Source organism: Macaca nemestrina, chromosome 5 (assembly GCF_043159975.1).
Source record: "Macaca nemestrina isolate mMacNem1 chromosome 5, mMacNem.hap1, whole genome shotgun sequence".
In the NCBI taxonomy this organism is placed as follows: domain Eukaryota; kingdom Metazoa; phylum Chordata; class Mammalia; order Primates; family Cercopithecidae; genus Macaca; species Macaca nemestrina.
Window position 1 is genome coordinate 108,316,488 of NC_092129.1, and position 288,358 is coordinate 108,604,845.

At 36.6% G+C, this 288,358-nt stretch overlaps 1 protein-coding gene across 1 annotated transcript; it reads right to left on the minus strand.

The window, feature by feature from the left end:
- Positions 1-4,634: 4,634 nt before the first annotated feature.
- On the minus strand, positions 4,635-240,542 carry LOC105496823 (meiotic double-stranded break formation protein 4). Its single transcript, XM_011767428.3, has 5 exons — positions 240,076-240,542; positions 205,513-205,758; positions 161,274-161,809; positions 90,437-90,568; positions 4,635-5,000 (listed from the first exon to the last, which is right to left on the minus strand). The coding sequence occupies exons 2-5, from the start codon at positions 205,742-205,744 to the stop codon at positions 4,731-4,733; spliced, it is 1,170 nt and encodes a 389-aa protein (XP_011765730.2). The 5' UTR covers positions 205,745-205,758; positions 240,076-240,542; the 3' UTR covers positions 4,635-4,730.
- Between the last annotated feature and the right edge of the window lie 47,816 nt (positions 240,543-288,358).

Below are 288,358 nucleotides of genomic sequence, written 5' to 3' on the forward strand. Positions count from 1 at the left end.
ATTTTTAAGTGCTATTAAGGTTGATCTGTTTATAAATATGCTACTTCAGTGAACTTGGAATCATTTGGTTTCCAAAAAATCCTCCTTTGGAATTTTAAGGCACATATAAGGAAACTTAAAAAAAATCAATACTATGGGATGACTAAATTTCTACTTTCTGAATGATTTTATAAGTATAAAACCTTCCTGATCAGTAAAAACAATATCAGTGGTTCTCAAACATTGGTGGACATCAGACTCACCTGGAAGACTTGATAAAACACAGATTACTGAACCACAACCCCAGTGTTTCTGATCCTGTAGTAGGTCTGGGGTGAAGGCTTAGAATTTTTATTTCTTACAAGTTTCCAAGTGATGCTAATATGGCTGGGTTGGGGACCACATTTGAGGACCACTGCTTTGTATATGGTCAGAGACAACTAAGGTTAATTAACGTTATCACCTGGAAATCTTGCTGCTCTAGTGGACTGACTAAACATTTACTTACATAAACACAACTACTGACAGAAATACAACAAAAGTTCACCAACCATTTAAGCAGCTAGAACAAAATTTAGATTAAAATGTCAGAAGAAAATACTACAAATACAGGGTATATGCCTATGAAATATATAACTGAATTATTTAAATGTCTTAAATGTTAGAACATTATTTTCAGAAGTTTTGCTTCCTATTAGGAATAGATCCTTAAAATTCCTTTCATATTAAATAAAAAAGTAATTTCATATTAAGGACTTTCATATTAAGTAAAAAACAAAAAAAGAGGCTGTTTATTTCTTATGTGTTTCTAATACTCTGTAATATTTAGAAAGTTCTTACGAGACCAGTATATTTATTAACCAGATAACTTTTGTATTGTGCAATTCTAGAAATAATTTGGGAAGAATAAATTAACTTTTAACAATAATAAAATCCTATCTTTTTTTCAATAATAGATAAACATTAATAAGTTAATTATCTCCTTCAGCAAACATTGATGTAGTTGGGTCGTTATGTTGACTACTAAGAGAAATCTTGGTTTTATAAATCTGACAAAAGTTAAAGTTTAGTATGCTTTATTTTTTCAAATAATTGGTTTGTAGACAATTGGTGCTTCATATTTGATGAATAAAGGAAATTAGGTTATAATAAAGCAGAGCTGTCAATATTTTCCCCACAATATGGCCTTCAGAAAATCTGTAAATGTATATACAAATTTGGAAATGCAAATGACTTGTTTCCCTGCCTCTCTTGAAATATGCTGACCTTGGCTAAAAGATAACAAATATTATTAAAAAGTACAAAGCCTGTGAGATAATTGTATATATTTTTCCAAGAACAAACCAATCAGATTTGTTTTCTCTCCCCATTTTGCTATACTACAGCCTCACAGTCTACCTAAACACCTCTGGAGGGAGCTTTGTACCTTTCAGGACATTATTGTTTGAAGACAATCTGTAACTTGGCTACAGTCTTGAATAGCAAAATGCTACAACCCTGAAGAGGTCAAAGATGCTGTTCCTCTGGTTTGCTTGTAGATAGGACAACTTGTTTACAGCAGTTACAAAATCCAAAATAAGCTAATCATAAGCTAGTAATGTCCACTAACTATGAACTATACATTCATAGTTAAGCATGTATAAAGCTTTGATGACAATTGCAAAGAAGTTGTGTTTGTGAAAGTTTCCTGAAGTGCCAGGAAAGCTGCATATAACAGGCAGTGCAGTAAAGTAGGAGTGTGGAATTGGAAGATGGACTTCCTCAGGATGAAACCTAACTGCCACTTCCTGGTGTTGTGAACTTGCGCAAGCTGTTTAATATTCCTTTGCCTGAGTTCTTCATCTCTAAAACACAGATTCAGGAAATAATCGTACCTTTCTCATATAGTTGCTGGGAGAATCAAAAAGGTTAATATATGTAAAATGCTTATGTAAGTCCCTGACTATTTGGTATTATGCATATCGTACATATATATGTATAATATTACTTATTTATATATTTTATTATATAAACATAAAATATTTTATATTTACTCATAAAATTTATAATGAATAGTATATGAGTTTCAGCAAGTATCATCACTTTTTATTTCCTTCATTTTTTTTTTTTTTTTGAGACGGAGTCTCGCTCTGTCGCCCCGGCTGGAGTGCAGTGGCCGGATCTCAGCTCACTGCAAGCTCCGCCTCCCGGGTTCACACCATTCTCCTGCCTCAGCCTCCCGAGTAGCTGGGACTACAGGCGCCCGCCACCGCGCCCGGCTAGTTTTTTGTATTTTTTAGTAGAGACGGGGTTTCACCGTGTTAGCCAGGCTGGTCTCAAACTCCTGACCTGGTGATCCGCCCATCTCGGCCTCCCAAAGTGCTGGGATTACAGGCTTGAGCCACCGCGCCCGGCAATTTCCTTCATTTTTATGATCATTCTATGGTTCTCTTTATTTCCTATCCTATCTTATATCCAGTTTCAGTGCTGTCCAATTTCTACTAACTCCATTACTCTTATCCCTAAAACCTTAATTCTAAAGTTAGACATTACCTAAATATAAACTGTTATAATATTCTTAAACATTGTAATACTAGTTAAAATCATTCATTAATTCACTGCTTTACTGAAACACAGATACAAATGTCTCATTTTTATCATTTTATTTTCTTTTTGATGAGTAGATTTGGACCTTAATACTAATTTACTAATACTTACTTAATACTAATTCACTCTGATATAGACTGAAACACAGGATAATGAAAGTTTAAGTATCATATACTTGGTGGAAGTTAAATGTTTATATAAAATGGATACCAAATGGAAATAAAATGTTTCTCCATTTTGTGCATTTACAATGATCCCAATATCTTGCATCTTCTTTTATAATAAATATATTTCCTAGGCTAATTTTCAGACCTTGAAGCCTTGGAGACCACTGAAATTAATAAATTCGTTGTAGCTCCAAAAGTTTCTTGGCTGATCATTACATTGCCTGGCTGCAATGGGGAAAGGGCCATTGCTGATACTTGTGTATTTACCAATCTTCTTTAATCATAATGAAAGAAGATGAAGGTGTCATGGAAAGTGGCTTTTGTGTAATGCCATCAATTGAAATGATTTCCATTAGCCTTCACAAGCGTTCACAGGAATCAGACATTAGAAAAATCCCTCCTAATTCAAGATTTGGACTATCCTTCTTGTATTCAACTGGTACTTGTGGTGAAGTAAATTATTGGCCCTAATTACCTACCTACATCGATGATCATTGCCATGTAACTGCAAGTTCTCCCACTCAAGGTGAAGTCTGCTCCCATCACTTTTCTTTGGGCTTGACCATTTGGTGTACTTTGACCAACAAATGTGGATGAAAGTGCTAATGTGACATTTCTCAGCCTAGCCTTTTGTCTTGCTCAACTGCCACTGCCATGAGAGGAGCTTCCACTGAGAAGCTATTTCCCTCTCAGTCTGGTTCTCAGAATATGCACATGTGGAAGAGAAGAAAGCCTGACTTTTAGCAAGAAGCCAATTCCTGTGGTATGTGCAACCTGAGCAGGGTTTTTCATTAAAGTCCAGTCCAAATCAGCTGATCCTTGAGTGACCTGCATATATCTGAGAAACATTATTGTTGTATGCCACTGATATTTTATGATCATCTGTTACATAACAAAAGCTGACTGACATACATTTAGTTTCAGGATTATCAAAAAGGCATTATCTTTTCAAAAATGCTAGAAATAATTCCAAAGATAATTGTGCCAGATGACATACTTGTATATACATTATGGAATTAGCAAGATTATTTTTAATGCCAATGACATTTATGAATGCTAATTATGAAACACTATCACATATAATTAATAAAGGAAATTTATATTTTGTGTTCCCTAAGTGGCACTATAGGAAAATACGTAACATGTGCTCATTAAGTTTGTGGTTATGATTTTAATCACTGAAATGATGTCAATGAAATTGTATAACTGAAAAATTCAACCAACCAAATAACTATAAATTGCATTTTTTGATTGATGGGTATTAGAATTTATAAGGTATCTCTAGTGACTTAATTGTATACTATTTGACAATAGTATAACTATTACATATTATATATTATATATTATATATATATTAAATATTATAAATATTTAATCAACAGAATTGAAACAAGTATTTGTTGAAAAACGAAGATTTTAAACAACTAATAGTATTTTCAAAAGAGCTCGACAAATGTATTGGCCATATGAAATTGAAATAAAAAACAATTAAGTTTCCAAATGTTAAAAAAATTCTACTTCTATATGATTCTCATCTAAGATGAAAGCAATGATGTAAGTTCAACTATGTAAGAAAAAGTTTTTAAAATTGCATTTATGACCACTTATATTCCAACACTTTGTGTTGATAATGCAACTAAACTTTAAAAATCTCTTTGATTACCATTTAGCATCAATTGCATGGAAATCTTTCACAACTTCAGTATCTTTTAAGAGACAGACAATTAATGGTCCATTTTACAGAATAATAGAGCTAAACTATATTGAGTGAAATAAGATATAGTTACATGGGAATAACGATGGCATTACCAACTGAAACTGACTGATTTTAGTATAGAAATATGATTCATAAAATTTCATACAATTTAACCATTAAGTTGAATTGATAATTATATTTAGAGATCAATTCTAAAATGCTAATTAAAATACTATTGAAAATCTTTTCAGTATGAGATTTTCATATATTCCACTTTATTATGCTTCAAATGTGGTAAACTGCTAAGGAATGGAGTTATTTTTAAGAGATTCTATCTGTGCTGAGTTCAAAAGAATGCCCACTCTCCATAAATAAATAGTAAACAAAGGAAATGCATCAGAAAGTTGGAAAATAGTTTCATCATGCTTCTGAAGAAATTTCTTGATTTCTTGGTCATCATGACCTATACTTGAAGTGTTGCCTTCTTTGGTTTCCTTTTGAAGAAGCTGCTCCAGAACCCAGAACAGGTAGAAAATGTTTTCATAGCGTGACACATCATAACTCGCTTGCTCCTACAAATAAACAACAAACTCCTTTAAAAAATTGGCTATAAATTACCTAAGAAAAATGTCATATGAAGATACCAGATTTTCAGGCAAAATAAAAATATTTGATATATTTAAAACCTTCTGTCATCCTGTCACTGGTGAACAATGGGGAAATTTAAAACATTTCCTTTTTTCAAAGACTTTACAATCATGGTGAATGACTTCTCTTTCTTGCTAGTTCATGAAGCTCCAAATCCCTTCCCTGCATTCTTGCAGAGAATACTCAAATGAATCTGAGAATACCTGGCAAGGAGTCTTACCAATGACTTGGCAAGGAGTCATACCAGTGCTAAATTCAGTCTTTTGCCAAAACTTTTTAATTCATGGGACTTATTTTGATTGATATAAAACAATCCTAGAGTAGGTAGAGTCATAGTCTGTAGGTGACAAGATGTGATATCATATTGAATCTTCCTGATACAACTCAGGGAGGAGTAGCATTGAATCATATACACAGTCATGAGAAGAATGTAGATGCATCTTGTAGAACTTTTAATTTGGCCTAGATGCTTGAATGTGAGATAGATAAGTCACAGAAAGGCCTAAAAACTAGATAATAGCAAGCATAAGATGAAAGAATGGCAGAATCAGTATAAAAATGAAAACTGGCTTTATCATTAGCTAATTATGAAATGTGTCAGAAGCCCGATGAAGTGAGCAGATTGCTTATCACTCTTCTACAGTCAAGGAAATGGATCCTCTGAAAAGTAGACTAATTAGAACTCAAATCTGCAGATGCTAACCAGGGACTTTTTTTTTTTTTTATTTTCCTGATACATTTCGTTCAAGTTCATTAAGAAAGTATTAACATTGGGAAAAAAAGAAAACTCTTTTAGAACCATTTACGAAATATATTCACTGTATTAATACAAAAATGAAAGAACATTGTTTCAGAGTTGAGACAAATATATTCTTCAACAAGGTGACCCAATAAGCAGAGTAAGATATATACAGGCATACCTCATTTTAGTGTACTTTACATTATTGCACCTCCCGGATACTGCGATTTTTTCAAATTGAAGATTTGAGGCAACCCTGCATCAAACTAGTTTATCAGAGTCATTTTTCCAACATGTGCTCACTTTGTGCCACATATTGGTAATTATCACAATATTTCAAATTTTTCATTGTTACTTTATCTGTTACAGTGATCTGTGATCAGTCATCTTTGATGTTACCACTTTACTTGTTTTGAGATACCACAAACCATGCCCACATCAGATGGCGAACTTGACTGATAAGTGTGTGTGTTCTGACTGCTTCACCAATTGGCCATTATCCATTTCCCTTACTCTCCTTAGGCCTCCTTATTCTCTGAGACAAAACAATATTGAAATCAGGCCAATTAATAACCCTACAAATGGTCTCAGAGTGTTCAAGTGAAAGCTTGCCTATGTTTCATTTTAAATCAAAAACTAGAAATCATTAAGCTTAGTGAAGAAGGCATGTCAAAAGCTGAAACAGGCCAAAAGCTAGGACTCGTGCCAAAGTTAACCAGGTTGTAAATTCAAAGAAAGAGTTCTTGAAGGAAATTAAAAGTAAAGTGCTATTTCACTGAACACACAAATAATAAGAAGGGGAAACAGCCCGATTGGTAACACGGAAAAAAATGTAGTGGTCTGAATGCAATATCAAACCAATCACAACATTCACTTAAGCCAACACCTGAACCAGAGAAAAGGTCTAACTCTTCAATTTTATGAAGGCTGAGTAAGGTGAAGCTACAGAAGAAAACTCTGAAGATAGCAAAGGCTGATTCATGAGGCTTAGGGAAGAAGCCACCTTCATAACATAAAATTACAAGGTGAAGCAACAAATGCTGATACAGAAGCTGCAGAAAGTTATCAAGAAGTTACAGATAAGATAATAAAAGAAGGTGGCTACAGTTGTTCAGTGTAGATGAAACAGCCTTCTGTTAAAAGAAGATGACATCTAGGAATTTTGTAGCTACAGGGGATAAATAAATGTGTGTCTCTGCATGCGAGATGGGTCTCCTGAATACAACAAACTGATGGGTCTTGACTCTTTATCCAATTTGCCAGTCTGTGTCTTTTAATTGGACCATTTAGTCCATTTACATTTAAGGTTAATATTGTTATGTGTGAACTTGATCCTGTCATTTTGATATTAGCTGGTTATTTTGCTTGTTAATTGATGCAGTTTCTTCCTAGCATTGATCGTCTTTACATTTTGGCATGTTTTTGCAATGGCTGGTACCGGTTGTTCCTTTCCATGTTTAGTGCCTCCTTCAGGGTCTCTTGTAAGGCAGGCCTGGTGGTCACAAAATCTCTAAGCATTTGCTTGTTGTAAAGGATTTCATTTCTCCTTCACTTATGTAACTTAGTGTGGCTGCATATGAAATTCTGGGTTGAAAATTCTTTTCTTTAAGAATGTTGAATATTGGCCCCTATTCTCTTCTGGCTTGGAGAGTTTCTGCCGAGAGATCTGCTGTTAGTCTGATGGGCTTCCCTTTGTGTGTAAGCTGACCTTTCTCTCTGGCTGCCCTTAACATTTTTTCCTTCATTTCAACTTTGGTGAATCTGACAATTATGTGTCTTGGAGTTGCTCTTCTCGAGGAGTATCTTTGTGGTGTTCTCTGTATTTCCTGAATTTGAATGTTGGCCTGCCTTACTAGATTGGGGAAGTTCTCCTGGATGATATCCTGAAGAGTGTTTTCCAGCTTGGTTCCATTTTCCCCCTCACTTTCAGGCACACCAATCAGACGTAGATTTGGTCTTTTCACACAATCCCATATTTCTTGCAGGCTTTGTTCATTTCTTTTAAGTCTTTTTTCTCTAGACTTCTCTTCTCACTTCATTTCATTCATTTGATCTTCAATCATTGATACTCTTTCTTCTAGTTGATTAAGTCGGTTACTGAAGCTTGTGCATTTGTCATGTAGTTCTCGTGTTATGGTTTTCATCTCTATCAGTTCTTTTAAGGTCTTCTCTGCATTGATTATTCTAGTTATCCATTCATCCATTCTTTTTTCAAAGTTTTTAGTTTCTTTACACTGGTTGTGTAGATTCTCTTTTAGCTCTGAGAAGTTTGATTGACGGAAGCTTTCTTCTCTCAACTCATCAAAGTCATTCTCCGTCCAGCTTTGTTCCGTTGCTGGTGATGAGCTGCGTTCCTTTGGAGGGGGAGATGAGCTCTGATTTTTTGAATTTCCAGCTTTTCTGCCCTGCTTTTTCCCCATCTTTGTGGTTTTATCTGCCTTTGGTCTTTGATGCTGGTGATGTACTGATGGGGTTTTTGTGTGGGGGTCCTTTCTGTTTGTTAGTTTTCCTTCTAACAGTCAGGACCCTCAGCTGTATGTCTGTTGGAGTTTGCTTGAGGTCCACTGCAGACCCTCTTTGCCTGGGTATCAGCAGCAGAGGCTGCAGACATAGAATACTGCTGAACAGCGAGTATTGCTGTCTGATTCTTACCCTGGAAGTTTTGTCTCAGGGGTGTATCCCGCCGTGGGAGGTGTAAGGTGTTGGTCTGCACCTAGTGGGGGATGTCTCCCAGGGGTCAGGGACCCACTTGAGCTGGCAGTCTGTCCATTCTCAGATCTCAACTTCTGTGCCGGGAGATCCACGGCTCTCTTCAAAGCTGTCAGACAGGGGCATTTACCTCTGCAGAGGTTTCTGCTGCTTTTTGTTTAGCTATGCCCTGTCCCCAGAGGAGGAGTCTACAGAGGCAGGCTGGCCTCCTTGAGCTGTGGTGGGCTCCACTCAATTCAAGCTTCCTGGCAGCTTTGTTTACCTACTTAAGCCTCAGCAATGGCGGGCGCCCCTCCCCCAGCCTCACTGCCATCTTGCAGTTAGATCTCAGACTGCTGTGCTAGCATTGAGGGAGGCTCCATGGGCATGGGACCCTCCCGGCCAGGTGTGGGATATAATCTCCTGGTATGCCCTTTGCTAAGACCCTTGGTAAAGTGCAGTATTAGGGTGGGAGTTACCCGATTTTCCAGGTGTTGTGTGTCTCAATTTCCTTTGGCTAGGAAAAGGAATTCCCTTCCTTCTTGCGCTTCCCAGGTGAGGCGATGCCTTGCCCTGCTTCAGCTCTTGCTGGTCAGGCTGCACCCGCAGACCAGCGCCAACTGTCCGACATGCCCCAGTGAGATGAACCCAGTACCTCAGTTGAAAATGCAGAAATCACCCATCTTCTGTGTCACTCATGCTGGGAGCTGGAGGCTGGAGCTGTTCCTATTCGGTCATCTTGGGCATGCCCCTGTGCCACAATTTCTTAATCCAGTCTGTCAATGATGGACATTTGTTTTGGTTCCAAGTCTTTGCTATTGTGAATAGTACTGCAATAAACATACGTGTGCATGTATCTTCATAGGAGCATGATTTATAATCCTTTAGGTATATACCCAGTAATGGGATAGCTGGGTCAAGTGGTACTTCTAGTTCTAGATCCTTGAGGAATCACCACACTGTCTTCCACAATGGTTGAACTAGTTTACAGTCCCACCAACAAAAAAAGTGTTCCTATTTCTCCACATCCTCTCCAGCACCTGTTGTTTCCTGACTTTTTAATGATTGCCATTCTAACTGGTGTCAGATGGTATCTCATTTCAGTTTTGATTTGCATTTCCCTGATGGCTAGTAATGATAAGCATTTTTTCATGTGTCTGTTGACTGCATAAATGTCTTCTTTTGAGAAGCGTCTGTTCAAATCCTTTGCCCACTTTTTGATGGGATTTTTTTTTTCTTGTAAATTTGAGTTCTTTGTAGGTTCTGGATATTAGACTTTTGTCAGATGAGTAGATTGCAAAAATTTTCTCCCATTCTGTAGGTTGCCTGTGCACTCTCATGGTAGTTTCTTTTGCTGTGCAGAAGCTCTTCAGTTTAATTAGATCCCATTTGTCAATTTTGGCTTTTGTTGCCATTGCTTTTGGTGTTTTAAACATGAAGTCCTTGCCCATACCTATGTCCTGAATGGTATTACCTAGCCTTTCTTCGAGGGTTTTTATGGTTTTAGGTCTAACTTTAAGTCTCTAATCCATCTTGAATTAATTTTTGTATAAGGTGTAAGGAAGGGATCCAGTTTCAGCTTTCTACTTATGGCTAGCCAATTTTCCCAGCACCTTTTATTGAATAGGGAATCCTTTCCCCATTTCTTGTTTTTGTCAGGTTTGTCAAAGATTAGATGGTTGCAGATGTATGGTATTATTTCTGAGGGCTCTGTTCTGTTCCATTGGTCTATACTTCTGTTTCAGTACCAGTACCATGCTGTTTTGGTTACTGTAGCCTTGTAGTATAGTTTGAAGTCAGGTAGTGTGATGCCTCCAGCTTTGTTCTTTTGGCTTAGGATTGTCTTGGCAATGTGGGGTCTTTTTGGTTCCATATGAACTTTAAAGTAGTTTTTTCCAATTATGTGAAGAAAGTTATTAGTAGCTTGATGGGGATGGCATTGGATCTATAAATTACTTTGGGCACTATGGCCATTTTCACGATATTGATTCCTCCTATCCATGAGCATGGAATGTTCTTCCATTTGTTTGTGTCCTCTTTTATTTCACTGAGCAGTGCTTTGTAGTTCTCCTTGAAGAGTCCTTCACATCCCTTGTAAGTTGGATTCCTAGGTATTTTATTCTCTTTGAGGCAATTGTGAATGGGAGTTCACTCATGATTTGGCTCTCTGTTTGTCTGTTATTGGTGTATAAGAATGCTAATGACTTTTGTACATTGATTTTGTATCGTGAGACTTTGCTGAAGTTGCTCATCAGCTTAAGGAGATTTTGGGCTGAGACGATGGGGTTTTCTAAATATACAATCATGTCATCTGCAAACATGAACTCTCATTGTAAAGAGATCAAGAATTTATATCAATGTGGCATCTATTTTATCACCATATCCACCAGTCTGCTCAATCCAGTGACCAAGAAAGTGATAAATGTGAGCGAAATCACAGGATGTTTCACCAAAGAAATGTGTGAAGATAAATTTTTAAGGCACTTGGGATTTAATCTATGATGATATTGTGCTATACAGTAAAAGAGCACATTACTTAGGGATCAGAAAATCACATCAACTTTCCTCTAGAATAGACTTGAACAAGTTTATCCATCTGACATTATTCAGATAAGCAGAGAATATGTTTAAATAATGAAATCAAGATAGTTTTGTAAATATTGTGTTACATTAGGGTGTTGGAGATAGGGAATTGGTTGATTGGACCTTTTTTCAGTTGTTCATATCTCATAAGACTCTTTTTAACACACACACCCTGAAGAAGGCCTTTCAGGGCCTTATGATATTAGAAAAGCTTTAAAATAATCAATTCATATTTAGATTCCTTAGTACCATCCTTCTATGTGAAAAGGAATTATCTTCTAGATTACTACTGTCTATGAAGGACTTTCTTGATGGGGAAATATAGATAATGATGCATTCTCAGGTTCTTTACATATCTCTAGATGTGCAATTCATAATGAGCTTGAAATGGCTTCAATAATTCACCACAGTGTAGTACTTCAATAATACTAATAAATAATATTAGTAATTTTTCTCTAGATACAAAGTAGTTTAAGAGTTGAGACTGTATTTTTTCACTTTGGGTAAAAATATGACAGTAATGATAATGATAACAGATAGTAGATAACACTTATTTGAAAATGTATACTCCTATGCTCTGGTTAAATATATAATCTTATTCTCCCAGCAACCCAATAGAGGAGTTATTGTTACTATTTCCAAGTTTTAGATGAGGAAAAGGAAGTTTACAAAGGTTAAATAACTTTCCCAGATCATATAGCTAGTAAATGACTGAACTGGGATTTAATAAAGATATTAATATATGTTAATTTGATATTATTCCTTTACAAAGAAGGAATTCCCCACAAAGAATGTTACTTACAAAGTAATATTCTAGTTTCTCAAAGATCTCAACCAACAAGGGCCTCTGCCACATATGTCCTTATTGGGAGTCTCAGTAGATGTTTGTGTCAGACAAATACAAATCATCATTTTCTTTTTGTGATTCCTGTACAAACTCCTCTTCGCAGACCATTTTTTCAGTTTACTCATTTTGCTATTACCTTGTTATATAAATTCAGCTTCAAGAAACAGATTTGTGAAAAATAAAATAATGAGAAAATCATTATTTTTAAATAAGTCATACAATGACAAATAGATTTTTTTTTAATTTTATGTTTTACATATATATATATATATTTCTTTCACGTATACTTATGTACACAACTTGCATACTTGTTGAACTGTTTCCGATAGGAAAAAACGGTAAAATGTCAAGATCTAAAGTACTAACAGTTTCAGAACTTTTCATCAAAGTTACCACACATATTAAACATAAATCCTTTAGAACTAGTCTCCTGGATTCAACATTTTAGGCAGATAATACTATTATCTGTATAAAGCAAAATGGATTAATACTTATTGAGTCTTTTCCATCCTTCTTTTATGGGCACTTGTATCAAAAGATGATTCACCAATCTATACCCCTCACTCCCTTTGTGCCCTGCCTCACAATTCTGCTCTAGGAAATTTCTCCTAATTAACCATACTCTGCTCTAACCAGAGCTTTACACTCCCTCAATATAGGCCCAACACCTAGGTTATGGGGAGAGAGAAAGAATATAACACAACCTTTGGAAGAAACATACTTTTAAACCATATGTGCTTCTGTTGTAATCATGATTTTATATATGTAAGTATGTATATAACCTGCATGTGATTTTTTGACTCTGTTCTTGAGCATTTGAGCATTGTTGCAAGCATGGTCAATGCTCTACTGCACTGGGCCCCTAGCCTAGCCCCTGCTTATTTGTTAGCTGCTTTGTTGCTTTCTCCTATGCTTCAGAAGTTTCAAGCTAGTTAGTAAATGACTTATAGAGAGTTAACTTCATCCCCCTAGAATTCAGGACTAAAATTGACTGCCTTCTTTACTTTCTACTAAATAACAAAGGGTAATTTATTAAAAGTCAGGGTAAGTTTCCTACTGAATTATCATGGTGACAACTGACCTTTTCCTTTAAAGTACCATGTTGAATGTAATCTTTTAGAGACAACTCATTTTAGTTGTTATTACTTCTGTCCTATAAAATCTGGAACAAAGGATACCGACCCAGTGGTATATTATATTCAGTGAACGTTTAGTTTAACATTTATATTATGTGGCTATACTCCTTGACTTAATTTTCTGCTCTGTCATATTCTAAATATTCAAATATATCTGTAATATTCTAAATACTCAAATATTTGTTTCCCTTATCATGTGCCATATGTTGCACATTCTTTATTCATTCTTTTTCCCTCTGTCATCATTATTTTTATCTGACTGGGTTGTTTCAAACAACCTGTTTTCAAGGTCTGGATTTTGAAATTCTGCTTGATCTAATTGATTGAAGCTTTCAAATATATTTTGTATTTTATTCAATGAATTATTCAGTTCTAAAAATTCTCTTAAGTTCTTTTTAATGATACCTATTTCAGTGATATATTTCTCATTCATATCATGAATTACTTTTTCTGATTTCTTTGTATTATTTGTGTTCTATCTCACTGAGCTTTTTTTAAATTGATATTTTGAATTCTTGTTCCAGGATTTCATAAATTTATTTTCCATAATAATTTGATGCTGGAGGATTACTGTGTTTATTTGGAGGCACAATCTTTCCTTTTATCATGTTTCTTGTGTCCTTACTTTGATATATGAACATCTGGTATATGAGTGGCTTTTCCCATTTTTGAAATTTGTTTTTTAGATGACTTTTTCCTAAAGATAAATCCATTATTTTGGTTGTATTAGGCACATAGTGTTGCTTAGTTTGGGTGATGTTGATCAGATTCTGGGTGCATCCATTGTGTGGTCTTCATATGATTTTTTCAGCTCTAAACAGTATTAGTATTTTTTCTTATTTTTCAATGGCTTTACCTACTAATTTTACATAGTATTCTAAATCTTTGTTGTCAACAATGTTTATAGCATCTTAACCAAAAGAAGATTCCATATCAAGAACCCACTTTCTTTGCTTATCCATTAGAAACCAGTATGTATCCATTCAAGTTTTATTATGAGATTGCAGCAATTCAATCACATTTTCAGGCTCCATGTCTAATTCTATTACACTTGCTATTTTCACCACATCTGCAGTGACCTCCTCCACTGAAGTCCTGAAGCCATCAAAGTCATTCAATAAGGGTTAGGGTCGAATTCTTCCAAACTCCTGTTAATATTGATATTTTGTATTTCTTTCATGAATTACACATTTTCTTAATGACATCTAGAATGGTGAATCCCTTTCAGAAGGTTTCCAATTTACTTTGCTCATATTCATCACAGGAATCAATATCCAAGTTAGCTATGGCCTTATAAAATAAGTTTCTTTAAAAAGACTTATAAATACAAATTACTTCTTGATCCATGGGCTGCAAAATAGATGTTTGTAGACATTAAAACATTAATATCTTTATGCATCCATCAGAATTCTTGGATGATCAGGTGCATTGCCAATGAGCAGTAATCTTTTGAAAGGAATATTTTTTTCTGAGCAGTAAGTCTCAACAGTAGGCTTAAAATATTCAATAAACAATGCTTTCATCCAGGCTTATTGTTTTATTGATAGATTTCAGCCAGAGTAGATTTAGCATAATACTTAAGGGTTCTAGAATTGTTGGAATGATATATGTGCACTGACTTCAAATTCAAGCCACCAACTGCATTAATCTTTAACAGTAAAGTCAGCCAATCCTTTGAAACTAAGCGTCATAGGCTCAAAATAAAGGAATGGAGGAAGATCTACCAAACAAATGGAAAACAAAAACAGATCAAGGGTTGCAATCCTAGTTTTTGATAAAACAGACTTGAAACCATCAAAGATCAAAAGAGACAAAGAAGGCCATTACATAGTGGCAAAGGGATCAATTCATCAGGAAGAGCTAACTATCCTAAATATATATGCACCCAATACAGGAGCACCCAGATTCATAAAGCAAGTCCTTAGAGACTTACAAAGAGACTTAGACTTCCATAAAATAATAATGGGAGAATTTAACACCCCACTGTCAACATTAGACAGATCAAAGAGACAGAAAGTTAACAAGGATATCCAGGAATTGAATTCAACTCTGCACCAAGCGGACCTAATAGACATCTACAGAACTCTTCACCCCAAATCAACAGAATATAAATTCTTCTCAGCACCACATGACACTTATTTCAAAATTGACCACATAGTTGGAAGTAAAGTACTCCTCAGCAAATGTAAAACAACAGAAATTATAACAAATTGTCTCTCAGACCACAGTGCAATCAAACTAGAACTCAGAACTAAGAAACTCAATCAAAACCGCTCAACTACATGGAAACTGAACAACCAGCTCCTGAATGACTACTGCGTACAAAACAAAATGAAGGCAGAAATAAACATGTTCTTTGAAACCAATGAGAACAAAGATACAACATATCAGAATCTCTGGGACACATTTAAAGCAGTGTGTAGAGGGAAATTTATAGCACTAAATGCCCACAGGAGAAAGCAGAAAAGATCTAAAATTGACACTCTAATATCACAATTAAAAGAACTAAAGAAGCAAGAGCAAACACATTCAAAAGCTAGCAGAAGGCAAGAAATAACTAAGATCAGAGCAGAACTGAAGGAGATAGAGACACAAAACACCCTCCAAAAAGTCAATGAATCCAGGAGCTGATTTTTTGAAAAGATCAACAAAATTTGAACATATGCAAATAAATAAATGTAATCCAGCATATAAACAGAACCAAAGACAAAAACCACATGATTATCTCAATAGATGCAGAAAAGGCCTTTGACAAAATTCAACAGCCCTTCATACGAAAAACTCTCAATAAATTCGGTATTGATGGAACGTATCTCAAAATAATAAGAGCAATTTATGACAAACCCACAACCAATATCATATTGAATGGGCAAAAACTGGAAGCATTCCCTTTGAAAACTGGCACAAGACAGGGATGCCCTCTCTCACCATTCCTATTCAACACAATGTTGGAAGTTCTGGCTAGGGCAATCAGGTAAGAGAAAGAAAGAAAGGGTATTCAGTTAGGAAAACAAGAAGTCAAATTGTCCCTGTTTGCAGATGACATGATTGTATATTTAAAAAACCCCATGTCTCAGCCCAGAATCTCCTTAAGCTGATAAGCAACTTCAGCAAAGTCTCTGGATACAGAATCAATCTGCAAAAATCACAGGCATTCTTATACACCAGTAACACAGAAACAGAGAGTCAAATCATGAGTGAACTCCCATTCACAATTGCTTCAAAGAGAATAAAATACCTAGGAATCCAACTTACAAGGGATGTAAAGGACCTCTTCAAGGAGAACTACAAACCACTGCTCAGTGAAATAAAAGAGGACACAAACAAATGGAAGAACATACCATGCTCATGGATAGGAAGAATCAATATTGTGAAAATGGCCATACTGCCCATGGTAATTTGTAGATTCAATGCCATCCCCATCAAGCTACCCATGACTTTCTTCACATAATAGGAAAAAAATACTTTAAAGTTCATATGGAACCAAAAAAGACCCCACATTGCCAAGACAATCCTAAGCCAAAAGAACAAAGCTGGAGGCATCATGCTACCTGACTTCAAACTATACTATAAGGCTACAGTAACCAAAACAGCATGGTACTGGTACCAAAACAGAGATATAGACCAATGGAACAGAACAGAGCCCTCAGAAATAAAACCACACATCGACGACCATCTGATCTTTGACAAACCTGACAAAAACAAGAAATGGGGAAAGGATTCCCTATTTAATAAATGGCACTGGGAAAACTGGCTAGCCTTAAGTAGAAAGCTGAAACTGGATCCTTTCCTTACTCCTTTTACGAAAATTAATTCAAGAAGGATTAGAGACTTAAATGTTAGACCTAAAATCATAAAAACCCTAGAAGAAAGCCTAGGTAATACCATTCAGGACATAGGCATGGGCAAGGACTTCATATCTAAAACACCAGAAGCAACAGCAACAAAAGCCCAAATTGACAAATAGGATCTAATTAAAGAGCTTCTGCACAGCAAAAGTAACTACCATCAGAGTGAACAGGCAACCTACAGAATGGGAGGAAATTTTTGCAATCTACTCATCTGACAAAGGGCTAATATCCAGAACCTACAAAGAATGCAATCAAATTTACAGAATAAAACAAACAACCCCATCAAAAAGTGGGCAAAGGATATGAACAGACACTTCTCAAAAGAAGAAATTCATACAGCCAACAGACACATGAAAAAATGCTCATCATCACTGGCCACCAGAGAAATGCAAATCAAAACCACAATGAGATACCATCTGACACCAGTTAGAATGGCAATCATTTAAAAAGTCAGGAAACAACAGGTGCTGGAGAGGATGTGGAGAAATAGGAACACTTTTACACTGCTGGTGGGACTGTAAACTAATTCAACCATTGTGGAAAACAGTGTGTCGATTCCTCAAAGATCTAGAACTAGAAATATCATATGACCCCATTACTGGGGATATACCCAAAGGATTATAAGTCATGCTGCTATAAAGACACATGCACACGTATGTTTATTGAGGCACTATTCACAATAGCAAAGACTTGGAATCGACCCAAATGTCCATCAGTGACAGACTGGATTAAGAAAATGTGGCACACATACACCATGGAATACTATGCAGCCATAAAAAAGGACGAGTTCATGTCCTTTGTAGGGACATGGATGCAGCTGGAAACCATCATTCTTAGCAAACTATCGCAAGAACAGAAAACAAAACACCGCATGTTCTCACTCATAGGTGGGAACTGAACAATGAGATCACTTGGACTCGGGAAGGGGATCATCACATACTGGGTCCTATTGTGGGTAGGGGGTAGGGGGAGGGATAGCATTAGGAGATATACCTAATGTAAATGATGAGTTAATGGGTGCAGCACACCAACATGGCTCATGTATACATATGTAACAAACCTGCACTTTGTGTACATATACCCTAGAACTTAAAGTATAATAAAAAAGAAAAAAAAAAATAGGGTTTGCATTCCTCTGTTCTCACAGATCTCTTGAGTCAACGTTCAAAAACTGTACCTTGCAGCTACACTACTTTCTCAGCATCACTGTCTTAATTATGGGGCTGTCAACCCCACTTATAAGAAACTTTCCCTGTTTTATACTATGATATTACAATCTAAAGCTGGAAATCTTTTTCAAGTACATATGAAAAGTAAATAGATCATTTGTTAGTCTGGACTTCCATCATCACAGTAGTTCTTAACAAAACAATACTGATCAATCTGTTTATTAATACAGGGTTTATTATGTGAAAGAACAGGGCTCAGAAACTGGAATAAAAGCAGCTAAATTCTCTAAGGACTGACTCAGCTGGTGGTACTTCGGAATTTAAAACTTTACATATCCGTCTGCGTTTCTCTACTCCCTCCCTTCTGTCCTATCACAAATATTTATTGGGTACTCTCATGTATCTAACTCAAGGGTAGGTGCTGGGGATACAGGGATGAATAGTACATGATCTCCACCTTTAAGAGTCCCTAGTATATATCTAGGGAGATAAAGAAGTAAATAAATAATGGCAATGCAGAGTGCATGCTGTAAATTATAAAAGAACTCTAAAGGGAATAGTCATAGGGTGGCAGAAGACGCTGAAGGGCAGGAAATGAGCTGAACTATGAGTGATGATCCAGCAGACTCAATTCCTTCTAGAGTATGGCAGCATTCTTCAGGAGAGGTGACTTGAAAATTGCTGTTGGTATAGGAAAAACGTCTGTTTGGCTGCTACCAAGGAGTATCTGCTCTGCTTAGTGATGATGCATTGGGGCAAGGAGGAGGCAGAGAACTTAAAGGAAGAGTAGGGAGAGGTGTTGTTAATCTCTGAAACAACTCAGAATAATCCTTACAATTTAGCCTTTTATAGGACAATGGAATCAGATGTCCCTGATGTGGGCAGTCAAGGGCCAAATCAGTTTTATGTGTTAACAAAATCTCAAAGAGTGTGTTGGCGTCCATGAGGTCTATAATTACTTTAATTTATACTTATCTCTCTGAAGGAAGATATGTATAGACAAGAGGAAGCATAAAAGCAGTATTCTTGGGAAAGAATGCAATATTTCACTGTGTTAGGCTACTAATCAAGACAGAGCTAGAGAAAAGAAATCAAAGCTGGTGAAATATATGGTATATATTGAAAAGTAGAGATCTGTATGTCCATTATTGATAGAAAACAAATGTTTAAATATCCAGTGAAGGTAAAATCAACAGGAAATATTCTGCCTAGGACTCTATGTATTTTCTATAACAGCATCAAACTCTGCCCAACCAGGCAAAATACAGGAGCCAGATTTGTTGGAGAAGCATCAGTGACTGCCCAGCCAGGCAAAAGCTACAGGCTAAAATCATTTCCTAGGTAGTGCTTAAACTTTGAAAAGTTTACCAAAGTGAGCAGGTATAATTTTTAGGAGCAGTGGATACAAAACCCATGATTAGTGACAACAAGATTGGCTCACAAGAGAGCAGAACCTTTCCAATAACTTTGTTTAGAAATTGAAAGCAAATTTTATTGACCTCAGACTATTACATTACAAAAGACAACTGAATAGAGCTGACTCAAAGAAATTAAAAGGCATCATATTTGTCCCATTTTATTCCTATTTTTACTATGTATCATCACTAATTCGATACAATCAGTTTATCAGAACATGACATGAAAGACTTAGTGAACTGCACAACAAAAGAAAAGAAGAAAAAAGCTGTATGTATTCTGTATTCTTACAGACACTTGTATTGTTTTTTTTTTTAATTCAATCAATCACCATTCACCACACCTGCCTTTCTTAATCAAGTTTTTTGAGGTATAATTTAGGTACAGTGTAATTCACCTTGTCAGGTCTTTATGTACTAATTTTGATAAATTACTTTTTAGAACAAAGAAATATCACAATATTAAAAATTTCTGCATAAAGAAAAAGTAATCATACTTCAAGTATATATTATTCAATATTTCAAACACTTTGCCACATTCTACATAATTTTTATTAAGAAATATATACACCATTCAGTAAGTCTGCTTCTAACTACAATTCATAAAATACTTCACATTTAACTATAATTTTGTTGCCTGAAGATAATCTAGAGAATTTTTTCCACTTAATAAACAGTAAACATATTTTCTCTTAGTTATGATTTTCCTTTCTTAAAATAATTTAAACTTTTGTTTTAGATTCAGGGGTTACATGAGCAGGTTTGTTATATGGGAGAAAATTTTTTAAAAAGTTTCATATGTAATACAAAAAGCTCTGGAGAAGGAACTAGACTTCAAACTATGAGATAGTTTCTCTAATTTAACTATTTTCATAATCTTCATGTTAAGAAACAGCTGGGGCAATTTATCTGTCACAGAAAAAGCCAAATGGTCCCAGAAAAAGCTTTCTTGTGTTAGTGGCTGGCAAGAGTTATTATCTGATTATAAATGTCTTTAAAAAAGGAGTATATAAAAAGAAAGGAACTTTGCCTCATTGATGTTTTTATAGATTCTCTTCAAATAACACTTCCTTAGTGGCTAAGTCAAGCACAGTGCTAAGACAGAAATTACACAACAATCAATAAAGAGTACAGTTTTGTATCCTTTAGACCTTACCATTCATGGTGGCGTTACATATGTAAATAATTATAGAACAATATGATATGTCTGTAAGATGGTTATGTCCAGAGTGTTACTGTAATAGTGTTATGAGGTATAGTCTAAAGGAAGTCAACACTCAGCAAATCTCTGTTTAGAAAATCAAACTAGCAAAATCTTCAAAGTACAACTAAATACATTCTGGGAAATTCACATTAACTTAATTGCTCGGAAAATAATGAAAATAGGAGAACAACTACTTAGGATGCCTATGTTAACACACACTTTTTAAAAAGTGGTTCTTGTAGCCTTTTAAGATAGCTGTCGAGCGGCACCCGGCACTCACCTTCTCTACAAAGCAGGAGCAAAAACAGTCATCAAATAGAGTGTCTAACAGAGAACATTGGGATGCAGCAGGGCAATGACAGAGAACCTCTAAAGCATGGAAAGATAAAGAAGCAAAGAAGCAAAGAAGACAGCCTGGCCAGGATTGGCGTGGAGCCAGAAGGCACTCTCCATTGTGGGAAAAATATCTTTTTCCACGGACATCCCCATTGCAGGCTCCTGCAATCCCAGCCATGGAAGAGTTCTTAAGCCTTTGTGGGTCCTGAGAGTAACAGGTAAAGTTTCCTGGGATCCACGCAATTCCATTGTTACAGGGAGGGAGTTTGTACTGGGTCCCACACCCTCTCCAAGATCCAAGCAGATGCAGCCTGGAGCCATTTGGAGAGTCCAGCTCCCACCAAACTAGATACTTTTTGGGGCCCAACAGCCCCTCTATCTCCACATCACTGAAGTCCTAATGACATCATCCTACATTTATCCAGAGAGCTTCAGTGACATAAGGCCAGCTGGACTGAGTGGAGGGGCTAGTTCTCAAGCATTCTCACCCATGCAGTATCCTATAGCCCAGGAAATGGGCTGCCTCCAGGACAGAGAGAGTAATAGAATGCACTCACTACAGCCTGAGAGCCACCTGCTTGAGACTGATGCCAATGACAGTAACCCTGCCCCCTCCAGCAGTAGGGCCAGAGAACACCTGCATGCACCCTAAGGGGGTTCTGGGACAAGCCTATACCACCAACTGTCACCACTTCCAAGGTCTGAACATGCCATCTGGAGATCCAGGGATAAACGTACCCAAGTCAGCCCAATCCCTTGTGCACAACTTGGGGATAGGATTACCCTGCCAACAGCCTCTTGCAGTAGCACCTATGCATAATGTCTAGAAGCCTGGAGATCAACCTGACCTTACCACTACTGGCAGCACTCAACAGGGAAGCCTGAGGAAAGGTTGCCTTTACCACCACTGCTGCTGGCAATGACATGCAAACACCAACATGGGGAGGAGGGGGTGGCTTGCACAGACTACCACTATCACCACACCCACTATGTACGCCACTCAAAGGCCTGAGGACATGCCTGTCCACCCAGTCCACCACTGCTACTGACAACACACAAGCAGTATGCCTGGAAGTCCAAGGACTGGCTCACCCAGACGTATTACCACTGGTGTCAGTGGACATTGCCTGGGGGCCTGAGAACTGGCAAACCTGTGCCCAAGGACTTGCCTTGTTGATGCTCCTGACCCCAGCAAAGTCTCACCACACTATCCACTAACAATTGCAGCCCAAGCAAATGAGGAAGACACAGACAAATTTGACATTGATTACAGCCGCCTCAAATCATACAAAATCTAACCTACTGTGCATACCCACATTCAAAGCAAAATAATCTTATTGAATCAACATTATAGATACATCAATAAAAAATTCTCCCTACGAAAATCAATCCATAAAACTTGAAAAAGCAACTGTTGTACATATGCACAAATTTCAATGTAAGGACATGAAAATATGAAAAAGCAAGGAAACATGACAATTTCAAAGGAACATAATAATTCTTCATTAAAAGATCCCAACAAAAAGGAAATCCATGAAATGACTGAAAAAAAATTCAAAATAATAATATTGAAGAAAGAGTGAGATACAAGAGAGCAAAGATTAAACTACACAAAAAAAGTCAGGAAAACAACACATGATCTAAAAGAGAAATTCAGAAGAGATAGATATCATCAGAACAGAAATCAAACCGAAATACTTGAACTAGAGATTTCAATAAATAAAACTAAATCACAAAAGACATCTTCAACAATAGACTTCATAAGCAAAATAATCGTTGAACTTGAAGATAACGTGTCTGACAAAAAAAGAGAAAGAAAAAGAGAAAAAGAAAAAGAATGAAGAAAGCATATATGATATATGAGACACCAGAAAGTGAAGAAATATATGAATTTTCAGTGCTGTAGAAGGTGAAAAGGGCAAAATAATAGAAAACATATTTAACAAATTAATAGCAGAAAACTTCCCAAGTCTTGAAAGAGACACAGACATCCAAATACAAGGAGCTCAAAGAATCCCAAAAAGATTCAACTCAGAAAATTCATTTCCAGTGCATGTTACAGTAAAACTGTCAAAAGTAAAAGACAAAGAGAGAATTCTAAAAACAGCAAGAAAGAAGTATCTGTATTAGTTCATTTTCGTGCTGCTATAAAGAAAGGCTTGAGCTTGGATAATTTTTAAAGGAAAGAGGTTTAATTGACTCACAGTTCTGCAGGGCTGAGGAGGCCTCAGAAAACTTACAATCATGGTGGAAGGGGAAGTGAACATGTCTTTCTTCACATGGCAGCAGGAAGAAGTGCCAAGCAAAGGAGGAAAAGCCCCTTATAAAGCCATCAGATCTTGTGAGAACTCATTCACTATCACGAGAACAACATGAGGGTAACCACCATCATCATCCAATTGCCTTTCACTGGGTCCCTCCCACAACACGTGGGAAATGTGGGAACTATAATTCAAGATTAGATTTGGGTGAGAACACAGCCAAACAATATCATTCCACCCCGGCCCCTCATAATCTCATGTCCTCACATTTCAAAACAAAATCATGCCCTTCCAATAGTCCCCCAAAGTCTTAACTCATTCTAGCATTAACCCTAAAGTCCAAGTTCAAAGTCTCATCTGAAACAAGGCAAGTCACTTCTCTCTATGAGCCTGTAAAATCAAAAGTTAGTTAGTAACTTCCTGCAAGCAATGGGGGTACAAGCGTTGGGTAAATACTCCTGTTCCAAATGGAAGAAACTGGCCAAAACAAAGGCGCTACAGGCCCCATGCAAATCTGAAATCCAATACATCAGCCATTAAAGTTCCAAAATGATCTCTTTTGACTCCATGTCTCATATCCAAGTCACACTGATGCTAGAGGTGGGCTCCCACGGTCTTGGGCAGCTCTGCCCCTGTGGCTTTCAGGGTATAGCCCCCCTCCCAGCTGCTTTCATGGGCTGGTGTTCAGTGTCTGCAGCTTTTCCAGGCACACAGTACAAGCTGTCAGTGGATCTATTATTCTGAGGTCTGGAGGATGTTGGCCCACTTCTGACAGTTCCCCTAGGTAGTGCCCCAGTGGAGACTCTATATGGGGACTGCAACCCCATATTTCCCTTCCACACTGTGCTAGCATAGGTTCTCAATGAGGGCTCTGCCCCTGCAGCTAACTTCTTCTTGGACATCCAAGCATTTCCATACATGCTCTGAAATATAGGCAGAGGTTCCCAAACTTCAATTCTTGACTTCTGTGTACCCATAGGCTCAACCCCAAGTGTAACCCTCCAAGTCTTGGGGCTTACACCCTCTGAAGCAATGGCCTGAGTTGTACCTTGGCCCCTTTTAGTCACAGCTAGAGCTAAAGCAGCAGGGACACAGAGCACTATGTTCCGAGGCTACATAAAGCAGGGTTGGGCGGGGCGGGGTGGGGGGGGCGGCCCTGGGCCTGGCCCACAAAACCATTTTTCTCTTCTAGGACTCCAGGCTTGTGATGGGAGTGGCTGCCATGATGGGTCTCAACATGCTCTGGAGACATTTTCCCCATTGTCTTGGCAATTAGCATCTGGCTCCTTGCTATTTATGCAAATTTCTGTAGCCAGCTTGAATTTCTCCCCAGAAAATGTTTTTAACTTTTTCCACTGCATTGTCAGGCTGCAAATTTTCTAAACTTTACGCTCTGTCGCCTCTTGAATGCTTTGCTACTGAGAAATATCTTTCACCAGATGCCCTAAATTATCTCTCTCAAATTCAAAGTTCCACAGATCTCTAGGACTGGGGCAAAATGCTGCCCGTCTCTTTGCTAAAGAATAGCAAGAGTCACCTTTGCTCCAGCTCCCAAGAAGTTCCTCATTTCCATATGAGACCACTTTAGCCTGAACTTCATGTCCATATCATTATCAGCATTTTGGTCAAAGCCATTCAACAAATCTCTAGGAAATTCCAAACTTTCCCACATCTTCCTGTCTTCTCAGCCCTCCCAACTGTTCCAACATCTGCTGTTACCCAGTTCCAAAGTTGCTGCCACATTTTCAGGTGGGGACAACAGCAGATACCACAGAGACTGAGGGGATTTACAACAGCATCCCACTCTCTGTGGTATCAATTTATGTTTGAGTGCTGCTATGAAGAAATACCCGAGACTGAATAATTTATAAAGGAAAGAGGTTTAATTGACTCACAGTTCTACAGGGCTGAGGAGGCCTCAGGAAACTTATAATCATGGACGAAGGGGAAGCACACATGTACTTTACATGACAGTTGGAAGTAGAAGTGGTGAGCAAAGGGCAAAAAGCCCCTTATAATGCCATCAGATCTCATGAGAATTCACTCACTATCACGAGAACAATATATGGGTAACTACCCCCATGATTCAATTATTTCCCACTGGGTCCCTTCCACAACACACTGGGATTGTGGGAACTACAAATCAAGATGAGATTCGGGTGAGAATACAGCCAAGTCATATTAGTATAAAATCTCATATAAAGATATTCCCAATAGACTAAGAATGGATTTATCAGCAGAAACCTTAAAGGTCAGAAGAGAATGGGATAATATATTCAAAGCATTGAAAACAAAAAAATCTGTCAGCCAAGAATATTATGTCCATTAGTTATCCTTCCAAAGTGAAGGAGAAACAGTCTTTCCCAGATAAATACTGAGGGAATTCATCACCAGTAGACTAGCTCTGCAAGAAACACTTAAGGCAGTCCTTCATCTGGAAGGAAAAGGACAATATACATCACCATGGAAACAGAAGGTATTAAACTCAGGGTATAGCAAATGCAAAAATAAGAAAAACAAAGGAGTCAAATATTGCTATTACAGAAAGTCAGGAAACCATAATGACAAACAGTAAGAGAAAAAAAAAAGAAAAAGGATATACAAAAAAATTAGAAAACAATTAACAAAGTGACAGGAGTAAGTCCTCATCTACCAATAATATTCTGAAATGTCAACAGAATAAATTCTCCGCTTAGGAGATATAGCCTGGTTGAATTGATTTTAAAATATTACCAAACTATAGGCTGCATACAAAAAGTTCACTTCACTTTCAAAGATGCATACAAAGTGAAGGAATGAAAAAGGTATTTCATATAAATGGAAACCAAAGCAAATAGAAGTACTTATACCTGTATCAGACAAAATAAACTTTAAATCAAAAAGTATAAAAGGAGATGAAGACAGTAATTATATAATGATAAAGGAATGAATTCAGGAAGATAATATAATAATTCTAAATACACATGCACCCAACACTGAAGCATCCAGATATATAAAGCAATACCAGTATATCTAAAGAGACAGACAGTCCAATACAATAACAGTTGGCGATTCCAACATCCCCTTCCTAGCATTAGACAGATAATTTAGAGAGAAAATCAACTAAGAAAAACAATCTGAGCAATAGACCAAATGAACCTAACAGATATTTGCAGAATATTTTATCCAACAGCTGCAGATACACATGATACTTACCAGCACATAGAACATTCTCTAGGATGCATACACATTAGGTCACAAAACAAGGCTTAACAAAATTTTAAACATCAATATTATATTTAATACTTTCTCAGACCACAGTGTAATAAAACTAGAAATAAATAATAAGAGGCCAGGCACGGTGGCTGTTGCTTGTAATCCCATCAATTTGGGAGGCCGAGGGGGGGTGGATCATCTGAGGTCAGGAGTTCGAGACCAGCCTGGTCAACATAGTGAAAACCTGTCCCTACTAAAAGTACTAAAATTAGCTGGACGTGGTGGCAGGTGCCTGTAATCCCAACTACTCAGGAGGCTAAGGCAGGAGAATTGCTTGATCCCAGGAGGTGGAGGTTGCAGTGAGCTAAGATCGGGCCACTGAACTCCACTCCAGCCAGGGTGACAAAAGTGAGACTCCATCTCAAAAAAGAAAAATAAAATGAAAAGAAAAGAAAGAAATAGAAAAAGCCCAGAGCAAGATGGCCGAATAGGAACAGCTCCAGCCTCCAGCTCCCAGCGTGAGCGACATAGAAGACAGGTGATTTCTGCATTTTCAACTAAGGTACCGGGTTCACCTCACTGGGCAGTGCCGAAAAATCAGTGCTGGTCAGCTGCTGCAGCCCGAGAGCTGAAGCAGGGCGAGGCATAGCCTCACCTGGGAAGCACAAGGGGGAAGGGGATCCCTTTTCCTAGCCAAGGGAAACTGAGACACACAACACCTGGAAAATTGGGTAACTCCCACCCTAATACTTCACTTTACCAAGGGTCTTAGCAAACGGCACACCAGGAGATTATATCCCACACCTGGCCAGGAGGGTCCCACGCCCAAGGAGCCTCACTCATTGCTAGCACAGCAGTCTGAGATCTAAATGTAAGACAGCAGCAAGGCTGGGGAGGGGTACCCGCCATTGCTGAGGCTTAAGTAGGTAAACAAAGTCTCCTGGAAGCTCGAACTGGGTGGAGCCCACCATACCTCAAGAAGGCCTGCCTGTCTCTGTAGACTCCACCTCTGGGTACAGGGCATAGATAAACAAAAAGCAGCAGAAACTTCTACAGATGTAAATGACCCTGTCTGACAGCTTTGAAGAGAGCAGTGGATCTTCCAGCATGGAGGTTGAGATCTGAGAATGGACAGACTGCATGCTCAAGTGGGTCCCTGACCCCTGAGAAGCCTAACTGGGAAACATCCCCCACTAGGTGCAGACCGACACCTTACACCTCACACGGCAGGGTATACCCCTGAGATGAAGCTTCCAGAGCAAGAATCAGACAGCAACACTCACTGTTCAGCAATATTCTATCTTCAGCAGCCTCTGCTGCTGATACCCAGGCAAACAGGGTCTGGAGTGGACCTCAAGCAATCTCCAACAGACCTGCAGCTGAGGGTCCTGACTGTTAGAAGGAAAACTAACAAACAGAAAGGACACCCACACCAAAACCCCATCAGTATGTCACCATCATCAAAGACCAAAGGCAGATAAAACCACAAAGATGGGGGAAAACCAGGGCAGAAAACCTGGAAATTCAAAAAATCAGAGTGCATCTCCCCCTGCAAAGGAACGCAGCTCACGCCAGCAACAGATCAAAGCTGGACGGAGAATGACTTTGACGAGTTGAGAGAAGACGTCTTCAGTTGATCAAATTTCTCAGAGCTAAAGGAGGAACCACGTACCCAATGAAAAGAAACTAAAAATCTTGAAAAAAGAATGGATGAATGGATAACTAGAATAATCAATGCAGAGAAGGCCATAAACGAACTGATAGAGATAAAAACCATGACACAAGAAATGCGTGACAAATGCACAAGCTTCAGTAACCAACTCGATCAACTAGAAGAAAGAGTATCAATGATTGAAGATCAAATGAATGAAATGAAGTGAGAAGAGAAGTCTAGAGAAAAAAAGGAAGAAGAAATGAACAAAGCTTCCAAGAAATATGGGATTATGTGAAAAGACCAAATCTACTTTGGTTGGTGTACCTGAAAGTGAGGGGGAAAATGGAACCAAGCTGGAAAACACTCTTCAGGATATCATCCAGGAGAACTTCCCCAATCTAGAAAGGCAGGCCAACATTCAAATTCAGGAAATACAGAGAACACCACAAAGATACTCCTCGAGAAGAGCAACTCCAAGACACATAATTGTCAGATTCACCAAAGTTGAAATGAAGGAAAAAATGTTAAGGGCAGCCAGAGAGAAAGGTCAGCTTACACACAAAGGGAAGCCCATCAGACTAACAGCAGATCTCTCGGCAGAAACTCTCCAAGCCAGAAGAGAATAGGGGCCAATATTCAACATTCTTAAAGAAAAGAATTTTCAACCCAGAATTTCATATGCAGCCAAACTAAGTTTCATAAGTGAAGGAGAAATAAAATCCTTTACAACAAGCAAATGCCTAGAGATTTTGTGACGACCAGGCCTGCCTTACAAGAGACCCTGAAGGAAGCACTAAACATGGAAAGGAACAACCGGTACCAGCCATTGCAAAAACATGCCAAAATGTAAAGACGATCAATGCTAGGAAGAAACTGCATCAACTCACGAGCAAGATAACCAGCTAATATCAAAATGACAGGATCAAGTTCACACATAACAATATTAACCTTAAATGTAAATGGACTAAATGCTCTAATTAAAAGACACAGACTGGCAAATTGGATAAAGAGTCAAGACCCATCAGTTTGCTTTATTCAGGAGACCCATCTCACATGCAGAGACACACATAGGCTCAAAATAAAGGGAAGGAGGAAAATCTACCAAGCAAATGGAAAACAAAAAAAGGCAGGGGTTGCAATCCCAGTCTCTGATAAAACAGACTTGAAACCATCAAAGATCAAAAGAGACAAAGAAAGTCATTACATAATGGCAAAGGGATCAATTCAACAGGAAGAGTTAACTATCCTAAATATATATGCACCCAATACAGGAGAACCCAGATTCATAAAGCAAGTCCTTAGAGACTTACAAAGAGACTAAGATTCCCATAGAATAATAATGGGAGACTTCAACACCCCACTGTAAACATTGGACAGATCAACGAGACAGAAAGTTAACAAGGATATCCAGGAATTGAATTCAACTCTGCACCAAGCAGACCTAATAGACATCTATAGAACTCTCCACCCCAAATCGAGAGAATATACATTCTTCTCAGCACCACATCACACTTATTCCAAAATTGACCACATAGTTGGAAGTAAAGCACTCCTCAGCAAACGTAAAACAACAGAAATTATAACAAACTGTCTATCAGACCACAGTGCAATGAAACTAGAACTCAGGACTAAGAAACTCAATCAAAACCGCTCAACTACATGGAAACTGAACAACCTGCTCCTGAATGACTACTGGGTACATAACAAAATGAAGGCAGAAATAAAGATGTTCTTTGAAACCAATGAGAACAAAGATACAACATACCAGAATCTCTGGGACACATTTAAAGCAATGTGTAGAGGGAAATTTATAGCACTAAATGCCCACAAGAGAAAGCAGGAAAGATCTAAAATTGACACCCTAACATCACAGTTAAAAGAACTAGAGAAGCAAGAGCAAACACATTCGAAAGCTAGCAGAAGGCAAGAAATAACTACGATCAGAGCAGAACTCAAGGAGATAGAGACACAAAAAACCCTCCACAAAAATCAATGAATCCAGGAGCTGATTTTTTGAAAAGATCAACAAAATTGATAGACTACTAGCAAGACTAATAGAGAACAAAAGAGAGAAGAATCAAATAGGCACAATAAAAAATGATAATGGGGATATCACCACCGACCCCACAGAAATACAAACTACCATTAGAGAATACTATAAACATCTCTACGCAAATATACTAGAAAACCTAGAAGAAATGGATAATTTCCTGGACACTTACACTCTCCGAAGACTAAACCAGGAAGAAATTGAATCTCTGAATAGACCAATAGCAGGTTCTGAAATTGAGGCAACAATTAATAGCCTACTAACCAGAAAAAGTCCAGGACCAGACGGATTCACACCCAAATTCTACCGGAGGTACAGGGAGGAGCTGGTACCATTCCTTCTGAAACTATTCCAATCAATAGAAAAAGAGGGAATCCTCCCTAACTCATTTTATGAGGCCAACATCATCTTGATACCAAAGCCTGGCAGAGACACAACAAAAAAATAGAATTTTAGACCAATATCCCTGATGAACATCGATGCAAAAATCCTCAATAAAATACTGGCGAACCAAATCCGGCAGCACATCAAAAAGCTTATACACCCTGATCAAGTGGGCTTCAGCCCTGGGATGCAAGACTGGTTCAACATATGCAAATCAATAAACGTAATCCAGCATATAAACAGAACCAAACACAAAAACCACATGATTGTCTCAATAGATGCAGAAAAGGCCTTTGACAAAATACAACAGCCCTTCATGCTAAAAACTCTCAATAAATTTGGTATTGATGGAACATATCTCAAAACAATAAGAGCTATTTATGACAAACCCACAACCAATATTATACTGAATGGGGAAAAACTGGAAGCATTCCCTTTGAAAACTGGCACAAGACAGGGATGCCCTCTCTCACCACTCCTATTCAACACAATGTTGGAAGTTCTGGCTAGGGCAATCAGGTAAGAGAAAGAAAGAAAGGGTATTCAGTTAGGAAAACAAGAAGTCAAATTGTCCCTGTTTGCAGATGACATGATTGTATATTTAGAAAACCCCATAATCTCAGCCCAAAATCTCCTTATGCTGATAAGCAACTTCAGCAACGTCTCAGGATACAAACTTAATGTGCAAAAATCACAAGCATTCTTATACACCAGTAACAGACAAACAGAGAGTCAAATCATGAATGAACTTCCATTCACAATTGCTTCAAAGAGAATAAAATACTTAGGAATCCAACTTACAAGGGATGTAAATGACCTCTTTAAGGAGAACTACAAACCACAGCTCAGTGAAATAAAGGAGGACACAAACAAATGTAAGAACATTCCATGCTCATGGATAGGAAGAATCAATATCGTGAAAATGGCCATACTGCCCAAGGTAATTTATAGATTCAATGCCATCCCCATCAAGCTACCAGTGAATTTCTTCACAGAATTGGAAAAAAAAACTGCTGTAAAGTTCATGTGGAACCAAAAAAGAGCCCACATCGCCAAAACAATCCTAAGTCAAAAGAACAAAGTTAGAGGCATCACGCTACCTGACTTCAAACTCTACTACAAGGCTACAGTAACCAAAACAGCATGGTACTGGTACCAAAACAGAGATATAGACCAATGGAACAGAACAGAGCCCTCAGAAATAAAACCACACATCGACGACCATCTGATCTTTGACAAACCTGACAAAACAAGAAATGGGGAAAGGATTCCCTATTTAATAAATCGTGCTGGGAAAATTCCCTGCTGTAAGTAGAAAGCTGAAACTGGATCCTTTCCTTACTCCTTTTACGAAAATTAATTCAAGATGGATTAGAGACTTACATGTTAGACCTAATACCATGAAAACCCTAGAAGAAAACCTAGGTAATACCATTCAGGACACAGGCATGGGCAAGGACTTCATGTTTAAAACACCAAAAGCAATTGCAACAAAAGCCAAAATTGACAAATGGGATCTAATTAAACTAAAGAGCTTCTGCACAGCAAAAGAAACTACCATCAAAGTGAACAGGCAACCTACAGAATGGGAAAAAATTTTTGCAATCTACTCATCTGACAAAGGGCTAATATCCAGAACCTACAAAGAACTCAAACAAATTTACAAAAAAAAACCCAAGCAACCCCATCAAAAAGTGGGCAAAGATATGAACAGACATTTCTCAAAAGAAGACACTGATACAGCCAACAGACACACGAAAAAATGCTCGTCATCACTGGCCATCAGAGAAATGCAAATGAAAATCATAATGAGATACCATGTCACACCAATTAGAATGGCAATCATTAAAAAGTCAGGAAACAACAGGTGCTGGAGAGGATGTGGAGAAATAGGAACACTTTTACACTGTTGATGGGATTGTAAACTAGTTCAACCATTGTGGAAAACAGTATGGCAATTCCTCAAGGATCTAGAACTAGAAATACCATATGACTCAGCCATCCCATTACTGGGTATATACCCAAAGAATTATAAATCATGCTGCTATAAAGACACATGCACACGTATGTTTATTGCGGTACTATTCACAATAGCAAAGACTTGAATCGACCCAAATGTCCATCAGTGACAGACTGGATTAAGAAAATGTGGCACATATACACCATGGAATACTACGCAGCCATAAAAAAGGATGAGTTTGTGTCCTTTGTAGGGACATGGATGCAGCTGGAAACCATCATTCTCAGCAAACTATTGCAAAAACAGAAAACCAAACACTGCATGTTCTCACTCTTAGGTGGGAATTGAACAATGAGATCACTTGGACACCGGAAGGGGAATATCACACACCATGGCCTATTATGAGGAGGAGGGAGGGATGGAATTGGGAGTTATCCCTGATGTAAATGTCGAGTTGATGGGTGCAGCACACCAACGTGGCACATGTATACATATGTAATAAACCTGCACGTTGTGCACATGTACCCTAGAACTTAAAGTATAAAAAAAAAAAAGAAATAAATAAAAAGTGGATATTTGGAAATTGTACAAATAAATATGAATTAAACAAAATGACCATGAATGACCATTGGGTCAATGAAACAAGAAGGAAAAATAAAAAGACCTCTTGATACAAAATAAAATGGAAACATAACATACTATGAGATACCAATAAGATTCTGCAAAGGCAGTGCTCAGAGAGAAGCTTGCAGCAATAAATATTTACCTCAAAAAGTAGAAAAATTTCAAATAAACAACATAACAATAAACACCAAGGAACTAAAAAAGAAAGAACAAACTAAATCCAAAATTAGTTGACAAAAAGAAGTAATAAGAAATAGAGCAGAACTAAATGAAATGGAGACTAAATAAATACAAAGGATAAATTAATCCAAAACTTAGATTTGTGAGAAGATAAACAAAATAGATAAACCATTAGCTGGGCAACCAAAAAAGGAAAAAAGAGAGAAGACCCAAATAAAATCAATATGAATACAGAGACATTAAAACCAATACCACAGAAATACAAAACCCCATTAAATATTAATATAAACAATTATACACTAACAGGGCTGGGTGCAGTGGCTCATGTCTGTAATCCCAGCACTTTGGGAGGCCGAGGTGGGCAGATCACTTGAGGTTGGGAGTTCAAGACCAACCTGGCCAACATAGTGAAACCCCATCTCTACTAAAAATACAAAACAATTAGCCAACCATCATGGTGGGTGCCTGTAATTCCAGCTATTGGGAGGCTGAGGCAGGAGAATCGCTTGAACCTGAAAGGCAGAGGTTGCAGTAAGCCAAGCTTACACCACTGCACTCCAGCCTGGGCAACAGAGTGAGACTCCATCTCACAAAAACAAAACAAAACAAAACAAAAACCTGAAAAATTTAAAAGAAATGTGTCAATTCTTGGACACATACAACCTACCAAGATTGACTTGGGAAGACACGGAAAACATGAGCAAAGCAATGAGTAACAAGATTGAATCAGTAAAGCCTCTCAACAAAGAAAAATGCAGGACTGATGGCACTACTGATGAGTTCTGTCAAACTTATTAAGAAGAACTAACATGAATTCTTCTCAAATATTCCAAAAAAGTTGAGGAGGAGGGATTCTTCCTAATTCATTATATTACTCCAGTATTACTCTCACAGAACATAACAGATAAGAAAACAATTATAAAAAGAAAACTACAGGCCAATATCCCTGATGAACATAAATGCAAAATTTTTCAACAAAAAACTAGCAAACCAAATCTAACAGCACATCAAAGTGGTAATACATCATAATCAGATCCTAGAGATGTAAAAATAGTGCAACATACACAAATCAATAAACAAGATACATTATATCAACAGAATGAGGGAAAAAGTTATAATCTTAGATTCAGAGAAAGCATTTGGTAAAATTTAACATCCTCTCCTGATAAAAATTCTCAAGAAAGTAGGCACAGAAGGAACATACCTCAATATAATAAAGGCCATATACAAAAACTCACAGCTAACATCATACTGGACTGGGAGAAGCCGAAAACCTTTCCTTTAATAACTGGAACAAGACAAAGATGCCCACTTTATACCTATTCAACATAGTACTGGAAGTCCTAGGCAGAGCAATCAGACAAGGAAGAAATAAAATGCATCCAAATTGGAAGAGAGAAAGTTAAATTATCCCTCTTTGCAGATGATGTGATGTTACATTTTAAAAACCTAACAACTCCACCAAGAAACTCTTAGACATGATAAACAAATTCAGTATAGTTGAAGGATACAAATCAATATACAAAAGTCACTATCTTGGCCAGATGCTATAATCTCAGCACTTTGGGAGGCTGACGCAAGTGGATTGCTTGAGCCGAGCACTTTTGAGACCAGCCTGGGCAACATGGCAAAACCTCATCTCTACAAAAAACACAAAAATAAAAATTAGCTGGGTATAGTGGTGCATGCCTGTAGTCCCAGCTACCTCGGAGGCCGAAGTGAGAGAACTGCTTGAGCCTGGAAGGTTGAGGCTGCAGTGAGCTATGACTGCACCACTGCGCTCTAGCCTGGGTGACAGAGTTAGCCCCTATCTCAAAATTTAAAACAAAAAGTCACTAGTATTTCTATACAGTAAAAACAAACTATTTGAAAAAGAAATCAAGAAAGCAGTCCCATTTAAATAGCCACACAAAAAACACCTGGGAATAAATCTAACCATAGAGGTGAAAAAACTCTACAAGGAAAATTACAAACTTCTGATGAAAGCAACTGAAGAGGATACAAACATATGGAAAAACATCCCATGCTCAGGGATTGGAAGAGTCAATCTTGTTAAGATGACCATGCTACTCAAAGTAATATAAAGATACGATGCAATGCCTATAAAAATACCAAAGACACTCTCCAAAGAAATAGAAAAAACAATCCTAATATTTGTATACAACCACAAATGAACCCAAATAACCAATTCAATCCTTAGCAAAAAGTACAAAGCTGGAAGCATCACACTACCTGGCTTCAAAATATACTACATGACTATAGTAACCAAACCAGCATGGTATTGGTATAAAAATAGGCACATCCACCAAAGTAACAGAATAGAGAACCTAGAAACAAATACATGTATTTACAGCCAACTGATTTTCAACAAAGGTATCAGAAACACACATTAGGAAAAAGACACTCACTTCAATAAATGGTGCTGAGACAACTGGATATCCAAAGGAAAAAATAATGAAACCAAACCCCTATGTCTCATGATATATAAAAATCAACTCAAAACAGATTGAAGATTTACATGTAAGAGCCCAAATTATAGAACTACTAGAAGAAAACAGGGGAACTGCTTCAGGATATTGGTGTAGACAATGATTTTACTGCTATAAATTCAAAATGACAAGCAACAAAAACAGAAATAGACACATATTACTATTAAACTAAAAGGCTTCTGCACAACAAAGGAAAAATCAACAGAGCGAAGGAACAACCTGTTAAATGTGGGAAAATATTTGCAAACTGTTCATCTGACAAGGAACAAATATCCAGAATCTACAAAGAATTTCAAGAAGTCAACACCAAAAATAAAAAAATATATATATATAATTATATATATAATATATATATAATAATATATATATTATATATATATAATTAAAAAGTGAGAAGGGAATCTGAATAATTGCTCTAGAGAAGATGTACAAGTGGGCAATAGGTATAAGGAAAAATATTCAACATCATTAGTCATAAGGGAAGTGAATACAAAAACAAAATGAGATATCATCTCACTTAGTATTACAATGGCTATTATCCAAAAGACAAAAAATAACAACTGTTGGTGAGGATGCAGAGGAAAATAACTGTTGGGGAGGGAATGTAAATCTGGATAGTCATTGTGGAAAACAGTATGGAAGTTTCTAACAAAACCTTAAAGTACAACTACCAGGCAATCCTGCAATACCATTACCAAGTATTTATCCAAAGAAAGGAAATCAGTATATCAAATATACACATGCACCCCCGCTGTTCATTGTAGCACTATTCACCTTAGCCAACATACGGAAAAAAACAAACTGTCCATCAATAAATGAATAAACAAAGACAATGTGATATATATATGTATATCTCACACAAAAGCATTTCATTGTGAATATATGTATATAAATGTGCACACACACACAATAGTATTGTTCCATTAAAAAAAAAATCCTGTCATTTGCAGCAAAGTGTCATTTGCAGATGGAATTGAAGGTCATTATGTCATGTGAAGTAAGCCTGGCAGAGAAGACAAACATTGCAGATTGTCACTCATATGTGTGAGCTAAAAAAGTTGCTCTCATGAAGGTAGAGATTAGAATATTTACTAGAGGCTCACGGCAGGGGTGGGGGAGTTGGAGATGAAGACAAGTTCCTTAATGTTTACATGCAGTTAGAAAATGCAAGTTCTTGTGTTCCATAGCACTGTAGGGTGACTATAATTAACAATAATTTATTATATATTTCAAAATGGCTAGAAGATGAGAAATGTTCCCTACACAAAGAAATGATAAATGTTTGAGATGAGGCATATCCTAAATACCTTGATTTGATCATTACATATCATATGCAAAATATCACACATACTCCATATATATGTGCAATTATGCATACATTAAAAAAGACACTACTAAAAAAGCTCATCTTTTTTCAGATACATATGGTAAAACTAATACCATGTATTCTGAGAAACTACTTACATTTGTGAGATGGATCAATTAATTTACTCAACCAATGCATGTATGAACCTGGACATATGCTTTATAAGCAATTATTTTCTGGAAAAAAATGTCCATAGTAAGTTCACTATCATTAGTTAATATCAAAGATATATCTCAAATAAAAATTGAGCACATTTTAAAAGTACTTGTATTTTTTCTTAGTCTGAAATTTTAGTAAATTTTACATTTTGGGGGAACTAAATTAGAAGAGTGTTACATTCTTTCTTCAAATTAATATCCCAATATATTGTCTGGATCTGATATAAAAATGACATTAAGAACTTTACATAAGATAATATATTTAATACTACAACGAAAATCCTCTAAATACTCCAAGAAAGTGGCTTCAGCAGAATAAAAATATTTTATATAAAAGCTTTTTCATACTGTAATTCATTGTTTCATATGTAAAGAAATGCAATTCCTTGTAAAATGTTCCACTTATTGGGAACAAAGCCCACTTATCTAGATGTCTAGTTTCTAAATGTCAAGCATCTGGTAATTTGCAGGCCTTGAGACAGTGAAAAGGCTACCACTAAACCCTTCCTGGTAGACTACAGGAAGTAGTCTATGCAGGGAAGTCACTGATACCTCTCAACTCACATCAGAGCTAATTCATATCCTCTCAACCCCCATCAGAGCTAATTCTAATGGTAAGAAGGTCAGAGGACAAAATGCTACCAAAGGAGATTCCTAAAGGTGAAAATTGAGAGCAAAGGGTAACATACAACTCCAACATTAAACTTTCTGGGTCTTTTAGAGTGGGAAAGAAACTCAATATACTTGCATTGCCTCCAAGAATATAACTATGACACAATTCAAAAACAGATGATTATTCTGAAAAATGTGGAAATGATGAAGATTGAGTATAATCATGTGCTTGATGATCCACTCAATCATGGCTATTTAAAACACTAATAATTCTGTGAACCACCAGGTTTGGTGTAGTTATCTGTTTAGTGAACACACTGATATACCAGGGTGATGCACTCTGATTCCACCGAAAGATGGCACATAAGAATTGGGTTCAGGACTCTTCCAGACCTCACTTTATGTGTTTCTTATTTGGTAGATCTTGATTTATGTACATGCTTTCCTGAGTTCTGTAGGTCACTCTAGCAAATTATTGACTTAAAAGGAAATCGCAGGAACTCTCCCATATTTGAATCTATTTGCTCAGAAATGTAGGTGGCTTGGAAACTTCTGAACTTGCAGTTGGCACCTGAAGTGAGAGTAATCTTACCGGTAACTGCACCTGTAACCTGTAGTGCCTGCACTAATTCCAGGTGGTTACCATCATAACTGAACTGAATTGGAATACACTAATGTGTCTGGAAATTGAGTTAAATTATGGGAATGTATGCAAATGACCTAAGGAAGTCACAAAAATATAAAATAAATTTCACAAGAATTTCCCCTTAAATTTCACACTTTCATGACCTCATATAATACTGTTCAATTAGCTACCCCTTGATGTTTAAGACACTCACTTTTTCCAGCTCATAATCATTCAATTAATACAGAAGATGGCACAGGCTGTCCAAAAAATAGATGCTCATAAGCACCAAAGGTGTGAAGAAGGGAGAGACATAACCAACAGATAAGGAGCACATTTAAATAGATCTACCCCTGTGTTTTCCATTTAAACCCAGATGCAAGAGCAGCAGCATATAGCTAACCATGTGGAAAATGCAACTAGCTATGTGTTTGTATGTATGGTTTCCACAAATTTGACCTAGGCAGTTATTCAGAATATAGAATGAGTCAGAAGTCATTAGAAACACTTACATGTTGTTTTGCAATACTTCTATATAATAAAAAGAAATTTTGAAAAAGGTATACTTTTCCTGAATTTTTTGTTTTGTTTTTTGTTTTTTGGTGGTTTTTTTTGCTAAACATTAGACCCAGGAGGCTCTTCCTGAAAAAAGGGTTCTGTTGTTGAAAAAGATTAAAATGATTGAATAGTATAATTATCTTCTTGGAGACCCATAATTTAAATAGGAACTTTCAGATGCTTTCAGCAAACTAGTCTGTTTACCACAATGTTTTGAACATAGAAGGCTTTTTTGTTTATTCACAGAGAATCAGTGTCCTGCAGAATACAATGTTGAGACTAAGAAGTAATTTTAAAAAGGCTAACATAAGCTTTAAAAGACAGTAAGTAGTTACAAAAAAAAAAAAAAATCTAGACACTTTCAGGTGTCAAAAAAAAAAAAAAAAGATGAGGTCATGTTTACTGACATCAATAAACATATGTACTCCAAAAAAAATACACTAATCATTACTGAAGGCTGATTTTTAATTTCAATTAAAAACCATATAAAATGTATCTGACTTTCTATATGTAGAACCTAATGTTTTTTTAGATCCAGAGCTAAAAGACTACTTCACTAAGGTGAACTCAGAAAAGAAAATTTCTATACATTTTCCTGAAATTGTTTTGTTGAAGAGAAATCCATTAGTAAGCTTTCAAGAATTTTTCTGTTTCAAAGAGTCGTTTACATTCCTCTACAGGCAGTCTGTTTTTGAAGTGTGCAGCAGGAGGATAGGTGGTGTCTTCTTTCATAACTAGCGTCACTTAAGAGGTCAAGAACGCTTGGGTGAGTTCTTTGCAGATTCTTTCAGAGTAAGCAAAAAAGTGACTTTCTGTTCTTTCTGTTCATACTTTTATGTTTCACTTAAGACTCTGGGAAAGACAAAATGTTTTCCTTATTAATTTTCTCCCGAATTTTATCATTGAAAATAACATACTTTTTTTTTTTATTATTATTATACTTTAAGCTCTAGGGTACATGTGCACAATGTGTAGGTTTGTTACATATTGTTACCCATTAACTCGTCATTTACATTAGGTATATCTCCTAACACTATCCCACCCCAAAACCCCCACCCCATGACAGGCCCCGGTGTGTGATGTTCCCCTTCCTGTGTCCAAGTGTTCTCATTGTTCAGTTCCCACCTATGAGTGAGAACATGCGGTGTTTGGTTTTTTTGTCCTTGCGATAGATTGTTGAGAATGATGGTTTCCAGCTTCGTCCATGTCCCTGCAAAGGACATGAACTCATCCTTTTTTATGGCTGCATAGTATTCCATGGTGTATATGTGTCACATTTTCTTAGTCTATCATTGATGGACATTTGGGTTGTTTCCAAGTCTTTGCTATTGTGAATAGTGCCACAGTAAACATACGTGTGCATGTGTCTTCATAGCAGCATGATTTATAATCCTTTGGGTATATATCCAGTAATGGGATGGATGGGTCAAATGGTATTTCTAGTTCTAGATCCTTGAGGAATTGCCACACTGTCTTGTACAATGGTTGAATGAGTTTACAGTCCCACCAACAGTGTAAAAATGTTCCTGTTTCTCCACATGCTCTCCAGAACCTGGTGTTTCCTGTCTTTTTAATGATTGCCATTCTAACTGGTGTGAGATGGTATCTCACTGTGGTTTTGATTTGCATTTCTCTGATGGCGAGTGATAACAAGCATTTTTTCGTGTGTCTGTTGGCTGCATAAATGTCTTCTTTTGAGAAGTGACTGTTCATATCCTTTGCCCCCTTTTTGATGGGGTGGTTTTTTTCTTGTACATTTCTTTGAGTTCTTTGTAGGTTCCGGATATTAGCCTTTTGTCAGGTGAGTAGATTGCAAAATTTTTCTCCCATTCTGTAAGTTGCCTGTTCACTCTGATGGTAGTTTCTTTTGCTGTGCAGAAGCTCTTCAGTTTGATTAGATCCCATTTGTCAATTTTGGCTTTTGTTGCCATTGCTTTTGGTGTTTTAGACATGAAGTCCTTGCCCATGCCTATGTCCTGAATGGTATTGCCTAGGTTTTCTTCTAGGGTTTGTATGGTTTTAGGTCTAACATTTAAGTTTTTAATCCATCGTGAATTAATTGTTGTATAAAGTGTAAGGAAGGGATCTAGTTTCAGCTTTCTACATATGGCTAGCCAGTTTTCCCAACACCATTTATTAAATAGGGAATCCTTTCCCCATTTCTTGTTTTTGTCAGGTTTGTCAAAGATCAGATGGTTGTAGATGTGTGGTGTTATTTCTGGGGGCTTTGTTCTGTTCCACTGGTCTATATCTCTGTTTTGGTATCAGTACCATGCTGTTTTGGTTACTGTAGCCTTGTAGTATAGTTTGAAGTCAGGTAGTGTGATTCCTCCAGCTTTGTTCTTTTGGCTTAGGGCTGTCTTGGCAATGCGGCCTCTTTTTTGGTTCCATATGAACTTTAAAGTAGTTTTTTCCAATTATGTGAAGAAAGTCATTGGTAGCTTTAATGTGATGGTATTAAATCTATAAATTACCTTGGGCAGTATGGCCATTTTCATGATATTGATTCTTCCTATCCATGAGCATGGAATGTTCTTCCATTTGTTTGTGTCCTCTTTTATTTCATTGAGCAGTGGTTTGTAGTTCTCCTTGAAGAGGTTTATACAAAATGGCATAAATACAAAGTCATATCAGTGATTTAAAAAATACCCACAATACACGGTGAAACCCCATCTCTACTAAAAAATACAAAAAAAATTAGCCGGCCATGGTGGCAGGCACCTGTTGTCCAAGCTACTCCAGAGGCCGAGGCAGGAGAATGGCATGAGCCCGGGAGGCAGAGCTTGCAGTGAGCCAAGATCATGCCACTGCACTCCAGCTTGGGCAACAGAGTGAGACTCCATCTCAAAAAAAAAAAAAAAAAAAAAAAAAAAATCCCCACAATAATACATTCAAGAGAGACAAATACAGTTCTTGCCATCATACGGCTTATACTCTGGCAATGCAGATAGACACTAAATGAGTAATTGTGTAAATAATTAAGTTCTACGATGGAGAAATACAGAATTCTCTGATAGAACTCCACTTATCACAGTTATTTCTGTCTGCATATACTACTACTTCTCAGTTACTTTTCAGTTTTTCATCAATAATAAAAGTCACCACATTCTAAAGCACAGGTGCCCAAATAGAATAGGTTTTTTTGAGATAGTTTATTTAAGTATATGTAACAGTCTCTCTATTCTCCCTTGTTTTGGGTTTGCTTCATACATGTGGGGGATCAGATATGGATTCTGAGGATGGAATGTGAAGCCCCAAATAATCTGGGATGTGTATTTTTGAAAGCAGATCCTGTAAGGCCCCTGGTCTTGTGTACATTGACAGGTTATTCCTTGCATGGCATGTTCTCCTTGTATAGATCCCATCTCAGACAACTTCTAAAGCTGCAGAAATATATACCGCAGATCTCTGGGGCACTTTTATCTCTTCAACTAGTAATAGGCTTGGAGTAGCATGGAGAAAGGGATTTTTCAACCCTTAATATTGAGACAAGTATGCTGTCTGCCATACCATAGTTATGAAATCAAAATGTAAGTATGTGTGACCTAAGAGTTCTAAATTCAGTATTCTGCATAGTCTCACAGAACATTTAAAAACTAGATTTGAAGGGCAGAATAAGCCACTTATAATTAATTTCTAATTTGGTTTAACTCCATCCATGTGGTTTATCATTTTAAATGTGGTTGATATGCATGGTGTTTATTCTATATATAACACAAGAGAATTCCAAAACATACTTTTCATGTCATCATTTTATAATTCTCGATGCTTGACTCAGTTTTAGAAATGAAGAAACAGGCAGTGAATACTTTCACAATGTTCATAGTATATAAACAGAAAACACTGTCATGTTTTATTTAATATATTTAATTGCTTAATATGAGAAAATAATATTTACATGCTTTTTATTTTAAATTCAAAGGAAAACAAGTATACACATATATGTTAATTTGTTTTCTCAGGTTACTTATGTTTAGACAGATATAATAATACTCTTTTCATGCTGAAGGAATAAATATATGGTCTCCTTAATGATTCTATTTCTCAGCAACATTGAAAAAAATTGGATTCTGATTGCTTTTAAAAGGTAAGTAGTTTAGGTCACTGAGTATGCAAACCTCATGAGATTTCAAATGCTTTCCGCCTTCAGTAAGTGTCTATATGTTGCCATACTATACGCATTTTCATGTAGAAGCCTGGATTACAGATTAAACTTTAAAATGCTCAGTCCTAGACCCAGAACTCTGTTATTTTAAGTTAAACCATGAGATTTTTTGACTTGACAGTTTTGATCCACAAAAATATCAACTTCACATGATTTAATGTAATAAAAATATATTTAGCCGGGCGCGGTGGCTCACGCCTGTAATCCCAGCACTTTGGGAGGCCGAGGCGGGCGGATCACAAGGTCAGGAGATCGAGACCACGGTGAGACCACGTCTCTACTAAAAATACAAAAAAAATTAGCCGGGCGCGGTGGCGGGCGCCTGTAGTCCCAGCTACTCAGGAGGCTGAGGCCGGAGAATGGCGTAAACCCAGGAGGCGGAGCTTGCAGTGAGCCGAGATCGCGCCACTGCACTCCAGCCTGGGCGACAGAGCGAGACTCCGTCTCAAAAAACAAAACAAAACAAAACAAAAAATATATATATATTTATATAGCAATAAATAAAATTCACTTGAGTGGTTTGTGTTATCTGTTAATTAAAAAAATAAACAAAACAAAAGGAAACAGAATACAACAGCAAACCTGTGAACAAATATCTACAGGTCATTTGAAATTAAAACATCCATTATAAAATAAAGTGGTTATTTATGATTTAGGATGTTAACATTCTTTAGGCCCAGATTGTTAATGGCCAACTATTCATTTCATGAAATTAACTATTATTTTATTTTATTTTTATTTATTTATTTAGTTTTTTGAGACAGAGTCTCGCTCTGTCACCCAGGCTGGAGTGCAGTGGCCTGATCTCAGCTCACTGCAAGCTCCACCTCCAGGGTTCACGCCATTCTCCTGCCTCAGCCTCCCGAGTAGCTGGGACTACAGGCGCCCGCCACCTCGTCCGGCTAGTTTTTTGTATTTTTTTTTTTAGTAGAGACGGGGTTTCACCGTGTTAGCCAGGATGGTCTTGATCTCCTGACCTCGTGATCCACCCGTCTCGGCCTCCCAAAGTGCTGGGATTACAGGCTTGAGCCACCGCGCCTGGCCGAAATTAACTTTTAAATGATCACTATCTAAAGTTTGCACAATGTCTCCATAATTTCTCTATTATTATGTTCATGTTTTCTGAAGACTTAAAAGCTCATTTGTTATTAATTGTGAATTTGACCTAAAAAACTATTTAAAATCATTTATAGTAGGCATCAGGAAAAGTCCTATGATTTATTTAACACTTCATGTTTGTAATATCAATAATCAGTGGTATTTAATTTACTAATTGATTTGCATTTGCCATCTAAAATAGGCCTTAATATAAAGAGATTTTCTTATATATTTACTTATTACTTATTTTATCTGATTCAAATAGAAAAATGTATGTAGAAACCCAAGGAAACCAGCTTTTCCCTGGTGGCACAATGTCACCTCTGATGACTACTTAGTACCTGAATCAAACCAATCTTTCAAAACTGGTACTGCAAATGAATTGTTTGGTGCATTATATTACTAATTGGCTGAATTATATTTTAATTATTAAAGACTAAGCATCATTAAATACTCCCTGCCCATCTATTTTCATCAAGTTCAACTCATTATGACTTGGTCATCTGTATTTCCTTGTGAAAAGTACCAGTGCAGTTGTCAGAATAGTCATACCATGGATTATCTTTTACAAGCAATCTTTTTTTTGTTCTCACTTAAACTGTTTTTTATTTTCTTACTGTGCCTCAATAAGAATAAAACTTTTTGAAGGGAAAGAGAATAATTCTCACATCTTCCAGTGCCTTTTTTTGGGCTCCTTATCCAATAAGTTTTCCAAATAAAATAAATAAATAAAGGCTGACTGCTTGGTTCCTGGAGCACAGCATTTTCCCCCCTCCAAAACAAAACTATTAGGGAGACAGACACAACAATTTCAAAGTATTCATTTTGTAAAGGGCCAGAGCTGATATTTCTGAATATCACAATTTAAGATGGTTATTCAAGTTTGAACCATAAGCCATCTACATAGATATGTATGTGAGTCAGAAAGGTTGGAAAATCTAAGTGTAAGAAAATCTTCTGTTGTCAGCAACCATCAGCTAGATGATGCTTGAGGGAAATGGCTTAATTTTCCTTCTTTCTGAAAACTGGCATTTCAACTGTCAAAAGATTGTTTTCTGAATACTTGGCCATAAAAATCTGAGCAATGACATATGTTTCAACACAACTTTGAAGGGTTATAAGAGATTTAGAAAAATTATAAACAATTCATATGTAAACACACATACGTTATATATATATATATATATATATATATTTTTTTTTTTTTTTTTCACACACACACCCTGTTGGTAGCTAGTGACACTTTTACTAGTAAGAGTGAATTGTGATTACATTCATTCGTTTCAGCTAAAAATTAGGTTTTTATATCTTTGTGAAATAAATTAAAAGTAGGTATTGCTAGGATTTCTATCAGTATGAATTTTAAAGTCCATTTTTTTCTTAAATGTTGCACATTATACTTTTAGCCTTAAATTGGTAGCTGCCTCACAAGAGGCAAGTATCTATTCTGCAAGAGATTAATAGAAGACTTGTATTAATGGGCATGACCCTAACATTTAAAATTTCACTCTGCATTTTTCTTTCTCTTCCTTTTTCCGCTCCTCTTCCTTCATATCTTCCACATCTTTTCTATTTGTCTTTCTAATTTGAGAGGTACTGCCTGAGACATTTTGTCATCGGACTTACTATAGTACTTTGCCTCATATTTTTGTAAGTCATTATGATTAGTATTTTTAATGGGTTTAATTAATAAACAGATTGATTTGGCAGAAACACGGTGGGGTTCCTGTTATTAGACATTATATAAAGAGAGGTGACATTTAAGAGAAGGCAGAGGAAACTAATATTTACAGAATACCAAGTGTGGACAGGCATTGTGCTAGATACTTGATATATAAATTCTTATTTAAACCACAATGGGTTAGGTAGTTGCCTTAGTCCATTTCCTGCTACTATAATAGAAAACCACAGACTGAGTAATTTATAAAGAACAGAAGTTTTTTTTGACTCATGATTCTGGAGGCTGAGAAGTCCAGGAGCATGGTGCCAGCATCTGGTGAGGGCCGTCCCATGGCTGAGGGTATCAGATGGTAAATGAACATAGGACACAGGGAGAAAATGGACCTGAACTTGTCCTTTAAACAAGAACTCACTCCCATGATAATTAACCTACTCCTGCGATAATAGCATGAATCCATTCATTAGGGCAGAGCCCTCAGGCCTAATCACCTCTTAAAGGCCCCGCCTCTTAAAACTGTTACAAAGCCAATTAAGTTTTTAACGCACGAACATTTGGGGGATATATTCCAACCATAGCATTAGTTAATTATCATTGTCATATAGATAAAGAAATAGTGAAGCTGAGCTGGGTCATGATAGAGCTGAGGTTCTCACAAAGTCTCTATGGCTCTGAAGCATGTCCTCTTTCTTATTTTAAATTCCACTATCTGCTGGTGTAACCTTGGAGAAGTCAGTTATGTATTGATTTATATCATCACATTCCAGAAAAAGGACTTGAAATAGTTGAATCATGTAATCTCTCTGGATTACAATTTCTTTGTCAAAAAAAAATAAAGACTTCAACTCACTAATCCCTTCAAGAGTATCATTTGATAAATTCCTTGTGTCCTAGAGTTCCCCCAAAGTGTCAAGATTAAGGGGTATATGCATCTCTCATGCTACATGATATGCATCTTACCATGTAATATGCATTTCATTGAAACTCTTAACAATTTTCACATTTTCAAAATCTGTTAAATTATGTTGTCATAAAACTTTGACATTTATTTAGTATAAAACAATATGTAACAGTATTCAGTGTTTGTTGTTAACGATAAAAATCTCTTTCCAAGATCTTGAATTTCTGATTTTTTGAAGGCTGGCAAATCGCCAACAATAGCTGAAACTACTTTCTGTCTAGTTTACATACCCATTTCAAGGTTTCAGAGATTTAAAACGTGCTTTGAAGGGTCCTATATCTTTTACAATCATGTTAAATATAGCAAAAAGCTAAAACCATTGTTAAACAACACTCTGATCACACGTATCACATAGTGACTTATTCATGCAGTCATTCATTCACCTAGCATTACCTAATGGGCTACTATATGCTACAAAAAATACAGGGGTTCTATGGACACGAAACCAGAAGATGTAGTATGTGCTTTGTAGGAGCTTACACTCTAGAAGAGGAGATAGGAAACAAATGGCTAAACATACATATGCATGCATATACACACAGAATTATGAGTAAAATGAAGAAAACAAATAGAATACTGAGACAGACCAAAACAGGAAATGGGGACATATCCGTGATGGGACCCTCAAGGAAGCTGAAGGCCTAGAGAATAACCACCTTTTCATGTAGGGAGGCAGGAAGAGCACTCCAGGTAGATAAATTAGCATGAGGTGGGTTAGATGATCAGGTCCGTGTACACATACAAAAAAGCTAAGGGTTCCTTCAGCTATGACCCCTTAGTTTTAAAAGTAAGCAAACTAAAAGCAGGTGAAGCTTTTAAACTGCCTGCCTTTCTCAGGGGTCACAAAAAACAACTCTGCCACCTTACATAAACATGTCTCCAGAAAACAACGTTTTTATTCATTTATTTATTTATTTTTAGAGGCTGGGTTTTGGTATGTTGCTCAGGTTGGATTAAAGTGGCTATACACAGGCACGACCGTGGCACCCTACACCTCGGAACTCCTAGGCTCAAGCAATCCTCCTGCCCTGGACTCCTGAGCAGCTAGGACTGCAGGTGCATGTCACTGTGCCTGGCCACAGAAGGCAAGGCCAAGATTCAGGAGTGAATGTGAGAAAAGACCAGCAGCAACATGCATGGCATCAACAGAGTTACGTTTCTTTGAAAAAATTCCCCCAAAAACAAAAAACCCTATTCTGGTAAAAATGCAAAGCTATTAAAAGGCTCTAAATGTTGGCATGGGAACACTGCACACCATTTAAGGGAGCCAAAGAAATATTGGTACCATATTCTTCCCATTTCCTTATATTACTGTAATTTAATGTTAAGATCAAAATGATCCAAGCAAACTTGGGACTCTTGGGGAAATCTAGATAAAATCAATTTGAAAACAAAAAGTTATCTTAGAGGGAAACTTTCCCATGACAATTTTAATTAAGCCAATAAGATTCTAGAAATGTAGATATCCTAATGGTATCCAGGTCTATCATTCAATTATGTTCACTAGTGTTTTGTGTCCTCGTACATCTATGTCCTACACTTTAAAATCCTGAGGAAGAAATGTGACTCCCCGTTTCTGTGTAGTTCCAACTTGAATAAAGTTGACATGTCACCTTTACCAGAATAATAAAAATAAAAGTTTAAAAATACATATTTTTTACTTTTTTAAATAATCTCAACTTTTATTTTGGATTCAGTGGTACACGTGTAGGTTTGTTACACGTGTATATTGCCTGGTGCTGAGGTTTGGAGTACAAATGATCCTGTCACCCATGTACTGAGCATAGTACCCAATAGATAGTTTTTCAGCCCTTGCCCTCCTCCCTCTCTCTCCGCTAGTAGTCTCCAGTGTCTGTTATTCCCATCTGTATGTCCAGGCATATCCAATGTTTAGCTCCCACTTGTAAGTGAGAACATGTGGTATTTGGTTTTCTGTTCCTGTGTTTATTCAAAGAAAGCAACTTTTTATGATATGTTATAACATCTGTATTTAGAGCTACAAAAACTCAATTTAAAATAAATTTACAGCATGATTATACTTTCTCAAATATCTTTTTTAGGTAGGCTTTTGTTTTTGTTTGCTTTTAAATAGGAAGAAAGAATATGAGGGGGTCAAGATTCCAGGCCTACCCTGATTTTGCCACTTGCTCTGTGGTCCTGAAAGAGTCCTGGTTTCTCTTTATTTGACTTGAGGTCTCTTCATTTATAAAAAAGATGGAATGCCTGTGAGGAACTTATATGGTCTAAGCCACCTCCAACTGTAGAATTCTATGATTATCAAAAACAAAGTGAGATTTCATCTGAATGTTAAGGAATCCAACTCATGGTGCTAAGCATGCAAATATGAAAAATCAGATGTATCATCATTACTATAAAAGTCTTCTTTACATATAATTCACAAGCACTTGTAAAAAATGCAAAATTAGCAGAAAATCTCCCTCAAACCAAACCTACACTGGCATATTTAATCTAAAACAACTGTACTTCAGTAGTCATTTTTAAAGGGAGAAGTAGTTTCAGTAATTTATTATCAGAAAACAACATGATGAGCAGTTAGTCATTACAGATTCAAAACACAAGCTTCTTTTGGAAACTTCACTTCTTTGCTGTAAAAATTAACTTTTAATAATGCAACTACCTGATGAAAACCAGCATATCACAGCTTCACTCAGAATGTAATTACAGTTTTGCTAGCTCTGTAACATTCATGTTTGTAAACAGTTCGAATGGCATGTAATTATATGCTCTCTCCTAAAACTGTCCCTGATCCTCTCTGTTAAATGCTTCTAAAAAGTCGTTCCAGAATTAAATGAAGCCAAATAAAAGGTATATCCATTTAACTTTAGAGTTTGGACATACTACTTTACAAAGTAAAGTGACATTCAGCAATATTACATCACTTAATCTAAACTTAAGAGATGATTCTTTTGTTCATTTCCTTGGCATTCTAAATGTGGAAACGCATTTAGTCCACCTAACCTGCAAAATGCCACAGCTTAACCTACCTTAAATGTGCTCAGATCACTTACATTAGCCTACAGTTTAGTAAAATATCTGGCAACAGAGGACACTTGGGCACATCTGTTGTTTACCCTGGTGACTGTGTGATTGGGAGCTGTGGTTCACTGTCTCTACCCAGCATCGTGGTGAGAGAGTACTCTGTATCAGGAATAGCCTGGGAAAACATCAAAATTCAAAGTATACTTTCTATTGCATGTGTATCACTTTCATACTATCTTAAATTTGAAAAATCATAAGCTGAATTGTTGCAAGTTGGGGACCACCTGTATTGTAGTACTTGCCCTCTTTCCTCTCTTTATTGGGTGATGGGATAGCCCTGAGAAGCCTCCCTATAAGACAGTGACATGTCTGTGTCCAGCCAGATCTCCGACAAGAGGGAATGTCCAGGAGTTGTGGGGAGCTGATAGGCACTCACTACATCTCTATACTTCCCAATTCAACAGGTATGCATTGAGTACCCACTTTTACCCATCCAATCAGCCACTCTCATATTCACCAAATATTTATCCCAAGCATGCAACATTTTAAAGACTTCTGTACTTGTTTCCCCTTCTTCCTGATATTCTCTTCATCAAATATTCACAACTCACTCCTTTACTTCATCCTGGCAAGTTCAAATGTCAACTCTGCTATCCCGACAGAGAGGTTCATCCTAACTGTATTCGTTTGCTAGGACCACTGTAACAAAACACCACAAACTGGGTAGCTTAAAAAACAGATACTTATTTTCTCACAGTTCTAGAGACTGGAAGTCCAAGACCAAGATGCTGGCAGGGTTTATTTCCGCTGAGCCCTCTCTCCTTGGCTTGCAGATGACTGCCCTTCTGTTGCCCCTTCACATGGCTATCCCTCTCTGTACATGCACCCTTAGTGTTTCTTCCTATGTCCAAATTTCCCCATCTAATAAGGACATCAGTCAGATTGGATTAGGGCACATCCTAAAGAATCCATTTTAACTTAATGTCTTCTTCAAAAGGTTTGTTTCTAAATATGATCACATTCTATAATATTGGGGATTAGGGCTTCAACACATGAATATGTGAGAACACAGGTTAATCCAAATGTCATAACTGATTATTCTATCTAATAACACAGCTTCATAATGTTCCCAGTTTCCTTTGTAGCACTTATTATTTGACATAATTTATATGTATTTGCTTTTTCTCTGGCTCCCTCCCCTGGAATGTAAGGTCCAGGAAGCACTTTGTTTTGCTCACTGCAATATTCCCATCACCTAAATCAGTCTCTGGCACAGAGTTGATATTCAGTATATAAATACTGAATGAGTAACTTTTCTGAGGACTCCTTCTGCATTAGGCATCCAGCTGAGCTGAGTACGAGATGGATCCAGATGAAAGGCAAGGGAGCAGATCTCAAACAAGCAGTGCCGTATGAACCATGGGTGATGTTCTTCTAGTTGCCAATCTCTTCTTTTCCACCTCAGTGACCAGATTGTGCTGCATATGGGCACTGCTGGTTGGGACCTCAGGGATGATCACAGGATCAGGAGTAAAGGTGAATTAACGCCTACTCTATAGGTAGATTAGATTGTCTATCATAGATTCATTCTTGGGAGAGTTCTGCTTAATAGCTTTGTCTTTCTTTTGACTTAAAGACTGAGGACAATAACTTTAGATATGGCTTCTTATCTTCTTTTATTTTTGATCACTTTCAACATCTAGACTTCTTCTACTCTAAAAACACAGATTTATACAACAGTTATTTGAAAAAAGAAGGGAGAATCAAGAGGGCAGTTTATTGCAGAGTGCTCTAGACTCTTCTCTCTTTAAGAGTTTTTACTTTAAATCTGCATATTAGTTATATATATATAAACTATATTTATATTTTTGTTACATGGAAGATTTTTCCTTTCATTAAGTATTGATATTGTTGATCTGTTCACAGAAGTCCTGCAGTCAAACTAACAAATATTCTGTATCTTAGATTTCCTTAAATAATTTGAGACATTAAAACTACCATATTTACTTGTATAATTTTTCCTGGAGTGAAACTGATAAAAATCAGTATAAGATTTGCAACCAGAATAATGCTACCTCTCCTCATCAACTGCTTATATTTCTTGCTGTTGACATTTTGTTCTTTGCTTTTAACGTTTTTTTAATTCTTTATTGTGGATCTACCAAAGCTTTTGATACTCACTGGCTACAAAACATGTCCTAGAATGATGTTTCCCAAAATGTGTTTGGTTAAAAGATGTTTCATCTAGACATGTTTGAAGTATGCATGATAATAATGACAACCATATGGTCTAATTATTTAAAAAATCAGAAATATTATGTCTACCAGTAAGAATAGTAACAATATAAGAACTATCATTAAGTATTTACTATGTGTCAGATACTGGACTAAGCACTTCATATCTACATCATTAATCTTCACAATATCTTCACAATTTTATCACAAATGATAAAACTGAGTCTTAGAGAAGTTATCTAACTTGCTTAAGTTCATCCAAGTACTGCATGCCTGGAGCAGATTTTGAACTCATATTTGCTTGACTCCAGAACTCAAACTTGTATGAATATACATGTAGCCTTTCAGAGAAAACAGTTGCAAAATTTAGGATGAGAAAGCACATTTGAAACAAGACATGAAAACTTAAAATTTATGAGAATAAAAATTTTTGTGGCATGGAAGTTTAAATCTTACTAATGCCTGATTTTTCCAGGCATTTAATCTATGTTGACATAAATAGTTGATCTATGTTGATATAAATAGTTTATAAATGGTTTAAGAATCCAAAAACCAAAATTTAAAAAGTGGAAGCTGTTGTCTAAAAACAAAACAAAAACAAAGGCTTTCGATGAAAGAACCAGGCCTACAAAATTTTATAGACAAACTTTATCAAGCTTTAAGAGGTCGATATAGGTTGGTGCAAAAGTAATTGTGGTTTTGCAATTAAAGCAATGGCAAAAACCACAAGTACTTTTGTACCAACCTATAATTCCTTCAAATCTAAGCCTCTGCAACCAATCAAAAGGGCACTGTGGAACAAGACATACAAATGGAGATTGTGCTACAGAGAAGAGAGGCAGACAATGAAGAGACCATTATTGGATGGGAAGGATCAATTCAGATAACTTCCATGAGGGTGATGGGGTTGGGAGAAATTCAGCATCAGACATTGCCAAGATAATCCTCTCTGAGAAGGTGATATTATTATTAGATTAATGTTGCTCTGACAGAAAAGAGTGGCTGAACATGATATGAGAAAGCTGCATTTCAAGGACAAAGAACAAGTGAAATACTCTGAGCCAGAAATGTGAGGAACGTGTTCAAGAAATAGAAGAACAGAAAAAAATGTTCAAATGAAGAGGGAAAGAGATATGAGATCATTTTGGAGAGGCAATTTCAGTGATTCAAGTGGTAGTTGGTGGCATTAATTATGGTGGTTACAGAGGAGACAGTGAAAAGTGGAGAGCTTTGAGTTATATTTTGGAGACACTGATATTCAATATACATATACTATATATATAATATATGTCTATATATCCATTTTGCTCTTAATATAGCCAGGGAGACATAAATATAAAGTAAAAACTCTCATTTTATAAGTGGTTTGATATAAAATACTTTGAAATGTCATAAAGGCACTATTAGGAAGTGTGAGCTTAGAATAAGAAATGTAGTTTATTAATAATAAAAGGATGTTTCTTAATGAAATAAAATCATTTTATAGCATTTCAATCCATCTTTCTTATCCCTGTTAACACTTATCTGAGTGTGAACAGGTTTTCTATTAAAGTACACTGACCAGAATGCTTAATAAATCTTTCTAGACTACATTATGGCTCCACTTTCCACTGGAATCATAAAGAAGTTAAGTAACAGATTTAGGTGCACATAGCAGCTGCTATCAACTCCCCCCTTCTGACATCGTTCAAATTTTATTTCATAGATTTTCCACAATCACTTTTAGAACATCATATATTACAGTAGAGAGAGAAGTGGAACAAGGCCAGAAAATTCACATCCTGCTGCTAATTAATAAGGGATACTGAGTCTCAGTTTATTCATCTGCAAAATGAGAATGCTCAGTGTCCATCATGCTGCTTGTAGCATTATTTTAAGATGCAAATAAGTGATGTGAAACGAATTTTGGAAATCATAAGCTGTAAGATTTGGTTATCCTGTAATAATTTATAATTCCTGGAAATACATGAATTTAATAATATCCTGAGATCAAATGGAATAAAAGCTAATAAAATCAGTTCAGAATATTTATAAGATTTGCATCTGGCTTTTGATCAATAGCAATTTATGATGATAATGATCACTGTGGATCAGAAGCACTCTGCTACTGGTACCCAGCTGGGCAGAGCTTCATCTCTAAAATGAAAGTGTGGGAATCACCAAATATTGCATTTCAAATGCATCTGTGAGTACATGAGATCAGTAAGCAAAAATCAAGAGACCCTTTTTCCATGGTTTAATATGCATGATTAGCGCCAATAAGAATCCCTTCTGATATGAACAGACACTTCTCAAAAGGAGACATTTATGCAGCCAAAAAACATATGAAAAAAAGTTCAACATCACTGCTCATCAGAGAAATGCAAATGAAAACCACAATAAGATACCATCTCATGACATTCAGAGTGGCGATTATTAAAAAGTCAGGAAACAACAGATATTGGCAAGGCTGTGGAGAAATAGGAATGCTTTTACACTGTTGGTGGGAATGTAAATTAGTTCAACCATCATGGTAGATAGTATGGTGATTCCTTGAGGATCTAGAACCAGAAATACCATTTGACTCAGCAATCTGTTACTGGGTATTTACTCAAAGGGATATAAATCATTCTACTCTAAAGACACATGCACATGTATGTTTACTGCAGCACTATTTACAAGAGCAAAGACATGGAACCAACCCAAATGCTCATCAATGATAGACTGGATAAAGAAAATGTGGTACATATACACTGTGGAATACTATGCAGCCACAAAAAGGGATGAGATCATGTCCTTTGCAGGAACATGGATGAAGCTGGAAGCCATCATCCTCAGCAAACAAACGCAGAAACAGAAAACCAAATACCACATGTTCTCACTCATAAGTGGGAGTTGACAATAAGAACACATGGTCACAGACAGGGGAACAACACACATCAGGGCCTGTTGCGGGGGTGATGGGAAGGAACTTACAGGAGAGGTCACTAAGTGCAGCAAACCACCATGGCACACGTATACCTGTGTAACAAACCTGCATGTTTTACACATGTATCCTGTTTTTTGTTTTTTGTTTTTTTTCTTTAGAAGAAATAAAAGAATCCTTTCCTTACAAAAAAATTTTTTTTTCCATTAAAGGTGCCTAAAATTCAGAATGCCAGATTAAAGGGAATTACAAAACAAACAAACAAAAACACTTATAGTATATCCTGCTTAAACTGTATAGAAACTCAATAAAAATAATTTGTGATGGAAATATATAGAAGAGAATTTAAAGGAAATAACTATTCCGACAAATCCTACTAACTGGCCAAAGGTCTAAATCAGGCTTTTAAAAATATTCTAATATTCAGTAAACAGGTCTTCCTAACTGCAGTCCTTGAAAAGCCACCTTAACTTTTATTAAAAGGCACATGATGTTTTTTGGACACCATTATTAGCCAACAAATATTTATGGAAATCTGGTATAGCAGGATCATGAATTATAATTAAATGAAAAAGAAAAAAATAACTCCAATTGCTATATGCATAGATAATGTATTGTACCATGTAAGTTAAATCTTGTTTAACAAAATAACTCAAATAATTTAATGTATAATCCTTTTTGGCATTGCAATTATTTTTTGAATAATATTATTATTTATTTAAAATGTTCTGATCAGTTGTATATGCCTTTGAGCATTAATGCATTAACTAGACTAGGTACATCTATCAGGTGACACACTTAATATGCCATGATGGTAAAATAAAAATAAAAGTCCAACTCTTTTGTTCACAAACAACATAGCAATGGAAAACAAAGTCATATTATTTCTTTATTCAAGGGCACTTCTTTACAGCCAATATAATAAAGATTCCTAAACAAATTACTATCTGTTAGATAACTGAAACTATTGTATAATTTTAGATGAAAGACTTCATTCATTGCAGATATAACAGATAAAACTTATACCTGAATATGATTCCTTTTATAGTTTTAGGTGTTATAAAATATGGCATCATATTTTATAAGTGATATAAAGAAAATATGTCATCACTTTAGCACACAAATTACTAAAAAGTACACACCCATACAAAAGCTGATGTTTCTTATGTACTTAGAATGAACAGTGATGCAGATTACATCCGATCAGCAGTGACTTGAACATCACTATGCACAGTATTCCCTGAGTACATATGGTTAAAAACATGGCTTCATTAGAAGAAATTCTGCATGTCAAAAAGAAACAAATGTATTCACCAACCGTTGGATTTCAAAGTTACTGTGGGAGGTAACTTCATTTAGCAACATTGTTTTATGGAGAGAAAAATTGTGATTCTACACTCTGTTAAAGGAATTCATGCAACTCAGCCTAACAAAATTTGCAGCCGTCATGGATAATGTGGTCAAAGTGGCCCCAGTGATTTAAAGTGACAAGGTCAGAGGGGCTAGATGGACGGATACAATTAGGTAACTCATGAGTAGGAGAGTATTCCAACACAACTCATATACTTGTAGCTTTGCTTTAATGGGGTAGGGGACAACAGGTGACAAATAGTGGCACTGGAGCTTTGTACTCATCACTTACATGGGATAATCAGAAATACCTTTAAATTATTGCCTGTGTGAATGGTAAATTTTTATCAAAGCAACAGAAATCATTCTTTGTGATGAAGCCAATGTCCCACTCCTTTGAACAATGCTCTTTCTCCAATGAATTCATCAGTAAAAACTTCCCACTGCTTCAACTATTTGCTTAATAGCAAACAAAATTAAATTAGATCCATATTTTTAAAATATTCTCCTCTGTAGGTCTTTTAAGTAATCAGTAATTACCAAAATGAGAAATTTTGTCCTGGATATGACTCTGAAATACAACTATCCAGGCTGTGTGAAATATACAGAAGTTCAAAGTTGCCAACACAATGTAAAACTTCACTCTAAACCCTCTCTAAAAAAACTGCTGGTAGATGTACTCCAGTAAATAGAAAACAAAAAAATAGATTCTAGAAAAAAAATTTGTGGCTATAAAAATGGAATACACACAGACATATGAACTGATATTAATGTATAACACCAACCAATAAAATCAAAATTGTAGTAAGGAGATTAGCATAATGCAGAGTGTAGGCCAAATAATTATTAATACATAATAAATATATAATACAAAAAGTACTCGAAATATGGAACTGAAATCTCAAGTGGGCACAAAATGTAGAGAGGTGTGCCTTGTTCAATGTATAGGTAGGTGGATAAGATGAGAGTTTTTTCAATTTCAATTTCAATAGGTCTTCATTTTTTTGGTCTAGGAAAAATACTGATTATCTCTAGGCAGTGACTCAAAAAATATACATTTCAGTATATGTATAACTAGAATACATTACTTCAAACCAATAGAAGGGAAAGCACCATAAAAAAAGACAGGAAAGGGAAAACAAAAACAAATAAATTATCATAGTAAACAAACAAAAAAGTGGTAAGAATAAGTATTAAATGTAAGGTAGAAGAAAACAACACATCACTAATTACCGTATTTAACTTCATCTCAACATAGGGACTCAATTTCTTCTTTCATAAAAATTATCAAAATTTGCAATTACTTTATTCTTCTTGTTCAGGGTCTCCCCCTCCAGCTCTACCCTAGTAAAAAGTATGTGCAACAAGGGAAGAGGTTATCACCTTGTTATTAACTAATACGTTCTTAGTAACTTGCATAGTGCCATATGATGTTTACCTTAGACACATATAAAATAAATTAATAAAGCACTAAATAAATGAATAGATCAGATACAATAGAGAAATGCTAAAAAACCCAAGTAAGTGTGGATGTATAATAGATAGAACTCAAGGTGAAACCACTGAGTAAGATAAAGTTATTTCATATTGAGAAAAGTTATGATCCCCCACAAAGCTATACCAGTCAACTTACAACTGAGATGCAAAAAGTGAATAAACAAACAAACAAAAAAACTGTCAAAAACGGAGGCAGCAAATATATCTACAATATTAGAAAAAAATTAACATTTCTAAGATAACAAGATGAAGAAGACAAAAATATAACTAGGTAATGAACATACACAGAAATTGTTATGCAAGAAACAGAATATTTTCTTTTGAAATAATCATGGAATATTAAGAAAAATAACAATAGCCATGTATTAGGTCACAAAGAAAATTTCAAAACACAACAAAAAGTATAAGTCAAAGGTCATTTTTTAACCATAATGCAATTAAATTTGAATGAAAAAAATAGAAGAGAAAGAGTGCCTACAATAAATTCAAACCACCTGGAAATAAAGAGACAAGACTCAATATTGTAAAAGTGTGAAATTTTCTGATACTAAAAAAAAAAATCGCAATCTCAGTGAAAATTCTTAAAAAATACTTTAATATCATTATCATTAATGATATGTAAAAGCATATCATAACTGTAAAGTTAACTAGGAAAATATCAAAATTATCAAAATTTAATAAATATATTTTTAAAACCCCAGGATCTGACTCATATAATTGAAAAGTACGACAAAGCCTCACGCTGCCTATCAGATACATGGCAAATCAGCTGTACTCAGAGGCTGCATTCTACTTGGCATTCAGCTTGAGAAATCTGTTATCACCTCTATAAAAGCAGTAATAGTGATCAGGCAATAGGTTGTTCAGATTTAAACTTTTCAAAATTTCAAAACATTAAAATTAGTGGATTTTGTTCAAAGTCTGCATATCCCAACTGTTAAGTAATGCATTCATTCACATGCTGGACTTTATTTGCCAGATATTTTCTGTCTTATACCTAATGACACTTGAATTGCACTGTAGGGTTTCCAATGTTCTTTCACACACTTGATTGTAGCATCCGTGAGACAGGTGCATGGATATTCTTCTAATATACATAGAGATATCTAACATATATATTAGACATATATCTATATTTATATACATCTTACATATTTCATATATATCTGCATTTTATCTATAATTTATATCTACGTATTTAGATATATGTATATATCTAATATATCTAATATATATATAAATAACAGCCTCAAAGCTGTTTGCCACAATCTGTGTAGCTGTGAGTGGGTCTGGATGCCAGGCTTTAGCCACGCTCTTGCAATTTACCCTCTGTAGCCCTGAGAGGACCAACATTGGGAACCTAGACTCACAGCTGGAGATGACAGGGCATTTCCAAAATCATGCAACATGCTCATGACCCATGTCACTACATAGGTTTTCATTACTCTATTTTCCTTCCTCATTTCTCAATTCATCAAACTGTTAGCAATACTAATTTAATGAAGTCTGTTCTTCCTGATAAACTGAGGCAAACTTTTATGAATACAATGGCATAGATAGGGCTTTATTTCTCATAAAGAAATCTGGGATACCAGACTCTGAGATTAGGTAGGCACCTGAGTTGAGTCTGAAGGAAGGGAAGGAGTCAGAAAAGAGAAGGAAGGGTAGGCTCGGGAATGGCATTCCATGTAGAGGAGCAGTGTCAACTACAGCAAAGATGTAAAGAAAGACAATAATGTACTTAAGTGTACACTGTGGGAGATGAGGCTGAAAAGGCAGACAGGGCCGGTTCATAGAGCTTGTTCCCTGTGCAGAGGAACTTGAATTTTACCCTGTCACTAAAGAGACAGGATAAAATTCTTGCCAGAGAAAGGATGTAAGTAAGAAATAGTTTTTGATAGAGCATTCTGGAAATCGTCTGAAGAACTCATTTCCAGGGCAAGATACCAGAAGAAGAAAATTTTATTAGAAGAAAACCAGCAATTTTTTTACTGTATAGACAGATTACTGTTGTATATATTTATGAAGTATAAAGTGATGTTATGATTTTTAAATTCAATGTGGTGTGATTAAACTAGCATATCATGACCTCAAATACTTAACATTTTTGTGATAAGATTAGAATATGCCAATAGAGTACTATTCTCTTAGCAATATTAAAATGGATAGTTCATAAGAATGCACAGTGCATATTTTAAATTCTCCTTGTAAAGAACTTTGTTAAAGTTCTATTTAATCCACTGTTTCAATGATCATTTCCTGATTCTACTCATTCCACATGGCATTAAACACAGATGTATTTCCTTAATAATGTGACAGTTGTGTTTCAAATAGAGAAGGGGTGAGACACCACCTTTTCAACAGTAATACAGTTATTCCCATTTAATCTTTACTTTCTAAAATCAATCCCATTAGTAAAGCATGGAAATCTTTTGTCTATTTTAATAATCTTCCAAGCATACTCATTAAGGAACTAGAGTTTAGAGAAAGATAGACGTCAGCCTTACTAACCATAAGCAGTTTTTCCATCTTCTTTGAACCTCAGTTCCTGAAGTATAATAGATCTTCCATAGGGAGGTTTGTAACGTTTAAATGCAGTAATTTTCCTTTTTTTTTTTTTTTTCTTAAGATGGAGTCTTGCTCTGTTGCCCAGGCTGGAGTGCCATGGCACAATCTCGGCTCACTGCAACCTCCGCCTCCCAGGTTGAAGCGATTCTCCTGCTTCAGCTTCCCGAATATCTGGGATTACAGGCACCCACCACCACGCCTGGCTAATTTTTGTTATTTTTTTAGTAGAGACAGGGTTTCACCATGTTGGTCAGGCTGGTCTCAAACTCCTGACCTCAGGTGATCTGCCTACCTTGGCCTCCCAAAGTGCTGGCTGGGATTACAGGTATGAGCCACCACACCCGGACTGAAATGCAGTAATTTTCTTAAGTATCTAGCACAGTTTCTACATAAGGAAGGGATAACCGCCCCGCCCACCCCCCCCCCCACACAATATCTATTATTATTATTTTGGGAATAGCATAAGTTGATCCTTAAAGTAGTGGCTTTGAAACTAGTGAGGTTTTCATTTTAGCTCAGGCACCAGTTTCTGATCTTAGAAAAGTTATCACCTCATCTATTAAACAGAGGAAATGATACCTATATGAGAGGGGTGCTTTGAGGATTAAATGCGATAATGTAAGTCAAGTGTGTAACTTGCTGCCTAGCACACAGAAAGCACTCAGGACATGTTTATCACTACTATGACCACCCCACCATCACAACCACCTATTATTATTACTACCTTTTCTGTGCTTGTGATAAGTGTCACAAGCCAGACACAAATGGTGTCTACATAAAGCTCTGTAGATAAGCTACGGTTATGTGGCTATTATTACTAGGGTAAGTTACACACTGGCCACGTTTTTTTCCTCCTTCTTATCTTTATCTCCAATCATATGTTTTAATTTTTAAATAAAAATAATATATTTTTATCTTATTAAAAAAGCATACATAGTACTATGGAAATTTAGACAATTTGGATTAGCAATAAAACAAAGTAAGTAATCTATAATCCACCACTCTATAATTACTGTTGACATTAACACTGCATTGTACATTATTCATTTTTCTATTCATTTCTGGTTTTTGTTTTGATGTTTTTTAAGAAAAACATTTTAAAAGAAAAGTATATAAGACATTGAGCATATTGGTCAACTATTAAATTTCAAATATTGAGGGGAAAAATTGTTGGGGTAAATAATACTATCTCTTATTTAGATATAAGGGGTAAAATTAATAGTGAGTCATGAATAGAATAAATTTCTCAACTAACCAGAATCCAAATGACTTAGAACTCTCAATATCGTACTTTTGGAGAAACGTAAAATAATTCAGAAACCATAGGGCTTATTTTTTAAAAAGAAGCTCATGGTCATATAGAATTAACACAATCTCTTTAGTTCAGCTAATCTCCAACAAGAACTGACATTTACAAGTATCATACTCTCAAAGATTCATAACTGTCAAGAAAATGTTGAATTATGTTGAACTAACTCTTTGTTAAACAAAATACAATTAACTAGAGTAGCCCATTAGTTGGCTATTCTAGTAGAATATTATAGTGTTTGAAGAATGAATAATCAAAAACAGATCTCCAATGTTGTTATTTTTTAGACTGTACTTTCTAAACCTCTCATTATCTCATTCCCTATTCTTCTAACAGAACTTAATTTATGTCCTGATGTAGAACTATTCATGAAACATACATGTGAGGGGTACAGGCCATATTTTAGATGTGATTCTTCTGAAAGACTAAACCTCAGCAATTTCACAGAGAGCAATACTTCTCCAGACCTTGGTCTACCACAAGATTTCACTGTAGTTTTCAAAGCACCCTGATGCACGTTGCCTCATGCTTTTCATAGGCCTTTAGTGTAGACATTGTGATCTTTGACTTATAATAAAGGATCTGAGAGTTAAAGATATTAAATGCCATTTTTTCCTAAGGCCACAAATCCCTGAAATTGCAGAGATAGCATAGCACTTTTGTTTTTGCTATATTAAAATGAACAACCTTGGACAAGTCACTGAAACTCCTAAAAGGTCTTTTATCTTACATTAGTAAAATGCAAGGATTGGTCTGGATTATCTTTTATTTTCTCTTGATGTTCTATAAATCTATGAGCTATAATGCACCAGGGCACAATGCTCTAGGTCCTATAACTGATGTATTAGAAAACCATATTTTGCTGGCATTAACCTGTCCTTGTTTTGTTTTGTTTTGTTTTGTTTTGTTTCAAGAAGTGGAGTTTCACTCTTGTTGCCCAGGCTGGAGTGCAATGGTGCAATCTCAGCTCACTGCAACCTCCACCTCCCGGGTTGAAGTGATTCTCCTGCCTCAGCCTCCCAAGTAGGTGGGATTACAGGCATGCACCACCACGCCTGGCTGATTTTGTATTTTTAGTAGGGATGGTGTTTCTCCATGTTGGTCAGCCTGGTCTCAAACTCCTGACCTCAGGTAATCCACCTTCCTTGGCCTCCCAAAGTACTGGGATTACAAGCGTGAGCCACTGCATCCGGCCTAACCTGTCTTATTGACTTTATTGATTTCTTTTCCTATACATAGTTTTATGGTCTGAATGTTTGGGACCCCCTAAAATTCATATGTTGAAACTAAATAATGTGATGGAACTAGGACATGGGACCTTTTGGAAGATGATTAGAGTCATGAGGGGAGAGTCCTCAAGAATGGGATTAGTGCCATTATAAAACAGTCCCAAAGGAACTCATTCTCCCTTCCACCATGTGAGGATGCAGCTAGGAGGCACCATTTATGAATCAGGAAACAGCTGCCAATGCCTTAATTGCGGATTTTCCTGTCTCCAAAACCGTGAGACACAAAAACAAACAACAACAACAACAAAAAACAAAAACAAAAAATTAAAAAAGCAAAAAAAAAAAAAGTTGGTTATTTATAAGCAACCCAGTTTATGGTATTTTGTTATAGTAGCATGAACAGAATAAGACACATGGGAAATTCCCAAAGTATGGTTCACAATCTAATGTGAGGTAAAAACTATCAGAACAAAACTAATATTAATACATTATTTGTCTCTTTCACTGTGTCAACATTTGCACTGATTATGTATAAGCCATGGTGAATAAAACTGTGGGCATCTTAGCCCTTCTGATGACTGAAGCATCACTTGAAGAAATTTACTTTACTCATGTATTTTTATTTTCAAAGTTTTTTATTGCTGTTGTTTCTTTTGTTCATTTTTAACCATGTGCCACGTCCCATGACCCGCTAAGATTTTCTGATACAGGGAGACTGAGGCTCAGCTAAGAGAGGGACACTTAAATTCTTAGAGCAAAGCTACCAGGCTTAGCTGTTATTTTTATTTCTACAGAAAGGAAACAAAATAGTTTAATTATGTTTAAGTTAAATAAGAGAATTTGATTAAAATTCCAAGAATAAAACTTTATTACAAATTTGAATCCCTAATTTGGTTCACTTATGTCTAGAACTTAGATGTTCAATTCATTTTTAAATGATTTCCCAGACCCATTCACAAATAAGCAAGTTAAGTTATATTCCAATAGGAATGTACGTCTAGGTCATTAAAGACTAACCAGATATCATGTAGTAAAAGTTCACTCTTTTAAAAGCTATCACTATTTCCCCTTTCAAATCCCTACTTTCAACTCTGTAGGTGCTTTTCAAAAAACTAAAGGACAAATGAAATAGAATATACAATATAGTTATCCTCTCACATGCCTAACTAATTTGAACATGTTTAACATAAAAACAGACATAAAATTGCTATTAATTTATACCGGGTTCTGCCACTGCTTTTATACTTTAATATTAGATTTGCTCTTCAGTATGGGTTTAAAACCAATATGCCACGTGGGATAAATATTTATGGAAATGCTGCCTCAAATGTTAACATAATATTGTATAAAGTAGCAATTCCAACAAAAAGTGACATATTGTCAGGGATAAACATCAACTAACTGAATCAAAGAGGTTTTCCCATACCATTACAGAGAATCACACTAAGTTGCTACTTTGACATTCCAGGTACCACTAAATATCTATTCCACTTTACAGTATGCACTACAGCTCTATAATCACCCAGACTGGAAAGAAGAGGTCTTTCTTCAAAAAATTATTTGGAATTCTCATTTTCCCTTATTTGCATTCTTTGAGTATCTAAGCATCATCAAGAAAATATACCAAAAAGAAACTAACGCTTATATAAAATGCCATGAACCATAAGTTATAGTTAAAATTGTTATCTCCAAGGAAACTGTTAGCAAAAAAAACGAAATGCACTTCGGCTCATAGTGAACAGAAATGCAGTTATGCTCCTGTCAGTTCACCCCTTTCACACACACAGGCACCTTATTGCACCATCGCTACCTTCAGCTGACCTGAAATGCTTTCTTTCAGTCCTACTCTCATTCCCATGAGGCTTAAATCCTTTATTTTCTGTGAGGTTGTCAGGGAATGCCAATCCAGCACACAAACTTCTTTTATCTTAAATGTTTTTGACTTGTTCTCTACATTAAAATATTAACATTTTCTCTATTTATAAATCTGAATATATTAAATAATATACATAGCTGTTTCTTCAACAATTATTTTTAGGTTAATGTATAAATTGTTTATTATTGTTATTTTTCACAGAAATAGCTTTTTATTTTTGTTTCTTTCATTTGTGTTTCCCTAATACTAATGATGCCATTTAAAAAAAAACTCAGCAATTATATTATATGTGTGTTCATTCAAAATAATTATTGATGACCTACTCTGGTTTGGACACTGCAGCTGCATTTCTCTTCCCAATTAAACTCTAAGTATCCCTATGGCTTACCCCAGGACATTCAGCATCACACTTCCCCCATATTAAGAACTCAATAAATATCACAATATTAATAATAATATACAACAATAGAGTTTTGAAAGAAGCTACAGTTCATATTCAAAATAAATTGGTTAATAAACGAGAACAAAGTATGAGATCATTCTAGTTAGTACTGTAATCATAATTAGAGTTGAGACTACCTTTTGTCTCCTTGACCTGGCTCTGTATTTAGTGTGACAACTTCAGAGTTTCCTTAAGAGAGGAGTTTAGAGGTTGGCAATCTAGTTGGGAAGGGAGTGGGACTACACAGCAGAAGACCTAGATGTGCTGCATTACAACCACCGAGTGTACTTTCCCCGAGGCCCCGGCAGAGTCCAGCCCATGGCCCTCAACAGGGACCCTAATGATGCATCCTCATACTGCTCTTTTTTGTCTAGTTCTCAACCAAATAACTTTTATTCTTTAGTTTTTATTTACTTATTAAGATATAATGTGCCTATCACTCTTATGGGCACTGATCAAAATGTCAGGGAACTGTCTCCCAGGCCCTCTTCTGCTTCCCATGCTGCCATCATCAGAAATGATTCCCTTGCCCTGTGGAAGAACTTTCTAAGGCTTTCCAGTGAACAAATGGTTGGCCTGGTCAATTGCAATGAACTTCATACCTACTCTACACTAACAACTAGAAGTGTTCCAGTTCTAAAACCTGAAACTCCCAACTTTCACACTCAAATGCAGCTTTAATTTTCCTGTTTCTTTCTTTTAATCCCTGGACTTGCCACTGGACACAATTAGGCCATCCAGAACCCTCTCTTTATCATTGCACTTTATATTTGCTTTCTATCCTTCCATAAGTACTTTTAAAGTACCAAATATGTGCCATGCATATCTCATATACTCTCAGAAAAACAGAGAGAACCTTAAATTAGTTTGTACCTGAAATCATTCTTTTTAAGAACTCAAAGGATTCCTGCATAAAGATACATAAAGTGAAGAGGAGATACATATTCCAACATTCTTTCCTTCCTTTTTTTCCTTTCTAATTCTGAGTGAATTACAGCTTGGAAAACAAGTGAGTTTCAGGGTCAGTGAGAGTTACTGATTACAGATTACTACATTTTATTTAAAGTGAAAATCCTTATTCAGTCAACACATTCTTTCATAGGTGAGTAATATAAATAGAAAATAAATAAGACATTTTCACTAACCTCAGTACATACAAAAAACAGGCATATAAATAACACTGGATTACAATTGGTTCCATTAAAAAGTGTTAATGTCTGTAATACAAAGATAGGAGTAGGAAAGAAATGGCTGCTCCTTTCCATGCTGATTAGAGAAGTCTTCATAGAAATCATTGGGTTTTGATTGCATCAGAAACTTATTCTGAACAAATATATTTTACTTGCCACAGGAAACAAGAGAAAAACAATCAGTAAAGGTATGCTATTGAAATGCATTTGATATTTTCTCATGACACTGAAATGACTCTGCTGATTTCTTTTCAGTGACTGATAGACCTCATCATGGCAGCCATTAAAACTGCAGCAATACATTCTCATACTTATGGAAAAAAGAAAGAATTAATCATATTTAATTGACATTTTATTGCTAGCGCAGACAAATACAGAGGAAATAATTGGCTGTATTTCTTGTATTTACTCAACATTTCTCTTTAATTAATTATAATCTAAGGCACAGAATTATTTTGACAGTGACCATACACCTGGATCTTCCACAACCATTTGTTCTGTATATACTGGCTCCATGCATACCATTTCATAACGTTGAGAGAAAGCACCACTGAATCTTTTATTTAAACTCATTTTCATTTTCCATTAACTCACCAAAAAAATAATATTCCCTCATTCCTTTCAACTCCTAGTAAAAGTACAGAACATTTTAAGATGACAGTCACTGGCCGGGCGCGGTGGCTCAAGCCGGTAATCCCAGCACTTTGGGAGGCCGAGACAGGCGGATCACGAGGTCATGAGATCGAGACCATCCTGGCTAACATGGTGAAACCCCGTCTCTACTAAAAATACAAAAAAAAAAACTAGCCGGGCGAGGTGGCGGGCGCCTGTAGTCCCAGCTACTCGGGAGGCTGAGGCAGGAGAATGGCGTAAACCTGGGAGGCGGAGCTTGCAGTGAGCTGAGATCCGGCCACTGCACTCCAGCCTGGGCGACAGAGCTAGACTCCATCTCAAAAAAAAAAAAAAAAAAAAAAAAAAGATGACAGTCATTATTGTTAACCATTATTTCCCCAACACAAAATCCTTCAGTTTCTCAATGAAAGAATCTATGAGGGAAAAATAAACTCTAAGTGAGAGGTTGATTGAGTTGCGTAGAAAAATGTAATAGATGGCCTAAAAAAATTCTCCTAGACTTGCTAAACAACAGGGTGGGGGATTGAGGGGCACTAATGCTATGTATACTGCAAGATATAACAAAGGCCCTTGAACTGTCAATGCTTAGTACTCCAGTTTCTCTGTATCCCATAAATTAATCAAAAAGTACTATAGCTAACGGTGCAGAATTCCATGTTAAGGTCAAGTAAAAAGCACTGAACACAAGTGCCACAACCTGCTCTCCAGCAGAGGAGTGAAGATGGGTTTTTTACTGGTGCCTAAGTACACAATGACCAGGGACAGGGAAAATCCACATGGACTTCTTTAGAGAAATTATATTCAGTTCCAGTGATGATTTTCTCATTAGATATAAGTAAAAGGAAAAAAGCCAATTAAACAAACAACAATACAGATCCTATGAGAAACAGTAAATGATACAAGGAATAGTGCCCTAAATTCAATAAAGCAGAGCAAAACTCTGAAAATAACTTACTAAAGAAATGAAAATAACCAGAGAAGATAATTTGACATGTTCAGTGGCATGAAGTGATACATGTCCATTATAAAAAGCTGAAATGCAATAAAAGATAAAAAGATAAACACACTGAATGACAAAAAAGCATATATAAGGAGTGAAATCAAAATGGATTGTGATGAACTAATGAGCTAATTAAAAAAGAATTAAAATTCCAACAAGAAAATTGAAATTCAGGCAGGAGAATGGCATGAACCTGGGAGGCAGAGTTTGCAGTGAGCTAAGACTGCGCCACTGCACTCCAGCCTGGGTGACATAGTGAGACTCCATCTCCAAAAAAAAAAATAATAAAAATAAATAAAAAGAAAAAAAAGAAAATTGAAATTCATATTGAAGATAAACTCAAGAATTATTACAGAAAATTGAGTAAATGATAAAAAATTTTGAGAAATTCACTTGATATGTAATAGAAAAGAAGAAATGAAAATAATGAGAAAAGACAGTACTTATAAATAATTGGAGCTCCATAAACCCCACAATGACTGATCTTTTCAAAGACCTAATTTTTAAAATGTTTCCTCAGCTTAGAAGAAAAAAAACAAGAATGCTGTTTTAAGAATTCAGTGCACTCAACAAATATCTCAATGAAAATCTACAGTTTTACTTTTGAACTTGAAAAGATTATTCTCAAGGACACTTAGATATATAAACAGGAAGAACATCTAATAAAAAAGTTAAAATAATTAGGTATTAAAATACATAATAAAAATAACTAAATTAGTGCCATAGCAGTGTACAAACTAACAGGCAGATCAATAAACAAACACTATATATGTGAAAACAAAGTACATAATAAAAGAAATATCCCAAACAAAAAGGTTAGTATTACTAAACAAATAACTGAGAAACTGAATGTTTTCCCACTTAGTGTCCCACCTCACTCCATGCATTAATATACTTTCCAAATATATTAAATAACTGAATGTAGAAAATTAAGATATAAAATTGCATAGAGATCCAGTCATACAGTGAATAAGGTGACCAAATTAACCCTCTTGCTAGAGAGTATTTGAAAGTAATAAACACATTCCCCCTCACAGACGCATGTAGACACATAGATATAAAACTACTGGAGGAGAATTCTCTGAAAAAGGATTATCTTCGTAAGTTGGAAACAATAAGAAAGACTAAATACAAAAAGATGATCTGTCAGACAGTACTGAAGGTAACCCATTAGGAGAATTTGCCAGTTCCTCCTGCCCAGCATCTTGGATTTTACCTGACCACCTCAACACAAGGTAGAAGACAAAAGCTGCTAGCTGTACAATATGAAATTTTAAAGCTGAGGCACCCACATAAAGCTGAAGTCTTCAAAAGGCAGCACCAGTAGGCAAGCTAGGGGGGAAAAAGACTCACAGGGCAAGGTAGTGTGAATTCCTGCTAGGTTTAATTGGTTCCCAGGGAATGGCAGAAAGTGAAAAAAGGTCTCTGAAAATTCGAAGTCATTAACCTACCCCCCTCACACAAGCTGGGAATGTGGTTCACATTTAGTTTAAAATTTATAGAGATTGTCTTATTCCTTACAGGTTAATGAGTCCTAGTTCCTATAGCCATCTCTACTTCATCATTTTTCTGGGAGGAAAGGGATGTGAAGATATTGGACACTTTTCCTTTTCTAATATTATTAATATAATCATGGCCTTTAACTGCTTTCCTCAACATGTGACAAGGATTAGAGGACGGATTCAGGTATGGCCAGTCACTGTTATAAATACAACATTAAATATACTCTGATATATTCCCTGCATAATTTAAATTTTAGAATAAAAAACACTTACAAAATTGCCAATTTCTGAATATTCATTTAATGTTTTGTATTACCTTCACTCTTTAACAAAAAAGATTTCAATTTGCAATAAAAACTTTTGAATTGATATGCAGAAATTTCAAGAGCTGAGAGGGATATTTGCAGTTCACTGAGAGATTGCTCTAGATCTTCAGAAGATTGTTGAAATTAACCATGATGTATTCATATATTGATGGAAAGTTTCTGTTATGTTCTTAAGGCTCGGAAAGATGTTTTACTATGACCCTCCAATGTAGATGGAGAGATTTTGTTTACAGGAATAAAAGTAATCAGAAATTCCAAATCTACATTTTAAGACCAGCTTTGTGACCAGGAACTCTATTCTTAAAGAATTCTTAAAGAATTATTAATACCATGAGGCGTAAAACTGTGTATGGTGATTGTGACAAGAGAAAGACAAATGCAAACAGATTCATGAGTCATTCTTATTAGCATCAGTAGGGACATTAGGCCTATGTCAGCAACTGCTGTATATGACCCTTGAGACACTCTCCAGAAAAGTGATTACGATGTAATCTGTTTGAAGACTACTCATAAACTTCACATTGGATTGACTGCCCTGTAAAGTCTTTAACTCCCTAGAGATAAAAATACCTATACTTAACCACCATGCTTGATTATAGAATTAGGCTCAGAGGAGTGGATTTTTCAAACCCATTAAACTCATTAGCAACAGAGCTAGAATTAGAACTCAGGGCTTCCAACTAGCACTCTGTTCTCTGTCCTCACATTTTACACATTCTATTACATGTCTGTCTTAATGTCTATGATAATGTCATGATCAAATCATGAGTAAATTAATGATTATTTGTAAATGTCAGTCTATCCTTTTTAAATGGGGACATATAGCTTATTTTCATATTTTGAGTTTCATTGTCACAGCATCTTCAGAAATGTCTTCTGAAATTAGAAACTATAGGCCATTACAACACAAGTATATAACGATCTATGGCTTTTAGTGATAATCATCCTGGTCATTATCTGTGATACACTGATTATACTCTTTAGCATGAACTAGCCAGAGGTTCAGATGGTTGTTTTGAACAACTTGTTCTGTAATAGTTTTTTTTTTTTTTTTTTAATATGTCTGCCTACATTTTGACATCTTTCCCCTTGGTCGGTTTTTCTCAAATGGCCTATGGCTTTGAATTAAAACAGTGAAAGAGTAATTTAAATTACTAAATATTTAATATTTTAATAGAGAATATTTTTCCAAAATCACTATGGGATTTTCTGCCAAACTGGTCCTTTAGTTTAGGATTGTTTGAGTCTTAGATTGATTCAACATCCTTTCCAGCTTTTCTGATGAAGTGTCAAAGATATTCAATAATAAATGCAATTAAAATTATATGAAAAATGTGTGACTCAGGATTTGCCTGGCTCTAAAGTACTCCATGAGCTGCCTCTCTAAACTAAGTCTTTCCCAGGGTTTCCCAGGGAACTAAGGCATAGCTTAATTTAGAGAATGCTTCTTTATTAAAACCAACATTTCACTGTCCTCTATATTTTGAGGCATCATTGTAATGTCTTTACCTGTTTTTTTTTTTTAAATAATAGTAATCCTGGCTTCATAAAATGAGTTGTCAAGTGTTCTCTCTTCTAATATTTAGAATAGATTATATATAAATGGTAATATTTATTTCTTAAACTTTGGTAGAGTATGCGAGTGAAACCCTCAAGGTCTAGAATTTTCTTTGTTGGGATATTTTAAACGTTGAAATCAATTTCTTTAACTGGGTAAGGCTATCAAGGTTACCTATTTCTTCCTGAAGGAGTTTTGGTAGTTTGTATCTTCCAAATAATTGGTCCTTTTCATCTAATTTGTTGTACAGACTAGAGATGTTTATAGTAGTCCCTTATTATCCTCTTAACACCTGTAATGATGTCCACTTCCATTACAGTCATTGGCAAGTTGTACCTTTTCTTTCTTCCCCCAAATGCTTGTAATTTGGGGAAAGAATGCTTATAATTTGGAGGAAGAAAGAAAATATACAAGTTACCAATGACTGTAATGGAAGTTGATATCATTACAGGTGTTAAAAGGATAACACCTGTAGTTTCTACTGTTTTCATCTTTTCAACATCATTCATTTATGCTCTTATATGTATTATTTTCTTCCTTTTGTGTGGTATGGGCTCGATTTTTCCTTGCTATTCTAGTTTCTTATATTATTGATTTAAAACTTTCCTTCAATGACTAGCATAAATCCATATATTTCTCAAATTTTTACTGCTTTAGAAAGTGCATCTCATGAATTATCATGTCATACTTTCACTTACTTCAATTTTTTTCCAGTTTCTCTTTATGTTTCATCCATAGGTTATTTAGAAATGTACTGTTTATTTCCAAATTGTTGAAGGGTTTTCTAGATGTCCTCCTGTTATTTACTACTAGCAAAATTATGTTATGGTTGGAGAACATCCCAGGTATGATTCTTTAAATCTTGTTAAGGTTTGTTTCATGGTCTAGAATGGTATCTCAATCCCTACTCCACACCCCTTGAAAAGATTATGAATTCTTCTGTTATTGGGTGAAGTGTTCTAGAAATGACACAAGTCAAACTAGGATGGCTTTGTTATGGTTTTCTATAATACTGCCGATTTTATGCCTAACTTTATTATTACTGAGAAAGGAGTAATGAAACCTTCAAGTATAACATATTTATCCAGTCTTCCCTACAGTGTTATCAATTTTTGCTTCACATGTTTTGGAAGTTTCAAGCATTTGGTAGGCTCACACACATTTATCATTATATTTTCTTGGTGAATGGACACTTTTATCATTATGTAATATCTGTCTTTACCCTGTTTTTTTTTTTTTTTTTTTTGAGGCGGAGTCTCGTTCTGTCGCCCCGGCTGGAGTGCAGTGGCCTGATCTCAGCTCACTGCAAGCCCCACCTCCCGGATTTACGCCATTCTCCTGCCTCAGCCTCCTGAGTAGCTGGGACTACAGGCGCCCGCCACCTCGCCCGGCTAGTTTTTTGTATTTTTTAGTAGAGAAGGGGTTTCACTGTGTTAGCCAGGATGGTCTCGATCTCCTGACCTCGTGATCCGCCCGTCTCGGCCTCCCAAAGTGCTGGGATTACAGGCTTGAGCCACCGCGCCTGGCCGTTTACCCTGTTGATGTTCTTTGTTTATAAATATATTTTTGTTAATATTAACACAGTCGATCTAACTTTCTTTGGATTAGTGTTTGCAAAGTATAGAACTACATTATTTTACATTATTTAAATACTTATTAGCTTCCACTTTAATTATTTTTTGTTAAAGGTCTTTATATTTATTATTTTGTTCTAGAAGGTAAAATATACATTTATTGGATTGGGTGTGGTGCCTTAGGCCTGTAATCCCTACACTTTGGGAGGCCCAGGTGGGTTGATCACCCAAGGTCAGGAGTTTGAGACCAGCCTGGCCAACATGGTGAAACTCTGTCTCTACTAAAAATAAGAAAAATTAGCCAGGAGAAGTGGCACACTCCTGTGTTCCCAGCTACTCTGGAGGCTGAGTCAGGAGAATCACATGAACCCTGGAGGCAGAGGCTGCCATGAGCTGAGATCACGCCATTGCACTTCAGCCTGGGCGACGAGCGCAAAATTCCATCCCCCCAAAAAAAAAAAAAAATATATATATATATATATATACACACACACACACACATTTGTAACCTTTCTCAGTGTATTTACAGTTAACATTTTCCATTTCAATTAGAAGCCATACAATAGAAAATTCCTGATATCTTAATAACTTTATATTTTAGTTATCATATACATTGCATCCATATACACCAAGTAATGTTTAAGCTTTATTTCATCAGCATATACGTTTTTAAAGAATGTAATAAAAGCAACATGGTCTATTATATTTAATCCCCTTAAGCGTTACTTTTGCTCTGCCTTTATTCCTGAAATTACAAGTTTCTCTGTTATATCACAACTCCCTGTAGTCTAAAGCACTGCTTTTAGCATTTATTTCACAGGTCTACTGACAATGAATTATGTTAACTTTCCTACACGTGAAGCACAGTTTATTATTCTGAAGGATTATTTTTACTAGATGTAGAATTCTAGGTTGACAGTTTATAGCTTTTAGCAACTTGATGTTGTTCCACAATCTTGGAGCCACCAGGGTTTCTGATGTGAAAAGTGCAGTCATTTGAAATGTTGTTCCCCTAAATGTAATGTGCCATTTTCCTCTGGCATCTATAAAAAGAAATAGACGGGTAATTACAATGTTCATTTTTTTGGTAATGGGTAGGCTAGAAGCCCGATCACCATCAACATGCAATACACCCATGTGACAAACATGCACATGTACCCTGTGAATCTAAAATAAAATATAATTTAAAAGATCATTACAAGTTTTAAAAATTAAACATAAAAGGAGAAAGAATTATCTTTAGTTTTCAAGAAGTTTATTATGATGTGTTTGGGTGAGGTTTCCTTTGAGTTTATTAGGTTTATGGCTCACAGAAAATTAATACATTTACGGTTTTCTCCAAATTTGTAAGGCCTTTGACTGTTACATTCAAATATACTTTTGTCACAAATTTCTTTCCCTTTTCCTTTAGGGACCACAATAGTATATATGCTGTAGTTTTTGGTATTATTTCACAGATTCCTGAGACTTTGTTCAATTTTCTGCAGTATAACTTTTTTCTTAAGATTAGAACATTTCAACTGACCTGTCTTCACATACACTGACTTCTTTGTTATCTCTATTCTGCTCTTCGGCCCATCCAGGGAATACTTTATTTCAGATGGTATATTTTTCAGTTCTAAAGTTTACTTTTTAAAACATGGATATGTTAAAATTATGCACACATGTATGCAGGTATATATGTATACATATATAAACGCACAAAATACACACACACAACACATATATATTTCCTAATTCTATGGTTAGAATTTCTACCATTTCATTCTTTTCAGGATTACTGATGTTCACCTCAAGGAGCATGGTTATAATATTTGCATTAAAGTCCTTGGTTATTTTAATATCTGGGTTACCTCAGGGATTACCTCTGATGATTGTCATTTACCTTGAGAACTGGTCAACATTTTTCTGATTCTTTGTAATTGTGCGTATTGAGTAGTTTTAGATTGTATCCCAGAAATACTAAACATTATATTGGGAGACGCTGACTACTAAGTTGTTTTGTTTTTATAGAATATTGATCTTTTTTGTAGTATAAAAGCAGCTACAGAAAAGCTGTATTCCAATGAAACTTTATTTACAGAAGCAGGTGGCACACCAACAACCAAAATAATTAGGTTCAGAGTACAAATTCTGCCCTACCTTCTGTTAGTGGTAGTTTCACTGTCAGTTTTCAATGTCTTTACTCTGAAGTTTGGGTTTATCCCATTATTTTGGGGAGTTTACCTGGGTTATATACAGTGGTTTACATCATAATTCTGTTATCAAAGCCTCTTCTATGTTGTTTGGAGTCTGTCTCACACAGGTCAGGGGTGAGTCTGGAAATTATATCCTTCCTACAGAGAATTAAGGATGCCCTTTTCCAACTCTCCCTAGTCCAAAGAGTTGTCCAGAGATAGCAAAGGGCTGGAGAAGGATATCCTTAATTCTCTGTAGGAAGATTCACCTTAATTCACCACCACCTTCTTCTGTTCCCAGAAGTCTTTTTACCTACTTTTTCCTGTCAGAGAGACTGAGTTTTTCTCAGAGTTTTCACCGTTCATGCTACTTGTACATAGTTACAAAACCCATTGTAGGGACTCGATAAAAAAACAAATACAAAAAGAAAAACAAAAGTCCCAAGGATTCCTTCCATACTCTCCAGTTCATATAGTCCCCATTACCAGTCCTCTTGCCCAAAAGTTGTTTCTGTCAAAGATTTTGCTGCTCTGAAGTACAACAGAGTTCCTTGACTGGGGCTGCTGTTAAATCAAAACTTGGATATTGAAAAAAAAGGAAAACATAAGAAACATATTCTGTAGGTTTTTGTCCTTCATTTTGACTTCTTTAACAATTCACATGCTACTTTTTAACATTTCAGGGTTCTCAGGTAGTTGACTTTTTTTTTTTTTTTTGGAGATGGAGTTTTGCTCTTGTTGCCCAAGCTGGAGTGCAATGGCACGATCTTGGCTCACTGCAACCTCTGCCTCCTGGGTTCAAGTGATTCTCCTGTCTCAGCCTCCTGAGTAGCTGGTATTAAGGCATCACCACAACACCCAGCTACTTTTTTTGTATTTTTAGTAGAGACGGGATTTCACTATGTTGGCCAGGCTGGTCTCGAACTCCTGACCTCAGGTGATCCATTCGCCTCGCCCTCCCAAAGTGCTGGGATTACAGGCATGAGCCACTGTGCCCGGCTAGGTAGTTGACTTTTATATTTATTTTCAAATTATGTTAGCTTTAATTAGTGAGAATGATAGATTGTAGTGGTTTTATTATATCTCATCTGGTACCCTAAGTCACATTTTAGATTCAAGTTTAAAGAGTTTAAAGCTTTATTCACTTTGCAAAGGCAAAATTATAAATCAAGCAACCTTTATATTCTGGCCTCCCATAAAAAATCTTTCAGTCCCCTTCAGATGCTCAGTGCCATGGTCACACAACGAAACTCAGAAATCACAACAAGACTAATTTGGTACCTCTCCAAAATATTTCTTAACTATTTGTCCAATATTTATGTTGAAAGGATGATGAACATCATAAGTTTACATACCTGCAGTAAAAAAAAAAAAAAAAAAATCTTTCTGGTTACCTAGAACTGTCTTCCACAGAAAAAGTTTAAAAAACACTGTCAAACATAATACCTGAAAACTTGCTCCTGAAGATGGTTGTAATAACGTTTGTTTTTATAAATGTGTATTAATGTCAGTGGTGTTTTATATTTTAAGTTTTATATGTTGTTGAATAGTAATAATAATATCAGCTAACAGCAATGGTGCAATTATGACAAGTTTGCTAAATGCAAATATGAATTACCTCATGAGACCCCCAAAAACTGTATGAGATAGGTGGCACTGTTGTCAATATCTTAAGAAAAGATAAACTGAGGCTTAAAACGATTAAGTATTATTTTAATTTTCATTTAATCATTTAAATATGTAGCTATAAAAGATAATAAGCACCTTTTTAAAAATCAATAAAATATCAAATTTTTAAAAATTAATTATTCCTTAAAATCATAATATACACTTGTGCAGATTTTCCCCAATTATCTAATTATGTATTCTATTTTTTGGTTTGTTTAAATCAGGAAACAAATAAGATTTATGTATACCAGGAATTGACAAACATTTTATGTAAAGATCAAGACAGTAAATATTGAATGCTTTGAAGATTGTTGTATGTCTAACCATTTCAAGTATTTGTGTTCCAATAAAAGTTTATTTACAAAAGCAGGTGGAAAGCCAGATTTGGCTCATGGACCATAGTTCATCCACTCCTGATACATGGCTATAAGTTAATAAAGTCTCTTTGGTCTCTTTTAAAATACAGGCACATTCTTCGCCTGGGTCTCTTTCTTCTCACTATAATGTAATCTATTTGTTGAGGAAAAGGAGTTGTTTTTCCTGCACAAACTAGGTTTTACTGACTGCATCCACTTGGTTAACTTAACGTGTTCTTCTATTTGTTTTACCTGCAAGTTAGCAATTCATTCTAGAACCCTTAGGTTTGATTTGTTGACAAGACTACTTCAAAGGTCACACTACAATTTAACTAGACATCTGATTCTAAAGTTCATGCACTTTACCATTTGATTTAGTTTATCCTTGGAGAGTCTCTCAAAATGTTCTAGCCTATAAGTGGCAAATGCCCTAGCTAACTTTTATTTTTGTTGCCAGCTGAGCTCAGGAACGGAAGTTTTTCTTAATAAGTAGCAGTTTCAAAAAGGTATTCAGTGATGTGGAAATTTTTAGGCCAATAGGGTATTTTGGGGGAATGTTCAGCCTTGTTTCATTTATACCTAATAGTTATTTGAATTACAAACACCAGTAATGAAGAAAACTGCACAAATCTGATAAAACAGGGCTCATTATCCAGAATTTCTCTTAAGTTCTTGTTAAACAAAACAAAGTTAAATGAAAAAAGTTCATGCCCAGGGCCCTAATCTCTATTTTGTCTACTTGAGCACAGTTTGATGCAAATTCTAATTCTATTCTCTCTGATGGATTGATTGCTGACTGAGCCAAGCTTCATAGATCTTAGATATGATCAAGACATGCATAATTTCAGAAAAGAATATGGGTCCTCTCTCAACTGAAATAGGTCAAGTGTTTCATGCTCAGAGCTATGATTACTTTTCTTTATCTTATTAAAAATGCTTATTTTGTTGCTATATTTTGCCTTGATATAGAAAATTAGTTTGTTTTAGAGAAGTAAATGTATAAACTCATTGCAGATTCAGAATATTTCATTTGCATGTTGTATTTTTATTAATGAATTGCTTAGCTTTTATTTTACTTTACAAGGAAAAAGAAAAGTAAAAATGCTTCCTGGTGTAGGCTGCAGAACTTTTGAGATTTCTCCTGCTAATATGCTTTTCTTCCAAATTTTAAAATCTATTTTAATGTAGAAATTTAATCTACTTTGTAAACATTAGGTCTCTGAAGTATTTAATATAAGTATGCATGTAATACTCTAAATTCAGATTTCACCCGTGCTTATCAATATTCCAGAAGCATTATTCATTTTTAATAGCTTGGCTACTGTACCCAGAAACATGCTGATTAGACAGAGGTATGAACTGCATCTCGGAGAAGAATATTTCTGTGAAAAATCACTTAAAAACTGAGGACTCATTTTAAATCAATATATGTCTGACACCTAAAGAGCTGTTTTTCTTTCCTATATAAAAATATTTACAATGCAAAAACATGCATCTTGAGGACAAGCAATATATAAATTAAAAACATTACAGATTTTGTATTTTTAAAATAAATTTTTAAAAGTATACATGCAGTGAAAGTGTCATGTGTTTTGTACTTATAATTTGTATTGTATTTATAATTTGTAAAATTTATTTTTCATTTACAATTTGTAAAAAATGGTATATTTGGGTATCTCTCCTTCTCAAATACTTCATCCTTCCTTTTAGATCAACATTATTTGTTTCAAAATCTATGAATGTTAATACAGAAATAATTTATTCATTTTAACTATTATCAAATACTCATTTTATATATACCATATCAAGCCATATTTTAAAATAGAAATTTGTTATATCCAAATTTAAGCTATTATAAACATGCTAAAATGAACATCCTTGTACAGATCTCCTCAGTACAGCGAATTTGCTATATTTTACAGGATATGCATCTTTAATTTTCCCAGGTGATAAATTATATTTCCCCACATAATCATAGTATCTGACAGTATTGTATCCTCCCTTTTCACACAAGTAAGGACAAAAGGTGTCACTCTTCCGACCCTGGAAATCCCTTCCCTCCCACAGGGTATGGCCCTCTACTTCACTTTTGGGCCATAACATCTTTATAGGACAAGGGTAAAGTCCCAATACTAACAGGAGAATGCTTAGGACTCTAACAGGTTTTCGAGAATGCGTCAGTAAGGACTACTAAATTCGATTTTTCTCAGTCCGGTCCTCCATGTGGTCTTAGTGGACAGGCAAGGGTGCAGGTTTTTGAGAATGCGTCAGTAAGAGCCACTAAATCCAACCTTCCTCGGTCCTCCATGTGGTCTGGGGGAAAAGCTAGTATTTCTGCTGCTGCGTTGGTGAGCGCAACTATTCTGATCAGCAGGGTCCAAGGACCATTGCGGGTTCCTGGACAGGGGTTGTTTCTGCTGCTGCGTTGGTGAGCGCAACTATTCCAATCAGCAGATTCCAGGGACCATTGTGGGTTCTTGGGCAGGGGGAGACACAAAACAAACCAAAACTAAGGGCAGTTTTGTTTTTCAGATGGGAAACACTCAGGCATCAACAGGCTCACCCTTGAAATGCATCCTAAACCATTAGGACCAATTTGACCCACAAACTCTGAAAAAGAGGTGACTCATTTTTCTCTGCACTATGGCTTGGCTGCAATAGTCTCTCTCTGACAGGGAAAAATGGTCACCTACGGGAAGTATAAATTACAATACTATCCTGCAGCTTGATCTTTTTTGTAAGAGGGAAGGCAAATGGAGTGAAATACCTTATGTCCAAGCTTTCTTTTCACTGAAGGAGAATCCACAACTATGCAAAGTTTATAATTTACATCCCACAGGAGGACCTCTCAGCTTACCGCCATATCCTAGCCTCCCTATAGCTCCCCTTCCTATTAATGATAAGCCTCCTCTAATCTCCCCTGCCCAGAAATAAGCAAAGAAATCTTCAAAGGACCACAAAAACCCCCAGGCTATCGGTTATGTCCCCTTTAAACTGTTGGGGGAGGGGAATTTGGTCCAACCAGGGTACATGTCCCCTTCTCCCTCTCTGATTTAAAGCAGATCACGGCAGACCTGGGGAAGTTTTCAGATGATCCTGATAGGTACACAGATGTCCTACAGGGTCTAGGGCAAACCGTTGACCTCACTTGGAGAGATGTCATGCTATTGTGAGACCAAACCCTGGCCTTTAATGAAAAGAATGTGACTTTGGCTGCAGCCCGAGAGTTTGAAGATACCTGGTATCTTAGTCAAGTAAACGATAGAATGACAGCCAAAGAAAGGGACAAATTCCCTACTGATCAGCGAGCCATCCCCCATATGGATACCTACTGGGACCTTGACTCAGATCATGGGGACTGGAGTCGTAAACATCTGTTGACCTGTATTCTAGAAGGACTAAGGAGAATTAGGAAAAAGCCAATGAATTACTCGATGTCCACCATAACTCAGGGAAAGGAAGAAAATCCTTCTGTCTTCCTAGAGCAGCTACAGGAGGCCTAAAGAAAATATGGTCCCTGTCACCCAAATCACCAACTGATCCTAAAAGATAAGTTTATCACCCAATCAGCCGCAGATATCAGGAGAAAGCTCCAAAAGCAAGCCCTGCATCCTGAACAAAACTTGGAGGCATTATTATACCTGGCAACCTCGGTGTTCTATGATAGGGACAGAGAGGGGCAGGCCCAAAAGGAAAAGCGAGATCAGAGAAAGGCTGCAGCCTTAGTCATGGCCCTCAGACAAACAAAACTTGGTGGTTCAGACAGGATGGAAAATGGAGCAGGCCAATCATCCAGTAAGCTTTGTGTGGTTTACCAGGACACTTTAAAAAAGACTGTCCAATGAGAAATAAGCTGTCCCCTCATCCATGTCCACTATGCCGAGGCAATCACTGGAAGGTGCACTGCCCCAGAAGATGAAGGTTTTCTGGGTCAGAAGCCCCCTCAACCAGATGATCCAACAACAGGACTCTGGGTGACCGGGGCAAGCGCCAGCTCATGTCATCACCCTCACTGAGCCCCGGGTATGCTTAACCATTGAGGGCCGGGAAATTGACTTCCTCCTGGACAGTGGTGCAGCCTTCTCAGTGTTAATCTCCTGTCCCAGATGACTGTCCTCAATATATGTTACCATCCAAGGAATTCCTGGACAGCCTGTAACCAGGTATTTCTCCCACCTCCTCAGTTGTAACTGGGAGACTTTGCTCTTTTCACATGCTTTTCTTATGCCTGAAAGTCCCAGACTCTTATCAGGGAAGGATACATTAGCCAAGGCTGGAGCTATTATCTACATGAATATGGGAAACAAGTTATCCATTTGTTGTCCCCTACTTGAGGAGGGAATCAACCCTGAAGTCTGGGCATTCAAAGGACAGTTTGGAAGGGCAAAAAATGCCCACCCAGTCCAAATCAGGTTAAAAGATGCCAACATTTTTCCTTACCAAAGGCAATATCCCTTAAGGCCTGAAACTCATAAAGGATTACAGGATATTGTTAAACATTTAAAAGCTCAAGGTTTAGTAAGGAAATGCAGCAGTCCCTGCAACATCCCAATTCTAGGAGCACAAAAACCAAATGGTCAGTGAAGACTAGTGCAAGATCTTAGGCTCATCAATGAGGCGGTAATTTCTCTATATCCAGTTGTACCCAACCCCTATACCTTGCTCTCTCAAATAGCAGAGGAAGCAGAATGGTTCACTGTTCTGGACCTCAAGGATGCCTTTTTCTATCCCCTGCACTCTGACTCCCAGTTTCTCTTTGCCTTTGAGGATCCCACAGACACATCCCAACTTACGTGGACGGTCTTGCCCCAAGGGTTAGGGATAGCCCTCGTCTGTTTGGTCAGGCAGTGGCCCAAGATCTAGGCCACTTCTCAAGTCCAGGCACTCTGGTCCTTCAGTATGTGAATGATTTACTTTTGGCTACCAGTTCAGAAGCCTCATGCCAGCAGGCTACTCTAGATCTCTTGAACTTTCTAGCTAATCAAGGGTGCAAGGTGCCTAGGTCAAAAGCCCAGCTATGCCTACAGCAGGTCAAATATTTAGGCCTAATCTTAGCCAGAGGGACCAGAGCCCTCAGCAAGGAATGAATACAGCCTATACTGGCTTATCCTCACCTTAACACATTAAAACAGTTATGGCGGTTCCTTGGAATCACTGGCCTTTGCCAACTATGGATCCCCAGATACAGCGAGATAGCCAGGCCCCTCTATACTTTAACCAAGGAAACAGAGAGGGCAAATACTCATCTAGTAGAATGGGAGCCAGAGGCAGAAACAGCCTTCAAAACTTTAAAGCAGGCCCTAGTACAAGCTCCAGCTTTAAGCCTTCCTACAGGACAAAACTTCCCTCTATATGTCACAGAGAGAGCAGGTATAGCTCTTGGAGTCCTTATTCAGACTCGTGGGAGAACCCCACAACCAGTGGCATACCTAAGTAAGGAAATTGATGTAGTAGCAAAAGGCTAGCCTCACTGTTTACAGGTAGTTGTGGCAGTGGCTGTCTTAGTGTCAGAGGCTATCAAGATAATACAAGGAAAGGATCTCACTGTCTGGACTACTCACGATGTAAATGGCATACTAGGTGCCAAAGGAAGTTTATGGCTATCAGACAACCGCCTGCTTAGATACCAGGCGCTACTCCTTGAGGGACCAGTGCTTCAAATGCGTACATACGTGGCCCTCAACCCTGCCACTTTTCTCCCAGAGGATGGGGAACCAATCAAGCATGACTGCCACCAAATTATAGTCCAGACTTATGCTGCCCAAGATGATCTCTTACAAGTCCCCTTAGCTAATCCTGACCTTAACCTATATACTGATGGAAGTTCATTTGTGGAGAATGGGATACAAAGGGCAGGTTATGCCATAGTTAGTGATGTAACTGTGTTTGAAAGTAAGCCTCTTCCCCCCAGGGACCAGTGCCCAGTTAGCAGAACTAGAGACACTTACCCATGCCTTAGAACTGGGAAAGGGAAAAAGAATAAATGTGTATACAGATAGCAAGTATGCTTATCTAATCCTATGTGTCCATGCTACAATATGGAAAGAAAGGGAGTTCCTAACCTCTGGGGGATCCCCCGTTAAATGCCACAAGGAAATTATGGAGTTATTGCACACAGTGCAAAAAGCCAAGGAAGTGGCAGTCTTACACTGCCAAAGCCATCAGAAAGGGGAAGGAGAGGGGAGAACAGCAGCATAAGTGGCTGGTAGCAGGGAAAGACCAGCAGAAAGGAAAGAAAGAAAGATACAGAAAGTCAAAGAAAGAAAGAGAGATGGAAGTAGTAAAGAGAAAACAGAGTACCCTATTCCTTTAAAAGCTCCCAGGGTAAATTTCTGTCTAGCCAGTCAAGGTATATTCTTCTTACGTGGAATGTCAACCTATATCTGCCTCCCCACTACCTGGACAGGCACCTGCACCTTAGTATTTCTAAGTCCCAACATTAATATTGCCCCAAGAAATCAGACCTTATCAGTACCCCTCAAAGCTCAAGTCCATCAGTGCAGAGCCATACAACTAATACCCCTACTTATAGGGTTAGGAATGGCTACTGCTACAGGAAATGGAATAGCTGATTTATCCACTTCATTATCCTACTACCACACACTCAAAGGATTTCTCAGACAGTTTGCAAGAAATAATGAAACCTATCCTTACTTTACAATCCCAAATAGACTCTTTAGCAGCAGTGACTCTCCAAAACCGCCGAGGCCTAGACCTCCTCACTGCTGAGAAAGGAGGACTCTGCACCTTCTTACGGGAAGTGTGTTGTTTTTACACTAAACAGTCAGGGATAGTATGAGATGCCACCTGGCATTTACAGGAAAAGGCTTCTGAAATCAGACAACACCTTTCAAATTCTTATACTAACCTCTGGAGTTGGGCAACATGGCTTCTCCCCTTTCTAGGTCCCATGGCAGCCATCTTGCTGTTACTCACCTTTGGGTCCTGTATCATTAACCTTCTTGTCAAATTTGTTTCCTCTAGAATTGAGGCCATCAAGCCATAGATGGTCTTACAAATCCCAAATGAGCTCAACTAACAACTTCTACCAAGGATCCCTGGACTGACTCACTGACACTTTCACTGGCCTAGAGAGCTCCCCTCTGGAGGACACTACAACTGCAGGGCCCCTTCATTGCCCCTATCCAGCAGGAATTAGCTAGAGTGGTCATCACCCAAATTCCCAACAGCAGTTGGGGTGTCCTGTTTAGAGTGGGGATTGAGAGGTGACAATGTACTAGCAGCCCTCGCTTTCAGTGCCTCCTTGGCCTCAGTGTCCACTCTGGTGGTGCTTGAGGAGCCCTTCAGCTTGCTAGGGCACTGTGGGAGCCCCTCTCTGGGCTGGTCGAGGCAGGAACCGCCTCCCTCTGCTTGCAGGGAGGTGTGGAGGGAGAGGCACAGGTGGGAACCAGGGCTGTGTGTGGCGCTCCCAGGCCAGCACAGGTTCCAGTGGGCGTGGGTGCGGGCTGGGGGGGTCCCACACTCAGAGCAGCCAGCCGGCACCGCAGGCTCAGGGCAGTGAGGTGCTTAGCACCCAGGCCAGCAGCTGCAGAGGGTACACTGGATCCCCCAGCAGTGCCACCCGCCAGCGCTGTGGTCAAGTTCTCAGCGGGCCTCAGCCACCTCTCCATGGGGCAGGGCTCGGGACCTGCAGCCCACCATGTCCGAGCCCCCCTCCACGGTGGACTCCCGTGCAACCGGAGCCTCCTCCATGGGCGCCGCCCCCTGCTCCGTGGTGCTGGGTCCCATCAACCGCCTAAGGGCTGAGGTGTGCAGGCACTCAAGACTAGCAGGCAGCTCGGCCTGCAGCCCCTGTGCAGGATCCACTAGGTGAAGCCAATTGGGCTCCTGAGTCTAGTGGGGACTTGGAGAACTTTTATGTCTAGCTAAGGGATTGTAAATACACCAATCAGCACTCTTTGTCTAGCTCAGGATTTGTAAATACACCAATCAGCACTCTGTGTCTACCTCAAGGTTTGTAAATACACCAATTGGTACTCTGTATCTAGCTAACCTAGTGGGGACTTGGAGAACTTTTCTGTCTAGCACTCTGTGTCTAGCTCAAGGACTGTAAACGCATTAATCAGCACTCTGTCAAAACAGAACAATCAGCTCTCTGTAAAATGGACCAATCAGCAGTATGTGGGAGGGGCCATATAAGGGAATAAAAGCAGGCTGCCTGAGCCAACCAGCGGCAACCCGCTTAGGTCCCCTTCCACACTGTGGAAGCTTTGTTCTTTCACTCTTTGCAATAAATCTTGCTGCTGCTCACTCGTTGGGTCCACACTGCCTTTATGAGTTGTAACACTCACCACGGAAGTCTGCAGCTTCAGTCCTGAAGCCAATGAGACCAAGAACCTACCAGGAAGAACAAACAACTCCAGATGCGCCGCCTTTAAGAGCTGTGACACTCACCGCAAAGGTCTGCAGCTTCACTCCTGTCTGCAAAACCATGAACCCACCAGAAGGAAGAAGCTCTAGACACATCTGAACGTCTGAAGGAACAAACTCTGGACACACCATCTTTAAGAACTGTAACACTCACCGTGAGGGTCCACGACTTCATTCTTGAAGTCAGTGAGACCAAGAACCCACCAATTCTGGACACATATTGATAAAGAAAAGGCAATGAAGGGGGAAATCCAAAATACACTTTTGAGAAGGTATTAGGAAACTTTTATCCTCAGCATTGCGTAAATAATTTCAACAAGACCCAAGAAAATGACATTCAAAGGAACACAGCTAGAGAAAGGATACTAGGATAAGAGGCAACAAAACCACCTTTCAAAAATCTGATTCAATGGTCACAGAATATACATAAAAAACGTGTTAAACTTAACACAAATATCTACTTTACTTACCCTGCTAAAAAGTAGGTGAGACAACACACATACCAGTTGCATGAGACAAATTAAATAAAATGGTGTTAGTGAAATACAAATAATTGACATGGTTAGTCAGTAACAGAAATTAGTCCATATTTTATCTTCTAGATTCTGGAGTCAGACTTTGTGGGTTCGACAAATTGGTGCTGTACTTCCTATGACAGTGGGCCAGCTACTTAAACTCCCTAATCCTAATTGCCCTCTTTCGTAAAATGGGAATAATACAAATTACTAGTGTAGTTAGGAGAATTAAATGACATAAAATTAAAATTAATCGCTATGTATTTCAAACAAAAATATGTACAAAATATTTGGAGGACTATGAAATGTTTGGAATAGTGTTTGACACATAAGGCTTCTCAGTAAATGTTTATGATAATAATTATTATTGAACCATCCATTAATCTTTATTAAACAGATCTATCTTCTGCCATCAAATACCTTAGAAATTCAATCAGACTTACATAGAGTACAATATGATTTACATATATATACATACACATTTTTTGAATTAGTGACTACTTAGAAAAGTTTATATCATTAAAAACTAAAACTATTCTTCAGAAAGTTCTTAGTAAGATCTTAGCATTCATTATATTGACAGAGAAATAAAGTCTTTAAAGTGAGCTAAAACACTGAGTATAAAAGCAATGAGAAAAATTATATTTACTTTTGGTTCAAAAATTTGTTAAGGTTTCAAAAACTATATTTTAGTTGAGGTACAGTTTACACATAGTAGAATGCACAGAATTTAAATGAATATTTTTATGCATTTTTACTTGACATGTCAGAGTTGTACATATACTGGGGGTAAATGAGATATTTTCATACATATATACAATGCATAATTATCAAATCAGGGTTATTGGGATATCTATCACCACAAACATTTATCTTTTCTTTATGTTGGAAACATTACAATTCTTCACTTCTAGTTATTTTGAAATATAAAACAAGTTATAATTTCTACAATTATATTTAGTTATAATTAACGATATCTAAAATTCACTAACTGTACTATTGAATACTAGAACTTACTGCTTCTATCTAACCATATTTCCATACTCATTAACCAACTTCTCTTCCCTTCCATGCCTTGGTAACCATCATTCTACTCTCTGCCTCTATATGATCCATGTCTTTAGCTCCCATTACATATGAGTGAGAACATACAATATTTGTTTTTCTATGCCTGGCCTATTTCACTTAATATAATCACCTACAGTTCCATCCATGCTCTGCAAATGATGAGATTTCATTCTTTTTATGGTTTAATAATATTCATATATATATATATATATACACATACACACACACACACACACACACCAAATTCTCTTCATTCATTTAGTGATGGACACTTAGGTTGATTTCGTATCTTGGCTACTGTGAGCATGTGAGTCTGATACCTCTTTCCTTTCTTTTGGACATATAGCCAGCAGTGGGATTCTTGGATCATATGGTAGTTCTATTTTTAGATTTTTCAAGGAATGTCCACAGTTTTCCATAATGGTTATGCTACTTTACACTCCTATCAACAGTCTATGAGCATTTCCCTTTCTCCAAATCCTCACTAACATTTGTTACTTTTTGTTTTTTTAATTCTAGTTGGAGTGAGATGATATCTCATTGTGGTTTGATTTGCATTTCCCTGATGATTAGTACTGTTGAGCCTCTTTTTTTTTTTTTTTTTCTTTTTTTCATATGCCTGCTAGCCATTTGTATGTCTTTTTTTGAGAAATATCTATCAGGTATTTTGCCCCTTTTTAATTCAGATTGTTTGTTTTCTTGGTATTGAGTTGTTTGAGTTCTTTATATATTCTGGTAATTATATAATCCTTTGTCAGATAGCTAGTTTGCAAATATTTTCTTCCATTTTGTGGGTTTTCTCTTCACTTCGCTAATTGTTTCCTTTGCTATGCAGAAGGGTTTTGCCTTGATATATTCTCATTTGTCTATTTTTGCTTTCATTCCTTGTGTTTTTAAGGTCTTACCCAAAGGAATCTTTGTCCAGGCCAATGTCTTACAGCACTTCCCCAGTTTTCTTCTAGTAGTTGCAAAGCTTGAGATCTTACATTTAAGATTTTAATCCATTTTAATTTGATTTTTGTATATGATAAAAAAAATGAAATATAGTTTTGTTCTTTTGCATATGGATATCCAGTTTTCCTGGCATCAGTTATTAAATATACTGTCCTTTGGCCAACGCAAAACTCCTTAGCAAAATACAAGCAAACAGAATTCAACAACATAAACCTGCCAAACACTAGTTATTGTTGTTGTATTATTGCTATTTTTCTTATTATTATTTTAAAGTATCTTGACTGTCAGAACATCTGGGTTTGAATTATGGCTTTAGCATATGCTCTTTCTTCAGTCTTGGTCAAGCTACTTCACCACTCTAATGTTTTGTATTCTTATCTATAAAGTATGTGAAAATTGTAACTGCTTCATGGAGCTATTGTGAAAATTAAATGAGAATATATACATCATTTTTTCTGCACTTACTGATATCCTCCGAACAACTGAATTCAATTAAACTCACTTTCCACATTGCTTCCTATTGTTAAACGCTAAGACGTCACCTTGTTTCCCCAGAATCTTTGGCATCTCTTGTTAAATAACATCCTAATGCCTCTACATTCAGTTATCCTCTGCTTATTCAATTCAAATGCATTTTTCAAGTACTTCCTTTTCTGTAAATTATTTTCAGGGACCTGCAACCTACCATGGTCAATTCCTTGATCCTGGAACGCCTACAAAAAGCATCATACATTTTAACACTTTGCTCTTTTTCAATTAATCAATATAGCTTACTTTTTTCTCCTCGACAACAGTGAAAATGAGTTTTTTGTTTTTTGAGATGGAGTCTCGCTCTGTCACCCAGGCTGGAGTGCAGTGGCACGATCTTATCTCACTGCAACCTCCGCCTCCCAGGTTCACACCATTGTCCTGCCTCAGCCTCCCGAGTAGCTGGGACTACAGGCACCCACCAACACGCCCGGCTAATTTTTTATTTTTATATTTTTAGTAGAGATGGAGTTTCACCATGTTAGCCAGGATGGTCTCGATCTCCTGACCTTGTGATCCACCGCCCCCTTGGCCTCCCAGAATGCTGGGATTACAGGTGTGAGCCACTGCACCCGGCCGAAAACGACTTTTTAAAAAAATCCAACAGAGCTCTTAAGAGAGTTTACATTTGGTAGTCAACTGAAAATTTGCTTACTAGATACACCATGTCAAACATCAAATTCAATTAGATTGTATAATATTTTTAGACTATGTCATTAGATGTCAGTACTTTGTTAAAAATTGTTTAAATTATATGTATATACAATATTTTATTAAAGTTATTTCTCTTTACCAAGACGTTTCTACCTATCTCTAATTTCCTTTGTGACTTTGACTACAGAAATGATAAAAATATTAAATGAGCTATCAAATGGAATACATGTAATAAACCAGTGTGAACATTAAAATATGGGAATGATTTATGTTCCTTCTACACATTTGTCACCAGTGATATAGAAGACTTTCCACAGATAGAAGGGCTTAGAGCAGTGTTCCTCGAGCTTGGTTGCATATTGAAATCACCTGAACTGCTCTAACAATACCAATACCAGAATTCCAAATTCAGAGACCCCTATGTAATAGGATTGGCATACGACTTGACAATAGGATATTTAAAAGTTAGCCAGATGATTTTCATAAGCAATGAGGAATGAAAAATACTGGTTAAGGACTACTCTCCATTTAGAATCCTCCCCAGTTCACTTTTCTTTCACTTTGCTTTAGAAACTTGCTGCCTGCCTGGACAAATTTAAAGCCATTCATCTAAGCACTCTTTTGCTGTCACCAACGGCATCTTTGGCACATATATGCAAGTAAGGATTATAAAGTGGTTTTATTTTCAAAACTGTTTTCTGAAAGTATCTTTCTGTAATTTTGGTAGGCAGTAATATTACTCACATATATTAGACATAAGGTAATAACTAAAATATTAGCCTGGCAAGAGAGGAAAGAAGGGAAAAGAAAAGAAAAACAGATAGGTACATTAACTATAAATGAGAGTTACAGTTTCAAGTTATATGTACCTGATTGATGGCTCCCAGATCATCGGCAAAGCCATTTACTTCTGATAGAAGCAGAGATATAATCGATTTTCTCAACAAGCGGCAGCTTCCCAGGGTTACCAGACTCTGAGAGACATAACGCTGCACCTGAAACTAAAGATAAAAATGAGTAAGTTTCTGTATTCCATCAAGTCAAATCAAAATGTATTTTCTAAGACCTTACTACTGAGCTAAATGCTGTAAGGAGTATAAAAAGTATCAACGTAATTCTGGGTCAGTCTCAAGCACAATCATAAAGTACACAAATTATAATATTATAGGCTCTAAGATTTTCTATAGCAGTTAATATTTTGAAACATGAAACAGGGTGCTAAAATGGAAGCTTTAGTTGAAGTAGCAAAAGATAATAGTTTAGATAATAGGCTATATACAAAATGAATAAAGGAGATGATAAATCAAGATTATTTAAGCTCTTACCTTTTAGATAGATTAGATAGATAAATGATAGATAGGTCATCTATCATCCTTTTTGGGTACCAGGGACCAGTTTTGTGGAAGACAATTTTTCCATGGAAGGGGGGCAGGGTGGATCGTTTTGAGATGAAACTGTTCCACGTCAGATTATCACTCACAAGATTCTCATAAGGAGTGTGCAACCTAGATCCCTCACATGCACAGTTCACAATAGGGTTTGCACTCCTATGAGAATCTAATGCCACATCTGATCTGACAGGAGGGGAAGCTCAGGAGGTAATGCTAGCTCCCCTGCTGCTCACTTCCTGCTATGTGGCCTGGTTTCTAACAGGCCATGGACCAGTACTGGTCCGCGGCCTGGTGGCTGGGGATCCCTGGATTATAGAGTTGAAGAGAAACGTCTATTAAGTTAGATAGTGAAAATGCTTACCATAGTGACAGGCACCTAGTAAGTGCTCAATAAGTGAAATGTTATAATTTAGGATGACAATACAAGAGCATTCACGGCTATATAACATGAATTTAGTTCACTGAACCTTGAAAAGTTAAATACTATAAATAAAATATATTTTTCCAGAGTTAATATAATCCTATTGGAGAAGATTGCTGAGAAGAGAATTTCATCATAAAGAGCTATTCCATAGTATATCTATGAACTGTTTCTCCCCGACATGACTGAAGTTCATACAAAGACTATATAACCATTAATGTGGTTCAAAATTACATGAATATTATTAAAACAATCTCTATTCTTCCTTATATTTTAATTGACACTTACCCTTTTGTAAATACAGTGGAATTTTTTCGAAAGGCTGACATGGAAACCAAGACTGACAACAATATTATACGTGAGGCTACTGTGGACCAAATCATGGGAGGACACACTCAACGCACATGATAATCTTTTTCTTTCACATCTTTCTGTATTTCAGAAGCTGGGGAACTAGAAGTAATTCTTCCCAGATTACTCTGCAGTTAGGATTTCGGATGTGAGTTCTGCCAATTAAAAGTACTCATTTGAGCCCTTGATTTAGAAATGCACTACCAAGGAAAAGAAGTAGGTACAGTACAGGGCACATATTTTGTTGCTACAGATAGCAGCTGAGGTGTCAGAGTTCTGGCTCATCCCACAGCTGTTTCAGAGTTACCTAATTATATAGGTTATTATTATTATTATTCTGAGACAGAGTCTTGCTCTGTCGCCCAGGCTGGAGTGCAGTGGCGCGATCACCGCTCACTGCAAGCTCCGCCTCCCGGGTTCACGCCATTCTCCTGCCTCAGCCTCCCAATGTAGCTGAGACTATAAGCGCCGGCAACCACACCCGGCTAATTTTTTGTATTTTTAGTAGAGACGGGGTTTCACCATGTTAGCCAGGATGGCCTCAATCTCCTAACCTCGTGATCCGCCCGCCTCGGCCTCCCAAAGTGCTGGGATTACAGGCGTGAGCCACCGCACAGGGCCTATGCAGGTTCTTTTAATCACAATAGAAGTAGCAACTACCTTGGTTGCCCAGTGGTTTAGGGAATTATTCCTGTAAATGTAGCATTCCCAAAGGTATTTTGACCTATATGTTTACCTAGAGGATTCACAAACCTTAGTGCCACATTAGTCTTGAAATATGAATGAAATGGGTAGAAATTCTTATCATTTTCCTAATTAATTTCCCTACATTAACTGTGCAGAAGATAGGAGAAACTTGGAGAAGAGCCGTGAATTATTATGAAGTTAATTAGGTATGTTTCCAATTACACAGTTCTGTTGTTCTAGAAGTAGTTATTTTCTGGAAGGATCAACACTGCCCCTGACACTCGTTAGGTAGAGCCCTGGATTCTTCAGAAGTTTGTGGGTCTAATGCATGTAGAAATACTCCCTCTAAAGTGAAAAAACAAGTTGCTTTAGTATGTATTCACTATCACTAAGAAAAAGATACAATGCTTGATAGGCCTTTGTGAATTCTGGAGACAACATATTACCATTTGGTTTATCACTTGGAAGCATATTTCAAGTAAATCATAAGGCTGTACACTTTGAGAAGGGGCCGGAGTAGTATATAAAGATCTCCAGCTGGTCTAAGTTGGGAAATAAGAAGCTCTCTCCTTTGGATATCATTATCAGGAAGATCCAATGTGCTTGGAGTTGATCAGAATATTATATGGAGTCTGTAGCCTACTCTAATTAGAAAATCAAAAAGGAGGGACCCTGGGTATAGAACAAAGTCATATTTTTCTTGTCAAGTAAACATTATTCTCTATAGAAAATAAAAATTTACATATGTTATTTAACCCTGCCATAAACTGTGTCTGCCTGATTGTAGGACACTAAGTAAGTGCATATCCAGAACTACTCATTTGAATGAGGTGCTATATAAATTTAAATATGCACAACAATACTCCATCAAGTAGCCATAGTATAAATAAAACTAGGATCAAATGAAAACTAAAAGCAGAAGTGGGTGTTGTTTGATCACTCAGTACTTATAGTTCTAACTGGTAGACCTCCTCTTATAAGGCTGAGGTACTGTTCAATAGTAGGGAATTTATATTCCCAGCTAGTGGCCAATATATGATGCTCCTTCTCCCACATGAGTTTCAGGGTGGATGAATAAACTGCATGCACAGAGAATAGATTATAACTGAAGACACTCCTCTAACAGCATACCACAGCACTTAACCCTACTATAATGTTTTTTAAACAATTAATTTGAACCAAAGCTTAAAAATCAAATTTTAGATTATGCAAGAGCTGGAGAGACATATACTGTGAGTAGCAGATCAAGATGATTCAAATAAACTCTCTAAACTAAAACAATGAGTCCTAAATAAGTAAAATGCAATAGAGACATATATGTCTATTTAAATTCCTATAACCTGTTGAAAACAAGAATCAAAATTATAGATATTTAAAACATCTCCTACCTACTAAGCACTTATCCAGATTTAAGCTAAAGATAATTAATATCCAAAAGCCACAAGAAGGGATGGTGGGCACCTTCACAAAGGTCCTTGTATTTCCTATGAAAATGTCTCCTGTGGGCTTGGAGATGGGGCAGGCAGTGATTTCTGTTAGACTGTAATGTGGGAAATGACTTGTTCACACCAATGTGATTCTTTTGAGAATCTGGAAAGCTGTGGGGCCCTCCCTAACAACCTTTATTAACAGCCATCTGTCAGTATGTAGAGCGAATTGTGCCTATTTATGACCAACTTCTCAAAGGCACCTGCTTAATAAACAGAATTTCATGTCCTTATCATTGGGGAGTGGATGATATTTGAATAGATGTAAAAAAATAATAAGAAGAACATAATATTTTGTGAGTTCAAAAGAATGTGGGGGGCTGTAGAAACCATATCTCTTCTGATTTTATAAAAATCATTTTTATTATTGAGTCACTGACATTTGTTTAAAGATGTATACACATTGCTAATATCAGATACATCAAATTATAAGAGAATAACGAAAAAAGATGAGTGCCACAAGCTCACAACTGAATTCTGTAAAATAAAATTTAACAAAAAAAGTTGAGATCAAAGGTACATAATTATCACTGAAAAAGTGAACAAGTGATAGAGATTGATTATATGGAAGGACTGTCTATGGATGCATGTTAGAATGAGGAACGATTCTTTTTCTATGATATCTATTTGTACAGCCCTACTAATGAAAGAAATAAAATTAAACCAACTAATTATGTCTATTGGAACAATGTGAACTAAGAATTTAGGCGAAAGACTTGGTATACTACATCAAGTATCCCAATAACAATGATAATAACATTCCCTTTCTTTTCTTAATGTGAAGAAACTGAGAATCAGGAACATTAAAGTCACTTGTAAGGGGTAGAGTCCAAAGTTAGACCTAGATCTTTTTTTTTCACTTGAATTTCTAATATATTTGATGCTTATAAAGTAAAACATAAAGAACTTACAGGATAAAACAGCAATAAATGAGAATATAATAATATCAATATTTATATAAGACAATTTATTAAGCATCTACTTTGCATTATATACAGTACTTACTGCTTACATATACTGTATCATTTAATCCTAACCATGAGACTATGAGAAAGTTTAATCTCAAACTAAATACTAAGGAGCCATACTTTAAAGAGAGTAAGTTAACTTGTTCAAAGTTAGATTAAAAATATACATAAGAATACATGTAGTGACTTTGGGAGGCCAGGCAGGTGGATCACCTGAGGTCAGGAGTTCCAGACCAGCCTGGCCAACATGGTGAAACCCCATCTCTACTAAAAAGACAAAAATTAGTTGGGCATGGTGGTGCATACCTGTAATCCCAGCTACTCGGGAGGCTGAGGCAGGAGAATCGCTTTAACCCAGGAGGTGGAGGTTGCAGTGTGCCGAGCTCATGCCACTTCACTCCAGCCTGGGCAACAGTGCAAAACTCCATCAAAAAAAAAAAAAAAAAATTTGTAGTGACTTGTGCTGTTTATCAACCCATTGCATACCTAAATGTATCATATCTCAAATTCTCTTAAGGGATAAAAACTTTGAGAGTCCATAGGGGATCCATAAAAAGTGTTGAACCACTTGCCAGATTTAAAAAATTACTAATTACTACTCTGAATTAAGAAAACACAACTATTACACTGCACCATCAACCTCTGTAACAGGCCAGCACTGTAAGCAAGCTGGACAGTAAGACCAAGAGACACAGAGACCCAGGGACAGATAGTATCATGCATAAATGTTGGTGGCTGATACAGTAATGCCACTAACGTGTTTCCTACTTTCTGAAGCATCCAGAATTATGTGTCAACCTCTTTATTTTCCTATTATTCTATAATGAATATGTATTGCCTAAACCAAGAAATAACTCTCTGCTCAAAGCAAGAATAAAACAAACCAACCAACCCTAGATGTCATTTGTGGGAAGTTTGGAAAATAAGAAAGTACAAAAACCCTCTTTGCAGAAATGCTACAAGTGTGCCTATAAAACTTTAGAAATAACCAAAACGTCTAGCAACCATAGCTATTAATATATATCCAGCTTCTCACAGTAGAAATGACACAACAGGCAAGCAATTAGTGGCTAAAATGTCCAGAGAAATGACCACTGGAATTAACCTACATGTTAACTAAAGAAGAAAGAGAGAGCCTGTTATCCCACTGTCCCTCTAAGAACAGAGCAGCTCCAATGTGTGATGTAGAACAAAAGCTGTTTTACAAAATTCTTAAAATTTCAGTGCACTTAGAGTGAAGGTAAATGCTTCAATCTCAATTGAAAGTCAAAAGAAACAACGTTCAAAGGCTCTCGCTCACATAGAAAATATATATACTATAAAAACACATAGTTTAGAGTAAAAATTTCTGCTGTAATTAATTACATAAAATGTTGTTTTAAAAATAATTAGATGTGTTAAGATTCCATACAAGGGAGGAGATTATTCCTGAAAATGGCATAATTCTAAAGAATAGGACAAAACAAAATTAAAGCTATAAGTTGAAATTAGTTATGTATTCATTTATTCTTTATAGCAAATATTGAATATTGAATGTAACTATGTGCCAGTGACTCAGCTAGTCCCTATTATCACTTAGAATTAAAAAAATAAAATAAAACAAAATAAAATAAAATAACATTACTTTTGCTTCAGTAGTTACTTCTGCTTATTCTGGGGCTCAGGCCTGTAATCCCAGCACTTTGGGAGGCTGAGGCGGGCAGATCATGAAGTCAGGAGATCAAGACCATCCTGGCTAACACAGTGAAACCCTGTCTCTACTGAAAATAAAAAGAAATTAGCCAGGAGTGGTGGCGGGCCCCTGTATTCCCAGCTACTCAGGAGGCAGATATTGCAGTGAGCCAAGATCCTGCTACTGGACTCCAGCCTGGGCGACATAGTGAGACTGTCTCAAAAAAAAAAAAAAAAAAAGGTATCAAAATGCAATCCAACTTACCATGATCTGAAAGGATACTTTTCAAAAAGTTAAAAACATTTACTCTCATACAAATTTAGAATTAACAAACGTCAATGATGTATTTATAGCATCAATGAGGGTAAAAAACATTTGAGGAACTGAATTTTGGATTTTTTTTAAAAAGTTGAATTAGACCATTACGTTAGACACAAAACTGGTTAATATCTTACATGATAAATCCTTACCATAACCTCAGGACTTATTTTCTACTGTACAAGCATCATTTACATCTATATTATCGAGGGATCTACAGGTTAATATGAAACTTCACAGGGTCAGGGCCCTGCCAAATTACATTCCCCTAGAAATTTAAGTAATAATTAGGTTGTCCTGTTAGATGAAGCCCCAGTAATGTCACTGACCGGACAATCAGTCAACCTTTGCCTTATTTCCAGAATTTGATAATATATCTTAACATTAAATAAATCAGTAAATTTTAATGTATTGCAGAATTCGTAAGAAAGAAAGAGAGGTCCTCAATGGTCAAAAGAAAAGCAAAAATATAAACAGATATAACATTAAATCAGACGACAAACTTTCAGAAAAAGAGTAAGTTGGGGTTGCTCTGCTGGCAAAAAGCACCATCAGCACAAAATTTTCAAATAAGACTTTGGCCTTTATTAAGTAGGAGAGAGACTAACATTTCTAAGATGAAGCCTAAAGGACTACAGTATTAATGAAATGTAAACTGGTAAAGATCTAATGTGCCAGCACAAATAACCCCCAATGGTGTTTCATTCTTACTGCCCAGGCTGGAATGCAATGGCGCAATCTCAGCTCACCACAACCTCTGCCTCCTGGGTTCAAGTGATTCTCCTGCCTCGGCCTCCTGAGTAGCTGGGATTACAGGCATGTGCCACCATACCCAGCTAATTTTGAATTTTTAGTAGACGGGGTTTCTCCATGTTGGTCAGGCAGGTCTCGAACTCCCGACCTCAGGTGATCCGCCTGCCTTGGCCTCCCAAAGTGCTGGGATTACAGACGTGAGCCACCGTGCCCAGCCAGTAGCACTATTAATAGTCACCTTTAAGAATCTGCAAATCCAGCCATATCTACATCGGGTCTGCAACAAGGAAACTGCATGCTGAGAGATGAAGCTAATTTTTTTTTTCTGGCAACTGCAAGATGCAAATACAAAACCACTCTTGAGGAAAACACTCTCAGTTCAGGTTTTCAGAATTCTTATAGACTAAGTTCAGACAAATATGGGTTAATAATAAAAGTTGACCAATTAAACTTGAAATCTGTTAAATAATAATTTTTTTTTTAAATTGGACCCTCAAAGACTTCAGACCTTAATTACACTTATCTGATACAGAATACCGAATAACTATAAATGGAATGACAGGAAGTCTGAGAAAAATAAAAATATCAAAAAAGAAATAAAAACATCAAAATTTAAAACTCAGTGAATGAAATAATATACAAATTAGTTACAACTAAAGAGAAAGGGCAATAAACTGGAAAATGTACATAGAGAAATCATCCATAATATTGGAAAGAGAAATGATGTGCATGCAATATGTGAGTAGAGGTTAAGAGACATAGAGAATAGAAAAAGAAGATATAGTATCTTTAAATATAGTTCAAAAAAAGAAACAGAAAAAACTAAGAGAGACTACTGAAGAATAAATAATATGGGAAAAAATAAAGGAAGAAAGTTTTTTAGGCCTAAGAAACAAGAATTCATAGAGGAAAGAAGTATAATGTATACTAACAGAAAAGACCAATTAGACTGACAACATAATAGCAACAATAAAAGCCATATATCTTTGATCTAGTATTTTCAAACTACTGTGACAAAATATGTATTAACTTATAATTGTGTGACCACGAGAACTATCCTTCAAGAACAAAGAGAAAATAAGACATCTTCAATGTATAAATATGAGTTTATTTTAACACTGATAGAAACATACTAAAGGGATTTAAAAAAGAAAACAGGCCAGGCACGGTGGCTCACGCCTGTAATCCCAGCACTTTGGGAGGCCGAGGCAGGCGGATTGTCTGAGGTCAAGGGTTCAAGACCAGCCTGGGCAACATGGTGAAACCCTTTCTCTACTAAAATACAAAAAATTAGCCAGGCAGGCGTGGTGGCGGGCGCCTGTAGTCACAGCTACTCAGGAGGCTGAGGCAGGAGAACTGCTTGAACCTGGGAGGTAGAGGTTGCAGTGAGCCAAGATCGCACCACTGCCCTCCAGCCTGGGTGACAGAGCAAGACTCCATCTCAAAAAAAAAAAAAAAAAAAAAAAAGGAAAGAAAAAGAAAACTAGTCCCAGGAGTCTCTTTGTGTTTGATATTCTGAAGAGGTCTGCTTCACTTTTCTTATGTCTATTTATTTTAAAGTTTTAAAATACCTACATTTGTATTTTATTTTAGTTTCTATCAAAACAACCCATATCCTGATACTGACACTGCCAAGTATACAGTGATAAAAGGAAAACCATTCAGAAAAAAATAAGATTTAGGCCTTCGGAAAGCTTACAATAAAAACCAAACTCATAGTTAATCAGCACATGAAAAAAATAAATGAAGAAAAGAAAGAAAAGCAGGTGCACGTAAAAGTAAGATACTGTAAAAGCTAAAAGTTCTTGAAGAAGAAAATAGAAATAGATCAGAACCAATCCTCAAAGCTGTTCTAAGTAAAGGACTCTCCCTTGGAACCAACAAAAGATCAGACAGAGGACACAGAAGGAATTCTTTAGGTTCCAAATAAAACTGACATACTAAATCCAACATCAAGATATACATCTAGGCGATATTAAATCACAAATAAAAAGAAAGGCCTTTATTACTTCCTAAGAAATTAGCTGTTGGGCCTCTTTAATAAAGGAAAGGTATCTGCCAAATTCCAGTCCTAAAGTATTTTCTACATCATAGATTAATGTTTTCACTGGGTGAAGGAAAGGACAGAGTGAAGAAAACTCTGGGTGAAAAGAAAGAGCTTAGGGTATCACTTAGGGATGTTAGTTATAAAACCCTAATCAGATTAAAGTAAATCAGGGGTAGTTTTTAAATTCTAGGAATATTCCCTAAAATAATACCAATTATCATTAGGTTTCTGGTCCAATAATGATTTCTCTCAGTTTTGAGCAGTAAAATGAATGAAACAAAACATTACCTCTATAAAAATGTTAAACTAGTAGCACAAATAATAACTAAAGTGAAAAAAAAAGATCATTCAGAAAAAAATCCATTAAGTATGACAAAAAAGAGTTAATGGTGCTAGTCAAAAAATATTTAAATCAGTTAAAACAATAATGAGTTCAAAATAGATTAATAGCAAAACATATGAATAGCTAATTGACATAGAAATGGTAAATACATATATAAAATTCTCTACCGCAAAATAACCAAATTAAAATTAACATATCACTTTATACTTATTAAATTAGAACAGAATATTGAAATAATGTAAAAGAAAAAAGTACGGTATATCTACATTTAAATTTTATTTTCTTAAAAAAGCTAAATATCAGGCTGGGTGTGGTGGCTTACACCTATAATCCCAGAACTTTGGGAAACCAAGAGGATTACTTGAAGCTAGGGTCAAGACCAGCCAGAGCAACATAGTGAGACCCTATCTCTACAAAACACACAAATAAAAATAAAACAGCTGGGTGTGATGGTGCACACCTATGTGCACTGAGGCTTGAAGATTGTTTGACCCCAGGAGCTCAAAGCTGCAGTAAGTACGCTATGACTGTGCCACTGTACACCAGCCTAGGTGACAGAGCAAGACCCTGTCACTATTAAAAACAAAATACCTAAATATCCAACAATGTAACAATGTACGAATAGGTAAAATTAGGTTAAATCTACTAAATAAATACCACAAATCACAACATTAAAATTATGTAATAACACAGAATACTTACAGTATAATATAGTTAAAAAAATGTGAAATATAATGTTGTAAGAAAAGCAAGTGGTGGTTTTAAAACAGGTTTAAAAATTTGTGTAAAAAAGACCAGGAAAAGAAACTTTTAAAGTTTCCAAAGCAGCAAGATTGTGAAAATCAATTCAATTTAATTTTCGACTTCTACTGGTGTTGATGTTTCTGTTTAAAAAACTAGAAAAGGTAAATTTCAGAAATCAATTAGACTGATATAAATATAGATCATACACCATTATACTTCTAATGGGACACACTTTTTTTACCTTATAAAAAGATATGCAAAATAAGGCTTCTATTTTGAAAGATTCTCTACTACTTTTCAGATATAATCTAAAAGAAAATTAGATATAAAATAATTTCCAAAGATGTTCATTTTAAACACTGATTGTCAATTAAAAACTTATAGTAATCACCAAAACAGGCTATGCAGCAATGTAAATTTTTCAGACTAATAGTGTAGATGATAACAACAACAACAAAAAGAAACAAAATAAAAAAATGCAGAAAACACAAAACTAGTTCTAATTTAATGCCACACTGAAAAACTGTTCAATGGTTTGTTTTATAGATTCTAACTGGTAGGTTTGCACACACTGGCTAAAATCTCTGCAGTACATGAGCAATGCAGCTCAAGTTGCTGCCAAAAAAAAACAATGGACAGTGAGCAGAAAGAAGACATTGCCTAAGTGAGTGACACAAGGATTGAGAGATGTCGGATGTAAAACATGGGAGGCCACAGGAAATACAAAATTTCCCACCTCATGTTACCTAACACCTGGGCCCTAAAAGCCACTTTTCTTTCATTGCTCAGTCCTATTTAGGGAAGAAAAGAAAGAGGATAGAAAAGTAAAACACTAGAACAAGATTTTTTTTAATGACATTGTATTAAAAATTATAACATCACATTGTACCCCATAAATATATGCAATTATAATTTTTAGTATATAGTAAAAATAAAAAATAAAAATTGAGAGTAGGATTAGAGAAATAACAATAGATGTTAAAGTCTATAAAAGCTAAATTAATTATCACTTTGTGGCACATGGCAAACTTCATTTGAGATGACACAGATATGGGGAATGAAAAGGGCATGAAGTTCAGAGACGACCCAACTAATCATCAATGATAATCAGAACTCAGGTCAGCAGAAGTTTACACATAAAGATCTCCCTACAACTCACTATCAGGCAACAAAGGTCACCCTGGATATTACAGATGAAATCCAGATGATCCTGAACTCAAGGATGCTCCTCGCAACTCAGGAAACTTCACCATCTCTATCCTCACAGTACCATGCATGCTTGTGAAACAGCAAGTATGCATGGTACTGTGAAGAACAAGTTCTACCAAGTTTCTGCTTTCCAGGGCCTTATTTGAACCTAACCCATAAAGTAGAAAAAAATTCTGCCCTTAATACCTATTATATATTCTCTTTTTGCAGTACCTCGGAGATACCAAGAATAATGTGTGTATAATAAGAATAGAATTTAGCTACAGGTAAAATGCTGGCAAGCGTGAATATTTAGGAAACTAAAAACAAAAACAACAAACACACACACACACACAAAATAGTGTCATCCAACAATGAATGCAGGATGAATTACAGCTTCATTCAATGACTGGATCTTAACAGATATATGTCTTAACAGACACGACATTGAGCAAAGCCCTGCAAGTTACTAAAGAATATTTATGTTGTAATTCAATTTACAAAAAGTTCAAAAAAAAAAGACAAAGCTGAATTATGTTCTTGAAAAACACATATATAGGTAATATTACTACTTTTAAAAAGGAAAGTGCTAACATACAAGTCAGGCATTCAGTATGTTCAACAATGGGTTTTCCAATAAGAAGAAATTGCTTTAATTAGCTAAATAAACATAGAAATTCTTTTTAGTAGTAAAATCAAGTAGGAAATAATATGGGAAAGACATGTATAGGAACACATTTAAAGTTTAGGGGCACATTCTTTTGGATGTTTCTAACAAATTTTGTCCTTGGTCTGAATCTAGAATTTTAATAGGCATAGTATAGTTTCACTTAGACATTCCATTGCTCCTACCCCACCCCAAGGAGAAAGGTAGCAATTAGGAATTTGTTTAGAGCTAACTGAAGGTCTATTTCTGAGCATCCACCTATCTTTTAATCAGCACTGCCTGTTTATGCTTCCTTGTCCTTCTACAAATGAAGAAAAGGAAAAGAAAAAGTAATAGTGATTACAGGAAGAGACAGTTTGCTTGTCTGAAGTGTCAATATACTTATGTATCTAGCATGCAGCAAAGTCAGTTGAGTTTAGCATCAGGGGCTTCCACAACACGCAAAGATAACCAGCAGAAGAAAGGACTGGGAAGGCTGTGTCAAGAGGATGGTATGGAAATGCCTAGGGATGAGTTCCTCTGATTCCTAGGTCTTTACTGCATTTTGTTTTACCTCATCTGGGTTTCACTTTCCATTGTCTATGGGTTGAATACTATTGAGCTGAGGCAGATTTATTGTCCACTAGAGGCCAAAACTAATTTCTGAACATGCCCTCACTATACAGAGCACTGGTACAGAGTCCTTTAGTACATCTCCATAATACCTTTGATGTCACTTTGTTGAGCACTAGAAGTATGGAGCTAATATTTTAGAACCATGATAATTTTATTAACAAAAATGGTTACTGCTTATTTTCTTACTGACATCAGAAACTAAGCAGTTCTCTTTTTTGATCACCATAAAAGGTTTATTTTCCCTTAGATTTCTACATATTCTAGAGTAACAACTGATCACTTATGCCTTCTCATTCTTAACATTTCCGTAAGCAATCTTGTTGTCTTTATCTCAGTTGCTTCAGTTTGACTTTTTCCTCTTTAACCATGAATAAATATCAATGTGATATTATTCCCCCTTCTAGAGTCACATAACTATAAAAACAATATGACTTCATCACAACATAAGCAGGTGAATTAAGCTAAAACACTATCTTGCTTTTATTCATCCTCGTTTGAAAGCATATTTTAAATTATTATCAGTAGTATACATTTAAAGTATTGTTAGCAACTTTTGAGCTTAAAATGTACTTTTTCAGTATTATTTGACTCATAAAAACTCCAATACAATCCAATTTGATTCTGTCTTGTAAAACATTAAGTCAAAGCTTCAGAACAAACAAGTGTCAAAGATGGATTGTCAATGTAAATAGTAATAACCTGACTACAAGTAAATCTTTTAAAAAATACTCTCTAAATGATGCTTGAAGCTGTAAACTTACTGTAATTGTGAATACCACTATTTGGAATAACCCACTGTTTAATATCCAATTCTACCTTGTCCTGATGAAATTCTTGCTATTATCTGAATGTTTTTTTGTCTCAAGGATTACATTTTATATTTGCTTAGCCCTTCAGGCTATATCTGATGCCATATCCCTTTTTCACATAAACTCAAAGACTCTACTTGTTACTTGGCTAGAGACTACAGAAGAGAAAAAATACATATTAATTCTGTTATTCAATGTAAACTCCTAGGCACCATTAAAATTCTGTGCATTATTATATGAATACAAAAGAATGTAACAGTAATTATGTTTAGAGGAATATTTTAGTTCATTAGGACATAAGCCTCTTTGAAAAAGACAGTTGAAAATTTTGTGGCAGAGACTGCCTACCTGCTCACCAGCAGATTCCTTTCCTTTCCCTCCAAGCACATTTGCCAGCTTCCCTTGCACTTGGAGAAGGCATGTGACTGGGTCTGGGCCAATGGACAATGGCCAGGACTGAAAGCACACCACTTCCAGTCCTGGTCCATTAAACACTCCCACATGATTCTTCAGATCTTATCTCCACCTGTCTGGATGCAGAAAATCCAGCAGAGAATTCCAGTGCCTTCGGGAGTTGTGAAGCCACAGCAAGAAAAAAGCCAGGATTCCTGAAGAAACACTTGTAAAGTTTCTCAAAAACACTTGCTTAGAATGTATATAGAAGGAATAACCTTGCACTGCACTAAACCACTGAGATTTGGGGATTGATTATTACAGCAGTCAGCCTACCCTAACATGAATCAGATGTATATCTTTTCCTATCTGTTGTGAAAAACTATCATCAGATTTCCATTCCTATTTTTATTGTTTTAAGTTACTAAGGATTGCATTCTAATTTTTCCCAGCTTTATTAAGGTATAATTGACAAAAATGATATATTTAAGGTGTACAATATGATGTTTTGATATACAACAACATTGTGATGACAACATTTAATACATCCTTCACCTCATATAGTTACAATGTGTGTGTATGTGTGTGTATATGTGTCCAGTACCCAGCTGCTCCAGCTCCTGCCCTTTCAGATCCATATCATTCTCTGGCTGAAACTTCACAGAAAACCTCAAGCCACAACAACCCAGCAGAGCCCTTCCCAAATGTTTTACCCACAGAACCTGTAAGACATCATAAAATGATGATTCTTGTTTCAAGCCAGAAAGTTTTGGAGTGATTTGTTAAGCAGCAATAGTAACAGGAATAAGAATGTCTAATCATTGAGTAAAATAACCATGTATGTCTACTGAATGTCATATATCATTCTGTTGAGAATCTCTTTAGTTTTGATACTATCTTTTTGACACAGGTTAGTTTTAGGCACCTCAATCTAATATTTTATAAGGAACTAGCTAGTTTAAAACAACTGCTATACCAATGATCACTAAACATGGTTTAATCTCACCGGAAAACAGCTAAAAACAGAAAAAAAGATTATCTTCTAAATGCTCAAGGATTTATCATCTCTCTTGACTTCATACGCAGAGATTATATAAAAATCAAGGCCGGGCGCGGTGGCTCAAGCCTGTAATCCCAGCACTTTGGGAGGCCGAGACGGGCGGATCACGAGGTCGGGAGATCGAGACCATCCTGGCTAACACGGTGAAACCCCGTCTCTACTAAAAAAATACAAAAAACTAGCCGGGCGAGGTGGCGGGCGCCTGTAGTCCCAGCTACTCGGGAGGCTGAGGCAGGAGAATGGCGGGAACCCGGGAGGCGGAGCTTGCAGTGAGCTGAGATCCGGCCACTGCACTCCAGCCTGGGAGACAGAGCGAGACTCCGTCTCAAAAAAAAAAAAAAAAAAAAAATCAAAATGATGATGTTGTAATGTATAAGAATCAAGCCAGGAAACTACTGGCATAGTAAAATAAATAAATTTTTGAAATGCATTTTAAAAATAAAACTAAAATTTCAACAGGACTAAATCCCAGTCCTCCTCCTAATTTATATTGATTAACTAGATCAACTTTTTAAAAAGAACTATGCCTGTGTACTACAGATTAAGTTGAGAACCTCCTTCTTACTGATGACACACTTTGACAAATAAGTAGTTTTAAAAAACAATGAAATCTACTAGTTAATGATGTTTTAAAGAGCAAATTAGAATTAACTACGCTAAAATTAAAATTATAATTTGAGTAGACACTATCTAAAATACAAATATATCATAGGCAATTCCCTCACAAAAAGACAGCTGATTCACTAACCCAGAGGTACATTTTATAGTGCTTTCCTTTTGGAGAGCTCATAAGGATAGAGATTTTCTGAATATTAAATGTTAAATAGGGACTATGTAATACCTTTTCAAGGATGCATGACTGTTTGTTCTGAAATTTTTCTCAGAAAGAATTTTACATTCCTTTTTTGAGAAAAAAAATTGGCTCTGCCTATAAGCACTCATATAAACCTCATGTACCCTGCAAAGAAGTTGTTGTTGTTGTTGTTGTTTTGGCTTTTTTGTTTTGTTTTGGTCTAAAGATTCAAGTCATGTTCTTAATTTTCACACTTGTCAGTTTTTCTGCTTAGTTATCAGATGGCCAAAATGTGTGATCCTCAGCTATTACTACATAATATAAACACTTCAGATATTTGCCAGAGAGTTCCATATTCTCTAAAGTTCTAACCCAGCAGTACCAGTTACTAGTGATCCTAACATTCCTGCACATGCCTTCATTACTGCAGTTCTCAGACTTTACTTAGTATCTAAGTTCTCATACTTAGCAAGGTCAGATATTGTCTGTGACAAATGAACAAGTGAATGATATCATCCAACACCTTATCAAAAACAAGGCAGAGACAACCAATATTTAACAAAAAAGAAAAAGTCAACTCATCATTCTTCTGACATCTCTAATTTCAGCCAAATATCACCTTAGATCACTACTAAACAGTGTATCTGACCTCTGTTGGCTAGTTTGCCTTCAGAAATGCCTCTATTAAGTTATGATTTAATGTTATGGCCTTGACTGATGAGGAAACAACAGAACAGATAAAGAGCTGAAGAGTATTATTATTGCTCACATGCCATGGCTACAGATATTATCCTTTAATAATATGGATCTAGAATATTAGTTATAATTTGCCTAAGTTTGTTAACTTCTGGCTCCTCATAGTGATAAGCAATATAACCCTCAGAAGAAAGAAAGCCTGTCTATGTGACTGATTGCCTTGGCTGCTGGAGGAGAGGGAAACTTTGGAGATCGTGCACTCTACTTAGCACCCCTTCTTGTGGGGGTTAGAGGATATGGTGGAAGTTTGTCAAACAGCTTAAAAAGTAGCACCGAGGGGCCATTCAGTCCTACACAGTAGTCATAGTAATCCTTTTAAGGAGGCTTAAAAGGAAGAAATGAGCTCCCACTATTTGGTACAGTGGGCACAGAACACACTCCATATGATATATGTATGTAAACCAAAAAGTATCTGAGACAAGTAATCAACTTAGAAGTTTATTTTGCCAAAGTTAAGGACAATGGCCAGGAGAAAAGAAACACGGAATCACAGAAAGTCTGTGGTCTGTGCCTGTCTCCAAAGAGGACTTTGAGAGTTTGAATATTTAAAGGGGAAAAGTGGGATGGAGGAGGGAAAGGGAAGGTATGGTAATCCACATGTTGCAAGAGAAAAGGACCAGGTAGGGGAACAGTCAATTATGTATTATTCTTGTTCTCAGTAAGTTAGCACTTTACATAAGATAAGGGGAACATAGAGTAGCTACCTGTGGAGATATTTAACGTTTTAGGAACAAAAGGAAAAGGCAGTTGTTTGCATGACTCAGTTTTCAGTTTAATGTTTTCCTTTTGGCTTAGTGAATTGGGGTCCTGAGTTTTTATTCCTTCCAAGGGTTTACATAGACAGGATTATACTTTGAGAAAGTGAAAATAAACCCAGCTACCACTTGGCCCATGGTGTTCCCAAATAATTTTCTAACAGGATTTAGCCGAGTCATAGCATAGCTGCAAACAATGGTTAACGAGTCTTCCTTTTGCATGACTGCTGCTTTCTTATCAATGAACCTTGAGGCCTGTTTTATTTCTCTGGACTCCTGAAGAAAGATTACTAAGATATTCATTTGCTAAACTGTCACCTGCTTTGTAACAGTAACCAAATCTAGAGCCAGTTCACACTTCCTAAAGGATGCTTAGACTCAGGCAGCATAAGCCAAACCCTATATCAAAATCTCCTAACCCTCCCTTACTGAGATGCTCCTATGTTAGATGTACTTGGCTTGTTGAAGATCACCCCACAGGGGTGATCGTCTGGGGCTCGACAAACTAACTACATCTAACATTGATTGGAGGTGTACACTGATGGTTTTTGGATAATAGGTTTCAACAAATTAAACTGAAGGTCTTGTGAAAAATCTTCCCATATTTAAAAATCCCAAGGGAAAGAGATTCTCTTGTCCTACTTATGATGAATTTTAAAATGTTATTATTGAAAATCATCATGGATATACATTAAAAATGAAATATACAGTTAGATCCAATGACATTTTAAAATAATCAGACATAAGTAAATGCCAACAGCCCTCTTCCAGAACCACAAGTGGTCAAGTTTAATACCAGCTATGGTTAAAAAATAAATGGCAGAAATAATATTTTAAATGTAGTTTTGATCAGAGAAAAATGATCAAATGACTTGCAATACTCAAAATCAACCACCATTAGGTCTAGTCCAAAGGAAATAATGCTCAGGAAACAAAGGTTACTTTGATCACCAAAGCTTCTGCATATTAGGATGACGTGATGGTGGAAAGAATCAGGATCAAGTGCCCAATATAGTTTCAGAGTAGTGTTCTCATAAGAATGTCCTGAAGAAGAGATTGGCCCACAATCTGGGGAGAGTCACAAGAGACAGGAGAAAGGAAGACGGGAAAAAAAATATCGTTGGTTTTTTGTTTGTTTGCTTTTCTTGGGAGTAGGTTTGTATATATGTGTTAAACTATGCTTGCATATTGGAAAACTTCTGAGGTACTCTAGAGCTGTTGCCTCTCTCACTGATACTGTTCAGGCAAATGAAAGGAAACTCATTTATAGCTGCAGTCACTAAGAACTGAAACAAACTATTAAGCAATAAAGCAAAAATGGGCCTGTGCATAATTTACTGACCTTATGTTAAGCAATAATGACACAAAGGTATCTTTTCCAGCTCTGTGTTAAAAAATACTGGGATCAGGCACCAAAAACTTAGCTGTTGCTCTAGGATATATTTACTCATGGAAGATAAGATTTTTATCCAGTGAAAATAACCTACTCATCCAGACTTGCTTCAGGATACTCACCTATGTCCATCAATCAAAAAATGTAAGTCACAAATTCATCCCAATCCCAACCGTGTTCCTGCTTGGCAAGACTCACCTGAAAACTACTCATTTCAGGCCCTAAAATTCTTTAAATAACCTTTCCCTAATTTTCCCATTTGGAGATTCTCCTACATCTCTGTCAAAGGGGTGCTCTATAAACTTAGGTTTGCTTGATCAACACGTTTAATTTTCCAGTGGTCTTCTGGGGTGCTTAGAATCAATAGCCCACATAGTTTCACCTGCTCACATAATGAATAGGCATTACTGCATAGAAATATCCATAGACTATGAAACACAAAGGCTCACTTTTGTGGTATCCTGGGGAAACTACCAGAGACCTGATCAATCTAAGCATCCTGATATTTACCTAGCTTTCCAGCCCTCCAACAACAAGGAGTCAAACTTTGTATCACCCATGATCACTTACTTCATATAGGGTAATTTCCTCTTCTAACTACAGGTGACATCAAGGAAAGAGAGTTAGAAACAATCCCTACAGAATACTCTATGCATATAGTTTAGTCTAACTTTCTGTTTTCTCTTTCAAAACTTTCTACCCTCTTAACCTATTCCTCAAACCAATAATAACAACAATAATAATAATAATAATAATAATCTCTAAGCAATATGAGTTATATACATAACTAAATATTTAGAATTTTGCATATTCAACTTTTTTTTCCTTCTTACTTTTCTTTATTTGTATTTTTTATCTTTGTGGGTATTCAAATTTTTGACAATTAACAATTATAGGAAATTTTTTGTGTGGACTGTCCAATGAATAATTATTCATATGAGTTTACAACAACTGCTTGTATATGTTCCAGTGTTAACTTTTCAAGAATCATTACAAATATTAATCCCAAACATAAAAGCAACTGTTTAGGAAAAAATAAAATAAAACAAAGAAAAGTTACAAGCCACACATTTTAGCTATAACTTCACAGAATATAGTTGTTCACTGTTATTATCTAAATAACCTCCTTTTAAACAGAAATAAGGTTTATTTCCACATACATCTTTCAGGATCCTAAAATACACCATTTTATGTACTATAAGTTTATTGATTGCCTAAAAAGAATTTTAGAAATCATGTACACATATCAAATATAGTTATTGTGGGGGCGGTTCTAAGATGGCTGAATAGGAACAGCTCCAGTCTACATCTCCCAGCGTGAGCAATGCAAAAGATGGTGATTTCTGCATCTCCAACTGAGGTACCATGTTCATCTCACTAGGGCGTGTCAGACAGTGGGTGCAGGACAATGGGTGCAGCCCACTGAAAGCCAAAGCAGGGCGAGGCATCACATCACCCGGAAAGCGCAAGGGTTCAGGGAATTCCCTTTCCTAACACAGGGAAGTTGTTACAGACAGCACTTGGAAAATCGGGTCACTCCTACCCTAATACTGCGCTCTTCCAAGGGTCTTAGCAAATGGCACACCAGGAGATTAAATCCAGTGCCTGGCTTGGAGGGTCCCATGCCCACGGAGCCTCCCTCATTGCTAGCACAGCAGTCTGAGATCTAAATGCAAGACAGCAGCGAGGCTGGGGGAGGGGCGCCCGCCATTGCTGAGGCTTGAGTACATAAACAAAGCTGCCTGGAAGTTCCAACTAAGTGCAGCCCACCCCAGCTCAAGGAGGCCTGCCTGCCTCTATAGACTCCACCTCTGGGGGCAGGGCATAGCCAAATAAAAAGCAGCAGAAACCTCTGCAGATTTAAATGTCCCTGTCTGACAGCTTTGAAAAGAGTAGTGGTTCCCCCAGCACCAAGTGTGAGATCTGAGAACGGACAGACTGCCTCCCCAAGTGGGTCCCTGACCCCCGAGTAGCCTAACTGGAAGGCTTCCCCAGTAGGAACAGACGGACACCTCACATGGACAAGTACTCCTCTGAGACAAAGCTTGCAGAAGAACAATCAGGCAGCAATATTTGCTGTTCAGCAATACTCGCTGTTCTGCAGCCTCCGCTGTTGATACCCAGACAAATAGGGTCTGGAGTGGGACCTCCAGCAAACTCCAACAGACCTGCAGCTGAGGGTCCTGATTGTTAGAAGGAAAACTAACAAACAGAAAGGACATCCACACCAAAACCCTATATATATGTCATCATCATCAAAGACCAAAGGTAGATTAAACCACAAAGATAGGGAAAAAACAGAGCAGAAAAGCTGAAAATTCTAAAAATCAGAGTGCCTCTCCCCATCCAAAGGAACACAGATCCTCGCCAGCAACGGAAAAAAGCTGGGCAAAGAATGACTTTGACAAGTTGAGAGAAGAAGGCTTCAGACGATCAAACTTCTCCCAGCTACAGGAGAAAGTTCGAACCCATCACAAAGAAGCTAAAAACCTTGAAAAAAGATTAGACAAATAGCTAACTTGAATAACCAGTGTAGACAAGTCCTTAAATGACCTGATGGAGCTCAAAACCATGGCACGAGAACTATGTGACAAATGCACAAGCTTCAGTAACTGATTTGATCACCTGCAAGAATGGGTATCAGTGATTGAAGATCAAATGAATAAAATGAAGCCAGAAGTTGAGACAAAAAAGAGTGAAAGGAGTCTTTGCCCATGCCTATGTCCTGAATGGTACTACCTAGGTTTTCCTCTAGGGTTTTTATGGTATTAGGTCTAACATTTAAGTCTCTAATCCAACTTGAATTAATTTTCGTATAAGGAGTAAGGAAAGGATCCAGTTTCAGCTTTCTACTTATGGCTAGCCAATTTTCCCAGCACCATTTATTAAATAGGGAATCCTTTCCCCATTTCTTGTTTCTCTCAGGTTTGTCAAAGATCAGATGGCTGTAGATGTGTGGTATTATTTCTGAGGACTCTGTTCTGTTCCATTGGTCTATATCTCTGTTTTGGTACCAGTACCATGCTGTTTTGGTTACTGTAGCCTTGTAGTATAGTTTGAAGTCAGGTAGCGTGATGCCTCCAGCTTTGTTCTTTTGACTTAGGATTGTCTTGGAGATGCGGGCTCTTTTTTGGTTCCATATGAACTTTAAAGCAGTTCTTTCCAAGTCTGTGAAGAAACTCATTGGTACCATTCAGGACATAGGCATGGGCAAAGACTTCATGTCTAAAACACCAAAAGCAACGGCAGCAAAAGCCAAAATTGACAAATGGGATCTCATTAAACTAAAGAGCTTCTGCACAGCAAAAGAAACTACCATCAGAGTGAACAGGCAACCTACAGAATGGGAGAAAATTTTTGCAATCTACTCATCTGACAAAGGGCTAATATCCAGAACCTACAAAGAACTCAAACAAATTTACAAGAAAAAAACAAACAACCCCATCAAAAAGTGGGCAAAGGATATGAACAGACATTTCTCAAAAGAAGACATTCATACAGCCAACAGACACAGGAAAAAATGTTCATCATCACTGGCCATCAGAAAAATGCAAATCAAAACCACAATGAGATACCATCTCACACCAGTTAGAATGGCAATCATTAAAAAGTCAGGAAACAACAGGTGCTGGAGAGGATGTGGAGAAATAGGAACACTTTTACACTGTTGGTGGGACTGTAAACTAGTTCGACCATTATGGAAGACAGTGTGGTGATTCCTCAAGGATCTCAGACTAGAAATACCATTTGACCAAGCCATCCCATTACTGAGTATATACCCTAAGGATTATAAATCATGCCGCTATAAAGACACATGCACACGTATGTTTATTGTGGCTCTATTCACAGTAGCAAAGACTTGAAACCAACCCAAATGCCCATCAATGATAGACTGGATTAAGAAAATGTGGCACATATACGCCATGGAATACTATGCAGCCATAAAAAAGGATGAGTTCGTGTCCTTTGTAGGGACATGGATGAAGCTGGAAGCCATCATTCTCAGCAAACTTCGCAAGGACAAAAAACCAAACACTGCATGTCCTCACTCATAGGTGGGAATTGAACAGTGAGAACACTGGGACACACAAAGGGGAACATCACACACCAGAGCCTATTTTGGGGTGGAGAGAGGAGGGGAGGGATAGCATTAGGAGATATACCTAATGTAAATGACGAGTTAATGGGTGCAGCACACCAACATGGCACACATATACATATGTAATAAACTTGCATGTTGTGCACATGTACCCTAGAACTTAAAGTATAATAATAAAAAATATATATAGTTATTGTGAATGTCCAAAATTAGAAAATAAAACAGTTAATGAGAGCATCTTTATCTAAATGTAACCACTATTTTAAAAACACTACATAGTAAGTCCTGCCAAATATAACTTCTTAATATGTATCAAAAGTATCAAAAAAAAATTTTTTTTTGAGACAGAGTTTCACCCTCTCGCCAGTCTGGAGTGCAGTGGCATGATTTCGGCTCACTGCAACCTCCACCTCCCAGGTTCAAGGGATTCTCCTGCCTCAGCCTCCTCAGTAGTTGGGATTACAGGTGCCCACCACCACACCCAGCTAATTTCTGTATTTTTAGTAGAGATGGGGTTTCACCATGTTGGCCAGGATGGTCTTGATCTCTTGACCTCATGATCCGCCCTCCTCAGCCTCCCAAAGTGCTGGGATCAAAATGTTAAAATACATTAAGATTTACTCCTAACACGGCTTATTTCAGGTGCTCTTCTATGGAATATTTTGAAATTATCTTATCCTCTATGTGTAAACTCTCATAAAATTTGTTCTATGAACACATATCAAAACATACTTTACATAGTTCATTATGCTAGATAGTATTTTAAGCATTCTCTCTAGATTGGACTTTCTATCCTCAGAATCACCTTATGATTATTCACCTTTTACAAAATTATTGGAGTTCAGAGAGGTGAACTACTTTCCTGAGGTCACACAGCAAATAAATGATGAAGTCAGTACTCAAATCAAGACCTTTGACAATCTGATACTAGTCTATGCTTGTTAACTACACGCCAAACTAGTAAATACATGTGTGGCCTTAAATATATTTGTTTTCTAATACTAGAGATCATCTATAAACAATGGAATGAGGTCTCTGATATCTATTTATACAGCTTTAATCAACTGTTAAAAGAAAATTAGACTGCAACTGAGTTTTAATTAAATACTCTTGAATATCCAATCATGCAATCACATTCAATATAAGCAGTTCTGATTTAAGGTAAACAGTTTTTTTTTTTTTCTTTTTCTCCTGCTCACAGCAAAAGATCTAATCAAGAAGATGTATTGAAACACATTAATTTGGAGACAGACCATGGATTCTCACAATACAAAAAGGAATCATTTATAACATCCAAAATACACACAAGAATAAATACTGCTGTTTTATGCCTGAAAAATGCATGTTATTTGTGAATACCTCCTTGTATATTTTGTGACTATTTATGTATTAACCTTTGATTATTATAAATTCAAGGAGTCTAAAACATGTATTTTTCCTTTAATAGCATGATTCTAGCCAAATGCTAAAAAGCCTCATGAAGTCTTAGTTTTAATTACTTTTCATGTTATAAAAATGAAAGCCTAGGAATTTTCTCTAAGTTTAACAGCAATGTGCAAACAAGTGCATGTGAAATTTATTGACTAAATTGCCTTTAGATGATCACCAGTATTAGAAAACAAATATATTTAAGGACACACATGTGTTTAATAGTTTGGCATGTAGTTGCCAAACTATTGCCTTTACTTTCTGTTTTCTGGCACCTGGCAGATGCCTTATTCACCCCTTATCAGGCTCATAAACAGTTTTACTCGTATGATCATACTCTTAAATGTGCTTTTTCCAGACAGCAGCTGGCCTAGAGATCAGTATCTAATCATGAGAGACTGGGACAAACTGCTCCTGTTCCTTTTTTTGCACAACATTTACTATCCCAAGGCCAGAGCTAAGCTTACAGAATCCCCAACAGGTGGCCTGGAGGAAGATTTGGAGATCCATTCAAGTGTTAACTACAGAGTTTTCCTATTTGGCACCAGAAAATGCTGAACCATCTGCTAGGTATACCTCAACACTCATTAAAACTATCTTGTCATGTCTCTTCTCACCTGGGAAGACTGGGTGGACATTAATGAGATTCCACATCTGATGGTGGGCAACACATAGTGGCCAGACTTGCTCAGCATGCATTGATTTCGCTTACTTCAACTTACATTCATTTAGGTATGCCCAACAACATAGGTCTCATACTTGGCAAGTCTTACGTTTCTAGTGTTGCCAACTGCATATGATATCAGAAAATTCTTTTTTTTTTCACAGCATAGACTGTAAAGAAATGTGAAAATCTCATTGAGCCATACAACTAGAGCTGCCAGACTTAGCAAACTAAAATATAGGAAACACAACTAATTTAAATTTTAAATAAACAATGCATTTTTTTCAGTATAAGCATGTCTCAGATATTGTATTTCATCTGTAATAATATAATTTTACATGCAATATTATGATTATTTAAATTTGGTAAAAGATATTTAAACCCTCCCTAATATTAACCAGTTAGTAGGTTAGTTTGACTTGGTAGAAAGAGTACTGGAGGATACGTCAAAAGACAGAATTCTCAGCCTCATTCTATTTTCCACCAGACTCTGTAACTCTGGGTATACTCCCTGGCCTCTATGAGCTCCATTATCATTACTTACAAAACGGATAATATGCCTTTCCTATAAACCATACAAGATTGAGAATCAACTAAGTGAAGAGAAGTGAAATAATTCTAAAAACTAAATATAAGAGACCTACATATGAGTCATCAATAATTAGTAAGCGTTTAATATAGGAAGCTCACATTATCTTTTCACATATAAATAAATTACAACCCATCTGTTTGAAAATAAAACCACTGCATTCATTTCTCCTACTACTCCAATCTGTTTCTACCCAAACCACTCCACTAAACCGTTTTTGTAAAGGTCACAATGACTTCCTTACATAAACTAAGTAAATCCTCACCCTGAATTCTCTATTACCTAACCGTGTTCATTTATTTCACTACATTTACTACAATATGCAATAGTTGTTTTACATATTTTACAAATATGTTTTACATATTTACATATTTTAAGCACAATGTAGATGTTCCATAAATATGTTGAGTAAGTAAATAAACAAATGTCACTTAAATATACTCCTCTAACTTGTCCTCCGGTAGACACTGGGATGTGCCACCCAGATCACATTTCAATGAAGCGCTTGTTGCCTCAACTGTACAGAGTGCTGTCAATAGACAGCCTTCAGCTGCCAGCTCCTTCAGACATTGCCTCATCTGCAGACAGCCACGTCACCCAAAGTCATGTCCCTTCATAGAATGGCCCACATTCCAGAATTGATCAATGCAGGAGTATAATGACCTGGTGTCCCGGCCCAACTTAAGACAGCCTTGAAAAATCATTCTAGCTCCAGGAATCCCCAGGGTATCAGTGAGCCTACTGAGGCTCCACTTCTCCTTCTTATCCTGTTTCTGTTCTTTCTCTTCCAAAAGGGTTCATCCCAAAGGCCTTCTAAAGAAATATCCTTCACATTACACATCTTCTCAGAATCTGCTTCCCAGGGAATTCAACCTGTGACACCCTCAAAACAGCTTTTAATAGTGATGAAACTCTCTCTGAAACAACCTCCTCTCAAGGCTTTCATCTTTTCATCCATTGCCTGACCTCCTTTTTCCTTTTGCAAACATTAAAATACCAGACTAACCCAGGACCAATCCTGGTCCTCTCCTGTTTTTATTTTTTTACACTGTCTCTTAAGTGATCTCAGCCATTTCTATCTTGACATTGAGCATCTCCACACTGATCTCTAGTCTATACCTCTGTTCTGAGTTTCACACTTCTAGAGCCAAAAGTTGATTTGAATAGCATCTCCTTTTAGTGCCATCATCTGGAATTAGGGATACCCTTGCTGCCCTTAATCAATTTGCCAATACTGACCACTGACCTTTTCAAACAAAAATGGAATCACGTTATTCTTTTGTTCAGTGGGTTTCCATTTTATTTCAGACATAAATTCAAATCATCTTCTCTGATCTAAAAGGAGGCTGAATAGTTTTTATATTAGGGAATATTGACATTTCATATTCCACCATATTTGTAACTGGGATCCTTTTCAGAATGAAATGGAGTGCTATTAACAATTACTCTAGGACAACAGGGAAGAACAGAACTTGCCCAGGCAATCATAGCAACAGGTTCACTCTATGTATAAGGTGTTCTCTGCACTGTTTTCAAACTTTCTGAAGTTTAAAAATGCTTAGACGTAGTATTACTGTTATAGTATTCACAGCCTTGGTATTGATTTAGGCTTCAAAAAGATGCAATGGTCGCAAATTTCGCATGTGTCTTTTGTGTGTAAAACCCATAAAGATATCTCATGCAGCCAAGGTGTTTAACTAATCCAGTGCTCTGCAGCCTTTGGTGTTCATTGGAATAACTTCTGAGATATTTTCAAGACGCATGACCATAACACTTCTCAAGAACCATAAAATCCGAATGTCTGTGGATAGTCCCAGGCATGTGCATTTTGGAAAACCTTCCTAGGTAAGAGCCATTACACTATTCTATGACAAGCTCTGTTCAAGCTACCTTTTAAATTAAACTAGGAAATATACTAACATTGATTGTGTACCCATATCTGCAGTGAGATTATTAGCAGGCTTCGCAGTATCGATCACCCTTAGATTAGTTCTTGGTTTTACTTGAAATACTCCAGCAATAGTGTCATGTTTTTAAGGAGCAAGGGTAGATAAAAACATGATTGGCAAATGTCTGTTGTTGAGACTGGGGGTGTATTACATACTTGTTCTTCCCTTCTTTTGTAAATGTTTCACAATTCCCATAACAAAGAACTTTAAAATAAGGGCCACTGGTAAAACAAACAAACATAGGATTTTAACTAAAATGACATGAAGTCCAGCTAATTCTATTTCTCAAATAACTTTTAAATTACATTCTTTCTGCTCTTTTCCTGCCACCACCCTATTTCCGGCCTTTATTAGATTTTAACTGAAATCTAAAATTACTTCTTAACTCACACAAGTACTTCCTAATAAATTTATAATTCATTGATTCACACATCCATTCTTAAGAAAAAAAATATGAAGCACATCTATTTCCAAAGAACTGGCATATGGCAAGAAGCTGATATCCTCTCAGGGCTGCCAAAGCTAGTTTTCTAAGTCATAAATCTGATCAGACCATTTTCCAGGGAAAACAAACAAAATAAAGCAAAATTATCATCTATGATGGTGGTTATCTTTAAAGGTCAGCAACTAAATATATTAGGCTTTGCACACCTTAGATTTCTGTTGGAACTACACTACTCTGCCACTGTGGTACAAAAGCAGCCATAGACAACACATAAACACGTGGGTGTAGATATGTTCCAGTAAAACCTAATTTACAAAAACAAGTGGTAGGCTGGATTTGACCCAATAGCATAGTTTGCCAATCCCTGATCTGTTAATAAACAAATTCCATAAAACAGTAATTGAAACTCTGTAACAACCAAATTCCTTTAAAATAATGATCTAAGACATTCAGTAAATATGACCTCAAACCACCCATATACCTGTATTTCCTGCACAACTCCATGCTCTAGAAGTTCTTCCATTTTTATTTTTTACATCACCGTGGCCTTGATAAATCTTTGGTTCGATACTTATTAATACTCCAATAACCAGAACAAGTATCCCTTTATATATAAAGCTTTCCCTATATTCTATACATACCTGGAATATTGGCAGAGTGAGAATCACCCCATAGAAATACCTGTTATATAAACTTCTATGAAGGCAATTATATATTATAGATTCCTTAAATTCTCCGTTTACCATTACTGCATCTGCTAACCTTTAACCAAAGGGTTTATCAAGGGCATTTCTAGGTGCTCCAAAACACCAATAAGTATACTATCATGGACACTGAGAGGCACTTCAGTCTCTCAGAATAGATATTATATTGTTTCTAAGAAAAGACAACTGAACAACACTGATTAAATTGAACCTTATTTCTTTTTCTTAAAGCCTAAAGCAATAAATATGCAGAAGTACGACTTCATGGAAAATTAACAGCATGTTTTCTATGCACTTCATGTACATGCTCTGTTCTAAAGTTATGCTTTTGGCCAAGACCATAATGAGATTTTGGCCATATATTTTCCTCAACCAAAGCAATATGAAACAGGCCAGATGAAAGGGATTGTGAGAGGTCAGGTTATTTTCATCCCTCTTCTCTTAGGAAGAAACATTCTTTACATCCTAAGAAAAGGAGCTATGATTCTATTTTTAGAGATATCAAGAGAAAGAGATTTTATAACTTTCTCTAATAATCTGTTCTAATGCTTAACAAATTTTGTCATTAGAAAACAAATCCTCATGTAAGTCCTTGTGCTACAGAATGAAACGTTTAGTTTTCTGTTCTTGGGGAAAGAGAAAACAGCAAAAATTATCTACGTAAGAGACTTGTATATATTTTTAAACAATAAATTATCCTTAATCTATTTGCCATTATCCTTGTTGAATTTTCATTCCTTGAAGCAATAATCCTGATTTTTAAACTATAAGGTGTTTGAAGTTTATTTACAAATATTTTCCTGGTCTAAGACACTAAAACTGAGTAACTGCTTAGACTGTCATTATTTCCCTACAACTTGTAGAAATGTAAAGCTCGAATTACTATTTAAATTGAATAAAAAACAGAATTTAAAATTCAACTCCTATTCTTTTCAGACCTTGAGCAATAATGTTCCCCCAACACAGTTTTCTTAAGTTGATCTTACATAAAAGGTTTATCAAATATACATTTTATGTAGCACAATATCTAACTGAAAATAAAACGAACACAGTGTCATCAAACGTGGGAGGCTGGAAAGTTCGTGAAATTTTAACGAGTCACCTTGAATAAGAAAAACATAGCAGGGAATGGTGATAGTTCACAGAATATTATTCATTCATATTCAAAGTGCTACTGTACAGAAGTACGGTATCTAATCAGAAGGCTGAAGGGGTGACATGGTGGGAAGGAATTCTTACTTGTATCTATGTTTCATCATATTTTTACATATTATTTACCTTTCCAACCCAAAGGTATTTTTCTATTCAATAAAATAATCTTTATCATCCAATATAAAAATATCTTCTATTAATTGATTGTATTGTATAATAATAAAAGTTCCAAACAACACACTTCTCAATATACTTTCAAAATGTTTTATAGTTAAAATGGCACATGCCAAATAGTGATGCCAAAAGTACAGATAAAACCTGCTGACCAAAATCCAATACCCACAAAATATATTTGTCATATTATACCAAAATCACAACATTTATAAGGATACATGTGACTAAAACTCTATTAAATAAGATTGACAGACAATGCTTTTCTTAGAAGACTAGATAATGATCATGTATAGATGAGTGCCTCTCAAACCTGGATATACTTCAGAACCACCTGGAAAGCTTTTAAAATGGTAATGATATCTGAACTCCATTACGTAGATATTTTAATTTTTCTGGGATAGGTCCTGGACATCAGTATATTCAGATGCTGGTCAAATGATTCTAGCCCAGAGAAAGTGATGTGAACTACTGATAAAATAAAAAGAAATGATTTTTATACTCAGCATACACTAGAACTCGCAAGTCCTTCCCATCTAAGGGCAAGTTGAGGTTGAAGAAAGAGAAACCCACTTAGCCAGCTGAAGTAAAACTGTAATTTTATTGGCAGGAAAGGGGCAAATGTGTAGAAAGAGACCAAATGCGTAGAAAGAGCAGACAGACTCATGAGAAATGAGAAGTTGTCAATTTGCTAGTTTTACTGTCTCATCAGTGAGTTTCTCTGTGTCTCTTGGAAACCACATGACTTATTGTTTCCACTCTTCTGTTCACTCCACTCTCTCTAAAAGCTGGATTCTACTATTTTCCCACAACCAAACATTTTGTTCAACCCTTGTAACAACCCAAAAGCTCTAGAGTTCACCAGCAGCTGTCTCAGACTCTAGTTCCCATTCTAAATTCTGAGGAAAGTAAATTCTTGCTTGCATTAAGCATCCTCCTCTAGAAAATAAGTTATAACCGGCCGGGCGCGGTGGCTCAAGCCTGCAATCCCAGCACTTTGGGAGGCCGAGACGGGCGGATCACGAGGTCAGGAGATCGAGACCATCCTGGCTAACACGGTGAAACCCTGTCTCTACTAAAAAATACAAAAAAGTAGCCGGGTGAGGTGGCGGGCGCCTGTAGTCCCAGCTACTCGGGAGGCTGAGGCAGGAGAATGGCGTAAACCTGGGAGGCGGAGCTTGCAGTGAGCTGAGATCCGGCCACTGCACCCCAGCCTGGGCGGCAGAGCAAGACTACGTCTCAAAAAAAAAAAAAAAAAAAAAAAAAAAAAAGAAAATAAGTTATAACCAAAGAAGAAACAAGTGTACAAGGGAGGAATATGTGATCATAACAACTGAACTCATGTTCAATGAGTTTGTTTCTAAGATCTCTATTTTGTTCCACTGGTCTGTGTTTCTGTTTTTATTCCAGTACTGCTGCTGCACAACAGGGGACTTGTATGATCCCAACAACTGAACTCATTTTTGAAGAGTTTGTTTCTCGGTTCCCTATTCTGTTCCATTGGTCTATGTGTTTTTATGCCAGTACCATGCTGTTGTAGTTACTATAGCTCTGTAGTATAATTTGAAGTAAGGTAATGGGATGCCTTCAAATTTGTTCTTTTTCATTAGGATAACACTGTTTTTTTCTTTTTTGTGGTTGCATATAAGTTATTCTATGTTCACGGATTAGAAAAATCAATATTGTTAAAATGTCCATACTACCCAAAGCAATCTACAGATTCAATGCAATCCCTATCAAAATACCAATGACATTCTTCACAGAAATAGAAAAAAAAAAAAAAACTATGCCAACTAATGTTATTCTAAAAGATGAAGAAAATCTTTCCTTGCAAGTACCCACTAAGTTGTTTTATTTTATTTTTTTTTCCCTTTTGGTCTTAGTTGCTATCTTCTGTCACTACTCTCACCAGCTGTTGCCCATGAATGAAGCCTACAATGGGCCCGAAACTATGATGATGGCTTACAGAAAAACACCTTTTGGGTATGCAGTCTCATACCACTCTGATGATTCTGGCCTGCCATGGTGGGTATCTTCCTTCCAAGAGCAGGACTGGATAGAATATGAGGAATATATCATCATTCCCAAAATTACATAATGGTATTAAGCTCACGTATGACTAGAGATAAAAATCACTGAATGGCCCATTAATATTAATACCACCCTTTCTGAAAATGGACATGGGGAGAGTTTTTCTGACATTGAAACTAACTCACTCACTCTCCACTGGTAATACCCCAATTAAAGAACAAAATGACCAGATACCACAATAGTATAACCCAAATATGGAATGAGTTTCTTTGGTTAACTCCATCTTTTGGTCAGCTTAGTCACTTGCCCTGCACTATACTGTAAACCAAAGAAACATTTTAAAGATAATTGGCCAAATTAAACAAGGATAGGAGATGGGTACCAAGATACAGATGTTTACATAATATTACAAAGTACTGATTAGTATGTACAGAATGGGCACTATATCCAGGAATCTATTGGTTGGTCCCAAATGAAACGCTTTGGATATGTGGCACCAACTTATGGCCTTGATTACCCTCTTTACCACGCCCTCCCCCGCCACCAATTGTTAGGAAGATGTTCTTTGGGTTATACATGGGCACAAGGCCAGATAGTTCATAGCCTTACAAAGCCTGTGTATCTCCCTCATATGAAATCCTGCTGAGTTCTATCTGTTTTCCATTGGTATAGTCATGTTTTTCTTCCTTAACCAGGCACTGAAGATGTTATTTGGCATGTGGAAACTCTAACAAATTATACAAAGAAAAATTTGAACGACTGCTTCATGAAAATCTCTCTTTTAAATACACAAGTTACTCTCATGAGAAACGCTGTCCTCCAAAATTGCATGGTTTTGACATATTCACTGTTGCACAAGGGGGGACTTGTGTGATCCTAACAAATGAATGAATGCTATGTTAATATCCTTGATACAAAAGAAAGTATCACTAAATTAATGACTGATATGAAAACCCAAATAACCAATCTCTCAGACCAAACTCCCACTGTGAATGATCAGCTTCACGGATTTTTTGGGTCCTGGGCTATCTAGGGGCAGAAGCTGCTTCTTGGTTTAGGTGTTACATGTTGTTTACTATCCTGTTTTTGCCTTTTCTATTGCTGCAACATTTGCCTTCAGTGGAGCCAATGCACTGCTGCTAAAGTTATAAAATATCAAGCACCCTCCCTCTAAGCCCAGGGACTATCATGAAAAAGGTAGGCATGTGAGATTGTAAGTGCAGTGTATATATATACATATACACTTTGTAAGTTCTGGGGTACATGTGCAGAACGTGCAGGTTTGTTACACAGGTATTCACGTACCATGGTGGTTTGCTGCACCCATCAAACCGTCACCTACATTAGGTATTTCTCCTAATGCTCGCCCTCCCCTAGCCCCCCACCTGCTGACAGGCACTGGTGTATGATGTTCCCCTTCCTGTGTCCATGTGTTCTCATTGTTCAACTGCCACTTATAAGCGAGAAGATGTGGTATTCGGTTTTCTGTTCTTGTGTTAGTTTGCTGAGAAAAATGGTTTCCAGCATCATCCATGTCCCTGCAAAGGACATGAACTCATCTTTTAATGCTTGCACAGTGTTCCATGGTGTATAAAGAAAATGTAAGTGCTGGTTTTAAACTGTGGAGTATAGGAAAACAGCCTGCTGCATTGCAAGAATGATGCCATATGGAAGCAAAATTGATGACTGATATTTGATTCCGCATACCAAGCTGTTCTGCAGCAAGGTCTTGAGACAATGCCTCATAAAGATGCTTATCCAACCTCCCCAGTGGTCACAAATGTTGGCAAGAAAGTCTGAAGTGTGACCGTCTGTACCTGTTTTACACTAAAAGCTTGATACATGAGGGATGTTTTTTGGAGAGTGGGTGCAAGGATCCACCATCTCACAGCCTCTCCAAGCATTGCTTCTGTTCATAAGTCCCTACTAACTGTTTTCTGAGAAATTTATTTATTTATTTATTTATTTATTTATTTATTTATTTATTTATTTATTTTGCCTCTCAGCTCCCTTAGCCCTTGAGGGTAGGCTTACATACACCTGCTCACCAGAGAACAAGCAAGTACTTTCATGTTCTAGCATATGGACTATTTTCATGTATATTTTAAAAGAATGTGCATACTGCTATTGTTGGCTAGGATTTTCCATATAAGTTAAGTCGATTTTGTCAGTAGTGTTTAATATCCTTGCAGATTTTTCCACCTACTTTTTTCTATCATTTATTGCAGAATGAGTATGAAGTTATCTATCAGGCCTTTCAATTTTGTCACTTCTGTGGCTCTGCTGTTAGGTAAAAATACATTATGCTATTTCTTCCCGATGTATTGACACTTTTATCCTTATGACTCTTCTTTCTTTGCATTATTCCTTTCTTAGTCTATTTTGCCTGATGTTGATGTACTTATTCCAGCTCTCTTATGCTTACTGTTTGTATGTTGTAACTTTTCCCAACTTTTCACTTTAAACTTATTTTACTCTTTGAATTTAAAGTGCCTCATCTATAAATAGCACAGAGTTGGAACCTATTTTTTTTTACCAATTTGACAATCTTTATCTTTTAATTAGAATGTCTACTCCTTCATGTTTTTTTAATTATTAATATTACATCATATTTATTAAACAAATATTTGATAAGTATTTAATTATTTGAATAGTAATCAATACGTTAGGATTTAGACCTGCCATTTTGCTTTTTAATTTTTTCTCATTTTTTATTCCACTCTTCCTTCTTTACTACCTTCTTTGCATCAAATGTATACATTTTATATTTACCTGTTGATTTTTTGGTTTTATTTATAAGTTTGATTTTAATGGTTGCATTATTACAATATGAATCTTAAACTAAAAAATAATACCCTTCAAGTAAGTACTGACTTACTGTCAGTAAAACAAAGCAAACTTATTCTAGTTTAGTATCTCCTATCTTTTGCTATTATTATTTCTATTATAAACCCAACAGTGTAGTCATTCAGACATACATATGCTTGTGTGTGAGACTCTTACTTTAATAAGTGTGATAGTTAATACTAGGTGTCACCTTGATTGGATTGAAGGATGCCTAGATAGCTGGTAAAGTATTGTTTCTGGGTGTGTCTGTGAGGGTGTTGCCAGAGGAGATGAACATTTGAGTTTGTGGATTGGGAGATGAAGACCCACCCTTAATATGGGTGGGCACCATCTAATCAGCTACCAGTGTGGCTAGAACAAAGCAGGTGTAAGAAGATGGGATAAGCTGGCTTGATGAATCTTCCGGCTTTCAACTTTCTCCTGTACTGGATGCTTCCATCCATTGTTCTTCCTGCCCTTGGACATCAGACTCCAATTTCTTCCACCTTTGGACTCCTGGATTTATATCAGTGGTTTGCCAGGGGCTCTCGGGCCTTTGACTACAGACTGAAGGCTGTTGGCTTCCTTAATTTTGAGGCTTTTAGACTTATACTGAGCCACTACTGGCTTCTTTCTTCCTCAGCTTGCAGATGGCCCATCATAGGACTTTGCCTTGTGATCTTGTGAGCTAATTCTCCTTAATAAACTCGCAAATTTTTTCCCATTTCATAAGGTGGTTTTTCACTCTATTGATTGTTTCCCTGGCTGTGCAAAACATTTTAGGTTAATGCAGACGCACTTGTTTCTGTTTTTACTTTCTGTGCTTTGGTGTCATATCCAAAAAATCACTGCCAAGACCAATGTCAAAGAACTTTTTTCCTATGCTTTCTTATAAGAATTTTATAGTTTCAGGTCTTAATTTAAGTCTTTAAAACATCCAGACTTAATTTATAAGTATGGTGTGAGATAAGAATGGACTTTCATTATTTTACATATGGATATCCAATTTTCCCAACACCATTTACTAAAAAGACTATCCTTTAACCCTTTTGTATTCTTGGCACCCTTGTCAAAAATAGTTAATCATACACATGTGGGTTTCTTTTTTAGGTATCTATTCTGTTCCCTTGGTCTACGTGTCTGCTTTTATGCCAGTATCACCCTGTTTATATTACTATAGCTTTTTATGATATAGTTTCAAAACAGGGAGTGTAAATGCATAAGCTTTGATCTTCATTCTCAAGATTGCTTCTGCTACTTGGGGTCTTTTGAGGTTCCATAGGAATTTTAGCATTTTATATTTCAGTGAAAAGAGCCTTTGGAATTTTAATGAGGATGGCACTGAATCTGTAGCTCACTTTGGGTGGTATGGACAATATAAATTATTACAATTCATAAACGAGGGATATGTTTAAATACTTGTCTTTCGGTTTCTTTCACAAACATCTTAAGTATTCATTGTACAGATTTTACACCTCCTTGGTTAAACTTATTCTTATTTTTGATGCTATTATAAATGGGATTGCTTCTTTATTTTTCAGATAGTCTGTTGTTAGTAATATAGAAGCACATCTGATTTTTTAAAATATTTTGCAGTCTTCAACTTTACTGAATTCATTTCCTAGTTTTAACAGTTTTTCGATGGCATTTTTAGGGTGTTCTGTATACAATTATGCCATCTGTGAACAGAAATAAAGTAACTTCTTCCTTTCAAATTTGAATCTTTTCTTTCTTTCTCTTGCCTAATTGCTCTGGCTAGGACCTCCACTGATACGCTGAATAGAAGTGTTCTGAGTGGGCACCCTTGTTCTGTTCCTGAGGTAGAGGGAAACTTTCCAACTTTTCACCACTGAGTATGATGTTAGCTGTGGAGTTATCATACATGGTCTTTATAATGTTGAAGTGCACTCCTTCTATACATAAATTGTTGAGAGTTCGTATCATAACAGGATATTGAATTTTCTCCAGTGGTTTTCTGTATGTGATCAATCATGATTTATAATCTTTCATTCTTAATGTGGTTATGAAGAAATCATACTTTGACCCCTGTGATAAATCGTACCCTATCACAGCATAGGATCTTTTTAATGTGCTGCTGAAATTAGTTTGCTACTATTTGGTTGTGCATTTTGCATATATGTATCAAGGATATTCACCAGTACTTCCTTTTCTTGTACTGTCCTTGTCTAGCTTTGGTATCAGGGTAATGCTGTCCTCATAAAATGAGTTTGGAAGTGTTCACTTCTCTTCACATTTTGGAAAAATGACTGGCATTAATTGCACTTTAAATGTTTGGTAGAATTCACCTATAAAGTCTTCTGGTCCTGAGTTTTTATTTGTTGGGAGTTTTTTTTGTTTTTTGTTTGTTTGTTTTTTTCCTGATGCAATCTCTTTATTCATTATTGCTATGTTAAGATAATCTATTTCTTCAGGATTCAGTCTTGGTTTGTGTATTTCTAAGAATTTATCAATTTCTTCTAGATTATCCAATATGTTGGCATATAATGTTCACCGTAGTCTCCTATGTTTCTTTGCATTTTTGTGGTATCACTGGTAATATCTCCTCATTCATTTATAATACTATTTGAATCTTCTCTCTTTTTTCACTTATTCTAGCTGAAGATTTGTCAATTTTGTTTATCTTTTCAAAAACACGACTCTTAGTTTTGTTTACCATTTCTATTGTCGTGTGTGTGTGTGTATGTGTGATTTAAGCTAGGTCAAGGGTAGGTAGGACAAAAGGCTTGTATTTTGGTGTGAGTGCATGCATGACTGTAGGCAGGCTGCCTCTAACAGAGGGAAAAGCATGTCTTTTTTAATCAGTTTGGATCTTTAAACTCCACAAAGCATGAGCAAGGAGTAAAATTATTGGTGACAGTTAAGTCAGAGATTTGTTGTTTTTAAGTCTATCATCTTTCTAATTTCATTTATTTCTGTGCTAATAATCATTTTTATTTCCTTTATTATGCTGCCTTTGGGCTTAGTTTATTCTTCTTTGTCTAGTTATTTTAGGTGTAAAGTTAGGTTGTTTGAGATTTTTCATTTTTAAGGTAATCATTTACTGCTATGAACTTCACCCTTAGAACTGTTTTTACTACAACTCATAAGACATGCTATGTTGTGTTTCTATTTTTCTTCATCTTAATACATTTTTGCTTTCCATTTTTATTTCTTGTTTTATCCACTGGTTGTTCAAAATGCACGTCTTTGTGAATTTTACAAGATTCTTCCAGGAATTGATTTCTAACTTCATACTATTGTGGTCAAAGTATGTATATATGAGATGATATCAATGTTCTTAAAGTTGTTAAGACTTCTTTTGTTGACCAACATATAACCTATCCTGAAGAAAGTTCTTTATAGACTTCAAAAAATGTGTATTCTGCTGCTGTAAGATGAAATATGTCTGTTTGGGCCATTTTAACTACAATGTTATTCAAGTCCAATTTTTTTTTTTTTCTGTCTGGATGGTCTATTATAAAGTGTGGTTCTGATGCCCCTTACTATTATTGAATGGCCCTATCTTTCTCTTCAGTTTTGTTAATATTTGTATCTAAAATATATTTAGGCGCTTTGATGTTAGGTTCTTAGATGTTAACAACTGTCATATCCTCTTGGAGGAACTGACCACTTTAACACTATACAGTGACATTTTTGTGTCTATGACAGTTTTGGAATAAAAGATTCTTCTGTCTGATATAAGTATAGCCACTCCTGCATTCCTTTATTTACTATCTGAATGGAATCTCTTTTTTATCCCTTTACTTTCATCCCAGCTGTGTTGTTAAAACTGAAGTGAGTTCCTTGTAGGCAGCCCTGTGGTTGAATCTTTTTTTTTTTTAATCTATTCATCCACTTTGTGTCTTTTGATTGAAGAATTTAATCCAGTTACTTTTAAAGTAATTATTGACAGGTAAGGGCTTACTACTTCCATTTTCTTAATTATTTTCTGACTGTTTTGTAATTCCTTTGTACATTTCTTCTTCTCTTGCTGTGTTCCTCTTTGATTTATTAATCTCTTCCTGTGGTATGCTTTCATTTTTTATCTTAATCTTTTCTGTATCAATTAGAGGTTTTTCTTTGTGGATATCACAAGCTCGCATAAAGCATCTTATTTATAACATTCTAGTTGAAGCTGATAATAACTTTAATCACATACAAAAATTACACGTTGACCTCTCCTCTAACCTCTTCTTTCCTCTCTTCCATCAATAACATGCTATTTATATCACACTTTACATTATTTCATACTGTGTATCCATTAACAAATTATTATAGCTATAAATATATTTGACAATTTTGTCTAATTTTTATACTAGAGTTAAAATGACTTATACACACCATTACAATATTAGACTTTTCCGCTTTTCACTACATATTTACCTTTTCCAGTGAGTTTTATCATTTCATGTATTTTCATGTTGTTATTTAGTGTCCTTTCATTTCAACCCAAAGAACTCCCCATAGCATTTCTTGTAAGACAGGTCTTGTTATGAACTACCTCAGCTTTTCTTTGAGACTCTCTTTATCTCTCATTCATGAAGGACAGCTTTGCTGGATAGAGTATTCTTGGTTGTCTTTTTTCTTTCAGCACTTAGAATATATAATCCTACTCCTTTGTGGCTTGTAAAATTTCTATTGAGAAATCTACTGATAATGTTATGGAGGTTTACTTGTATGTGATCAGTCTCCCTTACCACTTTTAAGAGTCTCTCTTTAATAGTAAGCTCAGAAAAAAAAAAAAATCCATACACTATGGTCAAATGATTTTCAATAAAGTTGCTATTAACACACACTGGGAAAAAAAAACATTCTCTTCAATAAATAGTGTTGGGAAAGCCGGGCGCAGTGGCTCATGCCTGTAATCCCAGCACTTTGGGAGGCCAAGGTGGGCAGATCACGAGGTCAGGAGATCAAGACCATCCTGGTTAACACAGTGAAACCTCATCGCTACTAAAAACACAAAAAATTAGCCAGGTGTGATGGCGTGTGCCTGTAGTCCCAGCTACAGGAGAATAGGAGGCAGGAGAATAGTGTGAACCTGGGAGGTGGAGCTTGCAGTCAGCCAAGATCGCACCACTGTACTCCAGCCTGGATGACAGAGTGAGACTCCATATCAAAAAATAAATAAAACGGTGTTGGGAAAACTGGATATCCACATGCAAAACAATAAAATTAGATCCTTATCTCACACCATATATAAAAATCAACTCAAAATTGTTTTTTTTTTTTTTTTTTTGAGACGGAGTCTCGCTCTGTCGCCCAGGCTGGAGTGCAGTGGCCGGGTCTCAGCTCACTGCAAGCTCCGCCTCCCGGGTTCACGCCATTCTCCTGCCTCAGCCTCCGGAGTAGCTGGGACTACAGGCGCCCGCCACCTCGCCCGGCTAGTTTTTTGTATTTTTAGTAGAGACGGGGTTTCACCATGTTAGCCAGGATGGTCTCGATCTCCTGACCTCGTGATCCGCCCGTCTCGGCCTCCCAAAGTGCTGGGATTACAGGCTTGAGCCACCGCGCCCGGCCTCAAAATTGTTTAAAGACTAAACATAAGATAAAAAATGTAAAATTACTAGAAGAAAACATAGGAGAAATGTTTCATAGCATTAGTCTGAGCAATAGTTTTTTGTATATGATTCAAGAGGACAGGCAATAAAAGCAAAAATAAACAAGTAGAATTACATTCTGCTGAAAAGGTTATGTATAGCCAAGGAAATTATGAAAAGAGTTAAAAGACAACCTATGGAGTGGGAAAAAAATATTTGCAAACCCTGTATAAGGTAAGGGGTTAATATCCAAAATATCTAAATACTTAGAAAGAAAACAAATAATATGATTTACAAATGAGCAAAGAACCTGAATAGACATTTCTCAAAAGATGACATACAAATGGCCATCAGGCATATAAAAAAATCTGCTCAATATCACTAATCATCAGAGAAATGCAAATCAAAACCACAATGAGATGTCACCTCACACCTTTTAGAATGGTTACTATCAAAAAAGCAAAAGATAACAAGTACTGGCAAGAATTTGCAGAAAAGGAAACCCTTGTACACTGTTGGTGTGAGTGTAAATCAGTACTGTCATTATGGAAAACATTATAAAGGTTCCCCAAAAAAGTAAAAATACAACTATCATATGATCCAGACATCCTACACCTGGGAATATATCCAAAATAAGTAAATGAGTGTTTTGAAAAAACATATATTCTCCCATATTCATTGCAGCCTTACTCACAAGAGCTGGAATCAACTTAATTGTCCATCAATACTTTATCTGAATAAAGAAAATGTGGTATATATACACAATGGAATATCCTTAAAAAAAAAACAAAATCCTGTCACCGGCAATAAAATGGATGAACCTGGAGGACATTATATTAAGCGAAATAAGCGAGGCACAAAAAAGACAAATACTCTATAATCTCTCTAACATCAGAAACCTAAAAAGGTTGAACTCATAGCAGTAAAGAGTGCTATGGTGGTTATCAGTGCAGGGTTGAGGTAGTGAGGAGGTGTGGGGGGTGTTGGTCAAAGGATGATCAGAGATGTTGGTCCAAATTTCAGTTAGATAGGAGAAATAAGTTCAATTGATCTATTGTAAAAATGGTTATACCACATAAATACAGTTAATAATAATGTATTCTTGAAAATTACTAGAGATTAGATTTTAAGTTCTCTCAACACAAAAGGTATGGTACGTATGTGATGTAATACTTATGTCAGTTAGCTTGATTTAGCCACTCCACAATGTACAGATATTTCAAAACATCATGTTGTATAAGATAGATACAATTTTTTTGTTAATTTGAAAAAAGATACTCTATTTATCCTTCACTTTTCACAGTATGATCATAATGAGTCTCAAAACAATTTTCTTTGGTTTGATCTTGCTTTCAGTTCTCTAAACTTAAAGAATCTGGATGCCCATATCTCTCCCAAGATTTGGGAAGTTTTCAATAAATATTTTGCTAATTTTTAGTTTTTCTATTTTTATAAATTAAGGAAGTGCCTGTGCAGGTTTGCCACATAAATATATTGCATAGTGGTGGAGTTTGGACATCTAGTGTGGTCATTGCCCAAATAGTAAACATTGTACCCAATAGGTAATTTTTTAACATTCACTCTCTCCCTCCCTTCCCCCTTTTGTAATCATCAATGTCCACTATTTCCTCCATATGTCTAAGTGTGCCTGTTGTTTAGTTCCCACTTATAAGTGAGAACATGGAGTATTTTTCTGTTACTGATTTCACTAAGTAATTATTTAAATAATCTTTCCTTTGGTCTCTTGTGTTTTCTTCTGGCACTACCATAATCCATATATCTATAAGTTTCTGGTGTTTCATAGATCCATCTTTTTTACACTTTTTAATTATTCTTCCTTTTGTTCTCTATAGTTGGCTAATTTTAAATGATCTGTTTTTGAGCTTACTAATTCTTTTTCCATATGATTGAATCTGCTATAGAATTTCTATATAGAATTTTTCAGTTCTCCAATTCTTCACCTCCAGGATTTTTGTTTAGTTCTTTTTTTATGGTTTCTATTTCTTTGACTTCTAATTTTGTTCATATATTATTTTTCTAATTTCATGTGGTTATATATCTGTGCTGTCTTGCATCTTATTGAGCTTAATATGATTATTTTGAAACATTTTTCAGGTAATTTTTAGATCTCCATTTCTTTATGATTAGTTATTAGAGTTTTATTAGTTTCTTTTGGTGGTGCCATATTTGCTTAATTCTTTGTCACCTGTGTAGCCTTGCATGGTTGTCTGTGCATTTGAAGGAGCAAATACCTCTTCCAATCTTTTTAGACTGATTTATGCCAATAAAAGCTTTATCTTGTTGGACCCCTGGGCTGATAGAATTGCACCTGGGATTGCAGTCTAGTGGTGTTGGAGCCAGAGCACATGGCTGTTGCTGGATCTGCAGTGAGGTCCAAGGCTGTTGGGATGGTTACCACCCCAACAACCACCAGGACCTTAAGCAGGTATGGATAATGTGTAGTCCCTAAGTGAACTAGACTGGCTTCAGGACCTTGGTCAGTAGGCCGGGAAATAAACTCAGGGTCAGCTTCTTGGTCTGCAAATGGAAGGCCCCATTAGCAGGTGCACAGATGAATGTGGCCTTCCTGTGGGTCTCTGGGAGGGCTCCTGCTAGGTCATTGGCTGTTTCTCTAGTAGAAAGTCTCTGCTAAAGAACATGGCTTACAGGAACTGGATCACCTGGCTGCTTCAGTGTCCACAGTTCAGATCAAAGTCTGCACATCTGCCTCAGGGAACACAGACAATGTGTCTACCTCCAAGCCCCTGGGTAAGCAGAACTTCTCTCAGAGTACATCTGAGAAGGTCTGGAGCCAAAATACAAGACCATTTCAGAATCTGCTGTGGGTCCAGGGTTGTCAAGTTTGCTGGGCAGCACAGATAGGCGTATCTCCCAACTGTGTAGGCAGGACTGCTTTCATATTTTTTTAATACACACATTCATCAACATGATGTAGTTATCCCTTTAATTATTTTACTTCTTTTGTTAATATTCTTAAGTTTTTCCCACAGAGATACTACTTTTATTTTTAGTCTTATACATTTTTTGTTGCTATTGTCAACGAAATTTTTTTCTTAACCAACTTTCTAACATATCACTAATGGCATAAAGAAGCTTTAAATTTGAGTAATGCCTTCCCATCTAAAACTTTGTTAAGTTCTGTTATTTCTAATCATTTGTAGATTCTCTTGGATTTACTATATGCATTAATCATATTAACTACAAATATAAACAGTTTTACTTCTCCCCTTCTATGCCTTATTACTTATTTCTTTTTCTTGTCTTATTACATTTCCTAGCACCTCCTGTTAAATGTTGTATAGAAGGAATAATGCTTGACATCCTTGTAATATTTACTATAAAATGGGAATGTTTACAATTGTTTATATAGTACCTTTACTTGTAGCAATGTTAGTTTTTATTGAAATACATGATCCCCACTTAGATTCCTTTAAAGAAAATTATTATTTAATATATATTACTCTATTTATTCTAAATTCAATAACATGTTTACAATTTTACCTTAGTGAGAGACTTTCATATTTAAGAAATCATGCATAAAATCACTCAGTATCAGCTGTTACCATGTCAGTCACTCAAAATTTGAGAGAGATATATATATAATTTCCCCAACAAAAACCTCTTCACTCCACTATATTTTTCCTTTACAATCTTCCCCTATAGATATACTTTTCACAAGAACATTAAGAAAATAGTTTAATCAAATAATTCCCATTCCATAACTTTTTATTTTTATTTTTTTAAACAGGAATAGTGGATACCTGAAACGCATTTAGGAATGTTAACTCAGAGACTGTGAAAGGTAAAAATAAGGTAAAACTCTGGTTGTGCTTCAGATGTTTCCGTGGCATTCATTCAAAACTAAATATGTGACAGGTACCATCCAACACTGTAATACTGTAAATCTGATGGGAGCAATCTAGGTAATTTTAATATCCAGTGAGGATGAGGGACTCTGGTTAAGCCAACAAAGCTGATAACCATTTATATACAACTACAGTTGAAAAAAATGGCAGTTCCTTCCTCAATTTCCTGCTATCTAGCTGTAAAAGTAAGAGCCTGAGGCCAAAAGCTCTCTAACAAAGAAAAGTAAACTGAAATCTCTACTCACCTCCACTCTTTCCAAATTAAATACTAGTAATTTATCTCACCTTCTCACAAAAACAAACCTTCTCATAAAAATAAGCAAATTTTATGTATATGCAGTGACATATACATACACAATATACATACACAAAATCCTTGCTTTGCTTTTTCATTCTTGGTAACTGCTTTGCAGAATCATGTACTAGAGTCAGATAAAACTTAAGGGAAAAGTAGTGAGATATGAGAAATGTCTAGTCTGTGCCCTATCATTGCCTTCACTCAAGGTCCTCCCTCTTATTCCTTCTGCTATGTCTTTCTCCATTCCAAAGAGTTTACTGCAAATATGGAAAATATGATATTTCTAGATACCAAATTAGGCCTGTTATCTCCAAGTGGTAATATATACTTGAGAAGTGCTTGAAACAAATTTTCACAAAGATGTTAATGCTACATGTGGCCTTTATGGATCATCTCTCACTCCAGAGAGCTGCATTTAAGAATAAAATAAGAGTATTTGCATAAAGTTTTACATATTTACAAAGTGCCTCCAAAAACATCATTTTATCCTCCTCCAATCCATTTGCAAAAGATAAAATGCAGTCTCAGAGAAGGCATATATTTTTCCAATAAGTGAAAAACTGATTTCCCAATCCAAATCCCCAATGATTTCCCGAATTCTATACTATCTTAGCTCCAGTGATCAGCAGACGGAGAAATTTCAGCGTTACTGTGTCATAAAAGTAAGTAGAATGGGAATAGGGCATATGGGCAAACTTCTAATAAGCCTCAGTGCTTGAATATCCTTTGTGCTTTGCAACTGAGATCTTGGGAACTTTGGACAAGTAGCTCTTTATAAAGTGAGAATGAGAAATAGAAAGATTAATATGAGTCGCCTAGGATGGTAAGTGAACAGGACTCAGATGGCCAATTACATTTTTTCTTCCATTTATCATGGGGTATAAAAGGAGAAATTATTCCATCAAATATGGTATTCTGAAAAACCAACTTGGGGCAAGTCAGTTTAATTTGACATTTACATTTAACAATGCTAAACATCCAGTCATTTGCTATTACTTACCAGACTGCAAATTTTAAAAGTGCTTCGTAATAACCCCTGTGTTTGAATTGTTGTTCTGCCAGATTTAATTGACACTCTTGTACCTAAGGATGTACAGTTTCTTCAGTATGAATTCCCTTGGTATTTAATTAATTCATAAGGAATGAAGTCTCATGTTCATAGATTTGAAATGCATCAAAGAGATACATTAATCTATTTTTACATAGCATTTGTTGATGGGCAGAAAGTCTCCCCCAGTTGCTGAGTCAGGTTATGTCAACCCATCATTTGCCAAAACAGCTAGCATGTGATGCCTGCTCAACACACAGTATCTCCTCAGTAACAGTTTAAATTAGAAAACACATAGCATCATATTGAGAGACTGGTGATCACTACAGCATCTGAAAACTTCAGTAGCACCCATATTAAATCATCAAAAAAAAGGAAAGATAGTTTGTTCTTTCAGTTACTTATTGGTGTGTGTGTATATTCTGAAATCAGTTGCCTCTATAGCACAGTGGTTCTCCATGAACAATGAGCATTAGAATTGCCTGTGAAACTTAGAAACTTCACATTCCCAGAGATTCAATGGGTCTGGCTGGAATTCATGCATCACTGCTTAAAAAATAGGCTAAAGACTACTGCTAATTTTATGTCAGTTAGCAGAAAAATTGGAAGAAGAAATGCACACTGTATTTCTCTGTAGCTGTTTAACTTGATTTCTCTTAATTCAATTATTTAAGATTAGATTGCTATAAAAAGAAGTTTCAGTATTATTCTCTAAAGAACGTATCTTCTGGCAAAATATAAAAACTAAACAATAGTAAACATATATTGATAAGTGGACATACACAAATTTTGTTTAAATGTAGGATGAATTAGTGTTCAAATGTTCTGATTTGAGGTGATTTGATTTTACTTTGAAATCATGTAAAGCATATCCTACTGGCAACATTTAATTCCTAACATTTTGTTCAACTTGCTGTTCTTTCTCATAAAAAAATGCTTACCATAAAAAAAGAGATATTCATGAAAATTAATAAAATAAAAAAGAGGCCTCTTACTTTGGACTAAAATTGATCTTATATTTTAGAAAAACTTGCTTCCACAACACAAATTAAAACTCTTGACGAAATAAACTAAGACATCTTTCTGAGCCTGTTCTGGTTTCAAGTACTTACAAAGCCAAGAAAAAAATACATACTTCTGTTATATTTTCTATAGTTTCTAGCATCTGAAGTTATTACTGTCATGTAGAGCTGTCAGCTTCATCTGATTTTTCATGGTTTGTATTAAGATCCATGAAAATAAAATTGAACACATCTGTAAAGTAAAACAAGCTTTTTATCATGAAGGAAGGTATATTTTTAAGTTATTTTGCCATTTGTCTTTTCTATATCCTAAGGTATATGCCTATCACAGGGTAAGCAGACATTGCTATATATATGCTCACTTGCATCCCAGGATTCATCCAACTGACTTCTCTTAGATAAACCTAAAGTCATTGGATTTGTGATTGCCAAGAAATAGAAAGGCAGAAAGGCTCCATCTTTCAAATAGTGATCACTGCAAAATGTAGGAAAAGTCATTTCTTCTGTTTCCCAGATAAAAATGTCACCATGATTTCCCTTGAGCATGCAGAAGGTTAAACAAAGCTGCAGTTGACCACAAACATAAACAGTGGAAAAAAACCAATAGATTTTCAAAAAAATATAATAACCCCTTCATATTTTCAGGCAAAAGCTCTAAGGAGAAATGAAGTTAATTTAAATGGTTGCTGATTACAATACGTGCTATATTTACTCAGTCATAGGCTGCTCTAGATTTGAAGTTGCTAGGTGTTTGATTGAAAATAATAATAATTTTACATATATCTATTAAGTTATTCATTCAAAGCTTATATTTAAAATCTTACTCTTATGTGCAAAACATGTATCAGCAATGGCTATGTTTCCAGCTCAATCAAAGCTACATATAAGAACCTATAGATACACTCAACAGATTAAACTGTGAAATTAGAGAAGTGGCCCTAATCTTCTCATTGCTTTCTAAGTTGCATCCTCTTTCCCCTTAAAAGCAACCTGTGACTTCCCTCTTTCAGACCTTTTCCCTTATGAAAAAATAAAAAAGATTCAATGTCATCTGGCCAATATCTCAACCATACTGGAATAAAGTCTCCAAAATACTTTCATTTTTATATTTCGTGGTGTAAAATGGAAAAGAATTTCAGACAAAACTGAGTAAATGAAAATTTATTGAATGCTATATCTTAAGTAATAACTCAGTAAGGCCACTTTAAAAGCCATGAGTAGATGAAGAAGATATCTTTTAGAAACAGCAGTCCTTTTCCTCATGTATAAAATCACATAATGTCTTATAGGCTGATAATGAAGATTCATCTACTTTCACTGTTTCAGGGTGCCTAGTCAAAATGGACTCAAGTTCTCCCCTTCTCTCATCCCTTCCTTAATCCTAACCAACAGTTTAACTTGTACTTCCCACAGAACTTCTAAATACCAGAATTCAAGCTGCATTCACAACATTCCACATTCCCCTCCTTCCATTCTGAGTACCAGTGGCCTGTGACTTCTCAGAGCATAAGATACAGAAAAAGGTCAATAATTCTGTTTCCCAGACAAAAATGTCACCATGATTTCCCTTGAGAGTGCAAAGGGTTAAAAAAAGCACACAACCCATGCATTTGGCCCTGAAACCTGGTGGGTAACCACTGCAGAGATGGTTCTCATCAAAGATTTATTTACAGACTAAAAGGAAGAAGAGTTCTCTGAGCTTAGAGGAAAGACAATAGCAGAGTACAGGGCCTTGGGCTCTCAGGAGCTGAAAGTAAGGAAACCATAGCTTTGACAAGGCAGCAACTGTCCTGTTTAAGAATAGAGTCTCTTAAGTAGGCCTGCCTGGGCCTCTTTATGCCTCAGTTTCCTCATCTGTAAACCAGAGATAATAAAATACCTTTCCTGGGTTGTTACAAAGATTAAATAATTGCAAAACACATAGAAAAAACTTAATGTAGACCATAATGAGTGAGAAATTATAATCAAAATATTTTCAAAATTTAATGTTTATGTGAATTACCTGGGGATATTATTAAAAATGAGAATTGAATTCCATAGATCTGGGATGGGGCTTGAGATTCTGAATTTCTAATAAGCTCCCAGGTGATACCAACATGGCTGGTTTACGGACCACATTTTGAGTAGCAAGTTTTTAATGTATATTAACATGCTGTGGAGGAAAATAACGTGCAATTTCTGGGAAATCTAACTGCACTGATATAGACAGGTCGTAAGTATTAGAAAAATAAAAGAAAAACAGATGTCCATTTAGCTCTACAAAAGCAATACCTAATTATCATGTGATACAATATCAGTAAACATAGTAGTGTCAGATTAATTTTTACCACACTTTATTTTAAAAGTAAATCTGACCAGATATGGTAGCTTAAACCTATGATTCCAGCACATTGGGAGACTAAGAAAGGAGGATCGCTTGAAGCCAGGAGTTCAAGAAGAGCCTGGGCAGCAAAGCAAGACCCTGTCTCTATAAAAAACTAAAAAATAAATAAAAATAAATAAAAATAAAAAGTTTTGAAAGTTAGCTGAGCATGGTTCTGTGTGCATGCAATCTCGGCTACCAGAGAGGCTGAGATCAGAGGATCACTTGAGCCCAGGAGTTCAAGGCTGCAATGAGCTATGATCACACCACTGTACTTCAACCTAGGTAGCAGCACGACCCCATCTTTTTCTAAAAAGAGTAAATTCTATATATATAAATATTAATATTCATATATGTGGCTTATTGGAGCACACTTGATGATTTTGGCATGATGATCCTGACATACACTTTTAAAAGAAGAGACATTAGATAGTCATTAATTCAACTATTCAATAAGATAATATTAGAATTAGTATTACTTAATTCAATTGGACTATAATATGTTAAGGACTGTGCTAGGTCCTTAGTTTAGTTTCAAATATGGGGGAAACAAAAGGTCATGACATAGAGAAGAGATAAACAGTAGATTAATTAATAGATTAACACATATATAATTTGAAAACAGAAACCACAAGAAGGTCAAAGAAAGAAGCCTTTGCCCACAGCTGCACTGCCAGGGTCCTACCTGCAGACCCAGGCTGCACAAAGGATGAATAACGTACTCAGACTCCGATATTCAGTGAAAGAGCTGCTATGGGGCCGGGCCACTCACAGAAAGAGTTTGTGTCAGCTGTGCCCTGACTAGCTGGCCCTGCGAACATTTATTCAGCATGGATTTAATGACAAAGGCTTTGAGTCAACACACCTGTGGGTAATTAGTCTGGTCACCTTCCCCCAGAGAGATCAGTCCTGCCCGCAAAAGGTCAGTCTTAGGACCACATGAGTAAACAATTCTTTAGATAAACTCCCTTATATTCCTTTGTACCTACTCTAAGCTATTAACTCAAAGTAAGAGGATTACACTGCCTTCAGCCAAATCTTTTACTGATGCTATGCAAACCTCCCAGTCTTCCAAGAAGGTTTGTGTCTATTTCCTATAACTTTATCTTTAAATTTTTCCCACCACTCAGACTGGACTCCAACACTGCACGTAATCAGACTGCAAGCTCGTCTGCAGTGACCCTTGAAATACTCTGCTTTTTCTTAAGTTGACCTGAAGAAGTCTCCATTCTTTGCAAACTCTTTAGAATACCTGTTATTTTCCAATACCCATCCATTTTAGTTAGCTACTGACTAAAATTCTGACTTTCAGATATTCCCAATAATTTCAAATGCCTATCATGTTAAGAGAGTCAGATATTCCTCATCAGGAAAAATAGTGCTTGTTTTAAAGCGTTAATTCTCGAAATGAACATGAACAACCACAGTCATCTGCATGCCATGTTCCTCTGTTGTCTGTTTCTAAGAGTTTCCAAACTAAAGCATAGAAGTAAGGGGGAATTTTGTATTTTGACAGAGATAACTGGGAGATGAAAACCAGGGAAAAGGGCAAATTATTAACACCAAAAAGCAGCTATGGTAAAATGGCATAACATATTCACAGTCACTAGTAACAGAAACAGCAATTAAAAGGCACATGTGTCTTAAGCTCAGCAAAAATCATGTGCAAATATGATAACAACGCTTATATATTTGTAATTTTAAAGTATTATTTTGGATTATTTATATTATTCTTCCCCAGCATTAGCTCAGAAAATTAAGTTGTTTATATGCAAGTAATAAGAAGACTGCCAGCACATTAAGATTTGAGACTATCTTCAGCAAATTTGTGACAAGGGTACTAAATTATCTGGTTATCACAGTTACATATTAATCATATGAAAAGCTTATGACTTGGAACACCTTTCAGTTCTTACCTTATTAAGCCTCTGAGTAGCATGCAGCAAAGCTGACTATACTGTTCTATTGGCTTGCATGACAATACTTTCCTAATTTTTCTCCTATTGCTTTAATCCTCCAATTCTTTAACTTCTTTGCAGGCTTCTTCTTTACATGACCACTAAATGTTGGCAGTCCTCTGGGCTCAGTATTAGGTCTTCCTCTCTTTCTAATCCTCATTTGTTTTCCCATAGCCTTAAAAAACCTCTATATTCTGACAAAGACTAAATTTATTTCCAGGCCAGTACTTTCCTTTAAGCTCCAGATTGATAAGGCCACTGATTTGCTTTGCTTTGCAAATCTGTCTTGCAGTCATCTTACAATTATCATTAAACTCAATATGTGTGAAAGTGAACTTGGGCTCCCCTCCTTTCCCAAGACTGTTCTCCTTCCAGGCCTTCTTATATCTCTAAATGGCACCTCTATGCACCCAGTTGTTAGTGATCAGAAACTATGAATACTGTTGATGTCTATTTCTCCATATCAAATCCTTACATTTTCCCCCTAATACTTACTGGATTTTGGTATTTATTTATTTATTTAATTTTATTTATTTGAGACAGGGTCTCACTCTTGTCACCCAGGCTGGAGTGCAGTGGTGCAATCATGGCTTGTGGTTGCCTTGACCTCCTGGGTCAAGGATTCTCCCATCTCAACCTCCCAGGTAGCTGAGACTACAGGCACTCGCCACACTGCCCAGCTTTTTTTTTGTATTTTTAGTAGAGACAGGGCGTCTCCATATTGTCCAGACTGGTCTTCAACTCCTGGGCTCAGGCAATTCACCTGCCTCGGCCTCCCAGAGTGCTGGAATTACAGGCATGAGCTACCATACCTGGCCTGGATTTTTACTTGTATTAAAGTTGTTCAGATATATGCCAAAGGACAGTTTTATAACATTTATTCTGTAGCAAGTAGCACCCTACTCCTTTCCACCATCACTTCTATTTGCAACTCTTCTAGCCGATTGTTTTTGTATTTACCTGTATTATTCTCAATAACATAAAAAATACTGATTTTCTACTATGGATGCTTATAATTTGACTTTCTTCGCCCTGCGCTAACCTCCCTTCTCTCCCTCTCTCCCTCCTTCCCTTTCTTCCCACCACCCCCAACTCTCTTGCCTGCTCTCTCACCTATATACACACATTTCTTCAGTAATTTTGCTATATCACTACTCAATGTTTAAACTACACACAGCCAAGCCATGTAAAATACTATGTAACTTTTCCATTTTGGTACATTTTTCCTATTGTAATTACCTTGTTTTATTCATTGGCATAATTTTTATGTACCAAATCTTCCAAACCGTTATTAATTTATGTGTTTTCATAACCATATTTTTTTAAATTTAAAGGTTTTTTTTTAATTCCTTGAAAAATTTAAAACACCATTTTCTTTTATTCCTAGTTGGAAAACATGCTTTTACCTTTCTGAGAATATAAGCATTTTAAATGTAAGTTTTGCATTTCTAACTGCTCTTTGGTTTCCCCATATTGTCTTCAGGATCTAAGTTTTGTCGTTAGATTATTTCCTCAGGTATCTGCTAATCCTGATTATATGGGTATACTTAAGAGCAAGGACTGAAAGCTAACTAGAAGCTCTTGGTTCATGGGTGAGGCTTGTGCACTGTAAGCTTTAGTGTAGGATGATTTGGCTGCTTTTTCTCCTTTAGGGAACTTTGATATCAATACGTTCATATCTTTCCTCTTGGGATGGTCTTTTTATTCTATTTTTTATTTCCAATGAAAAAATATCCAGTCTTTTACTGATTGTGGGAGGACAATTCCCCTTTCCTGAGGCAGAAGAGGGGATCCAGGATTCTAAGTGCTTCCAAAGCACACTTCTGACCAATCGTCCTTATTTTATATTCTAGCACCTAGCTTCCATTCTCTCTTCCAGAGGTAACTAGTAGAGCTATTTTATGAGTCTTTGGCAGATTCTACTGTGTTAAATTAGTTAATGGCTTTCTCAAATTCTCCTTTATGGTTCTGTTTTCTTGGGTCTGCTAAGGGATTCATCAATTGTCTATTTCTTTCTAGCTTCTAATATTTTTTTGCTGTTGCACAGTCTCATGTTCTCCATATGTTTGTGCCTTTTTAAAAAAGTTCTTTACTATCATTTTCATCAGGATAGGAGCCAGCTTAGATTTGTGTCCTCAATCTACCAACTTTAAAGCAAAAGCCTCCAGTGTATACTTTACCCCCAGTATATATTTTAGGTGCATACATATCTCCACTTCTACTTACAGCACCAAAGTAAGCCACTATCCACTCTCACCTGGACTACTACATAGCGTAAGTTGTTTCTCTTGCTACCTCTTATCTCTCGCTAATCAATTATCCTAATGCTATTTAAAGTAAGGTTTTAAAACCTAAAACAATCAATGACTTTCCATCATGTATCAAATAAAACCCAAACTCCTTGCCATGGCCTAGCTAATTAAGATGTTTTGTGTTAGCAAACTGCAGAAAACCAAATTCCAACTACCTTAAATGGTATCAAAATGCACTGACTCATATCATTGGAAATCCAGAAACTGCATAGACTTCAGGGTTGACTTAACATGGCTCTGGCTTAGATTTACTTTGATTCTCTAGGTTTTATCCTTCTTTATGTGGCTGTTTATCCTTTCAGATGGCAGCAAGATAACTGTAAGAGTTCCAATTTTACATCTTTCACAAGAGAGTAGCCAGAGAAAGCAATAAAAGTTGCCTCTCATAATCTTCCAGAGAATGAGGAGAAAAGTTCTCAGAAGTCTGAAAGAAGCCACTACTGAGGACTCACTGGACTGAAATGCACCAAGTTTCTATTCCTGGCAAAGGAGATTAAATTAGAATTATCCTTAGACCAAGGAGCTCTATGGATAGCGGCATGGTCTACTTGGAAGAAGGCACAGATATTTTAGTAAAATCAAAGAGTAAGAGTGAAAATTAATACTGGTTAGGTACAGTAAGCAGAAAAAAGCCCCCAAAAGATATCCACATGAAGTCCCTAGAATCTGTGACTGTTACCACTTTGTTTAGAAAAAGGGTCTTTGCTTCTGCACAGCAAAAGAAACAATCAGCACAGTAAACAGACAACCCAGAGAGTTAGAGAAAATCCTTGCAATCTATACATCCAACAAAGGACTAATAGCCAGAATCTACAAGGAACTCAACAAATCGGCAAGAAAAATAAATCCCATCAAAAAGTTGGCTAAAGACATTAATAGACAATTCTCAAAAGAAGATATACAAATGGTCAAGAAACATGAAAAAATGTTCAACATCACTAATGATCAGGGAAGTACAAATCAAAACCACAATGCAATACCACCTTGCCCCTGCAAGAATGGTCATAACCAAAAAATAGAAAAATAATAGATGTTGGCATGGATGCAGTGAAAAGAGAACACTTGTACACTTCTGGTGGGAATGGAAACTGGTACAACTGCTATGGAAAACAGTTTGGAGATTCTTCAGAGAACTAAAAGTATAACTACCATTTGATCCAGCAATCCTACTACTGGGTAAACACCCAGAGGAAAAGAAGTCACAATACAAAAAATATATATATACATACACACTCATGTTTATATCAGAACAATTTGCAATTGCAAACATATGAAACCGCCCCAAATGCCCATAAATCAACAAGTAAACAGATTCACAGTCAAATTCTACCACAGGTACAAGGAGGAGCTGGTACCATTCCTTCTGAAACTATTCCAATCAATAGAAAAAGAGGGAATCCTCCCTAACTCATTTTATGAGGCCAACATCATCCTGGTACCAAAGCCTAGCAGAGACAGAACAAAAAAAGAGAATTTTAGACCAATATCCCTGATGAACATTGATGCAAAAATCCTCAATAAAATACTGGGAAACCGAATTCAGCAGCACATCAAAAAGCTTATCCACCATGATCAAGTGGGCTTCATCCCTGGGATGCAAGGCTGGTTCAACATACACAAATCAATAAATGTAATCCAGCATATAAACAGAACCAAAGACAAAAACCACATGATTATCTCAATAGATGTAGAAAAGACCTTTGACAAATTCAACAGCCCTTCATGCTAAAAACGTTCAATAAATTCGGTATTGATGGAACGTATCTCAAAATAATAAGAGCTTTATGACAAACACACAGCCAATATCATACTGAATGGACAAAAACTGGAAAAATTCCCTTTGAAAACTGACACAAGACAGGGATGCCCTCTCTCACCACTCCTATTCAACATAGTGTTGGAAGTTCTGGCCAGGGCATTCAGGCAGGAGAAAGAAATAAAGGGTATTCAATTAGGAAAAGAGGAAGTCAAATTGTCCCCGTTTGCAGATGACATGATTGTATATTTAGAAAACCCCATAGTCTCAGCCCAAAATCTTCTTAAGCTGATAAGCAACTTCAGTATAGTCTCAGGATACAAAATCAGTGTGCAAAAATCACAAGCATTCTTATACACCAATAACAGACAAACAGAGAGCCAAATCATGAGTGAATTCCCAATCACAATTGCCTCAAAGAGAATAAAATACCTAGGAATCCAACTTAAAGGGATGGGAAGGACCTCTTCAAAGAGAATTACAAACCACTGCTCAATAATATAAAAGAGGACACAAACAAATGGAAGAATATTCTATGTTCATGGATAGGAAGAATCAATATCGTGAAAATGGCCATGCCGCCCAGAGTAATTTATAGATTCAATGCCACCTCCATTAAGCTACCAATGACTTTCTTCACAGAATTGGAAAAAACTACTTTAAAGTTCATATGGAACCAAAAAAAGAGCCCACATTGCCATGACAATCCTAAGCCAAAAGAACAAAGCTGGAGGAATCATGCTACCTGACTTCAAACTATACTATAAGGCTACAGTAACCAAAACAGCATGGTACTGGTACCACAACAGAGATATAGACCAATGGAACAGAACAGAGACCTCGGAAATAATACCACACATCTACAACCATCTGATCTTTAACAAACCTGACAAAAAAAAGAAATAGGGAAAGGATTCCCTATTTAATAAATGGTGCTGGGTAAACTGGCTAGCCATAAGTAGAAAGCTGAAACTGGATCCCTTCCTTACTCCTTACACAAAAATTAATTCAAGATGGATTAGAGACTTAAATGTTAGACCTAAATCATAAAAACCCTAGAAGAAAACCTAGGCAATACCACTCAGGACATAGGCATGGGCAAGGACTTCATGTCTAAAACACCAAAAGCAATGGCAACAAAAGCCAAAATTGACAAATGGGATCTAATTAAACTAAAGAGCTTCTGCACAGCAAAAGAAACTACCATCAGAGTGAACAGGCAACTTACAGAATGGGAGAAAATTTTTGCAATCTACTCATCTGACAAAGGGCTAATATCCAGAATCCACAAAGAACTCAAACAAATGTACAAGAAAAAAACAAACAACCCCATCAAAAACTGGGCAAAGGATATGAACAGACACTTCTCAAAAGAAGACATTTATGTAGCCAACAGACATAGGAAAAAATGCTCATCATCACTGTCCATCAGAGAAATACAAATCAAAACCACAATGAGATATCATCTCACACGGGTTAGAATGGCGATCATTAAAAAGTCAGGAAACAACAGGTGCTGGAGAGGATGTGGAGAAATAGGAACATTTTTACACTGCTGGTGGGATTGTAAACTAGTTCAACCATTGTGGAAGACAGTGTGGCGCTTCCTCAAGGATCTAGAACTAGAAATACCATTTGACCCAGCCATCCCATTACTGAGTATATACCCAAAGGAGTATAAATCATGCTGCTATAAAGACACATGCACACATATGTTTATTGTGGCACTATTCACAATAGCAAAGACTTGGAACCAACCCAAATGTCCATCAATGACAGACTGGATTAAGAAAATGTGGCACATACACCCCATGGAATACTATGCAGCCACAAAAACAGATGAGTCCATGTCCTTTGTAGGGACATGGATGCAGCTGAAAACCATCATTCTCAGCAAACTATCACAAGAACAGAAAACCAAACACCGCATGTTCTCACTCCCAGGTAGGAAATGAACGACGAGAACACCTGGACACAGGAAGGGGAACGTCACGCACTGGGCCTGTTGTGGGGTGGGGGCAAGGGGGAGGGATAGCATTAGGAGATATACCTAATGTAAATGAGCTAATGGGCGCAGCACACCAGCATGGCATATGAATACATATGCAACAAATCTGCACGTTGTGCACATGTACCCTAGAACATAAAGTATAATTTAAAAAAAAAGAAATTGTGGTATATAAATATACTATGAAATACCACACAGCCATAAAAAGGAATGAAATAATGGCATTCACATCAACCTGGATGATATTAGAGACCATTATTCTAAGTGAAGTAACTCAGGAATGGAAAACCAAATATTGTATGTTCTCACTCATAAGTGGGAGTTATGCTATGAGGACGCAAAGGCGTTAAGAATGATACAATGGATTTTGGGGACTCAGGGGAAAGGGTGGGAGGGGGCTGAGGGATAAAAGACCAAGCACTGGGTACAGTGTACACTGCTTGAGTGATGGGTGAACCAAAATCCTAGAAATCACCACTAAAGAACTTATTCATGTAACCAAACACCATCTGTTCCCCCAAATCCTATAAAATGAAGGAAGAATGAAAAAAGGGTCTTTGCAGAGGTGATTAAAGAATCTGAGATTAAGAGGTAACCCTGAATTGTCTAGGCGGTCCCTAAATGTCATCGCAAATATGCTTGTAAGAGAGAGGCAGAGAGATATTAGACAAATGGTGGAGATTATGTGAAGATGGAGCAGACAGAGATGCAGCCACAAGTCATGAAATGCTGGCAGTCCCCAAAAGATGTTAAGAGACAAAGATTCTCCTTTCATGCTACAGGAAGATGTGTGGCCATGAATACACTATTATTTAAGAATCCTGGCCTCAGAACTGTGAGAGAGTATTTATTTATTTATTTATATATATATATATATTTTGTTTGTTTGTTTGTTTGTTTGTTTGTTTTCTCTTTTGAGATGGAGTCTTGCTCTGTCACCCAGGCTGGAATGCAGTGGCGCAATCTCGGCTCACTGCCAGCTCCACCTCCCGGGTTCACGCCCTTCTCCTGCCTCAGCCTCCTGAGTAGCTGGTACTACAGGTGCCCACCACCATGCCCAGCTAATTTTTTGTATTTTTATTTGAGACGGGGTTTCACCGTGTTAGCCAGGATGGTCTCGATCTCTCGACCTCATGATCCACCCGCCTCGGCCTCCCAAAGTGCTGGGATTACAGGTGTGAGCCACCACGCCCGGCCTCTTTCTGTTGTTTTAAGGCACTAATTTGTGCTAATTTGTTACAGCAGCCATAGAAAACTAATACAGTATAGGCAACATACCAATCTTTTCCAGTCTATATTTTTCTAAACTCATTATGTAGCTCTCTACCCTTCTCTTTCTCAACCTTAAAACACTGCTTCCTTGCAAATATTCAAATAACATCCTGGCTCAGGCATATATGCTATGATAACTGTCTTAGAATGACATGTTAGACCACAAAAATTTACTCCAACTCTCTACCTACTTAACTTCCTCTCATCTTGTTTAAAAGCTACTTCCTACATTAGGCCTTCTATGTCCCAACAATCTAAATTAAGTCCTTGCTTACCAGCCTTTGGTAAACATCATTTTACTCTCTATCTCCATGGATTCAACTGTTTTAATTTTTAAATACCACAAATAAGTAAGAACATGTGAAGTTTGTTTTTCTGGGTCTCATTTATTTCACTTAAAATAATGGCCTCCAGTTCCATCAGTGTTGTTGCAAATGACGGGATCTCATTCTTTTTTATGGCTGACTAATACTTCATTCTGTGTATGTACTACATTTTATTTATCCATTCATCTGATGATGAACACTTAGATTGCTCCCCAATTTTAGCTATTGTGAATAAGGCTGCAGTATACATGAGAGTGCAGATATCTCTTTGATGTACTGATTTCCTTTCTTCTGGGTATATACCTAGCAGTGGGGTTCCTGGATCATTTGAAGTTCTATTTTTATTCTTCTGAAAAACCTCCAAACTGTTCTTTACCTACTTAACTTCCTCTTGGATCATTTGAAGTTCCATTTTTATTCTTCTGAAAAACCTCTAAACTGTTCTCCATAGTGGTTGTACTAATTTACATTTACAACAGCAGTGTACAAGGGTCTTTTTTTCCTCCACATCCTCACCAGCAGTTGTTATTATCTATCTTTTTTAAAGAAGCCATTTTAATTCGGGTAAGATTACATCTCACTATGATTTTAATTTGCATTTTCCTGATGATCAATGACATTGAGGACTTTTTTCATATACCTGTTTGCCATTTGTATTTCTTTGGAGAAATGTCTATTCAGATATTTGCCCATTTAAAAATCAGATTATTAGATGTTTTTCCTATAGAGTTATTTGAGCTGCTGACATAGTCTAGTTATTAGTCCCTTGTCAAATAAGTAGTTTACAGATATTTCTTCCCATTCTGTGGGTCATCTCCTCACTTTGTTAATTGTTTTCTTTGGTAGGCAAAAGCTTTTTAACTTGTAATCCAATCTGTCCATTTTTGCTTTGATTGCCTTTGCTTGTGGGGTATTACTCAAGAAACCTTGGCCCAGACCAATTTGCTGGAAAGTTTCCCCAGTGTTGCTTCATAGTTTGAGACCTTAAATTTAATTTTTAATCCACTTTGATTTGATTTTGTATATGTTGACAGATAGGGGTCTAGTACCACTACTTTACATATAGATATCCAGCTTTTCCAGTACCATTAACAGAACATACTGTTCCTTCTCCAACGTATGTTCTTGGCACCTCTGTCAAAAATGAGTTCACTGTAGATGCACAGATTTATTTCTGGGTTCTCTATTTTGTTCCATTGATTTGTGTGTCTGTTTCTATGTCAGTACCACACTATTTTGATGACTACAGCTCTCCAGTATAGTGGTAATGTGATCCTCCATCTTTGTTGTTTTTGCCCCAGATACCTTTGGCTATTCTGGGTCTTTTGTGGTTCTATATAAAGTTTAGGACTATTTTTTCTATTCTGTTGAAAAATGCCATTGGTATTTTCATAGAGATTATAATGAATCTATAGATTGCCTGGGGTAGCATGAACATTTTAGCAATATTGATTATTCCAATCCATGAACATGAAATAGATTTTTTTCTGTGTTTCCTGTCCTGTTTCTTTCATCAGTGTTTTACAGTTTTCACTGAAGACATCTTTCACTTCTTTAGTTAAGTTTATTCACAGGTCTTTTATTATATTTGTAGCTATCATAAATGGCATTACTTTCTTGATTTCTTTTTAACATTTTTCACTGTTGGCATATAGAAATGCTAGTGATTTCTCTATGTTGATCTTGAATCCTGCAAATTTACTAAATTTGTCTTCAGTTCTTACAGTTTTCTTGCGGAGTCTTTATTTTCAAATGAATGATCATATCATCTACAAACAAAAATAATCTGAATTATTCACTTCCAATCTGAATGCACTTTATTTCTCTTGTCTGATTTTTCTAGCTAGAACTTGCAATACTATGTTGAAAGTGCATATCCTTGTTATCTTCCAGATCTTAGAGGAACAGCTTTCAGTTTTTTTCCCATTCAGTATGATACTGGCTGTGGCTCTGTCAAATATGGCTTTTATTCTGTTGAGGTATGTTCCTTCTATTAATATATCCAGTTTTTTGACAGTTTTAATCCTGGAGGGATACTGAAGTTATCATATGCTTTTTCCACATCAATTGAAATAATCATATTTTTTGTCATTCATTCTGATAATATGATGTATCACATTGATTGATTTGTGTATGCTGAACCATCCTTGCATCCTGGGTTAAATCACACTTGGTCATGATGAATGACCTTTTTAATGTGTTGTAGAATTTGGTTTGCTAGATTTTTGTTAAGGAATTTGTAACAGTGTTCATGAGGGATACTGGCCTGTAGTTTTCTTTTTTTGATATGTCTTTGTCTGGTTTTGCTTTCAGGGTAATATTGGCCTTTTAGAATGAGTTTGGAAATATCCTCTTCTCCTCTATTTTTCAGAAGAGTCCGAACAGGATTGGTATTAGTTCAAAATTATGTGTCTGATAAAATTCAGAGTGAAGTCACTGATTCCGGGATTTTCTTCACTGGGAGACTTTTTAATTTCGCCATTAATTATCTTTTTATTTCAGTTTAAAATTTATTTTATGATAGTCACAAAAAGAATGATGTATAAAATAATAACAAATTTCTATAATTAGAATTTCAGGTATATAATTTTGTCTTATTTTAGGTTTAGGGGTACAGGTGCAGGTTTGTTATATAAGTAAACTCGTCATGGAGCTTTGGTGTACTGATTATTTTATCACCCAGGTTCTAAGCACAGTGCTCAATAGGTATTTTTTCTAATCCTCTCCCTTCTCCTACCAACCACCCTACAGTAGGATCCAGTGTCTATTGTTACCCTCCTTGTGTCCATCTGTGCTTGCTATTTAGCTCACATTTCTAAGTGAGAACATGTAATATTTCGTTTTCTGTTGCTTTGTTAGTTTGCCAAGGATAACGGTCTCCAGTTCCATCCATGTTGCTGCAACGAACGTGATTTCATTCTTTTAATGACTGTATAGTATTCCATGGTGTATATGTACCATATTTTCCTTATCCAGTTTACTGTTAATGGGCATTTAGGTTGATTACATGTCTCTACTACTGTGAATAGTGCTGCAATGAACATATGCATGCATCTGTCTTTATAGTAAAATAATTCATATTTCTTAGGGTACATAACCAATAATGAAATTTACGGACAAAACAGTAATTCCTTTTTAGTTCTTTAGAAAATCACCCCAATACTTTCCACAATCGCTGAATTAATTTACACTCCCACCAACAATGTATAAGTGTTTCCTTTTCTCCACAACCTTGCCAGCATCTTTTTCTGATTTTTTAATAACAGCCATTTAGACTGGTTGAGATGGTATCTCATTATGGTTTTGATTTGCATTTCTCTAATTAGTCATGTTGAGCATTTTTTTCAGGTGCTTGTTAGCCACATGTATGTCTTCTTCTGAAAAGTGTCTATTCATGTCCTTTTCCAACTTCATAATAGTATTGTTTTTTGCTTGTAAATTTGTTTAAGTTCCTTATAGGATCTGGATAAATAAGACCTTTGTCGGAGCACAGTTTGAAAATATTTTCTCCCTTCCTGTAGGGTGCCTATTTACTCTGTTGATAGTTTATTTTGCTGTGAAGAAGCTCTAAAGTTTAATTGGATCCAATTTGTCAATTTTTTCTTTTTTTGCAATTGCTTTTGGTGTCTTCAGCATGAAATACTGTACAGAACGGTATTTCCTAGGTTAACTCTCAGGGTTTTAGTAGTTATTTTGTTTGTTTTACATTTAAGTTTTTGGTCCTTCTTGAGTTGATTTTTATACATGATGTAAGGAAGGGGTCCAGTTTCAATCTTCTGCATATGGCTAGCCAGTTATCCCAATACCATTTAATGTGTAGGGAGTCCTCTCCCCACTGCTTGTTTTTGTCTACTTGGTCAAACATCAGATGGTTGGAAGTGTGGAGCATTATTTCTAAGCTCTCTATTCTATTCCATTGGTTTATGCCTCTGTTTGTATACCAGTACCTTGCTGTTTTGTTTACTGTAGCCCTGCACTGTAGTTCATAGGTAATGTGATGCCTCCAGGTTTATTCCTTTTGCTTAAAATTGCCTTGGGTATTTGGGCTCTTTTTGGTTCTGTGTAATTTTTAATTTTTTTTTTTTTTTTTTGTGAAGAATGTGATTGGTATTTTGACAGGAATAGCATTGAATGTATAAACTGCTTTGGGCAGTATAGAAATTTAAATGATATTATTTTTTCCTGTCCATGAGCATGGGATGTTTTCCATTTGTTTATGTCATCTATGATTTGTTTGAGCAATGTTTTATAATTCTCATTGTAAACTCTGTATTAGGGCTCCAATCTCATTGCTTGTTATTGGCCTATTCAGGCTTTAAATTTCTTCATGGTTCAATCTTGGTAGGTTGTGTATGTTAAGAATTTATATAATTCTTCTAGGTTTTCCAATTTATTGGCATATAGCTGCTCACAGTAGCTGCTAATGATACTTTGAATTTCTGAGGTATTGGTTGTAATGTCTCTTTTTTTGTTTTTGATTATCTTTACTTGGGTCTTCTCTCTTTATTCTTAGTCTAGCTAAAGGTTTGTTGACTTTGTTTATCCCAGGCGATCTCTTGATGTTTTACCCCACTGTGGCCAAGCTGTACTCAGGCTGCAAAACAAAGACCCCTTTACTCTTCTGTCTCCTTTTCTCAAGCAGAAGTAGTCTCTCCCCAAAGTTACCACAGCTGGGAATGTGCTGGGTCACACCTGAAGCCAACACAGGTCTGGGTCTCACCCAAGGCCTGTGGTAAATAGTGCCTGGCTACCAATACTAATTACACAGGGCTCTTTATTCAGCACATGATAAATTCTGCCAGCACTGGGCCCTTCCCTTCAAGGCAATGGGTTCCCTTCTGGCCTATGGTGTGTTTAGAAATGTCATCCAGGGACTAGGGTCTGAGATGGGGGCCTTAGGAGTCTGCCTGTTGCCTTATTCTACTGTGGATGGGCTGGAATCCAAGTTACAAAACAAGGTCCTCTTCCCCTCCACCTTCCTCAAGCAGATTGAAGGGGTCTTGGATATACAATCTGTACTGCCTGGGGTTGGTGGAGGGGTAACACAAGCACTTCCTCCGTAGTCTCAGCTGGTATCTCACTAGGTTCCATGCACTCCAAGTTCCCTGGCTCCAAGCCCAGCACAGCACCAGGACTTGTGCAGGAATTGCAGTCCTTGTGGTCTAGGTTGCCTTTCACGTTTTATTTAGAACCCCAGAACACTTTAGTCCATGGTGGCAGAACTTGCCAAAACTCAGGTTCCAAAGTTTTGGATCCATCCAGCTAGGATGGATGATTTGCCTCCGGCCAGGCCTAGTATAAATGTTGCCTCTATGGGCACAAGCTGAGTTCTGCCCCCTGTTGCTTCCCACTGATAGGACAGCAATAAGCTGCAAAGCAAGGTCCCACAATCAGTATATTCTCTCTACCTCAAACACACAGATCATCTTTCTGTGCCATATGGCCGCTGCCAGGGAATAGGGAAGGGGTGGTGTAGACAATTCAAGACAGATTTTCCTGCCCTCTTCCATGACTCTTTCCTTAATGTAATGTTAAAATCAGGTACTATTATAGCTCACCTGATTTTTGGTTCTCATGAAGGTCCTTTCCTGTGTGGACAGTTGTTCAATTTAGTGTTCCTGTGGAGGCGAAGCAGGTGCAGCAATTGCTACTGTGTTCGGGTATCTTGCTCTGCCTCCTTTGACAGTTTTATTTGTATGTGCACACAAGCAAAACCATATAACTTACATTCAATTAGAAACTAAGATGACAAGGTTGTATATGCAATTATAAAGTTTCCAAAAGACTGTTGTTTATAGCCAATAAAAAAGAACAAGAAACAGGTGATCTTATATTGTACTGCAGAACAGGACTTTTCTTTCTGCTTTTGCTGTCTGTATATCTGTATACAATTTTTTTTTTTTTTTTTTTGAGACAGAGTCTTGCTCTGTCACCCACACGGGAGTGCAGTGGCACGATGTCAGTTCACTGCAACCTCTGACTCCCAGGTTCAAGCGATTCTCCTGCCTCATTCTCCCAAGTAGCCGGGACTACAGGCACATGCCACCACGTCTGGCTAATTTTTGTATTTTTAGTATAGGTGGAGTTTTGCCATGTTGGCCAGGCTGGTCTCGAACTCCTGACCTCAGATGATCCACCTGCCTCAGCCTCCCAAAGTGCTGGGATTACAGGCATGAGCCACTGTGCCCAGTCCTATAAACATAAATTTTTACACATAATATAATTTAGCAATTTAACCAAACCAGTGTAAATATTGTCTTTATGCAATTTAGAAAAATGGCACTAAGGTCTTTCATTACCAACGAATATTTTCTTTAATACATTAACAAAAGTCAGTTTCTTTCTTTTGCACTTAGGAAAAAATCTAGAAAACTGTAAAAATTAACGATGGAAATATGACATAATACCAAGAGGAAAATATTCAGCATCATATACCTGAACATGAGACCTAGGTCTTCTAGTACTGGTTAAGTACTTCCAGTGAATCCATTAACCTGCCTGACCTCAATTTTCTCATCTATAAACTGAAGACAGTAATAACAACCATGACACAGAGATAATAAGCTCCAAGTGAAAGTACTTTATATACTATAAAGCATAATAGGAAGACTGCTATTATTTTAATAAGAGGTATTTAAATGTATAGTATACTTTGAAAGTAAATTGAAGAAAGTTCCGTTCTGTCTCTTCCTCCTTCCTCTGCATGAGCAATGAAAGTTAAACACCGCTTTGAAAATTCAGAAAATGTTTGATTTATATACTGATGCAGTGATCAAAAGAAGTATTAAAATTTTGGTTTATGATACAAATGTTTCAGTAAATGTTTATCTAATTAAAGTAAAATTGCAGGAACATTAACCCATATTTTTCCGTGTGTGTGTGTGTGTGTGTGTGTGTGTGTGTGTGTGTGTGTATCAGTTTCTTCCTCTGTGGCCCAGGCTAGAGTGCTGTCATGTGATCTGTTCTCACTGCAACCTCTGCCTCCTGGGCTCAAGCAATCCTCCCACCTCAGACTCATGACTGGCTGGGACTACAGGCATGCAAGACCATGCCTGGCTAACTTTTTTTGTACTTTTTGTAGAGACGGGGGTCTCACCATGTTGCCCAGGATGGTCTCAAACTCCTGGGCTCAAGTGATCCACCCGCCTCAGCCTCCCAAAGTACTGGGATTACAGGCGTGAGCCACCGTGCCTGACTTTTCCAGTTATTTATTTATTTATTTATTTATTTATTTATTTATTTATTGAGGGAGACTCACTGAGTCACCAGGCTGGAGTGCAGCGGTGCGATCTCGGCTCACTGCCACCTCTGCCTCCCAGGTTCGAGCGATTCTCCTGCCTCAGCTTTCCAAGCAGCTGGGACTACAGGCGCACACCACCATGCCCAGCTAATTTTGTATTTTTAGTAAAGACAGGGTTTCACAATGTTGGCCAGAATGGTCTCTATCTCTTGACCTCATGATCCGGCCACCTCGGCCTCCCAAAGTGCTGGGATTACAGGTGTGAGCCACTGCACCCAGCTGTTTTTTGTTTGTTTGTTTTAATACAGCTATACACAAGGATGAAATGACCCTTAACCTTAGACTTCCTTTATATTTCCCAAGGAATATTCTCAAACAAAGCAGACTGGTTAAGTAACTGGTTAATAGCCAAGACCATAAAAAATCACAAACACAGAGGATAAGGCTGTTGGAAAGTTAGCTCAGGAAGAAAATCCAGTGTTATCACTAAAACAGTGTCCTAACTTGCAGCAGCGAAACATACAACAAATACTGCTACCTGAGCAGAATTAAATTAAAAAGTCAACATATTTTACTGGTCAATACAATTATGGCATGAATAAGTTTCAAGATACAACTAAGGGATACATACTAGAAAAAAAAAAAAAAAAAAAACTGATTTCAGCCGGGCACAGTGGCTCACGCCTGTAATCCCAACACTTTGGGAGGCTGAGGCGGGTGGAACATGAGGTCAGTAGATCAAGACCATCCTGGCTAACACGGTGAAACCCTGTCTCTAATAAAAATACAAAAAAAAATTAGCCAGGCGTGGTGGCAGGCACCTGTAGTCCCAGATACTCAGGAGGCTGAGGCAGGAGAATGGCGTGAACCCAGGAGGCAGAGCTTGCAGTGAGCCGAGATCATGCCACTGCACTCCAGCCTGGGCAACAGAGAGAGACTCTGCCAAAAAAAAAAAAAAAAAAAAAAAAAAAAATTCTGATTTCATGATCCATCATCTTCAGATTTATCCATAAACTGCCTGAAATAGCACAAACGACTGTGACTGAAGCAAAACTGACAGTATTAAGAGGGAATCACCAACTTCAAAATGCTATATCAGAGATGCAACATAGCACAGCTCTATAGGAAGGGACCAGTGGAAAGAGTAATTAAAACCATGACATTCAAATAGTTAAATTTACAAAGGACTTTCCATAATTAAAACAGAAAGAAAAATATCCACTATGCCCTACTAAGCTCATTGGTCAATTGGAAGCTGTAGCTGTGGAAAATAGTGACACAAAGAGATAATATACAACTTCCTAATATATATGGAGGTGTTTCAGGAATGTCATGGTATTAATAAGAGCTGTTGCTTAGAAAATCAGCTGACAGTATTTAAGTTTATGAGGGTATACGAAATATAAGTTGTCACTTCTTTTCATTATCTTATTTTCAATTCAAAAAAATACCTCACGTTGCTGCTACAACAAACTCAACATTGTCTTGGGCATAGTGGAGAAAATAAGATATAATCACTTCCTCAAGAGAAACATAACAAAAAGAAACATTTATTAAGTTTTTATATAATGTCAGATATTATGCTAAGTATTTAGCCCTATGAAGTCACATTTATTACCTACATTTTACAGATGTAGAACGTGGAAGTTAGTTAACTTATCTAAGGTTATAGCTAGTGAGTAAAAGCTTCAGAATTCTAATTCCAGCTATTAATCTCTGTGCTAAAAATAATTGAAAACTTGTGCACTTAAGATTCTTATTTTTTTATGTAGACATTTATCCTTATAAATTTCCTTATTACTACTTTTGCTGCATCCCACAGGTTTTGGTAAATTCTGTTTCCATTTTTGTTTGTCTTGAGATACTTTTGAATTTCCCTTTGATTTCTTCTTTGACACAAAGTTTGTTCAAAATTTTATTGTTTAGTTTCTACATACTTATAAATTTTAACATTTTACATATTGTTGTTGAATTCTAATTTCATTATATTGTGGTCAGAAAGAAACATCTAGAAAGCTTTTGAACTTCTAAAATGGTTAAGACATGTTTTGTGACCTAAAATTTCATTTATCCTGGAGAACATTCTGTGTGCACTTGAGAAGAATGTGTATTCTTCTGCTGTTGAGTGGAAAGTTATGCATAGGTCAATTAAATCCATTTACTCTACAGCATCGTTCAAGTCAGTTGTTTATTGATTTTTCTGTCTGGATGTTCCATCCATTATTGTAATTGAGGTATTAAAGTCCACTACAAAGAATAAACTAAGCCCAAAATAAGCAGAAGAAAGAGAATAATAAAGATTGGAGCAAAAAAATAAATTGTGAACAAGGAAACAGTTTAAAAATAAAAAAAATCTATGAGTTTGCCTTTTGAAAAGATAAAATAATTGACAAACCCTTACCTAGAGTAAGAAAAGAAAAAGAAGACAAAATCAGAAATCAAAAAGGAGATATTATAATGGATGCCTTAGACAGAAAATGCATCATAGAGGAAATGTTATGAACAATTATATGCCAACAATCCGGATGACTTATAAGAAATGGATAAATTTCTAAAAACATGCAACTTACCAAAACTGAATCAGGAAGAAACAGAAAGCCTGAAAAGACCAGTAACAAATAAGGGGATTGAATCAGCAATCAAAAGTCTCCCAACAGGCCGGGTGTGGTGGCTCATGCCTGTAATCCTAGTACTTTGGGAGGCCGACGCAGGCAAATCATGAGGTCAAGAGATTGAGACCATCCTGGTCAATATGGTGAAACCCCATCTCTACTAAAAACACAAAAATTAGCTGGGCGTGGTGGCATGCGCCTGTAGTCCCAGTTACTCGGGAGGCTGTGGCAGGAGAATCGCCTGAACCCAGGAAGTAGAGGTTGCAGTGCCACTGCACTCCAGCCTGGTGACAGAGTGAGACTCCGTCTAAAAAAAAAAAAGAAAAAAAGTCTCCCAACAAATAATCTGCTGACCACACAGGTGAATCCTATCAAACATTCAAAGAGGAATTAAGAACAATCTTTCTTAAACTTTTCCTGAAAATAAAAAGGTCCACTTCCAAACACATTTTATGAGGTCAGGATTATCCTGATACCAAAACCAGGAAGTCTCTACAAGAAATGAAAACTATAGTTCAGCCATTGCTGAACAGTTGGTCAACAGTAGAAGAACAAGTGAATGAATGGCTTTCTTACAGGGGTAACTGTTGCAGTTGGAACCTGAGTTTTGGCAAGCCCTGCCACCATGGACTAAACTTTTTTGGGGTTATAAATAAACATGAAGGGCAACCTAGACCACAAGGACTGCAATTCCTGCACAAGTCTTGGTGCTGTGCTGGGCTCAGAGTCAGGGAACTTGGACTGCATGGAACCTAGCGAGATACCAGCTGAGGCAACCAAGGAAGTGTTTATGTCACGCCTCCACCAACCTCAGGCAGCATATCTTGCACCTCCAAGACTCTGTCCATCGGCTTGAGGAAGGTGGAGGAAAGAGTAAAGAGGACTTTCACAAGTTTATGTGTAGTTTATTCTACACATACTCCTCCTTCCATACAATTCCCAAGGTTACTCTTGTGTAGGAGTAAGTCATATCAACCTCCAATACATATATAAAGGCAAAGACTAGACTGGAAAATATTTGCATCATTCAGTAACTCTGATATGGAATATAAATGCCAGTATCTTCAAGGTTCCAAGTTACATAAAGACTGCTTAAAGTAGTTTTTAAAAGAAAGCAAAAGTATAAAAAGAAGTTTAAAAAATATGAAGTATTTAAGATATTTTGATGGTTTAGAAATGGATTTTATATCTCAGATACAACTATGGCAAATCTGATATTTAATTCCTGATTGACCATGTCCAAAGAAAAAGATTTCCATTTTCCAGACAGAAAATTCAGTATCTTTCACAAATGCCAAAAGCTTAATCATAAAGTTTATAAAATATTGATCCAATCATACCTTAATAGAGAAGGAAAGAACAGCTGTACATGAAACAAATTGATTTAGCAGTGCAAATTTTATCAAAATTTTGAAAACTCAAATAAAGCCTCCACTGTACAAAAACTCTAAATGTTAGATCGTAGCACTGAGGCAAATATTTAACAATGATGTATCCAAAGAAACAAGCTCCAATAGCCTTTTTCCTACAGTGAAATATAGTAAATAAGTTAGATAGACCTTTTGGTTTATTCTATTATATTTTGGTAGTCAATTCAAGAGGATTAAAATGTGAAGCCACTTGGAATTTCCCAGTAAAAGGATCAGATGGCAAAGAAGGCAGAAATAATTTGAAAAAGAAATTCTCTACCATGTCTCAAGAGCCAAACAACAAAACAACTTCAGGTTATCTCAATGTCACTTGTTAAAAAAGAATCCCTGAGTAAATCTTTCTAAGCCATGTTAAATAAATAAGAAAAAAACATAATAAAGCTTTATATTATGTGCTCCTTAGCCAATTTATTCAATTCACCCACACCTGCAGAGGGTCCATGAGGCATTTGCCACTTACAAGGGAAAGGTCAAAAGAAGAGAAAAATATTCCTCAACCCCAAGATATTTGCTAGTCAATGACAGAAAAAGAGCAAATTCAATACAGTACAGAGAATCCATCGTGAGGAATTTAACACTCACAGAAGTTAAGTTTAGACAACCTTATTTGTTAGTGGTTTTCTCAAAAGTTTTAAGACTTTTTGAACAATAGGAAATAGAAAGGGAAAAGGGAAAACATAAAGAAGAAAAGAATCCAAGGGTGCTGATAATAAAACAGAGAAAGTAATTCAAAGCAGAGAAGAACAAGCTTGAAGCAAAGGCATCTATGCAGAAAACTATGTTGTAGAAATCAGAGGCTAGAGGTGGAGACATCATGACAGATAAGAGCTGCAGACAGCTGCAGAAAAAGACCCATTAAGGGACTCCTTGAACCACAAGGCTAAGGGACAACAACAGCCATTACCCAAAGAGATGCTCACTAAAATTACTAGCATTTTATAAATAAAAGAGGGATTTATTACTTACCCGATTTATATGATTGTTTCCTAAAATAGCATGTAGTAGGGTTTTCTCAAATTCTTCCAACTTCTTGGAACACTTTTTAAGAATATGACTAGATAAGTTACAGTCACTGATCAGACTAGCTAAAGTACCAACAGCTTCTGTCCAAAATCTTGAAAAAGGAAGTTTGGGATTACGGTAAAAAGTGATCAGGCCATCCAGCAACTGAAAAACAGAATCAGAGACTGTGGAAGAGTCTTTTTCAAAGTGGGTTAAGTCTCTTTTAAGATTACCTGATTCTGTCAAGTTCTTTAATTCAAGAAGATATTGCAAGAATTGCATGTGAGAAGACAAAGGATTTTGCAGGATAGCACAAGGTCTTTTCACAAGAGGCAGTGGTGGAAAGTGAGTGGGGGTACAGCTTTCTACAAAGTGCTGGGACAGGTCTGAGGATTCAGTTCTCTGCTCATTTGACAAATCACATCCAGAATCTTCCATCGAAGTTAATGTACTTTCAGAACTCTTAGGTTCCTGAGCCTCCAACTGGGAAGATAGGTTTCCTGAAAAATAAAGGAATAGAAGGATTATCTTCATGCAGTTGAAATTTCTTCATGTAAAACTAGCCATTGATACTTATTTAAAATAAGAAATGAAGTATATAAATACACATTAAGCATTTAACAAGCAGTAGTGTAAAAACTGAGTAAAGAAAAAACTGTGAAAGAAATTGCAGAGACTGTAGAAAAAAGGTCTTTATCTTCTTGGGTAGAAAGGTGATTCATTCATGTATTTTCAGGTCATTATCTTTCATTCAATTACAATGCCATGCTTGAAAAATGCAGAGGAGAAAGCCACAAGACCCGAAGAAGGTCACAGTCTGGTAGTGAATCCAATAAGTAACTACAAAGCAATAAGGTGTACCCAGACATAGAGATTTGCCGAGGGAACTATAAAATCAGGAGGGCCACTGAACAGCCTACCTTGTTAGATAAGTGTATCCTGGAAGAGGTCATGATGGAACTACTTATAAAGTAGGAGTTCAAAGTTAAAGTTAGGAGAAGAGAGAGGGCAAGATAATTCCATACACCTAAGGGGTAAGTGTAAATGCATAAATACAACAGGAAAAATAATAGCATTTGTGTTTATGAGGACTCTCAAGTAATTTGATGTTGCTTCCACAGAAAGTATAAGGTAAGAGACTAAGATACATAATGTAGAGGGCAGATCATAAAAGATAATACAGGACATATTAAGAATCTTACAATTCATCCTATAAAGTGTAGAGTGAATTTCCAACTTGAATAATATTAAGACCCCTTTGGAAAAATTATGCAGATACACACATAAAATATCTGATATACAAATATAAATATATACAGATATCTACATATTTCTGTGTATGCATATCATATATATGTGTGTATATATATATATGTATATACATGTGTATGTACATGTGTATGTACCTGTGTATGTACCTGTGTATGTACATATGTGTATGTGCTATAGATCCATGAAACTATGTCTATAACTTCTAGAATTTCCTCATATTGGCTGAAAAATACTGCATTTAAAGCCAAATCTAATTACTCTAGGTCACTCTTTGACAGACACGCCATCATAAACACAAAGTAGTGGTTGTTTTTAAAATGATTATCAGTGAAACGCACAAACCAAATTGAAAAGTTCTCATTGAATATTCTGAAGCACACACACATATCCATGAAACTAAGTATGAGAAATATTACTGTCAGCAGTGGGAGCAGGAATGAGGCACTGAAAGTTGTAATGCAGAAAAATGAAATGTTCTTATTTTAATTCCATCGTTCTGTTGGTTATAGGAAGGGCTTATTTGAGGAGAACATGATAAAACATTGAGAGATCAACTGAAAACACTTCTATTAGTCCCAACATCGGTGAAGAGTGAAATGAACTAAGCAGCTGCAGTGGAAGAGAAAGAAAAGGACTGACTGGGAAAATAAACACAAAATATCAACATGTAATCTGCAGACCAGCTTATTGACTGAATATGGGCAATGAAGTGGAAGTACGAATAAATGCATTCCATGGTTCTGACTTAGGTGACAAGGTAGATTATGGTGCTACCAACTGAAACAGTAAAAAGATAGAAGGACTGGCTTAGGAGAGACTATAAAAAGTTCAGGTTTAGTCATGTAAACTCTGAAGCAGCTGGAGAAAATCTAGTCAGAGATGATCCTTTAGAAACTGTTCACACAAGCCTAAGACCGGGGAGAAGGTCTAGACTGAAAATGCATTTTAGGAGTTATCAGTGTATAGATAGTAGAAACCATAAAAATGGTTACAATCACTCAGAGAGAGTATGGGCACTGAGTAAACAAAGGATCAAAAAAGGTACCCTGAATAGGATCAATATTTGAAGCTATAACAGTCATTAAGCAAATAGAGAAGGAACAATTTAAAAGGTACAAGAAAAAAACGATTGTGTCATAAAAGTAAAGGGAACAGTTTCAAGAAGAGTTACATACAAGAAGCAAACAAATCCACCAAAACAATAGGTTGAAAAAATATCTGTTGGAATTGCTAATTTAAAAAAGCAACAAAAAAAATAAGTGACCTCATTCATAGCAGGTTTATCCAGGGCAGTTTTGATCAATTGGACAGGGTGGCAGACAGAGAACTTATTGCAACGGACTAAAGAGTGAATTAGAAGAAAGTAAGCAAAGACTGGAAGTGAAGAAAGTAAGTGAAGACTGGAAGTAAGTGAGGAAAGTAAGTGAACGACACTTCTGAGGACTTAGATCAGGAAAGCATAAAATGGATAGCAACTACAGACAAACATGGCATGACAAATTGAGTGAAATGAGCAATTAAAAACAAAGAAAAAACACAATGGATAAGCAGAGGCTGGAAATAAGAGAAAAGAATGGCAGGTGAGACATGGCCCTGGAGAAGATAGGAGACTGAGTCAAGGACCCAGTGGATGGGCTGGGATCTGTAATGTCAAAGTGAAAACTTTTCTCTAAGCTGAAGGAAAGAGGATAAGAAAGCATAGGGTTGTACAGAACTACTAGTGGCATACAGGAAGTTAAAGGAGATTTCATCTGACAGTCATATTTTCTTACATTTTGAGAAAGGGGGACAGTAGTTGAACAGTGCACAAAAATAATGGTAAACGTGACATCTTCTACATTCTCCACCATATATTCCTAAATCTATCTAATGTGTCGCTCTTGTCCTTCAGAAAAATCAGAAGCTGATGAGGTAGAACTGGAGGATTCAGCTTTAACTTAGAGTTCATTCATTTAACAAGTGTCTACTATAACCACCAAAAATGTGCAGATATGTCCTTCCTAATGATCACTACAACTTCTATATGCCATGCTTAAAAGGAGATGACAATGCAGAAAGTTCAAAAAGTAGTTGTAACCAGAACAATGACCTATCAGCAAACATTAAACTGCATGTGGCTTTTTTTTTTTTTTTTTTTTTTTTTTTTTTTTTGGTGAGATGGAGTCTTGCTCTCTTGCCAAGCAGGACTGCAGTGGCGTGATCTCAGCTCACTGCAACCTCCACCTCCCAGGTTCAAGCGATTCTCCTGCCTCAGCCTCCCGAGTAGTTGGGACTAAAGGCACATGCCACCACACCCAGCTAATTTTCATATTTTCAGTAGAGACAGGGTTTCACCATGTCAGCCAGGACGGTCTCGATCTCTTGACACTGTGATCCACCCGCCTCCGCCTCCCAAAGTGCTGGGATTACAGACATGAGTCACAACGCCTGGCCTATTTCTATACTAACACAGCCAGACGGACTGATCATTTTAAGTAAATAGACACTGAAAATGACTTCTCAAGACATCAACTTCATTCTTCACATAAATAAACGGGAAATATGGACTACAGTAATCTAGAAAATTATACTTTTCTTTCATGTAAGTTAAAATAATTTAAAAAGCAGAACAATTGCATTAACCTTAAAGGTAAGCTTAACTTCATGTGTAATTATTTCAAGAAAAAGTCAGAAAATGAATTCTACCAATGGATAAATTGGGAAGAAAAATGCGATTGCTAGTTTTTCTCTTTACTTCTCACTGCCATGCCTTTTGGCAAGCCACATCCACTCCATCTAATCCCCTTCAGGCATGACAAGTACAAATTTGAAGGAGTACCTCTACCAATGTATGCTATGGGGACAGGAATACACAAAATTGACCACCTTTCTTACGGGCTGCTTTATTTCTATACAATCAGAAAAAATGTCATGAGAGCATATGTTAGAAATGCTAATATGGGAAAACACACACAGAAGAATCTCCTTTCAGTGCTCTAAGGGAATGCTTTAACATTGCAACAGAGAACTACGCTGGGATTTCACACAATATGGCTTCCATTGTTAAAGTCAAAATATCAAGCTGAATAAAAGAATCTTATATTCATATTTTATTATACGAACTAGATTCATCAAATAATTCAACTGATATTCACAAAAACCCTGAAAAGTATGTTATTTTGATCTCTAATTTGCCAATTAGAAAACGGAGCTCAGTTTGATTAAGACAACTGAGAAAAGCCACACGGTGAACAAGCAAAATCATTACATTCCAAGTCCAATCACCTTCCAATGACAGCGAAGAAGCTGTATGCTCTATTCCAGCTTCTATACATTTCCATTATAGTGTTCATTGATTTCTACATGTTATCCACTTGTTTATGAGTTCCTTGAGGCCAGAGGCTCTGTCTCTTGTCATATTTGTGATCCTTTCACTAAACAATAGAATCATCTGTAGCAGACACTTCATCAGGGGAAATGCTTAGAGCTGCAACTTGCTGCGGGCTATAACAGGTCTTCTCTTATCTTTAATATTTATAATGAACCATGATCAACTCCTTGGAAAATTATACCAAACCACAACAATTACATAGATAGCCTAGAAAGATCAGATAGAAGGACAGAATTAGAAACAGAGAGAAGGAGAAGGCCGGGGGTAAGAGAGAGAGGAAGACAGAAAGAGAGAGAGAGAGGGAAAGAGGGAGTGGGGGGGGGGAGAGAGAGAGACAGAAACCAAAAGAATGTGGCTATTGCAATAATTATTTAAAATCAACCAACAAAAAGCCAATAATATGCTTTTTCATAGCATCTACTATTAATAACTTTTGTAACCCATAACCAATTTATTTCTGCTCCTATCTGTCCTCAATGATGAAAACTCTGATAACTACAAATAGCATTTACACTGGAAGCCAATGCTTCCATATTGGAAACCACTCATTCCCTAATAAGATGAATAATATTGGGCAGCTGTGACTATAGTATGTGTCCTTACAAGAGGAAAAACATAAATAGGAAAAAAAGTTTTCTTAGAAAAGATTAAACATTTTCAATATTATTAATGGGTTATAATATCTGATAATAGTCATAAATATTTATTCATAAAGATAAGATTTTTAAGTATCCTTTCTCATTTGAGTAATATACAGCATGGACATAGAGTAATACATCCTTGTGCCTTTAAATGGTTCTTTCAAAACTACAATCAGATTCCATTCTCTGCTTGTATGACTGAGTTAGACTTCAAAGAAGCATCATGCCCAAAGGAGAGAAAAGGTAACGAAGCCATGCTGGTGCCGCTTTATGTAATTCCCGTTTTTCCAGGAGACACTAAGGTAAAGCAAAAGTCAAATAAGGTTTCTCTCTTCATATCTTATTGGGCAGATGAGCTTGGGATAACGTCTCTCCAATTTATTGCACCTACCTGTTTGTCATTAGATTTAATAGAGGTAAAATACACACATACATACACACACACACACACACACACACACACACCCCACTCCAGCACAGTTTAACACATATTGTTTCATGTTTTCTATTATTATTACATAATTATGGAGATCAGAAATCTAAATTATGCTAAAGTATGCAATTATAACCAAAAGTACATGAAATGTCAATTAAAAGTTATAATAAACACCCAGCACATGGGAGTCCGAGGTGGGCAGATCACGAGGTCAAGAGTTCAAGACCAGCCTGGCCAACATGGTAAAACACTGTCTCTACTGAAAATACAAAAGTCAGTTGGGTGTGGTGGTGTGTGCCTGTAATCCCAGCTACTCGGGAGGCTGAGACAGGAGAATTGCTTGAACATGAGAGGTGGAGGTTTCAGTGAACCGAGACGGTGCCACTGCACTCCAGCCTTGGTGACAGAGTGAGACTTCGTCTTGTAAAAAAAAAATTAATAAACAAAACCTACATAGTCCATCTACAATATTCTAAGTCCCTCTTATGCATTGGATCCCACAGACTTTCTATTTCATTTTGCTGAACCCTTCACCCTTCCATTTTCTTTGTTTTTAAGGTCCACCTTGAACTCATTTACCATTTTAGGGTGGATCTCAAGTATACTTAACAAAATAGAGATGGGACCCACCTGTCACACATCCTGCCCTAGGAATACCCACACCAAGATTAACAGTAAATCTGTATATTTAGAGCTCCCCCTCAAAATTATTCACAACCACACCAGCTCTTTTTCTTTTGTTTTCAGGAGACTGTCTCACTTGTTGCCCAGGTTGGTCTCACATCCTGATTCCTGCCCTCAAGGGATCCTTCCACTTCAGCCTCCCAAGTCACTGGAATTACAGGTGCCACCCACTCTGCCCAGTCACATGAATTCTTGATGCCTTTCTTACTTATTTCTACATTCCCTAACTTACCCATAAAATTAAACCCATTGATATGGTTTGGATCTGTGTCCCCATTTAAATCTCATCTCAAACTGTAATACCCACATGTCAAGGGAGGGGCCTGGTGGGAGGTAATTGGATCATGGAGGTGGTTACTGCCATGTTGTTCTCACGATAGTGAGTTCTCACAAGACCTGATGGTTTTATAAGGAGCTCTTTCCCCCTTCACACTCTCTCTCCGCATGTAAGACGTGCCTGCTTCCCCTTCCACCATGACTGTGGGTTCCCTGAGGCCGCCCCAGCCATGTGGAAATGTGAGTCAACAGAACCTATTTTCTTTGTAAATTACCCAGTTTGGGGAAGTTCTTTATAGCAATGTGGGTAGAGAATGGGGTACTGCTATAAAGATAACCTGAAAATGTGGAAGCAACTTTGAAATTGGGTAAAAGGCACAGATTGTAACCATTTTGAGGGTTCAGAAGAAGACAGGAAGATGTCAGAAAGTTTGGAACTTCCTAAAGACCTGTTAAATGATTGAGACCAAAATGTTATAGTGATGTAAACAGTAAAGCCCAGGCTGAGGTGGTCTCAGGTGCAGATGAGGAACTTATTGGGAACTGGAGTAAAAGTAACTCTTGCTATGCTTTAGCAGAGAGACTGGCAGCATTTTGCCTCTGCCCTAGAGATCTGTGGAACTTTGTTTGTTCTGAGCTTCACTTCTTTTTATTTATTTATATTATACTTTAAGTTATGGGGTACATGTGCAGAACATGCAGGTTTGTTACATAGGTGTTCACATGCCATGGTGGTTTGCTGCAGCCATCAACCCATCATCTACATTAGGTATTTCTCCTAATGCTATCCCTCCCCAAGCCCCCTAAAACCCCTACAAGCCATAGTGTGTGATGTTCCACTCCCTGCGTCCATGTGCTTTCATTGTTCAACTCCCACTTACGAGTGAGAACGTGCGGTGTTTGGTTTTCTGCTGTTGTGTTACCTTGCTGAGAAGGATGGTTTCCAGCTTCATCCATGTCCCTGCAAAGGACATGAACTCATTCTTTTTCATGGCTGCATAGTATTCCATGGTGTATATGTGCCACATTTTCTTTGTCCAGTCTATTATTGATGGGTATTTGGGTTGGTTCCAAGTCTTTGCTATTGTGAACACTGCTGCAATAAACACATATGTGCATATGTCTTTATAGCAGAATGGTTTATAATCCTTTGGGTATATACCCAGTAATGGGATTTCTGGGTCAAATGGTATTTCTGATTCTAGATCCTTGAGGAATCGACATACTGTCTTCCACAAAGGTTGAACTCATTTACGCTCCCACCAACAGTGTAAAAGCATTCCTATTTCTCAATATCCTCTCCAGCATCTGTTGTTTCCTGACTTTTTAATGATTGCCATTCTAACTGGCATGAAGTGATATCTCATTGTGGTTTTGATTTGCATTTCTCTAATGATCAGCGATGATGCGCTTTTTTTCATATGTTTGTTGACTGCATAAATGTCTTCTTTTGAGAAGTGTCTGTTCAAATCCTTCACCCACTTTTTTATGGGGTTGGGTTTTTTCTTGTAAATTTGTTTAAGTTCTTTGTAGATTCTGGATATTAGCCCTTTGTCAGATGGATAGTTTGCAAAAATGTTCTCCCATTCTGTAGGCTGCCTGTTCACTATGATGATAGTTTCTTTTGCTGTGCAGAAGCTCTTCAGTTTAATTAGATCCCATTTGTCAATTTGGGATTTTGTTGCCATTGCTTTGGGTGTTTTAGTCATGAAGTCTTTGCCCATGCCTATGTCCTGAATGGTATTGCCTAGGTTTTCTTCTAGGATTTGTATGGTTTTAGGTCTAACATTTAAGTCTTTAATCCATCTTGAATTCATTCTTGTATAAGGAGTAAGGAAGGGATCCAGTTTCAGCTTTCTACATATGGCTAGCCAGTTTTCCCAGCAGCATTTATTAAATAGGAAATCCTTTCCCCATTTCTTGTTTTTGTCAGGTTTGTCCAAGATCAGATGGTTGTAGATGTGTGGTGTTATTTCTGAGGGCTCTGTTCTGTTCCATTGGTCTATATCTCTGTTTTGGTAACAGTACCATGCTGTTTTGGTTACTGTAGCCTTGTAGTATAGTTCGAAGTCAGGTAGCGTGATGCCCCCAGCTTTGTTCTTTTGGCTTAGGATTGTCTTGGCAATGTGGGCTCTTTTTTGGTTCCATATGAAATTTAAATTAGTTTTATTCCAATTCTGTGAAGAAAGTCAATGGTAGCTTAATGGGGATACATCGAATCTAAATTTACTTTGGGCAGTATGTTCATTTTCACGATACGATTCTTCCTATCAATGAGTATGGAATGTTCTTCCATTTTCTGTGTGTCTCCTCTTATTTCCTTGAGCAGCGGTTTGTAGTTCTTGAAGAGGTCCTTCACATCCCTTCTAAGTTGGATTCCTAGGTATTTTATTCTCTTAGTAGCAATTGTGAATGGGAGTTCACTCATGATTTGGCTGTCTGTCTGTTCTTGGTGTATAAGAATGCTTGTGATTTTTGCACGTTGATTTTGTATCCTGAGACTTTGCTGAAGTTGCTTATGAGCTTAAGAGATTTGGGGCAGAGACAATGGGATTTTCTAAATATATAATCACATCATCCGCAAACAGACACAGTTTGACTTCCTCTTTTCCTAATTGAATACCCTTTACTTCCTTCTCTTGCCTGATTGCCCTGGCCAGAACTTCCAGTACTATGTTGAATGGGAGTGGTGAGCTAGAGGGCATCCTTGTCTTGTGTGGGTTTTCAAAGGGAATGCTTCCAGTTTTTGCCCATTCAGTATGATATTGGCTGTGGGTTTGTCATAAAACTCTTAGTATTTTGAGATACGTTCCATCAATACCGAATTTATTGAGAGTTTTTAGCATAAAGGGCTGTTGAATTTTGTCAAAGACCTTTTCTGGATCTATTGAGATAATCATGTGATTTTTGCCATTGGTTCTGTTTATGTGATGGATTATGTTTATTGATTTGAGTATGTTGAACTAGCCTTGCATTCCAAGGACCAAGCCAACTTCATCATGGTAGATAAGTTTTTTGATGATGTGCTGCTGGATTCAGTTTGCCAGTATTTTACTGAGGATTTTCACATCAATGTTCATCAGGGATATTGGCCTGAAATCTTCTTTTTTTGTTTTGTCTCTGCCAGGTTTTGGTATCAGGATGATGCTGGCCTCATAAAATGTGTTTTCTATTGTTTGGGATAATTTCAGAAGGAATGGTACCAGCTCTTATTTGTACCTCTGCTAGAGTTTGGCTTGTGAATCAGTCTAGACTTTTTTTGGTTGGTAGGCTATTAATTGCTGCCTCAATTTCAGAACTTGTTATTAGTCATTTCAGGGCTTTGAATCTTGGGAGGGTGTGCATGTCCAGGAACTTCTCCATTTCTTCTAGATTTTCTAGTTTATTTGCATAGAGGTTGTGAATTCTCTGTTGGTAGTTTGTATTTCTGTGGGATACATGGCGATTATCTCCTTTATCATTTTTTGCTGCATCTATTTGATTCTTCTCTTTTCTTCTTTATTAGTCTGGCTAGCGGTCTACCTGTTTTGTTGATCTTTTCAAACCAGCTCCTGGATTCATTGATTTTTTCAAGGGTTTTTTTGTGTCTCTATCTCCTTCAGCTCTGCTCTGATCTTATTTATTTCTCGTCTTCTGTTACCTCTTAAATTTGTTTGCTCTTGTTTCTCTAGTTTTTTTTTTTTCTTTTAATTGTGATGTTAGGGCTATACACTTCTCTCTACACACCTCTTTAAATGTGTCCCAGAGATTCTGCCATGTTGTGTCTTTGTTCTCATTGGTTTCAAAGAACATCTTTATTTCTGCCTTCATTTCATTATGTACTCAGTAGTCATTCAGGAGCAGATTGTTAAGTTTCCATGCAGTTGTGCAGTTTTGAGTGAGTTTCTTAATCTTGAGTTCTAATTTGATTGCACTGTGGTCTGAGAGACTGTTTGTCATGATTTCCCTTCTTTTGCATTTGTTAGGAAGTGTTTTACTTCCAATTATGTGGTGAATTTTAGAATAAGTGTGATGTGGTGCTGAGAAAAATATATATTCTGTTGATTTGTGGTGGAGAGTCCTGTAGATGCCTCTTCGGTCTGCTTGGTCCAGAGCTAAGTTCAAGTCCTGGATATCCTTGTTAATTTTCTGTCCTGTTGAACTGCCTAATATTGACGATGGGGTGTTTAAGTCTCCCACTATTATTGTGTGGAGGTCTTAAGTCTCTCTGTAGGTCGCTAAGAACTTGCTTTATGAATCTGGGTGCTCCTGTATTAGGTGCATATATATTTAGGATAGTTAGCTCTTCTTGTTATATTGATCTGCTGTTGTGTTTGCTGAGAAAGGACATTATGTAATGTCCTTCTACATCTCTTTTGATTTTTGTTGGTTTAAAGTCTGTTTTATCAGAGACTAGGATGGCAATACCTGCCTTTTTTGGTTTCCATTTGCATGGTAAATATTCCTCCATCCCTTTATTTTGAGGCTATGTGTGTCTTTGAATGTGATATGGGTCTCCTGAACACAGCACACTGATGGGTCTTGACTTCTTATCCAGTTTGCCAGTCTGTGTCTTTTAATTGTGACATTTAGCCCTTTTACATTTAAGGTTAATATTGTTACATGTGAATTTGATCCTGCCATTATGATGCTAGCTGGTTATTTTGCCCGTTAGTTGATGCAGTTTCTTCATAGCGTCAATGGTCTTTACAATTTGGTATGTTTTTGCAGTGACTGGTACTGGTTGTTGCTTTCCATGTTTAGTGCTTCCTTCAGGAGCTCTTATAAAGCAGGCTTGGTGGTGACAAAATCTCTCAGCATTTGCTTGTCTGTAAAGAATTTTATTTCTCCTTCGCTTACGAAGCTCAGTGTGGCCGGATATGAAATTCTGGGTTGAAAATTCTTTTTTTTAAGAATGTTGAATATCAGCCCCCACTCTCTTCTGGCTTGTAAAATTTCTGCAGAGAGATCTGCTGTTAGTCTGGTGGGCTTCCCATTGTGGGTAACCCCACCTATCTCTCAGGCTGCCCTTAACATTTTTACTTCATTTCAACCTCGGTGAATCTGATGATTATGTGTCTTGGGGTTGCTCTTCTTGAGAAGTATCTTTGTGGTGTTCTCTGTATTTTCTGAATTTGAATGTTGGCCTGCCTTGCTAGTTTGGGGAGTTCTCCTGGCTAACAGCCTGAAGAGTGTTTTCCAACTTGGTTCCATTCTCCCAGTCACTTTCAGGTACACCAATCAAGCATAGTATATGGTCTTTTCACATAGTCCCATATTTCTTGGATGCTTTGTTTGTTTCTTTTCATTCTTTTTTCTCTAATCTTGTTTTCTGACTTTATTTCATTGAGTTGATCTTCAATCTCTGATATCCTTTCTTCTGCTTGATCAATTCAGCTATTGACACTTGTGTATGCTTCATGAAGTTCTCGTGCTGTGTTGTTCAGCTGCATCAGGTCATTTATGTTCTTCTCTAAACTGGTTATTCTAGTAAGCAATTTGCCTAACCTTTTACCAAGGTTCTCAGCTTCCTCGCATTGGCTTAGAACAAGCTCCTTTAGCTTGGAGGAGTTTATTACCCACCTTATGAAGCCTACTTCTGTCAATTCATCCAATTCATTCTGTCCAGTTTTCTTCTCTTGCTGTTGAGGAGCTGTGATCCTTTGGAGGAGAAGAGGTGTTCTGGTTTTTAGAATTTTCAGCTTTTTTGCACTGGTTTCTCCCCATCTTCATGGATTTATCTACCTTTGGTCTTTGAAGTAGGTGACCTTCAGCTGGGGTCTGAGTGGACTTATTTTTATTTGATGTTGATACTATTCCTTTCTGTTTATTACTTTTCCTTCTAACAGGCCCCTCTGCTGCAGGTCCGTTGCAGTTTGCTGGAGGTCCACTCCAGACCATTTTCCTGGGTATCACCAGCAGAGGCTGGAGAACAGCAAAGATTGCTGCCTGTTCCTTTCTCTGGAAGCTTTGTCCCAGAGGGGCACCTGCCAGATGCTAGCCAGAGCTCTCCTGTATGACATGTCTGTCGGCCCCTACTGGGAACTTTGAACTTGAAAGAGATGATTTAGGGAATCCAGATGAAGAAATTTCAAAGCAGCAAAGCATTCAAGAGGTGACAGAGCATAAAAGTTTAGAAAATTTGCAGCCTGACCATGTCTTAGAAAATAAAAACCTATTTTCTTGGGAGAAATTCAACCCAGCTGCAGAAATTTACATAAATAACAAGGAGTCTAATGTTAATCTCCAAGACAATGGGGAAAATGTCTGCACGGCTGTCAGAGACCTTTAACGCAGCCCCTCCCATCACAGGTCCCCAGGCCTAGTAGGATAAAATGGCTTCCTGGGCTGGGCCCAGGACCACACTCCTGCTCTGTGCAGCCTAGGGACTTGGTGCCCTGTATCCCAGTTGCTCCAGCTCCAGTTCTACCCGAAAGGGGCCACAGTAAAGCTTGGGCTATTGCTTCAGAGGGTGTAAGCTCCAAGCAGCTTCTACATGGTGTTGGGCCTGCAGGTGCACAAAATTCAACAATTAAGGTCTAGAAACCACTGACTAGATTTCAGAGGATGCATGAGTCTGCTGCAGGGGGAGAGCCCTCATGGAGAGCCACTGCTACGGCAGTGTGGAAAGCAAATGGGGGTTGGAGCCGCAGTACAGTCCCACTGGGGCACTGCCTAGTGAAGCCGAGAGAAGAGGGCTCCTGTCCCCCAGATCCCAGAATAGTAGATCCACCAACAGCTTGCACTGCATGCCTGGAAAAGCCATGGGCACTCAATGCCAGCCTACGATGGAGCTGCTGAAGGCCATGGGCGCCCCTTGCATCAGCAGATGTGAGACATAGAATCAAAGGAGATCATTTCAGACCTTTAGGATTTGACTGCCCCACTGGATTCTGCACTTGCATGGGGTCTGTAGACCCCTTTGTTTTGGCCAATTTCTCCCATTTGGAACAGGAGCATTTACATAATGCCTGTACCCCCATTGTATCTTGGAAGTAACTAAGCAGCTTTTGATTTTACAGGTTCATAGGTGAAAGGGACTTGCCTTGTCTCACATGAGACTTTGGACTTTGAATTTTTGAGTTAATGATGAAATGAGTTAAGACTTTGGGGGACTGTCGGAAAGGGATGATTGTGTTTTAAAGTGTGAGATGGGTATGAGACTTGAGAGGGACCAGTGGTGGAATAATATGGTTTGGCTCTGTGTCCTCACCTAAATCTCATCCTGAACTGTAATCCCCATGTTTCAAGGGAGGGACCTGGTAGGAGGTGACTGGATCATGGTGATAGTTTCCCCTATGGTGTTCTCATGATAGTAAGTGAGTTCTCATGAGATCTAATGGTTGTATAAGGGGCTCTTCCCCCTTTGCTCTTTCTCTCACCTGCTGCCATGTAAGACATACCTGCATCCCCTTCCACCATGATTGTGGGTTTCCTGAGGTCTCCCTAGCCATTTGGAACTGTGAGTCAATTAAACCTCTTTTCTTTGTAAATTATCCAGTCTCCATGCAGTCCGTCGCTTTTTGTTTTGTTTTGTTTTGTTTTTTTCCTTTGAGATGGAGTCTTGAGTCTTGCTCTGTTGCCTAGGCTGAAGTGCAGTGGCATGATCTCGGCTCACTATAATCTCTGCCTCTTGGGTTCAAGTGCTTCTCCTGCCTCAACCTCCCTAGTAGCTGGGATTACAGGTGTGTGCCACCATGCTCAGCTAATTTTTGTATTTTTAGTAGAAATTAGGTTTTACCATGTTGCTTAGGCTGGTCTTGAACTCCTGATATCAGGTGATCCACCCGCCTCAGCCTCCCAAAGTGCTGGGATTACAGACATGAGCCACCGCACCCAGCCTCAGGCAGTTCTTTATAGCAGTGTGAAAATGAAATAAAACACTCATAGAACCAAACGTCAAAAGGGTAATTTTTTTCTGAACTCTCTACAAGCTCATAAACTTTATAGAACTGAACAGTCTTCATGCATCGCACATAAAAACACAATTTATGTTTGCCCTACATGTTCTCCATTTCAACTAATATTGTGGCTATCCCTCCTGTCACTAGGCCCAGTGTAAAAAACCATCCTTGGCTCCTTTCTCTCTTCTACCCTCTACATACAGTGAAAGCACTATGTTATGCTGATTCTAACTTTGACATACGTATTAAGGTTTTTCAGAGAAAAAAAAAAAAAATATATATATATATACACACACACACACACACACACACACACACACGCCATATATTTTAAGAAACTGAGTTGAGCAATTGGCTGAAGCAATCATGGAGGCTGAGAAGTACCAAGATCTGCAGTCAGTAAGCTGGAGACCCAGGATACTGTAAGCTCTAATCCAAAAACCAGCAGACTTAAGACTCAAGAGCTGATGTTGCAGTTTGAGTGTGAAAGCAGGATAAAACCCACATCCCAGCTCAAGGCATTCAAGCAAGGGGAGTCCCCCCTTACTTAAGGAAGTGTTAACTTTTTTGTTTCAACTCAGGGCATCCACTTATTGGATGAGGCCAACCTACATTTGGGAGGTAATCTGCTTTACTCAGCCTACCAGTTCAAATAATCTTATCCAAAAACACACTCACAAACATACTGAATGATGTTTGATCAAATATCTGGGTACTCCATGACCCATTAAGTGGACACATAAAATTCACTGTCATAACATATGTATCAGAATCTGTCCTTCCCTCGTCCCTTCCACCACTTGAATCCACACCATTATGATCTCTTGAACTGATTAACACAATTACCTCACCTAGTTGATTACTGCCTTCTGGTTCTGTCCTCCCCTAGGCCACACTCTAGACCAATCAGAGTCACCCTGTTAAAATACTACTTTGATAACAGAAATTCTCTCCTTAAAATCTCCCACAGGCTACCCATACCTTACAGGATAGAGTTCATGTTCCTCAGTTTTGCCTACAAAGCCTTTCACTGTGTGGCCACTTTCTCCTTCTCCAGCCTTTCCTCTAGTCTCATCCTTATTTACATGCAAGCAACTTTAAACTCCTTACAGTTCACCAAAAACACACCACACTAATTAACGTGACTGCAAAGTTTTTTTCTCATCTGGTGTGTTTCTTATACTATAATCCAGAGATGTACTGATTCTTCAAACCCTGCTACAAGTTTTCTGTGAAAAGTATCTCCCCTGTCTATGCTATCTTGTACCTTATACATAATTACATCACTATACTCATTAACCTGTTTTAAGTGCTTTAGTGACTCCCTATTGTAAAGAGGAAGCTCTTCAGGGCAGACACAGAGTTTATTTTGTGGGTATTTCTGTTGCTTGATGCCTGCTCTCCTACATAATTGGTGGTCTGAATACATATATATACAAATTTTTTTCAAAATATATATGTTCAACATTATTTATAAATATATATGAGTGTGTGTGTGTGTCTACACACATAAACAAAGGTTGAGATCAAATAAAAATCTCTTCAAATGCACTGAAATAACATCACAGGTGTACACAATTTCTCAGTACCATCTATGATTTCCTAGCATTAATAATAATCACTCACATATACAGATGCCTTAAATTCGACAATTTAAAAGTAATGTTTATGCCACCTGGTGGTCAAACAGGAAATGCTATTTTTAAATATTTCATAATTCATATTGTGATATGACAGTGTTTCAGTTTAAAGCAACTGACTTCTGCCTCTAGAAGGATATATTTTAGCACACTGCAAAGCATTTTTGAGAAACGGTAACAAAGAAAAGGCTTCAATTGCAGTAATAGTGGGAGACTTCAACACCCCACTGACAATATTAGACAGATCATGGAAGCAAAAAATGAACAAAGATACTGAGGACCCAAACTCATTACTGGATCAAAGGTACCTGACAGACATCTACAGAACTCTCTACCTCAAAATGACACAATATACATTCTTCTCCTCCTCATGTGCCACCACATGGCACATACTCTAAAATCGATCACATAATCAAACATAAAACACTCCTCGGCAAATGAAAAAGAACTGAAATCGTAACAGCCACTCTCTCAGACCACACTGCAATTAAAATAGAATTCAAGAATAAGAAAATAGCTCAAAACCATACAATTACATAAAAAATGAATAACCTGCTTCTGAATGACTTTGGGGTAAATAATGCAATTAAGGTAGAAATCAAGAAATTGTTTGAAACTAATGAGAACAAAGATACAACATACCAGGATCTCTGGGACACAGCTAAGGCAGTGTTAGGAGGAAAAATTATAGCACTAAACATCCACATCAAAAAGTTAGAAAGATCTCAATTTAATAATCTAACATCAAAACTAACAGATTTAGAGAACCTACAGCAAAGCAATCCCAAAGCTAGCAGAAGACAAGAAATAATCAAAATCAAAGCTGAACTAAAAGAGATTGAGACACAAAAAAATTCAAAAGCTCAACAAATCCAGGAGTTGGTTTTTTGCGTTTTTTTTTTTTTAATTTTAGTTTCTGGGATACATGTGCAGAACATACAGGTTTGTTACATAGGTATACATGTGCCATAGTGGTTTGCTGTACCTATCAACCTGTCATCTAGGTTTCAAGCATGCATTAAGTATTTGTCCTAATGTTCTCCCTCCCCTTGCTCCCCACCCCGACAGGCCCAGTGTGTGATATTCCCCTCCCTGTGTCCACGGGTTCTCATTGTTCAACTTCCACTTATGAGTGAGAACATGCAGTGCTTGGTTTTCTGTTCCTGTATTAGTCTGGTGAGAATTATAGCTTCCAGGTTCATCCATGTCCCTGCAAAGGACATGAACTCATTCTATTCTATGGCTGCATAGTATTCCACGGTGTATATGTGCCAACAAGCAATGGGGACAGGATTCCCTATTTAATAAATGGTGCTGGGAAAACTGGCTAGCAATATGCAGAAAACTAAAATTGGACCTCTTCCTTACACCTAACACAAAAAATTAACTCAAGATGGGTTAAAGACTTAAATGTAAAGCTCAAAACTAAAAAAAAAAAAAAAAAAAAAAAAAAAAACCTAGGCAATACCATTCATGACATAGGCATGGGCAAATACTTCATGACCAAAACACTAAAAGCAATAGCAACAGAAGCCAAAATTGATAAATGGGATCTAATTAAACTAAAGAGCTGGACAGAAAAAGAAATTATCATCATAGTGAACAGGCAACCTACAGAATGGGTGAAAATTTTTGCAATCTACCCATCTGGCAAAGATCCAGAGTCTACAAGGAACTTAAATTTACAAGGAAAAAAAAAAAAACAACAAAAAGGGGGCCAAGGATATGAACAGACATGTCTCAAAAGAAGACATTTATGCAGCCAACAGACACATGAAAAAATGCTCATCATCACTGGTCATCAGAGAAATGCAAATCAAAACCACAATGCGATACCTTCTCACACCAGTTAGAACAGAGAACGTTAAAAAATCAGGAAACAACAGATGCTGGACAGGATGCTTTTACACTGTTGGTGGAAGTGTAAACAACAGATTCTGGAGAGGATGTTTTACACTGTTGGTGGAACTGTAAATTAGTTGAACAATTGTGGAAGACAGTGTGGCAATTCCTGAAGGATCTAGAATCAAAAATACCATCTGACCCAGAAATCCTATTACTGGGTATGTACACAAAGGATTATAAATCATTCTATTATAAAGACACATGCACATGTATATTTATTGCAGCACTATTTACAATATTAAATACTTGGAACCAACCCAAATGCCCATCAATAATAGACTGGATAAAGAAAATACTGATAAAATAGATACAGCACTAGCTAGACTAATGAAGAAAAGAGAGAAGAGCCAAATAAAATTCAGTTAATTTATCCCATTCTAGCAATTTGCATCACTTTTCTAACTTTGAATATACCAAGAGATACCACTTTCAAATGCGTGAAATTATAAACTAATGAGAAGATTCATTTTAGCTGAATTGTCTTCACTACCTGAGCTTCAAAAAACAACACAGCAGATTTGTGGGTCAGCTTGGCTCTAAACTATTTGACAATACAACTCCCTTTGCCTATAGGTGCTCAAATTCTGGACTTTCCTGGTTGTCACTTTCTCTCTGAAACCATCCTTTAACTCTCCAACACAAACCTTCCTTCTTGCTGTGCTTTTGATACCACCCCTCATTCCAGTCTCATAGATGTTCCCATCTTTCCCACTGCCTCAAAGAATTCCTTTAGGCAGATGACTTTCTTATCTGTATTTCTAATCCTGACACCTCTCTCAAGTTCAAGTCACCAGGTATCCTTGCTTGCTACTATCTCAATATGACTTGACTTCAGTACCTGAAACCTCATTTGTCCAAAAAAAATCATCGTTTCCACTTACTCTTGGTACAACTGCCTGCTAGGACTGCTACTACCCTCCAGTCTCCAAGCTTTGAAACCTGAGAGTCAACCTTGACTGCTTCCTTGACTTCCATATATATTTCATTGACAGATGATATTGATCCTATCTCCCCCTTCTTTCCTTGTTCTCATTTGGGGGCTTTGCATTAAACTTTCTCTCTGCCTGGGATGCTCTCCTCACTCCCACCCCCAGTAGTCTCAAGGCTTATTCCTTGTTATCATTCAAGCATCTCTTTAAATGTCCCTTCTTCAGAAAGGTCTCCCTGATCTCCTAATTTCTATCACATCATCCAGTTTTAATTCTCTAAATATTACTACCACTTCCTGATCACTTCCTAATGGTATACTCTGTCCATGCCCTTAGGAACGTGCACTCCTTAAGTGTCCTGGACTCCCTAATTTATTGCTATACTCCAAGCCTTTATTGTTGAGTAAGAGCTCAATATTTCTCAACAACTAAAATCCTTTTAAAAATACCAGCACCTCTTTTATTTCCATGCCAAAGTAATTATATGTAAGACCTGAGCTATGACAGTGATGTCCCTGTTTCCAATCTCCTCCCTCTCCCAAAGAATTCTAAACACTGATGCCTAATTACTCTGTCTAAATAACCTTATCCATCAGATAACCTAAAGAAATAACTTATGGAAAGTATACTGTCTTAGAAACGCATAGCATACACCCAATAAATGTTAAGTTTCCCCGTTATTTTCCTGCTGGAAAATCCTTAAAATGCCACTCACTGCCTACAGAATGCAGCAGGTTTTCCACTGGCTGTCACACTTTTTCTTAATAGGCTCCAATCTAGTTTGTCATCTTATTTTCTAGAACACCTCTTCATGCTCTGTATGCCACAGTCATATTACATCATTTGCCAGTATATTCCTCTAGCTATACTTTACATTGTTCCCACTTGCTTGAAACAGCCTAGTACCCATAGCTCTCTAAATCCTATCCATCCTTAAAGGTAAGCAACTTCCTTCAAAAAGACTTTTAAAAGTCCTGTTTTCTAAGACAACATAATCACTTTCTCTCCTCTGCACATTAGTATCTTTCTCTGGACTACAGGGTCGCATTGGGTACAATTAACGATGTGATCTTACTCTCACTAGACTGTGTGATGCTATGGGCAGGGCTTAAACTTTATCTTTCTGTATTTTCTACACTGTTTTGTACCTTACAAATACTGAATTAAAAGAGACTGAATAAATGAGAATAATTGCTCTGAAAGAAAAGAGTTAATAGGCAAAAACTGGGAGCTGATAAGAGGAAACCATCTCTCTTTGGATTCCATTACTTAAAGGTCAAAAACTTGCAGTATAGTAAAAAGCATAGTCTTAATTTCATTTCCTAACAAACAGGAAGTGTCAGGATGAGAGAAGGCAAACACTTATATTGTGATGTCAATATCACACACAGCCCTATAGAATAATGTCAAAGCCATGACGATACAATCTGCTACAAAGTGAAACAGTGAATCCACCTGCATAATTTTCATTCATCAATGCGTGAATGCTACCATGAGGAACTGGTTAAAAAAAAAAAAAAATAGGCCGGGCGCGGTGGCTCAAGCCTGTAATCCTAGCACTTTGGGAGGCCGAGACGGGCGGATCACGAGGTCAGGAGATCGAGACCATCCTGGCTAACACGGTGAAACCCCGTCTCTACTAAAAATACAAGAAAATTAGCCGGGCGAGGTGGCAGGCGCCTGTAGTCCCAGCTACTCGGGAGGCTGAGGCAGGAGAATGGCGTGAACCCGGGGGGGCGGAGCTTGCAGTGAGCCGAGATCGCGCCACTGCACTCCAGCCTGGGGCACAGAGCAAGACTCCGTCTCAAAAAAAAAAAAAAAAAATACTTAAGTCAGCAATACACCCAATCCAGTGCCCCCTAAACACTATAAATGCCAAACCACACAGCTCTCTCCACCGTCTAGCCCCAGTTACCTTTCCGGTTGAGATCTCACAGATCTTCTCTCTCTCCTTGAACAAGCCTTCCTCCAAGAGAATTTGCCTGACTTTGTTTCCCACTAAGACACTGAAGACACTGCTTTGACCTCAGCTCTTGGCCACACAGTTCTAACTGTTCACATCTGTTCTCCTGGGATATTACCTTTAGGCTGAGTTGGTCCCCTGAGCCTCCCTTGCTAGGCAACTCTGGTTGCTATTTATTTCTACTTCACTCTATTTATTGAAAATCAGATGCACTGATACCTTTTACCCAATGCAATGTTTCTTTAAGTTATATTATCATAAGAAGAAAATACTAAAAGTAATTATTCCTAAACATGGGCATTCAGTGTTTCCTAAGAAGTTCCAGAAAACTGTCTTTTAAGTAAATATTCACGGGATTCTCATATCTCTATGTTCTCTACATTGTTTGTACCCTATAAATGCTGAATTAAAAGGGGGTGATTAATTGAAGAAGTCTCTAAAGTACTGCTTTGCTCTATTCCCAAACTCCTGCACTCAGCCTGCATTACCTGTTTCTTGCTGGATTTGTGGCCACTAAGTCACTATAATGAAAGATCTTACATCTCTGGTTTTCAATCTTGCCTGCACATTAGAGTGACTTAGTTTTTTAAAAACACCAATGCTAACCCACATCCTATGCCAAACACATCAGAATCTCTGGGTGTAAAACCCAGATACTACTGTCTTTTAAAGCTCCTACGTGATTCCAATGTGAGAAACACTATCTTACAATAATCCATTTATGCCTAAGGTTACAACTTTTTGGATTTTGAAATCAGACCTTGGCGATGACCTTGATTAGTAGGATATAAAGAACTCCCACAAGCTTAACATTCCGATAATGGAACACTAGGCATAAATGGGTTAATGTATGTTTATACTACTATTCTTAGCAGAGAAGTAGGATATGCCCCATTTATGCCATCTCCACTCTCAACTTTGTGACTCCAAGAATGTCTTCCTACTTCCTCTCTGTGAGTTCATGTTAATTTGCTTAATCTTTCCAAGTTCAGCTGGAGCTCTGCTCCCTTTCCAGGGCTTCTAATCACTTACTTCTAATCACCCACCTTAAGCTAAACCATTATCACCTCCCTTATGGGCACAGTCCTGTTATATACACTCTCAGTTACAGCCCATTCTCCATACAGCAGCCAGAGCAAGAAGTTTAAAACTCCTCGTTAATGTTCACCAAAGAATTTCCACTGTATTGAAAGTCCTACCCACTGGAACAGGCATTTCCTCTGCCTCCTCTCTGGCCTCATCACTCACCCTCTATGCCTTACTCGCTCTGCTCCACAGCCACATTGGCTGTTTCTGCTCACTGAACTTTCTGCCTCAAACCAACTTGGATGGCTCCACTCCTGCAGGGGTCAACTCAAACATTCCCTTCTGAATAAAGGCTTCCTGATGATCCAGTCTAAATTAGCAGCCCTGCTCTATCTCCAGGTACTCCATCACTTCAATCTGGCTTATTTTGTTCACAGATTTCAACACTCAGTTTTCTCGCTTACAGGTTTATTTTTTAATGTCTACATCCTCCATGTGAATATAAATTGTATTACTTTTGTCTTGTTCCTGGTAGACTTCCAGAAATCAAAGTGTTTTGGTTGAATAAAGAAATGAATCAATTAATCAATAAACAAATGAATATGAATATAACCCAAGACAAAACTAGATGCATCATGTGTAGTATCTTTACACGTGACTACTTTAGGAGCTCATACGTTTCTAACCATACCATAAGCTCCTAATGAGCAGTAAGCAGACTTTTTCTTCTTTTCCAATCTTTAGAAGTAAGCTAGTATACATTTAAGTACCTATTAATTATTTTGGCTATTTTAGAACATCTTCATTATTGTATTGAAAAATATTTTTTAACTTTCAGTTACCTACATAATCATCCAACCAATAAACATCTGCATAACTGAATGTTTACTATATCACACCTGAACAAGCACAAGTCTGCAATTTCAATTCACCTTCCAATTCTTTCACCTTTCACTTTCACTCTCTGAATCACATTCGTCTTACTAGGTACTGTGCAACTTATAAATCTCACAATTACAGACTCTGCCTGTATGTGGGCATTGATTCGTCTGATAGGGAGTCAAGCATATCTTTCTCTAACTAATGTACATCTGTTGAGATCAAAGAGACAGAGATTTCAATCAGGAAACTCCTGTGAGGATGCTCCAAGTCCGAGCTGCTTCTCCAGGGGTAAGGCCTTACTGTGACTGGAACATTTTTAAAGTGGGCTTTATAAAGGCTTATGGTTTATGGATTCTGGTTTCAAGATTTCATTTTATTTTTTTACATCTGACACATCAAAATCCATCCATGAAATGTAGGCTTTGTTTAAAACCTATCAAAAACTTCACTGTGAAAGACTAGAATCAAATAATTTATTTTCTAAAACCTTACTGACAATCACAGACACCAAAGAAATTGCTTTCTATGAAACAGAGGACAAGAAAGCACAAACTTCAGAAAATCATGGTAATTACTATATTTTGCTAGTATTACATAAAATATTATTACAGTGGGTAATACTACCTTCCAAGACCTTCTTCTTATTTATTTTGGAATCAATAGTTCAGACTGTCCCTAATAAGTGCTAAACATGTATCTTCAAATAACTTAGCCTTCTCCAAGGAAATAATCTCATAGTCCTAGGATACATAAAATATTGATAAAATCCCCTTTAATCTTCACTTCTGATGACTAATGATAGTTTTTCTCCCTCGTGCTGAAGATTATAATATAGGCCATGACATGCATTAGTCATCCTATTAGTGCCTTTCAAGGTCTTGATGCATTTACCTCCTTTTCCCCCAGGGTGCCGGAATTCCCCATAAATTCTGTTGATCCAAGAAGGGGAACTCTGTTCTGACCTTCACTAACCCTGGAGGGTCCAGAATCACCACTCACATCTGAGAGACCCTCTCCCTTATTTGTGGAGGTGTCACCCCAAGAGAAATCTAACAATGGATCTTGCAGGTACCAAAAAAAATTATAATCGTTGGCTTATTAAACACATGTCCCCCTTCCCTCCCAAGAGTATCTTTAGTCCTTATAAACAACAAAGTAATTGAACAGCATATACATACAACACTGTTGGATAAAATGTTATTTCTTCAAAGCACCAATTTCAAAATCTTGAATTCCTTTTGAGCACTCCTTTTTATTCTCTCCTACAGTTAGTCGGTTATTACATAAGCTGCATTATTTTTATCTGTTACAAAATGCACCACACTGAAACCTTTACCCTTTAGCCTTGCTGGCATCCTAGTCCATTCTCTTCTCATCATGCTTAGAATACACCCATCTTCTCCTACCAGATTTTTCTGCCTTAGTTCCTTCCTCTCTCCTAAATCCCATACACAACTGGTGTAGATTTTACACCATTCCTATGACACCATCCTTTAATGTCTCCCCTCTGTTTAATGTCTTAGGGCAAACCTCATAAGAACAATCATACTTTCTGTCCTGGACATACTAAATCCAAACCTCAGGATGTTCTTCCCTTCCCAGGTTGTATAAACCCTTGCTTACTGATACTCTATGCTTCCTTGTTCACGTGCTGTCTCTTCTCTGAAAATTCCTAACCACATGCCCACAGTTTTCTTTCCATTAATATTCTATGACACTCACTGCTGGTCTCAGGTGTTTGGATCTTCCATATATATGCTACTTCTTTCAACAAAACTGTAAGTAAGCAAGTGACCTCCTGGTCACTTTAATGCACAGTCATCTGTTTCTACCTTGACATCTCATCTGTTTCCTCATTCTGAAAATATTCTCACTGTTCAACTCCCACTTATGAGTGAGAACATGTGGTGTTTGGTTTTCTGTTCCAGAACTTAAAGTAAAATAAAATTAAAAATATATATGTGTATGTGTATGTGTGTGTGTGTGTGTGTGTGTGTATATATATATTCTCTTCACTTGGTTTATATGCTACCTTTCCTAAAATTATCCTACCTAATTCACCATTTCTACTTACCTTTTGCCAACTTTTATTCTCACCATTGTTCACCTTCCCAACTGATACTACCCTTGCCCAAGTTACTACCCTTTTCTGCCAATCCCAGGGCAATGAATTCTTAACTGGTCCCCGCACATTCAGCCTCACCACTTGCCAATGTGTCTCCTGATGGAGCCCAGTGGGTGGTCTTTTCAATTGCAAATCTTATTGTGTCACTCATCTGCTGACAATACCTCAATAAAAACTGCATTTTTTTTTCAAGCAATACAGGTAATTCTAATGTGCAGCCAAGTTTGAGAATAACTCCTCTAACCATATTCACTTCCACACCTTGTGGTATTTCTTTTAACCAGAACATTCTCTCACCTCTCAAAACTCAGCTATCCTGATTGACTAATGCTCAATCTTCAGATTTTAATTTAAATGCTTCTCTTCAAGAAGGCCATCTCTGATATTGTACATCAGATCTGATTCCCCTGTAATTGGCTCCCATGGAACCTGTTAATATATGTTAACCATCTGTTTTCTGCCTTTGACTGTCCAAAGAGAAAGTGCCATATCTGTTTTACCAGTGTATTAAAGCACTGAGCATAGTGCCAGGCACAAGGTGAGTGTTCAGAAATTTCTGCTAAATGAATCTTACAATAATATTCTTTTAAAAAGTATTACAAAAGTTCAGAAGTGAAAAGATTATGTCGCTGTGGAATCACATAAATTACTCTTTTCTTAAAAACTTACAAAACTGTGTGAAAACATACCACCCCAGACAACCTAGAAATAGAAAAAAAAAAAAAAAAAAAAAACTGTTAACAGGCCAATTTTCAACTAAGAAATTAAATGCCTTTCATTTTGTCATTGAATGAAATATTTGAAGGATGACATAATAACTCATCACATGCCATAAGTATATGAACTAACTATAGGCTTGTTATGAAGACAAGAATTATTCACACACTGAAGTTTGGAGATATATGTGATTCCATAGCTAACACTCTTTTTAAGTATAGTCTATCTACCAGTAAAGCCCAAATGAGAACTCTGTAAGCACATTAGGGATATGGCCAAAAGCCATAAGCTTGATTCTGCAGAGTCTATTCTCTAGCATAGGAAGACAAAACAAAAATATTCCTAATTCTGAAAAAGAAGCACAGCCGAAAAAAGCTCACTGGTCAATCATTACCCTGTCAAATATGATTAAAACGGTAAAATCATAATTACGTTGGCATCAACCTAATATATTCTTGTGATTAGTAAAAAGGAGAGCTCAAAGTCAATTTTCTGTAGATACCTTAATCAAGCAGAACTCATTTCCACTGATTTTTACTATTGCATTGGTCCTCAAAATAAAGTCCATTCTCAGGGGGTTTCCAGCTTTTATAACTAGTTAAAAACTAGTAAAACATCATAGCTTTAGTATTACAGTTCATCCATCCATCACTCACTAAAACATCAGAGGTCTAGGAAATTAAAAACACTTGACTAAAAGAGCAGAATAACCTCTTACCATTAAAAAAATAAAATTAACACACGTTTTTTTTCCAGAAGAGAATAAACCAAACTAAATAGGTTCTGCCTTACCATAATAAAAGACTTCACACAACTCATACTGCATTCTGTTTAATTCATCAAATCCGTGTTGGATGTTACAATGGAAGGACACCGAAATAAGACTAAAAGGACTCAAGTGACAAATAAGGCATGGCTTCCTACCATCAGACAACTCAGAAAATGCAGGGCAACAACTGACTCTACTTCAAGGCAAAAAGGCATTTCTGTCAAACACAGGTCCAGGTGATATGCCAGAGGGTCACAAACAAATTAGTTCAAACTAGGGAAGGGCCAAAAATAATTGATATTGCATGAGTGTTGAGAGATCATGGAACATTTATTGGGATGGGGGGCAGTCTTTCATACCAGGAAGAAGCACAGATAAGGGCACCGAGGCAGGGGCACAAGCAATCGTGTGGAGAAAGTAGAGCTGGAGCAGAGGTAATGCAAAGATAGGAATATGGGGCTGAAAAGAGATTCTGGGTGCACAATAGACAAGACCTTGAATGGAATCAGCTCCTAGATCATGTACATCCATTCACTGTTTAAAACATGATCTTCACTGTTTAAGACATGATTTTCATTCATTGAAGCTCCTTTTTATTTTGTAGACTAGATGCAACCTCGTTTATGAATTGCAAATAAAAAGCCAATTAGACCTTTGAAACTAAATTTGTGGAAATGTTGTTTTTCACAGTGACAAACATAAATTGTTAAATAAAGAACTAAATGATATTACAGTGTGTGAAATTTATGGAATGAGATAGTATTGTTTCAAACATTCATGTTATAAAGAAATAATAAAAATAAGTCAGAGTCAATTCTCAAAGTATAATAAAAAGAATTGACATTTTATAGACTATGGTGTTGTTTGCTTTACTTTTTTTTTTTTTTTTTTAAGTTCAAGTGTTACATAGGTAAACTTGTGTCATGGGGTGTGTTGTACAGAGAATTTCATCACAATTGCAAAGACGTGGAATCAATCTAAATGTCCCTCAATTATAAACTAGATAAAGAAAATGTGGTACATATACACCATGGACTACTATGTAGCCATACAAAATAATGAGATCATGTCTTTTGTAGGGACATAGATAGAGCTGGAGGCCATTATCCTTAGCAAACTAACACAGGAAACCAAATATCACATATTCTTACTTATAAGTAGGAGCTAAATGATGGGAACACATAAGACATGATCTTAACTGTGCCAGAAAAAAACTGTAGAGGCAAAAAGCATGGCAGACAACCTATTATGGGGCTCCTGAAACAGCCAAGTAGCAATGATGTTTAACAGATGACAGAAATCACAAAGCTCATTGTGGAAGGGGAAGAACACTGAAAATTATATAACTGAGAAATCAGAACAAAAGAATAGCAATCAGATTAGAGCATTTTATAAAAATACAGAGATGGAATCGAGAATGAAAATTAAGTTCCATTAATGTAACTCACAAAATAACTGAATACAGTAACACCCGAATTCCTACATTTTCTGAACAATTTATTCCTAAGAGAAGCAGACCTGTAACACACTGAGGATCTTTCACTTTTGATTCTGGACTGAAACTGGAGAATGTGGCCATGATGCCCATCATTCAATTTTACTGGAAGAAAAAAACTCACACAACACTCTTAAATATTTGCCCTACCCTTTTCCACAACATAATCTACTTAACAGCTAGATTCAGTAGTTTTTAAGACAGAATTAAACAATAAAATTCTCAATTCCAAAAAAAAAAAAATTCTTACGTTCTTCTGCTGCTAAGGAATTAATTAACTTCCCTTCAGATTATCAAGGCCAAGGGGGAAGAAAACTAGTATTTATTTGTTGCCTATGTGACAGGAAGCAGTGTGTGAAGCATTCCTCATTAATCCTGAATCTTACGTTCCTCATTATCCAAACCATTGTCTTCCTCATTTTTCAGAGTAGGAGAGTGTGTATTATGGAGGTAAGCAACTCGCTCAAAAGAAGTTAGCTAATGTTGACAGAGCTAATATTCAAATTCAGATTCTTCTGACTTTAAAAGTCACTTTTTCTTAATGGAAAGAGTGCTCTTTCCAATAAGCATTCTGTCTCCAAGAATTCATCTTTGGAAACCCTACTGCTCCATCAATAATGCTTCTTCTCCTTTTCTTTTTTCATTAATTTATACATGCTCATTCCTAAATTAATCACAGAGCACCTACTGTATGCTAAACGTTGATTATGATCATTCATTAGTGTCTATAAGTGTTTTATATTAAGCACGGCATTCTAAGCCTTGCCCTTTTCCTTAACCAAATCTGTTGTCAGAATGGTTGTTAACATCACACCACTTCTATTTATTTCCAAAATGTGTTCTAGTAAACATATAAATCCATGATACTCATCCATAAAAATTATGTGTCTGCTACCTTCTTTAAATATAAAAATCCTCATTAGTTGAGGGAAAAAAGCATGTTCTACAGAACTACCTAAAAGATAATATCCTAATTATTTAAATAAATTTAACAGCTTTGAACTGTTGTAAAAGTTGTTTATTAACAGTATTAATATTAAAAAGTGTGAATTAAGACAAATGGTGCCACAAGATTTTAGTGTAATTTTAACTAAAAACCATGTAGTAATGTGTGTGTGTGTGTATATACAAACAAAGTACCCTCTTAAACATTTACTTGTAAATCATGCAATAAAAAGCACCTCTGCATCAATTGATACAGGGTTTCTTGCAAATGTTCAGCATACTGCCAATAATATTTCATAGCCAGCTTACATAAGAAGTCATCTACAAAGTGAATCAATGGAAGGAATGATATTTACCCCTTTCTGAAAAGGCATTTTAACTAATTATGGGCTTTTGAGTATTACTACCAATTTAAGGACTCTTAACACCATAGAAATCATGGTACTATGATAAGGAGTTCTGTTTCAAAAGTATACCCCAAATGTTCAGTAAGCTACATATGACAACAAAATACTGAAGGAAAAGGAGATATACAACTATTTCTAATTTTTTAAAGATGTACCTTATGATACTACTTTTGATGGTAGAAGAAACCATCTACTTCTACTAGTTACCTTTACAAGAGAAAAAAAGGCGGGGGGTGGTTTGGAATCAATGCTAGCTCTCATTTTACAGTTGCTCAGTATTCACTCAAGGGAGTTTGAGATTACCTCCAAGAGCCGAACTCCAAACCCAGCCATGCCAGCAGCACTTCCAAATATGCACAGAGACACCTCCAGCTGCCCACAGAACCACTACCCCCTCACCATTGTCATTCATGCTCTCAAAACTCTGAGATTCATGTAGGAAAATACAGTCAAATTCATCCCTCAAAAAGGCCCATGTCAGAAAGGTCACATCAGTTCCTTCCATTCTTTCTTTCTCTTTCTGGCTTTATAAAATACAAGTGACAAATAAAAATTATATATATTTTCAGTGTACAAGGTCATGTTGTGTTTTATATATATATATATGTATACATATATACACACACCTTGTGAAATAATTAAATCAAGCTAATTAACATAAATATCACCTCACATACTTAGCATTTTCTGTGGTAAGACCATTCAATATCTACTCGGCAATTTTCATGGATATGGAACATTATTACTAACTACAGTCACTATACTGTACAATAGATCACCGGAATTTATTCATCCTAACTGCAACCCTTTGACCCTTTGAACAACATCTCTCTATTCTCCCCCAACCGTCAATTCCTGAAAGAAAATATGGCATCATCTCACTTATGTGTGGAATCTAAAAAAGTCTACCTCATAGAAGTAGAAAATAGAATGGTGGTTCCATTCTTTCTAAAAGGTAACTGTAGTGTACTTCAGAGAATATCCCAGTAAAATAAAAAGATTAAAATTAGGTAAGATGAATAATGAAAACTGCCAATGAAGGCATTTGGGTTGACTATAGAAAAAATAGTTCACCCTAAACCAGTGGTTCTCAATCTCAATTGTATTTTGGAATAACCTAAGGACTGTGAAAGAATCGTGTCTCAGTCTAAACCCCAGATATTCTGATGTAATTGGTCTGGGGTACAACCTGGACATCAAGACTATTAACAGCTCCCCAGATGATTGTAATGTAGAGCTAGGGTTGAGAGTCACTGCCTAGAACTCTAGCCTTAAGTCTACCAATACAAAAGAGGCAAAGACTTTCAGAAAGTCTTTTAAAAAAACAAAAATAAACCTTTAAAACTAATGTTGTAAATCTAATTAATGACACTTTATTTTACCTTCTTTTTTTTTTTTTTTTTTAGACAGAGTCTTGCTCTGTCGCCAGGTTGGAGTGCAGCGGCACAATCCCGGTTCACTGCAACCTCCGCCTCCCGGGTTCAAGTGATTCTCCTGCCTCAGCCTCCCAAGTAGGTGGAACTACAGATGTGCATCACCACACCCAGCTAATTTTTGTATTTTTAGTAGAGATGGGGTTTCACCATGTTGGCCAGGATGGTCTCGATCTCTTGATCTCATGATCTGTCCGCCTCGGCCTCCTAAAGTGCTGGGATTACAGGCAACACTTTATTTTTCATACCTATGGAAGCCCCTCAGCACTACTACAGGCCTGCAGGAATCCACGTACAAAAGGCCTGGATTCATATGGTATTTACTGTTAAAAAGGTTACATGAACAATTAAGTTGGCTGTCACTGTGTTTGCCATCACAGACAACAGCGCACGGGCAAGGCACTTCTTTAAAAAGAAGTTTCAGAGGGACTAGAAAAGTATAAATCACTGAGGCACACATGCCTCCAGGTCCATCCCCCACTGTATCTCTCACCCTAGCAGACAACAGAGCTACACAGCCACATAAAGCAGCCCACGGGCATGGACTTAGCCTACTTTGGACTGATTTCTGCTTGGGAGACAAACAGAAGAAGATGCCTTGTGGTTCACAGAATAAAAAATGAACAGATGAGAATAAACACTCCCTAAAACTACACAGGTAGAAATAACTTTGGAGTTATTAAAAGCACAGTTATTAACACATTTAGGTTTTAAATTTGCAAAATGCCATATAATTTGTACGAACTGGGTCAGGGTCATTCTGTCAAAAATACTGTTTTACAGAAAGAAATGAATTACACTAATTCCAGGAAAGAAGGTATTTTTTTATTAGAATATCAAAGGATGAGAGGAAGGTGCCTAAATTCTGCATATCCTGTTTAATTAATAAATTAGAAAATTTCAAGTATATAAAAAGTACATATAAGGATCAGAAGCATTATTTTTACCAGTTAACTTTTCACAAACTAGTATTTGTGAAATTGATGTAAAGTGTTAACATTTTACATGTATTATAATTTACATACAAAAACTTACTTTACTTCATGAAAATAATTTCTGCTGCTTTATATTTACAAGCCTAGTCAGAGATGATCATTTTAAATATCAAGCCCAGAAACATCTTTGAGAAACCACTGGGTACAAGATCTCATGGAATCCAGCACCATAAGAGGACACAAAGGTGACCTAATCTTTGTTCTTCATGTGATGTGTTAATTTTTAAAAGTAATGAGGAATTGTTAGAGCTCAGCTTTTCGAAACATAAGAAACAGCTTCCTCTGGATGCAATCGTTTTCTTGTGTACTTTGAAGCACAAAAAATAGCTGACATAGTCTAAATGTATTAAAGATATATAAGCAATATTTCTCTCCTAATATGAGAAAACAAGAAAAATTATCACACATTTATTACAAAATAATTAATAATGCTATAGAGGCAGAAAAGGAATGATATCTTTCCTCACCCTTTATAAGGGTCACGGTCAATATTCCTGTAACAAAAGATAGGTGTGTTAGTCTGTTTGCGTTGCTATAAAGAAATTGCTGAAACAGGATAATTTATGAAGAAAATAAGTTTATTTGGCTCATGTTTCTGCAGGTTACACAAGAAACACAGTGCTGGCATCTGCTTCTGTTGAGGGCCTCAGGAACTTTATAATCATGAGAACAGGTGAAGGAGAGCCAGAGTGTCAAGTGCCAAGAACAGGAGCAAGAAAGAGGGGAGGTGTCACACTCTTTTAAACAACCAAATCTCATATGAATTCAGAGCAAGAACTCATTCTTCACTGAGAGAAGGACATGATGTCATTCATGAGGGATCTGCTAACCATGATCCAACTAGGCCCCACCTTCAACAATGGGGATCACATTTCAACATGAGATTTGAAGGGAACAAATATCCAAATCATATAATTCTGTCTCTGGCACCCCAAATTTCATGTCCTTTCATTGCATAAAACAATCACCTCTTCCCAATAGGCTCCAAAAGTCCCAACTTGTTTCAGCATCAACTTAAAGTCCAAAGTCTCATTTGAGACTCAAGACAAGTTCCTTCTACCTATGAGCCTGTAAAATCAAAAGTAAGTTATTTACTTCCAAGATACAATGGCAGTACAGGTTCCCATTTCAGAGAAATCGGCACAAACAAAGGGACAACAGATCCTATGCAAATCTAAAACTCAGCAGGCAGATATTAAATCTTAAAGTTTCAAAATAATCCTTGATTCAGTGTCCCACATCCATGGCATACTGGTGTAAGGAGTGGGCTCCCAAAGCCTTGGCCAGCTCCACCCCTGTGACTGCTCTCACTGGTTAGAGTTGAGTGCCTGCAGCTTTTCCAGGCTCAGGGTGCACGTTGCCAGTGGTTCTAACATTCTCAAATCTAGAGGATGGCAGTCCCCTTCTCACAGCTCCACGAGACAGTGCCCTAGTGGGAACTCTTGTGTGGGGGCTCCAATACCAAATTTCCCCTCCATGCTGCCCTACAAGAAGCTCTCTACAAGGGTTCCACCCCTGCAGCAGGCTTCTGCCTGGGTACCCAAGTTTTCCTTCGCATCCTTGGAAATCTAGGTGAAGGCTGCCAAGCTTCCTTCACTCTTCAATTGTGTGCAACTGCAGCCTTAACGCCAAGTGGAAGCTGCCAAGGTTTATGGTTTGCGCCCTCTAGAGCAGCTGCCTGAGCTGTATCTGGGGGCCTTTGAGCCACAGCTGGAGCTGTAGTAGCAGGGATGCAGTGAGCAGCTTCCCAAGGTGATGCACAGCAGCAGAGCCCTGGGCCTGACTCAGAAAACCATTCCTTCCATCTAGGACTCTGGACCTGTGATGGAAGGGGCTGTCTCCTCAGAGACTTCCGAAATGCTTTTGAGGCCCTTTTTCCCACTGTCTTGGATAGTAGCACTTGACTCCCTTTTAGTCAAGCAAATCTCTCTAGAAAGTGATTGTTCCACAGCCCACTTGAATTCCTCCCATGAAAATGCTCTTTCCTTCTCTAACTCAGGACCAGGATGAGACTTTTCCAAATTTGTATGCTCTGCTTCCACTTTAAATGTAACTTCCAACTTTAAGTCATTACTTTGCTCTGATATCTGATAATAGGCAGTTACAAGCAGCCACAGCACATCTTGAATGCTAAGCATTACTGCTTAGAAATTTCTTCCACCAGATACCACACATCATGACTCTTAAGCTCAAACTTCCACAGATCCCAAGGGCATGAACACAATGCAGTCAAGTTCTTTACTAGGGTATAAAGTGGGTGACCTTTATTCAATTCCCAATAAATTCCTCATTTCCATCTGAGGCCTCATCAGCCTGGCTTTCACTTTCCATATTTCTGTCACCATTTTGGTCAGAACCATTTAGTCTCAAGAAGTTCCAAACTTTCCCTCAACTTCCTGTCTTCTTCTTAGCTCTCCAAACTCTCCCAAACTCTGCCCATTGCCCACTTTCAAAACCACATCCACATTTTCAGGTATCTTCATAGCAATGTCACATTGTTTGGTACCAATTTTCTGTGTTAGTCTGTTTTGTATTGCTATAAAGGAATATCTGAGACTGTGAACTTTATAAGTGGTTTATTTGGTTTGTGGTTCTATAGGCTGTATAAGCATGGTGCCAGCATCTGCTTGGCTTCTGGTGAGGCCTCAGGAAGCTTATAATCATGGCAGAAGGCAGGGAGCCAGTGTATCACATTGTGAGTCAGGGAGCAAGAGAGAGAGAGAAGTGCCAGGCTCTTTTACACAACCAGAGCTCACATGAACTCATAAGGAACTCACTCATTACCATGAAGACAGCATCAAATCATTCTTGAGGGATCCATCCCCATGAAAAAATATCTACCACTAGGCCCACCTCCAACACTGAAGGTCACATTTTAACATGAGATTTGAAGGTGGCAAAACATCCAAACCATATCAACAGGTTAATAGGAGAAAAAGATAACACATTTACTTAATCAAAATTTTACTTGATATGGGAACCTTTGGAATTGACAACTCAAAGGTTCATAAAAAATTGTCTGTTTTATGCTTAGGTTTGATCCAGAATGGACAGCCATATAGAAATGTAATTGAACAAAAATGATATGACCTAATGGTAATAGTCAAAGAGGGGAAACCCAGCATGGCCTGTCTGTTTGGATTCTTCCTGGCCTCTCTGTGTGGCATTCATTCCTTGTGGGCACAGGGAAAGACACCTTCTGAAATGAGTGTCTTATGATCTACTTTCAGACAACGTAGGTCAGAGAATTTCCCTATGGTCAGCTTACACAGAAAGGCAGAAGAAGGTTAAAGTAATGTTTCTAGGTTTTATGTCTAGCTTTTTTCAGAAAAGGGTTCTAGTTTCAAAGACCTGCCTAGGGAAAAATAATTCTAGTTTATATGGCCTGCCTTGGGGAGAAAGAGGAGTAGGAGAAAGCAGGGGAAAAGGTCAGAAAGAGACTTTGCTTCTGAGACCCTTCGTGTTCCTCAGTTTGAAGTACTCAGCACACCAAAGTACCACACTTTAAGGTGTCATTTTCTGAGTCCACCAAAATGAGAAACAATGGATCTGATCCATTACTGAAAGCAGCTCGCAACACCTCAATGTCTCCTTCACAGCACACACATCTCTCAACAGTGGTATTCTCTCATGTATTTAATTTCTACGCCAGTGCTAATAAATGCCCACACACGACTTAAATTTAAAATTCATGTAAACAATGTTTCTGTAAGAGGAAATTCATGTGAAAAGACCACCATTGACTTGTAATATAAAATGTAATAACTTCCCGTCCTGTGATCGGTGGGTGCTACCTCCCAAATCACAGTAAAGCCAATGTGGATCCCACATACACACTGGGTCTCCCTTTACAGATACTCATTCCAAAGCATTATACTTCTCTGCTGGTTTTGTACCACTTTTATTGATACATGTGCTTTGTCTGCATATTCTACTTAGGAATTCACTCAAATTCATGTTATATCAAGCTTACTATTTTAGCTTTCAGTATGACTCAGAATATAATGCAAGTATGTGTGTTTATAGTTCCACATGTGTGATATTACTTGTAAACTTTATTTACAAGTAAATTTGTTTTGTCTTATTGCCTACAATATGTTAGCATTCATTTATGCGATACATTTCTTTTTAGCTATGTCACTTTATGTACTTTTCTATGGATTGATATAATAGTATAGTTTAATTAGAATTTAAGGTTTTCTACTGGTTTCCAGTGTACAATACACTGAATTTCCTACCCAAAATGTTTCCCCTCCACGATGTCTCTAAAATTATTTGAAGTTGATATAAGAAAGAAGATGTATTTCCCTGCCAAAAAAAAAAAAAAAAGGATGTTTTATACACTCACATATGGGTGCTTATTAAGAACTAAGGAAGGCAGTAAGACGGAGGGGAGGAGGGAAAGAGCTCTCCTAGAACAAGAATCAACAACACCCAATCGTTAGATCCCTATTATGTTTATATATATATTGCACTGAACAGTATGAAACAGTATCAAACATAGTTGTTACGGTCATTGTAGCACTAGTATTTTTGTTGTTGTTGTTGTTGTTGTTGTTGTTAGGGTCATTGTAGCACAATTTTTGTTGTTGTTGTTGGTTCATTTTCTCTCATTTCTGCCACTCAGCTCAATCAGGCTCTTAATAAACACTTACTCTTTATTGACCAGTTGCCAAATGTCAGTTGGCACTGAGAAGTCTTTTAGAAGCTGGCCTACAAATCCCTCTTAATTTACTGCACTTCAGTGTTTTGAATTTACTGCACTCGGGTGTTTTGAATGATTACATTTCTATTGACTCTTTTCTGGTAAAATTTTTTATTACGTTCCCTGAACATATGTTTTACTTTTGTTTAAACCAGTGATTCTCAAACTCCAGTATTCATCAGAATCACCTGGGGGGACCTGTTAAGCCACAAACTGCTGAGCTCCGATTAGAATTTCTGATTCTTAATTGAATCAGGAATGGTGGGATCTGAGAATTTGCATTTCTAACAACTTCCCAGCTGACGCTCATGCAGCTTGTGGGGAATTCACTGATCTAATGAACCACTTTAAAGTACTAAAAGTCATTGTTCTCAAATTCTATAGGAACCCCATTCCATTCACTATTTTTAACCTTTTAGATAACTTATTTTCCCATTTCCTTATCTATAATCAAGGCAAGAGGTAAGCACAACTTCCTAGACAACAGTTCAAGCAGCAAGGAAAGAAATTCCAGAATGAAAACCCAAAGCAGTTGAAAAAAGAAACAATGGGGCCAGGAGACAGATTTCTGAATAAAGGGCACTGGGGGAGAAGTGGGAGAAGAAAATAAACTTTAAAGAATAGCTTGTAGAAAACCTGTCAGAAATGAACTCAGCAAAAACAAAGATAAAGGGGCACCTACTCCTACCTTCAGAAGAGTCTCAGAAAAAGAGACGCTGACATATTCTTGAGATCCAGGACAAGTCTTTCCACTTGTGCTCTGTATTTCTTCTACATTTAAGAACCTGAGCCAGCAATGATTCTTTTGTTATCCTCTTCCTTCTGTATCTTCTACTTTTCTCTCTCTGCTGGTTCCTTCCCAAAGTACCAGCACGCCGTCCTTCCATTTGCACTCTCTTCAACTACCAACCTATCTCTTTTTCTTCCCTTCACAGCCAAGCCCCTCCCCCGCCCCGCCCCGCCCCACCCCCGACACACACAGTCCCTTGCTGGTCAAATAGTGGTTCTCAGACCTGCAACATCAATATGATCTGGAAGCATATCAGAAATGCACAATCTCAGTCTTATCCTATTTACTCTGTTTATCTAATTTCCTTTTCAGTTGGATAATGGGATTGATATTATACTATACATTTTTCCAGCCTAAAGTCTAGAACTATCTACCTGGATTTATTCACTGCACATTAAATTTATATAAAAAATCAATTTCAGGATTTCTAGGATCCATATTAAATCCAGAATCCTCATGGTACATTTGGATTTCTAGTAGAATCTTAACATTCAAAAACAGATAAGTAGGACATTTAAAAGACAAAACCTGTCCAAAAACAAATGTAATCCTAAACATAAAGATGACTGCAATTTGTTATAGCATTAAGCTATTCCCAAAAAAAAAAATCACAGTAAGCAAAGACCTAGGAATGCAAAAGTACTATGAATGGTTTTAGCCTTTTGTCGCACTGATGAGAAGCAAACATTGTCATTCTTCATTTGTTCCGTTCTGATTCATTACTTATAAACACGTGTGGCTCTCTTAAAGTTAGGAGCTCTAATACTCACCCTACTTTACTGGGCCTCGTTCCTGGATTCAGGATCTTGCTCTCTCTATTCTACTTCCACTGTTACAGGGGCTTGGCAGATATCTAGAAACTACAGATTAGCAAGGCCATTTTGTTCCAAGTATGAACCCTCACACAGACCATTTCTAAACTTATTTATTCACCAAATAACCACCAAGCATGTCCCTCCATGACAGGAACGGTGCTAACTACAGAAATACAGTGGGATGAAAATAGTCTCTGAAAGCATAGAGTTTGGGTCTCACAGGGAAGACAGACTGCTTAAACAATTATAATTTAGCTCACATATAATAAAGTACAAAATATAACAGGGACCCACATCAGGAGAACCTAATCTAGTCTAAGGAGGTAGTTAGTGAAGACAAAAGCAATATTGATACTGCATCACAAAAGAAAGAATAGTACATAGCCAGACCAAAAGGAGAGGGAGAACATATCTTACAGAGAGAATATGTATAAAAGCCTGGAGCTCAGCAAGAAGGTCCATTCAAACAAGTGATAAGAAATTTAGTACGTCTCAGTGCAGAATGTGAAGGACATGGTGGCGACAGGTTGGGCTGGAGAAGTAAGTAAGCACCAAATTCTGGAAAAGTCTGTAGTCCAGTTTAAGGCCTTTGGGTTATATCTGAAATTAAATAAGATGACTTGAGACTGGGCCACAATTTAGACTAGAAAGGGGCAAGGCTACAACTAAATATATGCCAGTCTTATTGGGATAAATTAAGTATGACCAAGGAAGTGGCATCTGGAACGGACAGAAATGCAGACATGTCAGAGATACGCAGAAAGTAGAGTCCACCTAACTTGGGCATTACTTGGAGTTCCAATATACCTTCCTGGAACCCAGTTTAGGCAAAGAAAATGGTTGTATAATACGGTGAGATTTAGAACCAAGTACTAGGAACAGATTTGGGAGGGATAATGTTTTCTCTTAGGAATGCTACATACTTTGGAATGCCCTAACCTAAGCCCAGTCTCTGAAGCACCGTTGCTTTTTCAGCCCCAGTTCCTCGTGCCAGAATTTGGCCCTTCTCACTCCTAATCTCTATATATCATCCCTAGCAGTGTCGGCTCCTGTTATGATAATTAAAATATTTACATTTATAAATTATTGCCTTGTCATTATTAAAGTCATTTGATATTCTGAGCTTTTTAATCTTTAATTTCTTTGTATGTTGACTGTCTCTAATATCCAAAGATCAATTAAATTTTATATGAGTAAAACATGTCTAATATATAATTATAAATTTACTTTAAATTATTATAGAGTCTCTCAGAATCTCTATCAAATAATGATACATCTTTTTATGTTTATGTGTATTATTCAAGTATGTTTTAAATCAATTACAATTTTAAACAAACTTCATAGTTAGTATATTAGAGAATTTATATTATGAAAGCTTATATGGAAACTGACAGAGAAATGCTTACGCATTCAATTTTCATACTCTTTCAGCATCCGTGAAACAGTGAATGCCCCAACTTATAAATGCTGAGCTCCACAGTTGTGTTGGTAAGTCAGCTATTTGCAATGTTTCCTCAGTACGTGGTCTGGAACAAGGTGAGAAGCACAAAGAGGTGAAACAGAGGCTGTGTGGGCTGGGACCAGGAAAATAGTCATCAGAAGACTAAGGCAAGCCCCATCCTGGATCTGTCAGGATGCAGATGGGGCTGCTGCAACATCTGGCCCCTCTTCTGTTCTCTTGTCAATAACCACCAGTCTAGCTAAAAACTATTTCCTGAATCCATGCTTATACAAGATGAGAAAGCAAGAACTGGGGAGGCAATGGAACAGTGAGAATTCAGTCCTCAGGCTAAAAGGCAGAAAAGAAGGGTGAGGGGATCAACCTGAGCAATGTGACCTAGAGGATCAGGAAGCTCCCAAAGCCATCTGGCTGGGTTGGTTGGTTCTCAGGACCCAAAACTTAAAACTCAGTTCAACCATAACTACTTATACTGCTCTGCATACTGCCCTCCACCTCCACTACCCTAAGCACTCTATATAAGTGCCCTGTAATTAATAAACATTTACTAAACATGTACATCAATGAATTAATTTAGTTTGATTTTTTCTTTCTTTTCACTCTAGTCAATTGCTCATCCTTTTACTCTAGCCAACTGCTCATCCTGTAGCCTATCTATGATTTATGAATATATTAACTACTTAAAGTTGTAGGCAAAAAGGCACATACCTGACACTTCATCAATCTACTTCCCTTCTGTGAATATCAAACGACCATGTAATATAAGAGCAACTGTCCAGATTCCCCCTGCCCCACCCACACGCACACTCAAATTCTAATCCTAAATCTGCCTACGGAAGTCTATGCCATTTTTTCCATTAACAAAGTCCTGCTCTTGTCACCATAAACCCTTCAATCCCTAGTCCAGTTTAGAAACAGCCACTGACATCTTCCTGGCTAATCTCTGTGCTATGAGTCTTTCTCATCCAACTTCTCAGACCTAGACTAAATCCTTGCCAACATTAAGAGTCCTTCTTTAACAGGAAGCTGTTGCAGTGTCCATGAAATTTTTAAAAAAATTAATAAAAATAAATTTAAAAAGAGATTCTATAAAATAAAATATAAGGAATCTTTTATAAAGAAAAAGAGCATAGCTTTTCACTCTTATTTTCTCTTCCACAGATCAGGAAGATGATTAACTGTGCCTGCCACACATCACAAAACAGATTTTGAGAAAAGTGTCACTGTACGGTATGTAGACTTCTTTTTCTTCCTTCCTTCCTTCCTTCCTTTTGTTTTTCATTCTTTCATTCCATAAATTAGTAAAGAGCATTTAAGTAAGATGAAAATGTGACATTATTCTATAATCAAGTTCCATGTATCCCTCCTCTATATAGTCTAGTCCCCTAGTAAATATAATAAAGAGGTATATTCATTAAGAAGCTGTAGAAAAACAAGAATAAAGAAATAGCTGAGTTCCTGAAATGTTGCATAGAAAGCATACATACTTTCTTATTTGTTTATTTTGCCATTGTGGCTTTGCTTTATTTAATTTTGGGTTGCTCAGTTGCTTCAATGAATAGTTGATGCTGTAAACTGAATTCCCCAGCCTCTCAATCTGTCAAGAATCATTCAGTTCAACATTTATTGAGTACTTGCTTTCTCTAAACACTCAACAACAGTTGTACATATAAAACAACACTGAAAATTCTAGAAAAAATATTTAATAATATAAATACACTTGTAATATAGTTTTGATTTTCAGGTATGGAGTTTTCTTAGAGCAAGGCATGTCACTATTTCATGTCATCCTTATATAACTGCCATGTTCTTCCTTTATTTTCCTGTCACTGTATGCTCTCCTTTTGTATATTTTTTCTGTCCCCTTTAACATTTATCTAAATCTATTCATTTATTCCTCATTTTTGAAGTTTAAAGTAACAGATAGAGAAACAGATTACCTCCAAACATCTGCACAGAAACACTGTACCTGCAACTCCTGCTATAAAACTGACTTTAATTATATGATTTTTGAAAAATTTTCTCACACGCACTGTAACTGAAAGTGTTCAGCATAAAAAGCAAGCTATCGCTTAGGTTCCTCCTATTAGGCATACTCGTGTTACAAAAAAAATAACATGCACATTTTATCAGTGTTATGAATAGACCCTTGGATAATAAACAAGAGTTTTGATTTCATGGATGCTTATGATAGCCGTAGTTTAAGATTCCTGGAAATTTTAACATTTGAGACATTATATTAATTGTATAACTACACAGGAAAAAATGAAGAAAAACTGAGTATGTTTGCCGTTCATTCACTGGGTATACTCAAAGAGCCCATTATCAAAAGGACTCCAGAGAAACTAAAATGTGACTGCAAATTGTGTAATACTATTTTTGCTCTTGCAATAGTAAGGTTTTAGTAACATCTGGGTATTAGGTTACTGGATTTTCATGATAATTCCCAAAACTAAAGTCTCCTATTACCCACAGCATATATGTGCACCTTACACCTGCATGCTCTTAATGTGATAATGCCTCATCTTCCTCTGACACTCCTGAAATATTGGAATCTGCAGGCTTCCCACCTAAACTCATGGCTCTTTTCTCTTTGAGTCTCATCTACAGCTATAACTTCACTATTCCTTAAATCCAATAGATCCTAAGTCTGTGTCTGTAGTTCCAGCCTGCTCATCCTCTCTGACCATACTTCCACCTTCCTTCTAGGTAATCCATATTCTAGGTATTAGCCTACACTCAGAGAAACTTGGGCTCAACCTTTTATCCTATAAGCTTATTTCTGTGTTCACCATCTGAATTCAAAGTATCACAAGCCATTTAGTACGCTAGGAGGGAAACCCTATTTAGGTATTTAGGTATTACCCCAAATACTGCTATCTCCCTCAACCACTCTCTGAAACCATTCATAAATTCTAAAGTGTCTACTCTCAAGTTATTCATACATATCTGTCCTTTTATTTCTCGCCATAATAGATCTAATTCAACTCACTATTCCTCATGCGGGCTTTGGTCAAAGCTTTAAAAATTGATCTCCCTGCCTCGAATCACCACTATAGCCAAAATATCCTCTATGTTCCTCTTTCATTGGACAGATACTTGCTGATCACCTTCTATGTGTCAGGCTTTGAGCTGGGCAATAAATAAAGAGACCTGGAAAAATCAAAGGTCTCTCCTCAGTGAACATAAGCTCAAGTTCAGGAGATAAATCTGCAACCAAGCAAATAAACAAATAAGTAACTACCACACAGGCGGTGCCTGTGTAGGGAATAACTAGTAGAAGTCCATTAGAGGGGTCAGAGAATACCTCACTGAGGAGGTGCCACTTAGAATAAGACCTAAGGAAAAGAAGAAACCAGCCTCAAAGAGTCAAAGAGAAGAAGAACCTAGGAGAGTTCCATGGCAATAAAGAGATTTCAAGGGCTGGAAGGAAGGCCATGTTGACTAGGGCCTAGCTGATAATGGGGAGAGTGTATGAGATGAGGTGGGAGAGGTGAGTAGAGGTGAAATCACTCACAGCATTTTGGGCCACTATCAGAAGTCTGAATCTAATGCAAAGCCTAATTAGAAGTCAGGGAAGAGTTTTATGCAAAAAAGTAACACTGCCTGATTTATGTTTTATTTTTTAACTTGCCAGAATTATGTTTCCCAATCATGAGTGTCAATCTTCTGCTTTAAAAAAGCCCAGTGGCTCCTGATTAACAGGGTAACCACATGTTCTAGTTTGCTCAAGTAAACCCAGGGTTGCCCCTGTGTTCCCAGTGTAATTATTAATAGGCCCTTCCATTCACCCTCACAAGGGTTCTAGTAGAAACCATAAATTGTATGCTCAGCTTACTGATAAGTAATACAGTAAAATATTCCTTAGGTTGACATTCAAGGCCCTTCTGAATCCGGTCCCAACTTCCCTCTGTACCTTTTTCTCCATCACACCCTTGCCTTACAAGTGTTTTGGTCACTCTGAAATGCAATTGTGGCAGTATCCTGAATGCAATTTGTATTCACCACTCCAGTGTCTTTGCTCACGCTCCTGTATCTTACTGGATGTTCTGTAACCATTTCACTGACAAGTGGACAGAACTTTAAGGGCCACAGGTAAGAAGCCTTCCAAGAAACTAGGCAGAAGGAATAACTTCCTCCTCTGTATTTTGTCAGTCTCTCTATTATAGTATGTATCACAACTAGGTTAATTATTTATAGGTCTGCTTTCTCTGCTAGAATGGTAGGTACTTAGTAGAAAAGACAGCACCTCCTTCTATGTGTTTTGGGGTCCTCACCACCCACACAAGCCTGGCCAATAGCTGGTATTTCACTTTGGACTGCTAGATTAACTACTGAATATAAAAGCAAAATAAAATGTAATAGTAAAATAATACAGTTGAACAATGAGATTTTAAAAGACCTTATTGCCTTCACATCTATACTATTTTCATTCTCCAACTTCATTCCAAAGTCAAATGTAGGAAAGTGACAATAAAATTTTAATGAATGACCAGAAGTTAAAAAAAGTATAAGACTAGAAGATGTCGAGCTTTCATGGAAACTAAAAATTTTCATGTTTTGGGAATACATTTCTAAATAATTGTGCAGCTGAAATAAAACAGTTTGACATACTACCAAAAGGCAATTGTATATACTCACCACTCTTTAAGGATCCTGAACAAAGCCTGCCCACAAGAAGTTTTTGACGTAATTGCATAACTTCAGCTTCCAAGACTTCAACTTTTGATTTCCATTTTGACTCCTCCTCAGACAGCAACATAGCAAGGTGCTCTGTGTATTCTCTGCTGCTTTTGTCTGCTGGTTTTGAGCGGATAATTGCCAAGGCCAGAGCCAGCTTTGAAGTTCTCAAATACCATTTTTGAACATCCATCCTGGCTTTTGTCCCTATCATTTAATAAGAAAAAAGTTACAGAAATTCTTTTTAACTTGTGCAGTGCATTTCATTTGCTTAAAATTGATTTTGCAAAGTAACACTAATTAACAAGTTTATAATAAGACTTGGCACCAAGTACAGAAAAAAAATTCAGGACTGAAAACAGTATGAGAAAGTTATGCAGAAGAAAAATACACACACATGCATATTAAATATACTAAGATTCAATAGTAGGTTTAGACTATTTGACAATTTCTTGGGGTGGAAAAAACACATACTAATTCATTTAGTTGTTTCTAACCAGAGAAACGTATCAGAATCTCTGAGGGAGCTTTTAAAATATATTCCCTTAAAATTCTGACTCAGCAAATCTTGAGTAGGACCGAGGCTCTTATATTTTGAAAAGAGTGCACTAAATAACCAGAACCATTAAATTAAAACATCTATTCATAAATTCAAGTCCTTCCTTTCCTCCAACCCATCTGTTAAATCTTGCATTCCTTAATGAACCTTTTACCTACTGTTCCTGCCTCTAATCATCCCCCTCCAATCTATATGGAGAACAATCTTTTAAATATTTGCATCATTTAAGTTGTGAGTCTACTCTGATTCTTCACTTTCAAAGATTTCCAATCGTCACTCCGAGCGTACTTTTCCAAACCAACAGTGTGTCACAGTCTTAAAATATAAACATACTTACGGAGGCCACATGACAGACCACTGCATACACTGGTTTAATATCATCCCTACTCAAGTATAAGCCCCTGTGGCCTCCGCCAGGCTTTATTAGATTATCATGAGAGTTGTGCACATAAAATGTGCTAAATAAAAATGTTTAATGAAGAGTGAAAAGTAAGATGATCCAGAATATTCAAGACTTTCAGTTGTCCCATCTATCCTAACACAATTTCAAATTCTTCACCATACATTTCAAACTTTATTTCCTTCCATTTCCCCAGCCTATCCTTCCATTATGGTTGGATCACACTCAACCAAACAGATACAGCCCCAAGTGTACTCCTGTACACATCTCTGCTCATAAATTTTCCACTGCTGTGATGCCCTGACTTTCTTATATAGCTGCCCAAGCCCTGACTGTACACCATTTAAAGAACAACTCATATACCACCATATAAAATCTTCTCAGGTCTATTCCCACCCACAGCCATGTATAACTATCTGATATCCTGTAATTTGGCACTGAAACTGTACAATCTAATAAATGGCTTAATGCTGTTTTATTATAATTAGTAATGAACACAAAAATCTGTATAAAATATGTTCCTCACAGCATTATTGAAAATGGACTGACAAATAGTTAATAATGGTATGACTATACAAATGAATAGTACTTAGCCATTAAAAATTAGATTTTCAGAAATTTTTTATTAGCCTGAGAAAGTGTTAAGTACAAAAAAGGAGGACATGAAATTATATGTACAATAGGACCCCAGTTACATGTAAAATGGGGAATACAAAAAAATTAAACAGAATGTATAACTGCAGAATTATTGGTGATTTTTATCCTCTTATCTTCATTTCTTTGTTATTTTTCTAATTTCATTCAATTAACATGTATCAAATTATAATTAAAAATGTAAAGAAACCAGATTTCCAAAATCGAAGTACACAGCTTTATATTTTCATAGCTGTTGACTACACCAAGGACTAGATATTGTTAAGATGAACAAACTAATTAGAATTATAGCTCCGCTTATTTTTAGCTTTCTCAACAACCATTTCACTCCCTGGATCATCCTCCATCTGTCATTAGCGATGGCAGCAGTGGACTCTGACACTCATTACTCTCAGAAAAGCACCCTATGTGCACAAGACATACATATGATGTTTGAGACCCTCCTTCGAGATGTAAGTTTGCTAATATATATAATAATACTGATTTTTTAAAAGTTGCCTATTCAAAGTTGTTTCAGTTAGAAAAGAATCTCACATTCAATTATAAATAGTGGGTTTCCAGGCTAAAAGAAAAAAATAGAAAAACAGTTTATTAGCACAAGAAGACAAAGTACTCTGGATAACAAAAACACAGCAAATTCTCTGTCATCATGTAGAGATATTTAATTAATTGATTTAAGCAAACTGATTAATTAAAGGTTCTGATTTTTAAGTTGTTGCATATGATTTAATAGTCTGGAAATCATGCTGAATATCAGCTATCAGAAAGAAATATCAAATTATAAAATTCTTCTGGATTTTAATTATATCAAGATAGGGTCATCTGTCTGAACATTAACTAGATTTGTACTAAAAATGAAAAGAAATAATTGCTAATAAAGAGGTTTAGTGCAGGCTTGTAGGATATAAATCACATTTAAAACACACACAGAACTACAACATACAACCAAACAAAACCAGGTTTTTAAAACTGCTTCCTCATGTTTGTGTGTATAAACGTATGCCTTCTTAATTTTAGAACAGCATTCTTATCCTCAAAGTATCATTTGCAAAATAAAGATACTTCAGTTTCCCCTAATATTTCATGGAAGAAAACTGAACTTCTGTGGCATCATAAGAAAGATATATTTGGCCTTCATCCCCAGTTCCTGACACAAAGCTCCTAAATCCCTTAGAATTTCCTGAGGTAGATTATGGCAGGTCCCCTAGAAAGCTTCAGGATAGGAATTAGTTGCCAGAAAGACCAAACCATAATTAAAAGCTTGGAACTTTCAGTCCCACCCCTCAACCTCCAGGGAGATGAGAGGGACTGGATACTAGATTCATGATGGATCATGCTTTTTTGATGAAATCTCCATAAAACCCCCTAACCAGTGGGATTCAGAGAGCTTCCAGGTTGGTCAACACATCAGGATGCTAAGAGGGTGGCACACCTAGAAAGGGTGTGGAAGCTCGTGCAATCCCCCCATACATGGCCCTATGCATCTCTTCCATTTGGCTGTTCCTGCACTGTATCCTTTATAGTAAACTGGTAATAAATAGAGTGCCTTACTGAGTTCTGTGAGTTATTCTAGCAAGTTATCAAGCCTGACTAGAAGGGTGTGAGAACCTCTGACATTATAGCTAGGTCAGATAGAGTGCAAGTAACCTACGGACCCAATACTTGCAACTGGCATTTAAACTGAGTGCAGTCTGATGGAACTGAGCCCTTAAACCTGTGAAGTCTTAAGCTAACTCCATGTAGTTAGTGTCAGAATTGAGTTGAATTGTTGAACATCTAGTTCGTACCCAGAGAATCAGAACTGGTTGTTGCTACTGGAAAACACCCCAGCTTCCTAAATACACTCTCTGTTTCACTGAGGAAAGATCAGCTAGTAACTTTCAGAAAGCCTTTTTAATTCAATTTATGCTCAAATAATTAGAGTAAATAATGAAAATGAACATTTAATATCTCCCAAGAAGGTATGTAGTGTCTCTTAATTCTTAATAGTTTAAAGTATAAAATCAGTCAAACACTCTTTAGAACAGAGCGTCAGTTCCAGCAGGGCTTACTTGCGTGTGTGTGTGTGTGTGTGTGTGTGTGTGTGTGTGTGTGTGTGTGTGTGTTTCATTTCAGAGCAGTTCTTACCACAGTAACATTCCCCATGGGGCTGTGAAAAAATTTAGTCATATTCCCTATGACCCTGGATTTTCCTTCAAGCAATGCATGTAGAAACAGCTACTCCAAACATTATTTTGGCCACTTGTATCATTTATTTCTCCTGCCCTAATTTTTCCTTATTGAACTTTAATTTGCTATCAACTCGCTAATTTTCTGAACCGTCAAGTATTTTACATTATATTTATTTTATATTATAACTTCAAATTCAAAAGTTACTTCATCACCAAGATCACTGATGAAACATCTGTTTTAAAAAAAAAAAAAATTCCTGGATATCCTTGTTAACTTTCTGTCTCGTTGATCTGTCTAATGTTGACAGTGGAGTGTTGAAGTCTCCCATTATTATTGTATGGGAGTCTAAGTCTCTTTGTAAGTCTCTAAGGACTTGCTTTATGAATCTGGGTGCTCCTGTATTGGGTGCATATATATTTAGGATAGTTAGCTCTTCCTGTTGAATTGATCCCTTTACCATTATGTAATGGCCTTCTTTGTCTCTTTTGATCTTTGATGGTTTAAAGTCTGTTTTATCATAGGCATGGGCAAAGACTTCATGTCTAAAACACCAAAAGCAACGGCAGCAAAAGCCAAAATTGACAAATGGGATCTCATTAAACTAAAGAGCTTCTGCACAGCAAAAGAAACTACCATCAGAGTGAACAGGCAACCTACAGAATGGGAGAAAATTTTTGCAATCTACTCATCTGACAAAGGGCTAATATCCAGAACCTACAAAGAACTCAAACAAATTTACAAGAAAAAAACAAACAACCCCATCAAAAAGTGGGCAAAGGATATGAACAGACATTTCTCAAAAGAAGACATTCATACAGCCAACAGACACATGAAAAAATGCTCATCATCACTGGCCATCAGAGAAATGCAAATCAAAACCACAATGAGATACCATCTCACACCAGTTAGAATGGCAATCATTAAAAAGTCAGGAAACAACAGGTGCTGGAGAGGATGTGGAGAAATAGGAACACTTTTACACTGTTGGTGGGATTGTAAACTAGTTCAACCATTATGGAAAACAGTATGGCGATTCCTCAAGGATCTAGAACTAGATGTACCATATGACCCAGCCATCCCATTACTGGGTATATACCCAAAGGATTATAAATTATGCTGCTATAAAGACACATGCACACGTATGTTTATTGCGGCACTATTCACAATAGCAAAGACTTGGAATCAACCCAAATGTCCATCAGTGACAGATTGGATTAAGAAAATGTGGCACATATACACCATGGAATACTATGCAGCCATCAAAAAGGATGAGTTTGTGTCCTTTGTAGGGACATGGATGCAGCTGGAAACCATCATTCTTAGCAAACTATCACAAGAACAGAAAACCAAACACCGCATGTTCTCACTCATAGGTGGGAACTGAACAATGAGATCACTCGGACTCAGGAAGGGGAACATCACACACCGGGGCCTATCATGGGGAGGGGGGAGGGGGGAGGGGGGAGGGATTGCATTGGGAGTTATACCTGATGTAAATGACGAGTTGATGGGTGCAGCACACCAACAAGGCACAAGTATACATATGTAACAAACCTGCACGTTATGCACATGTACCCTACAACTTAAAGTATAATAATAATAATTAAAAAAAAAAAAAAAAAAAAGCCGGGCGCGGTGGCTCAAGCCTGTAATCCCAGCACTTTGGGAGGCTGAGACGGGCGGATCACGAGGTCAGGAGATCAAGACCATCCTGGCTAACATGGTGAAACCCCGTCTCTACTAAAAAATACAAAAAACTAGCCGGGCAAGGTGGCGGGCGCCTGTAGTCCCCCCTACTCGGGAGGCTGAGGCAGGAGAATGGCATGAACCCGGGAGGCGGAGCTTGCGATGAGCTGAGATCCGGCCACTGCACTCCAGCCTGGGTGACAGAGCGAGACTCCGTCTCAAAAAAAAAAAAAAAAAAAAAAAAAAAAAAAAAAAAAGGAGCCACAGACAATTCCTACTCAAGACTGGTGGGAATTTTAAATTACACAGCCATTCAGGAGAATATTTTCCTAATATGTATCAAACATCTTCAAAATATGTATTCCCCTTTGTCCCAGAAACACAAGTTCTAATATTTCATCTTCAATATATGATCAGAGCTGCATATAAAACTTTATGCCCATACATGATTTGTAGAATTATAATTACCAATATAAAAAAAAAAAACCTGTCACCAGTCTGAACATCTAATAATAGAGATCAAATTGTGGTATATCATATAACTCAACTAAATGTTTTTGAAAATATCTGAAGCTATGGAAAAATATTTCCCACATGACATTAAATGTACAGTAAAACATGAAATAGTAAATGCAGTGAAACCACAAATTTAAAAAATCTACAGATATACAGACATTAATGTAGTGATAGATTTAGAGACAAAAGGGGAAAGGGAAAAAGAGAAGGAAGGAACAAAAGAAAAAGAGAAAGAGAAAAAGGGGTAAAGACGAGAAAAGACAGACTTATTGACCAAAATAAAAGCAAACCTTGACCATGAGTTGAGGAAGTCTGAAAGATATTATTTTCCTTACATATACTTTTCTAGATGCACTATTCCATTTTGTACTGCAAGACATTTTGTACTGCAAGAAAGGAATACCTGAGGCTGAGTAATTTATAAAGAATATGGGTTTATTTGGCTCATGGTTCTGCAGATTGTAGAGAGGAATGGTGCCAGCTTCTGCTTCCAGTGAGGCCTCAGGAGGCTTTCACTCGTAGTAGAAGACACGGGGAGCTAGTGTGTCACACAGTGAGAAAAAGCAAGAAAGGGAGGGAGGTCCCAGACTCTTTTTCACAACCAGATCTCAAGTGAAATGGTTACCACAGGGAGGTCCCAAGGCATTCCTGAGAAAGCCGTCCCCATGACCCAAACACCTCCCACTAGGCCCCACCTGTAATCTTGAAGATCGCATTCCAACATGAGATTTGGAGGGGACAAATATGAAAACCATATCACTATAGTTCCCAAACTGTCACAATAAACATTATAAGACATATAAGACATAAAACTATCTTAGTACTGATCCTACAGAAATTGTCCCTATTCTATATTTTTCTAAGTGGAAATTATGGAATATGCAGAAGACTGAAACTGGACCCTTATCTCATAACATATATAAAAATCAACTTAAAATGCCATAAAGACTTAAACACAACATGAAACCATAAAACTACTAGAAGAAAACATAAGGAAAGAGCTGCATAACTTGGGTCTTGACAAAGATACTCTGAATATGACAGAAGGACAGGCAACAAAAGTAAAAATAGACAAATGGGATTGTATCAAACTTAAGTGTTTCTGCAGAGCAAAGGAAACAATCAACAGACTGAAGGAACAACCTGCAAAATAGGAGAAAATAGTTGCAAACCACGTATCTTATAAGGGGTTAATATCCAAAATACACAAGGGACTCCAAAAACTCAATAGCAAGTCCCCATATGCACAGGCAACCAAAGCAAACAGAAACAAATGGTATCACACCAAGTTAAAAAGCTTCTGTGCAGCAAAGAATGCAATCAACAAAGTGAAGGGACAACCCACAGAATGGGAATAAATATTTGCAAACTATCCCCCTGACAAGGAATTAATAGCCAGAATATATAAGGAGCTCAAACAACTCTATAGGAAAATAATCTAATAATTCTATGAAAAATGGGCAAAAGATTTGAATAGACATTTCTCAAAAGAAGACACAGAAATGGAAAACAGACATATGAAAGTGTTCACGGCATCACTGATCATCAGAGAAATGCAAATCAAAACTACAATTAGATATCATCTCATCCCATTAAAAGGGCTTAAGACAGGCAATAACAACCGCTGGTGAGGATGTGGAGAAAAGGGAACCTTTGTACACTGTTGGTGGGAATGTAAATTAGTACAACCACTATGGAGAACGATTTGGAGGTTCCTCAAAAAAACTGAAAATTGAGCTACCATAAGGTGCAGCAATCTCACTTTGGGTATATACTCAAAAGAAAGAAAATCAGTATATTAAAGAGATATTTGCATTCTATGTGTGTTGTAGAACTATTTACAATAACTAAGATTTGGAAGCAACCTAATTGTGTATCAACAGATAATGGATAGGGCCGGGCGCGGTGGCTCAAGCCTATAATCCCAGCACTTTGGGAGGCCGAGACGGGCGGATCACAAGGTCAGGAGATCGAGACCATCCTGGCTAACACGGTGAAACCCCCGTCTCTACTAAAAAATACAAAAAACTAGCCGGGCGAGGTGGCGGGCGCCTGTAGTCCCAGCTACTCGGGAGGCTGAGGCAGGAGAATGACGTAAACCCAGGAGGCGGAGCTTGCAGTGAGCTGAGATCTGGCCACTGCACTCCAGCCTGGGCGACAGAGAGAGACTCCGTCTCAAAAAAAACAAAAAAAACAGATAATGGATAAAGAAAATGTGGTACATATAGACAATGGAGTACTATATTCAGCCATAAACAACAACGAGATACAGTCATTTGCAACAAATGGATGGAACCAGAGATCATTATATTAAGTAAAATAAGTTATGGACAGAAAGACAAACATTGCATGTTCTCACTTATTTGTAGGATCTAAAAATCAAAATAATTGAACTCTTGGACATAGAGAGTAGAAGGATGGTTGCCAGAAGCTGCGAAGGGTAGTGGGGGACCTGGAGAAAGGTGGGGGAGGTAATGGGTATGAAAAAAATAGACAGAATGAGTAAGACCTACTATTCAATAGCACAATAGGGTGACTACAGTCAATAATGTGTTCGTAACTCAAAGGATAAATGTTTGAGGGGACAGAAACTGCATTCTCCATAATGTGGTTATTTCACATTGCATTCCTGTATCAAAGTATCTCATGTACCCCATAAATACATACACCTACTATGTACCCACAAAAATTTTTTAAAAGATAAAAGTTTTAAAATTCTATGCAAAAAAAACTAAAAATGTGCAAAATATATGAATAAAAAATTCTCAAAAGAAGACATATGATAACAAACAGGTGTATTTTTTAAAAAGCTCAACATCAGTAATCATTAGGGAAATGCAAATTAAAACCACAATGAGCTATCATCTTACCCAAGTTAAAATGGCTTTTATCAAAGACAAAAGAAAACAAGTGTTGATGAGGACATGGAGAAAAGGAAACCTTTGTACACTGTTGGTAAGAATATAAATTAGTACAACCTCTATGGAAACCAATATGGAGATTTCTCAAAGAACTCAAAATACAACTACCATATGATCCACCAATCTTACTTCTGTGTATATATCCAAAGGAAATGAAATCAGCATGTCAAAAAGATATTTGCACTCCAATGTTTGCTGCAGCATTATTCGAAATAGAAAAGACGTGAAATCAACCTGTGTCCATCAATGGATTAACAGATACAGAAAAATATGTAATAATGAAATGCTACTCAGTCTTTAAAAACAAATTTTGTCATTTCAGCACTAATGAACCTGAAAAACATTATGCTGAGTGAAATGAGCCAGGCACAGAGAGAGAACTTCTGCATGATTTCACTATATGTGAAATCTAAAAAAGTCAAACCTATAGAGGCAGAGAAAGAATGGCAGTTTCCAAGGGTGGGGGGCCAGAGAGAAAAGGAGAGATGTTAGTTAAAGGGCACAGTTTCACTTAGACAAGAGGAATAACTTCTGGAGTTCCATGATATAACATGGTGACACAGTTAATAATGTTTTGTACACTTTAAAATTCCTAAAAGAATATATCTTAAGTGTTCTCATCACACACAAAAATGAGGTGACTGCTATGTTAACTGGCTTGACATAATCATTTCTCAATGTCTATATATTGAAAATACCATATTATATACTGTAAATTTATAAAATTTTATTTATTGATACCTTAATAAAGCTGCAAAAATAAATAAATAAATTAATAAAAAAAGATTTTAGCTAATTAAAAAAAGAAAAAAATGAAGAAGCATTTTGTATGAAGTCTCAGAGCTCTACACCGATCAATTTTTGATTGTGAAGAGAAGCTTAGCCTGTAGCGCTTACCTCTGCAATTCTGAGCCATCTTCAACTGTAAACTACATCACTGATTCAACAACAGCTTTGGTGTAGACAAGGGGAATGAGAATGAAAGAACAGAATTTGCACATTAAACATAACTTTAACCGAAATTTTAAAGGGCTTTCAGAATTGAGGAAACATGGTCCATGAAATGAGAATTCTGCCTCCTAGCTTCTCTAATCTACCTTCCTGATCAGCTTTCCCAAATTCCACTAAGCCCATTGACTTCAACCATTTCCACAGCCCATTTCCATATCCCTTCCTCTGAATGCCTTTTCTGTTCTTTTCATGAATTCAAAGGACACACAGATTTTGGAAATGTGGCAGAAAACTTTCCAGTATGACCAAGTAGCAAGCTACTATGCCCTGTATCCCCAATGCCATGAATACTGGCTCACAGTAGGCACATTACTAAATACTAGTGAGTAAATCAATGAATGAATACATCAATATAGGTCTTCCAATCACAGGGCTACTTGGCCAACTCTTAAATCTGGCTCACAGTAGGCACATTACTAAATACTAGTGAGTAAATCAATGAGTGAATACATCAATATAGGTCTTCCAATCACAGGGCTACTTGGCCAACTCTTAACTCTGGCTCTCATCAGTAAGCCTTTGTCAATTACATATTAGGAGAATAGCATTGGAGAGAGAATAGGTTAGGAAGGGAACCTAAGTAGTTAACCAAAAGGTCACATCTGTCTCTCTTCACTCACTAAGACATCCTTTCTTGACTATTTCCACTGAGTCTACTCTCTCCAAACTATGCCCTTCTACAGTTTAACCTTAAACTTTCACCAAAATAATTATTGAGCAAAGAAAATACAGGAAAGATAAAATCTAATTCACATACAGTTTTAGGTCAGAGGCTAAGCTAAAAGGGAGAAAACCAGATTTTATCTAATGTGAGGCCTATCTAAATACTTGCCAAGAAAGTAAGAAACTGAAAGATGCTGGCTAACACTCCTTAAATTACTGAGATGAATGTAATAAGGCAAAGCATGAGTGCAGGAGGAAGTCCTCATGTATCATGATGGTGAAATATGCATTTATCAAATCCCAGTGTGGGGTGCAGCAGAGCTGGCAATGCTAGAACAGTAAGAAATTACAAGACTTTTGAGATAATTAGTTTAACAGTTTCAGTAAAGTTTGGACAAGGTCTAACATGTAATTTTTGGATTAGATCCATCTGACAAATTTCCTAATTATTGTTAGCATTTCAACACATACTGTACTGTAAAGCGTTCAGTAGATTAATGTCATATGAAATTTTACATAAAAGAATGAAGATTTACTCGAGATTTCAAATTTTTCTACTTTAATTATTAAGGGCACCTGTAGAAGCCTTTCCAGCAGAGTCTGTGCGTGACAGGAGGCTTGCAAAGATAAAAGGATACAGGCTTCTTTCTTTCTTTCTGTTCCCGTCAAAACAAATCAACTATCTATCATTTTCCTCTTATTGAAAAAAGAGTTAACTAAGCATGGATTTTAGTTGTCTACAGTCTCTTAACACTACTTTTTTAAAATTCCATCCCACACTCTGCCTTTTGATTTCAAACTGCTTCTTCATTTTGTCACAGGAATGATCTCTGGATTCTGGCAGAAGTTCACATGGGAACATGCATCACACATATTTTATAAGCTAACAGAAAGGACAGTGATTCAGAGATTTAGAACCATGTATACATGGCAGAACCAGCAATCGCATTCCACTACGTAAATCCATAAGAGGAAAGGGAACAGATATGTACTACTAACACGGATTTTTTAAAAATATTTTGGAAGAACTATAGGTGTTTCTTGGTTACACTGGTATTTCACACACTGAAATTGACATAATCCTCATCACAAAGATGAACATATTGTTCATACAGTACATTTAAAAAGTCTGATGAATCACATAACTCAAATTCATAAACGTCACAAATTTGGATTCTTGATAAGGCTATATACACCCTGGCGGTGAAAAAAAGTCCCGTGTCATAAAATAAGAACGAACATACGATGCATGCACAAAGCAAAGAAATAACCAGAAGAGACAACTGAGAGAGGTTGTGTCAATCCCAGAGGAGAGACCAGGCTTTTCAGGACCAGCTGAGCCAGGGCCTGAGCTTCAACAGAAAGAGGAGATTAAAGAGGGGAGATGATGAGGTACAGAGTCCCTTGGAAAAGGTAAATGGCCCTATCCAAAAAGTCATTTTGTAAATGACAAATTAGGAAATTGATTTTTTTTTCCTAACTTCTACTATGTAAAGCCTTCTGAGTATACTGAAGATACAAACTCAAAAAAGTGCAGTCCCACAGAAACATTTTCTTTAGGGCTCATTATTAATTCTGATAAAGGATTCTACTTCTCATCAGTCTCATTCATTTAAATTTAATCGAGGAGAACACCACAAATTTCAGACAGCAAGTGACAGTGTGTCATGGCTTCTCTCAGGGCTCCATTTTACAAGTAAATCTAATACTTCCTTTATTACAGTCTACATGGATTTGCATGCCTAAAAACACAATAGAGTTCTTACTTTCACTAGCCTAAAATAGCCTATTAAGAGAGAGAGGGACTGTTTCACAAACATGGAGCCCTTCCATTCTATACATCTTCTGGCACATGATGCCCTTTGCATTTTTGGCCCTTTAAGCTCGCTCTTTAAGCTGTTCCAGATAACAAACACACAAAGGTAATATAGCTCTTGTTGCAGGTTAGCCATAACTCAGGACTGGTCCTCTAGTTTCCAGGTTCTGTGGATAAGTATCCCCTGACATCAGAGAATAATAGATTCAATCCACTTTTATACCACAGAAGTTGCTCTTCTCCACTAAAAACCCATCAATTCATAGGATTCATGTTACTTACTCCACAACCCCACTGAGTACCACTACAACCCCAAACAAGCTAAATACTAGAAGACCATTTTTAAAAAATATAATACCTATGGCAGGGTGCAATGGCTTATGCCTGCAATCCCAGCACTTTGGGAGGCCAAGGTGGGCGGATCACGAGGTCAGGAGTTCGGGACCAGCCTGACCAACATGGTGACACCACATCTCTACTAAAAATACAAAAATTAGCCAGCCATGGTGGCATGCACCTGTAATCCCAGCTACTCGGGAGGTTGAGACAAGAGAATTGTTTGAACCCAGGAGGCAGAGGTTGCAGTGAGCCGAGATCACACCACTGCACTCCAGCCTAGGGGACCGAGCGAGACTCCGTCTCGGGGTAGGGGACAGGGAACACCAATAAACAGCATAAAGCATATGTTCATGGGCACTAGGGGAGGTCACACAAAACAGAAATTCATCTCTAGGTCTCCTCCTTGTAACAAGAACCGTTCAAGGTCAAAAGAGTCAAAAATCCTGCAGTCTAACAACTGCTATCTTCTCATCCTAGACAAATATAATTATGTCTCCCATAATAATGAGGACACCTTCCAAGAAATCCATCCTTAGGCCATTTCATAACTGTGTGAACACCATAGAGTGCACTTACACAAATCTACATGGTATAGCCTACTACACACTTAGCCTATACAGTATAGCCTATTGTTCCTAGGCTGCAAACCTGTACAGCACATTATTCTACTAAATACTATAGGCAACGGTAACACAATCATATATATTTATGTATCTAAATATATCTAAACATAGAAAAAGTACAGTAAAAATACGATATAAAAGATTTAAAAATGGTATACCTGTATAGGGCACTTAGATGAATGGTTCTTACACGTCTGCAAGTTGTTCCGAGTGAGTCCATGAGGGAGTGGTGAGTGAATGTGAAGGCCTAGCACATTACTGCACACTACTGTCAACTTTATAAATACCATACACTTAGGCTACACTAAATATATTTAAAATTTTTTTCTTTCTTCAATAATAAATCAGCCTTAGCTTACTAAAACTTTTTATCTTATAAACATTTTAGATTTTTTTCACTTTTTGACTCTTTTGTAATTACACTGAGCTTAGAAACACATATACATATATACATTGTACAGCCATGTCCAAAATATTTTTTCTTTATGTCCTTATTCTATAAGCTTTTCCTAGTTTAAACTTTCTATATTTATTTTTTACCTTTTAAATATTTTTGTTAAAAACTAAGACATAATAACATACATTAGCTAGACCTACACAGGGTCAAGAACATCAATATCAATGTCTTCCACCTCCACATCTTGTCCCACCGGAAGGTCTTCAGGGGCAATAAAATGCATGGACCTGTCCTTTGATAATGCCTTCTTGCAGATTGTGTCCTGTAGGATCTGCCTGAGACTGTTTTGCTATTACCTTTTTTTTAGTAAGTACAAAGAGTACACTCCAAAATAATGATAAAACATATCGTAAATACATAATCCAGTAACATATTTGTTCATTATCACTATCAAATATTTATGTATCATGCATAATTGTGTCATACTTGTACATGACAGCAAGTGTACGTGTGTATACACCAGCATCACCACAAACGTGTAAGCAATGTGTTGGGCTACAACATTATGATGGCTCTTAAGTCACCAGAAGACAAGGATTTTTCAGCTTCATGATAATCTTGTAAATGCACTCTGTCATTGACTGAAACATTGTTATGCAGGGCATGACTGTATACCAAACATTCCAAACTCCATGCTTCACCTACCAATCGGAATTTGCCTTCCTCAAAATTTGGATCTAACCAATTAGAGATCATGAATCCAAACAAATTCATGACAGTCAAAAACTGGCCTCAAGCTGACATCACAGCCAGGCCCTGGTTCCCATGAGAGATATAGGCAGAATAGCAGCAGAAGGGACATCTGTTTTTTATTTTTGGTGATGCCATTTGTATTATGCAATTTTCTAGAGTCTTTTTTGTCATGCTATCTTGTGATAATGAAAGAGGTGTTTTACTGGTAATAGCATAAATCTATTTCATCTAATAAGTGGAATACTCAAGCAATAAGGACTAGCCTTGGAGGTATCAGCATGTTAAGTTCAACTCCAGGGTAATCAATTAAAATCAATTGTTTAAAGCCATAAAAATGTTTCAAAGTAGTTCCTGTTGTAAAAGATACTCAGATTTTTACCTTAACATGGTTTCTGAGTCTAATTGTCCTTTCAGATACTACAAAAAAATTGTAAAAGTATCACCTCCTTACAAATATTACTGCAATACAGAAAATAAAAGAAAATAATTTACACATATAGTATATGTGACAATTTATCTTAAAATAAAACTTTAGAGATATTCTTATAATAAAAACATGTATTTTGCTGGATGAAAAGACTGTTCTGCTAAATTTATTTTCCTATGTCATTACAGGAGATTACAGATATGCAGGCTCATGGCTCAGATCTGGACTTCTGAAAGACAACTGTTACTGAGGCTGAGGTGAGGACACGTGGAGAGGTGAAGAGGCCAAAACTGAGAGGCCATTTAACAGAATACTGCCACAATCCCACTTCCGTCTGAGAAATGAAAGGTACAAACAGGGCAACAGGAGAGAAAGTGTCAGGACAGAAAAGATACAACTGAAGTAAAATCAAAAGTACTTTGTGATCCCTTAGATAAGTTATACTAGGGAAGAAAAGATATCAAGAATGACCCCCAAGTTCCAGCTTGCACAACTATCTAGACAGTAATAATATAAACTGAGAAAAGAATGCAGAAACAAAAGAGACGTGCAGGAAGGGCCAGCAAGCGCCACATGTTTCTTACCTAACTGCAAGGTAGAGCTATGCTAAGCCATTGGGAAAATGAAACTGGAGATCAGAAAAAAGATGGATATTGAGAAATCATGCGGGTGACAGTTGAAGCCATGAAATAGACTGAGGCAAAAAATCCAAATTCACTTTTGCAGTAGCAAAGGTTGTTTTAAATATTTTAAAACAATTCTGTTTCTATCAACTGTTATCTTAATTCAAAGGTAATAATAAACCTTATATTTCTCAGAGAACTTTTCTAGCATAAAATGACTGAAGTAACATAAACATCTTAACCATAAGCCCACATAATTCGCCTCTCTATAGACCATTAACGTTGTATTTTTACCTACAATGACTAAACCTATGCTCATCATTCTAATAACCATTCTGTGTAGTGTGTGACAGCTCAATGACAGAAATTCAGTTCCACAAATATGTTTTGACAGCATATCACACTTGAGGCCCAAACTGTGCTAGAATCCAAACATAAAAAGATGAATTACATATATTTCTTGCTTTTTTTACAGTCCATAGTGATGGGGGAAATGATGGAAAGAAAAAAGAAAAATTTAAGAAGAATTCAATCTGATAAAATAAAGTCAGAGAACAGAGGACGACACCCATAGGATCATCCTAACTGCCAGGCTCCCCTACCCAAAAGCTCTTAAACTCACACTGAGTCTCTAAGAAAAAGAATGGCTGGATTGCCTGAAGTCACCATCCACCCATATCACTGCTTTTCTACAAAACATGCAAATACCACAGGAATCTTATTGAAGGCTTCCATGGTTATTTAACATTTATTATTATTATTATTATTATTATTATTATTATTATTATTGAGATGGGTCTTGCTCCATCACCCAGGCTGGAGTGCAGTGGCATGATCACGGTTCACTGTAGCCTCAAACTCCTGGGCTCAGGCGATCCTTCTACCTCAGCCTTCCTAGTAGCTAGAACTACAGGCGTGCACCACCACACCTGGTTAATTTTTTTTTTATTTGTTGTACAAATGGGGATCACCCTATGTTGCCCAGGCTTATCTTTTATTATTATTAATCACAATAATTATAACTATTTTATAGTAAAGTACAACTACAATTTATGAATGATGATTATAAAAATGGAGATTAAACAAATAATTGAGGCCATGATGATGGATAAATTAAGAGGCACCAAGAAATAAACCAATAATTTTCATGAGGATCTCTCCATATAAGTCCTTGTACTTCATGTAAATGGTTATAGAAAGTGGAACAAAATTTCAGGAAATTTGGACACTGACCACCCAAACCCAAGGCAGTTCAACTTCCAAGCTTCATGGTTGACAAGTTCTATCTGGCCTGGCTAGACTGTGACTGTATAACTGAGGCCATTAAATTGCTTTGTAACTAAGATTGAATTTATCAAAGAAAGATGACAAGTAAGCAGAGAAATTTGAAATGGCCATGAGAACAGCCATAGCAATGAAACACCTCAAGGACACTCGGCTGTAACTGTATCCAAAGCCTAGGCTTCTTCTTCCTTCATTATAGTTAGTAGTGTCCCGTTTGAATTACTTATGGTTACCATTAGCTTTCTGTACAGGAAGAAATATACACATGTGTAAATCCACAGAATTCTGTGAAAATCGATGTTATATCTATGGTTTTCCCTCCCTAAACTCTCATATTTACAAATGATATTTTGTAAATATTGAGATTGAGCAGAAAAGGTATATATACTGTAATTAAGGTATGATAGTGGGCTCTGCTTTGAGTAAACTGGTATTGATAAGAGATATTTTAACTGGATGTCAGCCAATTTTGACTCAACCTTTCTTTAAAAAAAAAAAAAAAAAAAACAGCAATGCTTCCTGTTTCATCTTAACCATCTAAAATGCCTTAAGGGGCACTTTTAAATTAAATTTTATTCACTCAGTATGGAAGACTTCTTAAACTAGATACATATAGCACATTAAACCTATTTAAGTGGTAAGGGGGAAATGACCAGTTTTACTGCATTAAAATTAAAACTTGTGTTCATCAAAGACATCATGAAAAAGTAAAGAGGTAAGCCACAGCCTAGGCAAGACATTTTTAATACAACTATTCAATAAAAGGTGACTATTCCTAGTATCTAAAGAGTACCTATAAATTAATAAAGAAAAGATAATCCATTAAAAATGGGCAAAACATATAACAAGCAATGCACAGAAAAAGAAAATACTATGCAAACATATAAAAAGACAGTGACATATGTACAAAAAGAGACATGTTAAAAACTGTTCATGCCTTCACTGTCTCTCATAAAAATAATAAATTACGTATCTGTTGATAAAACAGCTAAATAAACTGAGGCATATTAATACAAACAAATACTATTAAGCAATAAAAAATAAATGAACTAGAGTTACATCCATTAAAATGAATAAATTTCACAGTTAAAAGAAAAAAGCAAGGTAGTAAAATGTATGTAATTTATGTAATTAATATGAATAATACTATATATTGGTTAAAAACATATCCATATGTAGACAAAGTATAAAGAAATATATGGAGTTGTATATCCCAAGCACTATGATTACTTCTGCAGGTGAAGGAGGAGTTGTAATCAGAAAAAGAGAAATTTCTTCTGTCTTGCAAAGATCTATTTTTTTTTTAATATGGGATGTGTGTACACTCATATTTGTTGTATTACTGTCATTTGTTGCTTAATGACAGAGATGCGTCCTGAGAAATACATTATTAGGTAGTTCTATCATTATGCCAACATTAAAGAAAGTACTTAACAGGAACCTGGATGGCATAACCTACTACAAACATAGGCCCTATATGATATTGCTTATTGCTCTTAGGCTACAAATCTGTACAGCATGTTACTGCACTGAATACTTTAGGCAACTGCAACACAATGCTAAGTATTTGTGGATCTGAACATATATAAACATAGAAAAAATACAGTAAAAATGTGGTATTATAATCTTATGGAATTACCACAGTATATGCAGACCACTGTTTACTGAAATGACATCATGCGGTACATGACTGTATTTTGTTGTTCTTTTTTATAATACACATATTTTAAAACTCTTATTTTTCCTTAGAATAACTGAATAATCTTAGACGTGACTTAAAAACAAGGGTCTGAACATAGAATTTGAATAAAGAATTCACATCATTAATATAGTCAAGCCCAACCCCACTGTTGAAGGGAGTATTCACTGTGAATGTTACCAAAAAAATGCAGAAAGTTGTCTTTTTAAAGCATTGCTCTACCTTTTGCCGCAGAACATTACATTTCAGTTCTACCTGAAATACCTCTCTGAACTCTTTCTTCCACATATATAGAAGATCTTTTAAATAATCAAACATTAACTGCTTCCACATTTTAGAAGGGATAAGCAATAAATTATGTTTTCAGATATAAACTCCATCAAAAATATATGCACATTTACATTGGTTTTTAAGTGCCCAAAGCCCCTTTAAACCTAAGCAAGGCACCACATCAGGACACCATTCATACAATTCTTAGCAGAACCTGAACACTAAAGGACACAATTTGTTGTGGCAACTTTACTCAGCAGGTAGGGAAAGCCTAAGCCAAAGTTCACCTCTTCCAGGAGGTCGCCTTCCCTAACCATTTCATCCCATAGTGACTGTCCCTTCTCGTAACTCTTGTTGGAGTACTCATCACCTAAAACAATCACCATCTGCTTTTGTCCTTTCTCTCCTCTATTAAAATTCCTTGAGGGTCAGGGCCTACGTCATCTTCTCCTTCTTCACTCCTCCACTAACACCCCCAAGAGTGTCTGCATAAGTTGACATGTTCTCAATTGAATTGGGGAGCAGAGAAACTAAGCCCTAACCTTCAGAAGAGAGGGCCTGTAGGCTGAATCTAGCTTTGTGTTTTCCCAGTTGAATGACTCAGAGCAATCTCTGCATCTCATTTCATCCATAAAGCAAAAATGTTAGTCACAATTGTTTTAAATTGTTTCAAAGATGAAAGTAAATCATTGTTGAAAAACATTTATGATAGTACCTAGCACATAGTAAGCACTTAAGAATTATTAGTTATTATCATTATTAGTACTAGTACTACTACTACTATTACAGCCATACTATTATGCCATTTATGTGAAGAGAAGAAATGAGTCTTGGAAACCACTTAATGCTTCATTTAAAAGTCTCCTTCCTTTTATTAATTTAACCATTATATTGATCAATGTCTTCCTTGACACCCAATCAGTAATCTTGAATCCAAAATGCAGATCCTGTGTAACTAGAAAAACAATTAGTCAATTCTGTGCCCAAATGTTCATTCCTCCAGCAATGGTAATTGTTTACTTAACAAAAGCATCTATCAGGATTGCTGTTATTAATTAAAGTTTGCACTGACCTTGTATCCCTCTCTTATCTGCTAAAATAATTTAATTCCAATATGTTTGTAAAATCATAGATATTTTCATAAATTCATTACAAATACTGATTCTGCTAAAACATATAAATCCCTTCTCATTTAAAACAGAATGTAGGACGTGCGTGGTGGCTCACACCTGTAATCCCAGCACTTTGGGAGACCAAGGCAGGTAGATCACGAGGTCAGGAGTTCGAGACCAGCCTGGCCAACAAAGTGAAAGCCTGTCTCTACTAAAAATTCAAAAATTAGCCAGGCATGGTGGCGCACACCTGTAATCTCAGCAACTCAGGAGGCTGAGGTAGGAGAATTGCTTGAACCTGGGAGATGGAGCTTGCAGTGAGCAGAGATTAAGCCACTGCACTCGAGCTTGGGCAACAGAGTAAGACTCCATCTCAAAAAAAAAAAAAAAAAAAAACAGAATGTAAATGTACAATGCATTAATCTGGTCATTATTCTACCATACAAAGTATATTTGCAATGCTTTGGTATTTAGCAATGATAGATTTATAGCATTCTTCTGAAAGCACCCTGGTGATTAAAATGCATTTTAAAGCAAATTAAACATAATTTAAATAAGCAGCTGTAGGATATTTCAGGTACTCTGAGCAAACGTGATTCTGCAGATTTAAATTCAGGAAAGTTTGACACAGCACTAACTGCTAACAGCATTATTTGATCTGGGTAGATGTGCAAACACTGAACACCAAAAAGCATGTGTCAATAATTTATAGGTCTAAAGTCAACTCTCTTGAGCAAGGAAAATGTATCTTTCTATTTCTTTTCCTATATCCTAAGATGCTTTTTTGCTGTGAGAAAATTATTTCCTCTTCCCCTGCCAGTAGACAGATCACCTGTTACAATCAGACATTCTGCTGACTTCAGTTGTTTTCTTCCATGAAGACTAGGCAGAGAGCTAGCTCTATATGCATGTCACTAAACAACAAAAGATAGGAATCAGTGTGGAAATTCGGCACTCCCTACACCCCCAGTAATCTTAACTTCATAACCTACTTCAGGCAGATGAATGAGATTTTCCTGAGAACTCTATCTAGGCAGGTAGCATGTTTCCTAGACTCTGTTCATCCTGAGACTCAAGCTGAGATCCCAGCATCCCCCTGGGCATACCTAATCTCCTATGTATAGGTCCTAAACACATCTGAATTTCTGCTTCCCCTACCCTGTTCATTCCCCTTCATCTACCAGCTCCAAAAACCATAATAACGTGGGAACAGTCAACTAGCTTGGGCTGTGACCACTTTGAGACAAAGGCCTTATAGATACACTGTCAATCAGAAACCAGATATCAAGATAATGATGGGCTACAATGAGTTAATAAATACAAAATGCAATGATTTGTTGCTACTTTAAAATAAAAATTTGTATCCATCAAACTGTGACCCTGAGACATAAGAAAATTAAACCAGTAATAAACTTCTTTTTTTTTTCAATTTAACTAACATTTTAGAATTTTATAATCATATTTCACTCTTGGGAGTCCAGCTCAGATAATCATTTTGTCAGAAAACAACCTTGCAGTACAAGGAAATTAACAGACTAATAAATATATGGAATTGAAATATTAAAAGAACAGGCTGGGTGCTGTGGCTCATGCCTGTAATCCTAACACTTTGGGAGGCCAAGGAGGGCAGATCACCTGAGGTCAGGAGTTTGAGACCAGCCTGGCCAACATGATGAAATCCCGTCTCTACTAAAGTAAATACAAAAATTAGCCGGGCACAGTAGTGCACACCTGCAGTCCCAGCTACTCAGGAGGCTAAGGCACGAGGCACGAGAATTGCTTGAACCAGGAGGTGGAGGTTGCAGTGAGCTGAGATTGCAACAATGAACTCTAGCCTGGGTGACAGAGCAAGACTCCATCTCAAAAAATAAATAAATAAAATAAAGAACAATTCACAGATTTGGTAACTGTACCTTTCTACTGCTAAAAAAGGAAAAGCATTGTATTGTGCTTTTTGATGACCAGACCACCTCAGAAACATAAATGTGACTGTAATTTTTTTATTTATAAATCACCTGCTACATCCTGAGAACACAGCAGCGATAGGAAGAGATAAACTAATGAGCTTATATTGTTTTCATTCTAGTTGGGGAGTCACAAAATAACTAAGTAAAATGTATGTATTTCAGATTGTGATAAACACAGCTGAGAATACAAATTCCGGTAAGATGAAGACAGAAGGTAGGGGTTGTTCGCAGTTTTCAATACAGTACCAGAAAAGGCTTCGGTTAGTTGACTTTTTCAGCGAAGATGCAAAGGGAAACAAAGGAACAAGAAATGCTGATGTGAAAAGCACGAAAAGGCAGGCCAAGGAGAGGGAAGTTGAAAGGCCTGAGTCAGCGGCTGTGATACATAGAGCACTTTTCCAAGCAACATCTTATTTAGTCACACCATAATCCTGTGCATCAGGGTTGTCATTATGGCCCTATCACAGATGAAGATCAGAGACTTGGCCATGTTGCCACTTGCCCAATGTCACACAGTAGGCATTAGTGCTAACATTTTAACCTAGGTGTTATGGTTCAGTCCAAAAATTTTTCTGCCTCAATGACTGCCTCCTAGCTGTGTTCAGTTCTGTGTATTAAATCTTGTCATAAATAACCAATGAACTATACTGTCAGAAAGGGTGAACATAATAGTGATGAGTCTACAAACCACATAGAGCTGCTGAAAAAAGAGAAGACTTAGAGGAATACAACATTTGAAAGATTCCCACAAGGAGAAGAGGGAAGAGAGATGTTCAATATTTCTCCAAAAGCAGAACTCAAACCAGTATGTGCAAATTGCAGGGAGACAAATTTCCCATAAATAGTTGAATAAGTTTTCTAGTGATGGGAGCTGTCCAATAATGAAATGGTCTGTCTGGTGAAGGTATGAAATGCCAATTACTAAGTTACTCAAGCTTAGGCTGCGTGGCCATCTGTCTGAGATGAGAACAAACTTAACATCCACTGATATGAAGACTACAAGGATTGACCAATGTCTTTTCCAATTCTGATTCTGTGACTACACAAGCCCCTGGACAGAGTCGTGTGGCAGTTAAAAGTTCCAGCTGTGAAGTCAGACAGCTTAGTTAAAATGCTGGCTCCACCAATTACAGACTTTACCTTTGTAAGTCTCAGTTTCCTTACCTGAAATGAGGCTAATAACAAAAGCTACATCATAGAATTGTTGTGAGCATTAAATGAGATATTCCAGGTAAAGGATTTAACACAGTGCCTGGTACATAGTAAGAACTTGCAAAGTTTAGCTGTTATGATACAGACATGTATATTTAGGAGGATGTATATAAAATGTATACATAGTATGTAAAACATGTGAAAATTTGTTTTCCTCTCTCTGCTTTTACTCTTTCACTCAGCAGTAAGACTAGTTCAGTATCCAAAACTGAAGCACAATTACATGAGGACACTAACAATAACAGTAATAATTAAACCCTTAAAAAGTCAGCTTCTTAGCCTAATCATTTCATATTACATCTCTCTTTATCATCTGCATTATTCTACAAAAGATGGTGCAGAAAAGTTTATCTTTTAAACCTTTTAGGCACTCATTTAAAACTTATGAAAGAAAAATCGTAATTTTCTTAATTGAAACTACTATTAAAAATCCAGTCTTTCAGTATGAGAAATAATATTTAACAAACCTCATCTGTGTTTTTGATGTGTGTGTGCAAGAACTCAAGTGTACATGTGCATATATGCACATAGACACACACACATGCTTCCTCTTTCAAAATAAGGGTGCTAACCTAGAAAGCCAAAGAATATTTTTATTTAAATCTTAATAAATAAAATGATTACAGACATTTATTAATGGGGGCAAGTATTTTATGTATCCATGTCTGTATTAACAGAAAATGAAGGACAAATAAATATAGAAAGTTGCATCTGTATGCTGAAGTCTGGAGATGCTTCTAGATGACGGAAAGTGAGTTCACAATTGTAGATTAATTCACCATCACTCTTTTGTCACTCTGGAAATGGTAACATTTATTATTCATAAAGAAGACATTCAGGAATGGACCTGAATGATCAAAGAAAGCCTGCAGTTTAGAAAAAACACAGAAAATATTACTATGCTTTATTTCCGCCGTGGGAAGCTCACTGCTTTTAGAAAGTCATGGTATGATAGATCATAGAAAAGAAAATGATTACTTTCAAAACAATAACATTTTTATGATATAATAGTGTATGTATGGATTTATATCTATCATCTTATTTAATCCTCCTCATAATCCTGTGATGTACCTTTTATCATCTCTGCTTTATCAATAGAGGCTCAGACAGTAAAAGACGAAGATATAGTTTGACTCCAAAACTTTTAATCTCTCTTCATTGACTGCCAAGTGAACACACTAAATTAGCATAGTTAGACACAGATAATCTATTTCAGTATATTTCAAATACAATAAAATATACTTAACATCAATACTATGCTGAATATAATGTATATCACGGACACTAAGGAGCTTTCCACTAGAAGAAATGATACAGTCTGTTGCCCAAGGATAGGGTCAGGAATCCTACCCAGCCTCCATGGGCATGAACAGTACTGAAAATACCTAACAATCAGCTCTTAGAAATTACTCCCAGACACTCTGTAACTTCTGCTTATTAATCTCAGGTTTGCCCTAGAAAGCAAAAGAGTATAATGTTCACTTTCTCAAATCACCCTCCAAGGATCTAAAGCAAACCATCATGCTCTCCCCCTGCAAAATTCCTCATTTCTCATAACATCATAATATTAAGTTTCCTTTTCATTCTGGCAGCCCCTCTAATGAGTCCTTGATTCGTCAAAATCCCTCTCCAGTAACACCCAGTATTCAGTTTGGTGGTGGACATAATCAGTTACAAATTCAACCTTTTTCTCAATTCCACCCAAGATGCCACTAGGTTGTGGAACTGTCAGGTCTCAGTGGTGATTCAGACTGTCACAATGGAGAAACAAATTACAAGTCTTTCTTTTTTTTTTTAATTTTTATTTTTAAGCTAGATTTCTAACCACACAACTGATTCTGCTGAGGACCAAAAACACTGCTACTCTTCCAGCTTCACTTTTCTCCACTGCCTGTGGACAGTCTGGCTACACAGGATTCTTGCTGCCTCCCTAACAAACCATTTGCTCTCATGATTGTGAATCTTTGTCACTGATACTTTCTGAGGAATACATCCTTCCCCCGTTTTCCTGCCTACAGGTTCTCCACTCACCCCTCATGGTCTAGTTCAACTGCCCCTTCTGAAATTAACTGCTCCCTTATCTGCATTACCACAGCACTCTGGGATGCTTTTTTTTTGTTTGTTCTTAATCAACCTTTATTGAAGTACAATTTAAATATAATAAAATTCACCAATTTTAAGTGAATAATTCAATTAAGTATGACAAATGTATAGTCATGTAACCACTATCATTACCACAATATGAATGTTTCCATCATCCCTTTACTTTTTTTTTATTTTTTTTATTTTTTATTTTTTATTTTTATTTTATTTTTTATTATACTTTAAGTTCTAGGGTACATGTGCATAACGTGCAGGTTTGTTACATATGTATACTTGTGCTATGTTGGTGTGCTGCACCCATCAACTCGTCAGCACCCATCAACTCGTCATTTACATCAGGTATAACTCCCAGTGCAATCCCTCCCCCCTCCCCCCTCCCCATGATAGGCCCCGGTGTGTGATGTTCCCCTTCCGAAGTCCAAGTGATATCATTGTTCAGTTCCCACCTATGAGTGAGAACATGCGGTGTTTAGTTTTCTGTTCTTGTGATAGTTTGCTAAGAATGATGGTTTCCAGCTGCATCCATGTTTTTTATCGCAAGGTAGTATCTACAGCCATCTGCGGGTCTTTCTCCCCTGAGAGCGAGGGAGCCCATTAGAGCCAATCAAGCACTATGTCTTCTTTGTGTTGTTTCTAGCACACAGCTCAGTGGGAAAGATTAAGCCATATTATATATGAATGCTAAATGATAAAGGGTTGTGAGTGAAATAGTTCACAGAAAGGAGTGATTAATTCCAGGTAAGGAATCACAGAAAGTTTCAGGAAGTAGATGGTACTTAGGGAAAGACAGGATAAATTAGGGAAATTTATCGATATGGAAATGAGATCATACAGGCAATGGAAAAGGCATCAACAGAGATGAGAAAAGCCATGAGACTGGCTGGAGTATGGGGCATGGTGAGCCTCAAAGGGAAATGTAACAAATGTCTGTTGGATACCTCTGAAAATTGGATACCTGAATTCACTTTATATTCATTTACTCATTTAATTACTTCATTTTATTACCTCATTTAGAATTATGTAATGTGAAATTTAGTATCACTGTTTAGAGCTAAGGAAATTAAAATTCAGAGAAGGTGGCTTTCTCAAGGCTATGCAGTTAACAAGCGGTAAAACTGTGTTTATAATATTCATCTATCTGTACATATTATTTCCATATTACAATTTATGGGCTTGGGAGTAGGAAATAAATGTAAGCTTGATAGGAATGCACTTCCCTGAACTACCAGTGGTCATCTCGTGCCTGTCCTGATGACCACCATCTCAGCCTACTAACACAGCAACACATGTGTGCATGCACACACACACACACATGCACACACAAAGGCATGTAGAAACATTAACTCCAAAAGCACTTACGGATAAAGGAGTTGTGTGTTTTTTTCTAAAGACTTCCCCAGTGAGACAGGAGGAAGTAATACTGCATATCAATCAATTCTAAAAATCACCATAAAAATCATTTCAAATATATCGTAAAGAGGCAAGACTAACATAAAGGCTAGAAAAGGAGGAGAATTTGACTTCCTAGCTTTGCCCCTTACTAGCTATGTGACCTCAGACAGAGATTATGCAACCGCTCTGTGCCTCAGTTTACTCACTGTAAAATGGGAATCAAAATAGCACCTAGCTTAAAAAGTTGCTGAGGAGACAAAATTAGTTCATTGACATGTGAACTAATGAACTCTATGATAGAGTTCCCTATGAACTCTATCAATCACACTGTAAACACTCATTGCAATGCTTGATCCACTTGAGACTAATATACAGCCATGATTCAATCCCAGGCCCACTGCCTCCAAATCCTGTGTCTCCACATGGACCTGACTATACATTTATGAAGGACTCAAAGAAACAAACTAGTGTGGGTTAGTGTGAACAGGAGGAGGAGGGACTTCTGAAGTGTACCTGGAATGTTTGAAGATGGGAATTCAGAGAGGCAAAAGAGGGGCAAAAGAGCACTTCAAATTGGGTCAACAGAGCAGACAGCATATAATGGCATAGGTGTTCTTGGAAGAATGCATAAGCTCCTTGACTAAAGAATATGGTATTAAGGAATAAAAGAAAATAGCATAGGGAAGTTGGGGTCTTGAAAGTCAGTCAGAGAGGTCTTGACTTCTTAAAGTAGACAGCTGGAAACCAATGCAGCCTTCAGAGTGGATGAGTTTAAAAAAAAAAAAAATTCCAAGCGGTGTTTTAGGAGGATTAAGCAGGGACGGAAGGAGCTGAGGGATTGTTGACACCACACAGTAAAGAAGGGCTGGAAGAACTAAGCCAGGATGCTAACAGTGTGCACAAAGAATACAGGAAGCTCTAAAAGATGTTTGTGAAATTGAAGGGCTTGCTTCCAGATTGTTAAAAGAGAGGGCAGGTGACTGAAGACTGGAGTATGATTCCAATCTTAGGTCGGTGAAGTGATGGATCCCAGTTGGAAATCCTACTAAAATTACTGGAAAGTACAACATGTACAAAATAATACTGATATAATATTTACTCAGCCCACTTGAACTATTCTCTGAAGTTGTTTCTTTAATTCTTTACTGAACTTCAGCTTTTAGATCAATGAGTAATGAAAACGAGGTAAGTACATTAATAATTAAGGAATCTAGTTCCAGCCAAGTAGTTTGAATCAGTAAGTTTCTCAGTGATCTTATGCAGTAGCTATATTTTTGAAAAAAGGCTGAGAAACTGGGAATTTGTCTATTATTTGCCACTATATTTTTACAGCAGCAATTCAGCATGAAACGTACTGCCAAAGTCTTTGAGCTGAAACAGTTGCTTCATTTGGTGTCTGCGATTATGCTGTAGTTACTTGTATTCACACAGCAATAAGGTAACACAATTTTGGTTTTTGGAAACTGATTTTGATGAAGAGGGTTTACCAGAAATATTTGTAATTTTTAAAACCTATTTGTTACATAGTTTAAATACTGTCTAGTAATCATCAAATAAATGATGGATGATGGACAGTGGGTGAATTTTTTAATTAAAAGATAATCTTTATAAGAATAGGAAACTAAATTATTAAGAGTGGATTATTAATTAAGAGTAAATTATTTAGAGCCATATCTATAAGATAAATAATTATTTAGGAAACAACAATCTCTTGAGAACTACCTAAGTGTTTTATGCACCGTTATGAAAAGGCAGATTATCATAAGAAACTAATATTCTTTCAGTAAATGTTCAGAACCACTTATTGGTTGTGCCAGGCACTAGAGTTAAGGATATCCTTCCCCTTAGGAACATTTAATCTACTGTGAAAATAGAAAAATAAATAAATACATAAAATACCAACTAATGCATGAATAATAGAGCATAGATAAAGTACACAACAGTTCAGACAAGAAAGAAAGCAGCTTTCTCCTGCCAGGAAATAAAAAGGAATGGATCATAAACAATCAGGTATTGTAAAACCTATTTTTGAGAATTTTTAAAATATGCTCTGTTTTATTTTTTAATCTTGCAAGAGACAGACATTCATGAAAATAGGAAGTCATAAGAAAAGAAGCAAGCAATCAATCAGCAGTCTCTGAAATATATTTTCTAACAATTATCTTAAAGATTAACAAAGCCATATCTCTCTCTCCAACAATCAAAATTACATCTTAATGTGTTGTTTTCATTCTTCTACTCATCCAGATTAAACTAAAGCACATGTTAAATACAAGAGGATTTATTTTCCGGAGTTCTGTCATGGTGAAAGCAATCTAATCAAAAATGAAATGAAGAATGAGCTCACTAAATAAATCGGAAGGAAGAATTAAAGAGCTGACAGATACTTGGAAAGCCTGTTAAAAAGTAAATTGGACTTTCATTATAAAAATTGACTTAAATGAAGGATATACTTAAGAACCTACTTCAGAACATTTCCTTAAAGACAATTTGATTATCAACTGAAAATATTGTATTTTAATATATTTTACCATATTTCCAAAATCTAAGGAGTATAATAATGGACATAAGAACAGAGTGAAATGTCCAAACAAAAAATCCCAGAACAAGATACTAAAAGTCTCTGAGTCTACTGATGTCTGTCGTTTAAATCTGAAACCTAAATAATAAAAAGTTCAACAAATTACTTTAAATAGTGCTCCCAATAGTAATAAAAGAATGATTCCTGTACTTTTGTTATTTTAAGGAAAACCTAAAGAAAAATGGGATAGTATACACAGCTCTCTAAATATCTACAGTTTGTAAACTATTTTATCTCCTTGATAGAAAGCCTTGAAATATATGTAAGTCTAATAACAGAAAGAAAAAAGCCCTCATCCAAGACAACTGTTCATATTTTAACAGCAGAGGAGGAAGTATAAAAAGGGTTAAGATTATATTCTCCCTTAAATTTGCAAATAAGGGAAGAGGAAATGTTGGTTCTTCTCATAGTCATTGGAGGGCTCATGCTTAACTAAGCTCTATCGGACAACACAGAAACAGAGCTTATTGCAGCACTGTTCACAATAGCAAAGGCTTGGAACCAACCCAAATGCCCATCAGTGATAAACTGGATAAAGAAAATGTGGCACATATACACCATGGAATACTATGCAGCCATAAAAAAGGTTGAGTTCATGTCCTCTGCAGGGACATGGATGAACCTGGAAACCATCATTCTCAGCAAACTAACACAGGACAAAAAACCAAACACTGCATGTTCTCACTCATAAGTGGGAGTTGAACAATGAGAACACATGGACACAGGGAGGGGAACATCACACACCAGGGCCTGTCAGAGGGTGGGGAAGGATAGCACTAGAAGAAATACCTAATGTAGATGACGGGTTGATGGTTGCAGCAAACCACCATGGCATGTGTACACCTATGTAACAAACCTGCACGTTCTGCACATGTATACCAAAACTTGAAGTATAATAAAAAATAAAAATAAAATAAACAAAAAAAAAGAAAAAGAAAAAGAGCTTCTCTTCTAGCCCCCCTGTTTTAAACAGATAGAAATGGTAAGGTACTCAAAAACTTACATTTGTTACACCTATGTAACAAACCTGCAAGTTCTGCACATGTATACCAAAATTTGAAGTATAATAAAAAATAAAAATAAAAAATAAAATAAAACAAACAAAAAAAAAAAGAAAAAGAAAAAGAACTTCTCTTCTAGCCCCCCTGTTTTAAACAGATAGAAATGGTAAGGTACTCAAAAACTTACTGTCTGAAGAACAGAGGATTAAAATGTGAATTTGACTCATTTACAAAATCCCAATGTAAAGAACAAGGACAGTGGAGAGAAGTTGTGTATACAATATTCCATCAACCAGATGCATCTAAATTGAACTGGATTATCAATGAAAAATTACTGGATTTCAATATATCTTGCTGTATTTCCAAAATGCGAGAGGAACAATAATGAACATAAAAAACAAATAGTAGTAGTACTATTTTTTTATTTACATTGTTTTTTAGTGTTGTATTATTGTTTTCAATGTTTTAAACATATTCAATCTGTGGCTGGTTTGAATCTATGGATAAAGAACCCACAGATAAGGAAGGTCTACTGAATTTGCTCTACCCAAAATGGCAGTACCATAGCATGTCATAGAACCTGAAAATCTGAATATAGAACCATTTAGCCTACCTCAGGTAATTTTCCATCAAATATTCTGTTCTTACTCTCTTATTCAACAGATATATTTAATTATCCCCAATCTGTCAGGCACTGTGGTAGACACAAGGATATAACAGTCAACAAAACAAGTCTATCTCTGCCTTCATGGAGCTTTTGGCTATCAATCATTCCAATCTATAACACTCCCTGTTCAGTAAGGAATCTCAGAAATGCTGTAAATCAAAGATTGGAAAACTGGCCCACAGGCTAAATCTGGCTGGCCTGCTTCTATAAACCACATTTCATCCAAACAGACATGCCCATTCATTCATGTATCATTACTTTTGCACTACAGCTTTGCAGTTTAGTAGTTGCAACAGAAACAGTATGGCCTGCGAAGCCTGAAATATTTACTCTATTGAATAAATATTTATTTTTTTCTGGCACTGTTCAGAAATAGTTTGCCAAGCCTTGCTCTAAATAAAACCTAATGCTTTAAGGATGTATATTAAAAGATACAGACTGTCACTCATAAAACAGCTCTGAATTCCTTAGTTACAAACTATATGATGGGGGGTTGACTTCCTACAGGGATGTATTTCTACCACTATAATGTTTATTTTCACTTTCTTTCCTTGTAAAGGCAGGTAACAACAAAAGCATTATGTGGCTACTATCTTCTATTAACAGCTTACTCTCCTTAGATGATGTTAACGTTGTCTTACGTCTAATCTTTTGATAGATCAGAGTTCTTCACATCATAGAAGGCCCATTTTTCAGAAAAGATTCTTTTCTCTGAATCAAATCAAATAAATTTTGACAGGGGTGATTTTAGGCTATCTTTTAAATTGAACAATAAAATTGATTGTAAAAGCACTTAGCCAACACTCAAGTGCTATATAAATGCAAAATCATAGCAGCAATAGTACCTTCGTTTCCCTGAAGATACATGAGTGGATACTTAATCCCCAATCACTTGATCCAGAGAGCGTTAAAATTTTAAATGAAAGAAAAGAAGACTAACCTTCACTGGCTGTTACCAAAAAGTCCTAATAAGAAGTGACAGGCCCTGTGCTCACTGTGGTTCCACCAAAGGATGTTAAGAGGCTAAGGCTGTGGCTGAAAATCGATTTGCCAAACCCAAAACCGTTTCTTTCCCTAATGGGAATTAATGTAGCATGAATAAAATTTAATGGCTACTTAGTTCATATTTAGCCACCATAATGCAGAAATAACTGGCTTGAGAAAGATCCTTACAAAGCCTTGGTTTTTGAAAGTTTTCCCACTTTATCAACCTATTGGCAAAATACATTTCAAGTGCTCAAGAGTGGAGAACCAGCTCACCAGTAAACAGAGAAGAGGAAATGGGATGATAACAGGGCAAGAGAAGGCCACATTAGGGGTGGGAGGGCTGACTTGGTAACAAGAGAGATCCCTTTTAGGCACCAGCTTAAACATTCTATTCTTGAATATTCCTTCCTTGATACCCTCAGGCCATGTCAATTCCTTCTGATTACAGGTGCTCTTAAAATTCTATACTGTTTCTCTCAGTTATCACAATTACAGTTGGATAATCCGTATGTAGTCAGTTGTTTGATGTCTATTGGCCTTAGTCGTAAGAGAGCTCCACTGAGCCCACTGCCTATCTGTTCAGAGCAGAAATCTCTGTGGCTAACACATGATAAGCTCTGAAAATCTTAGCTGAATAACTTAACATGAATGGATAGATAAGCCAGCTGGATTCTAGGCACTCTGCTGACACATAACGAAGCTATGATTACTCGATAATAATCTCCTCAAAAATAGCCAATATCTTCCTTCCTATCCTTTAACATAAGTTATATTCTAAGAAAGTGCACTAATTGCATACCAAACCCTTATACCTTTTCCATCAATCCTCTCCTCTCAGCTCTTTCAATGTCGTTTCCTGAATTGACTTCTACCTTTCAATACATAAGCATGTTTAGGTTGCTCCCAGTTTTAAAAAAAGAAAAAAAAAATTATCCAATCACCCCCACCCGACCTAGGTGTTCTTACCAAGGTCGCAAATGACATCACAACTGCCAAACCTTAAGACCACTTGCAAACCCCCATTCTATTTCTCTACAGTATTTGACCCTGACAACCACTCTCCTCTACTCTTAAAACACTTTGTTCTCTGACTTCAGCAGCCTTACTCCCATGATTAATGTCCTGTATTTTAAAATGTGTCTACATTTTTTCCTCAAACCCTTAGTATCTTGTCATTATGATTGTATCAGCCTTCTAACTGATCTCTAACTCCCTCCAATCTATTCTCCACAATGTAGTCATACGTATGTTTGCCTCAACAATGCTCCTAAGTGACCTAGCCTAATTTAGCTAGCTTTGTTATAATAAATTGTCACCCTGATCTTCAGCTTCAAGCACCTTGGTATGGCACAGTTTAATGTACACATGCCTTACGAAAGAATTAAAATATTCTCTTTGATCTTCACCACAATATCCAATGGACCGTTAACATCCTCATACACACTAAAGACATGGTATAACGTAACATTTTCTAAGCTTTAACAAGGCCTACAAAACACTTTTTGCAAAGCTGATTCCAAATACTGGCATCCAGACACATTCACAAAAAAAGAATAAAAAACATACTCATGGTTATCAATTTTTGTGTGACCATTTTCAAATTTTACATCTGAATTATGTCATTTATGGTCCATTATCATGTCCTCAAAATCATCCATACATGTTTCAAATTACACATGCCCTTTATTGCATTTGATCTGAAACTCTTCTGAAGGACTAAGTCCTCACATATAAAAATAAACAGAATAATGGATACCAACTCACAAATCCCCGTCAAGTGACTGAGTCTCTTTGCAGTCATATGACATGCTGTAAATCTCTCGATTTTAAATAGACAACAAAAATACAAACAAGTCTTCCAAAAGTGATCAATGTGTGTAATCAATTTGACACAAATGTTGCTATTGAACAATATATTCTATTCATATTTTTCTACATTATGTGCATGCTATGAATATTAAACAACTGCACATTGCCTTATCTATGGTTCCTGATGGAATTCAAGTCCAAATGTGTCTGCAATTCCAGACTTTAAAACCATTCAAAGCTTTTCAGTCCAAGAGGCAGACTTAATTCCTGCCTCTTCAAACAATCTAGACTTACCAAGACATTGTGTTTTCTCCATACATATGTGGCTTCCTGCCTTTATTCTTAACAAGCCCTTCATTTGTACTGTACTCCTCACTTCTGCCTTTTTCAAATGTTTTTTATCCCTCCTTAAAGGGCCACCTCCTCCATGAAGCTTCTCCATCAAGCCCCCATGTCCCACACTACTTTATCAAATCCTTCTTATACAAGTTCACCCTTTACCCTCAATGCTTGCTATGGATCTATAAATCCCTTGCTAACTGAAGCCTGTGAGGTCCTTGAGACAAGAGACCACGGCTGTCCCACCTTTGACACCTACAGCACTTCACCTATTTTGTCCAATAGAATGGGTGCTTAATAAAAGATCTGCTCAGTGAATGGATTTGACAACTCCACCAAAGACCTCAAAACACAGGCCTCTCTTCCAAGCTCAAGAACCATTTTGGTGGTCAAGCCAGACTACAACATGCTCAGACTCCGGAATATACCACAGAAATCCACACAGGTGTGGGCCGATGCTTCAGTAGCTCCACAGCAGATGCAGTCTATAATCAATTAGGCAAACAGAAATGTCCAAACGTGTGCGGAGCTCCATACACACCTGCGAATATTGCGAGCTCACGTCCAAATCCAGGGCACGTGTAAGGGACAAGTGGTCCACAGGCGCAGAAAGCCAGGCCTCGCGCGGTGGGAGGGCGTCTTGGAAATCTGTGCAGGACCCGCCCCACCTACCTTCTGGGTTCCTGTAGCAGGGGAAGGCGCCCTCAAGCGGGCACAGGCGCCCTGGAGCAGGCGCTCTGCGCCATCCCCAGGGGCGGGGTTCCACGTGCTGCCCAGCAGGTGGTCACCAGAGCTAGCCCGGAAACGCTGGCCCGCCCAAGGCCTTCCACTCCTCCGGGAAGTGAGGCGGGAGCCGGTTCCGGAGACCACAAGCCCCAGAAGCCCGTGCGGCCGACTCGGCCCCTACTGCCCCTCTAGGCGGCTTGTTCCCAGGAGGAGCCCAGGGCTCCACAGCGAGTCTAGAGAAAATAACTCTAGCTTTGAGCAGGAGCCTAGTCAACTGGGGCCCTCGGCTCTACGGACCAGGCGTTCTGTAATTTGGGCTCGGGGCAGGAAATGGCGCAGGCCCAGTATTTTTCCTCCGGAGAGCGCCCCCTCGAGCTTGCTCGCCTGAAAGTGAGATTAAGGCCTTGAAGAAAAAAAAAATCGCTAGAGAGACATATCACGGAAATAAGTGCATTGATTCTAATGAGGGAGCAGGATGGGAAAGGGGGACTTCGGGACCTGATGAAAAGATGAATTATAAAACGATTTTTCTTTTTCCAAAAGTGAAATTAAATTTTTATTTCTTGCAAGAAATTATGATTGTAGAGTGATTTTTCTCACCTTCCTATTTTTCACATTGTATTTTCGCCTTTATTCTTAATCATATATTTTTGCCTTATATGTTGTTTTATAATTCTTTCATGTGCTAGAATCTCAGCTGGATTCTAAACATCCTGAAGGCAGATTCTCTGTAATATGTAGTATTACACACAATGCTTAGTTGCTGTTAAGTAGAAATCTTAATGTGTTATTTATAGAATAAAATATCAAGTATTTTTAAATAGAGATTTGTTAAACTTATTTTACTAAATGGATTTTATTTTATTAAGACATTCATTTGCATCCAATCAGTTATTTTAAATTTCTATACAATGTTAAGCATGATTGCTTTAGCCATCTGCCCATTAAAGAAATTCAAGGATTTTAAGTCTACTGTAATTTGTTTGATACCATTCATCTTTAAATCCTGCAAAGATAAATTTAAGATAAACCAAGATTGAATTATCTTCAACTCCAAAGTAATGAACAGTAAATTAATGGCTTACTGTATTTGCTGTTCTTATTAACAAATGTAAAATCCAATCATCACAATTCGTTTCTCAGAGAGATAAACAAGAGTCAAGTAGGGGAAATGTAGAAAAGTTGCCTGTGTCCCTGCATGTGTGAAATTCCGTTTCAATTCCACTCATTCATTCATTGAAACATACTGGAATGAACTCGTGTTATGCCAGCACATCCAGGAGGCCAGCTCAGTCTCTCTTTAGCTGCCTCCCTTTAATTTGTCTCACAAGCTTCCTGTTCAGAGTGTTCCATCCACTAATGTCTTAACATTCTCCATGGTGTCTGAGGCAGCTACCTTCACAACTCTTTCATGTCATTTAACTGTTTCTCAGTCTTCTGGCTAATCTTTACCTGATCACTTTCATACCTGCTTTTGCCTTGTATTCCTATTGGTCATCACTTACGGACTGTACTTGCTTCACATTCATTGCCAGCACATAACTGGAGTTCGATCCTGTTGAACTCACGGGGTGAGTCATGATTATTGCCCTATACAAGTGCACAGTCTGATAATTAAACCAAATGGGTAAACAACCAAAATACAGTGCAATCACTGAAATCCACGGGAAAACTGCAAACTGAATTTTAATGAAATCGTACCCTTTCACATTAAGCCTTAGGTAGGTATCTCTTAATCTAAGTAAAATTTATAATTTTCTTTGAGCTTCTGAAAATAATGTGGTTATGAATTTTCCAAAAGTATATAACATAGAATAACTTTCAGGAAAATTGTACGTTTTTGTACTGATTTTGGCCTCCCTCATTTTTAATGAGAATACATAATAGGTAATAAGTACATTTTTGTTGTAAAAAGAAATTAATGGACTCCAGGTACTTGAAGTATTTAATTCTGTGCCTTTTAGGAACTACTTTTCTAAAAACATCATTTGCTTTGACCCAAGCCACTTTTCTAAAGGAGTTTATAAATAACAGAAGGTGAAAATGTGAAAAGATACGTGTAAGGTCTTTTACCTCTTCCTGTTATTCATTGCATTTAAATACAGAGGATCTGAATGGGGCTTGAGCAGACAGTCAGAACAGAATATTTTCAAAAATCATGCTTCTCACATGTAACAGTTTCAAGAGAGCAAGGTTATTAAAAGTCAGTCTATAAATTAGCAAAGGAAACTATTAATGGTAATGATGTATAAATTTTCAGAGTTTGAACAAAAACACAAAAGAAAATGGTTTCTCTGTTTGCAAAATATAAAACCTTAGATGAAGAGAACACTAAATTATTATTAGTCGGTTTACTATAAAACAAAATTATTGAAATGGATAAAATGAGTACAAAAATGTAATCAAATAACACACAGTAACACAAATAACACCTTAGTTGCTGTTGTGTGTTATTTGAATATTAATTGTAAGATGGTTAGTTTAATCAAAAACAGCAGAATATCTAATAAAATCTCAAATAAAGATGTGTTACTTTAAAAATACCTATTGTTTAAAAACATTAAAGAATGACATTTTGCATTATTTTATTATATACAATTATAAAAATGATATAAACTGCTCTATCACAAAATAGAAATGTCATCAATAATTCATAAGCCAACATGCCTTACACAGAAAAAAATTAGCTTTGTGTTCAGTTAAGCAGTTTAGGAAACATTTATCATCTTAGGTACTACTTAGAAATAATAAAACCCCTGTTTACAATGTTCTAGCAGCCTAGTAAGAGAACCAAATTTTAAAGTCAAGTATAATGATTAATAATAACTAGCAAATATTACACATACTATACCAGGTAATCATGGACTATCTGATTTGATTAATCCTCACAAAATCCTTACGGGTCATGTAATGTTTTTAATCCTTAGTTTACAATAAGCTAACTCTGATTGATTAATTCATCCAAGGACATTCAGCTAGTAGATGGTAGAGCTAAGACCTCCACCCCACCCTATCTTACTTCAAGGTGCATAAACTTAAAGTGCATAAACTTAACCCTTCACTCCAGCACATCCAGGAGGCCAGCTCAGTCTCTCTTTAGCTGCCCCCCTTTAATTTGTCTTACAAGCTTCCTGTTCAGAGTGTTTCATCCACTAATGTCTTTAACATTCTCCATGGTATCTGAGGCAGCTACCTTCACAACTCTTTCATGTCTTTTAACTGTTTCTCGGAATTTTGGCTAATATTTTACCTGATAACTTTCACACCTGCTTTTGCTTCATATTCATATTGGTCATCACTTAACTATTGGCTGTACTTCCTTCAAATTGGTCTAACAGCCTAGCGTAATCTTCAATAGATAATAAACCTATGGTTATTTGATTTAACATTATTTCACAGAATCCCACATATCATTATCTTTAAGAATTCAATTGCTATTAACACAAAATTTGTAATTTATAATGTCATTTACATAATTATTAGCATATTACAGATGCCCTCTTGCAACTTTTTCCCAATCTTTGTCAATATAGTTGCTATCTTTGCTTTAAAAGAGCAAAGTCCGTAAGAGTTTATAGTGTTTAAATCTATTAAACTATGAAAGACATAAGAAAAAATGTATTTTAAAAATACTTAAATTTGAAGCATAAAGTGTAGAATTGTAGAAAAGTGGAAAGATTGAGAATACAGCTGAGCAGAGGCAGTGTTTATGAATAATATCTCATTTTAATATACCTAAATCACACATTGTAAAAAGAACTATTCCCTGAATTGAAGTATTTTATTTGTCTACTTATATTTGTGAAGAATGTTCAAAAGTGTTTTCACTGAAATTTCTATTTTGAATATACAGAGAATGTTTAGGCTTTGAAAAGAAACACTGCAAACAAAAATCTGTTTCTAAAGTAAATAAGTCTTTGTTGTATGAATATTGCACTCTAATTTATGTGTTTATGAGCTCAGTTTTTTGTGCTATTTTATCTTCTTGGAACGAATGAGAAGTTCCACGGTTTTACCAACTGAATTGATGAAAAGACATGCAAAACAAATGAGACTAAACTACTAAAATTATAAGCACCATAGAAGCCATTTTAGGTCTACTAGGAAAGAAGAAAGGCACTCTATTAAGATATCAAGTAAAAAAGCAAATCACTGAGGCACATTAACAATTTGGAAAAGGGACTTTAGAGGTGCATATGGCGAAACCTTCCATGGAGACAAAAGAGCTTGTTCAGTTACTATTGGAGGCATTGTGACTTTCTGAAAGAACGGATAACAAAGAAAGGTAAGGCAAAAGAGGTTCTCTGAAGAAGATGTACTTTTAAAGTATTCCATTTGCATTAAAGAAATACAAGAATTAGGCAGAAATATTAAGAAATATTCAGAACTAAATGCTGCCAAGATCAACATTAAAAGTAAAAGTTTATTTAATGATAGGGAAGTTTTTAAAGTCACAATTGTTAGGTCTTATTTCATAATGGAAATATTAATCGGTATAAACATTCAGGGTAAAATATAATGTTAAATGAAGGACTATTAAGATTAGTTGGGGAAAAGAAACTCACCAATTATTTTCAGGAGAGGAAGAAAAAGCAGAGTGGTGGAAAATCCATTAGTGGAAGAGTGTGGTTCTGACTGTGTAGACACCACAGCTTATAGCTCAGTATGGCATGCAAACTGTCAAAAATAGAAAGGTTGGTACTAAAAATGCTTAGGGATACAGAAAAAACAAACTCTCATCATCTTCTGTTATCTAGCAATATATCTGTTTTATCCTCAATTGAGATGAGTTTGTTGCTTTACTTGTTTTGTTTTTGACCTTGATAGGAGACATATAGTATAGTAAATATGAGCATGAGCTCTGAATAGCAGGCATATAGTATAGTAAATATGAGCGTGAGCTCTGAATAAAGACTGCCTGGATTATACTCCTAGTTTTGCTCCTTACTAGTCAGTTGACCCAGTATAAATTGCTTTGCTTTTATAACTTCAATTTCCTAATCTATAAAATGGAGAAGATAAGAATTGCACTTACATCAAGTGATATAATTCATGTATATAGCACCTTAAAGAGTGTCTGGACCATACTAAATTTTAAATAAATATTTGCTATTATTACTGCCTGAATTCCTACCTCCCTTTGCCTAGTGATTTTTTTTTTTAGCAAATCCAAGTGAAAAGTAAATAGATTGCTGTAGTAGATATTGCAGTTTTCTTTGCCCATTAGCAAATGAGTATGGATGATTTTTTTCATAACGAAACCCTCAATTATTATTAATCTTAGTAGTAATAATTTATGAGTGAATTTGGATCTCCCAAAGGAACACAACCTCCTCAGTTCCCAATTACTTTGTCATGCACTGCAACCCAAAAATTACATAGAAGATCATTGCCTTTGAGCACAACGTTTTCCAAACCAAACATATTGTATTTGGTGTAATATAGATAACTTATCATAAGCATCCAAAATAACCTTCTTACTTGATTGTATCCTCAAAATGTAAATTTTAAAGAGCTGTTTTAAGATTATCTAAAAGATCATTTTTATTCAGAGAGAAGACTGACCTAGCAACAGTAGTATCTTTTTTTTTTCTGTATATGACATACAACCTGAAGGAAGAGAAAAAAGAATCAATTAATTAATTTAATACAATCTTAACTTTAATAGTCACATTGTCATTGACAGTTATGATGTTCAGTTTCATACATTTTTCTCTGCTTCATCTTCTATTTGTTAGGTATTTTTATGTGGGTACAAAAATTAACATAGACTGTTTAAGGTACAAACCTGATATGTCAAGACAATCACAAGTAACAACAATGTCTATTGTTTATTAATATCGCACCCCTTGCCTAGAACTTTGCAGACCTCATGCATACAAACCTCACAAATCTATAAAGTATTCTTATTTTATATTCCCCTCCATTAACAATTTACAGCAGTTAACATTTCCAAAGTCACTCAGACATTTTAAGTAGCAAAGTCAAGGCTCTGACACCCCTTAATCCTCAGTAGTGACTTCCTGGCCTCAGGGTTATTTTCTCCAACTAAAGCAAAATCCCACCCTTCCTTCAACCCTTCAACCCTTCAACCCCCACCACTCCCTTGACACACACTGAAAATAGGTGGCTTTGATCTGGGTCAGAAAACCTAACACATGTGAGACTCTGATGATTCACCTTCAGGGCTAACTGAAACACAGTTGTAAATCATGACAAACTATGGGGACCAATTGTACACTAAAACTGTATTGCTGTGTATTCTGCTAGTTAGCCAGCATTCATTTACATATCCTCTTCCAGATGATATTATGCAAAGAATTATTACTTTGATGCTAGTGGTACTGCCTTATTACAGTGGAATAAATTTGCATCACAAATGATAACATTTTCTTCCCCATTTATGTTACATTAACAATAAACATATCTTTCTCCCATTGCTAGCTTAAAGCCAGAAACATGCCCTTTCTACTTGCACTATTGAAGGGGCTGTGATATCCTGAAAAAGATTGGATTTAGAGTCAGAACACTTGGGATTTAATCTGTATTCTGCCATTTATTGCACTGTGACCCTGAGAAAATCAGCTTCCCTCTGTGTAAAGGAAAGGATTTGGGCAAGATGACCCTGGAAACACCTTTCTACTCTTAAATTAGATTAAATAATTATGCCCGGGACTCTATTATTAATTTTCAACTTGCTTCAAATTACTGAAGTTGTCCCTTTATCCTTCTGCATAACCCCTACGTTTCTATTATTATTCAAGGGAAAAAAGTATTTTATAACCCAAAAATAAAATTGTAACCCACCCCCAACCAAATGAATGGAACCCTCCTCTCAGCCAAGGGCATTCTAAAGTAAACTTGAAGTGCTGGTTCAGGCCATGATGGGAATGGGTGACTGGAAATACCTCAACTGCTCTGCCTATGGAGTAGCCATTCTTTATTCCTTTATTTTCCTAATAAACTTGCTTTCACTTAAAAAAAAAAAAAAAAAAAGGCTCACGCCTGTAATCCTAACAATTTGGGAAGCAGAGGCAGGCAGATCAACTGAGGTCAGGAGATCAAGACCAGCCTGGCCAACATGGCAAAAAACTCTCTACTAAACAATACAAAAAGTAGCCTGGCATGGTAGTGGGTGCCTGTAATCCCAGCTACTCAGGAGGCTGAGGCAGGAAGAACTGCTTGAACCTGGGAGGCAGAGGTTATAGTGAGCCAAGATCATGCCACTGTACTCCAGCCTCGGAGACAGAGCAAGACTCTGTCTCAAAAAAAAAAAAAAAGGAAATGCCTCATTATACCTTCCTCCTGTTGGAATTCAGGCACAGCTGACCAGTATTAACACTAAAACAGAGACCTTAAGACTAACAGAACAGACTACTCTGTAAGCCTAATCAGAAACATTTGATCTATTCTCTCTGAAACTCGCTATCTGGAGGTTTTATCTGAACAATAAGAACCTTGCTCTCCACAGCCCCTTATCTTAACCCAGAAACTCCATCCTGTTAATTCCAGGTCTTCAGATGAACTCTTTCAACTACTTGACAATCAGAAAACCTTTCAATCCATCTATGACTTGGAACCCAACCTTGCCCACCTCCCTGTGAGTTGCCTCATCTTTCCAGACCAAACCAATGTACATCTTACAGGTATTGATTGATATCTTATGTCTCCCTAAAATGTGAAAAAACAAGCTGCAGCCAGATCACCTGGACACATGTCAGAACCTCCTGAAGCTATGTCAGGGACATGTCCTTAATGTTGGCCAAATAAACTTCTAAACTGAGACTTGTCTCGGGTACTTTTTGGTCTACAATTTCCACACTCCCTATTTTTTAAACATGACAGATGTAGCAATATTAAGAAAAAAATTGATAAATGTATAATGCTGGTTGTATGTGTTATTTAAGTGCATTCAGTTGCTGATCTTTAAGTGTTTGCGTTTATCGATGGCAAAAATCAGGCTGCCTCAGTTGTTTCTAGAATTGCACCATGAAAATGTTGCACCATTGGGTCTTGAAGACTCTGAAAATACTGTATTAATTTATTGATGGCCCATACTGGAATGCTGGTTAGACACCTGTGACGTGCTACTCAGAACATTGAGTAAACATTGTAGGGATTGACAGTAAGGACTTCAGAGTCTCTTGGGGAATGCAGAAGAGTTAAAAAATATTATAGCTGTGTTTTAATGGGAGCCAACACTGAGTGCCATGGGAAACAGAGTAATGGATACCAGATTTTAGGGGGAAGGTAGTTAGGAGTGGCTTTTTGAAGAGGTAATGAGAAGCTGAATTCTAACAAGACAAGTAACAGTGTTTTGGGGAGAAAGTGCCTAGCCTAGATCGTAGGCCAAAGGGCCTGGAGTACCAGTGACAAGGACAGGCAGCAGAGAAATTCTAGGCAGAAAAGGGCAGGTCCCTGATAGAAACTCCACCTTTAAGCTGAAAAACCTGAAACCCGTGGCCCAAAGTGAGAACTTCTATCCCTGTTTTCCTGTTTGAATGCTGCCTTTTCCTAAACTACCCATGGCCCCCCCCACCCACCAGCCTGTGCCTATAAAGACCCTAGACTGAGCCAGCAGAAGGGAGAAGCATCTGCATGTCAGGGACTACAGTTGCACGCTAGAGAGAGAAGTGGCTTGACTTCAAATAAACAGTTTGATGGGATAACTTCAGAGAAGAATACAGCCAGAGACAGCCAAACCCAGGAGGAGATTACCTACCCACCCCATCCCCTTTTCAGCACTCCTTCCCACTGAGAGCCACTTTCACTTGCAATAAAACCCCCACATTTACCATCCTTTAATAAAACCCCACTCATTACCATCCTTCAATAAAACCCCCCACATTACCATCCTTCAATAAAACCCCCACATTACCATCCTTCAATTCGTTTGTGTGACCTCATTTTTCCTGGGCGCTGGACAAGAGTTTGGGAGTCACCAGTGCAGATAAAAAAGGCTGTCACACTGGCCCTTTGCCCTTGCTGGTGGAGGGCAGCCGCCTTGCATGGAAAGGCAAAGGGCCCACTGAACTGTTAACACTTAAGCCATCAGCGGTCAGCAGAGCTAAAAGAGTACTGTAACATGTCCTCTGGGACTTCCCGAGTTGCAAGCACCCCACCTGGCTGCTGCTGCTGGGCCTGCACAGAGTTCACTCCTGCCGGCACCCAAAAGCATTCACTCTGGCTCACTCACCTGAGCCAGTACCCACTCCCCTGAGCGTTCCCTCCCACAAGAGGTGGAATGCAGGGGGTCCAAGTGAGTGGAGTCTGATCCTGCCAGGGCTGAAACGGTTCGAGAGCGCACGCGCTCCAGTTGCCACCTTATTCAATTGGGCACTCCCTTCCACGAGGAGTTGAGAGTAGTGGGCTGAGTAAACAAGGCACTCCTGTCACAGGTTTCATGAAGGGGTCAGGGAAATATCCTACTTCACCAGGATGAATATCAAAGTACATCTATTGGTAATTGTAAATTGTTATCTCTTTGAAAATAAATCTTTTAAATTCATATTCCTCATATATGTTATCAAAATAAGCTTGGCTGTGCTGATAAATTAATGATACCTAAATTCTCATTTCCTTACATTCTACTCAACTCTCTGCTGGAAAAGTTATTTCCAGTTATTTATTGTGAAAGAATCTTTGGCACCTGTGTGCTCATCAGAAATTATAGTATTCTTACCTATTCTAATTCTTACCTGTTCTTTCAAATTATTTTCCTCAGGCTGAAAATCAGTAGCTTTTGTACATGAATAATAATTCATTTTAAGAGTTAAAAGTGAATATCTGATACTGTATCTTCAGATAACTAAAGCTCTTTGTCCTCAATGATTTCACTATTTGATTAACTTTTATAAATGCTACTCTGTTGAGCACTGCTTTTATACTATCTATTGCCTCCTCTAGAAAAACAAATTTCAAAATCTCAGCTGGAGGTGAGTGTTTGCCTTCATGGTAAACTCATCAGGAGCTTATTGTCTTCATTCTTTTCTTGCTCTTGCTTTTGAATCCATCCTCAAGCAAATCCTTTCCTTTTGTTTGTTTTTTGGTTTGATAGGGCATATTAATGAGACAGATGCAGCAACAGCCTGTCAATATATTTGGAAGAGCTAAAACTTCATTTATGAATTGTTCCTGTCCTAACACATCACATAGTTGCTTTATCTCCATGCATTACCAAAAGAAGCCTCTGACATCCATAATGATCATTTCCAGCTTTGAGCCACATGGTGTACCACCCTTAGCTGTGATCTCTGTTACACAGCTTTCCTTCAGCCTCCCTGTAGATGAAAGGAATTAAAAACAGGAAAATATTAATTGAAATATTTATGCATGTGTTTTAGAATTAATATTAGATAATACTCTAATATTCTTAGGGTAATAATATTCTGGAAACTACTTTTCAAGTCAAACCCATGAAGATATTAATATTTGAATACATTGCTCCAAATAAGCTTTCTTTGTTTTAAAGCATATAATTTCTATTTGAAATATTTTGATGAAATAAAATGCAATGATTTCTCATATAAAGTTAAGAAAGCCAATCGAGTTTTTTGTTAGAAGAATATACAAAATAGCAGTGAAGGTTAAGAAAGCTGGTAGGAGAAAGCTGTGATATTAAGGCACCCCACCTGGCTGCTGCTGCTGGGCCTGCACAGCAGGCCCATTTGCTGATCATATTAATTCTTGTCCAAATGTCTTTCAAACATGAGTGATAGGCCAGAAATGTTTTATAAGAATGGTAAGGGAAGTATAGAAAAATCCTTTTTTTTTTTTTTTTTTTTTTTTTGAGACAGAGTCTTGCTCTGTCGCCCAGGCTGGGGTGCAGTGGCCGGATCTCAGCTCACTGCAAGCTCCGCCTCCCGGGTTTAGACCATTCTCCTGCCTCAGCCTCCCTAGTAGCTGGGACTACAGGCGCCCGCCACCTCGCCCGGCTAGTTTTTTGTATTTTTTAGTAGAGACGGGGTTTCACCGTGTTAGCCAGGATGGTCTCGATCTCCTGACCTCGTGATCCGCCCGTCTCGGCCTCCCAAAGTGCTGGGATTACAGGCTTGAGCCACTGCGCCCGGCGGAAAAATCCTTTCTGAAATCCCATCCTGTTGTAAGCTTGAGGCACGTGTGTCAGCATTGTGACTAAAACTGCAAATTCTAGAATCAGATTTCTTCAACTCAAATGCTAACTTCAGAAAAGTTACTTAACTTCTCCAAGCCTCAATTTTCCTATCTATAAAATGAGGATTATAATAGGATTGTGAAAATTAAATGAGAGTATTTCAAGTGCATAGCAGGGTATGACACATGGAAAATGTCCAATATGTTAATTATTATTAAAAGATAAATAGACATACTAATTTTCTTACTATACTCAAGATTTTCTACAGAATGACCATGCTGCTTGCCCATTAAAGCCATCAGCATTGTATGACTATGTGTCAGGGTGAGAGTATGTGTATTAGAGGAAAAAGTAGACAGTATCATCCCTATTTTTAAATCATTTCTATGATTTTATATTCAACATTTTTTCTGAGAAATACATTCAATTGTGTTTTTGTTTATGATGTTTATGTCTATAAGTCCAAACTTAATTTAGAAGTTTAGATTTGAGATATTATTTCCAAATTTAGAACAGAACAACAGAAGAGAAAATTAGGTACAAATGTTTTGTACTTCACAAATTATTGCCAGGAGCATATTATAACTATGAAAAGAAAAATTGCATATTAAAAATTTATAACTCAACACGGTAAGGTTCTACATTGCCTAAGTAGTTAATTAATTTACTGAATCAATCTAAAAATACCAAAATTGTTAAATATAAAATATGATTAGTCATTAATTTATTAAAATCAAATTTGAAAAGTTACAATTTTCTCATTTGTTTTAATCTGTATGTTTTAGGCAATGCCTTGCATATTGTATGTACTTAGTAAATAGTTGCTAACTTGAACTGAAATATACAAAACACGTAGAGTAGATTGAATAACAAAACATAGAATAATACTAGCATCCTGTTTAAGATTGAGAGGCTGCTTAGGGAAGGTTTAAAACTGAACTCATTATCAGTCCTTGTCTTGTCAAGAGATTTGAATTTTTTTTTTTTTTTTTTTTTTGAGACAGAGTCTCATTCTGTCGCCCAGGCTGGAGTGCAGTGGCGCGATCTCTGCTCACTGCAAGCTCCGCCTCCCGGGTTCACGCCATTCTCCTGCCTCAGCCTCCCGAGAAGCTGAGACTACAGGCGCCCGCCACCACACCCGGCTAATTTTTTTAGATTGTTTTTTTCAGTAGAGACAGGGTTTCACCGTGCTCGCCAGGATGGTCTCGATCTCCTGACCTCGTGATCCGCCCGCCTCGGCCTCCCAAAGTGCTGGGATTACAGGCGTGAGCCACCGCGCCCGGCCTTTTTTTTTTTTTTTTTTTTTTTTTTTTTTGACAGAGCCTCACTCTGTTGAATAGACTGGAGTGCAGTGGCACCATCTCGGCTCACTGCAAGTTCCGGGTCACCCGGATTCAGGCGATTCTCGTGTCTCAGCCTACTGAGTAGCTGGAACTACAGGCGTGCGCCACCACGACTGGCTAATTTTTTTGTATTTTTAGTAGAGACGAGTTTTTGCCATGTTGACCAGGCTCGTCTCCAACTCCTAAACTCAGTAATCCGCCCACCTCAGCCTCCCAAAGTGCTGTGATTACAGGCATGAGCCACCGTCCCCGGCAGGAGCCACTGCGCCTGGCCGACTAGTGAATTTCTAATTAAACCCAAAGCTAGCTGTATTCAACATGCCTATTTTAGCTTTTAAACAATTAGCTGTGTGCCTTTGATCATGTAATTTAACCTTTCCTGGTTTCTACATTGCTTCAACTGTAAAAGGATGTCGATAATGTCCTGTGTTGTTGGAAACAGCCCGAATCAGGAACAGCTGACAAGGCTTGCCAAACTAGCATATTCCAGGGCTAATTTTTAGCCTTTTGAGTAAAAATCTCAGTGCCCAGGCTTGGGAAGCTACACTGAAAGGAACCCCTATGTGGTTCTTATGCAACCAACCTTTGAGAACCGCTGTTCCTCAAAGTTCCCATGTATGACTGATTGAAGGAAAGGAGTTACTACTTAGCATCAATGAGTATGAGTTGAGCTGATGTATTGTCTCTTCTAGGAACAGAATGTAGATATCTAACAATTTTCTAAAAATTATAAAACAGAATAAGAAAAAATATTTATTTACATAGAAGTAAAAATAAATGATATCGTGTACTAAATTGTTATTTACTGCCTCCAGAATCAAGCAAACAATAATGAAAAACAATATTTTTTATGTGAATAATGTATCACGGGCTTAGAAATTACAGTTTTTCTTAGAACTTAGGCCTAGGCTTACCATACATGTATAACTTGCCTATTATGTCTATATTTTTAGTTTTCAAATCCATACAGAGCACAAAATCTGTGGCTAGGCAATTGTTATAAGCACTTTACACATTTTAATACATTTAATAATCATGCAGATATGCAGCTTTTTTGCTATTATATGAGTTTCCATTTCCAGCACACGTTCATACTGGCTTATCAAAAGAAGAATTAATAGGAAATGTACTTTCTTCACACAGATTTCCTCTTCAAAATTGGAACGTGAGCAAAAGAGTGCTATTCTGTTTGAATTGATTCTATTTGGCTATTTGGCTGCCTTTTAACGGTAAAATTGAAAAGGCTCACACAGAATTTATCTATTATATGTAGAAAAGGAAGCCAAAGATACCAGGGAAAAGTAATTCAGACAGTATTCATCTCAGAATGCATTTTCTAGCAGAAACAAAAAAAATATTGCTGGAATCTTTTAATGTTTCTGTATTTTCAATAATAAATTATTTGAATAATGACTCTATCCAAGATTTTTACATTTTTTTCTTTGCAAAACGGAATATATTGTTACCACTGACTCAGCTCCAGAAAAGATAAAGGAGAATCACTTTTACTCAATGTAGCAAAGGCCTTGGACATAGCTACCAAAAACACTGCACACTTTGTAGGGAATCTGACTACTTTTAAGCAAAGCATGAAAACTTGAAAATGGAAAAAAAATACATTAAAGTTTTAAATTAGGTCAAATGATTTTTCGGCTGGCAAGTGTTTCCTAAGTCTCATTATAATCAAAATATATTTGATTTTTCAAAATTTCAGTGTATATGTCTGTAATCATTTTATCAGAGACAAGCTTGCATGTAAGCAGCTCCTGATGCTCAAATTGACATGACACTAAACCAGAGTCTGCAAACCAGCCCCCACCTTTTAGTAGAGACGGGTTTTTCTTCCAGTTCTACTGTCTCACAAGTGTATTGGCTCTTTTGATCATCACTTTATAATTCTCTTTATTCACTGATTTAATAAATGATTATAAACTTAACATATGGTACTATGTTAGACTTAGTAGGTAAAAGAAAAAAAAAAAGGGACATGCTCCACCCCTTCAAAATATTGGACTCTCAATACCCACAAATTTCTAGAGTTTGTTTTATCTAAAGCAAAGTCCCAATCAAGTTCAAGGAAGATACTATCAAATTCTGGTGCCTGCTGATTTTATTCCTAGCACCAATCTCATGTATAACTATACCCTATGTGTACATATCTCACATGCATTGAAATTAATTACTTTATCCAAATATTGCCCTTATTTTTTGGTGAGAAAATGTCTCAAAAGCAGTCAGTGCTCCTTACTTGCAATTTCTGACCTACTATTAGTAAAATAAACTATAACCCAATGCCTATTTCTTTGCAGTGTTTACATGTAATTAATATGACCAAATATTTTTAGTGATCTATAAAAGTTTATTATATATGCTATTAGTCTCTTGCTTGGGCTAATATTTCATCAGTTAAAATACTGCTATTTTAAAGTTAATGATAATAAGAATTAAAGGTTCATTATAGGAGCTTAGGATTTTCACCAAATTTTGAAAAAAAATTATGCTTAAAGAATAAAGGGAAAATATAGATTTCCTGACTATGGCAGGTTATGGCAAACATAAAGGTCTGAATGGGCTTAAACCACCTGGAGGACCTACCTGATTATACCAGGAACCAGAAATGCTAAGAGGCTCTTTTGAACACAAGTTCTCCTACTCAAAGTAAGGGTCAAAGTCATGGAGCATCAGTGGCTAAAAGCAGGAGGGGGTCTTGACAAGGAGAAACAGCAGAGGATAAGGAGTCAGGGAAAGCCAAGAAAAACAGAGCAGCTCAAAAATTAAGCTGAACCAAGGTTCAAAACTGACCAAGTTTTTTCTTGATTGAACATGAGTGGGGGATATTGTGTTGTCTGAAAGGTAAAATACTGTGGTAAACAATTTTGGTTCACAGTTCTGTGACCACCGAGTAAGCACTGACTCTGTTAATAATCCCAATAATAAAGGATATTGTCTTACAAAATTTATATAATCATTTATCTCCTCTCACAATGTTTTAAATTCTTAAAATGATACAATACCTAGTTTTCTGGACATTATTCAGAATAATCCACCTTATTTATTCATGCCACCAATAGTCATATTCAAACTCATGCTTTGAGATGAAAAGGTTGTGAAGAGCTACTGAACTCCAAAGATACAAACCTTCAACTTAACAGATGATGAAAGAATTATAATGTTTGCATTCTCTGAAAGCTCTGTTATTTAGCAGATATTTAATACATTTGTAAAGGTCTATGGATTTTAAACTGCATATTTTTAAAAAGTTATTTTGTTAATAAAGATTTTGCAAAAAAAGTCTTCAAGTATTTATCCTCCTATTCCCTAGCATGAAGATTAATAGCCAATTATTTTAAAATTAAGGAACATTCGTTCTTTGAAGATGATGTCCATTTCTCTGCAGCTTATTGATAAAAGCTAAAATGCGGAGCTTCATGCACGCACTAAAACTATAATAATTCTCTCTTGACATACATGCCCCAAATCCTGTAATCATTTTTCTGCCAATTCGTAACTCCAGCAACAAAGTTTTCTCATTTCTAAGAACAAGGAGAAACTAGTCCTCAGACTCTTCTTCCCCAGCCCCATCACCTCACAGAACTATAGAGTGCATTAAGTTTAGACTACTTTTAGTAAAATGATGTATTCTTATATTACTGTTACCGGAAAGGTGTCCTGATCCAGACCCCAAGACAGGGTTCTCAGATCTCACGCCAGAAAGAATTCCAGTCAAATCCATAGAGTAAAGGGAAAGCAAGTTTATTAAGAAAGTAAAGGAATAAAAGAATGGCTACTCCATAGGCAGAGCAGTAATGTGAGCTGCTCAGCTACTTATTTTTATGGTTATTTCTTGATTATATGCTAAACAAAGTGTGGATTATTCGTGAGTTTTCCAGGAAAGGGGTGGGCAATTCAAGGAACTGAGGGGTCCTCTCCTTTTTGGACCATATGGAGTAACTCCTGGACGTTGTCATGGTGTTTGTAAACATTTGTGGCACTGGTGGGAGTGTCTTTTATCATACTAATGCATTATAATTAGCGTATAATGAGCAGTGAGGAAGACCAGAGGTCACTTTCATCACCATCTTGGTTTTGGTGGGTTTTGGCCAGCTTTTTTCTTTCTTTCTTTTTTTTTTCTTTTACTACAATGTGTTTTATCAGCAAGGTCTTTGTGATCTGTATTTTGTGCTGACTTTTTATATCACCCTGTGACTAAGAATGCCTAACCTCCTGTGAATACAAACCAGTAGGTCTTTGCCTTATTTTACCCAGCCCCTATTCAAACATGGAGTCGCTCTGGTTTAAACACCTCTGACATTACTACATTCTTTTCTTAATTTTTTAAGTATTTCATTAATCCCCCCCTGAGAACAACACGGCCAGATCCAGAGGTGAGGCTGACTTCACTAGCCTCCAGGGATCCACAGACTTGGCAGGAATATAGGTATCAGTGAAGCTCACATTTGACTTGAACTTTCTTTGACTCCTGCATTTGTAGCCTGTAGCACTTCTGCTCCTCAGAAGTTCTATAACTCACCAAATTCTCTGTTAGTGTTCATCTGAAATAAACAGAAACCTCAATTCAAACTGGATGAAATATATAAATATACATAACAAGATGCCCCAACTAGGTTGGATTTCAGGTTTGATTCAGCAGCTGAACAACGTCTTCGAGAACCCAGGTTCTTTTCATCCCTCCATTCTCTTATCCCCAGAGTCAAATTCAAACAGCTTGTGGTTAGAAGTTGGCCGTGAGCAGCAACCACTACATAGTTTCTTATTCAAGGCCAGTGAGGGAGAAGTAGACTTCCTTCCATTTAAGAATGATGAAGAATTTTCCCAGATGCCTTCAGAAAACTTCTTGCATCTGTGCTTAGCCCTTTACACGAACTCCCTCATTTATTTCCACAACTAGCCTATTAAATAGGTACTATTTCTATTCTTCATCTTGCATTTGAGGACACTGAGGCTAAAGAGGTTAAGTATCTTGTTTAAGGTTGCCTAGCCAGTACCGGAAAGGAAGTCCCAACACCAAAACACGACAAATGGAGACGGATTCTTGCATACAGATTGAAACTAAAAACATGTAGTTTTTTTACTGAATAACTGACATTATTTTCCGAAAAATAATGTCATAAACAGATACAGTAGTAATAGTAGTACTATTGCTTAGCTGCATTACATATGACACAAGGAGTTTTTTTTGAATCCACCTTATGGAAGCTAAACATTCTTTCAAAATATCTTTTCTATGAGAAAGCACATTCTTATGTTCAAAAAGAGAGAACATGGAATAAAGTGTGATGTCAGAGGTTAAAAAACTACACACTAGGTTGAAAAAAAATTGAAATTGCTTAAAGGTAACTAAAAAATACATGGACTTAAAAAACTATCTGGTTCATTGTTGGTCATATTTAGGTGAATTATTGGTTATTTGATAACAAAAATTGGCGGGAAGAGTTTATCCACCTTTTTAAATTTTAGAATGTATTTGAAGACAAGTAGCTATAAAGAGAGTAAGTGGGATACACACTGAGTGAAAAACAAAACCAATAAAGAAATTAATTACAAAAAAAGAATGGCAGGAGTACAATTAAAAAGAAATGCAATAGTTATGCAGTCTAAAAGACTGATTGACAAATGAATTAAATAATTATTTTAATGAGAAAAAATATTTTTACAGATATTGTGTCCACACTGAATTTTGATAGGATAGCATGAGAAAGGAATTTACAAGAACCAAAATGGTAACATTAAAACAAGGATGAAATTTGTCTAGTAATAGCTTCAGGGAGAAAGGGATAAATTACAGAAATTTCCTGAAGGGCAAAGTAAATTTTTAGCCAAGTAAGATGAAAGAAAAATGATCAAAGGTTGCCCCTGATTTGCTTGCTTAAAGGAAATTACAATAAAGGGTGGGAAAGATGAGAAGAGAAACTGAGTGGAATTTTTTTTCCATTCGTGGACATTCAGAAATACCACCTTGTTCATATGACAGCTGAGGAAAAACAGGTCAAATCTATAAGGATAGAATTAATGTAGGCCATGTAAAATGGTGATTAAAGCAAATCAAATGATGGAAAATTACAATCTTCAGTTTAAAAGATTCAATTTAAAAACTTCAGAGTGAAAAATCAGCTGTCAAAAATAGGAAACCAGATTAAAGAATATCAGAGAAAGAAGACAATAGGAGAATAGTAGAGATGACAAAAACTACAGAAGTTTTTTTTATCTTTATATTTAAGAAAAAATACAAAGGTACTAAAAAATAACTCTAAAATTCTGTCAGAATTTTAGTCCAAATATTTTAAATCAGAATAGTTGAGGTTATTATTTATTAAATTTGTTTCTAAAGCCCTTTCTATAACAACACAGAACTTGTGCAGAGTAGCATCTTTAAAAGTAATAGTAATATAATATTTACTATTAAAATAAAGAAAACTTCTTTCTTGCTCAATAAAATTTTTCTTTGAAGAAAGATGATGTTATACCTGTGCCCCAGTGTATAGATTCTTTACATTTAAGTCAATCAAGTTGCGTCAGTTAAAATTTTCTTTGAAAGTTATTGCTTATGGCATCTAGTTTGTATTAAATCTTGTCATCTTAAATAAAATTTTCAAAGATCAGATAAATATTACATCATTTCAGATTGAAAACATAGTACTAAAATGGTCTAAAATATATTTTTACAGGGAAATGGAAACTCAGGTCTATGGTATTTTATGAGTTTAGCCTTTAATGGTCAACTTTATTAGATTGATAGGAAAATATACTCTGACAAACCTTCCAGAAATGATTTTGGATTTGATATGTCATATTGGTTGCATATTCCAATATTCCACACAAGTTATTAACAGAAGCCTAGAATGTAATATGTAATATTGCCAAAGTGCTGCTTCAGTGATTTTTTTCATATAATTTTATGAACTGTAAAGTAAAAATGATACTTTATCGGCTCTTTCTCAACATTAATGTAGGAATTTGGGGAGGGGAATATCAGAAAACACAATTTAAATGTAGTATTACAATAGCTAAAATTTGCAAGAACTAGAGATACTGAATATTTAATTGGTTAGAATCAGTTATTTGTTTATAATGGTAATAATTATAACTTTACTTTTTAAATACATAGAGAGATCTCATATAATAGTATTCATATTCATATATATATGAGATACATATCTCTCTAGTTAAATAGCTAGAGATAGATAGATAGATAGATAGATAGATAGATAGATAGATAGACAGACAGACAGACAGACAGATCAATCTCAGTTTTAGAAATGAGATCTTGCTGTGTTGCCCAGGCTGGTCCCGGACTCCTAGCCTCAAGCAATCTTCCCACTTCAGCCTTCTAAAATGTTGGAATTACAAGCATGAGCCATTGGTGATAACTTTTTAAAAATAAATCTGTACTTTCCATTTTTCATATTGGCCCTCTTTCCCCCAAATTATTATCTTACTTGTTTTACACATAGGAAATTAACTGTGAATTAATTTGCCCAAGGTCATTCATTCATGTTCAAATTGAACAACCAATATGGTTTGCAAAACAATCTGCTCAGGGAATAAATTAAAAACACACCTCAGGGAGGCCCAGATGGGCGGATCACGAGGTCAGGAGATCGAGACCATCCTGGCTAACACAGTGAAACCCCGTCTCTACTAAAAAATACAAAAAACTAGCCGGGCGAGGTGGCGGGCGCCGGTAGTCCCAGCTACTCGGGAGGCTGAGGCAGGAGAATGGCATAAACCCGGGAGGCAGAGCTTGCAGTGAGCTGAGATCCGGCCACTGCACTCTAGCCGGGGCGACAGAGCAAGACTCCGTCTCGAAAAAAAAAAAAAAAATACCTCAATAGACATGAAAGTTCACAGTTTAATTATATACACATATCCATAGCTGCTTCTACACAAATTATTTAGTCACCTCACCAGAGTGTTTACTCTGAAAGTAAGAAAACTGAGAGCCATTTTCAATTGTCATTTTAACAGCATGCTCCTGAGAAATTCCATTTGTAATAGCATTTCCTAAATTAATGGAAGGTCACAGTGTCCTGATGAGCGCCAACATATCTATGTATGCTTATAACGGCATTTTTAAGGTTGTATAAAAACTTGAAAGTGCTACGATAGAGAATGTTTAAGGCCACACGCAGTGACTCATGCCTGCAATCCCAGCACTTTAGGAGGCCGAGGCAGGTGGATCTCTTGAAGAAAGGAGTTTGAAACCAGCCTAGCCAACATGACAAAACCTTGTCTCTACTAAAAATACCAAAAAATAGCCGGGTGTGATGGCTTATGTCTGTAATCCCAGCTACTCCAGAGGCTGAGGCAGGACAATCACTTGAATCTAGGAGGCAGAGGTTGCCGTGACCCGAGATTGCACCACTGCACTCCAGCATGGGCAACAGAGCGAGAGACTGTCTCAAAAAACAAACAAACAAAACAAAACAAAAAAACAGAGAATGGTTAAATACATTATGAGATCTAAACCATGGCTTATTATTGTACAATTTAAGATGATTTAAACATCATTTTTTACATGAAAAAATCTATTAGAATGAAATATTTTAAGTGAAAAGTAGGACTACAAAGTAGACATACAACATGACCTAAATCATGTTAAAATTTACATGCATAGATAATAATAGAAACACATTCCAATGTTAATGGTAGCTTATTTATCAGCAGCAATTATGGATAATCATCACTTTCGTATCCGTATTTGTCTTGATTTCCAAATTGCATCTAATGGGCACACATTTGATTTATAATTAAAAATACATAATACTTTTAAAAATGACTATTGCTCTTGATGTAAATTTTACTAGTAATTATATTTGGAATAAGTCATTTCTGTAACTATACATAATTTCAATTGCTCCTGACTGTGGAAATTGAAAGGTGATATCAAAGGAAGCCATAATTGTTGTTATTTTCTATAAAATCATCTTATACTTTAATGCTTCTTGGGTACTTTCAAAAAGCATGGGTCTTTATAAAGTCCGTGAAACATGGCATGAGTGATGTGCAAACAGAAACTGAAATGTGTTTAGTACCCAAAGAATACAGAAATTGTTCATGCTCTCATTACCTGGAGTTTCTTACATGGTACACCTTGAAATATGAGTCTTGTTTCAAGTAAACAAGGCAGGAATTTCTGCTTTAAAATTAGACCAATGGAACAGAACAGAGGTCTCAGAAATAACACCATATATCTACAACCAACTGATCTTCGACAAACCTGACACAAACAAGAAATGGGAAAAAGATTCCCTATTTAATAAACGGTGTTGGGAAAACTGGCTAGCCATATGCAGAAAGCTGAAACTGGACCCCTTCCTTACACCTTATACAGAAATTAACTCAAGATGGATCAAAGACTTAAACTTAAGACCTAGGACCATAAAAACCCTAGAAGGAAATCTGGGCAATACCATTCAGGACTTAGGCATGGGCAAATACTTCATGTCTAAAACACCAAAAGCAATGAAAACAAAAGCCAAAATTGACAAATGGGATCTAATTAAACTAAAGAGCTTCTGTCCAGCAAAAGAAACTATCATCAGAGTGAACAGGCAACCTATAGAATGGGAGAAAAGTTTTGCAATCTATCCATCTGATAAAGGGCTAATATCCAGAATCTACAAATAACTTAAACAAATTTACAAGAAAAAAATAAACAATCCCATCAAAAAGTGGGCAAAGGATATGAACAGACACTTCTCAAAAGAAGACATTTATGAAGCCAACAGATATATGAAAAAATGCTCATCATCACTGGTCATTAGATAAATGCAAATCAAAACCACAATGAGATACCATCTCATGCCAGTTAGAATGATGATCACTAAAATTTCAGGCGACAATGGATACTGGAGAGGATGTGGAGAAATGGGAATGCTTTTATACTGTTGGTGGGAGTGTAAATCAGTTCAACCATTGGGGAAGACAGTGTGGTGATTCCTCAAGGATCTAGAAGTAGAAATACCATTTGACCTAGCAATCCCATTACTGGGTATATACCCAAAGGATTATAAATCATTCTACTATAAAGACACATGCACAGGTATGTTTATTGCGGCACTGTTCACAATAGCAAATACTTGGAACCAACCCAAACGTCCATCAATAATAGACTGAACAAAGAAAATGTGGCACATATACACCATGGAATACTATGCAGTCATAAAAACGGATGAGTTCATGACGTTTGCAGGGATATGGATGAAGCTGGAAACCATCTTTGTCAGCAAACTGTCACAAGAACAGAAAACTAAACACTGCATGTTCTCACTCATAAGTGGGAGTTGAACAATGAGAACACATGGACATAAGGAGGGGAACATCACATACCAGGGACTGTCAGGGGTTGGTGAGCTAGGGGCGGGATAGCATTAGGAGAAATACCCAATGTCAGTGACGGGTTGATGGGTGCAGCAAACCACCATGCCACGTGTATATCTATGTAACAAAACTGCACGTTCTGCACATGTCTCCCAGAACTTGAAGTATGATAAAAAAAATTCACACAATGAAAGAGATTTCAAAGTCTTTGGGACAATGTCAATGATTAGAAAACATAGGATTCCTGAGTGTATACAAGAAATTGAGTAAAAATTTATTCCTCTCTGCAAAAGAGGAATAAATTTTATATTATTGTGGATTCATTATGAATGTCGACTTGAGAATGTCTTAATTATATATCAAGATTCCTCAAGATTAGTTTTGTAATGCTGACATACAAATTACCACAAACATGATGGATTAAAATAACAGAAATTTATTTTCTCACAGTTCTGGGAGGCTAGAAGTTTAATCGAGTTGTTGGCAGCACCAGGATTCCTCTTTAGGCTCTAGGGAAGAATCTTACCTTGCCTCTTACTAGTTTCCGATTGTTACTAGCAACACCTTCATCACTTTAATTTCTGCCTCCTTTTTCGCGTGGCTATCTTCCCTCTGTGACTGTCTGTCTAAATTTATTTCTTCTTACATGAACATCTCTTGTAAGGACATCATTGGATTTGTTCCCACTCTACCAGGGATTTTAACTTCAACATATTTTTTGAGGAGAGACACAATCAAAGCACAACACACTCTCTCTTCTGTCTTTTCTTCCTTCTTTTTCTCTTCCCTTTCTTCTTTCTTTCCTTCCTTCAACAAATGAAACACTTTCTTCTCTTGTCCTTGAGGCTATGATCTCAAGATGTATTTACACAGCATTGGCCACTCCCTGTCAGTCTCCTTGCTGGCTCCTCCTTTTTTGTTCAACCTGTAAAGTTTACTAAGCCCAGTACTTGATCCTGGGCTTGCATGCCTTTATAATCGTTACATTTTCCCTAGGTTATTGAATCAATTTCCAGGCTCTAAATACCATGTACAAACTCTTGTATTTTGGGATTCCTTGGGCCTTGGTACCAGGCCATCTTACTACACACTCCAGTGCACTTACTATGCATCTCTTTACTATGCACTCATTCTTTGGGTGGTATTATTCACTTTAGGCTTTCAAATATTATTTACAAGTAGAAAATTTTTATAGCTGGCAATCTCCTTCCTATTTTCTGAACTCTAATCCCTTTTCCCACATGCCTATAGATCCTCTCCATTTGATATCTCACAGGCATCTCAAAATAAACATGCCCAGAATTCATTGCAAAGAGCTCTTCCTCCCACTCCTAAGAGAATCTTTCCTTTAGTGTTTCTCATCTCAGGAATGGCCCTAACTTTATTCAGTTGCTGATGGTAGTGATTTATCTCAAATAATTTAGATTTTAAGCCCATTTCCCTTGATTTGCTCCCAAATATTAGTGGAGAAAAAAAAAAAAAAAAAAAAACTCCCAAAGGAGACTGAAAACAGGGGCCAAGGAGTAAGAGGATGGAGAGTCACAGGAGCAAAGGGAAAAAATGTCTTAAGAAGAGCTTTGCCAGTGGTTTAAAAGGTGACACATTTCTTACAATGAAAAATATAGTTTCCATTAAACAGAACAACATCAAATTCACTGATGACTTTAGGACAGTGGTGTCCAATCTTCTGCCTTCCCTGGGCCACATTGGAAGAAGAAGAATTGTTTGGGGCTACACATAAAATACACTAACAGAAGTGATACCTGATGAGCTGAAAAAAAAAAAAGGCAAAAAAAATTTATAATGTTTTAAGAACGTCTACAAATTTGTGTTGGGCCTCATTTGAAACCATCCTGGGCTGCATGTGGCCTGTGGGCTGTGGGTTGGACAAGCTTGCTTTATCAAATGGGCCTTTAATGGAGATGTTGCCAAAGAAAGCACTGAGGCATAAATGGAGGATGAGAAAGAGAGGAATGGCAAATTAGGTCAACTCTTTGGAGAGAAGCATGGCCGTGAAGGCAATAAAAGAAACAGGATGGTTGCTTGACAGTGTTATGATGTGCAAAGATAGATTTGCTGCTTCATTAATTTGTTTATTAATTTGTATTATTTTTAAATTGAAAGAGAGCATATTTTAATGTTAATAGGAGAGTCCCATTACAGCTTTATCAGAGATGGGGAAACAGCACACTCAATGAAACAAAATCTCTAAGAATGTAAATTGGGATGAAATCTCTAAGAATATAGATTGGGATGAAATTTATCATATATTCTAAGAATATATGATAAACCTGATTCCTGGTAGAAAGACTTTCACCTCTGAGATTAAAATAGGTTATCTTCCCCTGAAATACTTTCTAGTACAAATAAATTTGTGGGTTAAGTGATGAGAAAATAGAAGAGTAAATTGTTGATGCCTTCTGTTTTTGCTGGAAATAAATGGGAAGATCTTCACTGAAAGTGAATTGATGGGGGTGAGGCACGATTTCTCTGGGGAGTGAAGAGGATGGGAAATATTTTCCATAGAGATTAGGAGAATGACCTGACTAGAGAAGCATGGAAGAGAATCTGGCAGTCTTGGGGGCCAAACTGCAATTGATAATCAAAAATTTAGGATAATAATAATATGCTTGCTGGTTTAATATGTTGCTCTTATGTAGATTGCCAATATATTGATAAAGAAGCTGGAGATGTGGTTGTCATCTAGGGCAGTCAGCTGGTGGCTGCTGGGGACATTACATTACAACATGGCATTGGCCTTGGTGAATCCACCACACATTAGAGGCTGGATCACTGCTAAGCAGAATTAGAACTCTGATCTATCAGACTCTGAAAGGTCATCTTTTAGGGGCAAATCTATGTTACTCAGACTCATAAGACATAATGTGTATGAAAATTTATTAATGACTGAAAATTTATTATTTTACAATTATTGACAACCAGTAACTTAAAATCACAATGGCAATTTATTAATTTATAATTCTTTGTAGAATTACAATGCCCACACTAGCATGATTCTCACTTTTTTCTCAATGCCCCGAACACTAGATTATAATGAAATAGTGGTTTTATAAACATGAAATTAAAGCGAAGGGAATTAGTAAAGAAAGTATACACTTGATTACACAGAATATATAATAGCCTTAAAAACAATTTTTAGCTAGGAGGACAGAGATGTCAGATACATTGGGCCCGGACACCTTATTTTTGGGCAGTGATAGGCTGTGTATAGCCAATGCAGGGACTCTACCTCATCTCTTTTTTAGCTTTCTTCACCTCTTTTTTTCACTCTCCTAACACATGACTTGTTTTTTTCTATAGGCTTATGTTGGCCTGGGACCCATTAAGTTACATTCAGTGCCTTCACATATCTCTGCTTTATTTCATTACAGGCAAATTCATAATTAATTTCCTCATGACAATCTTAAGTATTCTTTCCATGTTTTTGAAATAGATTGCCAAATCATATCAATCTTATCTACACTTTAACAAAATTAGTTTATATTCAGATACTTCATTAACACAATAGAATTAAGAAATACCAGAATTTCTTAGTTTTCCCCTGATTTTATAAGTTCGTTATTTTTAGTTTGTGACCAATTTATGAAAAGAAAGGTGATAAGAATATCTTAAAATTTACAAGTGATATACGAAGATTAAGTTAAATGGTTTTCTTTAACATTTATCAGCAACTTGTAGAGAAAATTTGCAAGTCATAGCTTACTGCTTATTAGCCGAGTTTACACAAAGTAAACACACAGTACTTTTTTAAAAAAAAATCTTAGAAGTTATTTATTCATCTGAATTACCTTACAAGTTTATTATTTTTTCTCAGAGAATGAAGAATTTTAGCTTGGATATTTAATAAAACATTGGTGCATTTAATAGAATGATATTTTAACATTTTAATGATTGTATAAACTTTATTCCAGGAATTAAAAATATGGCAAAATACTATTATATACTTAATTTTAACTCAGTAAATATTTACTAAGGTTGCCTGCATGCAAATCTGATAATATGTATAGAAGATTAGGAATTACATGTTCTATTCCAACGATATTAATGCTCTTAGATACATGCCCAGGGGGTCCCTGTCCTGGGGCCAGTGCTATGGAAAACCTTCTCCTTCCCTCTTCAGGCAGTGACACACAGGACTTTTAACTAAACTTTTAGCTTTAGTTTTAGCTAAAGAACAAATCATGTCCCGTTAATTAGCTTGGCTTACGCAAAGTAAACATGCAGTACTTTTAACTATAGCTGTAATCATTTTTAAATGAAGTGTGATTATTTATACAACATTTATCGTTTGAGTTTTACAAATTGTAGAACTAAAATGCTGAGTCAAGAAAAACTGATTTTTTTCCTCAGTTTCTCAAGCAAGTTCTATCCAAAGTATTTTCAAAAATCCACTTTAAGACATTTAGTTGCCATAGGAATATGCAAAAAACGAAGTCACCAATCTTATCAGTACACGTATTTTTAAAGTCTTTTGAAAAAGTTGAAAGGACTTTTCTGTTAGTCTTAATCTTACTCTGATGCTTAAATCTATCCAGATTTTCTTATACTTCAACTATTTCTTTCCTAGATAGATGCTAAAAGATTGTTAAACGGAAATAATATATTGAATATACTCATCTAGAGGCCACCAGGAGTCCTAATTTCTGATCTTCTATAAACCGATTGTTATAAGTAAAGCTAGAAGTCAGTTGGGCTCCATTTCTACCAGTGTCCTCAATATTAAGTGTTTACACTGTGCTACCTTAAGAATAGTAATATAATTATGACAGAAATGATGCCAATAACAATGTTTGAATATTTGTCCCCTCCAAAACTCATGTTGAAATTTAATCCCTAATGTGGCCATATTGAAAGGTCAGAGCCTTTAGGGGTGATTAGATCGTGAGGGTACTGCCTTCATGAACTGATTAATCCATTCAATTCATGAATGAATGGATTCACGGGTTAATGAATTAAAGGATTATAATGGGAGGTAAACTTGTTGCTTTACCTCCTTACCAAGTGATACCCTGCACCACCTCAGGACTCTTCTGAGAATCCCCACCAGCAAGAAGGCTCTCACCTTGACATAGGACTTCTCAGCCTACATCACTGCAAGAAATAAATTTCTTTTCTTTGTAAGTTACCAAGTTTTAGATATTCTGTTATAAGCAACAGAAAATTGACTCAAACACTACTTTTTCAATGAGTCCCTGTGTATCAGTAATTTTCCTTATATTGTTTTTCCTAATTCCATTTAATCTTCAAAGTAAACCTCTCAGCAATAAAATTGCAGGATAGGTCCTACGCTGGTCTAAGACCTGTTAGCAGGACTCCTAGAGACTTCTGGGTACATTTTCATCATTGTGGATTCACACCTAGGGGTTTTTATATCTACTTCCACCTGGCTCTGTTAGTCTAGGGAGGCTGATAATAAATCATAAGAATTTCATTTAAACTTAACGTATATCATAAATTAAATAATTCTGTGATCAACAGGGAGCACCTGGCTCAAGTAAAAGGGTTGCCAGCGTGTTTTTAGGCAAGGCTACTTGAAGGGTGACCGAGTCTTACATACATAAAGCTGCATATCTTCAGTAACATTTAGGCTTCATGAATTTTTGATGCTACCTCACTTCCTCACTGTATAATCAACCATAAATATGCACCCTACCACCAATTCCACCAACTCCACTTTGTCTCCCATCCTACCTCTGGGGTGAAGCTCTTCTTCTACCCTGAATGATGTTTATCTGCCTTGTATCTTCACCATATTGACTTCCTTCTATATCCTTTAGATAAGAACATCTTATATGATTTGCCCAAATGTTTTCCCTAGGTCTTTCCATTGATCTGAACTTACTTTCACCATGTGTTTATAGAGTGGTCACAGATCATTACTATTCCTTTTTCATTAATTAAAGGAAAAAGACACTGAAGGGGAACATGGTTGAGCAAAGTTACAGTGCCATCTAGCATCCAAACACAGGTCTGTGTGTTTTAAATACAATATACCCTACATTTTATTATGACCCCAATGAGATATGACACTGGCCATGGAAACTAGGGGATCATTCTAAGTAACGCATCACATTCTAAACTAACACTCACAGCACTGAACCAATAGTTGAATAAGATAAAATTTTTAATCCCTGGGGCACACTGGCAAAATCTAGAAACATTATTTGATTGTTATGACTTGCAGGGGTGAGGATGCTACTGGAAACTAGTGGATCAAGACTAGAGATGTTGCTAAACCTCCTACAATACACAGAATAGCCCCTCACAACAAAGATATATCAATAAACCAAAATATCAATAATATCAAGGTTGACGAATGCTACTTTAAGCTCATTGGTTCTCTGTGAAATAGTACAATACTTTGACTATTTGGAAGACAGGTGTGCTTTATCTCTGACCACTCCTCACCTGTCCATCTGGACATCTCTGCTACATGCACTATGCTGTCTCATTTACTGATTTCTCTGAAACTGTTAGAGGATGCTCATTTAAAAGTATTCACCTTCATGTATTGAATGTTTATTCCTTTAGTCTTTAGTTATTCAAATATTTTTAAAAGTGAGCACCCTAAATAATTACATGATTACAAATTTATTTCCCAAAGCCCTCAAGAACTATATGGAGCGGGTGGGGGGGGGATGAGAATTCTGATTCAACTCATTTTTGTCAGTATAAAATCTGAAGCTGTTCACGTACTTTAAACATGTAACAATAATTTGTAACACATAAAAAGAAATCACAAAAGTGCATTTCTGTGTTTAACATAAGAAAACTACTTTTAGAGATGAAAAATGAGAAGAAACATACAGAAGTATATGGACAGCATACTGTATTAGTTTGTTTTCATGCTACTGATGAAGACATACTAGAGACTGGGTAATTTATAAAGAAAAAGAGGTTTAATGGACTCACAGTTCCACATTGCTGAGGAGGCCTCACTATCATGGTGGAAGGCAAAGTAGGAGCAAAGTCACATCTTACATGGCAGCAGACGAGAGAGAGCATGTGCAGCAGAACTCCCCTTTGTAAAACCATCAGACCTCTGAGACTTATTCACTATTACAAGAACAGCACAGGAAAGACCCGCCTTCATGATTCAGTTACCTCCCACTGGGTCGCTCCCACAACACATGGGAATTATGGTAGCTACAATATGAGATTTGGGTGGGGATACAGCCAAACCATATCAAGTACAAAAACAAGCAAAGGTAAAGAAGAATTCTACCCTTGCAGAAAAACAGAGGTAAAAAGTTTCCAGCCTCAGCAACAACAACCACCAAACAACCCAATGAAAATATTGGCAAAAGACCTGAGGAGATATTTCTTCAAAGAAGATATAGGAATGGCCAATAAACACATGAAAAGATGCTCAACATCAGAGGTAATTAGGGTAATGCAAATTAAAACTATAATAAGATACCACCTCACACCCATTAAAATGACCATATATATGTATCAACAACAAATAAACAAAAAATTACAAATGTTGGCAAGTATATGAAGAAATCAGAATCTTTGTGCATTGCTGGTGGGACTGTAAAATGGTATAGCCACTGTGGAAAACAGTAGTGTAGTTCCTCAAAAATTAAACATAAAATTACTATATGATCTTTATGGCTATAGGCACAAAATAATTGAAAGTGGGGACTCCAACAGATAGTTGTACAACCATATTCATAGCAGCATTATTCAGAATAGCCAAAAGGTAGAAGCAACCCAAGTGTCTGTCAATGAATAGATAGACAAAATGCAGTATATACATATGTAATGAGTATTATTCATGCTTAAAAATAAGAAAATTCTAACATATGTTACAATGTGAATGAACCTTGAAGACATCGTGCTAAGTTAAATAAGCCAGTCACAAAGAGGCAAATACTGCATGATTACACTTTTATAAGGTATGTAGAATAGACAAATTCATATAGATAAAGTGAAATGGCAGTTGCCAGGGGTTAGTGGGAAGGGGAAACAGAAAATTCTTGTCAATGTGTATAGAATTTCAGTTTGAGAGTATGAAAAAGTTCTGGAGATGGATAGTGGTAATGGTTTAACTATAATGTGAATGTACTTAATGCCACTGAACTGTACTTAAAATAGTTAAAGTGGCACATTTTATGGTACACATATTTTATCATAAAAAGGTTTCCAGTCCAACGGGAAACAAACAAAATATCTATCAACACTCAAATGGATCAATAAATTGTGGTATATTCATACAGTGGAATACCATACAGCTACAAAGCAACAGCCTGAAGAGATTTCAGACATAATGTTGAATTAAAGAAGCCAAAGAGTAGGATTCCATTTATGTGAAGAAGATCAGGCAAAACCAATCTACAGTTGTAGTAGAAATTAGAATAATGCTTACCTTTGTGGCAGCTATTGACTGACAAGGGGTATGAGGGAGCCTCCTAGTGGCTGGAAATGAGTGACATCTAGATCTAGGTAGTGGTTGCAGGGTATCAACATATGTAAATATTTACTGAGCTGTAGGTTTGAAACCTGTGCATTTTATGGTGTGTTTATACCTAAACTTAAATTATTAAAATTCCCATGCAAAGCTGAGGACCTAAGTCAGTTTTACTTCCTGTAAAACAGAGTTGATTGGTATTCTTATATTCTTGAAGTCAGAAAAAGACTACAGTTGAATTTGCCTGCTGCAGTAATTAAAATAAAGCTGCTGATCTGTGGAGGCCAGAGTAAAGCCAGGATGTGGTGGTGCAGGAAGAAGTAGACATTACTTGAGGCATGCACTGGGTTGTTATTCCACCAGCTTGGTGATTGATTGGCAGTAACCCCAATGTCATTACTGGTGGTTGCCCTGGCCCAACAATATAAGTTCTGTGGAAGGAGAGATATAATTTAAAACTTTAATGTGTTTTTCCCTTTCTGAGTAATGACCTCCTATCAGTTTATCCCAGGAATCATTTTGTTCAAGCTGGGGAAATGGTGATGGAAGTGGTTAGAGATTAGAATTTGTTCGGGAGGATTGCTATGAAAAAGAGGTAATAGCTTCTGTAACTCAAAGTAGTTTTATCCAATAAAAAAGTAGCCTTGCAGGCAAGCTTATTATCTTAAGAAAGAATATTCCAAATTATACAATTATGCCATATCCCAAGTTTCCATCTCCAAGTATTTGGTACATGAAGGGAGATGGGGGAAGATATATACTGTGTAAGGAGGAGGAGAATGAAGTCAATTCCAGATATTACATGCCAAAGGAAGAGCATCATAACAGTGGCACCCTTTCTCCCAAAAAGCTCCAAGACACTTAAGCCACATAATAGTCATGTCTCTCCATTTAACCCTATGCTATCTGTTCTGGTTATCTATCACTTTAAAATAAACCACATCAATTAAACCATAACAATTATTTGCTTTCCTCAAGAATCTGGACCGAGGGAGTTCTTACTTGGAGTCTTTCATGCAATTATAATCAGGGGTGGCCGAAATCATCTTGAACTCTTCTTCATGTGGTCTCTTTCCATGATGGCCTCAGGGTAACTGCACTTGTTACATGGCAGCTAAAAGTAAATCAGTTTAGGTAAACAGACAAATTGCCTGACCTTTTAAATCCTAGCCTCAAAAGTCACATAGCATTGCTTTGACCTGAGTTGTATTTGTCTATTTATTTAGCCACAATAGTTGAGCCAAGTTCAAGTAGAGGTAACATAAACTCTATCTCAATGATGGGAAGAATATTTCAGAATTTGCATAATTATTTTAAAAACACCACATGGTATTATTATAAGAAGAAAGAGGAAGGAAGCTATCCGAAAAACAAAAACAAAACCTCTATTCAACAGAGACTAAACACTGCCTGAAGAGACTATTGACTATTTTTTAATCTAAAAAAGCTACAATTAGATTAGATATTTAATTAATGCTTTTTCCATCTGGATTCCCAATTAGCCAGTATTGGTGGGAGTGGGAGAAGGGATGGAGGGAGAACAGGAATAGGCTAAATTAAATACATATTAAGTTTAAAAAACCCTGCAATTTTAGTAGTTTGCTGTGTACATAGTAAGAAAGATGATAATGTATCAAACATAAACTGGGATATAGCTTTGAGTTTGATAGTATCAGCTATTCCTCTGGTTAAAAATTATTTCTGATATAAGACTTAATGAGTTTAAGAGCCCCTTATGGGAACCTCACCTAGATAGCTGTTAATGTAAAGAGGAGTCATTTTCTCCAGTCTAGCTACAAGTATTGTAATCTTTGAACAGACATTCCATTTTCTTTTTGATCCAGTCTAACAATGATTTTCACTACAATTTTTCATATAAAATGTAAAATTTATATGTAAAATTTATTCATATAATTTTTTCATATAAAGTTCACTTATAAATAGCTAATTCATGAGAAAATTATAGAGAAAACTATGAACACTCATACCTGAATAACATAGTAAAACATATTAGGTGTACATTAAGTAATACTTGAAAGTAAAATTTGACCTTAAGAACAATTAATTAAAAACTTATTAAACATCTAAAAATGATAAAAATAAATTTATGCTGTTACTGTAGCTCACACTGTGGATCCTGAAACCAAGGTCTTTCTTTATGTCTTAGTCCATTTGTGCAGCTACAGCAACATAACATAGACTGGGTAATTTCTACAGAATATGATTTTTTTTTTCTCATAGTTCTAGGAGGTGGAAAGTCCAAAATCATGGCATTGGCATCTTGTGTGGGCCTTCTTGCTGTATCTTCCCATGGCAGAAGGTGGAAAGACAAAAAGAGTGAACTGATTCTCATAAGCCTTTTTAATAGTGGCATTAATTCATTTATGAAAGCAAGGGCCTCATGACCTATTCACTTCCCAAAAAGTCCCACCTATCAACAATGTTGCATTGAGAAATAAGTTTTTAGGGCATGAATTTTGAGGGACACATTCAGACCACATAATGTATAGGGGCCTGAACTTCAGTCACCAGCTGAGCTGTTATAGAGATCTATGCCCTAAACCCTGAATCTATAGTCACTGCAGCTCTACACATGCTCCTGTTCCCAAGCCCAGCTCCCATACTTCACAAGCACTAAATCTTACACACCTTTAACAACCCAAAAGCAGGAATGCCTGCACTCCAGGCACTAGTGCCATCACCACTCCAGTCTACAGAGCTATAGTCCCTAAGTACATGCCCATGTTTTAGACCTCAGCTCTGTGACTGCCCCATGGGTGCAACTCATAAGACATTTGTACCACCACTATCACAAGTGGACCCACAAACCAAACCTAGTGACAATAGGGATTCCCTCAGACACAACTTTTTCCAGTGGGATAAAAAGAGGTTAGGAAGATCTTAGCAACCATCAACACCAAAGGCCTTAACAGACCTTGCTGCCACTGTGACCCCACTGAAGTGATCATTGAGGATCCCTGAAATCTTCAATGTCAAACTTTATTTGGAGCTGCACAGAAACTATGGCTCTGTACCCTAACTGCTGCCAGAACCAATGCTCTCCACTCAGGCAACACCACCTCAGATTCCCATAGGGCAAGGTTTTTCACCTCCATACCAGCCTATGAAGTTTGGAAAAGGAGTCTGCTCCACCATATGTGCCAACACCAACATGAGGCAACAAGAAACATGAAAAACCAACAACATATTTCAGCATTCACAGAACATAATAACTTCCTTGTAGCTGAGACCAAAGAAATGGAGATCTCTAGACTGCCTGACAAATAATTAAAAATAATTGTTTAAAGGAAGCTCAATAAACATCAATAAAATATAGAGAAACAATATGATTAAATCAGTAAAATAATAAATGAACAAAACTAGAAATTTGGCAGAGATTGAAATAATAAAAAACAAAAATATTTACAGATGAGGACTACAATGAATAAAATTAAAAATGCAACAGAAAACATCAACATCAGAATTGATCAAGCACTAAAGAGAATATGTGAACTCAAAAAAGTGTTATTTGAAATATACAAAGAAGAAAAAGGAAACAAATGCAAAAAAGAAAAACACAGAATTTATGGAACTCCATCAGGAGAGCGAACTTTTGCATTATAGGAGTTAAATAAAGAAAAGAGAAACAAAAAGGGGAAGTGAGCTAATTTAAAGAAATAACAGCTAAAAATTACCAAAATCTGAGGATAGATGTAAATATTTAGATACAGGAAGGTCAAAGGTCTCCAATCAGATTCAGTGCAAATAGGATTACAACAAGGCATATATCAAACTGTCAAAAATTAAAGACAAAAATAGGCTTCCGAAAGCAGCAAGAGAAAAGAAGAATATCACATACAAGGAAATTTTAATATCATCTCATTTATCAGCAGAAACCACACAGGCCAGGAGAGAGTAGGATGGTATATTCAAACTCCTTTAGCAAAAAACAAAACCAGAAAACTGTTAACCAAGAATACTTTAGCTGAAATAGCTGTGTTTCAGAAATGAAGAGATAAAGACTTTCCCAGAAAAACAAAAACTGAAGGAATTAGGTAAAGAACAAACTAAGCTCAAAGCCCGGGACCTGATGCTTTCTCAGCTGAGTTCTACTAAACATTTAAAAAAGAATTAATACCAATTCTTCTCAAATTCTTATAGGAGGGAATAGTACAGCCATTATGAAAAACAGTTTGGAGGCTCTCCCAAAAATCAAAAATTGACTTACAATATGATTCACCAAGCCCACTACTGGGTGTATATCCAAATGAATGAACTTAGTATGTCGAAGAGATCTCTGCACTTCCCTGTTCACTGCAGCATTATTCACAACAATCAAGATATGGCATCCGTTAGTGAATGAATAAGGAAAATTTGGTATATATACACAATGAAATACTATTCAGCATTAAAAAAGAAGGAAGTCTTATCATTTGTGACAACATGGATGAACTTGGAGGACATGATATTAAGTGAAATAAGTCAGACACAGAAAGACAAATACCTCATGATCTCATTTATTTGTGGAATCTAAAAACAGAGGAACTTATAGAAGCAGAGTATAGAGTGGTGGTTGTCAAGGGCTGCTTTGGGGTCGGAGGGAATTGTGGAGATGTCAAAAGAATAGAAAGTTTAAATTAGATAGGAGGAATAGGTTTAAAAAATCTATTTACAACATGATGAATGTAGTTCATAACAATGTGTTATATACTTGAAAGTTGCTAAGAGGTTAAATTTTAGGTGTTCTCAACACACACAAAAATAATGCATTTGTGAGGTAATGCATATGTTAATTTTCTTGATTTAGCCTTTTTGCAATATATATATCCATCAACACATCATGTTTTATATTATGAATATATAGAATTTTTATCATTTAAATTAAAAATTATGTGAATTAAAAGTTAAATTATAGAAGAATTTCTATTGTATTTTCATATTCCCATGTAGTTTAAAACCATCTCAAATTGAGTATTTTGAAAAGATAAATATGAATATTTGAGAGGATGGAAGTAAATAAGATCAGAGTGCCTTAGAAAGATCTTTGATTATATGTATAAGTATTTATTTATTTACAAAGACAAAATATAAAATATTTTGAAGAAAATCTAAAACTTAAAAAATGGCTATGTTATGGTAACAGAACCAAAGTCCTTTCTTAAAAATTCCAAATATTACTTTTATATGTTCTATTCATTTTTATAATAAATTCTTCAACATAATTATTCCTCTAATTGTGGTATTTCACCAATTTGAACACTTCTATATGGAAGACACTTGTTCAGTGGAGCCCTATTTATCAAGCCATATAGATATTTGTCTGTCTTACCCTGCAGCTAACGTATGCTATTGTGATAATTAATTTTATATGTCAACCTGGGTGAGTCATAGTGCTCAGATATTTGGTCAAACATTATTTTGGATGTTTCTGTGATGACATTTTTGGATGAGATTTAAATTGGTGAATGTTGGATAAAGCAGAGAGCCCTCTCTAATATGGGTGGGCCTCATTCAATCATCTAAAGGCCTGAATTGAGCCAAAGATTGACTTTCCCAAACAGAAAGTCATTCTGTTGCAGATAGCCTTCAGACTTGAACTGCAAAATGTAGGATTCATTCTCTTACCTCCAGCGTGATTGCCCAGCCTGCATATTTTGAACTTGCAAAATCACATGAACCAATTTCTTTAAATAGTTTTCTCTCTGTGTATATACTTGCCCTGTTGGGTCTGTTTCTCTGGAGAACCCTGACTAGAACAGCAACTTTTTTCTTAGATTGAGTATTTTTATTTTTATCAAAAATGATGTTGCATTTTATAACAATTATATGCTAATAGCTCAAAAATTTCACCCTAAAATTTAGCTTATAGATAATATAACCTACCAAATAATTCATAAAAGTCAATATAATGCTGTCACTGTGATGCATAGTAAAATAAAATATATATCTACAAAAATAATACATATTTTATTATGCAAATGCACAGGCTTGACTATGCTAAAATACATAATAAAACTTTCAATAATTTATAAGAACTTTAGCTATAATATGAGAAAAAAGATCAGAAATTATTCTCTACCAGAAGTACCAGCAAATAAAGGTTTTTGGTGCACACTAAAGTAAAAACTACAGTTAGAAGACCATTATAAAGACCAGTATTGTTCTCTGATAAGGAGAGAGAAAAATAACTTTGATTGAAGTAAGAATAATGTTCCAACTCAAACTGTAGACTATTGAAATGATTGATAGAAACGGTAAAATATAAAACTCTGATACTATAGTAAATGGGCTGGTGTATATTTACATGCATTGTCTCAAAGGCCTGATGGCTCATGCCTATAATCCCAGCACTTTGGGAGGCAGAGGCAAGTAGATCACTTGAGGTCAGGAGTTTGAGATGAGCCTGACCAACATGGTGAAACCCTGTCTCTACTAAAAATACAAAAATTAGCAGGGTGTGGTGGTGTGCATTTATAGTCCCAGCTACTCGGGAGGCTGAGGCAGGAGCATCACTTGAACCTGGGACGCAGAGGTTGCAGTGGAGCTGAGATTGTGCCACTGCACTCCAGCCTGGGTGATAGAGCAAGACTCCATCTCAAAAAAGCAAAAAATTCTCTATGCTATATATATGTTATCTCACAAAATACATCTTTACCTAGAATTCTACTAAATATCTCTAAAATTTAATGGCATTATTTGATAGACAACTGAGAATAGCACATAAATTGAAAAAAAAGAAGCAGAAATTTAAAAAGTTTCAACAAATAATTTCACAACATGATTTCTTAGTATGGTGCTATAAAATTAGAAAATAGAAAGACTAGCAGCAAGATGAAATATTTTAAGATTTACTAATAATATTTAATAAGATTCTTGAATTTCATGTATCCATTAATTTAATAGTATTTGTTTCAAAGTATGTTTAAAAAAAGAGTCTCAACTATCTCTACTATGCAATTGAATAAGACAACTGTAAAGACAGACCAGTATTTGGGAACTAGTATGTTGTTATCTCAAGTATCATCAGCAGTGATGATGCTGTTGGTCATATGATTTTATGAAACTAAAACTCTGAAAATTCAGAACCAAACAAAGTGCAAAGGAATGCTGATTTGCACAGCAGTCACATTCCTGAAAATTTCACAATATATCAGAAAACAAATTGTTAACCTTACTGGAATTAACGCCAGTAGGACAGTCAAGGATAATGTAAAACTCAGGGAAGTTTAGTTGTTCAGGACTATTCCGTGCATTGTGAGAATCCCACTATCCTTAGTCTTTGCTCCTTAAATGCCAGCTAACTCTCTCCAGTCATTATGACACAAAAATTCCCTCATAATTTTTCAAAATACCCTCTAAGAGGTAGTAACACTCAGGTTTAGAGTTAAGGTTTCTAAGCAAATTATTCACAAACCATTATCCCCCAAGCCAGACGACCTCCAACGGCCTGCTCCACACAGCCCCTTTGATGAGAAATCAGCATTGAAAACTTGAACATGACCAAAGAAATTGTGGATCTCTCCACTCATGATTACTTTTCTTCCCCCAATGCTACTAATCTCAGTCAGTAGCCAATCCACTATTCCTACTCCATTATTCAGCTCAGAAACTTTGACCTCTTTCTCTTACATGCTACATCTTTTACAGAATTTGTCCAGAAACTAATACCTGCCACCACCTCCACTAATACCATCCAAATGCAATACACCATTATCTCTTACTTGATTTAGTGCAATTTTCTCCTAGATTCTACCCTCACCATGTGGTCATGTTTGTTCTTTAATCACAGAAGTCAGACCATGTTACCTCTCTGCTGAAAAACCCCACTAGCAACTTACTATTTTCTTCAAAATAAAAGCCATTATATTTTAAGACCTGTAAGATTGGCCCCTTCCCTCACCACTCTGACAATTCTCTCTACCTATTTTTTATTCCTCTTCAGCTACACTGGCTACTTTGCTGTTCCTTGATCATGCTGAATATGCTCCTGCCTCAAGGCCTGTGCACTAGCTGTTCCCATTTTTTGGACTAATTTCTTCAGGTGACTATGTGGCTAGCTCTCTCATTTCCTGCAGGCCTTTACTCAAATACAAGCTCATCAATTTTTTTCACTACCCTATGTAAAATCGCAATCTCTTTCTCACAATTGCCTTACCATCCTTCTTGTATTATTAGTCAGCGTTCTCTGGAGAAACAGAACCAACAGGATTTCCCCCACCTCAACCCCCACCTCTGTTGTCTTGGGAAAGATTTTAAGGAATCAGCTCATGTGATTGTAGGGGCTGGCAAGTCTGAGTCCGGAAGGTAGGCTGGCAGTCAGCAAGATCCAGGGCAGAACTGTTGCAGTGATTAATCCAAATGCAGTCTAGAGGCAAGATTAATTCTTGTGAGGACCTCAGTTTTTTCTCTTATGGCCATCAATTGATTGGATAAGGCACACGCATATTTTGAAGAATCATCTGCTTTACTCAAAATCTACTGACTTAAATGTTAATCACATCTAAAAAATACCTTCACAGCTTCGTATAGACCGGTGTTTCACCAAAAATTAGGTAACATGGCATAAACAAGTTAACATGTAAAATTAACTATCACATCTCTTATTTAGTTTTATGCTTCTCCATAGCACTTAGTATCTGATTTTATATAATTGCTATTTGCTTCTTAGAAAGAAGCTAACACGTAAGTTTCTTTAGGATAGGGACTTAGTTAATTTTTCACTGCTGTGTATCCATAGTACAGAACAGTGCCTGGGATATAGTACGTTCTCTACAAATATTTGCTGAGTGCATAACAGAATGCTATGCATTCTATTATACGCCGCTGAAACTACTTGACCACAGTCATCAATGACTGTCGTGTGTGCAACAGAGAAAAAAATCCAGTTGAGGGCAATACAATTTCTCAGTTCCCAAGAGGTGAAGATTATACAAAATATATATGTTTTATAATGTTTTATGTAAGTTTCTGTGTATATATAAAGCATGTTTAACTTTTATCCCAGAGTATGTATTCAATAAATAAATCTTCCTGTTGGCTTGAGAGAGAGAAAGAAAGAGAGGAGAGAGAGAGAGAGAGAACTCCCTTAAAGTGATAGAGAATCATGAATCCTGTGGTCTTTGTTACAGACATTTTTAAAAAGCTTGTGCCTAAAAAAAACCAACATATCTAACAAAACAAAATTTTATTTTTTCTAGGTACACTATGTATCACATTGCTCTTAAATATATCTTTTATAAATTTCTTGTATAAAAGAATAACAAGAAAATCAGGTTTTCATTTTCAGATAAATAAAAAAATTATTACAATTTCGATTTCTATTGCGTGAATACTTTTTTTTCATTTTTTCCAAGCAAACACAAAATAACTGTATATTTACATTGTGGGTATATTCAACATTTTTTGTATCTTTTATTTTCCTAAGCACAATAGTCTAGGGCATAAATTTTTCTCAGATTTTTCAAGTCACAAAATCTTCTCCTAGCACTGAATATGGAAATGAATGAATACTATAATTATAATACCTGACTTATAATATCCTTCTTCCTCTTTATCTTCAGCAATTTCTAGAATATTATATGGAAAACCTATGTGCCATTAGTCCATTTGACTAGATTTATATACCAACTTCATCTCAGGTCTTTGTCAGCCTAAATTAGGGTTTTTTTAGGTGACTGATTTGTAGGTTCGTATTTAGATGATATCAATATATGGACCAAATAATGATACAACACGGTTAGACTAGGAAAATCATTAGTTATGTATTATTTGCTACTCAGTGATTAGACACGTTCTTTTTCAGAATACTTTGGTACAAAACATTGTTGACCTCACAAGATTTAGAATAAGATGTGTTTTAAGATAGATACCCTTGAATAATTAATTCCCACCTGAGGAGTGGCTGTGACATGGCTCTGAATTTTCTATCAACAGGAGAACCAAATTGCTTCTAAGGTGGAATATGGAGAAGGAAAGTGTAGTTCTCAAACCTTACTCTTTTCCAAATAACAGAGGCCCAATTCAAATAAGTTAAAGCAAAACCAAGTTCTATTTTCTGACATAACTGAAATAAATGCAGGGTTCCAGGTGCTCAAATTATGTAACTAGTATTCTTCTCCCCTCTCTTAATTATGACTTCCTGCATGTAGCTTCACTCTCACGAAGAAAAGCTGTTCCATTATTGTGACATGTCTACTAGCAACTACATGCTGACATTTCCACAATTGCACCCCACCGAAACAAAGTGTGGGCCCCTTTCACTCAATAATTTCAGCCAAGGTAAGCCACATATGTGTCAGTGACCTCTTCATTGTTTCCAAAGAGATAAAATATGCTGATTGGCAAATTTGTGCCACATGTCCATTCCTGCAGTCAGGGCTGGAGAAGGGACTTTACTTAGAAAGAGTGGGGCATAGGGTCATGCCAATCTAAATGATAAGGACTAAGTGTGGAAAAGAGACAGTTTGCAAAGAAGACCAAGGAGAAATGGGCAGGTGAAAACCATCATGTGTCCACTACATTCCTTTAACATTGTTTCACATTTAGAAAGAGCAGAGATTTTTCTTTGAAAAAAGGATTGGAAAGATAACAGTAAAAGAAAAATGATGAGAGAGAAAATCTAGACTTTCTAGTACAATGGGCAGGAGTTGCCAGGGAAGGTAGGGTGATATCAGTTCAGCAACAAGAAGAGAGGGAGAGAAGTTCTCATAGAAATGACTTTCTACATCATTGTGTATACTTTTAATGTGGGAGTTAAACATGGATTTCACCTCTTCCAATGATTACCAGCACTTCAAGAGGGAAAAATGAATGTTAGTCCAGTTATGTGAGCTTCCTTCACTCTGAAACTTTCCAGAATATGTAAGTCATTGCTTTCAACTTTATGGTCTAGAAAGTATTTCCTTAATTTTTATTTTGTACTGTTTAGGTAAAAAGTAATCTTCATCTTTATGGTTCCCATATTATCCTGAGAAGAAAGTCTGATTTGATTGGCCACCTACGAATTGCCAGAACCTATGTTAAACACCTTTACATGTATAATCTCAAAGAACACTAGGCATTCACTGGGAGAGCAAAACAGAGTCATGTAGGAAGTACACATGGTCGGTTGGTTGCATTATATAGTGATTACAGGCATGCAGCGGTCTTCTACAGGCTGACTAAATGAAAGTTATGGAGAGCATTGGCTTTAGTTTGCTTGCAGCAGTATGTTATCTTCTTTTAAGTAAAATTTTATGTTCTTTTTTTTTTAAAAAAATAGCCCTTTTTCTGAGATTGAAGTCCACCACTCTACCAGTCTGTACATGTTTGTGTAGATTTCTCACACATATAAAAATGTACTACTTTAATTTTACCGAAAACAATACAATGAGAAGAAAATTAGGAGTTCTAACAAAGCCAGAAGTTCATTCCCCCAGATCATGGACATTTTCTACTACCCTGTTTTGAAAGTCTTGAAAGCCATAGAGAAAAAGAGAAAGCAGTATCTTCTTGTTTACATATTATCAGGCTCTTGTTTCATCTTGCTAGGGTATATGAAGAGTAAATACATAGATTTTTAAGTAAATTTTAGAGTTATTTTTATTGTACTTAGGGAACAAAATCAAATATTTATGTCATATGTTGTATTATTGATACAGAACTTTATGAAAGACTTTTTATAGAGGTTAATTGATTTTATAATCAACAAAGTGTTAAGAGTCCACAAATTTTAGTGATTACTCAGACATATATCATATTAGAATATCAGATCATTTAAGATTGAAAATGATTTTATTTTATATATGCATATTTATTAAGATAAAAGCTAAGTAATTACTTTGGTTACATATTCATAGTTGATACTGATTTTTAAAAAAGAAAAAGAAAGTTGATGATATAATAATTTGTTCCTACAAGATTGAAGTATTTTAGTCTGACTTTGCTACCAGTCAGCTATATGACCTTGGACAAGCCACTTAACATCTAGGGACCTCAGTTTCCAATCAGATCATTGGATCATATAATTTCTGTGGATCTCTGGAGCTCTAAAATTCGAATATCCTAAAAGTAAGAACGTCTCATATTTAATCTGTCTCTAAATAAAATGGGATTTAAATAGTCCTGGACAGATAGATATCAGTAATATTTCAAAACAAAGCAAGTGTATAAAATGAAAAATGTTTTTCCTAAATATGTGGTAATTTTTGTAATACTGAAGTTTTATTCAATGTAAGTACTGCAAAAAAATTGTACTGCAAAAAAATACATCTTGAAGTCATATAATACAATCAACTGACTATGTTTACTTCCTACATGACTGTTTTGCTCTCCCAGTGAATGCCTAGTATTATTTGAGATTACATACGTAAAGGTGTTTAACATAGGTTCTGGCAATTCGTAGGTGGCCAATCAAATCAGACTTTCTTCTCAGGACAATATGGGAGACATAAAGATGAAGATTGTTTTTTACCTAAACAGTACAGTGTAAAATCCATGCCTGAGGGACCAGCTATAGAATTGGTAGCTTGTAGACAAATTTTTTGCAGTATTGCCTCATCTTGGTACCCCAAATATAAACTGTGTGATTTGTGACTATAGTTTGAGTTCTTTTTAGGTCCAGCTGAAAACAAACCAATACCTGAAAAATTAATGGCATTCTTCATTTTGCATATTTCAGTCGAGGTTTTTATAGTTTCGTAAAATATATAGTCCGGAACCACATACAAAACTCAAGAGTCATTCTTCTTTCCTAAAGATTGTTCAAACTTAGACTGGCAATGTCTAGACTTCCCTGTAACAAAGTGACCCTCTTCTTTGTCCCCATATAAGGTAATGTCTCATTTCTCAATCATCTCCACAGGCTCATGTTGGGCAAAAACATAGCACAACTAAAAAAGTCAGCGTATGTGATATGTCATTTTTGGTGCTCATGTATCTTCAAAGTATGGGTAAAACAAGTGAGACTAATCAAGGTGATAAATAGAATGGCCATCTTTTCCTCATACTCTGGACCTCAAACCGTTCTCAGTTTCAGTTCTAATTCTATTGTAAGTATTGCTCTAAAGTCAAATGATAATTTATTTCATAAGAACTTCATAAGAATAAAGACTTTATAGAGCAATAGTGTATGCTAGTCATTTTTTCTGGAATTTTTAACATTCTGATACAAAGCAAGTATTAAGGAGAGTTGCTACACAGTTTGTTGATTTAAAACTAATCTATACTTTTTATTCAATTTCCCCAGGATTAGGTCACATTTTAAGCTATATTTCAGGGCAGGAAATACATACATACAAGTTTATTCGTTTTATATTTTAGTAATTTATAAATTTCAGGGTCTATTTGAGGCAAATTTAATACCTTCAGTAAATAATTTTGTGACTGTTTTTCCTCTTATTTTAGATAATTCAAGGGAAGAATTGTGATATTTTGCTTTCTATACCTGTCCTATTATGAAATATGAAAATTCATATTTTTTAATTATCAGGAGAATAAGGATTGAAATTTGATTTTCAATAATTGTGTTACTCATTAAATTTGCCTTTAAGTTGTCGCTGTCACTTAAAGCTTTTTGACTGTCATATTGATATGAAAATAAAAATAATAGAATGCTATCCATAACCTTTGTAATATTGTAATAAATTTTAAAAGTCAGATAATATTAATGATGTAAAGTGACATCAATTTCAGGAAGTTCCTCCCATTGTCCCTTTTCTTGACATCTGCATCATCCTGGTCTAGGCCCTTATTGTCTCATGTGTGGCTCTTTACAGAAATGTTCCCAACTCTTCCTCCTGCCTCCAACAACTCCTCCTCCACTTCCTTCTGCATTTTAATGTCAGATCAATTTTTATGACCAATTTTATTATGTAAAATGACTACATAATAAAATTATGTATTATTTTTAATAATACATAATTGGGAGCCTTCCTTACTGCCCACCACTGAAGTTTAAGCTGCTCAGTCCAGCATCCAGTACTGTCTACTATGCATCCTCTCTTCTCTTACTCTTCTGTCCCCCTGTTGTTGTATACCTTCCCTCTCTATTCATCCTAATATTAAATCAATGTCTCATCATTCATCTAGTCCACTGAGAACTCTCCCTTCTCTGAATTTCTGTAAACTTGTGGTTTATTCTCCTTTGGAACTTGAATAAAACTGCCTTATGACAACTCATTTGATAAAGTAACATATATTTTGTAAGCTTTTGGATTATAATATGTGGTGTCTCCTCCTTACCTTGTCTTAATGTTAAGCTTCTTGAAATAGAGGATGTAGAATCATCTCCCCTAAGGTTCCAGGTGTGTAATTGAGATGAATAAATAAAATAAAAACAATTGATTCAAAATTTTAAAATTACCATAAGTATAGAGAAAGAAGACTAAAAGGATCCTCACTGAAATGTTTTCTTATATTTTACTCAGATTGGAATAAGTTATTTATTTGTTTTGTTTTTTGTTTTTTTTTTTTTTTTTTTTTTGAGACGGAGTCTTGCTCTGTCGCCCAGGCTGGAGTGCAGTGGCCGAATCTCAGCTCACTGCAAGCTCCACCTCCCGGGTTTACGCCATTCTCCTGCCTCAGCCTCCCGAGTAGCTGGGACTATAGGCGTCTGCCACCTCGCCCGGCTATTTTTTGTATTTTTTAGTAGAGACGGGGTTTCACTGTGTTAGCCAGGATGGTCTCGATCTCCTGACCTCGTGATCCTCCCGTCTCGGCCTCCCAAAGTGCTGGGATTACAGGCTTGAGCCACCGCACCCGGCCAAGGATAATTTTATAATTAAACTATCTCTTGAGTTAAAAGGTAGAGTAGTTGGGATCTGAGTGCTTTGCCACTAACTTGCAATATGACCTATGTCTGATCTTTTTAAACTTTATGAGCCTCAGGTTTCTCATATGTGAATTAAGATGTTAAAATCGATTTTAAACTTTCTTCCAACATCAGTTTTAAATCTAAATGATTGTTTAATCTAAAAAGAACGGTACCTGGTTGGAGTTATATAAAGCTTAACTGAACTGTTCTATAGGCTATCTCAATAAGTTATGAGCCATTTCCTCATGTTCTAATTCGATTAATGTCTCATACTGGAATGAGGGTGGTAGACGAGCAAGCAGTAAGACAAACAGCAATGTTAACTTAAGGAAAAACTGTTTCCACATGAGACTTTAACTAAAAATGAAAATAAAACACATAGCTAAGGGGTGGGAAAGTAGGAATGAAATAAGCTGATGCTTTTTTGTCTCCCTCTTATATGATGCAATTGAATTTAGGTTATCAATATCAGGAAGAAGCTTAGATGAACATAGATTGATTCAGGAAAACTGACTTTCTTTTCTGAAAAATCTCTTTTAGAATTTCGCATTTCTAACAGATACCAGTTCTATTACTTATATTTTAATAGTGACAAATCTTAGTAGATATATTACTTATATTAATATATAATTAATTTCTGATAAATTTCAATAAATGGGTAGAACAATGCCTTTGAAACCATAAAATAAATAGCAGTGATATTTAGTTTCTTTCTGTGCTCAGTCCTCTTGAGAATTAACACTTGCAAAACACATAGCTCACGTTATTGAGGATTGCATTGGGGAAGTCTGCAATTGCTGTTTATCAAATATACAGCTATTAGAAGCTTTCAGTGGGAATGAGAAACCTTGGACAAAAACAAAGATTTACTCTGGAGTCTGAAATAGACAGATAAGAAGCGTAAACAGTAAGCGATCTTTTCAGATTTTATTTTGGCTCATATCAACAGTCAGTGTCACTGATGTCTGGCTTTCCCCAGGATTCATGACATGAAATCTCTATCTTAAGAAATCTTTGTAAAAATAAACAAACAGAAAGTACTTAATGTGTGTTCTTCTCATGTGATTCTGGCAATGTAGCACTAAGCATATATTTATACATTTCATAGTTATGTATCTGACTGTAACTTTTTAAAGGATCTGATTCTGTAAATACGTTTTAGGGGTACATAAAGTTAACTTAAATTCAAAATTATATATTCTGCTTGAATTGTTTCAATTTTAGATGGTTACCAAAATCCACAACAGATTATAAAGATTTATGTTTGGATTTTCAGTAGAAACTTTTAAGAAGGAAATGACTTTGATTCATTATACTTTGGGCTGGTTAAGGAAATTAGGTGATTTGTATAATTCTTCTAAATCCTTTTTTAAGGGATGAAATAAAAAGTGTATGACTAAAAAAAAATGACCTCTCAAAAAATTCAGGACACCTATTTTTGAAGAAAAAGCCTATGATTAGTAAGTCACATAACTAGAGTGAAACTAATTTTAAAATAAAATTTTAAATAAATTTCAAGTGCATCATATTCTTCTTGAAGCTAATTCTAGTTAATTTTCCAACTTTGTATCTGAACCTAGCCTCCATTGTCTAAATGCTTGATTTTGATGTGAGTTTGAATACTCATACTGCATATTGATTTCTTTAGACATCTCCCTGATTTTTGATTCATGTCATTTCAAGGAAATTATAGGAAATGATTTTATTAGAGTTTATATTTTATATTTCTTCAATTCAAATGCTTCAACTATAGTTGTCTTGCTAAAAAAGGGCACCTTATTCAATAGCAAAATTCTCCTTTCTATTTATACAGTTCTCCAAAGAGTACACCCAGTCCTTAGATCTTCAACTTTAACTTCTCAGCTAGTTATCACCAAATTCATTCAGCTATTAATTCCATCTATAGATTTTTTTCAGTGTCTTATTATGTGTTGGACATTGTGACAGTTAATACTGAGTGCCGACTTTATTGGATTGAAGGATGCAAAGTATCGATCCTGGATATGTCTGTGAAGGTGTTGCCAAAGGAGATTAATATTTGAGTCAGTGGACTGGGAAAGCAGACCCACCCTTAAT

Coding starts and splice junctions, on each gene's coding strand:
- LOC105496823 (XM_011767428.3), bottom strand. CDS start 205,744: ATGGATGTTCAAAAATGGTATTTGAGAACTTCAAAGCTGGCTCTGGCC. Junction 161,810..205,512: donor TTCAGGATCCTTAAAGAGTG/GTGAGTATATAC, acceptor TTTATTTTTCAG/GAAACCTATCTTCCCAGTTG. Junction 90,569..161,273: donor GAAACAATCATATAAATCGG/GTAAGTAATAAA, acceptor TTTTATCTTTAG/TTTCAGGTGCAGCGTTATGT.